General features: G+C 40.3%; 5 protein-coding genes and 3 long non-coding RNA genes across 12 annotated transcripts; 4 read left to right on the top strand and 4 right to left on the bottom strand.

Annotated features, from left to right (window-relative positions):
- Positions 1 to 78,395: 78,395 nt before the first annotated feature.
- LOC309688357 lies at positions 78,396 to 78,836 on the bottom strand. The gene is made up of 2 exons (XR_014271058.1): positions 78,644 to 78,836; positions 78,396 to 78,566 (listed from the first exon to the last, which is right to left on the bottom strand). It is a non-coding gene; the product is annotated as an uncharacterized lncRNA (long non-coding RNA).
- Positions 78,837 to 83,287: 4,451 nt separating this feature from the next.
- Positions 83,288 to 83,812, bottom strand: LOC309688358. The gene is made up of 2 exons (XR_014271059.1): positions 83,536 to 83,812; positions 83,288 to 83,458 (listed from the first exon to the last, which is right to left on the bottom strand). It is a non-coding gene; the product is annotated as an uncharacterized lncRNA (long non-coding RNA).
- A 3,409-nt stretch (positions 83,813 to 87,221) lies between these two features.
- LOC309688044 lies at positions 87,222 to 109,528 on the top strand. 4 transcript variants are annotated; one of them, XR_014270940.1, is made up of 4 exons: positions 87,222 to 87,351; positions 98,626 to 98,710; positions 99,078 to 99,181; positions 100,098 to 100,420. It is a non-coding gene; the product is annotated as an uncharacterized lncRNA (long non-coding RNA). The 4 variants fall into 4 exon arrangements; XR_014270941.1 differs by having other exon boundaries at positions 98,626 to 98,727; XR_014270938.1 differs by lacking the exons at positions 98,626 to 98,710; positions 99,078 to 99,181; positions 100,098 to 100,420 and adding exons at positions 107,757 to 107,799; positions 109,477 to 109,528.
- Positions 109,529 to 116,344: 6,816 nt separating this feature from the next.
- Positions 116,345 to 146,271, top strand: vps53 (VPS53 subunit of GARP complex). Its single transcript, XM_082503456.1, has 22 exons — positions 116,345 to 116,521; positions 116,919 to 116,999; positions 118,747 to 118,796; positions 118,893 to 118,959; positions 124,185 to 124,271; positions 124,743 to 124,858; positions 125,234 to 125,353; positions 127,449 to 127,527; positions 127,631 to 127,774; positions 127,887 to 128,029; positions 128,553 to 128,694; positions 129,505 to 129,603; positions 129,740 to 129,834; positions 130,839 to 131,081; positions 135,583 to 135,730; positions 137,492 to 137,574; positions 137,677 to 137,755; positions 139,193 to 139,341; positions 139,437 to 139,506; positions 140,591 to 140,728; positions 145,428 to 145,532; positions 145,705 to 146,271. The coding sequence occupies exons 1-22, from the start codon at positions 116,435 to 116,437 to the stop codon at positions 145,873 to 145,875; spliced, it is 2,496 nt and encodes an 831-aa protein (XP_082359582.1). The 5' UTR covers positions 116,345 to 116,434; the 3' UTR covers positions 145,876 to 146,271.
- A 1,025-nt stretch (positions 146,272 to 147,296) lies between these two features.
- Positions 147,297 to 150,018, top strand: rflnb (refilin B). The gene is made up of 3 exons (XM_082503466.1): positions 147,297 to 148,034; positions 148,353 to 148,447; positions 148,572 to 150,018. The coding sequence occupies exons 1-3, from the start codon at positions 147,837 to 147,839 to the stop codon at positions 148,888 to 148,890; spliced, it is 612 nt and encodes a 203-aa protein (XP_082359592.1). The 5' UTR covers positions 147,297 to 147,836; the 3' UTR covers positions 148,891 to 150,018.
- Positions 150,019 to 153,188: 3,170 nt separating this feature from the next.
- Positions 153,189 to 160,917, top strand: dus4l (dihydrouridine synthase 4-like). The gene is made up of 13 exons (XM_082502727.1): positions 153,189 to 153,693; positions 153,812 to 153,933; positions 154,117 to 154,234; positions 154,446 to 154,568; positions 155,479 to 155,705; positions 155,803 to 156,067; positions 157,251 to 157,388; positions 158,101 to 158,201; positions 158,284 to 158,431; positions 158,504 to 158,639; positions 159,046 to 159,148; positions 159,287 to 159,387; positions 159,753 to 160,917. The coding sequence occupies exons 1-13, from the start codon at positions 153,602 to 153,604 to the stop codon at positions 159,786 to 159,788; spliced, it is 1,710 nt and encodes a 569-aa protein (XP_082358853.1). The 5' UTR covers positions 153,189 to 153,601; the 3' UTR covers positions 159,789 to 160,917.
- A 160-nt stretch (positions 160,918 to 161,077) lies between these two features.
- LOC309687464 (solute carrier organic anion transporter family member 1C1-like) lies at positions 161,078 to 201,954 on the bottom strand. Its single transcript, XM_082502457.1, has 15 exons — positions 201,236 to 201,954; positions 197,323 to 197,491; positions 187,696 to 187,837; positions 184,986 to 185,118; positions 181,603 to 181,724; positions 181,375 to 181,521; positions 180,040 to 180,138; positions 177,673 to 177,921; positions 175,459 to 175,623; positions 174,415 to 174,610; positions 173,126 to 173,291; positions 170,597 to 170,769; positions 166,299 to 166,363; positions 165,985 to 166,102; positions 161,078 to 165,552 (listed from the first exon to the last, which is right to left on the bottom strand). Exons 2-15 carry the CDS (start codon positions 197,416 to 197,418, stop codon positions 165,315 to 165,317), a joined length of 2,109 nt encoding a protein of 702 aa, XP_082358583.1. The 5' UTR covers positions 197,419 to 197,491; positions 201,236 to 201,954; the 3' UTR covers positions 161,078 to 165,314.
- Positions 201,955 to 207,630: 5,676 nt separating this feature from the next.
- On the bottom strand, positions 207,631 to 277,529 carry LOC309688033 (cGMP-inhibited 3',5'-cyclic phosphodiesterase 3A-like). 2 transcript variants are annotated; one of them, XM_082503453.1, is made up of 16 exons: positions 275,763 to 277,529; positions 231,960 to 232,205; positions 226,873 to 227,018; positions 226,684 to 226,799; positions 226,323 to 226,566; positions 226,006 to 226,082; positions 225,123 to 225,319; positions 224,785 to 224,856; positions 222,890 to 223,027; positions 222,530 to 222,641; positions 221,544 to 221,651; positions 220,733 to 220,932; positions 219,562 to 219,765; positions 218,703 to 218,864; positions 214,923 to 215,172; positions 207,631 to 214,194 (listed from the first exon to the last, which is right to left on the bottom strand). In XM_082503453.1, exons 1-16 carry the CDS (start codon positions 276,666 to 276,668, stop codon positions 213,881 to 213,883), a joined length of 3,492 nt encoding a protein of 1,163 aa, XP_082359579.1. In that variant the 5' UTR covers positions 276,669 to 277,529; the 3' UTR covers positions 207,631 to 213,880. The 2 variants fall into 2 exon arrangements, with proteins under 2 accessions (XP_082359579.1, XP_082359580.1); XM_082503454.1 differs by lacking the exon at positions 224,785 to 224,856 and having other exon boundaries at positions 275,763 to 277,528.
- Between the last annotated feature and the right edge of the window lie 10,829 nt (positions 277,530 to 288,358).

Genomic DNA, 288,358 nt, shown 5'->3' with positions numbered 1-288,358 from the left:
ACTGTGATAAACATCCTAATCCCTTATAATTACATCGGATCACACACTCATACACACACTTGCACTTCACGTCTCTCAGGTGGGATCCTTATACATTTCCTGGTAATTACCTCGTCTATCAGACAAACGAGCTTGAAAAGAAGGAACAAGGCAAAGATGGGGGAGAAAGAAAGAAGAGAGGACTTGGAGAGAGGGACACCATGGAAGAGTCCAGGGAGGCTGAAGAAGGGGGAGTTGGTACATTTAAAGGCAGAGTAGGAGGACAGGAGATGGAGACGGCAGGTGCACACCATAAGTTCTTTTTTGCACCAAGCTGGCTTGAAATTCTACTTCATGTCTTACTCTACTTCCAGTGCTGTCTTAGACTCCTCCATACAGCTGTCACTGCTCCTTTGGCATGCTTTACACCCGCAGTTGTCAAACATAATTCTACACCTTGCCTCTACCTCAGCAGCATAATCTGTATAATCGAATAGCTGTCATTACAAGCAACTCCCCGATTGTCCAACTTACTCTCCCTTGTATTTGATGTTTCCCAAAAATATAAAATAAAACCCTCTCCCTGCCCCACCCACTATCAGTTTCCTTGCTACCTTATTATAACAGTGTATCTTACCTCCCTGTCCTCTGTTTCTTTTGAACAATCGCCTCCATAGTTTGCACTACTGTACCTAAGGAATAAATATTGGTGTAGGTGATGTAAAAGATGATTTACATGCTATCTTTTTATTTGCTAAAGCCTAGTTATTGGATTTCCAAAGTCGGTCACTGTAAAGGATATTGGTGTATAGAATCTGTAAATTCACACCTTTAGTATATTTAATATTTTTCTTTAATAAATCAACAGTAGGATTTAACTGATTCAGTTTCAGAATTTTGTGGATATTTTGCCTTTATTTTATTTTTCCTTTGTGAAATTAAACAAACTTAGTGAGAATTCCCAGAATATGGTTAAACTTTTGTCAGTGTCATCTGTGTTATTTTTAACGCCTGCATTTATTTATCTGTCTATTTATGTATTTATTTATTCATTCATTTATTTATTTATTATGCATTGACTGACTTTTTGCCATTTGGGAGCAGAGTAAGTACACAAGCTGTCCTACCTGACAGAATATAGCCAAGGGTTAAAGTGGGATTTGGCAGGCAGGGAATCAGGCAGTGCAGCATGGAAAAAAAGAATTACTTAGAAATAAGCCACATATTAATTTATTTTATGAGCTCCACTGGATTTTTCTCCGTGTGCAGACTGTGATGAGCTGACCTGTGCTGCATTTCCAGTATTTACTGGTATTTGTGGATTTAGCCAACTGAATTCAACAAGCATATTAGCCAAGCTATACGACTGTGAGTGAGTGAATCTAATCAGCATCATCGCTTCAAATATAAATTGATGTCTGATGTCCTTGATGTAACCTAGAAACTGTGCTCTAGATTTAATCAGTCCAACATAGTGCATCACTGAATTTATCACATTACTAACCGATTGAGCTTCACTAAACTGCTTAGTATTTTCATGCAACCTTTGAATAGAACGAAAGTAGTGCACTTCATGTTGTTTTGCAAGACATTTCATAAAAACATAAATCACCAAAACATTTGATTTTATCTAAAGTATGAAATAAATTAGGAAATGAAATGAAAGATTTCAATTTTCAGTTCATAAAATTTCATTCGCTCAAAATTATTTCTCATCCTCCTCTCCCTTCGTCTCTTCCTTACATCTTTCTGCATCTATCAGTGCGGCATATAAATGATCTCCCTGGGAAATACAGCAACTGTACATTCAGCTCTCAGACACATGTTGTGACAAACTGCACAAAAATAGTTTATGTATCTACGAGTGTTTCTGGAGTTGTTTGAAACTTAAGAAACATTACTCCATTTAAGCTCCTTCTTTCATCTGTAGATGCTAAAGTATTGCGTCCACAGTTTTGGGTTTGCAACATAAATGCATCACAGGCATGGGAATTAAAAAGGATGTGGTATAAGGTGTAAGTGGGTTGTGGGATGTAATTATCGTCATATTACTAAGCAAGTATCTTCATGCTGTCACTGCAAGCAATGCCAGGACACAGCACATGAAAAATTGACTAATTCAGTAGCAACATGCATTAACCAGCTTATCAGATTTAATCATGCGTTCACTGAAGTTTCCAGAACACTGTGCTGGATCGTTCCAGCCCACTTTAACCCTGCATATAAGCACTATAATGGGTAAAAGAACTGAATGTATTGAGTGCTTTTATCCAAAGTGCTTTACAGTTTACTCCACCACACTTATACACACTTATACACTGTGTGAGCTTCCATTCAAAGCACTAACTCACTGTCTTGCTCAAAAAAAGAAGATGTGGATGAAACTAGTGCTGTGTGATACTGGAATTTTTGGCATGGATTCGATACCAAGTAAATACAGGGGCAGTATTGCCGATACCAATGCCAATACTTTTATCGTATAAAGGTAGCTTATGTAGGCATGTCACATGTCATAACCTATGATATTAATCTTCATCAATTTGCCAGTTCTTAACTCGTTTAAATGACCAATCACTGTAATTTTTATACTCAGCAGTAATGGGTCTTCATTAATACAGAGCTGGAGATCTATTTCTGAAAACCTGACAATTTTTCTGTACTTGGAGTTCTTGCCTTGTAGTTTTCCTCCCTGAGTGCCCATGCTGTTGGCCTGCCTTTTAAGAAATGTGCATTAAAACAAACAAGCAACCAAAAAAGCTCAAAGAAAAGGCTATAATTATTCAGCAGCATGGCATGGTCTGTGTTATGTGTACATGGTCACTCTGAGCAGTCCCTTGAACTGATGACATAATCAGTTCAGTGGTAGGAGTTGTCCCAGTCAGGGCCACCTCCACAACACCGTGCCACAAACTTATTTTCAAGTTACAAAGACGAAAATAAGTATATGTTCAATCATGTGTCAGTGTGACTAACAGTTAAATTATTTGTTTGAAGAGGGCTCACATCATGTTAGAAACAAGGAAAAAGAACAGGCATCTTTTAAAGTTACAAGATTAAAAGTACAAGAGGTAAACCCAAGTGCAACCTGTCAACCTGTGACAAATTACAGAAAATGGGACAAATTCAGTTCATTTATGTCAAAGGGCTCTATTGTCTTGAGAGTGTATACAAAGTGTGCCTCGATGCAGTAAGATAATATCACCACTGCGAGGAGAGGATAATATTTTTACTGATTCCCAGAACTTTAATGATGGTGTGAAGCCATAATCAGCCTGTGCAAAATGTCTAACAATCACACAGTCCATGTACTGAGTACTGCAATGTTAAATCCACATATGCAAGCTCTTTTTGTTTGTCCATCATAAACCAGACCACAGAGACATTTCAGCATAAACAACATGTGTGCTGTTGCAGTTAATGAAGAACTTAATGGGCTATTTCTTGCCAGTAGTTGGTGTCTGATGAGTTAGAACATTGTGCACAGTAACCACAGCAGAAAATAAAAGAAACTGCTGGTTGGTGAGGCAGCCAGCCAGACAACACACCACTGCTTCTAGAGATGGCTATGGCAAAGGTGGCAGAGTGGGTCATCTACCAATTGAAAGGTCAGGGGATCAATCGCTGACTCGCCCAGCCGTATGCTGAAGCTTCCTTGCCTGGGCAAGATACTGAACCCTGGCTTCCTCCTGACGCATCCATCCAGTGTATGTGCGCAACTGTTAGAAAGCATTCTGGCACAGATAAAAGTGATGTGTGAATGAGACTTGCAGTATAAAACAATTTATATATACTGCAAGTCTTATTTAACATTCCCTTGAGTGCGGGACAGTCATAAGCATCTGGCTAGCTGGCTGGAGGGGGCTGGAGTAAGGGGTGTGAGGTGTCAGAGATGCAAGGAGACAGATGATGAAAGGCTTTGTAGACAAACAGGAGGATCTTGGAATGAAAATATTCTAGCATCACAAACATAAAGCTTTCGCTTGCTCCCTCATTCCCCACAGAAGACTGATCTGCATATTTGGTTTCTCATGGATTCTTAGACCAGATGTGTAGATTAGTAGATGACCCACTCTACCTCCGGAGCTACAGCTGAATCCCAAACTGAATCCTTCAAACAAGCACAACTGGCAAGAACCTGCAACACAAGCAGTACGTGTTTCAAATAACTAGAAAGGTTGTCTGCCTAAGTAAAATATCAGTGAGGCTTTTAGCTGTAGCTTACTCCAAAAGTTCAAGCCATTTATTGTTATACTACCACTCTGCTACTTTAAATACAATGAAAAAAAGTCTGCTGGTTTCTATTTATTATACCAATAAATGCTCAATAAATCTAAACTTACATCAGTGACACTTAATGGTTTTTCTCTGATATTGCATTTGAATCCTACCAGCAGAAACATGATTGCTTGAAACCGTGTGAGTTAGGCTAGCAATAACCCGTTTTTAAACTCCATCAAAGTATACGAAGAAGCACATAACAACTGATAAAATGCTTCTTCATCATCTCCAGCTACAAATAAGCCATTTTGCAGTATTATTTATATATATATATATATATATATATATATATATATATATATATATATATATATATATATATATATATACATATATAGGTTGATACTTTACAAAAAACTTGAAGGATGGCTATTGCTTTGTTGTTCGAGGCACATTGAGTGTGAATTTGAGTGATGGACAGTCCCTGCTTGTTGTCTCTGTAGTACTCCGCATGTGCGAGACTGTGCTTATCTCACTTAGTGCTTCGGAAGCGAGGCGGTTATGTTAATTTGAATCTGGAATATTTTGTAACCTCAACATCTCATACTATTACTTGAATACTAAGAAACCTGCTTATTTTCAGTGTAAAAAACTAATTAGTTTTTGTAATGTCACCTTTAAAAATATATACAATGCAAACATCAGTATTTCATTTCTTAGGCTGCTTCAAACCAAAGCTTTTATACGGTTCACCACACAAGAGTATTCCATTGAGGCAGGGCCTGAGAAATCACCACAGATTCCATCATCTCAGTGCAACAGGAAGATAAAGTGTCTCATGTATCTTATGCGAATCGCTGCAACTGAAACATTTGGCTCTACCTGATCAGTCAAGTGTTGTCATGCCATGTTGTCAGCAGGGAATTACTTAAAATTAACTTTTAAAGTTAAACCATACTGACAATTTAAAGATGTCTCACTATAATAATTCTGAATTCAAGAGAGGTTGAATAAAAGAAGTAAACGAGTTTCTGCTTTTTGAGTACCCTCTTTGTGCTTTTTTATGACTCAGCCAAAGGATATAAATCTACTATCAATCACTGTGGCACATATTAGTAGTCTTGCAGTGCCTGTCTAATTTGTTTGTCTTTGGCAAGACATTTATTGCCAAAGACTTCCTTCTTCAAGCTATCTTTCTTTCTTGAAAGAATATCACTATGAACAAGCTGATAGTCTGGTAACTTCTAGCCTCCAGACGCATTTTTAATAACATTTTCACAAATTAATCTCATCACGAACAGTTTTTCCTACTATTATGGGCAGTATTATTGCACCACATTATGCTGGTCTGGTTATGAGTCTTGTCAAAGAGAATTTAATTTATGGCCGTTTTTGTCCAGTCTTGCCGAAAAAAGGTAATAATAATAAAATAAGGCCATCTGGAGAGGCAGCAGTAGTCTTAAAAATGACCCATCACTCATTAACATCAGCTCTGTGTCTCCCCTAACTAAATCCAAAATTTTCCTGTTGTTTCCACTGTGCACAGCGCTCGAACTTAGACATCAACCTTTGTGCTAGCAAGAAATAACAAATTTTACTGCACTGAAACAGCACACTTGTTGCGTTTATATTGCACTTTTCCTGCCTCGTTTGTGCCAGACAATTAAAAAGACATACAAGCCTTAACTTCAGATTGCAACATGTACTTAAGTGTGGATTATGATATTCTCCACAGGCTATTTATGGCTCCAGAGCTTGGTTAAAGTTATGTTGAATTTGAAAAAAAAAACAGCCTGTCTTAGAGGTGGTGACATAAATAACATTGCTCTACAGAGGGGCATATTGGATTTACACTCTGAACACAGAGAAGCCCTCTGGCATAAACTGAATAACAGATCTTTATTTTATTTTATTTTTTTCTTGTGATTTGTCACACTTGACAGATGCTTATACTTGATATTACTTTGTCGTACTTTTGTCATTATTTTAAAAAAGGTCAGCATTCTTTTATCCTCTTTCTGACACGATGTACTGTATAATGGAGTGTGGTCTACAAATGCTTGCCTAATGTTTTTCTCTGCTTTTTAATGAAGAAACAGTAGTATCCATACACTTTTTTGCACAATTTAGTGACTGCATAAATCAATGTGCTTCACTCCCTTTAGTCCTCTGAAAATTTTGTGTTGTTTTTCTGTCTTTCTTTCTTTCTTTCTTTCTTTCTTTCTTTTTTTAAATCTGTAGCTCATTATAGTTTAAAACTATGCCAGGTATCAGAAACAGAGAACAGAGAAATTTCTCTTACATGATTCAATACCTGTTCATAAAAGGAAAGGGCCGAAAGATACCAGATGCCACTCCTCTTAAATGAGTCCAGTGTCTGAGGTCCAATTCAAGTGGCAGCAAGTACTAGATATACAGTACACAATGTATTAGCACGTGAACAAAATGCTTCATACAAACATGGGTCAGATTTGTACATGAAATGTGTATAAAAACACAATTTGCTTTTCACAGGGAAACTGCTGTTTGTTTAAGAACATCAACAATTAATTTTAAATTCTTAAAAGCATCGTGCTGTGAAATTGGTGACCATATGTTATTTTTTGCTAAAGTTCCAAATAGGAACATGTTAGAGATGCTGGCTGCTGACAACATGTGGATGGTCTCTCCACTATCAATCTGTTGAACAGTGAAACAATTCTGCTGAACTTTGACAGGAGTGAGTTGACCTCTCTTTATGAACCTGAACACCAAAAAAACAAAAAAAAATGATTCATGCAAATATTTGTTTGCTATGGAAACAAGAAAAGCCAGAGCTGCTACAGCCATTGACTGTTTTGGAGTGTCCTCCATAGGCACCTGTGAGGGAACTTAGACTAAAAGCTCCAAACTGGGATCTCAATCCCAAACTCTACTGAAGAGACAATGAAGTAGGAATATGAATATGTGACTGTTGCATTTGTACTCTCATATGATAATAGCTGGGGAGAGGAAACAAAAGGCACCCACTAGCTGGACAAAGCCTATATGAAGTAGACTTGATGCCTGTTTATTGTGAAGGCACAGACACATGTTGTTATGTGTGTTATATGTTTCTAAATTGAAAATAGGACAATAGCTAAATTAAAATAGTTTCCTGTCAGGGGCCATCTTGAATAGCTAAGAAAATCATGAAAAGAACAGAAAACACCAGTGGAAGTCATTAATGCTCCTTGAAAAAATAAATAAAATAAAAGGATAGCTGGTCCTTTTGCTATTATCCATGCTTAAAATGAATTGGTTAATGGAGCTTGAAATTTAGGTCTAAGCCAATGTTATCTTATTCGTTTTCATTAGGGTGGAAAAGTCCCAGCTACAAGACGGGAGTAAAGGAGTGAGGGGTTTCTCCAACCTCTGTTTCAAAGAGTTTAAGCATACAAAAACCTTTGACATTCTATTTTTTGCAGTATATTTTCTCCATGTAGGGGAGACCGGGGATAGTTGTAACGTGGGTCAGTTGTAACACTTCCAATTTCTCCAATCAGGGCTAAGTTTCAAATGATGTGACTCATCCTGTGCATGCCCAATTCAGTTCTGCTATCACATGTGAAAAATCAGCACATTTTGTCAAACACAGACAATTTAACACGAAAAAAAGTAATTTGTATGACAAAAAGTAAGTTTTTCTACTTTATTTCAATTTCTAATAGCATTATCTGCTTTGCAGTTAAACTCATCAAACTTAAATTATGTTATTTGTATGTCTATGGGGATATATTCTGTGTAGGTCTTTAGTGCTAATGTTTTAGCCGTTGGCTGTAATATTAGCTAGTTCATGGCTATAGGAGTCTGGGTCAGTTGTAACAGCAACAGTCTGGGTTAGTTGTAACAATAATGCAGATGTTACAACTTACCACACTATTACTTTAACTTATATTAAACAAGTTTGTGAACGACATCAGCAGAGAGAGGTTCACTGGTCGCTTATGTATATGCGGTTAATTCCTCCACTGTTTGTGTTCCCACACATACATTATGCAGACCACTGTGTCAGAGATGGACCAGTAGGAAGTACTGGTAGTGGAAATAAATCAGGATGGATGCAAGAAACAGATTTCCTCATCTTTCTGAAGCACTTTGCAAACCACACCAAGGTAAGCCATGATAAAAAGTAATGGAATTGCGATGCTGGTGAACAACTACATTTTTTCAGCTTCATTGTTATGTTCAAAATTGGTGCAAGAGTTGTAGGTTATAATGCCCACTGAGCCAATGAGGCCAAACTCAAGGAAGACCAGCCAAAATTAATGAAATATTCAGTTGCAGAAAATTCCATAATTTGTCTTTTTTGGGGGGTTGGAATATGTTCAAAAGCTAGATTTCTGCATTCTGTCACACACACACATAACTACATAAATGGCTCTAAGTGCATTCATGTGTTGAATAAACAAAGATTACATGTTAATGTTTTGTTAGTACCCTTATTTCATTGTGTTACATTTCACCCCAGGATATGTTACAACTAACCCAGACTATGGGGTTAATTGTAACATTTCACTCTTTGTGTTTGAGACCATACCATGCAATGGGTAATTGTGCTGCAGAGAAAATAGCTGCACTATTTAATAGCAGAGACATGTAAATACTTTGCATTACATTTTGAATCCACTACCTTAAAAGAGCTCCAATTTACAGACAGAAATGTGAAAAATGTTACAACTATCCCCGGTCTCCCCTAATTGTTAAGGAAAAAAGGAAAAACAGAGTAAGCCTAAACAGCCATACCCATATCAAGAGCTGCACCCACACTATAAACCCCAGTTCACATATAATGTATATTTTATGTTCACACTTTAAAGAGAATGGAGACTCAGGCCTTTTGCTTTTGATTCCTACATGTTAGTGAGATACCATAGCTGGCTTTTCTGATTTTATCTGTTTTTAAATAAATGAACAAAACCTGAATAGGTTGCTCGTCTCTTTGGCCTCATCTTTCAGTAAGTTTAGACTAAAACCATGACAATACAAAGAGGAAGAACAAAGATCAACAAAAGGAAAATAAAGATAAATTCATACATAAGTTTTAGTAAATTAGTATAAATGTATTACTTCACTCATAAAGCATATTTATGAGCTTCTCTTTTTCAGAATAACTACAGATACAGACAGCTGGTCTTTAAATAATTTGCTTCGGGGCTCCGCTGACTGGCAGATATTACATTTTAAACACAAAAAAATGACAGGAAGTAGTACTTGCAATGACTTTAGTGTATTGTGTGTGATATGAGGAAAAGTGATATAAAGTAGAGTAGGAACATTTGGTCTACTCAGTCTGGATATGAAAATTGTCTCCTCGGGCACTGAATATGCGAGAAAAGGGAGCTGCATGCTTGCAGGCTTTAAGTGTTTTGAAGCTTTCCAGTGGCTTCTGTGTATCCCCCCCTCTACTTACATTTTTTTCGCAGTTCTCTGCCAGTTTTGCTTCTCTGTCGTAATCTTACTCTGAAATTTCTCTCAGAAACCTTCTCTTTTTCTTCATTCTACCTTGCTTTACAAGCAAAGCAAAGATCAAGAGTGCCCTCATCTATGTTGATGTTGATAAATGAGCATGAATAAGGACAAAAAATAATGCATGGTATCCCAGCAAGCTTTGCAACACATGCAGCATTGGCAAATCAAGTACATAAACATAAAATGGTAGCCACCCATCATCAACTCTCAGTTCAAACAAGATATATAAAATAAACTCAACTCAAAAAATAAGCTCAACAGGAAGCAGGGATCAATGACTCTAACCCAAACGCCCACACGGACACTGTAATGAACCCACCATAAAGCACAAGCAGCTGCCACATATCAATTTCCACAGAGCCATACACAGTAAAGGATGATAGCATTTTGTTAACTCCTGCTCTGAGCGGACCTGGCCACCTAGTGTTCGACAGGGTGTCTGCCAACATATGATTGACACAGACACAACAACATTTAGTGTTTCTATTGTGTCTTTGTTGACAGGACGATGGTTTGTGTTACAGAATATCTTGTTGGGAAAAACACATTGTCTGGTATTTACATGGCATTTCTTATGATTCAGCCCTCAAAATGCTTTTTACCTAAAACCTCATTCATCCAACCACAAACACCTTTATATAGCCCTCATATTCTATACCCAAGCTCTGTGTCTAACATTCATGCACACACTCACTCCCGTGAATCTAACAGGGGCAACTCAGGGTTCAGTATCTTGCCTCCTTTTATCTCCCGTTGTTCTGAATGTGGTGTATTTCTCTTTTATTTTGTCAACAGTAGTTTTCACTCTGGAAAAGCTGTTTTTAGTGGCTTAATGAAAAGTTGGAGGGAACAGATTGGATTATATCCCCTATATAGAGTCATCTCTATATTGCCACAGGATCACGAGTAATGAAAATGAATTTCAGTCTCAGTACAAGAGCAGGCCCTAAGCATCAGATCTGTAAAGACAGAAGTCTACCGCAGCTGACAGCCACCTATGAAAAGTGAATACTTGGACTGTGATGCCTTGTGTGTTGGTTTGTCAGAACAAGCAGACAGTTTAGATCCCAACCACATACAGTGGGGCAAAAAAGTATTTAGTCAGCCACCGATTGTGCAAGTTCCCCCACTTAAAATGATGACAGAGGTCAGTAATTTGCACCAGAGGTACACTTCAACTGTGAGAGACAGAATGTGAAAAAAAATCCATGAATTCACATGGTAGGATTTGTAAAGAATTTATTCGTAAATTAGGGTGGAAAATAAGTATTTGGTCACCTCAAACAAGGAAAATCTCTGGCTCTCACAGACCTGTAACGCCTTCTGTAAGAAGCTTTTCTGTCCCCCACTCGTTACCTGTATGAATGGCACCTGTTTGAACTCATCATCTGTATAAAAGACACCTGTCCACAGCCTCAAACAGTCAGACTCCAAACTCCGCCATGGCCAAGACCAAAGAGCTTTCGAAGGACACCAGGAAAAGTATTGTAGACCTGCACCAGACTGGGAAGAGTGAATCTACAATAGGCAAGCAGCTTGGTGTGAAAAAATCAACTGTGGGAGCAATCATCAGAAAATGGAAGACATACAAGACCACTGATAATCTCCCTCGATCTGGGGCTCCACGCAAGATCTCATCCCGTGGGGTCAAAATGATCATGAGAACGGTGAGCAAAGATCCCAGAACCACACGGGGGGACCTGGTGAATGACCTGCAGAGAGCTGGGACCAAAGTAACAAAGGTCACCATCAGTAACACACTACAACGGCAGGGAATCAAATCCCGCAGTGCCAGACGTGTTCCGCTGCTGAAGCCAGTGCATGTCCAGGCCCGTCTGAAGTTTGCCAGAGAGCACATGGATGATACAGCAGAGGATTGGGAGAATGCCATGTGGTCAGATGAAACCAAAGTAGAACTTTTTGGTATAAACTCAACTCGTCGTGTTTGGAGGAAGAAGAATACTGAGTTGCATCCCAAGAACACCATACCTACTGTGAAGCATGGGGGTGGAAACATCATGCTATGGGGCTGTTTTTCTGCCAAGGGGACAGGGTGACTGATCCGTGTTAAGGACAGAATGAATGGGGCCATGTATCGTGAGATTTTGAGCCAAAACCTCCTTCCATCAGTGAGAACTTTGAAGATGAAACGAGGCTGGGTCTTCCAACATGACAATGATCCAAAACACACCGCCTGGGCAACAAAGGAGTGGCTCCGTAAGAAGCATTTGAAAGTCCTGGAGTGGCCTAGCCAGTCTCCAGACCTCAACCCCATAGAAAATCTGTGGCGGGAGTTGAAAGTCCGTGTTGCTCGGCGACAGCCCCAAAACATCACTGCTCTCGAGAAGATCTGCATGGAGGAATGGGCCAAAATACCAGCTACTGTGTGTGCAAACCTGGTAAAGACCTATAGTAAACGTTTGACCTCTGTTATTGCCAACAAAGGTTATGTTACAAAGTATTGAGTTGTATTTTTGTTATTGACCAAATACTTATTTTCCACCCTGATTTACGAATAAATTCTTTACAAATCCTACCATGTGGATTCATGGATTTTTTTTTCACATTCTGTCTCTCACAGTTGAAGTGTACCTCTGGTGCAAATTACTGACCTCTGTCATCATTTTAGGTGGGGGAACTTGCACAATCGGTGGCTGACTAAATACTTTTTTGCCCCACTGTATGCTATATCTTCCAAAGAAAGAAACACTGTGTACGTCACTTCACTTAAGCCATCAGAAGTCAGGGTTTTGCCAGGCCTGCACACTTTTTCGGTTCAGTCACACATGGCACCGATTTATATGGTTATTAATCTTGTTATTCTTAATCATATCTTATCTTCCTATATACACATATATAAAAACGTTGTGTATTACACAAACCTTTTCTTTGATGTTGGTATACCTGCTAGTAATCACCAAAAATTATGCATTTAACCTTTAATTTTAAAAGAGGGATTTAAGGGATATATTATACATATTGGTTTCTTTGATCAATAATTTAAGATTTGCATTGCATCCTACTACTAAGCCTACAGTTTCAGGTTAATGTTATGTGTAGAGAACTGCTGGTCCACATAAATGAAAAACAGGGTGTATGGTAGGGTTTTTACATGTGTGTGTGTGCAATGATGAACTATACCCATAAATATTTTTCTTATTCATATTTCATCTCATATTTCATAAAGATAGCATTCCTTCTTAACCATAATGAAATTTGAACATATATATGAATACTATTGAAAGACTCTTAAATGTAGTGTTGTTTTGTTTTATTTTTGGGCAAGGATATTTTGAAGTAGATCAGCCTTATTGGTAGCCTAGCAAACAATGAGCTGCTAGTAATAGTACTAATTAATAAACTAAGGCTCAGAATTTTGGGGCTGAACAGGCTTGAAATTCAGGGATGTTTTACCAGTAGAGGGTAACACACCAGTCACGCAGTCCCTCAAACTTTTTCTCATCACAGAGTTATTTTCTGTCTGAATATCCCCTAACACTCTAGCTACTGGCAGATCCTTCACAATGATACAGACAGAAATGCACACAAGTGCGTATTAAAAACTGGAAAATTCATACTGATGTATCCACACACCAACTCACAGACGCAGCTGTTTTCATAAAAAGTTGTTGGTTATGACCTCTTATAGCAGAATGTTTCAAGCTGATTGCTCCTGTCTGCAGCACTGCAGGCTAACAGCACAAACACACCAGACACACTCATCTCTTTCTCCCTTGCTCTGGCTTTCACAGCTAGACAGACTTTCACACACAAAGGAAAGTTTCCCTGTAGCCTTTCTTCTTCTGTCCAAGTTTGAGACTTACACTAATTAAAAAAATATTTTAGTCATTTATTCTGATGGCACATTTTGTTTCAGAGGAGAATATGATTTGCTGGCAAAGAAAGAGTGGGAGGCTTCCATCACTGCAATGATAACAGCAAGTTGTTTTGACATGTAGAGGGGCTGTCCAGGTTCTGTTACTATCCTTGGTGTGCTTCTATGAAAATAAGGAAATGTATGATACACTTTTTCATGAATGAAGTTCTGTATGTCTAAAACAGGTAAGGACTCAATTTGATAAAACATCAAAGTTACTATATTGTGCTTAGATTAGTGATAAATGTACAACAATAAAATCCACACCATCAAATTATTCATTTCTCAAAGGTTTCCAGGTAGATATTAAAATATTAAAACCTCAGTCGCTTTTTTTTTTTATAGCAACGAATGCTTAGGTCTGCATGTGCCCATCACTATTCTATGAAAAGGTTATTGCTAAGTATTTAAAATGTCACCTTTATGTTAATGTTTTCTTATAGTGAAAGTACTGTTCTCTGATACAATGATCTGCACATGGCAGGTGGAGACTTCAAGCTTGATCTGAAAATGTTAAAAGGAACATATTTTGGGCGATTGTGGCTCAAGAGTTGGGAGTTCGCCTTGTAGTTGGAAGATTGCCAGTTCGAGCCCCGGCTTGGACAGTCTCGGTCGTTGTGTCCTTGGGCAAGACACTTCACCCGTTGCCTACTGGTGGTGGTCAGAGGGCCCGGTGGCGCCAGTGTCCAGCAGCCTCGCCTCTGTCAGGGTGGCTGTGGCTTGTGGGGATGAACAGAAAAGTATTTGACCAGCATAATATAATCTGCAGTATGATCATTGCTTTAACAATGTAACAGATAGCTTTAAGATGGCCTTAAGATGTTTATGATGATGTTAATTTTGTATTCCAGGTGCAGTTATAACTATTTTATACATATTGCATATCTGTGCTTATTTGAGTTGATGTTCAGGTTCTTTAAAGGTCTTAAGCTTCACTGACGTGACTGTTCAGGTGATACATGTTGAGGGAAAACTAGAACATAGAAGGAATTGCAATACATGCTTACAAAACACTTATATCAGGTCATTTTATATTAAGGTTTTAGTAGAGGTTCTTGGTTAAAACATTTATTTAGTAGAAGACATACACATAGTCTCAGTGAGCGTCTGGTCTAGTGAAAGGTCAGAAGGGCAACAGGTGAATTGAGAAAGAGCATTTGAGGACGAGACACAGACAGTAGGAGGTGAAGAGGTGACACAAAGAGCATGTGAGGTCAACACATACACACATATTAGTTAGACTTATTTAGAGGAGAGATTAGTTATGTCTCGACAAGAAAGAGGAACAATTCACTTTGAGACAAAGAACGGAAAGTACCAGCCATGAAAATAGAAGATGATTTTCTGGGTGAAAAGTCATGGTGATGTTGATCTGATCTATGTATAAAATGTACCGGTGACGCATGAAGGGGCGTCAGTAAACAAACCCTGATGTTATAAAATAATTGTTTGTGCTTTAGTAAGTCGAAGATCAATTGCTGTTTCCAGTGATCTTCCCACGTGTGAATTAAAATCTTCGTTTGACTTCACCCGGCCGGACCAGTGTGGTTATTTTTCGATCACCTCTTGTGCCCTTTCTCAATTTTTGAATCTTAACAGGCTACAATGTAGCTTGCTATCACCAATGTGTGAATGGGTGGGCCAACTGGATGTGTAAAGGGACTAGTAAAGCGCTATACAAATACAGGCCATTTACCATATTCATGTTCAACTTTCTGCTGATGAGGTGATATTTGTAAATTCCTAAGCCCTACTCTCAAAGACCTAGAGGCGGGGTTAACAACCCAATGACAGCCAGGGGTAATTAGGGAAAAATGTGTATTCCCCAACCAGTTGGCAAGTGGTTGCTGAAGGTTTCTAGCATTTACAAGATTAATTAGTTTGCAAACAAGTGTATAGTGCTGCACTAAAAACCTCCTTGTGATTGCTTTGCTTGCCAGCACATTGCCAGAGTTGCTACAGAGTTTGTATATCCAAAGCAATCACTGCTATCGACAAAGCTATCACAAGGATTTCTTTGGCAGCCAAAAGATTTCACATAGTCACTGCCAGCAACATCCAAGAAACTACTCGCCAAGCGCCCAAGGTATGCTTATTTTTCCATGGCAACCTAAGACTTCCAGATAGTCACTGATTGGCCTCTAGGTTTGTGTGACAGGGCCTAAGAAAGAGATAAGATTCCCCTCTTGTTAAAACACTACTTCTCTCCCTCCCAAATGTATCATTGGCACTTTAACAGCACTCAGCACAACTGCTTTTTACCCTATTTGTTCCCACCTGGCGAGACCAGTGAGGCATGAACACAGGAAGGTGAAATATCACTCAACCTTCTTTCCGCTGTCTAAATATTTATTAAAAGGTATGTAGACTAATATTTATGTTGCATGCAATAATTTACATACAACAAATGTTCCTCAGCAGGAACAAGCTCTAACCTCTCAACGAACCACCTCGAACAAGCTGTTGAGAAAATAGATGAATTGATGGTTATGGCTTAGTATTTTTTCACAGTTTATGCAGGGCTGATTATGAAGACATTTCACACCAGGGAATCACTGGACACAGTCAGTGGATACATGAAAACTACTGAGGCAATAAAATGTTCTCTCTCTTCTCTACATTGTTAAGTGTCCTCAGGACTGCCAAATCTTACAAATCCTCTCCGTGTCCTAGCACATCTGAAAGCATCGAGTTAACGGACTGGAACAGCTGCAAGCATTATCTCCTTTCTAACAGGTCTGGAAAGTACTTCTAAAAAAAAGTCAGCCTGGACTCCATTACCAACATCAAACTGTCAGTATTTGGTGCTTTTTTTTTTCTTTTTTTTTTAAGGAAGAAAGGAGTACATGTGATTGCCAGGTACTGGTTCCAGCCATACGGACAATACAACCAATACAACACATGCTCTGTTTCAGCTTTGGCGGGTACACAAACTTTTGAAAATGCTGCAGGTAGCACCAGAAAAACAAAAACATTGCAATTATGCAAGACAAAAAAATACTAAGGTGAAATTTAATAATGGATTGGATTTATATAGCGCTTTTCAAGGCACCCAAAGCGCTTTACAATGCCACTATTCATTCACTCTCACATTCACACACTGGTGGAGGCAAGCTACAGTTGCAGCCACAGCTGCCCTGGGGCAGACTGACAGAAGCGAGGCTGCCATAACGCGCCATCGGCCCCTCTGGCCAACACCAGTAGGGTAAAGTGTCTTGCCCAGGGACACAACGACCAGGACAGAGAGCCCGGGGATCGAACCAGCAATCCCCGGGACCTTCCAGTTACAGATACGCTTCCCAACCCCCTGAGCCACGGTCGCCACATGGAATGGAAACAAAACCATATGCCATAAAAATCAAAGAAGTAGCAGTGACAAACATCACTGCATGGTGACACAGCAGCATTTCAGTCAATCAGTCAGCTGCAGGTGTTGAACTCATAGGTGGCAGACGGTCATTTTGATCCCTTATAGAAAGAATGTGTGACAAAAAGTTTGTAGTTGACGTTAATTTGCATAATTACTGTTGCATCCCAGCCTCACAATGCCCTGTCTGCTTAACCCATGTCACCGTTCTGTTACTACGTTTTCCTGTGCTGCACCTCGTCTTACTGGCCCTGTGACTCTCCTGCCTTTCTTTCTTGACAGAAGGTGTGCCCCCGTTCAATCCTCCAGTCATCAGGTGCTACAGTGACACACACAACATTAGCATTGATGTCATTTGTGCAGAGCTATCATTTAAAGCCAGCAGTCCATTACTGTGCCTGTGTTTTTTTCTTTCAGAAATGTTTGCTGGTTTTCCCTGCGGATTAGCAGAACAAGCACATAACGCAACACATATCAAATCAGTTTGAATTTAGCTGTGAAGTTGATTTCAAGGTTGAATAAATTATAAGCAGAGTCTGTCTTTCTGAATCTGCGATTCCTCTATGAGACTCTACACAGGACTCTGCTGTTATTTTGAATATACAGTTATGTGAAAAGGTGTTTTTTCCCTTTTTGATTTCATACTTTTTTGTACATTTGTCACTCTTAAATGTCTCAGATCATCAAGCAAAATATAAATATTAGACAAAGATAACACAAGTAAACAACATGCAGTTTCTAATGGGGAAAAAATCCAAACTAACATGGCTCTGTGTGGAAAAGTGATTGCCACCCCTACACAGCCTCATTATAACATGTGGTGTATCACATCTTTGGAAAGCTGAGGTCAATTTCTCTAGCCACACCCTGGACTGATTACTGCCACATCGGTTCTCAATTAAGAAATTACTTAAATAGGACCTGCCTGACGAAGTGGAGTAGTCCAAAAGATCTTCAAAAGCCAGACATCATCCTGCTATCCAAGGACAATTAGGAACAAATGAGAAACAAAGTAATTGACATCTCTCAGTCTGGAAAAGGTTATAAAGCCATTTCTAAAGCTGTGGAAACTGTATCTACAAATGGCGAAAACATGGAACAGTGGTTAACCTCCCCAGGAGTGGGCATGGAAATCACTACTGAGCAAAAGGAAGATAAGGACTTGTCTCAGTTTTGCCAGAAAACATCTTATTGAATACTCTGTGGACTGATGTCCATTCAATTCAATTCAATTTTACTTATATAGCGCCAAATCACAACAAAAGTCGCCTCAAGGCGCTTCATAGATGCAGAGAAAAACCCAACAATCATATGACCCCTTATGACCAAGCACTTTGGCGACAGTGGGAAGGAAAAACTCCCTTTTAACAGGAAGAAACCTCCAGCAGAACCAGGCTCAGGGAGGGGCGGCCATCTGCTGCTGCTTAGGGTGAGAGAAGGAAGACAGGATAAAAGACATGCTGTGGAAGAGAGACAGAGGTTAATAACAGATATGATTCATAGCAAAGAGGTCTATCAACACATAGTGAGTGAGAAAGGTGATTGGAAAGGAAAAACTCAATGCATCATGGGAATCCCCGGCAGCCTACGTGTAATGTTAGCATAACTAAGGGAGGATTCAGGATCACCTGGTCCAGCCCTAACTATATGCTTTAGCAAAAAGGAAAGTTTTAAGCCTAATCTTAAAAGTAGAGATAGTGTCTGTCTCCCGAATCCAAACTGGAAGCTGGTTCCACAGAAGAGGGGCCTGAAAACTGAAGGCTCTCCCTCCCATTCTGCTTTTAAATACTCTAGGAACAACAAGTAGGCCTGCAGAGCGAGAGCGAAGTGCTCTAATAGGGTGATATGGTACTACAAGGTCATTAAGATAAGATGGGGCTGGATTATTTAAGACCTTGTATGTGAGGAGCAGGATTTTGAATTCAATTCTGGATTTAACAGGAAGCCAAAACAGGAGAAATTTGCTCTCTCTTTCTAGTCCCTGTCAGGATTATTGCTGCAGCATTTTGGATTAACTGAAGGCTTTTCAGTGAGTTTTTTGGACATCCTGATAATAATGAATTACAGTAGTCCAGCCTGGAAGTAATAAATGCATGAACTAGTTTTTCAGCGTCACTCTGAGACAGGATATTTCTAACTTTAGAGATGTTGCGCAAATGGAAGAAAGCAGTCTTACATATTTGTTTAATATGTGCGTTGAAGGACATGTCCTGGTCAAAAATGACTCCAAGGTTCCTCACAGCGTTACTGGAGGCCAAGGTAATGCCATCCAGAGTAAGAATCTGGTTAGATACAATATTTCTAAGCTTTTCAGGGCCGAGTACAATAACCTCAGTTTTATCTGAATTAAAAAGCAGAAAGTTAGCGGCCATCCAGGTCTTTATGTCTTTAAGACATTCCTGCAGTTTAACTAATTAGTGTGTGTTATCTGGCTTCATAGATAGATAGAGCTGGGTGTCATCTGCTTAGCAGTGAAAATTTATGCTGTCTTCTAATGATGCTGCCTAAGGGAAGCATGTATAATGTAAACAGATTTGGTCCTAGCACTGAACCCTGTGGAACTCCATAATTAACCTCAGTGTGTGAAGAGGACTCTCCATTTACATGTACAAATTGGAGTCTATTAGATAGATATGATACAAACCACTGCAGCACTGTACCTGTAATACCTACAGCATGCTCTAATCGCTCTAATAGGATATTATGGTCGACAGTATCGAACGCAGCACTAAGGTCAAGCAGGACAAGCACAGAGATGAGTCCACTGTCAGAGGCCATAAGAAGATCATTTGTAACCCGGAACCTGACTGAAACTCTTCAAATAAGCCATTCCTCTGCAGATGATCAGTTAGCTGATGAACTGTTTGGAGTGTGTGTTTCCCATTACTTCTGGTTTAAAAGTAACACAGCATTTCAGAAAAGAAACATCATACTAACAGTAAAATATGGTGGTGGTAGTGTGACGGTCTGGGACTGATTTTAGAAAAGGAACAGCATATCAACAGTGTTAAGTCTAATTGTTGAATGTTGTCATTATGTTCTTAAATTTGTACAGTCTTGGTTCAAGTAGTAGGATCAAGACATTCCTTTGATCCTGAGCACCTCTCCAGCCACTCTGTGCTGTGATGTGTATTGTGTGAACTGTAACAGTTTGTCAATAAATAGCTGCGAGGGAAGCTGTTCTTTGAAAGATTTTGGGCTGGAGACAGGTTAGGAGCGTGAGCTCCAAGAGCTGGTTCTTGACCAAAAGCTTCCCTCGCTAGCAGGTTGAAGATGTTCTGTTATGTCTTGTTTTCTTCATGATGAATAAGTCTCTATACTAGCGGGGCTTGTGGAAACACAGACCCAACAAACAGTAAACAGGATAACATCTTTATATGATAGGTAAGTTTCCTTTCTTTTTCTAAGTTTCTCCTTTAACAGGCAAATGTCTGGCCAAGTGTTCGTGACCTCAAGCTGAAGTTCACTTGAGTTTTGCAGCAGGTCAAAAATCCAAAACATACCAACACTATGAAAGACTTGAAAAAAATGGAAACTTTGGAGTGGCATAGTCAAAGTCCTGAACTTAGTCCGATTGAAATGCTGTGGCATGACTTTAAAAGGGTGGTTAATGCTCAAAAACCCTCCAATGTGGCTGAATTAGAACAATTCTGCAAAGATGAGTGGGTCAAAATTCCTCCACAATGCTGTAAAAGACTCATTGCCAGTTACTGTAAATACTTGATTGCAGTTGTTGCTACTAAGGGTGGCACAACCAGTTATGTTTAGGTGGCAATCCTTTTTTCACACAGGGCCATGAATTTTTTCCCAATTAATAATAAACACCTTCATTTAGAAACTGTATTTTGTGTTATCTTTTTCTAATAATTACAGTTGTTTGATGATCTGAAACATTTAAGTATGACAAGCTCCAGCAAAATAGGAAATCAGGAAAGGGACAAACATTTTCACACAGCTGCGAACAGCCTGTAAACAATGAAACCAGATGGTACTGTAAATACTCCTCATTCCTAAAGGTCTTACTACTATGTCAGCTTCCACAGCTCAAAGTCTTCAGACAGAATTTAATCCTCACCAGTCGAACTTTTGCGAGTAAATTACACCATATATCTGTAATATAAAAAAAAAAAAAAAAAAAAAAAGGAAAAAGGGGGAGCGTGAGCATTAGATTAGAGGATGTGGATGAACATCTCTCTCTCTCTCTCTCTCTCTCTCTCTCTCTCTCTCTCTAAATGAAAACTAGACAGCTCTAGAATACAGCGGGACAGCTGTGGCTGTGGAGACAATAAGGCAATCAGTACAGCACAACAGACTGTGTGTTGACTCACCCCACCACTAATGTAGCTGAAAAATAAAGTCATATCTACTAACAACAACACTGTAGTTAAAAGAAATCATCCTGTGTATTGAATCTGATCAATCTTTTGTTTTTTGCCTCTGATGTGCTGTCAGAATTTGTAGATGTATCATTGTCAAAGTGTACAATGCAGAGCTATATACACATAAATATGGGGAGTTTGCAACAAGGTTACACCCACTGTTTGAAACATGAAGACCAGATTAGACTCTCATTTCAAGAGTCCACACAAGTGACAACAAGATGAACTTGTACCAGAAAGATGGGAGGAGAAAAAAGGAACAGCTCACGGTGCGAAGCATACCATATCATCTTTGGTCTAGGTAATGTTATTGATGATGTGACAGCTAACAGAAGTAGCAGGATGAATTCTGAAGTTTATAAGGGCTTTACTCTGCTCAGTCAGCCAGTTGCCTCAAAACTGATTGTACAGCACTTCACAGTGAAAATGGATAAAGACCCAAAGCACACTTCAAAAGCAGCCCATGAGTTTCCCAAGGCAAAATGGGATATTGTTTGATACCTGAGTCTGTCACCTGATCTCAACACAATATAGCAATGAAGAGAGACGCACAGACAAGCAGCAACTGAAGGTGGCTGCTATAAAGACCTGGCAGAGCATCTCAAGGGAACAATCACAGGATTTGGTGATGTCTATGGGGTTTTTTTTTTTAGTTTGAGCCTTTGAAAATGGAGGACGTATGAAAATGTTTCCAATTTCTAAACAGTTAATTTGATATTTTTATTAAATTAAAGCTGAATGTCTGCACTTCAATCCCATTTTAAATGAATATCATGGTGTACAGAGGCCAAATGAGAAAAAGAAAATCGTCACTGTCCGAATGCTTATGGATTTACACTGAAAATCAATGTTGAAGTCGAAATAAGAAAAGACAGTATATCCTTTACATTAAAGATTTAAACACAAAATCATGTCAAATTATACCGAGCTTAAAGAAAAACTATTTCTCACATTATTTCAAGGTGTAAACACCAACACACATGTAAGCACACAGTATACGCTACATTGCACTTTGCAAGCTTTGGCCCTCAGCTTTCAGTATACTGTTCAAGGTCTGAACCCATTTACACTGAATAACTCTAATTAGATACAAAAGGGAAAAAAGCATATTTGATGGAAGTGTGGGTGCATAAGCAAAGTGAGAAATGAGGGATAAAGAGATAAACTAGACCTTGACAAGGATAATTCTGCTTAAAGCTGTGAAACTATGTATTCTAAAAGTAATGTCAGATATTCAGGCATAAAAGCCCTGATACAACCTTGTGCACGCATGAAAAAAAAACATGGTAAATAGCGCCTGCACTCTGCATCCTCCTGTAATTATTATCTATTATGAAAACCAGATGTTAATGATAGACACAAAACATTCATTCAGGAAGCACAGTTGTTATTCAGATTTCATCCTCTCAGCCTTTGGCACTCATGGATTAGTCAACTCAAATTATAGGGTCATCTTTTGACTAAATGGCAGATTTTGCCTGCTAGCTAATAGTGCTATTGTATATTTTAGCAGTCTGTCATTGTTTTAGTCCCATGTTCTGGGCCCAGTTGTTTGGTATCATATTAGTTTAAATGCTCGTACTTTTTGATTATTATTAGTTTGTCATTTTGCTTTTATTACCTCTAATATATTAAATCTTTAGTTCTTTTTGCATTTAGTTTGTAGTTACTGTTTGGCAGTTATGGAGTTTGTTATTTGTGTTTAGTTCCCTCATTGTTTCTCCCTTCCTCTTTCTGTCTTCACCTTACTCCAGGTCAAATGAACAGTTTTAGTTCTTGTTATTTCGTTGTGCTTTGGTTTCTATCTTGAGTTTATTATTTCAACCTCCTGTGTATTAGGGTGAGTCTTTGGTAGTTATCTTTTGGGTTATTTCCTGTTTTGCTTTGATAACTGTCTCCTGTGACTTGCTTTGAGTTTTACTTCCCTCCTGTGATTGTCTGCACCTGTATCTCGCTTTCTCCAGCTGTCTCTACTCCCCTAATCACCCTCTGTGTATAAATAGACCTGTTCTCCTTGTAGCCTTTGTCAGATTGTCTGTTGCTGTTCCTCCTGTGCTCCCTGAGTAAATTTGTTGCCTTTGTTTATTTGTTGCCCCTTGGACTTGCTTTTAGTTTTATGTCATGTTTTTGCTTGTAAACTGGAATGTTTTGTATGTAAAATATTGATAAGTATGAGTTTATGTATTTTTTTATCAACTACTGTTATGGAAGTATACCAAAGTTCATATGTAACAATGTTACATAACTAATTCTGAGCCATTTTTACTATAGCTTTGCAGGAGTATCAATCTGATCACCTATTTAAGACAACGTAATTGGGTGTGGGGATTCTAAAATTGGTGTATTGAATAATACATTTTGGAGCTTTCTGGAGGATCAGATCCAGATGAGTAACAATGTGCCACTGCAATTCTGAAAACTGAATGAACTGAAATGGGTACTAAAGTCTCTTTTAATTTTATAAAACCTGAAGCCTTTATTTGAATCCCTCTATATTACCTCTAGGTATATAAACTTGTTTATACCCACTGCACTATTTTTATAATATTTTCTGCCACTATTCTGTTTTGAGCTGTCCTAGGTCATGGTGATATAATATTGCTTCAGTCTGATGAGGAAGAGTGTTTCTATGCAATTGTTGAGTTTAATATAATAAGTACATGGTGACTAGGGCTAATACAATAATGAATGCATATAGGACTTTGTAAAGAAAGCAACTTAAAGAAGTCCAATTGATCTATTTTCAAGCTCCCTAGACTGGTAGCTCATTGACTGGTCTGTAATTAAAAAACACAATTTAAAAAAAATAAATAAATATATATATATATATATATATATATATATATATATATATATATATATATATATATATATATATATATATATATATGTATATGTATATATGTATATATATATATGTATATATATATGTATATATATGTGTATATATATGTATATGTATATGTATATATATGTATATGTATGTATATATATATATATGTATATATATATATATGTATGTATATATATATATATATATATATATGTATATGTGTGTGTGTATATGTATATGTATATATGTATATATATATATGTGTGTGTGTATATGTATATGTATATATATGTATGTGTGTGTATGTATATGTATATATATATATATATATATGAGAGAGAGAGATATAATTACCTCACAGAAAATGCCCAGTTTTATTTCATTTTCTGTGGACCCATTAAAAAAAAATTGTAGACAATGAAAAAAGTTAATTGTTTATCTATTGTTTCAGTGTAGTATGAGTGGCCTTTATTGTTGGGTAATGCCATAAAATTTATGAAAGTAAAAGTTAAAAATACACAATTTATGCCCTTCTTCACATTTACCAAAGCGCTCCAGTGGGCCGGATTGGAGTCTTTACCTGCCCGGTCCATCATAAAGGATGTGAACCTATTTATTTGCAGTATAAATCCTTCAGAATGCATGAAATAATGCATAGTGAGAGCAATAGCCAGGCTGCTGAAGCAATACTGCAGACACAAACACACACAGATGCACAAGTACATAGTGGTCATTCATCTAAAGTTTCTAAATTTTCTGCCCATATGCTGGAATCCGGTTTGTATTGAAATAAACAGTCACTGGTAATGTTGCCATCTGGTGGAGTGCAAACTCTGGTCCAACACTTTTCCCTGGTGCACAGCAAATAAAACTCCCCATCAAAACGATGGCCACTGAAAATATTTAGGTATAGATTTGGACAGAAGTCGGAGCATGAAATATTGACCACCAACACATACTGAGACTAGGAAATGTCTTAGAGTTTTAGATTGTGAAAAATGTGAATGTTTTGATGTATTGATAAATAAATATGGGTGGCACGGATGCCCCTCCAGTGGTCCTCCTTGGGCTCTCGCACTCTGAGGCCTCTGGATGTCTGGGGCCTGGATCTCCTCCATGCCTGCTTCATGCCCTGGGGGACGGGGCTATGGCTCGCTACATCCTCTTGCAGACCATTACATGTGGAAACCATTTGAATACAAGCGCGCTGATCCACACAGGTGTGCACATGGGTGTTCACTGTTCGTAGACTTAAATCACACCTTTCCTGGCTGCTACTTCAAAGCACATTGTGCGCTGTTTGTCCTGCGTGCTGCACAACAACATTGAATATTTAGTATTTACTGCTGTTTACACTTAGCTAGATTAATGCGATGGTGTTGTGTTTAGTATGTTGCTTTGGTTTTTTTTTTTTTTTTTGCTTGTTTTCTATTCTTCTTCTCTCAACAGGTGACCCAGGAGATTTTTTTTCTCCCCCCCCTTTCTCACTGTCCCTCTCCCCTTCTGTTTTTCTTTTCCTTCCTCTTTCTTTCTCCCTTTCCTATCCCTCACTCATGTCTGTCCCGTCTGTAACATCTGAAAATAAAATATAATAAATAATAAAAACAAAGGTCGATCAAATGGACCAATACGGCAATGCCACGATGATCCATTTGGCAAAGTAAGTCCATTCGGTATCCTTGTTGGTCTTCAGACAACAATTCTGATGGCTAAAGAACCAAATGTAAATCCCCTGATGAGTCACAGCTGTCAGTCACAAAAAATTTTAGTAAGGTATGTGTAAATTTTGTAAAGACAGACATAATATAACATTACATTTTAACACAAACAAGTTAAACCAGTTTATTACAAGAACATTTCAAACTAGCTTTTATTTATTTATTTTTTCTCTCCCTTGACTTATTTTAAATTACTTGGCTTATCCTATCCCCCCTCCCCTTTTTTTTCATCTCTATTGTCACAACAGCTCATATCTCAGTGATAAAAAAAGGACAACACATTGTTTTTAGCTGCCAAAATATTTTCATGAACTGAAGTTACTGATATTAAATATATATAACAAAATTACATAAGAAGTTATTCCTGCAGATCAGTAGGATCTCTAGCTGTGCATGATTGTGTGTGAGCGTGGTAAGGTGCACGACAACAAAACAAACAAAAGAAAACTGAAGAGAAATTAAGATGACATAACCACAGGACTCCCTGCCAAGCCAGAGAAGAAGGGTGCCAGCAACATCCTAAGGCTTGTAGACTGAGAACACCGGGCCCAGGTGCCTCCAGTTAGCACCGACAATCCCTTCACCACCCACCAGGTATCTGAAACACATGAAGATAAAGAAACAATTGACACGAATGGGCAGAGATCGTCAGAGTGCAGTCAGCTTAAAAGATTTTTACTATAGCAAGTTAGCTTATTTGTGTGATTCAATTATTTTTTTACTCCCTTCATACGGTTTATTTTCTATCTGGAAAGCTCCATAAAACAACATCTGATCAATAACAGCCTGAAAGCACTGCTGGATCCTCCTCTCTTTCCCTCTGGAAGCTGGAATTCATTCCTGACCCACAGCCAAAGCCACCGCAATAACCCCCCCACACACACACACACACTAGCCCTCTCATACACACATCACAATGCAATCTCTTTCTGCCTTGCATATGTATAAATACACACACAAACACAAAAAACACGCAAGCCAGCTCCTGTTGACATAGAGTGATGATACGCCAATTGGCTGGTTATCGCCAGGCCTCTCTGTGCAAATATTTACCAGATCCCTGAATGACTGACAAATAAAACATAAGCAGGGAATACATTATAAACAGGGCAAACACTCATCCGAACCTGAAAATGAAAAAGTGAAATCTATCTACCAGTAATAAATATCTGATTAGAGGAGGGAGTAGTAGAGAAGAATTGGAGTGCAAAGAGAGGAGATGGGGTAACAAGCGATTAGAAGGGGAGGAAAGAGAAGGAGATGAGGACACAGGGGAACAAAACTAGCTAAAAGGACAAGGGAACAGACCCAGATATGAGGGAAGGGAAGGAATGAAGATGATAAGCTCAGACAAAATCCCCTCTTAATTGGCTAAGCTTGAAAACACCAGTTGCATTTGGGAAAGAGACCAAAAACATCTTTCAGTTTCCCATATTTTAGGCCAACTTAACTTCCTTTTCCAGCCCAGTTTTTAAACTAACCAGAGGAAAACATCCTTGAATGCTGAGTAGATTCATTACATACTTGAGGAAATGTATCAGGAACCAGAGTAAATGACAACTGCCATGAGGGGCACAAAGTGAAGGGGCACAGAGTGGGACCTGACACTATGAAGCTGGAGCAGAAAGGCAGACACGGTGAGACAGGCTGACATTTAAACACGAGACATGACATAAAGGTGGTTTACCTAGAATGATTGTATCGAGAATTCCCACACCAAGTCAGATAAAGCTTATTGTCAAAGAAAGTCTATAATAGTGAAACAAAAACTGTTTGTTACTGCATGCAATGTGTGTATAGATCAAAACATGCCCCACTAAAATGAAGGCTGATAGAACATCAAACCTATGACTAGGGGTAGAGAGCCATTGGACTATCAAGAACAGATTTATCCAAATTCCTCTCCTGCTGCATCCAACAAAAGCAGCAGATGAACTCTGTAAGGAACAGATAGGAAAAGATGAGAAAGGGTGCTTTGAAAATCTGCATAGCCCAAGCAAGAAACAACAGACTATAGATTTTCTTTCTTTCTTTTTTTTTTTTTTTTTTTGTCTTGGTCAAGGTCATAACTTGCTAGTTAGCCTAAGATCCTAAATGGATTTCCTACAATTAAAAGCCATAATCTTTTCATAATCTGCTCATCTCAATAAGTTGCAGTTCACTTAATTATATCTACATCATTCACTTAGATTAAAAAAATATGAATGCCAACACTGTCACTAAACAGCAAAAGTTCTGGGTTCAGCTCTGTGCTTTCTTTGTGGACTTTGTCATGTTCTCTCTGTGCCTGTGTTCACTCCAGATGTTATGGCTTTAGGACATTTTAGGTTAATTGGTGGTTCCAAAGTCGCAGTAGGAGTGAGTATGAAAGCGAATGGTTGTCTGTCTCTGTGTTGTCTCTGTGATGGATGGCAAATGGCAGCCCATTTGCGCTCTGAAGAACATGAATGATGATATCGAGCTTAAAAGAACGAATAAAACTTAACTTCTTGGAATGCAAGTTCTCTTGAAGCCCTGGTCCTTGGGAACAGGGCAATACCTTTTTCTCTGGTTTCCAGCTAAGCTGGGACACGATATTAAATGTCATTGTCCTTACCGTTCTGAAATAGACCCATACTAAATTTTGGCATGTTCAAAGTGCTAAGATTTTGATAAGTCAACAGAAAAGAGGAGCACAACTGGCAATCCACAAGTACAATGCTATTTTCATGTGGCAATTGTCCACGTTTTTTTTTAACCACCTTTTTCCTGTTAATCTGCTCAAACAACATAGTTTGCACTTTATAAGTACCTTAAAGGGGCTTTTTTTGCACTTGTCATTTTCTGTCAAGCATGTAAAACTAAACTCCAAAAGTATGACCTCTTCTCACAGTTTGTACATTCAGTAGCTATTTGTGACAGTGAGCTTTTTACCCCACTTATAAAGTGGAACCGTTAATAAAAACTAAATTAAATTAAATTTCCTCATCCAGACAATTACGTGTCAGATAAGATGAGAGGTTGTGTGGTAGATTGTAATCCAATGCAAAGACTTGAGATTAATACTAACTGTGAAACAAGAGGATATATGCAAGCCTCTATCCAAACGTCTTTATACCTTCCACTTAGTTGGGTGCGTGTGTGTCACGCTAGTATACTATTGCAAGTGTAGCAGTACTAAAGACCAAAATGGGCTCATTATTTGTGGGAGGGCCCTATTTCATCTTTTAAAATAATACAATCAGCTATGCAAAAAAAAAAAAAAAAATCTGTTGAGGAAACCTCCCTGATGATATTGCTGTAGACACCAATCTAAGGTACCATTATGGAATCCAAACTAGAAATCTGTGTATTAAAAATAGTAACATACCTGTGCTGGCTAATAATATTCTACATTTACAGGAAAGTATAATCCTGGACCCTCAATATAGTCATCATATCATTTGTCATAAAAACTGGTATTTAAAGCCTCTTCCCTTGAGAGGTACAAACTTATTTTTGTAATTTTGCATCTTTAGCTTTATTACACACTGTATAAAAAAGTATCTCCATCTCAGCGTCTTTTCTGCCACTTGTTCAGGGCCTGGTCACTGTGGCAGCGGGCCAACCGAGGTAATGGCACAAATTCATTTCATCTTTTCCTGTCAGATCCAAAGCATTCCTAAGTCAGATCAGATATGTAACCTTTCCAGTGTATTTGGGCTCCAGCACTAGGTTTGCCACTCTGACTCTGATGCAGCTTCATCTTCAATCCCTCACAGGAAAGGTTTTGGTTTTGTGTCGGTTTTTCAGCAGACACATTTCTCACATAATTCAGAATTGGTCTGTCAGTACTTAGTGTTTAACACCATTTTTGTCCTTCTGTATCTCTTATCACTCATGTTAAATGTATACTGCCAATCTCACAACAGCAGCTGTCATTAAACCACATTATTGTGCATTTTGTGAGGCGTTCTAGTGGTGCTAAAACAATGATTTATATGGAGCAAACCACTTTAGTAATGCCTGCCAGTTAAAGTAGTAGCTTATTTATGAACCATCAACTGTTTTCTGGCAGGTAATCATCACATCCAGCACAGAGATGCTAAACTGTCATTCCAGGTCAATTTATAGTTGGATACAGAACACTGCAGTGCCTGTTGAAAGTTGCCGTCTGATTAAGCGAGGAGAAGCACTTCAACTACAAAAAGCACGAAAGTAATTCTGCTTTCCCTTCAAATTCATGAAAATCATAGAAAGTTTAGGACAGCTCTGGAGGAGCCCACAGGCCACTGTTTAAGTTGCTTGACCTCTAGAGTACTTGTTATACTACTGACAAAGCTAGCATATCTGGTGTACTTTACGTGTAGTGCAGTCATGGTCACTGCAAATGGCAGGACTACTATTATATGTAGTAGTCCTGAAAACTACTAGTATTAAAATAAATTTAGTTGTTGAATGTGGCATTAGGCATGTGATACTAATGAAATGTGTCAGCCAAGAGAGCACAACAATGTCCAAAGCCTTGAGCATCCCAGGGAGGAGTGTCCTGAGTCCCCCGAGTCTGCCCCCTCCGTAAAAGACACGTTGGCCTTGTTCAGGTGTGCCTCCAAGTGCTCTTTTCAGAGCTCAACTGTATCATCATTCAAGTATTCCCCTGCTTGAGCAAAGCCATTATCTGACAGCTTGGCAGAATTTCCCTAAGTCCAACCTAAAGTGCATCTTCATGCATTGCTTATGCAGCCCTGATGGACGTCAGGGGCATGGGGCGTGAGTGGGTTATGGCTCAAGAAGTCATTATCGATTGTTGTGGCGGCCAAGTCTGTATATTTGAAGCAGCAGGCAGACGCTGGAGGGCAGATGGACTGTGTGATGCCAGGCAGCAAAATCCCAGATGTGACAGCTCAGGGAGGAGATGGAGAAAATTATTGTAATATTTAATTCTGGTTTTGATAACAATGCCAAAAAATGCATGTATGCCTAATTAATTACATTTAACCCTTGAACACATAAGTATCATACAGGCCACCTGGACTGTTTTCGTAATTTTGAATAATTCTCATCTTTTAGAAACCATTCAAATTTTCTCTTGAGCCCAAAATGACTGAGGAGGACACATGGTAAACTCTAGGCGCAGCTGATTTTTCCATGTGTTCAGAAAGTGGGGCCTTGTGAATGCTTTGTGCTACCATGATACAATAAATATCCCTGTAAAGCTTGTCGTTAGAATTTTGTCTATAGCACAAATGGTAGCAAAGTTACAGTCATTTAAAGAGCGCTTGTAAAATGGACCCGCTGCCAGATTGGTAAATAAAAGGGTTAATAATAATGATTATGCTGTGCATTTGATCTAGTAAGTTTTATGTAATATATAAAAACTGATTACTTAAATTTCAGTAGTGGTGCTTTTCTGATAAACTCCACTTTTTTTTTTAATTGTTTCACAGTCAGTATTCATTCCAAGTCTTTGCATTGGATTACAATATGCTGCACAGACTCTCATCATAAGTATGAGTGAGTTCAGGGACAACATCTTTATTTTAAACAATCTTTTGTAGTGTAGATTAAGCCTGCTAAGCACTTCTTTTCTTCTAGCTCAAGGAAAGGTGTCAACAATGTAGAGACAACAGGAAATTGAAAGACTATCTTTCTTGTTTTGACCTGAAGTCAGGCCATACATCACTGGTACAAACCCTCAGGAGTCCAGAAGCAGGCTGTGCTCAGCTTTTAGATCAATTTATGGAGAAACAAAAAACATAAAGACAACACAAAGTAAGAATAAAATAGTTGATCTGGTGTCTGATTTTATATATTTGGTAAGTGAACAAAAATGGATGATGATTATGAAATGTAGTGTATTTGTGTATTGATTTAGTTAACCCTAAGGCATTTTTGTCTAGCACCACAATCATGACAACTTTTGCATTTCTAATTTACATTATCCCTTGAATTCTTGCACAATGAGTGGTGTGCTTCCAGTAGACATAAATGTATTGAGCAAATACTGCATTGAGTATCAGGGACCCTAAGGGCTTTTCCTCTAGCATTCATATCTATCCTACCTTGCTAATACTGTATATAACTTAAGCTCAGCTAAGTGTAACTAGAGCAGTTAGATAATTGCTTCAAGGGGATCAGATAACAGGCAAATAATCATATTTGTACTGCCATTCATGAAGCTTCTACATTGTATGTGCAAGGCACAATATAGGTGTAGTAGACTACAGTCAAAATTGCAAAAGAAATTAATAGAAAAGGTTCAATGCAGATTTCTGTTTTTGTCAACAAAAACTAGCACAAACCCTTACACATTCACAATAATGGGTTGCTGTATGTTGCACACCACCACTATACCCTTTCTGACTTACAGACTTCTACAGTTATGGATCTGTGCTACTGCCAATTCATATTTGGTCAGCACGGAAGAATGAGAAAGCAGAGAGAGCTGTAATGCCAAGGACTGTGTATGGTGCACAAGAGACAAGTACCCTGATCCCCAGTGTCCACAAAGCATTAGATTGCTTTCACATAGATAAGCTGGCGAAGCCCCTGGGCTCTTATTTAATGCCCTCAGCAGCTATGCTGTTGTCTGCGTGGCTTTACATTTACAAGGTTGTTTATAATGATAATCACTGCCTGACCCAGAACAGGATTGAATCATTCAGTTGCTGGCATTTCTTTGCTCACACTGCTGAATCATAAACTGTTGAACCTAGTGGAGTGAAGACGTTTACAGCGAAATATAGTTTGCTAAAAAATGTAAGCAAACATTTATCCTCCGAAATACTCAGATCGCCCATAAGTTCAGAGGAACGCTACAAGGCTGTCTGATTTATTTATCAGCTGTCTATAAATAAATTGAGGGCATCATATTGAATTTGTTTACAAAATCAGAGCAGCATTTTATGATCATTGTTTGATTCACAGACATTCATACAAATCTGATATACACCTATTTTCTCTCCTTTAACCATTGTAGAGCTGATTGTGGGCTTACGTCTCCTGCCTCACATATTATGAGATAAGTCCTACTTTAAACGGCCTCAGTCCTTTCATGTTTTAAGATGGATTGGCTTACCGTGAATTTGCATGCAGCTGAGAGAATATGAAGACAATCACTCGGCAAAATCACAAATTAATTTGATTAGTCACTACTAATGGTTTTACCTGAAACCATTTCAAGCCCCATAACATTAATAATGCAGAGCACTGTGCAGCAATATAGATATTAATAATGCAGCACTGGTCAACAACAGGACACATATCACACATGCTGCAGGCAGAGGTTAATCATTATAGGTTTTATTAGCTGTTTTTATTCATGTTTTATTAAATCAGGTAGTTTCTTGTGGATCAAACACAATATATTTCAAACATTCCCAATGCACTTGACTTTCAGAGTTACCATAAATGGTTTAATGCTCTGTGATGAATTAATGTGCTGTAAATTCAAGTTTAGCATCAAGTAAAGCCTAATAAACTAAAGTGCTTATTTTCCAAAGTTTCAGTATTATGAAAAATTATCTAATTTAATCAATTAAAAGTTTTAGTTTAGGTAAAATAATTTACTCAACACATTTTCATGTGTTCAAATTCATTTTGTGTTTCTATTACAAGATCAGTCACAATGCTAAAGTTCCAACACGATTAAGACCCCAGCAGTGGAAGAACTGGACAAGAAGGTTGTAAAGTGATCAATAAATGTGATCAGCAGAGTGAGTACCTGGTTGAGTGGTCCATTTCAAGCTCTATTAACTTCAATGATGGTGTGTCAGAAGCAAAGATGAGGTTTGTCAATGCACAAATGTTTTTCACACAGTTTACCTGATTTTCCATCTAACCAGACTCATTTTTTTTCTTACACACAATGTTCCTCCATGATAAACCTGTAATAATCAATATGTGATAAGGAAGTAAGACATAGAGAAAATATGAGAGCTTGTGTCACTTTTAAAAGTAGATATTTTTTTTCTTTTTTTTTTCCTTTTTCAGTTTATTTATATTTATTTTCACTTTTAATCATTTTACATTTTTCAGTGTTGTCAGCATTCTCACCACTGGTCAATCACCTCGATACTATGGAGCATTTCGGTCTGTTGCCTTTTGCCTCACATTTCCTTTTCAATATCATACATTTATGAAAGACAATAAACAAGCCCATTTGGGAAATTCCAGATAACTGATGCATTTCTACAGTCCCTGTGATCTGAGTTCCAATTCCACCTTTTGAACAAATTTGGTCGATGTGTTTCGTTCCATAAAGAAGCTAATCCTGTAAATTACTGCTGTCTTCTGTCTTGAAGCATGTTCAGCTACCAGTTGTTGAATCTGGATTCTTGTTTTTGTGGGAATGTCCATGCCCCACTGAGAAATCCTGAAGGTTGGCACACTGACTCCTCCAAGTCAGGTGTCTGGTCTCTGAGAAATCACAGTGTCAAATCACAATGGTTAATCTGATTCTCTATGTTTTAGTTTCTCAACAGATACGTTGCTAATCACCTTGAGTTAGAGGGAAGAGTGAAGCAGCTTTTAATAACTCAATGAAAACTTCACACAAAACAAGAGAGCCTTCACAGAGAAGATTCGGATAATGGAAAGGGAAAAGTCCGCTTCCTTCAGACTGGGTTTGTTGTTCCTATGACTTTGTTGCGTGAGTTGGATTACTGTTTTGATGTCATCATCATTCTAGTAATGTTCCATTCTAGTGCCTATATCTTTATTTATATTTACAGGGTTTACTGCTCTAGTCTTTAAGTTCTTACTTCTTGCCTTTCTGGTTCAGTCAGCGTTTCCGTGTCCGACTTATTGATCAGTTAGTGTCTGTTACCCTGTTTCTGCTATCATGTTTACTCTTCTTGTCATGGTTCCTCATTCTTGAACTCAGAGATTTTGCTTTGAATGTGTTTATTGTTCTAATGTGGCTCTAGTTTATTCTTTATACCTATTGCACTTTAGTATCTTGAGCCTTAGTTCTTGGTTGCAGTTATTTTTTGCAGTTAGTATCCCCCATAGAGTGTATTCTGTTAGTCTCCTGTTATTTTCTGAATTTTCCCCCGGTGTATCGTTGTTTCTGGTTTGTACTGTATGTTAAGTTTGTCTCTGCATAAGTTGCTCCTTTGTTGGTTAGTTCCTATTTTATTTTGGAAGTCTCTGTTGTCTTGTGTACCTTGTATTGACTTCCCTTGTCTCATTATCTCTGACTTATTCCTTATTCCCCTTTTGGACTTCATATTTTTCCAGTCAGCAATAAAAACTTGTTTTATGTTTCACTCCTTATTTTTGATCCCCATGGTCCCCACACGTATCCATACATATCCATAATTCTGTGTTCCACAATTATCTCTCCATTCTTCTAAATGTTTTGCCTTTGACGCTCCATGTACTTCACTTTTCCATGTAGTGTTTCCTCAGATGTTTTTGAACCTTTCTTTTAGTTCTAACCCTGCTTCCTGGATTTCAGTCCTCTGAACACTTTGACAGGGTTTGGTACTAGTGATGGGATTTCCGTCTCTTTTTAGAGAGCCGAGCCGAAAGAGCCGGTTCTCTAAAAAGAGCCGGCTTTTTCGGCTCCAAACCGGCTCTTCAGGTTGTTTTGTTGCTTTAATTAATTTATTATTAACAATAATAAAAATTATGCACAAAAGGAATTACTAATGTAAAAAAAGTGGTTTTATTTGTATATGTTTATATATATAAATATATGCGGTGGCCCTTAGAGACACAACACGTACAAACTAGAGATGGACCGATCCGATATTACGTATCGGTATCGGTCCGATACTGACCTAAATTACTGGATCGGATATTGGAGAAAAATAAAAAATGTAATCCGATCCATTAAATATCACGAAAGCACCTCACAAAACTTGCAACACGCCGTAACTCGCCTCAGAACGTTAGCACGTCGGAGCAGTATGCATCACGTGATAGAGCGGCTGTGGCATGCGGGACCTGTCGGTGGTCTGGATAGCATGTGGAGCTTCGCTAGCAACCCGGCATTTCATCTCCAACAAAGTTATCCCCGAGAGAAGTAAAAAAAGTGTGTAAGTCCATCTCTGAATGTTTGTAAAGCATTCCTGCGTTAAGCTTAACAAACGATATATGGAGCGACTGCCTCTTCTTGCTGCTACTTCAATCATGAAACTGCTTAACGATCAGCTGATCGGCTTTTCTGTCTCGAGTCCGTGTCTCTTGTTTGCTTTTGGCCCACTTTGCACCAGAAAGAGGAAACCAGCGGATAAACAACAGCAGCACGTTTAAGCTTGATCAGCTGTTGTTAGAATTTATTTATTATTACTTTCTACTCCAGGATCTTTTTCTACGTAGCTGACGCTGGTAACTGTGCAGGGGCGGATCTAGCAAAGTTTAGCCAGGGGGGCCGATAGGGCATCAACAGAGAAAAGGGGGCACAAAGACATACTTTTCTTTCTTATTCTCATTTAAAATGTCTAGCTTTTAATAAATAATTATCTGACACCCAAAGTTTTAATTTGATGTAAAATGAATAGAAGTCAATTACTGTATATAGTGACTATTAAGTCTAATATATATACCCTAGTAAGCTATAGTACTTTTTCCTTTGGGAAGGTACCATCTGTGCAGTGTGCAATTTTGTTGAAGAAAGATGTTGAATCTATTTAATATTTTAATATATTGAAAAATAATTGATTTCTGTGCTTTTTTTTTTCACACTGCATCAAATTAAGGTTGATTACGTCGATTAAGCATCATGAGGTGGAGCGTGAGGGGTGGTTCCCTATTTTTTATTTATTTATTTTTGTTGTTGCTAGGAGTTGGAACCCTATTAGTTAGGTTGCTTAATATTTATGCTAAGTACTCTTTAAAAAACCAGAATAGGGAGGATGGTGTAGGTTTAAGTTTATTAGATTGATCAGTATTGCTGAACTATGAAATTTTTTTTTTGCATACAGGTATAACAGAATAGCTTTAGTGTAGTTGTTGTTTTAAACTTGAGTATGAACTTATACAAAATGCAGCAAGATATTTAAAAAAACCAGTTTTGTTGATTAAAACACTATATCGGATTCATATTGGTATCGGCAGATATTCAAATTTATGATATCGTATCGGACATAAAAAAGTGGTATCGTGCCATCTCTAGTACAAACTCCACAAAGCACGTACAAACTCCAAAACACATTTCTAGCATGAACTGAACTTCCAAAACAGAACTACCTAGATCACTTAAATTACACAATTGAAAGCATATGTGTATTGTTTGTGTATTTATACACAAACAATACACATATGCTTTCAATGTGTATTTATACACAAACAATACACATATGCTTTCAATGTGTATTTATACACAAACAATACACATATGCTTTCAATGTGTATTTATACACAAACAATACACATATGCTTTCAATGTGTATTTATACACAAACAATACACATATGCTTTCAATGTGTATTTATACACAAACAATACACATATACTTTCAATTGTGTAATTTAAGTGATCTAGGTAGTTCTGTTTTGGAAGTTCAGTTCATGCTAGAAATGTGTTTTGGAGTTTGTACGTGCTTCAGGGTTCGTACGTGATTTGAAGTTTGTATGTGCTTTGTCTGTAGGGGCCACCGTAAATATACTTTTATTTATTCACTCCACATAAAATGTAATAAATCATATAATACAAAAATCAACTATTCACATTTCAACTTTTAACTATTTAACTTTCCAGCTTTTTCCTTTTACAAATTTAAAGTGAAACAACACAAAACACTGCAAACCACAACACAATTAAATATAAATTATAATATGAAAACGAAGATGCATATTCTCTGTCATATGGACCTGCATGAATAAACTTTCTGAATCCTTTATCATCTGCAACTGAAAATAGTTGTGGATGATTACTATACCTTTCTAATGTGACGTTGTTGTCCCTGGCTCTCTTTCTCTGTCTCTCCCTCTGGCTCTGTTCCTGTGCTACTGCCAGTGTAACTACCACCCGTTCCCCCTCTTCGCAGCGCAAAGCACAAGGCTCGCATGCAGAGTGAAGTGAAAAAAGGGTGAGAGAGAGGGTGAGAGAAAAAAAAAAACACCCACGGCTCGCGATAAGGAGCCAGCTCACGTCGTTCACGTCAAAGATCCGGCTCTGAGAGCCATTTCGTTCGCGACCAACACATCACTATTTGGTACAACTTGGACATATGGAACATATATTCACCAGACATTTTCGAAGATCTCAGCTGTGCCGAGTCAAGTCTTTCAATTCTGTTCAAAATTATAGTTTTCATTTATAAAGCTCATTATACTTGTACGCCTGTCCAACTTTATAAAAAGCTGAATTTTTTTATATGTAGTCCTCATAGAACAACCAACCTATACACACATGATGATTCTATACAATCATAATGGAGTTTTACGTATTAGACTACCCAACAGAATCTAGTTTTTCACATTAATTCAGGAATAATGTTCATATGAATTCATAAAGTTCCATGAGACAGTGGTGAGATGTGTGGTAAGAGTGACAGGTTGGTAGTTAAATGTGCAGCACCCCAGTATGGGAGTGGGATTACATGAGGGATTGGCACCAAGGCCCTTCATCTTCACAGTAGTGATGGGCAGGCTGATGGATGAGGTCAGAGAGGCGTTTCTGTGTTGTTCTCAGAGGAACAGAGGATCTATTGTGGAGGAGAAAGCAGGTGGAAGAGGTGGAAGTATGCCCTGGAAAAGTCAGTAGAGGTGAGACAGAATACATGTGTGTGGATGAGAAGGAGACAGGTTTAGCAGTGAAGCTGCCAGGACTGGAGGTAGTGAAGGGATGTGGATGAGATACCTGGGGTCATTCCTATGTGCACAAGAGAGAAAGGAGAGAGTTCAGGAAGGGTGAAGTTGGTGCAGACAAGTGAAAGAGTGAAAAGGAAGGTTTACAAGATGGTAGAGAGATCTGATATGATGTATGGTTTAGAAATAGTGGCACTGACAAAAAGACACGAGGTGGAGCTGGAGGTGGCCGAGTTGAAGATTTTAAGGTTTTTACTGGGAATGAATAGAATATACAGGATTAGACATTAGTATATACAGCTGAGGATGAGCAGTTTGCAGACAAAGTTAAAGGAGCAAAGCTGAGATGGTATGTACATGTCCAGAGGAGGGATAGTGGCAGGACGAAAACAAGACAAGAACAGAGAAGATTAATGGATGTAGTGAAGTAGAACATGCAGAGGGTTGGTGTAACAGAGGATGGTAGAGATAGGGTTAGATAGAGGTAGATGATCCACTGTGCTGACCTATGAAGAGAGCTGCCAAAAGACAGGAGATGATTGATCAATAAGGTGGACAGAGGGGCTGAAAAAATGTTTTAAGAATAAAAAAATTAAATTGGCTTATTGTCAGGGGAAAGAAATGAACATTATAACCCTCCATATAGGTCATGTGTCTTTGTTCTTATTATTCCAACACTTGTTAGATTTATATTACACAGTCAACACTAGTTTATTTATCGGCTAGTTTTGAATTAGCCCAGAATTCCTGAATATATTACAAAAATATTTGCATATTCACAAATATATGAACTTTGAATTATTACAGTAAACCTTCATTGTACTGCTATAGTAGATTGTGAGAAATACAACACAAGAGGAAAAAAGTTTACCTGTTTACAGCATGTGTCAGACAAACCCACCTCAAAAACTCCCATATAATTGTGTTCACTGATTGTACTTGTTCTTTCTGTCACTTAAATGAAAAATTATCTGCTGACAAAAGTGCCCCAAAAATTATTATTTTTTGTTTAGTAGACACATTTTGTATTATAAGTGCCAGCTGTAATAACAGACAAGTTATATAACATACAAAAACACAGGTTTTCATAACAAAACCCATATTTTCAGTATTGAAGCTGGGCATTAATGCAGCTCGGGCACATAGCAAAGAGAGTGTAAAGTAAACAAGAAGGTTGTTCAATATGATAACAGAAAAGAAATGTGCTGAATGCATTCTACTTTGTTTTCTTGTCCGCCTATAATGCTCAGAGCAGGTAGGCAATTACAGTGCAGTACAATTATATACTATATATACTATATCACAAAAACAACCCTAGCATATAACAAAAAGGTAATATAAAGACAGGCAACTGGTAAATGTAAATTGCTAAATTATGAATACATTGGCAACCAATTAGATGACTATTTTAGAAAGAAAGCGTACTTTATTGATCCCCGTGGGGAAATTCCTCTCTGCATTTAACCCATTCATTCAGTGAAGCAGTGGGCAGCCATTGGGCGCCCAGGGAGCAGGGACAGTACCTTGCTCAGGGGTACCTCAGGGTAACTGTTCAGGGGAATCGAACCCCCGACTTTCCGATCATGGGGCCACCACTCTACCTACTGAGCCATCCCTGCCCTTTTATAAAATGATAATAATAATAATAATGGATTGCATTTATATAGTGCTTTTCGGGGCCCTCAAAGCGCTTTACAATTCCAGTATTCATTCGCTCTCACATTCACACACTGGTGGAGGCAGCTACAGTTGTAGCCACAGCTGCCCTGGGGCAGACTGACAGAAGCGAGGCTGCCATATCGCACCATCGGCCCCTCTGGCCAGCCAAAATGTGCTTGGATGCTTGTAGGATGCATGTTTGAAGTATATGTCTGTGTTATTTTTTTATACACTCCATGGTGTTAAACATTTATTTACTGTGAATATTTCAATTCAAAGCTAGTTGGTGTTTTTTGTCTATTTTATTTGGTCAACATGCCACAAATGGAGTCTGCAGAAATCCACTCACACTGAGTTATTGGTGAAGTACAGTAATTCTTCATTGTCAAGTACCATTATTTTGATGGTCTATTGTCAGTTGAATTGTTCAGCACAGCTAATAGGTCCATTGACCCTGAAGTGCACTACAGAGCAATCATTATTGATGCAGCAACTAGCTGCTAGGCAATCTAGGGTTAAGGGTTAAGAACCTTAGATTACATCTGAAAACCAGTGTGTGGAGAAAAGAGTGAGCATGAGTGTTAATGAGTGGAGAGGCCAAAAGAATGAAATCGTTAAAATAAATAAATAAATAAAAAGCAACGGGAAAAATATATTTAACAGTGATGCGGCAGTACAGCAAAAGGAAAAGCAAAGAAAACTCAGTGATCCCAGTGAGACAGTACAAGTGCTCTAGTAAAGAAGAAAGGAAAATGACAAAGCACAGAAATGCAAGGAGTTTACCTTTTGCTTCTGCACCAGTTGTGCCTTCAGGCCCTGATTCTTCTGATGACCAGTATGGTATATGTTGACGGCTTGGATCTTATTCCTACCATTCAGCTGGCTTACCTTCTGGAGGTATTTGGCAGTGGCTGACCTTCATGGATTATTATTATGGTTTAGCCTTTGGGATACCCAGATTGTAGCTGTCCTGTATACTGTATCTGCCATTCTACATTCTGGTAACTCCAATCCAAAGAGTATAAAGGGTCTGCTCTTAAAAGATCCATTAAGGATGTACTGTCAGCTACAAAGGCAAATGGCATAAAGGCAGACAAACCCAGAGCTGAAATGGAACAAAACTAGAACATCTGGGAGAAAGAGGTGTTACACAACAGCAATGCCAAGCAGCTAGTGGACCAAAGAGTAGATCACAGCATCCTCCCAGAGAAAGAGCCGGTCAACATCACAAAGCCATCCAACAATGAGTGTCCTGTACAAAAACAGCACCAGGACTTGACTTAACCAGACTAATACAGGGCAGAACAATCCAGATCATGTAATTATATATAGCCATCCAACAATGAGTGTGTATACACGTGTGTGTGCCTCTGACTTTATGCTATTATGCTAATGTAGCTATGTACCTCCTTATGTCTCGTAATGCCCCCTTCCCGACCTATATCTATAATCCATAGCTGTCCATTCCTCTCTCACAGTCTCTCGTTTCCTCATCTGTAGGCAGGTGCTTGTCTGCTGGTACTGACAAGGTAATGGAAAGTTGGGATGTGCACAGACTACTAAACAACTGGTTACACCAGCAACTGAAAACAGGACAGGAGAAAAAGAAGAAAGTAAATTAAAATATGGGGAAAGAAACATGATGGAAAACCAAGTAAAAAAGATGGGAGGGGAGTGTGTAAGACGTGAAGACAATTTCGGAAAAGGGGGCAGAAACTCAGGCTCAGGGGGAACAGTGGAGATACTCTGGGGATGACAGACAGGGAACACCACCAAGGACAATTTCATCATCAATTCTACGAATCCCTTTGAGAAAACAGAGTAGTTAAAAGATTGAGGTAGTTGATGCTGCTAATTGCTTATTTTCAGGCTTACTGCTTATGCATTTCCATTTCCATACAAAGTGACTGACAAGATCCAAACAGCAAGAAGAAAACAGGGAGTGATTTTTTTTTTTCCTGAGGGCATTCTGCTGCTGGAGGACTCCATGATCAAGTTGAAACTATGAATAATTTACAAGATTTGATGGATGCTTCTGTCGAATGTGTCATTCGGGGTGGTCCTAAACCTTAACCTGCGGGCTTTCTTCCAGCCAGCAGGTGTTTAACATGGCAATGATCCAAAGAAAGAAAGATTTGCTTTAAACTCAACAAATACTGTTCCTGTTCCTGCAAATGTAGCATACAGTAGTTTCAGTGGCAATCAAAATGACTATATTTCACTTTACTAGTTGAAGGTAGGTTTCCTCCTAGTGTTATACAATGGATGTGCTTCTGGTCCCCTTTAAAATATTTATCAAATTCTGTGGAATTGTCCTGAAGTGCTGCTGCTCGGGAATTTAGACCACAACCACAGTTTTCCTCTGCACACTTTCTGTGTAACCAAGTGCAACCTACAATGTTTACAGGCATTATGTTAAACCTGACTATTTAATTTATCTATTGTATCAAATAGAATGATAGATCATAGAATAATAGATAAATGCTTTTAATTTTCCTAGATCATTCTCTTTTTTTTTTGTAAAAACCTAAAAACTTCAAAACTTAAAACCAGATTTACTATGTCAGTGCAAAACCCTCTTTTGGTAATAAAAAGGAAAATATTTGTGATGGAAAAATGTAGGCAAAGCTGTTTATGCAGCTGGTGTTTGAGTTTTCAGAGTGCGGCAATTTGAAATCTTTATAAATTTAAATAGCAGTAGGCAATTTTGTTGCAAACTGCGCTAAATTTAACTGGGGAAAAACAAAGCTTGTTTTATTTTTGCGCCACTTGTAGCTGTGACAGTTGCTGCTAGGTGCTGATTTATTTGAAATGGCGGGGGTAGATGTTGTCAGAACAAGCGTGCAGCCTAATTTGAGCTGATGGATGGCTCGAAGCTGTAAGCACAGTGCCAAACCTTTGGCCATGGATATTTTTGGCTCTAAGTAATACTGATTTTGATGAAACAAAACAGAACTTAACTGACTGAACCTAATGTGGAGCAACAGAGAAAGGAGAGCATCCCAGCCAAGTTAATTATTACAGAGTGGCAATGGTTTTGCTGTATTTCAGGTTTTGCGCTACATTTCTGCATGGAAAACATAAAGAAACTACTGAGAAGTCTATCGCTCTCCCTCTCACTGTCACACACAATAACTTAGTTTTTTACATTTTTTGTGACTTTCTCCAGTCCAATCTGTTACATAAGATATAAAAGTACAGTATCATGACATTTTGAAATGTACCACACTGTATATCCATGAATTTACTCCTTCTTTCATTCATTGCAAAGCTAATCCAAATAACTTTCTACAGCATGAATTATGTGTCTTATGAGTTACAACATAAGGCCTTTAAACACCAGACATATTGTATAAAATCCATGTGAATATTTAGCGTGTTAAAAATATTTTCCAGACTCACCAACTAATTTTAATTTTGCCAGACAAATTTCAATAGTTTTTTTTTTTCAAACCAAATTCAATTTTTCGCATAGAAATAAATGGATCTGACCAAACAAACCACTGCATTTGGCAACAAGCATGCTTATAACTCTACATGCGGACTAGTTCTGGCTATATAATGATATGGAAAGGAAAAAAAAAAGTTTTACTTCAGACACACAGCTAGACACTGCTCGGGGTCAATCGGCTCTCTGAAATTGTTTCTCTGCCTCCTCAGAAATGGTTCCAACTCTGGCAAAAAGAGCTCAAACTACCCCACTGACATCCTGAAATATGTACGAAAGCAGTCATCATACATCTTCAACTCTTGGCTTAAGCTATGAAATTCTCCCTGCTTCTGCCTTCTTGCAATAACTGAACGAACCCAGAATCTCCATTTCTTCCTTTTCTTGTTTAAAAACATCAGGACCAGCTCACCATCGCTTAATGCTGACATCATTCATTTTTGAGGATGGATGATTCGTACACGTTCACAGCATGTTCAGATCAGAAAAAATTGGAATTTTCACAACAAACTATCTATGTAGAAAGATCAAGGAAACTTACCTCTCACACAGATGTACTGTCAATACTAAAAAACAAACATTTTAACCCACTATATATTCATGGTAGAGCTGAAAAGGTCTGAGTTAATGTGCGCTACAACCTATTGTGGGTACAAAATGTGCCGTAACATAACGTATTTTTCAGTAATAGTTATATTTCATATATACAACATGTCACTAAATTCAGTACTCAAAATGTAGTTACAATTATGTTGTTTCTTGTGTTACAAATGTTTTTCAGCTGTCAGCATAATAGATAATGACAGGTAGATTACTATAACCAGCTAAAATTAGGTTGCAGGCAGGAAGGAGGAAAATCGTGGAGGGATCTTCAATCCATCTACTAAATTATGGAAAAATGGACATTATTTTTATTTGTATTGCATAAAAAGACAAGAGCATGATGGTTAAGTGCAAACTGCACTCAGGACAGAAACAATTTTATTATACCGCTAACGCAACATCAGTTCTTTGCAAGCATCTGCACAGACAGCAAATCTAGCAAAGAACCCAGTATGATGTTAAAGGTGAGTGTATGCTCACCCTAACCCAGCAGCTGGAGCCTGATCTTAAACAGATAACAAAAGCAGTGATGATCAGTCATGCTTGCAGCATTGAAGCATTTACATTAGACATGTAGTGTTGATCACTATGAAATCTCTTTCATAGGTTTACAAGGTCTTTTTTGCATCGTCTACTTTATTTTCAAACTTAAACACTAAATCAAAAATCTTATGGCTCATTAGATTTTCTGAGTAACAACCCCAACACTGGCAACAAATCATTATTAACAGGTTCACTAAAACCTGGGATTAAACAAGGTGGTTGTTAAATATAGACTTCAATATCATCACATCTTTACAGCCACTCTTATGAAATAACGTTTACAGCATCATGTTGTATGTTTGGCACCCCTGCATTATGACATGATTTTGTTTTCAAATTACCTTTTTATTTATTTTACTCAGCTCATCTTCACGCTCTAAAGATTTGCGCTCCTCTTCAGTGTAGAAGCTTTTGTCATGCAAGCTGTTTCACCAGTATACATCACCTCAACCTTTCAGCAGACACACGATCAATCTATCAAATATGGAGTACTGCCATAGGTTCAGGAATAGAGCTAGCATCATATCATTTAATTGTTCCCTCGAAGAGCCTATCCGGCCATGAAATACCTTCTACTTTTTTTTTACATATCTGATTAAGGCTCAGATTATTTTTTCCACCTTTCCAACAACCACTTTCTCTCACTTCTAATCGTCCCAGCTACCAGAGCTCTACACTATGCACTGACAGGGGCAGATGTCATGGTTCAATAACTGGGATGTGCCAAGCAAGAAAGCAAGTCTCAAAAAAGCAAAGCTATTATGGAGTGGCTGCTTTGGTGCATGTCAGAGGGCACCAGTGTATTTTGGGTGAATACTGGTGGTTTTTAAATTTTATACATTTTGTGTGTTTTAGTTTTTTATTTAATCTTATACATGCATAGTTAACTAAACTCATAAATGTAGATAACATAACAGAAAAATGACAACAACATGCTTCCCTCCACCTTCTATTGAATCCTAAGCCTTATTATAGAGCTGCTCTTCAGTCCTGTTGGGCAGCATCCATTTTCTCTTGTGTTCCAGGTGTAACTAATTTCCTTACTTGATTATTTGACTGAAAAAAAGTGCTAAGTCTCCTTCAGAACCAGAGTTCAGAACCCCTGAAAGAGACCTTCACAGAGTATGCTACAAACTCACCAGAGGCACACAGCAGCCCTCTTAGCTGTGATATGGTGTCTTAAAATTGGTTTATTGCCTTGTGACAAAATGCTGAAAATACTCGATTTTTATAGGACCTACTCCTGAGACCTTTCCAAGAATAACACAACTAGTTGTTTGTTTGAACTGCAGGCTGGATATCTGATTTTTCTTGCAAAAATAAAAGAAATGCAGAGAAAGGCTGCAGGTCTATAATGCCTGGTCCTTCGCTTTCAAGCTTTTAGTGACCTGGACCCTACCAGTAGATGCTACAGTCTAGGGCAGTGTAATTTTTTTTCAATCTCCTCTTAAGATAGAGTTTGACATTAATACTGTTAGCTTTTTATTTAAAGTTAACTGAAATATGAGATAAAGGCAAAATAAATATGTAGTTTTTCCACCTTTTTCAGTTGCACTATTACCATGCACCCAGTAATATATAGTAGATTTTACTGAAACACTACAGAAGAGGACAGTAACAACTAGGCTAAGGTTAGCATGCTGACATTTAATAATGATCAGTTAATCAACTGATTTGATTAGCAGCACCTGGATGCTACTGGATCCAGGTCCTTAATTCCTATGGAAGCAATTATGGTGTACTTAGTTTTTCACGAGGCTATGAAAGCTTCTGTTTTCATAATTGTAAGCCTTGTGGACATTGCTGGATTTGTCAGCAACACAAAATGTTAAAGTTCTCAATATGAGCATTACCACAGCACAAACACAATATATTCATCCCAAACTGTACATTGAGAAACAAGGATAAGTAAGAACAAAGCCCAACACTTAAAATCCAGGAGTGCAGAGAGTTTTAAACCTCCCACTGGTAATATCCAGCTTCACAGTGTTTTGCCCTTTCCAGGATTAGGCTTTTTTGCTGGAGGTTCTTTGTTGAACATACTGTCCATACACTTGTTAATATTCTCTGCACCATAGAGATTAAATGACCCTTCACTAATGGTTGCCTATTTCATATTTAACACGTCCTCTTTCTCCTCTCTATGCTCCTGGTAATGTGATATGTAAATATAGCATGGATACTGCAATTTGAAAGGCTTTGGGGTCTTTTTCACATGCTTCATCTACTTGTAAATGCAAGACTGTAGTAATGGAAAGTTGCATGCACTCTGACTCAGAAAGGTGGATTTTTGATTTTCTTAGCAACTATTCAAATGACAGGGAAGTCCTAGCATCATTAATGTCATACCTGATGGAACAAACTGTTGTAAATATTGTTTTTTGTTTTATTATTATTATTATTATTATTATTATTATTGGTAGTATTGTCTGTGAAAGATTAATCACTGTAGCTGTTTCTTAGCTTAGCACAGATAAGGTATAAAGCATTGGCTACACTGAACTTATTTTGCACTCATCATTTCTAGCTTTGATACCTGCCCCCACCAGTAGAAGCAGTTTAACATTTGAGCCAATTAAATTACATTAGTTATCTCACACCTGTCTTTATCTTACATGATTTGGAGGGACAAGTCAAGACCTTGTGAGAAACCGGTCCATCGTTGTGTTTTAATGTTGTCTTATGAGAACATTTTGCCAAATTCAACACATCCACTTTAAATTTATACCAAGGAAAAAAAGCGCTTCCCTCCAAGGCAATGCTCTCCTATTGACATTAAAGAGAGCTATTAGTAGGGATTTGGTTGAGGGGATCATTTTAGCACAGTAACCTGGGTATGTGCAGATAAACGGTTTAGCAGTGACTGTCATTAATGAAGACAAGCTCATTTCATCTCCAATTATCAACGCTTCTCAAACCATGAAAGCGGCGTTCTTTCTGTGTGTTTGAGTGTTCTAATGCCATATGTTCCTAACAAGGATGGATTGAAGAGGAAATTCCTCAAATGTCAGGAAATGTTGGTATTAAGTATGTTTAGCAAGGGTTAAGGCATACATTGAGAGATCAGAGGTATGCGTTTCAAAGCAAGAGTTGTCAAGGGTAACTTCAGGGGTAACGCTGAGTTTGTAGTATTACAAAGGTGATTCACTCCATTGCTATGGCAGGTCTACTGTAACCTGCTCTAGAGCAGTTTCTGTTTTGATAAGTAATCAGCACGTACAAAACTACCATCTACTGACCAATCAGTTCTCTGGAAATAGTGTTATATTTCCTGGAAGAACCCTTGGATATATAGGCAAAAATAGTTCAAGAGCATGAAGGTTTAACTTTTTTTTTTCACACATAATCATCAGTAAAGGTTTAGAGATTTTTATCTGCAACTTTAATCCTTGACTCTTTTCCTGCTGACTGCAAACCATTTTAAAGCAATTGTATTGTTCTATAAGAATTCATACATTTTTCTGTAGCAGGGAAACAGTGCTGTGAAAACTTTTTTTTCTTGCATATTTGTCGCACTTAAATGTTTCACATAATCAGACAGATTTTAATAACAGACAAAGAGAAATTGAGTAAATACAAATTGTAGTTTTTAAATGATGATTTTATTCATTATGGAAGGGGAAAGGGCCAAACAAACCTACCTGGCCTTATGTGAAAGAGTAATAAGAAACCAGAACTGGCCAAATACCTTCTTACACCAATGAACATTTACTTACTTTAAGTATATCAGATTTGCAAAAAAGACAGCATGTTTGAATTGTGTTTTTATATTTATTTAATAATTTTTTTCTTTTATATTTTCTTTTTTCTGACCAGTTAAAACCACTGAGACTGCAGCTGTAGGAATAAAAACTGATACTGGTTCACATCTATCTAAATATGAATTAAACTAACAGTTTAGAATAACAGTTGTAATCTGTCAGATCCTCCTGACTTGTAATGATAGTATTGTGATACCAACACATACACAGTGCTTGAAGTCCAAAAACATTACTGCACCCCTTTTTTTCTCACACACCTTCACAGTCTGATGCTTTGTCTGCAGTAGCTGTATTTCTTTTAGTCTCTATTGTGTTTCCTTCTCCATATCTTTCTATTAATACATCTTTACATTTCTTTTAAAATCAGTCTTTCTGCTGCCAGTAGACCTGTCCATTTTTCTGATTGGTCATATATCGCCAGTCCAACCCCATTAAAGCAAAACTGCTAACAGTTCGGTTAGGAAACCATAGGTTGTCAAGTTGATGACCACCCTTGTGTGGCACCTTAGCTTGACTGGAGGAATGATTATTCTCAAACACTATTTTGTGTTTGAGAAATCCCTACACCATAGGGATTTATTTGACCATATATAAAGACTAGCAGTTTAATACATATAGAATCTATATAATAAAAATAGTGTTAATTTAAGGGGAAAAAGAGCTGTTTACATTATAACAAACTAATTACTTTACAGCCTTTAATTGTGAAAACAAACCTTTAATTTAACACGATTTATAATTTGGGCCTCTGGTGACTGATAGGTCTCAGTCTTCCATCAGCCGGATAAGAAGGATCAGAAAAATAAAAGTTTCTTCTTTGAAAATTGCAATCAGGGCTCCACAATGTGACCGTTTTTACATCACTGTCCTAAACAAAAGTCCCCCAGTACTCTCTGACTTTTAGGGATTTATCTAAACTTTCACCAGGGCTGCAGTCGTTTTGCTTTGTAAGGGTTCTTGCTGTACATCCATCATATTCACTACTCAATTCTGATGCATGATAGGCACTTCCTTGAGGTTGGCAGCATAAGTAATTCACAATGCATTTAAATGGACTCTCCTGCAGGCACAAATCCGTGAAAAAGTATGAATATAAAATCAAACCTGAAGGAAGCTGCTGACAATTGCTGAACAGAAGACAATAAATATATTGATTTCGATCTGTAATTTGCTTGGGTTTAGACGGCCAAAGTCGTACAGTACAGCACACTGTGCAGGTTCGGTAAATCCAGCTTCGTCTGCTACAGCACCTGACGAGGGTCACATAACTGTATGAAGATTGTTGGTGTATTCACACTCCACAGAGTGAATAGGGTTTTTTAATTTAACTCTATTTTATTGTACACTGAAATGCACTATATATATATATATATATATATAAAAACACCCAGCACGCCCCTGCGGGCGGTTTATCCTTCAAGCTCGGGTCCTCTACCAGAGGCCTGGGAGCTTGAGGGTCCTGCGCAGTATCTTAGCTGTTCCCAGGACTGCGCTCTTCTGGACAGAGATCTCCGATGTTGTTCCCGGGATCTGCTGGAGCCACTCATCTAACTTGGGAGTCACCGCACCTAGTGCTCCGATTACCACGGGGACCCCCGTTACCTTCACCCTCCACATCCTCTCGAGCTCTTCTCTGAGCCCTTGGTATTTCTCCAGCTTCTCGTGTTCCTTCTTCCTGATATTGCTGTCATTCGGAACCGCTACATCGATCACTACGGCCGTCTTCTTCTGTTTGTCTACCAACATATAGACAATATATAGACAAACATATATATATATATATATATATATAGTGAGATTATAATATTATTTTATGCCATCTTATACCCCTAATTAAAGATTGTGAATTATTATGTAGTTTTAGTTTGCATTATTCTCCTGAATTAGAAGAAGGTGATATCTATTGCATTTGTTAAACTGATTTGCATTACATTAGACTGCTGATTTATTGTGAATGAATGATATTGTTTTATGATGCATTATACTGCTGAGTTATAAGAAATACTGTTCGCAGAAAGTCATCGCCTTAATTGTCTGATTAAAAGAGAACAGAATATACTGGAGTTTTCTGCCCCATCTCAGCAGGAGCAGATAAACAGGGAGCCAAGGTCATAGCTTAGGCGCTGGGTGAGAGAAAGCATGTGAATGTTTAGGCTTTTATGATTAGAGGCTATAAGAGTTTGATCAATGCTCCACCATTTTGAGAGCTGATGCTGTCTGCGTACGGTGTCCATCTCCCATGCGTGTGATCATTAAAATCATCGTTTGACTCAACCCGGCCAGACCAGTGTTGCTATTGTGGTTTTTCCTCTTGTATCCATCCCCAATATTTGAATCCGTAACAATATATATATATATATATATATATATATATATATATATATATATATATATATATATATATATATCTCTTTACTTAAACTTCATATGCACTTCATACTCCAGACTGGGATTTAACCTCAACCCATAGTTCTAAATAGGTAATGTTGCCACTACACTATCCACCTGCTATAGGAACAGTAGGGGGAGCTATCATGGAAGACAAAGCCCCTCCAATGGAATGATTCATCAACAGACACAGGAAGAGTCTGAAAAGAAATGCCAAAAGTGGCTACAACAAGACAGTTTAAAGAACAGCACAGAGACTGTGATTATGGCAGCACAAGGACCAGCTCTAAGCACGAGATTCATAGTGCATGAATCTACCACAGTTGAGAGCACACTAAGGCTACGTTCACACTGCAGGCAAAAGCGCATCAAATCCAACTTTTTTAACCCTGTGCGACCCATATCCGATCATGGTATGACAGTGTGAACAGCACAAATCCGATATTTTCAAATCCGATCTGGGTCACTTTCGTATGTGGTGCTGAATCCGATACATATCTGATGTTTTAGAAAGTGTCCCGATTTGTGATTGAGGTGTGAGACAAACGACTACTGGTCCAAGTGCGTCAAAACAATGATTTTATTAAACACGTGTGTGGAAAGATACAGCTCTATATTGTCAATACCAATCTCCCGTCAAAACATACTTTTAGCATGGTTTTATTATGTCAGGATTAATGCCCCTTCTCGCGTCAGACAAAACATCACATGCATAGGTTATAATTAATGACAGTTCAACAAGTTTCTGTGTTCAACAGCATTTTTCCCTATACGGTTGTCTGGCCCCTCCAGATGTTTCCTGTAGACCCCGGATCACTAGTTGCCAAGCAGAGATAAAGCAAGATGTCTTTCACCTTTACCCTAGAAATTATACTTCATGTCTATGTATATGTAAGCATGTTAGGCATTCATTCACAGCATACAAGTCATTTCATCAATATATCAGTTCAGACATAACGCTGAAAAATGCTTTTAACCTTCATTAGACTGTATGCGACTGCTGTTTGGATGTACACGTCGCATTAAATCCGTCTTCTACATCACTGACACAAGACAGACGCCAATTATCAGCACTGGAGAAGTGCCCAAGAAGACATCGTGAACGCTTCCTGGCTGTCCAGTGTAGATATTAGTGAAACTGTTGGGAAGACAACGTTGGAGAAACGTTATGTTTGTACTGTATAATCTGCAGATTCTGACATAAATCTGCAACGATCCTTTGAAGCACCGCTCAACTCTAAAACAGCAATAAGGATAATTATTAGGCCATATGTAAATAACAAAATAACTTTATAACTTATAGCAAAATTGGGAAACGTCCGAAACAAGTCTTTATATTAAGGGCCATCAGTCAAACAATACTGTTTGGTCTGGGTCTAAGCAGAGTGCGTTCTGTGTGATGTCTTCTTTTGTGCATGCGGGCCACTTTGAAGGTTCACACTAGAGCTCGTTTGCCGTCACATTTTATCTGTAGTGTGAACAAGTAGACAAAAAAATTGGATTTGATCAAAAAATCAGAATTGAGCATTAAGACCTGCAGTGTGAACGTAGCCATAGTTGCAGACTATGTGAAGGTGCCCCAAAGACTATCCAGCATATACCAGCAAGACATACATAAGAAAAGCTGCCAACTTGAACAGTGTACACTGAGGGGCAAAACCGAGTCACTGGGATAGTATACTGGAACATCTGTGCTGCATATGGATTAGAAGCCCCCAAGTCCCAATGGGAGACACCACCAAAGGTTGTTGAGAATGACAGGGCTAAGGTCCTGTGGGACTGAGTTCCAGACAGACAAGCAGCTGCTGGCCAACCAATCAGACATAGTGGTGGTTGACAAGAAACAGAAGGCCGCAGTTGTGGTAGATGTGCCCATCCCAGCGGACAGCGGCATCAGAAAGAAGGAACACAAGAAAATAGAAAAGTACCAGGGTCTGAGGGAACAAATGGTGCATGTGTGGAAGGTAAAGTCCAAAGTGGCCCCAGTGGTAATAGGAACATTAAGAACTATAACCCCAAAACTAGAATAGTGGGTCCAGAAGGTGCCAGGCAACATCAGAGGTCTCCATCCAGAAGAGTGCAGGCCTAAGATACAAAACTCTCAAACCGCAAGTCACCCCCCGGGGGGTGTGGAGGGTTGTTCCTGTGCATAAATTTTATTCTGTACACTGATGTTTTTAGACAGAAATCAGTGAAAGGATACAGTAACGTTCAACCACTAAAACAATTTTTTTTCTTTTTAGCAATTCAAGTAAATAATCACTAATTGTCATTGATTTAGAGAGAGAGAGATGGGGGCACAAAACAAGTCTAAGCATATTCCAACAACCTGGTGTATAGTAGACTATTAAACATGCCATTACTGTGTGCTTAAAGCTTTGACAAGCCTAAAGCAGTTAACTGGCTGTCCAAGCACATTTTTAAGATAAGAAAAAGCATATTGAGGGTTCTTTCAGATGATTTTCAACCTAATTTTTTGGCTAATTTAAGTCAAATTCATTGCAGCTAAATAAGGTCAAATCTTTTCATATGCTTCTAATACCGAAGGGAACTTGGAAGAGCTGGAATGGTAGCAACAGGAATCTTAAACTGTAATGTATTTCTGTGTCTGTCTTTTCAGCAGCAAGGCTTCCTGAAATATTGAAACATACAGCTGTATCAGTATAATAATTTAGAAACACATCTGTGGCACAGTCCTTATGCATCATTCAAGAAAAAAAAGTACTTTTCTGAGGAGGAATGGCTGACAGTGGCTAAATATTTCCTTGGGATTATATGGAAATGCCGGTGCATTATGGATGTGCCACACAGTAGGTTTTCCCTATGGGAATGAATGCTGTTTGCATGCACATCTATTTCAAGCTTACATCGGGGGGGCTCATCTATTTTGGCCCTTTTGTCACTGCTAAGGCCTGATGCTATGGGAGTGGGTCTTTTTGGCAATTCTTCTACTGTACTGTGCACATCACAAGACTACTGGCAGATTTAAAACCTGGAAGTAACAAGGACATCTAATCTCTTAATCTGTCTACCAACTGCTTGGCTCCAGTGGATAACAACAGGCTATCCAAGCAGCTGTCTGCAAAAACTCCCCTCAACGACAACTTAAAAGTCAAATCATGCTTCCTGGTCCACGATGTGATGCTGAAGGGCACTGATAGCAAACCAAGGGCTGCAATTTGTGGCAACGGGTAGCATTTGCTGATGCTGGCTGCTGATTTTCAACTTGGGTTGAAATCCATACGTTTTATGGATGTAATGAAGCAGGATGTGCAGGGGGTTGATGTGACAGAAGATGAAGCAGCTGAAAGGAGAAGAAGTTGCTAGTTGGACTGGTCACTGCAATGGCATGCTGATGTAAATCAAACCTGGGCACCAATTGTATCTGTGAACATTATTTGATAATGATGATGGAAAACTGTAACCTGTACATCCCAAAAAGTTGATTCTGTTCATCTGGATGTGGCGTCACTCATCCAAGTGTCTTCTTCAGTCTCAGCTCATCAGTGGTCATTGATCAGTGGTTGATCAGTGGTCATGACAATTTGCATATAATGAACAAGAAACTGACCTCACAGCCCATTGTTCATCGGTAGTGCTAATTACAGTCTTTGTGCTAATGTGCTGTTAATAAGCTTGGGCAAACCTGCAGTCAGCTGAGAGTGAAGAAGTCACTTGGGTGAGTAACGAAATGTTTCTCCCACTGAAAACGCTACATCCACATGAACAGAATCAACTTTTGGGGATTTCCTTACTTGGATAACTGAACATGCATCAACACATTATAACCTGCACAAAACAAATTAGAAAAAGTTTCTCTCCTGTATTTTCTTCTGCTTCTTCTGCAATCTACTGTGCCCAACTCTGATGCTCAACCTTCACATTTACAGTATGCTTAAACAGATTCACCAGCACAGAAATGATTGCTTTCTCTGCTGTGTAAGATTTAAATTTCATGGCTGTTTTCTCATGAGTATGTTATTGGCAGTGCAAGGCTACAGGTATGTACATCTAGATAATAGCCTCTGAATTTAATTAAAACAGGCAGGACAACTATTACTGTCTTCTGCATTGTGTAACACAGTTAGACATTATTGCAACATAAACCATACATTTCGTGGAGCAGCATTGTTTATTAAAATGCCAGAAAAGTCAGCAGAGAGCAAGGAATTTACATTTACCCTACCATCAGCCTGAAGGCTTTTTATGAGTGCAGGTATAGGCAGCTGTGGGTGTCTTCTCTCAGTGTATCCATGTATTAGTACAAGCACAATATTGCAGAAGGGAAGAGTGCTAAAATGTTGAATAACAGCTCCTAAGTTCCCTCTCTTCATTGATCTGGGAAACCTGACTAAATAGTTAAAGAGTTGAGAGACTGTGTTGGTGGAGCAGAGTGCACTGCCTGGAGACATGTTAAAATGAGGAGATAACACAGATATAAATGAAACACATTATTAAGACAATTACAGGGAAATAAAGCGGAAAGGAGAGAAGATAAAAACATGCAAGAAGAGTGCCTTGGTTTTCCTCGGTGGGCTGCTGCCGATAGGCTCCTTTTTAAAAAGCGAATAATTTCAAATGTGCTGGGCTTGGGAGCTGAATCTGTGGCTCTGGATGACTACGCGGAGAGTGCTATCAGTATCTCTGCCAGAGAAATAAGTCTTTTGAGGAGAATTGATCATCCGGACCACTGCTTCGTTAACCAGCATTTATTAACAGCTGCTTTGTACCATATGGTAACACTGTCACCTTCCTAATTGAGAAATATCATAATAGAGGTTTAATAACAAGGTGCTTTTTTTTTCTTTATTTCTTCATTTATTTTTTAATGCTGAATCAGAATGGGACTGGAACTTGAGTGATTTGAGATTTGCCATATCACACTGACCATATTGCCATATTAGCTTATCATATATACATAATGTGCACACACACTTCATTAGGCACACCTGTGCATCTCCTTCTTAATCCAAATATCTAATAAGCCAGTGGCAGTTCTGTCAGAGGTCAGAGGGGAATGGCTAGACTTCTTTGAAAGCAATAGTTATTCAAAGAATAACTTGTTACAGCAAAGGTATGTGGGGTCAGCGTCTGGTGCAGGATAGTGTCCATATGACTGACAAACATGTAAAAATGATAAAGGCTATAAGATCAAGATTTGAATAATGGAAGAGCAGAACAACTTGACATTTGTCACTGCTTTATGTTCTGAATGCAATTTCAAGGAAGGCTGTGGTAGGATCAGAGGGTACCAGTGATCTGATTGAAAATATGATGCCTCCGTGTCTGATGACACCCACCTGTTGTGACAAGGGGATATTGCTGAATAATGCTCAGTGCCTGCGCTGATCCTAGGATGTCAAATGATGAAGGAGAAAAACCAAGAAAGGTACCATTGGGGACGCACAATATGCAAAATATTGATTTGTACAAGTTCACCTGGTACAAATCAAAGAATATTTCAAGGAACTGACTCAAAAGTCACTCTCACAGGCATAGTGCTACAATGGTAACCTTTATGAGATTCTCTTTTTTTTTCTTGTTTTTTTCTTGTTTTTAGTGTTGTCACTGACGAGAATATATATATATATATATATATATATATATATATATATATATATATATATATATATATATATAAACACAACACCCAGCACGCCCCTGCGGGCGGTTTATCCTTCAAGCTCGGGTCCTCTACCAGAGGCCTGGGAGCTTGAGGGTCCTGCGCAGTATCTTAGCTGTTCCCAGGACTGCGCTCTTCTGGACAGAGATCTCCGATGTTGTTCCCGGGATCTGCTGGAGCCACTCACCTAACTTGGGAGTCACCGCACCTAGTGCTCCGATTACCACGGGGACCACTGTTACCTTCATCCTCCACATCCTCTCGAGCTCTTCTCTGAGCCCTTGGTATTTCTCCAGCTTCTCGTGTTCCTTCTTCCTGATATTGCTGTCATTTGGAACCGCTACATCGATCACTACGGCCGTCTTCTTCTGTTTGTCTACCACCAGTATGTCCGGTTGGTTAGCCACCACCATTTTGTCCGTCTGTATCTGGAAGTCCCACAGGATCTTAGCTCGGTCATTCTCCACCACCCTTGGGGGCATCTCCCATTTTGACCTCGGGACTTCCAGGTTATACTCGGCACAGATGTTCCTGTACACTATGCCGGCCACTTGGTTATGGTGTTCCATGTATGCCTTGCCTGCTAGCATCTTGCACCCTGCTGTTACGTGCTGGATTGTCTCTGGGGCATCTTTACACAGCCTGCACCTGGGGTCTTGCCTGGTGTGATAGACCCCAGCCTCTATGGATCTTGTGCTCAGAGCTTGTTCTTGTGCTGCCATGATTAGTGCCTCTGTGCTGTCTTTCAGTCCAGCTTTGTCCAGCCACTGGTAGGATTTCTGGATATCAGCCACCTCCTCTATCTGCCGGTGGTACATACCGTGCAGGGGCCTGTCCTTCCATGATGGTTCCTCGTCTCCCTCCTCTTTCTTGGGTTTCTGCTGCCTGAGGTATTCACTGAGCACTTGGTCAGTTGATGCCATCGTATCAATGTATTCTTGGATGTTCGTTGTCTCATCCTGGACTGTGATGCAGACACTCACCAGTCCCCGGCCCCCTTCCTTCCGCTTAGCGTACAGCCTCAGGGTGCTGGACTTGGGGTGAAACCCTCCATGCATGGTAGGGAGCTTTCTTGTCTTTATGTCAGTGGCTTCTATCTCCTCCTTTGGCCAGCCTATTACCCCAGCAGGGTACCTGATCACGGGCAGGGCGTAGGTGTTGATGGCCCGGATCTTGTTCTTACCGTTCAGCTGACTCCTCAGGACTTGCCTGACCCTCTGCAGGTACTTGGTGGTTGCAGCCTTTCTAGCGGCCTCTTCATGGTTCCCATTCACCTGCGGGATCCCCAAGTACTTGTAACTGTCCTCTGTGTCTGCAATGTTGCCTTCTGGTAGTTCAATCCCCTCAGTTCTGACTACCTTCCCTCTCTTTGTTACCATTCGACTACACTTCTCCAGTCCGAACAACATTCCAATGTCATTGCTGTATAGCCTGGTGGTGTGGATCAGTGAATCGATGTCTCGTTCACTCTTGGCATACAGCTTGATGTCATCCATGTACAGGAGGTGGCTGACAACTGCTCCGTTCCGTAGTCGGTATCCGTAGCCAGTCTTGTTAATGATCTCACTGAGGGGGTTCAGGCCTATGCAGAACAGCAGTGGGGACAGAGCATCTCCTTGGTAGATCCCGCACTTGATGGTGACTTGTGCTATGGGCTTGGAGTTGGCCTCTAGTGTTGTACGCCACATCCCCATTGACAGGAGCTTCCATGTAGTACTGAGGCAGGTTATTGGTCGGTAGTTGGATGGGACCGGTCCCTTCTTGGGGTCCTTGGGGATCAGGACCGTTCGACCTTCGGTTAGCCATTCCGGGTGTCTCTCGTTAACTAGCAGCTGGTTCATTTTATATATATATATATATATATATATATATGATAGATAATATACAAGATGCTGTCAGTCATAAAATCTAAACTGTCGTGATGACAAAAGTGTTCAAACAGGCGACTGTTGTTGTGATTTGGCGCTATATAAATAAAAATTAATTTAATTTAATTTACAGTATGTTGAGCCATTCATCCCATTTCTTAACAGCTGATGCAATTCAGGGTTGCAGCTGCCATTAGACAGTGTGTCGCACGGCAAATACAGTCAGACAAACAATCATTCACACTTATGGTTAATTTAGAATCACCAATTAACTAAACGTGCACATGTCTTGGGACTGTGGGAGGATGTACCTGAATACCTGAGTATAAACATGCTAACTCAGTGTAAAAGTGGCTCAAGCCAACTCAAGAAACCTCCTTGTAAACCACTGAACCACCGTCTCAGAAAGTTCTGTTGAGTTTGCCTGTGATAAAATCATGAAATAGTGTAACTGTTTCCATGCAGGCGGTTAGATTTTAAAGAATAGATTTATTTTTTAGTTGCTGTTTTTTTGTTTGTTTTTTGCCTTAACCACTGATTAACTGTTGATTTGACTGTCCATGCTTTCAGCTACTTCCTCTGTTGAGAACCATCTGAGGTTTGCAAAGCTGATTGTCACCTTGAGAAGTAGAAAAGCACTAAAAAGGCACATCCTCCATAAGGGCAGTGCTTTGAAATCTGGAACGTGTCTTGTAGTTAGTAATAAATTAGACACTTTTAGTGCTTGGGTTCCACCTTACAGACATAATTTGTTCCTCACTGGTTGCTCTCACAGGGTTCCACATGTGCAGAACATATGCAAAGCTAAGTAGCACTGCTAAATTTGTTATCATCTGTTCATGTTCAAATGACTCTGCTCTCTATTATGAAACACTTAAAATGCCTCTCCAAACGTGATTCCTGCAGGATTTGTCCTTGAAAACAAAAGAAATTCGCAACCATGCATGAGAGTTGGGATTAACTATCTGAGTCACAATGTTCGGGTTACTTCTCATCACAAAACACTTACTTTTATTTCTATTTTGTTTGACATTACTTCAGGGCACGCCCTCATCCGCATTAAATCAAGACTGCCTCCAAGAAGATGATGTCTAGTTGCCATAGAAAAAAAGACTTTCTGTCACAAACAGAAAATATGTTATATGTCACTGGCAACCAGCTAACTTGATGTTTAGCTATGGTGATATGGTGCTACTTTGTTTGCCTCAGAATTATTTAAACACCCAAATCTTTTTTAATCTTTTTCAAAGGTCAGTATATTGTTGTTTGCTTTTTCATTTTTATATCATTTTCAATGCCTGCTCTGGGATTAGAAAGGGGATATTCACATTAAAAGCTATTAAATACTGAGCCAGTCAACATGAGAAAAAGAAATAAGACATCTATGTGTCAGACACAGTAGAAGGCATCCTCAAATCAGAAAAAGAAACATTAAAAAAACCTGGATTATGCTGTTAAAAGTCTTCAAGCCAAAAGATTTCCTCTTGTGCTCTTGCCAAATTATCCCACTCACTACCAAATCACACACAATCTATATCAATTTGTGTGTTGTATGCAATGAACACTTTTACCCTGCAGCTACAGAATCAGTGAAGGCTGTAATATTTCATGCAAAAGTCAATGATTGCTGCAGTTAGTCCAAGAAATAAAAACAGCATTGTCCTTGGATTGTTATGCAAGGCATTGAGTTCAGGTTATGTATCAAATATAATTCTCCCACAAAACACTACGTCCAGATGAACAGAATCAACTTTTGGAGATATCAAGTATAATAAATTAAATGGTAAATGGCCTGTATTTATATAGCACTTTACTAGTCCCTAAGGACCCCAAAGCGCTTTACATATCAGTCATCCACCCATTCACACACTGGTGATGGCAAGCTACATTGTAGCCACAGCCACCCTGGGGCACACTGACAGAGGCGAGGCTGCCGGACACTGGCGCCACCGGGCCCTCTGACCACCACCAGTAGGCAACGGGTGAAGTGTCTTGCCCAAGGACACAACGACCAAGACTGTCCAAGCCGGGGCTCGAACCGGCAACCTTCCGATTACAAGGCGAACTCCCAACTCTTGAGCCACGATCGCCACGAAATTAAGATTAGACTGGGGTTTTTTTTATCTTAAGATAACCTTGTTAAGTTGTGAAACATACAAAATGGGTCAAGCAAAAGGTCATTGGGATCATTTATGCTTAATTTTCAAAATCATGTTTAAATTATATATCCTAAATTAATTGCAAGAGCAAAGACTTTAAAAACACACAACATTAGTTGTGTTTCACTTAGGCTTAGTAAGTTTATGCCATAATTCTGTCCTCTCCTCTGATTTAAAGACCTTTAATAGATGGGTCTGAACAGCAACATGGGAGAAAAGCTTGAAGTTTACTACACAACATAAACATTCAGTTGATTTAATTGAATGTGAATACATCTTTTGCTGCAGTGTTGAAATATTACTCACTGTGAGTACTGTGGACCTGTACTGTATACAATAGTAGTAGTTCTCATAGTAGGCTCTGTACCTTCCAATATAAATCAGCTTAGGGCAACTGTAGTTGTGATTTGCTATATATAAACTGAACTGAATTAAAAAGTTGTAGCAAAAACTGCAGTCTGTGCAACAGCTTTTATCACATAAAATACAACCAGCCATCTATCTATTTATCCATTTTCTCAACTCCTTATGGATTTCAGGGTCATGGGCAGTTGGAGTTTTCTGACACGTCAAGTTTTGTGCTTGACATCTGTAAACACTGTTGGGTTTATGGTGTCAGTCTCTTATTGTTGATGCTGAATAAGAAATTAAATTTTAGCCATAACATTGTATAAAAGTTTTTAGAAAATATAAAATTTGATCAAATTAGTGTATTGTCTGCTGTATAAAACTGCATGCTCAGTGGCTAATGAGTTATCAGACACAAGTCATTTGCTAATGAGCATGTGCTTTTATCACTTCCTTGTCACATACAGTTTTGCGGAAGCAAGATGGCAACAGTGCTACAAAGCCACCAAACAAACAAAATATCATGTAAGAGCCCACTGATGCTAGTGATGCAGCATGCATAGTTTGCGTAACATCACAATGCCTCGTGATGAATTTTAACTATGATTTCTTGTCTAGTTGGCTTCTGAAGATGCGTTTGCAAGACAGCATGCCAAATTGTCAGCTTTAGAGAAATGTGTTAAATAATATTGCTCGGACAGTGAAAGAAGCCTTTTGTATATGCCACAGTGGACTATGGGAGTCCAGTCTTTAGCGATGACTAGTAGAAGGTATTTAAAGATACACACATGCATCCAAGGTACCAAACTGTGCACAAAGTTTCTTTAAATCAAATTAATAATGAAATTCAAACACATTCTCATTTAAAGGATCCAAGTGAATGCAGGACTTCATGGGAATGGATTTGATGATAGACCACAGAGACTGATGGTAGGTTCAGGTCTCCTGGTAGGGCTGTCTGACAGCTAACTTAAGCTTGCTGTCAGCTTTATGATAAGTAATAGTCCTTTTTTAGCTTCCTTCTGTGTCTCTTTTTCTCTTCCCGCTTCTATGCCAGACACAATTTTCCCTCAACAGCTTTGATGTTTCTCTCTTCCACCCTTCCCTTCTGTCCTTTATTCTAATCCATTTAGTCTCCCCTTTCTGTGTCTCCCTTTTCTCCCTGGCCACCATGTCTCTCTCCAATCCTTTCCTGCCTGTAAAAATTCAGGTGAAACTTCCCAAGTTAAGAAGCCGCTCATCTCTGCTCCTGTCTCCCTATCATCCTTCCCTCCCATTCTTGCTGATTAGCAGCTGCTCCTCTCCACCTTTGTCCCTCCCTACACCCCCACCCTCTTGCTGCAATCCTGTGAAAACTATCCTGACTGAGAAGGAAGCATAATATTTAAAAACAAAAAAAACAAAAGAAAAAAAAACAGTTGAGCTGAAAGAATAAGTGGGAAAGACAGAGGAAAGATTGGAGGCAAGAGTGCAGAGGAAGAAGAAGAAACTTACTGATGTATGAAGAAAATGAAAACAGTAGAGGAGACAGAAAAATCAAACTGTCAAGACAATGAGACTGAGAAAATAACCAGAATTAGCTAGGTTAATTGCAGACAAACAGGCAGATTGACAGAAAGATGGAGAGGAAGACAGCTACAGGCAGCTATAAGAACACAATAGAAATGGACAAAAAGTGAAAGGGCACAGAAACATGGACGTGGCAAAGATTCTTTTTTTTTTTTTTACTTCATAAATCTGCATTTTAGACATAGCTGAGAGATACAAAATGACTGCACAATACTTTTTTCAGAGTCAAAGACAGCAGGAGAGCATGCAAATAGACAGAGAGATGAAAAGGTCAAAGAAAAGTAGGCAAACAGACAAGCAAGGTACCATACTGTATACAAATAAGCAGATTTTCAAGACAGGATATTGTGCAATGTGTGAGAAGAGAGACAAGAATGCAGAAAGGGCTTAGAAAGGTTTGGCAGACGAATATGCAGACTTCTGGGCGGGCAAACACGCAAGCAAACAGGCAAGCAAGCTTTAAAAGGAAAAGCCACGGCATGCAGACAAGACACATTTAGGTAGGAAGAGGAATGTAGACTGGGGGAAACAATCACTCAGCATCTCATGCTCTACTTTATGTTTCTTACTGTCATCAGACATAGTGTTATGCACACACTTGTGCTTACAGACACAGACATGCAGCCAAGCAATCCAGTGATTACCCAGGCATGCTACGTTGAGTGCCATCAGAAGCCTGGGAGAAGTATCATGTAGCTTTTGAGTGCTTACACTCACACACACACAGAAAAAGAATAAGTGAGTGAGAGCCTTCACATCTGTTACTGGCTCTACTTCAGGGAAATCCACTTGTGCTACAACAGAGTTCACATATGTTATTCCTATGTCAAATTGTTCTTTGCTATTTCTTAACAACAGCAAATACTTAAGACTTGAATAAAAAGCAATGTGAATATAATCATAGCAATTTGCTATTTTAAAAATTTGAACATGTTTGTTACTTGCTGGTCTCTGGCTATGCAAAGCAACAGAGAGTGGTCAAGTTAGGCGAGTGAGAGAGTGCAGGCAGGGTGGAGCCGAGTGTCGGGGTGATTTGTGAGAGAAGGATAAAAGCGAGAGCGAAAGGGAAGGTTTACAAGATGGTAATGAGACCTGCTGTGATGTATGATTTGGAAATGATGGCATGGAGGGGGAGCTGGAGGTTGCAGAATTGAAGATGCTAAGATTTTTATTGGCAGTGCCCAGGATGTCAAGATTAGAAGTGCATATATCAGAGGAACAGCTCAGGTTGGGCAGTTTGGAGACAAAGTTAGAGAGGCAAGGCTAAGATGGTTTGGATATGTGCAGAGGAGGGATGGTGCCTATATTGGACAAATGATGCTGAAGATTGAGCTGCCAAGAGGAGGAAAAGAGGAAGATCACAGAGGAGTTTCAGAAAGGAGAACATGCCAGAAGGTTGGTATACCAGGATACTAGGGTTAGGGTGCGATGGAGGCATATGATCCACTCTGGTGATAAAGGGAGAGACTGAAAGAAGAAGAAGAGGCTCTTTGGTCTTCGTACCTTGAAGAATGCACAAAATTCTGTGTAATAATACCTGCTGGCTGTCCATGTGTGAGGGCACATATTTACAACCCTTAGAAAACGGTCACGGGGTTGTTTACAGCCTGAAGCAGCCAAGAGGGAGTGACGTAGCGTGAAGAAGACGGACATGCGCAGTGGGAGAGGAGACGAGCGGAGGAAAAAAAACACACGTGTCCGGATGAGAAGAGACGCTAGGAAAGGGCCGCGGTCAGGAAGAGACCCGAACAAAGTATAAACGGGAGGTTAGCGAGACAGTATACGGTACCGCAGCGAGTCTAGGCTGGGTTTCCGTCCGTGTATGCACTCTGACCCCGGCTACAGCGGCCTTACGGGTGTAACGTCGGGGCGAAGTGTCGGCGGAGATAGCGCTAGCAGAGGGGCTAATCGAGAGCTAAGGCTAGCGGCCGCTCCCCTCCAATCGGCCTCAGTTTCCCGGCGTTGCCAGTAGAGTTTGGCGACAAGAACGTTTAGAAAGCGAGACAGCGCGGCTGGCTGTCTGGCGAAGGATCAGCGAGTTTCCGGGAGAGGAATTGGGCGGCCTCACTTCGCACGGCCTGGGGACTGCCGTAGCTCCGTTAGCCCGCGGGACCGCCATCTTGGGCCCCGATGTCGGCGGTGTTTGGAGTACCCTGCCACCCAGACGACGCTCCGGTTGTTCACCCTGCTTCAGCTGGCTGTGTGTAAAAGTTTCACCTACCCGTGGGTTCATTACGCTCCATTTCAGGAGGGGCAAAGGTACAGTTTCTGTGTTTTATTTCCTTGCTTTGATGTGGACCAGAGAATGAACATTCTATTCCGGCTGTGGAAGTTCTGGACAGCCTAACAGACTGCAACTCCGGTTAATGACACATACCCCTAGAACTATCTGTCCGTCCCACCCCAGAGACAATTTACTGGATGAACTGTAAAGACTGAAAATGTTCCTTTGGTGTGTCGGACATTGTAAATGATGTGATGAGACTGTGTCAACCATTTTAGACAGAATATTTGCTGTGTTAACTTTTACTGTTCTGCTGTGTTGTGAGTGTTTTTCCTGTGACTAGGGTGGGTTGTGTGGAGTCGAGGACTCCCAACTCTGGGTCTCACCAGTCTGTTTTGATTTATTTTACCTCATTTTATTTCTTTCATTTCTTTGGTCCTGGGGAGGCTCCTTGCTGTTTTCCCTTTGCTCTCCAGGGCCCTGTGGACATTGTTAACCAAGTTTGGTTTTTTTGAGGGCTCTCCAGTTAAATAAAAAGAGCCACGTGGTTTAAAAAGTCGTTGTTGAATGCTTTTGTCCGACCCAGGTTGCCTTGGAGTAGGGGCACCCGAGTTATTTGGTTAGGCACAGGACGACGGAGTTAAGTGGGACCGTGCTAGTATTCCGTGTGCAGGCGCTGCTATCATTGCAGGTCCGGGCCTGGAGTCCTCCTTTTGTGCCTACTGTTGCCAGGTAACTAACCCCATTCTTACTGAAGTAAGTGTCCGGGTCAATCGCGCTAGAGGGGGGGTACGGACTTAGATCCCACCACCCGCTAGTCGTTCAAGGCAGCCAGTGCGCCCTTCTACCCCTACATAGCAGGGCTAGTAGCCCCTCACAATTGGCGTCACGAACAGGATTCACCCATTGGCTCGGGGTCGTTATAGAGGAGGAATAGAGTTAAGGCAAACATGTCTGAACTAGAAGATTTGAAAAGGAGCTTTGATGAACTACAAGGGAGGCTTGCGGAGCAGGCGGGTGCCTTACAGCAGGCACGAGAAGAACAGAGAGAAGCTCTTTCTCTCGCAAGGGCAGTGATTGATCAACAGGCCCAAGCTTTAAAAGCCCCGGCGGCAATCTATGTCCACCGAGACCGCAAACTGGCAGATTTTAGTGGTTGCCCTGGAAAGAGTGGAGATGATTGTGTGGAAGAGTGGATCGCGGCGATGCGGTCTGCGTTCCAAGTCATGAAGGTGCCAGAGGCGGACCGTGTAGAGCTGGTCAAGCAACACATAAAAGATGAAGCCAGGGCAACTGTTAAGTTCATGTTGGATGGGGCAGTAGAGTCTGTCGAGGGCATATTTGAGGTTCTCCTTCAAACCTATGGAGACAAGGTCCCCATAGGTACTAGGTTGAAGGAGTTCTATGAGAGAAGGCAGATGTCCAGCGAGACGGTCAGAACTTATGCCTATGACCTACAGGGGAAGCTGGCTTTGATTAAGAGGCGAGAACCCAACCGCGTTCCCGACTCAGAGACGGTGTTGAAAGAACAGCTAGTGCTGGGTTTGCGAGATGACCTTTTGAGGCGAGAGATGAAAAGGAGGGTCAAAGAGGAGAAAGGCCTAACCTTCATCGGGCTGCTGCAAGCCGCAGTTGACTGGTCCGAGGAAGAAGAAGCCCAGTCCTCTCTCGCCTCCCAAAGTAGGCTCAGAACTAGAGGTGCGGTTAACGCTGCAGTACCGGCCGAAGATAAACCATCCCCCCTCACCCTGGAGATGCTCCACGAGGAGGTTAGGAAACTAGCTGCTCGTCAAGAAGAGCTGTACTTAGCACTACAGAGCAGGGAAAGAGGGAGCAGCCAGCAGAGTGCACAGCGCAGGCGAACACCCCTGAGGGACAGCGAAGGGCGATATATTTGCTACAGCTGTGGAGAGCCTGGCCACACTAGCCGGCATTGTACCAAAAAGCTAGACGCAGGGGCCCCTATCCCCATAGACCTGGCGCAGGTGGCATTTTCTGGCAATCCAAACGCCAAGGGTGGGGCCAAGAAACACCCCACCACACCGGCCATAGGCCGCCAAGCAGCCGAGTGTCTTCTGACAGAGGTGGAGGAGAGCCTCCAAAGGAGTGCTCTTGGGAGGTGTCGCACCGTCCACCTTAAGATAGGGGGGGTAGACACCACCTGCCTCTGGGACACGGGGTCAAATGTGACAGCTATTACGGAGTCCCATTTCCGTAGGTGTTTTGGGCCACAGGAGTTGAAGTCAGCAGACTGGATTGAGCTCACAGCCGCAAACGGGCTCGATATTCCTGTCTTGGGCTGCTTGGAGGCCGAGGTTGAATGCGCCGGGAGAGTGGTTGGTAAGAAGTGCATTTTTGTACTCACCGATACTCACCCCCAGGTAGACAAAGCTAATGGGCTCCCAGGGATTGTGGGGATGAATGTTATAGAAGACCTCGAAGCGCTCTTTATCGCAGATGGGGGTCGCGTCCACATGGACCCCCACGCTCCAGACGAGACAGAGGCCACCATCCGTCGGTTGATAGCCCGAGCGAGGAAGGAGTTCCCGCGCACGGGTCCGGGTGGCAAAATCGGGTTCGTCAAGGTGGCTGGCAGGGAACCCGTCATCATCCCCCCGAGGAGCGAGAAAGTGGTGGAGGGTCGTTGCGGGGTCTCACCTAGGGTTGAGTGCCAAGTGCTGGCAGAGGCGGCAAAAGAGATAGAGCTGCCGCGGGGACTGTTAGTTGCCAACACTATTGCGACAACCAGTGGTGGAAGAATCCCTCTCAGAGTGATGAACACAAGCGAGAGGGCTGTCAAGCTGATGCCAAGAGCCAGGCTTGCCGTTGTAAGCAAACCACGAGCTGTGCTCCCCAAAGAGGTTGTATGGGTAGAGGAGAGAGAGGGGGCACTCGTGGTTAAGCCGCTGGGTCAGGGTGAGAGTATAGCGACAGGGGGCGAGGTTGGGCAGTTGCCGGTCCCTGTACAGGCTAACACCCGGGACCTCACTGAGCTACAGCGTCAAAAGCTTTGTCGGCTGTTAGCCCAACACCAAGACGTATTCTCGGCAAGCGAAGTTGATTACGGCTACACCACCACGGTGACACACAGTATCCCCACCGAGGCACCCCCAATCAAACAGAGGCACCGAAGGGTCCCACCCCATGTCTTTCAAGAGTTTAAGAGGCACGTTCAGGAGCTCGTTAGCCAGGGGATCCTTAAAGAGAGCTCCAGTCCTTGGGCCTCACCTGCGGTGGTGGTTATTAAGAAAGATGGAAGTGTTCGATTCTGCTGCGATTACAGGCGGCTGAACGAAGTGACGTGCAAAGATGCCTACCCACTTCCCCGCATCGAAGAGTCGTTGGATGCGCTCGGCAATGCGCTGTTATTCTCGACCCTGGACCTGACCGCAGGCTACTTCCAAGTGGCCATGAGCGAAACGGACAGGGGAAAAACGGCGGTTACAACGCCATTTGGCCTGTTTGAATGGACTCGGATGCCATTCGGCTTGTGCAACGCCCCAGCCACTTTTCAGCGGCTGATGGGTATGGTACTGGGGGACCTCAGTTTTGATATACTCCTTGTCTACCTGGATGACATTATAGTCTTCTCCCGGGACTTTGATAGTCACTGCGAGAGGCTTGAGACGGTGTTCGAACGTTTGAAGCAGCACGGGTTGAAGTTGAAGCCGACCAAATGCTTCCTTCTGCGGCCGGAGGTTAAATTCCTTGGCCACGTGATTTCTGCTAAAGGCGTCCAGGTAGATCTAGAAAAGGTCAAGGCCCTGGAGGCATGGCCGGCTCCAAGGAGCGTGCGAGAGGTGAGGCAGGTGCTTGGATTCATGAGCTACTACAGGCGGTTTGTGCCAAGGTTTGCACAGTTGGCCAAGCCTCTGCATGCCCTGGTTGGGAAAGGGTTGAAAAACACGTCGAGGGGCACCCAGGCGTTTGTTTGGACCGGCGAGTGCCAGGAGGCCCTGGACGAGCTGAAACGATGCCTGGTGTCCCCTCCAATCCTGGCATATCCCAACTTTGGCCTACCCTTTATATTGACCACAGATGGGAGTCTGCACGGACTCGGGGCTGTGCTCAGTCAAAAACAGGAGGGCGTAGAGCGTGTGGTAGCCTACGCGAGTCGGGGGCTGAGAGGCTCCGAGAAGAATGACAAGAATTACAGCGCATTTAAACTGGAACTTCTGGCGCTTAAATGGGCTGTCACAGAGAAATTCAGGGACTACCTGATGTACGCCAGATTCACAGTAGTCACGGACCATAACCCGCTGCGCTACCTGGCAACGGCTAACCTGGGGGCTGTCGAACAGCGGTGGGTAGCACAACTCGCTGAGTATGACTTTGAGGTGTGTTACAAGCCTGGGCGACAAAACACGAATGCAGACGTCCTCTCCAGAATCCCCGACCAAGAGGAACCCGAGCAGGAGGACACAGGCAAGGACTTTATCAAAGTGGGCCCGGAAGAAGTGCGTGCGTGTCTGTGGCCCGCTAGGTTGGAGAAGGATGGTAGGGCTGATCTGAAAGCCAGAGTACAAGCGACTGCTGGGAAAGCTCTCGGTGGGCACAGCTGGGAGGAGGTCGAAGGGGCTCAGAAAAGCGACCCGGTTGTCGGGCCCGTGTATCGGGTGGTTGAGAGGGGCACGGAGATGAGCCATGCCGAGCTCCACGCGTTAACACCGGACGCGAGGCGGCTTCACCAACAGCTCGACCGCCTTAGGCTTTATAAGGGTGTGCTGTATAGGCATGTCAGTGACCCTCGTGATGGGGAGGAGATCAGGCAGCTCATTGTCCCAGAGACCTTACAACGTAAGGTATACGAGAACCAGCATGAGCATGGGGGGCATTTCAGTGCAAAGAGCACCCTCGCGGTGATGAGAAGGAGCTATTACTGGCCTACCATGAGTAGAGATGTTCAAGATTGGGTTCAGCAATGCAGGAGGTGCGCATTGGCAAAGGATGTCTTCCCCAACCACAGGGCCCCCATGACCTGCAGCAATGTCACCGCACCCCTGGAGGTCCTCGCTATGGACTATACGGTGCTGGAAAAGTCTTGTGGGGGTTACGAAAATGTCCTTGTCCTTACAGACATGTTCACCAGGTTCACCGTTGCCGTCCCCACCAGAAACCAAACTGCTGAGACGACAGCAAATGCTTTGCTGAAACATTGGTTTACCTATTACGGGTGCCCGGCCCGGTTGCACTCCGATCAGGGGAGGAGCTTCGAGGCTAGTGTGATAAAAGAGCTGTGCAGGGCCTACGGGATTGCCAAGAGTCGCACCAGCCCTTACCATCCGCAGGGGAACGCGCAGTGTGAGAGGTTTAATAGGACCATGCACGACATGCTCAGGACACTGCCACCAGAGAAGAAACGGGATTGGAAAACATACTTGCCAGAGTTGGTTATGGCTTATAACTCTCGTGAGCACTCCTCCACGGGTTATGCGCCCTTCTACCTCCTGTTCGGGAGGGATGCCAGAATGCCCTTGGACCTCCTGGGAGGGAAAGACATGAGGGAACCAGAGGCGGACAATCTGGACGACTGGGTCCGGGACCACCATGAGAGGCTTAGGACCGCGGTGGAGGTAGCAAGCTCGGCTACTCAGGAGGCCTCTAGGAGGAGGAAGAGGATCTACGACCGGAAGTCCCGCGGCGCCCTGCTTCAGTCTGGTGATCGGGTGCTGTTGCGCAACCACAAGCCCAGAGGCAGGAATAAGATCCAGGACAAGTGGGAACCCAACCCTTATTTGGTGGTGAAACAAAACCACCCCGACATTCCTGTGTTCACGGTCAAGCCAGAGAAGGGTGGCTCGACGAGGGTCGTGCATAGGGATCAGCTCAAATTGTGCACCTTTCAAGCGCCGACATGGCAGCCGAAGCAGGCCAATAGGCTGCCAGCCGAAGTGGAGTCCGATGCCGACTTCATGGAGGGGGTTTGTGTTCTACCACTCCCATGTGAGTCGGACCCGAGCGCTCTCGTTGCCCCAGGGGCGGACGAGATCGGCGACTATGTCGCCCAGGGGTTAAAGCCGGATTTAGCGGGGGAGGTACAACCAGTTATGGCCCTAAGTGAGCCAGAGGACAGCGATGGGGCCTCAGAGGCGAGTGATGAGGTGCACGAGGAGCGAGGGGAGGTTTTGCAGTCTGAACGCCCTTTGAGGCGAACCCGAGGGGTACCGCCTGCGAGGTATAGAGATTATGTTACGAAATGAAGCCATGGATTACTGTTATGCTCATTTGCAATGTAATGCGAGTCATATGTGAATGGTATAGAGTGTTACTGAACATGTGAGTTAATATGTGTTATTCTGTGTTTGTTACAGGGATGAACTGCTTGAGTCGTCGCTGGTGTGGCAGGGTTTAGCTGGGGGGAAATGTGAGGGCACATATTTACAACCCTTAGAAAACGGTCACGGGGTTGTTTACAGCCTGAAGCAGCCAAGAGGGAGTGACGTAGCGTGAAGAAGACGGACATGCGCAGTGGGAGAGGAGACGAGCGGAGGAAAAAAAACACACGTGTCCGGATGAGAAGAGACGCTAGGAAAGGGCCGCGGTCAGGAAGAGACCCGAACAAAGTATAAACGGGAGGTTAGCGAGACAGTATACGGTACCGCAGCGAGTCTAGGCTGGGTTTCCGTCCGTGTATGCACTCTGACCCCGGCTACAGCGGCCTTACGGGTGTAACGTCGGGGCGAAGTGTCGGCGGAGATAGCGCTAGCAGAGGGGCTAATCGAGAGCTAAGGCTAGCGGCCGCTCCCCTCCAATCGGCCTCAGTTTCCCGGCGTTGCCAGTAGAGTTTGGCGACAAGAACGTTTAGAAAGCGAGACAGCGCGGCTGGCTGTCTGGCGAAGGATCAGCGAGTTTCCGGGAGAGGAATTGGGCGGCCTCACTTCGCACGGCCTGGGGACTGCCGTAGCTCCGTTAGCCCGCGGGACCGCCATCTTGGGCCCCGATGTCGGCGGTGTTTGGAGTACCCTGCCACCCAGACGACGCTCCGGTTGTTCACCCTGCTTCAGCTGGCTGTGTGTAAAAGTTTCACCTACCCGTGGGTTCATTACGCTCCATTTCAGGAGGGGCAAAGGTACAGTTTCTGTGTTTTATTTCCTTGCTTTGATGTGGACCAGAGAATGAACATTCTATTCCGGCTGTGGAAGTTCTGGACAGCCTAACAGACTGCAACTCCGGTTAATGACACATACCCCTAGAACTATCTGTCCGTCCCACCCCAGAGACAATTTACTGGATGAACTGTAAAGACTGAAAATGTTCCTTTGGTGTGTCGGACATTGTAAATGATGTGATGAGACTGTGTCAACCATTTTAGACAGAATATTTGCTGTGTTAACTTTTACTGTTCTGCTGTGTTGTGAGTGTTTTTCCTGTGACTAGGGTGGGTTGTGTGGAGTCGAGGACTCCCAACTCTGGGTCTCACCAGTCTGTTTTGATTTATTTTACCTCATTTTATTTCTTTCATTTCTTTGGTCCTGGGGAGGCTCCTTGCTGTTTTCCCTTTGCTCTCCAGGGCCCTGTGGACATTGTTAACCAAGTTTGGTTTTTTTGAGGGCTCTCCAGTTAAATAAAAAGAGCCACGTGGTTTAAAAAGTCGTTGTTGAATGCTTTTGTCCGACCCAGGTTGCCTTGGAGTAGGGGCACCCGAGTTATTTGGTTAGGCACAGGACGACGGAGTTAAGTGGGACCGTGCTAGTATTCCGTGTGCAGGCGCTGCTATCATTGCAGGTCCGGGCCTGGAGTCCTCCTTTTGTGCCTACTGTTGCCAGGTAACTAACCCCATTCTTACTGAAGTAAGTGTCCGGGTCAATCGCGCTAGAGGGGGGGTACGGACTTAGATCCCACCACCCGCTAGTCGTTCAAGGCAGCCAGTGCGCCCTTCTACCCCTACATAGCAGGGCTAGTAGCCCCTCACACATGTCAGTATGCCAATAGCACATAAATCTTGACCCAAACAGTCAAGATTGCAGAAGATAGAAATTCTGTCACAAGATAGATCAAAATGGGTTGACCGTTGCTGCTGGATCAGGCGGCACATTTAAACTTTGGACCTCTAAAGGCCTTCAGAGCTAAAATAATGTGCAGCCTGGTAATCAGTAAATTCAGGATTAATGCACAGATAAGCTGTCGTTTGACTATTAATAAATATAATTAAACACTGAACTGTCTCTTTGACTGATGATCTTAATGTATTAGAGCATAAATTAATCTAAAGAGAGGACATGAATTTCTCCTCTCTTTTTCTCATGAAAGATTTCTTATTGCATCCAGCCCTGCATTTATTTTGAGCTTTATCCTCAACATGATCCAAGTAGATGTTGTATTTCTAGTACTTCCACAGAAAGTGGTGTGTATGCTATTTTTCTGCTGCTGCAATGACCCAATTTCAATACACAGATCATTAAAGTTTCATCTTAGAATGTCGAGTTAAATTTAGGGATACTGAAATACTTTAAAAATCAGAAAGAAAGAAAAAACACCTGCTTAAGCTGCAGTTGTCAGTGTGCTCCTTATGCATATTTTTTATATTATAAAAGTTGTCAAACTTACTTACTAATTTCCTGGACTATGTATTTATGTGCTTAAACCACCATTCTACTTTGCAGTGTTTTTCAGGTTCGGCTCCAGCATTGTCTGAGAAGAGATAAGGGAGGACTGCAAGATTTCCGACTTGAGTCATGCCTTCTTCTCTAATATTGCTCACTTACAGAATAAAATCTCTCCCTCTCTGGTTTCTCCTCTCCTCCTTCCCCTGTAATTTAGGTGTGAACTCCTACATTTAAAGCTGCTATGTTCTGCCTCGCCTTTTTCCTTTATGCCCGTCTCCTTCTTCTTCCTCTCCTCCTTCTTCCCCTCTGGCAGAAAAAATGATCCAACTTAAAATGAAAGTGTGACATTTAAATAAGCACAAGCAAGAGCAAACAGAAGAAGCAGGAGAGGGAGAGGGTGACGGGGGCAGGAAAAAATGGGAAAGTGACTGATTAGAGAGGGAAAGAATGTGAAGAAAGTGAAGAAAGACTAAGTGAATACTTTCATAATATGGGTTAAAAATAGGCACATAAGAAGGGGGAATATGTAAATTGCACACTTTTAGGGCAAAAAAATCCTGAACCTCTATGTGCAAGAGGTAAATTAAAGGTTACATAAAGAGGAAGTGAAGAAAAAGCATATTCTCTCTGTAGGTATGATTAACCTTCACAAAGAAATAAAAGACTCCACATTTAGATAAACTGAAAAATAGATATTTAAATCATTCTTTATGGGGCGAAACTGCTTTGGTAAGTAAATGAATGCAAAACTACACTCATCAGCCAGGCAGGTAAGTGTACATTATTACCTGTTCAACTGCTCATTAAAACAAATATCTAATCAGCCAATCACATGGCGGCAAGTTAATGCATTAATAGATCATGAAGATGGCCTGGTATCAGAATGGGAAAGAAAGGTTAAGTGACTTCGAACTTTGAGTATATTAAAAATCACTGATAAGCTGGGGCTTTCCACAGAACGATGTCAATGATTTTAAAAAATGGTCTGAAAAACAGAAAATATCCAATGAGCGATGGTTTTCTGGTTAAACATGCTTTGTTGATGCCAGAGGTCAGAAGGGAATTGCCAGACTGCTTTAAGCTGATAGGAAGGCAACAGTAAGTTAATGAACCACTGAATTAACTGGTTAATTGATTAAGAAACATGTAGTTATTTTTAATAAACAGTTTTAAGCCAAACATGTGCAAATGATCTAATGCAATGCAGATCTAATGCAGAGTTTTGTGCTCTGCAGAGCGTCTGTGAGCGACAGCATTTGAACATTTGGTTACCCTCATACAACGTCTTCTCTGCCTGTATAATGTATATTGGACCCAGTCACACAGGCATAGTGACCAGATGGTGAGTGCCTAGTAACCACTGGACGTCAAGGAAAAATATGTATTCCCCAAATAGATGCTGGAGATCACTAGGTGAAAAGTGATTGCAGAGATAAATATGGTGCTGCACCAAAAACCTCCTTGCGATTGCTTTGGTTGCTAATACACTGCCGTGGTTGCCTATAGTTTGTGAGACTTGTCTGCAAATGCTTATGACCTTCTCTCCGTGGGAGTAAAACTGTGAACCATGCAATGCAAAGTACAAATGGAGACTATTCGCCTTCCAAGTAAAAACGGAGCATTTTTAAATTTTAAATATGCTGGTTTCAAGGAGATGGATGGATGGATGGATGGATGGATGGATGGATATTCATTCTCATAAGTCCAAATGCAGGATTTTGTCAAGTCTGTAAAGACACAAAATAAAGACAAACTGCATTTTATTTAATCTACTTGAAGCACTTCTTCCAGACCAGTCCATTAAATGTCATTACAATAGAGAAGGTTATATTCACATCGGTACCAGAAGCCGCAGTTTGCAGAAACCTTAATTTTGTTATTTTTGTCTACTGTGATAGAAAAAAAGATTCTAAGCAAAAAAAAAAAAGCCTTTGTGGTCTCTGGTCTCTGTTAAGCAAAGAGATATTGTGCGCATATTTCAGATTCAGGTTCACTGGTGTTGCACTGTTAAAATAAATGCCGTCAAACTTCAGTTTTAATCTTTTTTCACTTTCATATAAATGCTCAATTTCTCTGTATTTCATGTAGATTACCTACAGCTATGTATTCTTTAAAAAGCAACACATGCTGCTGCATAAATGCATCTCAATTTACTTATTATGAAATGAAGGATTTTTTTCTAATTCTATTGGCATATGTATTCTTTAAACCATTTTTCAGTGGCTACTATCCATTTTTGAGCTACTCAAAAACAGGAGCTTCGAAAAATTGTGTGCTTACCTAAGGCACTAAATACCACTGAATGCATTGGCTTGTTTTTTAAACAACCACACAAACACAAAAAGTATGGATCTGTGTATCCTTCTTACCTTTTTTTTTATCCAGTTTTCAGGATTTAATAATAAATAAATGGATAATAAATAAATCATGGCTCTTTAGACATTCAACCTCAAAACAGGGACTGCATGACGCCTTTGATGGTTGATGTTTACTTCGAGCCCCACAGGGAATGTATCTTAGTCATTCAAGCTCTGTATGGAGAGATGTTTATAGACTTCTAAATATACAAGTGGAGCTCAGAGTGAAACTGAGAAATATAAAGCTGTCATCTAAAACCTTCTGTGAAGGGATACTTCTTGAAAGAACATGAGTCGTATTCAATTCATATGTATTCATATGGGTATGAGCTGAATAGAAACTGGCTCAGCAGAGAATTTAATAGCTGCGATCAGAATCTTCACCGACGACAAAACAAACTAAAATGTTTCATTTTCAACACAAATGCAAATAGTGGCATGTTGAGCACCCAGTTGTGTTACACAGTGACATGTCCACAATGCTCTTTTGGCATTGCTGTTGATTGGGATTACTGTTGACTGGGTGTCACCTATAGCACACCGACCAAATGAGAGAGTGATTTGGGAAAAAACATAATGTTTAGCACCATAACTGTGTCACAACGATGGATGGAAAGCAGGATTTGATGGTCCCAAGTGGAAGGAGAATGAATCAAGACCAAATTAATCACTGGATTTAGGGAAGACAGAAAACCAAAACTGTGGCACATAATCCTCCTTTAGCTTCTTTCTTGCCCTGCTACATGACCTTGGGCAGTCTTCCAAATCAATCCTGAATAGAAGTTATATAGGGACTGTGGGTGGCCTGCCAATGTAAGCCTGGAGAATAGCCAGTGGCTTCATTAGCTGTGCAATTATGGTCACCAATGGCCTTAAATGGGCGGGGTGAATTTTCAAATGTCACTTGTGATCATACATATTCCTATTACTAACAGAGCAAGTCCATTAAACCTTGTCACATTAAGAATGATACGAGTGATTGCGATTAACAGATATTGGGGTGACTGGAAATTTTTAAATTCTTACCACAGGTGCCTTTCAGCTAACCCTCTGTTCATTGCTTTTGTGACTAAATGGTTTATGTGGGGTTTTTTTCTTTAATTCTGGGCCAAAAGCAATAGTGCCTAATCAACTTTAATAGCCTTTCTGTGCTCAAGTGACCCATTTCTTTCATGTATCTCATTTAGAATGAGAGAGCAGTACATTTCTGTATGCACAGGCTGTCATTTTGTTTGCTTCCTCCTGTGCACGTCTCATCTGTGCTAATCACGCTGTACTACCCCACTGTCCTAACCGCATTCTCAAACGTGCAACTCCTATCTTTTGCTACATGTGCAGCAAGTCTTTAAAGCAGGTTTTTTATACTGTTGTGCTCCCTGCATCACATGTTTGGAAGATGGTTGAACTGTGGTGAGAAGATGTTCTATGTGTTCCTGAGGAGTCATTTTTCCTATCAGATGGCCTGTTGCGCTGGCAGGTAACTCTATGTACATTTTCCTCAAACAGTCATCAACTAAGTGGCAGTGAAACTGTGAGTGCAACCCAAAGTAGAAATGGGTAATGTTTGCCTTCAAAGTAAAAGTTGTGCCTTTGTAAATATGTTGGTATCAATGAAATGATAGTGAGCAGTCCATTAAATGTCATCACGTTAGAACAGGTAATATTCAGTGAGTATTGTGTTGTACTAAATTACCAGACAACTGTGCCAACAGTCATGAAAGATCAAGAACACACTCAGAATCAAAATTTGCAACAAAGAAGAGGACATATCCATCCATATGCTCAATGGTTTCAGGTGTAAGGCACAACTTTCTCTCAGAAGGTGAACGTTCTTTTTTTTTTTTTTTAATTCAAGTTTCACTATTGTTTGGCATGTAGTTAGAGAGTGTTTGCAGGTAAGTGGGTGTTTTCCATTCTGCTAGCAACCACAAGGAGGTTGTTATTGCAGCACCCGCTCTGCAACTGATTGAACCCGGTGACTACCAGTGACCACTGAGGCTTTAGTTGACTTTGTATCATTATCTTTTGTTTTCTGTCTGTGTTTGGATTTCTTGAGACTCTGGTTATGATCATAATATAGCTGGATCAGGGTGGGTGTTACTAACCATTCAGAACATGATTCTGAATTTAGAAGAAATGTATTGCTACCTTATTCTTTCATTGGTCTTCCACAGATTATCAGAAAAGGACAGAAGCATTCTGGTTTGAGTTAAAGAAATGACTTTATTGCTCTGCATCTAGTAAAAGCATTAGATTTCTCAATGTACATTTACTACAAGTCTACAAAGCCAAGACAGATTTAATTTAATACCAACGTTTTCAACTGTGCTCTCAGTGGTTATATCTTCGGTACAGTGGCTCAGCATCTGAATTATTATGGCTGTGAAGACTAAAAGAAAAGAGAGTAGTCAGCTTTCACTACTTACATTCTCTCACCCAAATCATTGACGCAGATGAAGCGAAAGTCAAGATGTTAAAGTTGCCGTAACCCTACTGTGGACTGCTCTGTGTTTTTTATTCACTCTCTATCCCCTAATTTAGTTACTACTATTCTTCTTATATAATAAAGTCAGTGAGTTCCACACAGCAGTCTCCAGTCAGCAATTAGCAATAGGAGTAAATAAGCTGAGCAAAAGGGGATGACCAGGGCCCTATTTCAGAAAGCCGGTTTAGTTCAAACTCTGAGTAAGTATTGTCACGGAAAAGAGGGACCCAGGCGCGGTTCTTGCTCACAGAAACACAGTGCGTTTATTTACAGTGAAACAGACAAGTCCAACAATCCATTCAAAAGTGCAATTTTCCAATCGTGCTCGTCCCTTGCTCCCAGTGCGTTCCGTGTAGTAACTCCCTTAGTGTGTGTGTGCTCCCCAACTCGCTTCTCCGCTCGCCCCTCCTGGAGGAAGAAGGAAAATCCAGCGTTAGCCACACGCTAGCCGAATAACACACTCACACTGCTCGCACAGACTATACCAGTTCGGAGTAATAATCCCACGTCGACTGTCGCCGTGAGTCCAGGTTAAATACCCCTTTCTAGCCTGGAGGAATGATTACCAACCACTGGTCAGGTAATCAGCTGCAGGTGGGCCGGCAACAGCGAAGAGGGACTCCCAATGACGACAGTCGCCAGGACACGCCTCTCCCACGGCGCGCACTTCCGTAAACAACCCCGAGGGCCAGGAAGGGAGAAGCAAACACATATACAGAAAACATAAACACAAGCAGGGTCGTCCGGAAAGGGCCGTCCGACCGTGACAGTACCCCCCCTCTAATGGGAGCCTCCGGGCGACCTGGCAAACTTGTCCGGATGCCGGCGGCGGAATTCTCTCACCATGCGATGATCGAGAATGGCAGACCGCGGCACCCAAGAACGTTCTTCCGGACCGTACCCCTCCCAATCCACCAAAAACTGAAAGCCCCTACCGCGGCGCCGGGCATCCATTATGCGAGTAATGGAATACGCCGGGGCGCCGTCGATAATCCGGGCGGGTGGCGGGGGCCCAGGGGGCGGGCACAAAGGGCTGGTCCGGACGGGCCTAACCTGAGAAACATGGAAGACGTTATGTACCTTCATAGCAGGCGGAAGGGCCAGCCGGACCGTCACCGGGTTCAGGACCTCCTGGATGGCAAAGGGGCCAAGAGACCGAGGGGCCAGTTTCTTGGACTCAGTCCGAAGAGGGATGTGCTTGCTGGAGAGCCACACCCGCTGGCTGACCTGATAATCCGGAGCAGGAGTGCGACGGCGATCCGCCCATGCCTTGTTCCGCTCGGCCGTTCTCAGGAGTGCTGCGCGCGTGGCCCGCCAGACCCGACGACAGCGCCTAAGGTGGTGCTGGACCGAGGGAACCGCCAGCTCTCCCTCAGAGATGGAGAGGAGAGGGGGTTGATACCCCAGCGACGCCTCGAAGGGCGAGAGTCCAGTCGCTGATGACGTGCTGGCGTTGTGGGCATACTCCACCCAGGCCAAATGCTCGCTCCAGGTCGCTTGGTTTGATGATGCGACGCAACGCAACATGGCCTCCAGCTCCTGATTGGCCCTTTCGGTCTGACCATTAGTTTGGGGGTGGAACCCGGAGGACAAACTGACCTGAGCTCCCAATTCTGCACAGAACTCCTTCCAAACCCGCGAGGTGAACTGAGGGCCACGGTCGGAAACGATGTCCTGGGGTATGCCGTGGAGCCGAAACACATGCTGCGTCAGTAACCGGGCCGTCTCCAAGGCAGAAGGGAGCTTGGGCAGAGCAATGAAGTGGGCAGCCTTGGAAAAACGGTCAATAATGGTTAGAATGGAGGTGTTACCTGCAGAGGGAGGCAAGCCGGTGACGAAGTCCAGGGCGATGTGCGACCATGGGCGTTTTGGAGTGGGTAACGGTCGCAGGAGGCCAGAAGCAGGCGAGTTGGTGGTTTTGTTCCGTGCGCACACCGGGCATGCCGCAACATAGTTCTGGACATCGAGAACAAGAGAGGGCCACCAAAACAAACGTCGTAGAAAGGAGACAGTGCGATTTTTACCTGGGTGGCACGAAAACTTGGCAGTATGTGCCCAGTGAATGACCTGACTACGCGCTGTGGCCGGAACATATAGTCTCCCTTTCGGGCCCGTGCCAGGGTCGGGCTCCTGTCGCTGGGCGTCCCTGACCACCTTTTCAATCTCCCATGTTAGTGCACCCACAATGCAGGTGGGGGGCAGGATGGGTTTTTCCTTCTCGTCCTCATCTGTCACGGGTGCGAACTGGCGCGACAACGCGTCTGGCTTAGTGTTCCTAGAACCGGGCCTGTAAGTAATGGAGAAGTGAAAACGAGTAAAAAATAAGGCCCACCTGGCTTGTCGGGCGTTGAGGCGCTTGGCTGCCTGGAGATACGCCAGATTTTTGTGGTCCGTCCACACCACGAAAGGCTGCTCAGTGCCCTCCAGCCAACGTCGCCATTCCTCAAGGGCCCACTTGATGGCGAGCAACTCCCGGTCGCCCACGTCGTAATTTCTCTCGGCCTGAGACAACCTGCGGGACAAGAACGCACAGGGATGCAACTTGCCGTCGATCCGTTGGGAGAGAACCGCCCCCACGCCCGAATCGGACGCGTCCACCTCGACGACGAAAGGCCGGCCGAGGTCCGCCTGGACGAGGACCGGGGCCGAGGAAAACAGGTGCTTGAGCCGATCAAACGCTTGCTGGGCTGCGGAGGCCCACTGGAAAGACAACTTAGGAGAAGTTAGGTTGGTTAGAGGAAGGGCTACCTTGCTGAAATCCCTGATAAAGCGGCGGTAGAAATTGGCGAAGCCCAGGAACCTCTGCACCTCCTTGCGGGTCTTGGGAATAGGCCATTCCACTACGGCTTTGACTTTGGCCGGGTCAGCTCGCAAACGCCCCTGTTCCACAATGAAACCCAGAAAAGAAACAGTTTCCACATGGAACTCACATTTCTCCGCTTTCACAAAAAGGCGGTTCTCCAATAGGCGCCGTAGAACCAGACGTACATGGTTGACGTGCTCAGTCTGCGACCTGGAAAAAATCAGAATGTCATCCAGATACACGAAGACAAAATGGTTAATAAAGTCCCTGAGCACATCATTAATCAGGGCCTGGAAGACCGCGGGGGCGTTAGTGAGACCGAAGGGCATCACTAAGTATTCGAAGTGCCCCAGGTGGGTGTTGAAAGCCGTCTTCCACTCGTCACCCTTGCGGATGCGAACCAGATGATAGGCACTCCGAAGATCCAGTTTGGTGAACAGGACTGCCCCCTGTAATAGTTCGAATGCCGAGGCCAGCAGGGGGAGTGGATATTTATTCCTAACAGTGATCTTGTTCAGCCCTCGAAAGTCAATGCAGGGACGCAGGCTCTTATCTTTCTTCTTTACAAAGAAGAATCCTGCTGCTAAAGGCGAAGTAGATGGGCGAATAATACCTGCGACCAGAGACTCCGTTATGTAGCATTCCATGGCCTCGCGTTCCGGTTTAGACAGACTGTAGAGCCGACTTGCTGGCAGGGGAGCGCCTGGGAGTAGGTCGATTCCACAGTCGTAAGGCCGATGTGGAGGCAAAGACAACGCCTTACTTTTGCTGAATACCTGGCCGAGGTCGTGGTAGTCGGCGGGCACCAAGGAAAGGTCGGGGGGTGAGGAGCTTTTCGCAGAGGCGGTCCCAGGATTGTCCGGGACAGCGGCAAGTAAACATTGTTCATGACACCGCGTGCTCCAGCCAGTTACACACCCTTTGGCCCAGTCGATTTGGGGGTTGTGATGTTGCAGCCAAGGAAATCCCAGTACCAGTGGGGTGTGGGGGGCTTTGAATACCAACAAACTGATTTTCTCAGAGTGATTTCCCGAAATAATGAGTGTAACCTCCTGAGTGCGATGTGTGACGGAGGCTAGATGGCCGCCATTTAAGGCTGAGACCTTCAGGACCTCTGGAAGGGGAAGTAGGGGCAGGCCTAAGATGTTGGCTAACTCCTCGTCTAGGAAATTTTGTTCAGAACCAGAGTCAATGAGTGCGCAGCAGGAGTGAGTGAGGGAGTGAGACATTAATTTAGCAGGGCAGCTGAGGTGAGGGAACACTTTTGTTGTGGCGCCCGCCAGTATCCCCACAATTACTGACGGGCCGACTCTTTTACTCGGTCTGGGCAGGAGTCAACAAAATGTCCTCTTTTTCCACAAAGAAAGCACTCACCAGTCCGTTGTTTGCGCCCCAGTCTAGAGGAGGAAAACTTGGCTCCGCCGAGCTGCAATGGTTGCTCTTCATCCCCGTGTTGCTCCTCCTCCTCACTTCTCCACATCAGAGTAGGAAGGTCCCTAGATGTACCCGTGCCCCCAGCAGGCCGCCGACCATCCCCGGCTCTTCTGCCGAACTCCCGCATGTGGTCGTCTAAGTTAATACACATATTGATTAGAGCAGACAAAGCTTTAGGCAGTTCCTTGGTTGCTAACTCACGCTTAATATTCTCATTAAGGCTGTTGAGGAAGGCTCCACGCAGTGCTTTCTCCTCCCAGCCCGACTCCTCCGCCAGGATCCAGAACTCCACGGAAAAGTCAGCAACACTCCTCCTACCTTGCTTCAGAGAAAACATGCGATGACCTGCAGCATCCGAGCTAGCGCCTTTATCAAACACACAGCGAAACTTGCTGAGAAAGACGTCATATGACACAGAGGGCTGGGTATTTAAAACTGCCTGAGCCCATTGAAGCGCCCGCCCAGTCATAAGTTGCACCAAATAAGCGATTTTAGTAGAATCAGAGGCAAAGGCACAAGGTTGCTGTCTAAACACAAGAGAGCATTGCGTCAAAAAACCCCGGCTCCTCCCCAACTCGCCATCAAATTTTTCGGGTGCGGGGAGTGAGTACTCCCGCTGCCGCGGTGGAGGTGAAGGAGGAAGCGGACAGGCTGCCGCGGCTTCCAGCGAAGGGGCGGGCTGCGTTGGAGCCGTATTAGGTGAGGAAATCAACATACCTTTAAGCTCTGTCATGGCTTGCAGAAGCGCGGTTTGTTCCTTTGAAACGTGCTTCAGCATTTCCTCGTGTCGCTCCAAAACCTCTGCTTGGATAGACAGCTGGCGTGAAGCAGAATCCGCTGGGTCCATGGTGGTGGGATTATTCTGTCACGGAAAAGAGGGACCCAGGCGCGGTTCTTGCTCACAGAAACACAGTGCGTTTATTTACAGTGAAACAGACAAGTCCAACAATCCATTCAAAAGTGCAATTTTCCAATCGTGCTCGTCCCTTGCTCCCAGTGCGTTCCGTGTAGTAACTCCCTTAGTGTGTGTGTGCTCCCCAACTCGCTTCTCCGCTCGCCCCTCCTGGAGGAAGAAGGAAAATCCAGCGTTAGCCACACGCTAGCCGAATAACACACTCACACTGCTCGCACAGACTATACCAGTTCGGAGTAATAATCCCACGTCGACTGTCGCCGTGAGTCCAGGTTAAATACCCCTTTCTAGCCTGGAGGAATGATTACCAACCACTGGTCAGGTAATCAGCTGCAGGTGGGCCGGCAACAGCGAAGAGGGACTCCCAATGACGACAGTCGCCAGGACACGCCTCTCCCACGGCGCGCACTTCCGTAAACAACCCCGAGGGCCAGGGAGGGAGAAGCAAACACATATACAGAAAACATAAACACAAGCAGGGTCGTCCGGAAAGGGCCGTCCGACCGTGACAAGTATACGCTGAGTTAACGAAAACTCTGGGTTTTCGGTTTCACAAAGCGAGTTTAGATTAATTCTGAGTGAGTTACTATGACGACACACTCCGTGAAGCTAACCTGCCCCCTAGCAGGTTTACTTCAACTAACCCTGACATTCTCCGCCTCTTTGTCGGAAACCTGACTGTAGGAAGTGTCAGACATGGCGTGCCCCTTCCTTGAAGAGCCAGTAGATGTTGAAGCCCAAATTCTCCGCAGAGCTCTTCGCCGGGAGAGAGTGATTAGAGCGCGTTTGGACATTTTATCATTTCCTGATGGTTTTCTGTGTGAACGTTACCGTTTTTCAGCACAATCTATAATTTATTTGAATAACATCCTCAGGCCTAATATTGCTCATGTGACACATCGTGGACATCCTCTCAGTTCTGTACATATTATTTGTATCGCACTTCGGTTTTTTGCAAACGGGAGCTTTCTGTATAATATTGGTGACGCTGAGCACGTTTCCAAGGCTACCGTCTGTCGGGCAGTCAGGAATGTTACAGTTGCACTGAAACGTCTCCTGTACTCGTTTGTGGTGTTCCCCGGTCATAGACCCACAAGATTTATCAAAGAGGGATGCCACAAAATTGCAGGTATCAGGATGAACGAAACTTAATTCATGATGTGGTGATACTTGAACTACTACTTAAATTTTACATTTATTCTCACGGTTCCCAGGCGTGATTGGCTGTATAGATGGCACTCACATTCCAATCATTGCTCCTTCAGTAAATGAAGGAGACTATGTGAACAGGAAGTCTTTCCACAGCATTAATGTACAGGTACATAGTTCCCTGTAGCATTTCAAACTAACAAATTATTTCATTATAGTAATGGATGCTAATTTGTGTTCTCTGCACTGTGAAGATCATATGTGATGCTGCCAACATTATCACAAATGTGGAAGCCAACTGCTCAGCCTCTGTGAGTGGTGGTGGTGGAGGACCTCCACCTGTTTTTCGGGCCTCCCCTTTTTTTCTGTTGGCTATAACGGGTCACATTTGAGCATACAGAGTAAGCAAATATGTACTTGTAATGTGCTCAGATAATTTCAATAAGTGCTTACAGAGGGGAAATTAATGTAGCCTCTAACTGCAATTGATTTACATCGGACAAACAGACCAAGCACTATGGCTCATAATACAATTACACCTTACCTGTTTGGACTATATTTTTATATTTCATTTTTACTTGCTGCCAGGAACGTTTGGGGCCTGTTGGGTTGCACCTGCGCTCACATCACATCACAAAATAAAATGTATAAAATAAAAAATAAAATAAAATATAATAAAATAACGTGTTAAATGGGTGGAAATCCCTAGATCAATGTTTAAATGAACACTCACGCATTGACTCTGTCGGCTATGTTTTGCCATGCATGCTCCCTTTGTTTTGCAGCTGAGGCTGTGTTACTTTTTTTCTGCAAAATTTGCACGTTATCGGCATATGCTGCCATCGGAATTTCGGCCTCAAGCGCTGTAAAATACATTGACCGCGCCTTCTTTCCCTCCGTCTCCATGGTGACTCGCTTAATCTGTGGTCCACTAATCAGGGCTTTATGTATCCTCGTGCTCGCGCTTAACTTGGGGTTAAAGCAACTCCGCGTTGATTGAACTAATTGTTATCAGCCTTTCTGAAACCGAATATTCCGAGTTGGACAGTTCGGGGTTACTCAACCCTAAGTATCGTTTTTCACTCTGAGTTTTCTAAACCGGCTTCCTGAAATAGGGCCCAGGTCCAAAGAGATTTTGCTGTAGCACTGTTTGAGCTTTGTGCTTCTGGTTTTCTGGGTGGTTTTGATTGTTTTGCTAGCTTATACCCTCTCCTTTATCAGCTTATACGTTTTTCTGTAGTTTTGTTTTATTTTATTTTATGGTTAGGACATCTTTTAACAAAGAAAAACAATGAATAATAAGTATATAAGTAAAGAAATTGAGATTGACCAAAGACCAAAAATGTTCTTAATAAATGAATTCTAAAAAGATTTAAAATGCTTGTACATTCACGACTGCAGTTTCACATTACATTTTCATGTACAGTTGCACAGTGATGTGTGCCAACATCATCTATACCTCTGGCTGATTCCATCACAGCACTGCAACAGTTCTAATTCATCTTATGTTTACAGTAAGCCATAATGAGCAGATGTGATCACCAAAAAAAAACAGCTGAAACTGTTGCGAACCTCAAAGCTGCAAGTGTGGCCAGCAGCTGCCATGTCTGGAGTTCCAGACTTCTCTAGCAGATTTTTCTTTTTTGCATGTTTTTCCCTATAATGTCTCTGATAACCCACATCAAAGTCATCTCCACTATTACTTAACGGTTTCCACAGAAACACTAAAAAACAGTCTTATTCAAAGCAGTGATCTCCTGTTGATTATTGACAAAAGGGAAAAATAAAGTTGCTTCAATATTCTAAGTTCAGACCACTGTTGATCTAAATATCAAAAGATAAATTTACACATTTTTTGTTAGATTGTATTTACTTTCATTGTAATCTCTATGGTAATATATACAGATATTTCCATATACTTGTCATGGGCAGGAACATCATGGTAATTTTGGGCTTTTAATTACTTTTTGAACTATTCAAGGATGGAATGATTGTACTGCATACATTTTTTTCTTTAATCGACACAGAGTCAAACAAATACAAATACATATTGTGACAAAATGGATGAGCAGTTGTAACACTGTCCATTTGTCCCAGATGTGTTGACCTTTTTTTTTGCACATTATTCCGTCTCTGTATTTATTTGCTGTGATTTGCTATTTGACAAAGTAACATTGCTGCACTAACTATCCCGGGTTTGTTTGTGTAAGCATTCTGTTGCCGGCAAATCAAACATTCTGCAAATTAAGGCAAATTCTCAGTTACATGTTACTTTATATTTTATTATGTTACAGATTAAGTCATTTGTTCATACTTACTTTGTTCTTTCATTCAGTCTTCATGTAGTTCAGGCCCACCTATCATTTCCTCATTTTAAAGTGCTGATGATGTCACACATGACATCGGCAGGCTGAACCACGAGAAGGGGTTTCTTTTACCATAGAAATGCTTCCTTTTGTTTGTTTCCAGGTCAGAAGGGATTTGTTGAATCTTTTTTTTTTGTTAATACAGCCATTTAGTTGTGTAAATGTGCTAATCAGAAGTGTATGGAGGTTTTTGTCATTTTTAGTCAACTATGTAGAGTTTTAGATCACTACTGGCTGGACTAATTGAAGGGAGATTGAAGGGAGATTGACCTATATATGGTCAGTCTCTGCCAGACTCAGATGAAAGGGAACCTGTTTGGAAGGATTTGAGGAATTTTTATTTATTTATTTATTTATTTATTCATTCATTCATTCATTCATTCATTTATTTATTGTTTTTGTTTTTAGCGTTGTTCCAGACCATACTCCCTACCAGTTGGTGGCGGTAATGCACCTTTCAGTTGTTTGCCAACTGCCAATACAAATGTAAGAAAGAAGAAAGAAGAAGACTCAGATGAGAGAGGAGAGGTGAGCTGTGTTACCAAATCCATGTACTTTGGAGTTTTGTTAATTAAGTCAGCAGTCCCCAACCTTTTTTGCGCCACGGACCGGTTTATGCCCGACAATATTTTCACGGACCGGCCTTTAAGGTGTCGCGGATAAATACAACAAAATAAAACTAGTACCGGTACCGAAAAAAAATAAGATTTATTCATAACACACGTGAAAAGACCCAGGAAAACCGAGTTAACGATAAAAACGATAACAAAATAACACTGAAAACCAATAAAAACCCTGAAAACTATACATTTCACACCTGAGCCTCAACTCTCGCGGCCCGGTACCAAACGACTCACGGACCGGTACCGGTCCGAGGCCCGGGGGTTGGGGACCGCTGAATTAAGTTACTTTGGGGGGAAGTTTTATTAAGTTTCACTGTAACTTCTCTGGAAACCGGAATGTCTAATGAGTCTGCTTCCCTACTAGGGCTGCACGATATTAGGAAAACCTGCGATGTGCGATAACTGTGATCAATACTGCGATAACGATATGACTTGCGATAAAATAAATAGCAAAAAAAAAAAAACGAATATATAATTTCCGTTTTACTGCAACTGTTTTATTTATTGAAAGCTGCTATATTAGCAGTGCAACAACAAAGTGCACTTTAACATTGAAACATTACCCCCATAAAAAAATTTCTGAGGCTTGAATCCTGAAAGACATCCTTCCCGGTCTCTAGAATTAGTTTTAAATAAACATAACTTAAATTATACTGCAAATTATCTCAATGCAGTTGTTCATCGTTTTACCACTTACCAAGTAGTTATGATGTAAGTCAAAACTGTTGAGGAAACTTTACTGTAGTGCTTGCGTAGTTTTCAGCTTAGCTCAGTTCAAACATGACGGTCTTGCAGCATGTTTTGAACATTTGTGGAATGGCGACATGGGAAATGTAGTTTCGTGAGGGGATGCGGTATCTCCGGTCCACTTTATGTATCAGACTGGTGAAGCCCTCTCTGCTAAGTGTATTTATAGGCATCATGTCTTTGTCAAAAATGTGTAATGGCCTCTGTTATTTCTTTATACTGACGTTTTCTCATAAGGAGTTCCACTTGAAAACTCTGATACAGAGATGGCTGTTGGACTGCTGTGCTCTTTGTCTTAACATTAGCAACCTTTGTTTGTCTAGCCCTGTCATTCTGGAACTCTTCAAACAGTTCTCTGTGGTTGTATTGAAGATGTGTGTGTGTGAATGGGTGGATGATTGGATATGTAAAGCGCTTTGGGGTCCTTAGGGACTAGTAAAGCTCTATATAAATACAGGCCTTTTACCATGATGGTGGAGATTAGTCGAGTTTCCTCTGGTGATTGCCACACGTGTTTGGCAAGTTTTGCAGAGTACCTGTGTTTGGAGAATGTCGTCTTTATCAAATCCAAAATACCTCCAAATAAGCGAGGTACTATTTTTTTTTTTTAGCCACGAGTTCATAGTCAGTAGCATTCTCGCCATGCGTCTCCCTCTCAGCCTTTACAACTCTGACTCGTTGCTGCAGCGTTGTTCGCTCCCCACCTGCGTAGGAGGCGGGCCTCTAATCCATTTGATTGGTTAATGCCGTGAAGGGCTCTATTCGACTGGTCAAATGTGTAAAGGGGTTTCTTTGATTGGTAAATTCTTTAAAGCACGTGTGTAAACATTTTAAGGTACCCAATTATCGCAGTTTATGTCGTCTTTTGCGATGGGCTCATCGCGCAGGATGACATTGACAATAAATTTTCGATTTATTGTGCAGGCCTATTCCCTACCACCTTCCTTGACATTCGAGTCTGACTACTTCACACATATATACAAATATATACATATATACACATAGACATAAATATATGCATACACCTCCAATAATATTTGGTTAAATGTCCCTCGGCAACATGCACACACAAACACACGCACACAAAATCAATCTAGTTCAACTCGAAGGGCGCAAAAATTGCATCAGTTTAATGCTGTGTTTAAATTTGTATGACCTCGTTTTCAACACCCACTTCAAAACTATATCTGCTTTATTAATGGACTGATTCCAATTAACAAATAAGTGTAAACACTTATTCATATGAGGAAACTGGCACGGAGACTGACAAAAACTGCAAGAAATCGTCCTAACCAGAAACTGGAAACTAGGATGGAGGGAAGAAAAAGATGGAGGGGAAGGGCAACCGGTGGGGGCGATAAAGGAGAGCAGTTCAGATAATCATGTGTTTGACATTTCAGTTTCTGGTGAATGAGAGAATATGGGAGAAAAGAAGATGAATTGACAGGGGATTAGGAGTCTGAAAAGGAAGATGGCTTCTCTTAAGATGCTTTCTTTCTTAAATACAAGTGGGAGGAAATGAGAGGAGGGCCTGTGGTCAGAAAAAAGACAGAGGAAGTAAGAAAGAAAATTATGTGTGAGGGGAGAAGAAAGTAAAAGCAAGATAACCCTCCTACACCCTAACACTATTTCCTCCAGGCTCTCAGTATTGAGTGACGCATGACTGGCTACCCAGGATTTACTTGCTGTCTCACACACATGGAAACACACACAAACAAGTTTTGTCGTCCCAGAAAACTGACTCTAGATTCAGAATTAAATACGAGATTTTAATGTTTCGTGTTCTGTTGCTTTAAATTATCATATCTGAATTTCATTACAAAATAGGATGTTTCTGTTCCTGTTTCCCAAAACAACACAGAACAGGAAATAAGCATGACATATCCACTTATCAGATCTGTGAGAAATGTTGTTTAATCTTTTCCATAATCTGGTTGTTGGGACGTGGCCATGAAGGGTTGTGTGAAAGCCAAGATATGGCACAATGAGACTGAATGAAAAGACAGGAGAATCCAGATCGTCGTGTTCCCAGAAACGGTGGCCTCCTTTGCATTCAGTGAACTAGATTTAGAATTATAAAGTGAGTGATTTTTTCTTTCCCTTAACAAGATTATCTTTCAGACATGACAAGTAAAGTAAAGTTCAAAGAGTTTTTTGTTTCCTCAAAGGGAACTTAGAACAAGCCAAACCCATATCTAAGTAAATAAGCAGAGCACATAGAGTTGTGTCTATTGCTGGAGGCTGAAAAATATTTATTATTACAATACAGTGTTTCATAATTACTATAATTACCCTTTTTAAGGGTGAGAAGCCAGTATGGGCTTCTGTTTGTATCACTGCTTTTTTTTATGTGGCTTCCTAAGAAGGGCAGTGAGATCTAGGCCACTGTATTAAATTCACATGTATTACACCCTATAAAAAGGGCAGCTCATGACTCTAATTTTCACTGATGTCAGCTTGCCATGTCCCCTTGCTTCCATGCTGAGAGCTATTTCAGTTCTCTGAAATGGGCCTGTCATGGATGGAGTAAGCTCATGGAATAAGTGAACGGTGACGTACAGTCAAGAGACATCACATCCAGTATACTGTATGCTGCTATCATTTACTCTGGACTATTCATCAGAGGGGCTCAAGTAATATATTGCGTAAGCAGGGGATATTTTTCTAATTAGCATCATGACAATATTGGATATTCTCCATGCAGTCATACTCACGCAAACAGTACCGTTTTCAGTGAAGTAGTATCACTTTTGAAACAAGTCAAGAAGTAGAATTGCGTTACATCTGTAGAAGTACATCTTTGCTTCTTTTTCGTGTCCTTGAAGTGTAACCTCAGTACCCACGTGTGGAGTGAATGTTTGTTAAAACAACCCCCTCCTGAACATTCTGACATGAGCGATGTTTCTTTCTAGCTCGGCCAACAATCTGTCAATTACAAGTGTGAATACCAATGAGAAAAAGTTCAGCTGAACCAGACGTTTCGCACTCTAAATCCAGACAGCCACTTTCTGTTAGGTCCCTCACTGCGTTTCTGCTCTACAGAATTCACAAACTTACTGCTGTCAGCTTGACAGTTTTAGGCAGGTGCAAGGAATATATCTCAAAGACCCGACACATTTTCTCTGTGCGAACGGACAACATCTACAGGATTGCACAGGTCAAAGTCAGCTGCTTGATGTGAAGTACATCCTCAGATTTGGTACAGTTTACCAAAAGTTAATGGAAAAAAATCTTACTTTTTGTCACAGTCCCTAATCAATGGAGATGCTGAATCTTAAACATGCAAAAAGGCAGATTTCGTTTTTTTACTTTTTTTAATGTTTCCTAAGAGTTGAAAAATTCTACATTAACGTGCAGAATCTCTACCTATTTTCCATGAACTTGTAGCTTAAAGATGTGAAAATGTTCCTTGAATTACTGTGGTTTAGTAACAACACAAACAGATAAATGCTCACTACACATTTGTAAGTGATTAACCTTCTTCTAAAAAGTCCACCAGGTTCACAAGAAACTGTCAGTAGATCACAATCCTCTCAACGTTATCGCCAAAGGCTAAAGAAGGAAAAGTCACCAGCATCTCCCTGGGGACAAATTTCACTGGCTGACTGGCGAGGTTGCACCTCTTAGCATGTGTGGCAATGTCCTCGTAGCTGAAAAAATACTGCACTGTTTATTTGCAGTTTAAGCATCAAAATTGTTCAATAAACTTCACTATAGACAACATAGTTTTGAGAGATATTTGCCAACAGTGAAGATAAGATAACAAACATTGGAAATATTGGAAAGTCTGCTTGTTCTCAGTCTGCATCTTTTGCTTTTCCCGTGCTACGTCATAAATAGTATCTTTATTTCTAGCACCTCTGCACCAGTGGATGTAAGCGTCAGCAACAATTGAGGCTATTTTATTTTATACATTTTTTTAGAGAGGAACTGTAACTGATATAATGTTTATGGGACTTCTAGCTACAGCTAGAATTTGTAAACCTTTTTCCCAGTTGCTAAAGTAAGATTTATAAAGCGGCAGGGAGAGGAAATCAGAGGAGGAGCAATCATGTCACTACAGTAGCTGTAATAAGTCTGCAGAGTCTGCAAGTGTGTGCTGTATCTGTGTATGTGCTGTGTGGGTACGCTTTCTACAGTAATAAGCTTGTTGGTGTCTCCAGTTCATTTATCTGGTTCTATTCACAGTGACCTTCAGCTGCACAGCTTGCACTCACATATTTTCCGCAGGGCACACACAGTTTCTATTTCACACGCACACAACCAACCTGGACACACACAGAGACAAGAACTCACAATCCTTAAACTGTCAGGTGTTAATCATGCCTGCCACAATTAGGGTGTCTAACAACATTTTATTTTGTTAATATTTAATCAGCACTGTCTGCTGGAAAATACAGATGATGGATGATTATTTGTCATCCTGCTTCCTTTCTTGCCTTTTCTTTCTCTTTCCTTTGCTCTTTGTAATCATGGTAATAATACATGTTATGTAAGTCTTGCAGCTTTTCCACTGATAAATGGCCTGTTTTCGTGGTGCACAAGATTAGATTTATGAGACCTGATTTATGAGCTTTGCTTGAGTTAGCAAGCAGGCTGTTCAGCAAATTTACATCATGATGTACAAGGTTTGAGCACAGATGATTGACACTAATAGTCCGAATATTAGCCAACAAAAGCCTGCAAAACCTTATGATCCAATTTATGTTGAAAAATTAGTGTCTGGTGGTTAAAAACACAAAATAAAAGCACTGCATTCCTGCTCTGTCAGCACCAAAATAGTGTTAACAGATGACTCTAGTTCACTTCTGCTATTCCCCTAAAATGTATTTCCTCTATTGCTGAAGTTTTGGACTTATGGGAAAAACACTGCAGATATAAAGTTGGAAACCACACATTAACCAAATAAGAATTCAAGTTAGTTGTTTAACTTCGGTGGACAAGAAATGTGCAAACAAGGGTATAATATAGCTGATGGATAATATGTGCGCCTGGTGAGGCTTACTGACGAGAGCTGTGTTGCAATAAAAGTACAAGGAACCTACCTGAAATATTCAACACATACTCATGCTAAACAGTTACAGTGACAATTACAACAATTCCAAAGTTCTGCAACTCCATTCATAAAAAACAAATCCCTTGTCCATAATTCCATCTATTTTCACGCGTGTGTACCACTTCCACTGCTGCTGTCACTTTCAGATCGCTCCCTAGAAGGCTCACTGTGACCCACAGCATGTGCGCATCAACAATTTCACTGTGAAACAAAATATCAGCTCCCACGTCAAACTGACCAAAACCTTCCAGCTCTCTAGGCTGATGTGACAAGTCTCTGCCTACAAGTCGCAGACCACTCAGTGGTGTTCATTAGAAGGACTGCTGCTGAGTCATTGGTGTGCATCCTCAAACACACATACCCACATCAGCTTCCTGAAAATGTTTTTTTCATTTACTTAATTTACAGAAGAAAAATGTAGACAAACTTGTTAGTTACTGCAATGTCAATAGTGATCATGTCTACGGATTTATTTGAGTCTTTTAAGTATTTTTCTTCTTCTTCTTGCTAACTTTGGATGAAATCTACTGAAAGACATAAAGTGTACGGCAAATGTCTCGGAGTAAAAGCTTTTGCAAAAACGAAATAAATAAAAATTGAACTGAAACTAAACTGACAGCAGAAATTTGCCAACCGTTGGAAGTTCTAACTACAGCTTTAACTTCAAAATCACACAAAATAATTCATCATTACAATGAAACATCTCAGCTGAACTACTGAGCTACAGCATAAAATTACTACATTATATATTTCTCTGTATTCAATATATGTAGGATCATTTCAAACAGTTTGGAAAGGAACAGCTGTCACATATTTATGAAAACTGACTTCTGACTCCTGAAACATTAGTCACACTTTCTGCTGGGTTTATGTAAATTTACATATTGATGGGGGAAAACAAGTCTTTTTGACTGTGAACTATTTTGCCTTCTATTTCTAGTTTGGAATAAATATTTGATCTTTGTACCCTCCAAATGACTGAAAAGAACAAATAGGTTTGATATGATCACAGCAGATCAGATCATTTGACTTTGACAGCCTATAACACAAATGTGAGTGTCAGAGTTTCAACAATGTGTGTAAAATAATCAATTTTCTAAACCGATTTAAACTCATCTTTATATTATTGTTTCCTCTTTCCTTATTTTTCTACCTCATTCACCTCTGTATCTCATTTTTCCTCCACCCTCTGAGTCTTTCCCCTCACTTACCCCTCTTTTTGTCAGCATATGCTGATCTTTATTTATCCCTTTCTTTCTTTTTCATTCCCAAGAGAAACCCTGTGTTGATCTCCAGGCCTGATTTTATGACATTATTGTTTTATTGTCTGTTGTCTTGAATTGTCTCTATATAAATCAACTGTGCCTCAAGGGAAATGACATGACTGACAGCCAGGGAGGTAGACAGCAGGAGGTGAAGGAGACAGCTGACAGCAGAAGAGGATAGAGAAATCCACATTAACTGCAAGGAAGACGTGGGGAAAGCAGGGGCAAGGAAAAGGAAGAACAATGAAAAATGGCAGAAGATAGGGATGGAGACGAGGAGGAGACAGTGCGGTTTCTGCAACTCAAATTTGTTTTTATATTTATTCAAAATGCAGTTTTAACACATACAATCAACCATAACAGATATTCACATATTCGTTTTATTTTTTTAAGTATGTTTGTAAAGTCTGAATAATGCATGTTAATAACTGATTAATCTGAATGTCACCTCTACCCTCATGTAATCACTTTTCCCAGTAGGAAACTGTCATTGTAAACCTGGTCATGCTGATCAGGGAGCTGAAAATACCCAAAAGATTTTTTTTTTCTTGTAATAACAACACCCCATCAAAGCCATTTACAAAAACATTTTTTTAAAAATGGACAAACGGTCAAATGTAATACTGATTATGTTTTTTAAACACTTTTTTTTTCTGTTTTTCAAACTCCATTCATCCAGTTCATGAAGCAGACTTTCTGAAAAATTTGATCTGGTTTTAAGCCCATTCTGAGATGGTGTCATATTAAAAAATGAAATCAGAAAGATGGCTTTTATATGGCTACATATAATATGACTATTATTATACAGTACAGTGGAAAAGTATTTGCACCATTCTCCATTACTTATTTTCTTGCACAAGTGTTTGAGATCATCGAATTTTAATATTGGACAAAAATAACCTGAGTAAACACAAAATGCAATGATTTCATTTATCGAGGTAAAAAAGCTACCCAAATCTACCTGGCCCTAATAACCCCCCCCCCCCCCAAACCTAATAACTGGTTGTTCTACCCTTGGTGGCAAGAACTGCAGTCATGTGATAACTTTCAATGAGTGTTTCACATCACTGTGGAGGAATTTCTTCCCACTTTTCCTTGCAGAATTTTGATTCAGCTACACTGAAGGGGTTTTGAGCATGGATTGCCTGTTTAAGGTCTGGCCAAAGCATCTCAGTTGGATTAAATCCAGACTGACTAGGTGTCATACTTTCAATGTACCTTTGGGCTTCATTTTTTCTCACTTTGAACTAAGAAATTTAAAAAGTAGAAATTTTTCCAACAATTTCCATCAATCCAGCCATCTATTTTCTTCTGCTTGTCCAACTAAGTTCAACAAACAAGGCATTAAAGTAAACACATCGTCATGCAGTAGTTACCAGTTAACAATATAAACCTGAGGCTAAAGTCCCACACACCAACACAAATCCATATCCTAATCAGGACACACATGCAGTATGATGTTTCTCTAGTATTTATGTATGAACACAAAGCTGACAACACAAAGACAAAAACTAGACCAGAGACTTCAAAGTGATCGTCACAGTGATTCTACGCTACAAACATTAAGAGGTAGAAATGGAGGCTACAAGCCTGACTGCTCATCGCTGCTTTTGTTACCTGCAGAAGTGAAGTGTGGAAGAAGTGAAGTGCAGAAGAATGAGTCTTTGACCGCTGAGTTTGCATCTGCATGCACTCAGCTTTAATATCACTCTGGGTTCTTGACTAGCTTAGCATTAGCATGCTGTCTGTGCACATGCTTGCAAAGAAACAAAGAGCTGTTAGCATTTCTGTCCTGGACGCAGCTTCCAATTAAGCTTTGTGCTCTTGTCCTCATCTTCAATCCTCAGTAGCTGTATTGCTGTCCACCATTTCACTCCTCACACACATGAACTAAAATTAGCTGATTGTAACGCAAATATGCAGGAAGACAACCGAAGAACCTTTGCAGTAACAACATAAGTGTAACTGTAATGTAACTACTAAATTTAGTACAGTAATATGTTGCTGACAAATGTCATGTGATCACAGTAACGCGTTACTATAAAATGTCATACCCAACAATATTATATGTTATATAATATTATGTTTTTAACTGGTTGGGTGTGCTTGGGGAAAGAAAGACTTAATCCTGATATAACAGGGGGTTAAATGACAAATTGCATGAAATAGTGATTGACACATCTTGTAGACATATGCTCTGCCACTTTTTCCGTACATCTGACACGACAAGGAAAACACAGAGGGGACAGTAGCCAGCACACTACTGGGGTACTTGACACAAACACCATCCTCACCAGCCTTCATTCATAAAGTGCTCTACAAACCCAAGCATCATGCCCAACGGGTGGATTCACCTGCTTCAGTGGACTAAGAGACAAAGAGTGAAAGTGGACAGTCTTTTCATAAGTCTTTTTCATTTTAATTTCCTTGTTTTCAATATTATTTAGTTATTGGTTCTATCAGTAGTTAGCTAACATTGAATGTAGCACTACCGAACTAGTGACTTCATGTTCTTCACTTGGACAAGATGCCATTAAACATGCTCTAAAAACTGTAACTTAAAACGCTTATATTTTAAATCGAGTTCCACAGACAGTGTTAAATTTACAGTAAAGCGCCATGGTGTAAATTAGTTTTAATATATGTAGCGTTTCATTTCCACTGTAACATACTGTTTAAAATGGAATTATTGTCAGTTTTATAGATCTTTATGAATCACGTAATCACACTGCAGTTCAAAGTAGAACTCTGCTGCCTGTAAGAACACTGCATTAATCCTGCACTGAGATCTTCTTAGGCCTCATTTGTGCAGTACCTTGATATTACCGAATTGCTTTGCAGAATCTTTAAACACAGGTTCACATTCACATTTAACAATAACAGTAGGTGGTAACTGCAGAGCTCCAATAGCCAACCTGGCAAAAAAGGGAGACAAGCTTGTGATTATTGTTGGAACTGGTCAATGATGAAATTTCAAGCATTTCTTAGAGAATGTAAATTAAGATAATCGTGCATTTAAAAAAACACGTATTTTAATAAAGAGAGGTCAACCGTAAGTCTAACAATGTTTACTGTGGACTCATAATTATGATTAAACTTGTTTAAAATCTATGCCCTTAAAATCTGGAGTTGAATGGACTGTGCAACCTTTGATGGAAACATACCTTCTTTTGTGACTCTCCCGTGGGATAATACAGAGACCTTATCATGGTGGTGATCAGTGATGAGGTAGGTTATGTAGCACTCAACCTGAAAGACAGAATGACAGATTCAGCAATGGCATTTAAAGTTCAGTATTCACTAGTCGATCCATCAGTTTTATTTATTTATTTTAAGTTGATTCGCTAGATATGGGCATCTGGAAGTGGTGTGTATGGGACTTTGTACTTACAATAGGTGGGCATAGCAAGGCAGGAATTCAAGTAACACTATATTAAATCTATGACAAAAAAATCTAGAATTTATATAGTCCTCATTTGATGAAATGTGTTAATTTGTGTCCATATCCTTTTGATTGATCTTTACTTTATCATAGAAACATGTAAAAAAAAAAAGAGAGAAAAAAAATCAGCAAGTTTAAGAAACACAATCATTTTTGCCACTTACGTCTCATTGTCAAAACTTTTTGACCATAAATTCACACAGAAAGAAACATTTTAATAAGGTAGTTTCTGAGAGGTCAGTCCAAAGTGACTAATGAAGGACCTCTAAAACCTAACTTCACCTGACTTCATCATCATCTACAGTCAGTTCCTGCTGGGCTATTATTTCTGATAACTACACCTGTACCACTTTTTTCGTCTAAAGCTGAGGAGACTTAAACATTCTATTTCTTTTCAACATCCGCAAGAAGCAAATGCCTTTGCACTCTGTAAAAAAAAAAATGTAAAGCATACTTACCTAGTTTAAAATGGTATAGCAATAAGTACAAAATATGTAGATAGTTTTCCAGTGGCTGCGCTGCACTGAGCTGAATGTTTCAAGGAAAGGTAAACCCTTTCACACTGACTGTAGGCACCACACTGGGTGGCAAATATGGATGAACAGCTGAGGGTGAATAAAAGAATGATCAAATCATATCTCTATAACATTCTATCCTTTTTCCTTTCAGCTGTCTTGAAGATGACTGAATCCAGGTTGAGTCATTCTTCTTTTGGTGCTTTCTGTAGCTGTTTCTGCAGAATGGCAATTCAAAGGTCAACTTCTTTCAACTGTGGGTTGTTATTAGTGATAAATTGAGTATATGTTATATTTCATAGGCCAAAAAATGTTGTTTTCCAAGAAATCTGAAAAGAATTTGATCTGTAATACATTAGTAATGTGATTGTTATTTAACCTTCTTTTCTTCTTTTCTTTTAAAACTGCTTTTTAAAAAATTGGAAAATGGTTTAGTTTTATGTACAGCATTGCACTAAAGTCTTGAAGGACATTTACAAAGCTCCTTTCTAGATTTTCGGTTCTGTATGCTGTCAACATCATCACACACTGCTTCAATAATGTTGAGGTCTGGCCTTTGAGGAGACCAATCCATAACTTATAGAGCTCTTTTGTGTTTTTATCCAGGTATGCTTTACTGAATTGGCAGTGTATTTGGACTTGTCATGCTGAAAAGTGACGCTCTTACCAATCAGACACTTTCCAGATGGTATTGCATGGTGGATCAAATGGTACTTTTCTGTATTCAAAATTACATCTTTTTTGACAAGTTCTAAGCAATGACAGAGCCTCCATCTGTTTTATAGATGACTGTAGACACACACTTTTCTACCACTTACCGGAACTCCTCCTTACAAATTGATGACAAATTGAACCTAAACTTTCCCATTACACCTGTTGACACAGGCACGCACACACTTTTTCCCTTTCTTTCTTGACAGACGCACTTCCACTTAGACCACTTCTACTGTTCTCCATTTATCCAGTTTGCTCTGAACTTTTAAGGACACTCCGTGCACCATGCCTGCATATGCCAGGTTTTCAGCTAACAGCCTTTTGAGAATCACCTTGTTGGTGCAAAAATGTTATTTTTTTCCCTGTCAAACTGTGTTATTTTTGCCATTTTTGTAGATTCAAGGCAGGAAATGGGAGCAAATTATGTGTTTTTGCAAGTAACAAAATTACTAGATACAATTTAAAACTTCTTCTTCAGTTCTTAGCTAAGTTGTCTGTTACATGTACGGACAACATCCCTTGAGTTAGGTACTTGAATGCTTGAATGATTCATAGGTCAGTGTTAAGTGGCTTAACAGTGGCTTAGAATTTAGCAGAGAACGGTCAGTCTGCCTGTGCTCGTTCTATAGATAGATTTCATCAGCTGTGTAAGATACAGCTGCAGAACTTTACATGGATGTCGAGATCAAATTAGAGATTGAGTCAGAAGATGGGTGTTGTGTTAGTAAAAGGGCCAAAGTGTCTGTGTCCCGTCGCTCAGTCTTTTATTTATTATTTTTAATTAAAAAATGCTTAGTAATAATTGAAATTCTCTGTCTTTAATTGCATATTCCTGAACATATTAATGTTTTAAAGTTATGAAAACTTTCATCTAATTGTTTCTCCATAACAACTACATCTCTTGTTCTGCAGTCTTTCAGTGGATGGTGTGGGCTTCCTTTGTGCTGGAGATCCTCTGAAAGCTGGGCAGCAGCTGTGAGACTGCTATTCTTAGCTCATTCTTCAATGCTGAGCTTTGACCACCATTTTGTCTTGATTGAGGCAACAAAAAAAATCTATTTCACACAGTTAGGATGTGGCAAGACGTTGACATTGCAGTGGGTACACCTTTTCAATGTTTCAATCAAAAATGCAGCCAAGGTCTTTGACTAAAACTGCAGCCTCATCGACAAATCAGATGCCGGATCAATAAACACTTCCTGTAGTGATGAAGTCAGCAGTTGGTGTTACACCAAAGCAGTCTTGGATTTAGCCACATTTTGCAGTATACTGTACTGCAGGGCAGAAACATGAGCTTTTATGCACTGACTGTGCTCTACAGTTTGCTGATCTAAATGAATGATTTGAGGCTCTCAAATAAGTCTGTATTGCCTTCTTTCACTCACAGGTTGCTCATCTCTAGGTTAGAGTGGTGTGATTTTATCTACAAACTTTTAAAGTGTGTGTATGCAGGTGTGTGTCAATGAGACATGGAAGTTTTATGAGAAAAATGATAAACAAAAAAGTTCATTACCTTTTATCTCCAACAAGATTCTAATCTCAAAAGTGAGGTAGAGAAGTTCCAATTATACCATATAGTTGGGCCCTAGTGATAATGCTAATGTGATATTGATAGAAACAATTATTATCAGGTTAGGTTAGAGTTGCCAGGAGGGGAGTTTCCCTAATAAGTGGAATATTTTGTGATTAACATAGACATCCTGTTTTTGTGCAATTTCACCAAGACAGTCCCATTTAAGCTTTTCAAACGCATCAATTCAAAGGTGACAATATAATGAATTGTATAATGAATTGTAACGCTGAGACTTTCTGGGGGAAAAGCACTTGTGATTAATATGGGGAGCAGCGAGAAAACCTCTGTGGTGTAGACTGTGTGATCAGCCACATAATTTACTCTGTGGAGATTTAATGTAATTAAGTAAATGGACTGCAAATCCTTCCTACCTATAAACCGTCCAGGTTCTCACCTGTGAGCTTAAAAGCATGTGTTTATCAAAAGCACCTGTCTGTATTTGTTTTAGTTAAATAAGGTGAAAGAGTCAAATTAATTCCAGAAGGACAAAGGTCCCTTTCAGCCACTTTTGGTTGTCAGTTATTAAATCAATAAATCTCTGCATGCTAGACCAGTGAGACACTCGGCAGTTCAGTTAAGTAAGCTGCTTCTACATTGTTACCTCACATGTGTAAAAGACAAGTGACAATTACTCCATGCAGACACATCTTGTTGGCAAATTAAAACACAAACATTTAGCTTATAAGCTGAATGATTTCTGCTTACAATGGTGGAGCAAAGATTCTCCCAGCAAGGTGTAAGCACCTCAGATTAGCCTCCATGTCTGAAGCTTGATGGGTGGCGGTGTAACGCTGGAGCTACAGTATGCATATCTAGACCATTAACTCCTTGTCCCCCACCAACTAAGAATGGGTTCCCCTGAACCCAATTTGTATGCAGCGTAATGATTAGGTGTTACAGGAAAAAATATACCGCGTGATTGTGTTTTTCCATGCACTCTCATAATAGAAGAATAGCAGCTATCAAAGTTGGTTTGCTGCCATTTCTCCCCATGGGCGGAGCCTGTGTGTTTCTCATTCATTAGCTGGCACACCTGTTCTCCATCAGTCATTTATTTGCAGTATATACGGACCAGCTTGCATTTCCATTCCATGCCAGATTGCCCTTGCTTGTGTGCTGCAATCAGGCTGTCTCTAGTTTTGGTGCTCCTGTGTAACAGGTGTTACTGACTTTTGTTTTCTCTCTGCCTTCTAGTGCAACCACTCATTGGCTCAAATATCCCACGCAAGATGAAATGTGCTTGTTATCCTAACTAACGATAACTTTCCCAACACTTCAGAGCTGGACAAACCTGCAAAAAGGATTTAACGGATTTTCCGCTTACCTGCACTTACCTGTCTGCCCACTCTCCGCTGCTTTGCTTACTGGAAATGTCTGTGTTGCTCACCCCTTTTGCCACCTGCCAATCACAGACAAGCTCATAAACCTCCTATGAGGGTGTCAGTTTAGCTCACAAGTTGAGCAGGTGCTCATGTGCATGCGGCTGAAATGCAGCTGCCTGGGTTTGAGTCTGAACTCTAGCCCTTTGCTGCATGCCCTCCCCTGCTCTCTCTCCCTGTATGCTCTACACTGCACAATTATCAAAAAAGGCAAAAAAACCCCAAAAATAAATAGTAAACGCCTTCCATTAAATTCAACCTCAAATTCTATGTCCTTTCACTAGCTAAACACAAGCCTGCTTTCTCCTCTGGCAGAAGTCCTGTCCTGCTACTGAAAAAAAGCTACTCACCTGCTATCACTTACTCGCTTCAAGCTTGTATTTTTTACATATGTACTGTAAATCGTGTTATTTGAACAGTACAGCAGGACACACCGTTGCAGTGGCTGCTGTGTGAGCTGGGATAGTTCAAGCCTAGTTAGAATTCTGCTACCCTGCAGACAGAAGCAACAACAAAACACTATAGGGATTATACACCCCTCTAAAACTCTTCCTCTCTGCGTCTTTGTGCATCTCTCAGACTTATTTTCTGTCTTTTTTTAGTGTTTTTTTTCCTGCCTTGATATCTTTTTTCCCCCCTTTTGCACAGTCTTTCTTCCTCTGTTGCTATTTCTCCCTGTCTTTCTCCGATTAATAAAAGTGGCAGAATAAAGGATTTATACTCAAAAGGGATTCATTCAGGGTGCCAGGAAACTAGAAATGGCCTGTGTTAATCACTGCATGCACATTTGCAACCACACACACGCATGCGCAGTTTCCAAAGCACCCACACAGAGATGCATACTCCATATATCATTATCACAGGGTTCCAGCCTGCAGATAATCCAGTAACAGTTGACATTTAGCAGCCTGTTGTTCGCACAAACACATTCAGTGGAAGCTCTGATTAACACTGGCATTAACATGTTTTATGAAGGCAAGATTAACACCAACTAACAGGAAATACATGCCCTCAAATGCTGCAACAAGAGATCACGACAGAACAAAACAATTTCTTTCTTTCTTTGCTTTTACGTAATGTTGAAGGATTTCTGGCTCTGTGCAACTGAGATAGAGAGCTGTTAGGGTGGAAGATGTGGTCAGAAAGAGGAAAAGGCTAATAAAGTGGTGATGACTCACAAATCGATGGTTGCACTCAAAGAGATGAAGTCAGTACTCGCAAGTAAGCATGATGAGTGCATGTTTGGGCTTGCAAATGGGTCAAGAGAAATTTTAATTCACGTGATCAAGACACATCACTGACGGGGCTTTGTTCATGAAGGTCAGGCTATAAAATTTTTTAAAAAGAAAGTGCTGAGGATTTAAATGGCACACCACAAAATATCAATTGATATACAGGATAACAGAGAATAAACGGAGCATCAAATGAAAAGCAGTTCTTCTGGTTATAAAAGACTCAGTATGTATTATTAATGCTATCAAGAATGCTTTTACGGAGCAGCCTGGTGACCGTTACATGTACTTTCATTTCAAAAAAATTTTGTTACTTATCAACTGTTGCTATGAAGGTTTGTCTCTTGTATCGTCTGGTAACAAAACCAACACGCAAAACAGCTTCAAACGATATCCTGGCTGTCTATACATGTGATCAGTAGGGATGGGTATCGTTTAGGTTTTATCCGATACCAGTACCAAACCGGTACTTTTTGAAACGGTGCCGGTGCTTAAAGAATGAAGAACACAAACTTTGTACAAAAACCTCTCATGTTTAGCTGTTTTTTTGTAAAAAGATAACAATGTTGCCATTGCCATCATCATCCGTCATCATTTCTGCTACACTGGCAGGGCTAGGGGCCAGGACTCTACTCTTCGGGTTTTTGGGGGATGTTGCAAACTCCGGGTCTGATAACAGGCAACCCACCCGCAGTAGATGTGCTCGGTGTGAGGTCTCGCAGCAAACTATCAAATACGGTGCATTTCTCGGCTTTTAAAAAAACGCTATGCGTCACCAGGTGTTTCATCAGATTCACGGTGTTACCTCCTTTGCACAGTATCAGCTTAAAGCACTTGTTGCAGGCTGCTGAGTTTGCATCTTTTGCTGTGAAGTACAGCCAGACTTTTGACCACTTCGCCTTGGGCATTTTTAATCTGTAGCCCTGCTCTAAAAGAACGTACGTACCTGGGCTTTCCAAGCCTACTACGCTTGGAAAGGTAAAATGATTGACTGGAATCCAAAGTGTATGACATCTCAGGAAAAAAAAAAAGCATCGAAATAAAGCACCAAAATGTGCGTTGCTTTTCGGTCTGGTCACTACCGTTTATGTCAGAACCGGTGCTATCATGGCACCGAATACCGGTACCCATCCCTAGTGATCAGTGTAAGAGTTATTATTATAATTCATCTATAGATGGAGTACAACTCTTCACCTAATGCAAAAAAGAAAAAAAAATGATAATGAGCAGACAATCACCACATGTGTGAAAGTGCTGGGCCACCTACACACTCTGCCTGTAGAAGCTGCAGCCGTGTAAACCAATACCATGAAGCTCCCAGCGCACAGATTTTGTGCTGATGTTCATACCAGAGGAGATCTGGAAATGACTGAATCAGCAAAGTGTTGATGGCTTTTACAAACTATGATCATTAGCACTCTGCAACCCTGTAACTCTCTAACTTTACGCTCTCTGACACTTCGAGGGAAAAAATTTACCAGACTGACTTATTGCAATGATGATATCCTATTACAGCACACTGCATAGATAGGTGTTTGATGTTATACAACTCTGTTAATGAGACTAAAAGACCTGAATTCAGTGTTTAAAATGTAAGTATAAGCTTGTAAAGATTGTATTTTAACCTGAACAATAAACTTTTTATTTGTCCTAACCAGGTCAGTTTCATGTCCAATGAACGGCAACTGAAAGTGAAACTAAAAATCAAATGATGCAAGATTTAAACCCAGTGAAGTCTCATGTGATCACAGCAGATGTTTTCTTAATTTCTTTAGTCATTGCATGTAGTCATTTTATGATTTTGTGGCTCTGCTGAATAAAACATGTTGAAGTTATGTAACTAATTATTGATAACTAACATATAAAGAATGTCAGGTGCTGACAGAATAAAATGCTTTAGTTAAGCAGATGCTTCTTTAATGTAGATGACATATGAAAAACAGTAAACTCTCAGGTATTAATTATTATTTTTATCATTTTCATTTGAAAATCAAGTAATAGCAGAAGTAGCCAAGGATCGAAATTGAACAGTTCCTTAACATTTCAAACTCACTACTTTATCTCATTTGGCATTAATTTCAGTAATTTTTTATTTTTTATTTATTTTTTGCTTCCAAGATCCCAGAAATCCTGCCCAGTTGGGTGTGTTTTTCCTGCATTTCCATATGCTGGTGTTCCAGTGCAACAGCTTGAGGGCAGATTTATCTGGCAACGAAAATAGATGAGTTCAGTGAACTAATTACACAGCTGTAATGTACTCATCAATATTTAGGGGCAATCATAGTCTAAACAGGTAGTGATTATACCAGCGAAGAGAAGGGAACAGAAGAGAAAGCTCCAATATTTCAAACAAACCTTTGTAGATACTCAAAGAGGAATTATTATACATTGTAAAGTATCACAATGCCCCTGGAGGGAGCACATTGAGTGGGATGTTAAAGTGATCCCTGAGGACTCTTAAAATAAGAAGTAATTGTTTATGAAGCGTAACCAAAGTTTAAATTATGTTTGAATAGTAAAAATGCCTCTCGATGCAAGTAATCCGGGCACTAACTGAAGAATCCATCTCATGATTTCATTGTGAATGGTTTGATTTTTGAAAAGACTGTAGATATACTCAAGCACGATGTACAAATTACATCAAAAAAGGAAAATGAGCGTATTTTATTTCTCTGTTTTGTCTTAATCTCCTTCCTTGATTACTTTTTTAGTTTCCTTTGTTTATTGCCTCACATATGGTGTATTGTCTCAGAATGTCTTCCATATCATCTCCTTATTTTTTACATTATCCGCCTTGACGCCATGAAAAGAACACTGGCACAAAGCCTCACTTTTTACTCAAAAATATCCCCGGAGAGCAAAGCAGGGGAAAGCAGGAATATTTTAGAAAAAGTTGAAAGAAAACCAGAAAGACAGCATGAAAGAGGGCAACATAATCATGCATGTAATTACCCTGTTGATTTCTCTGACAGACATTGAAATCAAGATTTAAAGAGGAAGAAAGAGAGAGATGGAGATAGAAAAAGACATTACTGTACCGTCCTGTGTTCTGCTACTATTATTGCCAGTACAGGATCCTCCATGCTCTGATTAGTCCTACACATCCTGGCACAAAAAGGTGCACAGACACACACACATGCACATGCTCCTGGGAACACACAACCCATATTCAATCATACACGTACCCCTTCAGGGTCATTTTCACCCACACCTGAATGGATGCACCCAAACCCTCCCACACACTCTAATTCTCTGGTTTGTCATAGCACTTTTGAGCTCAATAATATATAGCAGAGAAAAGGCAATTAGGGTGGAGGACAGTCAAAATGAGGGGAAATTAAACACAAAAGAGAGAAATGCAAATTTGCTATCAAAAACAGACGGCTGGAGAGAGATTGGAGAGAAACAAAATCCTAAAAGGATTTATTTTAATCAAATAGAAATTGTTTTTTCTCATGTACAGAAGGAGCATTCGCTATCCTGAATGTGATATAGCCTACATTTCCTTCTTAATTCTGGTGCTCTGTCTCATTTTGCACCATGCGTTATTAAAGGAAATGGATTTCAGTCCTGCTTAACTGCTTCACCAGACTGTGGAAGGACCATCTCTCACAATTTAAACAGCATATTCTGAGTGGCATGTCTTCCCCAGTGATTTAGATCACTGTGCAATCTGTTTCCTGACTTGTCCCTCATGTAAATTTTAATGCAACATTATTAAATTCACACTTTTGTTTTGTTTTGTTTAGGCTGTTTCCCAGTTTAATGAAATTCTGAATAGTTGCTGGTTGTTTTTGCATTGTTTGAAAAGTTTTACAGCTTTTCCTGTTGATTGATTTTCATTCATACTGCTTCAAAGTAATTAAATAACATAACATTACAGAACATTGTAGCAATGGACCTTTTTCTATATTTTTACCAGTTTATCATGCTGTTTTACTGGTTCGGCACACTTCAAATTAAACTGGGCTACATATGTCCCAGCTATACATCCTTGGTCAAAAGTATCTTGTTTTTTTTTATAAGATCATTTTTCTAAATGTATAAAAGGAGATATTATGGTGGACCACCAGGTGGCTCCACTCACACCCAGTGTGAGGTAAAGCGAGAGGGTTAGGTTTTTGGCGCCTTGAGTTGGGTGTGCAGCCAAGATTAAAGTTGGAGTAAAATATTGGGATTTCTCGTGTAATCCTTACAATACTTCCACAATATAATGTTAACTGGGTAAACTGCAAAGCTGGATTTTTACTATACTGACCATGTCAGTTTCACTCTTTATCAGTAAAGGCAATGAGTGAAATTCACACAAAAAAAATGTAGTAGAATGTAGTAGAAAGGTAGTTGTTTTGTTTTTTTTAATGCTTTTTAATGTTTGTCATTGTTTCAGGAACATTTTGATGAAATCTCATAACAGGGACACATGAGCTGCCGTGAGTCTGAATGCTATTTTAAGATGTTTCTTCTTTTTGTGTTCTCTTTTGCAAAAGTATCCAAGAGGGTGTCTGCTTGAAAGCCCTTTGAGAAAAGAGAAGTGGCATAGAACTTTGATTGTTAATGTTGCACAAACACACACAATACACAGTCCCAGTTGTAACAGGTCATAATAAACAAGGTCACTCCCCACATCTTGGGCATGCCAACCCCGAAGGCGACCATCGTAGCAAGTTTATTAAATGGACCATTAAATGGACCATCTGTCACAGATACGCACACACGCGCAGGTAAAAGATAGGCCTAATATGCATAATAATGCTTAGCCATCAGCTTGCACGCAGAATTAAACTTTACATCCAAAAAACTATTTATGCACAACATATTTTTCATGCAGTTGCATGCAGGAGAAATGCAGTTTAGTAATGTAGCAATATAGCAAATCAATGGTACTTTGTTGCAAAGCAATATCAGGTGTTTCAATTTAAAAAGGAAATGAGTGCTGGACTTGAGCACTATAGCACAAATTCAATTTCTGTGTTCACCCATCTTACGGTATAGCATTCAAAATTAGCATGCTAACCTCTTCCCAAGCCCTTCTAGGCACGGTGCTAACTGGATTCAAAATCTCAAGACGATATCATTTGCTTAGAAAGCATTGCATTTTGAACAACCTAATTTAACTCTGTCAGCAAAAAGTTCATCAATAAAACATGCAGTTTAGTTTATGAGTAATTAAATCATTTGTATCATAGAAACTAAATCCCCTGCACCCCATAGTCATAGTACAAGTAAATGAATGCAATCATTTTGAATTTACCTTCCACTGCGACAATTACAAACACTAAATAAATCCGCGTGGCTAAATTCATTACATTATATTCATTATATTTCATCAGATTCAAGCCAAGTGAACTTCTACATCTGTCATCAAAGTTAAAATAAGGGAAGAAAACACAATTATTGCAGTGCTTGCTACATCTTCATATCAAATTTAACCTTGACATTTACATCTGAATGTTATTTTTAAACTGCTAGAGGGGAGGCTGGAACCACATGCTTCTATTATGCTTAGTGTCACACAGAGCAGGCGAGTACCGTGCAATGAGATTTGAAGATGTCATTTAAAGACAGAGTTATTTTCACCTATGGGAGACAATGAAGTAATTTTAACCTTAGCCTTGAGCAAGATACATGTAATTGCTGTTATCAAATAGAATTTTTATTACCTCCTTTATCATTTGTCAAATTTTATTTCACGTTAGCGGGGACACACCACCTCGGACATACCGTGGTTTGATACTATTTGCTTTAAAATTATACTCAGATAAGTGGTAGAGACCAAGAGGGAAAGAAAAGTGCTCATATGGCAAGATCTGCATGTTCAGTTGATCAGTTTTCAAGCTTGATCAGAAAGCTGTCTGGCTGCAGCTTGAAGACTGACTGGATTGCCAAGTATGTAGCGCTGCCAGCCTTGGATGTCTGCCTTTTGAGTTTTTCCTCCTCTGCAGCAGCTCTTCGTCTACAACAGTACTGGGTGTGGATTGTTTGGTGTTTGATGTTTTTTGTTTTTTTCTTGTCTCTCATCTGTTATTATTTATGCATGATGACGATCTTGGCCAGACAAACTGTTTAGATACTAATATGTGGAAATTTTCTTGTTTGACTGTCATCAGCAGGTCTATGAATACAATTGCAGAGTGTCCACTGTGCATGACTCTTTATCAGGTTTGTGCAAATGGCATGCTGCTGATACCTCATGAGGTTTTTCATAAAAGCAAGTGATTATACAGGCCAAGAATTTTTTTGTTTTGTTGCTCTTTTTTTTTTTTTTAGAAACTAAAGGAACTCTGACGCATAGTGTTTGACGTCTTGAAGAAGAAGCATAGTGAGAGTCATGCCAGAGTTAAACCACGTGTTTCATAGTTCAATACAACTTTTATTGTAGTGTCAAGTTTGACCTGGTGGCAACGAAGCACAGAAAGCTTGAGTGGTTTGACCAATTCAAAAACCAAATGCAGCCTCAGGTTCATAACTTTCCATCTACTGTTATTGCTGTTTTAGACTTACTGTTTCTTCTGTTGTCCTCTGTTTGTTCAATTTCTTTAAGATTTTTTAAGGACACACTGCACACTGCCAGTATTAGCCATTTCTATCGGTATCATAATTTAAAACAAGAAATGAATGAAAAGTTCAAATGTATAGGAGAGACCTGGACATTTTCAGTGCTGATGTTGCATAGTTTGTGTACCAGAGGGCAGTCTGCAACTTTCCTGTTGACAACACACATTTGGAACACCACAAACACAACAACTAGCAGAGTCATGTAGAGTGTATACAAATAAATAAATAACTACACATAAACATGTGACGGAAATCTGTTTATCTTTTGTGAGGCGAAAAGAAATAAGCATTGACCAACATAACGAAACGTTCGATTTTTAAATTAGCAACTGTCTGTATGATTATCAGTCTTTAAAAAATCTTACATTGGTCAGCTCTAGTTTTGCCCTTTGAAAATAAAAACAAAAATACATTAAAAACTACTGCATTTTAGAAATTTCTTCAATTTTTTGTGAGGCCAGAAATTATACAGATTTTAGTGGCAAAATGTCAAATGTTAGGGGCACACTGACCACACATACTGCATTTAGAAAAATGTGTATGTACCTCAGGCACACTAGGGTGAAATTAGATTTTATCAGGCACAAATGCTGATTTGATCTCAAGGATGAACTGATTATAAGGTGGTTGTCAAAGGTCATAGGATAAAATGATTTGGGACTAGCCGTTTCCTCTTGCAAATCCCAAAGACTTGCCCGCTGTCAAATAGTCAGATACTGGTGTTATCTATAATTAGACAGGCTGCTGGGTTTATAATTCAGATTTTTATCTTAATTATACAATGCTTTAATATATCAATAATGTTGATTCAGTGCAGAATTCAATGTAGAACCAGCAGTGCAAAATGTCTTGTATTGAACTTGGAAGTAACTTTAGCTCTGCTAGAATCACTGACAGTTCTTTCCTTTTCTTCCAAGAGTTAAATCCCTGGACCACACTCCAATCCCTGCCTGTTGTATCCACTTTGTAAGGCTTTAGTCCAGTTCCAGAAGCAAATTATGGCTGAAGTAGCTTGTTTTGGAAGAAAGAAGCACACCACAGCTTACTTAGGACTGACACATCAGAAACAGCTTCATTGACCAGAATTGAACTTTGTACATGTTTACATAACAGAATAAATAACAGACAATAGTACCATGACAAAGACAATAACAGCACATGATGATGTGATGGTGCAGAGATGTTGGAATAAATAAGAAATTGATGCTAGTTACCTCTGTTCTCACTGCCCCTGTCTCAAGTCACCAAAAATTCACAAGCTTTGCAGATTTTGTTGAATACAACTGGAACTACAACGAAAAAGGTTTTGCATTTTTTGCTTCCTAGTTTCTCACAGTGCACCAACATGGTGTGAAGTGACACAATATATGTGTTATAAATGGATAAAAATTTACGTTGTCAGATATGGTTCAAAACAGGTGTGCCAATCATCCAAACTAAAACTCAAAACCTAATACCAGACAGAAGAGCAGTTGAAATAAGAGTGAACTTAAAGAGAATATGGAAGTATACAAAGGCATGAGAACATGAAAATAAACGTAAGCTTCGTTTCATCCTTATTCTATAACAAGAGAGAAAATATACTATATTCGGACCACATTAATAAAGCAACATGAACAATGTATTGTGTTTTTTATTTTTAAGTTAGGTATGAACATTTCAGACTACCTCTCAGCTTTTTTGATGTTTGCTTCTTTGTCCCATACAAATTTATTGGTTTCTGGGCACACATGCTTGCCCCTTGTTTATATTCCGCACCTTCTGTTAATGCTGTGATTAAAGATTCAAGCAGGATTTAAAGAAAGCTCTGTCAAGAGAAAGTCTTCATCATAACCAACTGCATGATTTCCCTTCTTCTTATATGGACTTTTGTTGCTCTTTACGCTACTTTATTATTACGAACCTGTCTGATCTCGTCTTAAAAACAGACCTGCGATTGGCTGTAACCATGCACCTTGGATCAGCTCTTACCCTTCTGATCCCCTGAACCATAATATGATGAAAAGTTCGAATGGGTTTTGTTTTTCTAGCGATGCCAAAAACATGTTCCCTACCCTGTCTTTAACTTGTTTATTTTTAACAAGTTTGAATCGACGATTTTCATAAACGCTATAAACCTTGACCTCTGCATGAACCTGAAAGACGTCATGTCCGTCTCCACAAATAAGTCCAAGACCTTGTGATGACTTTATCCTGACATGAACTAATCTCATCTGCCTCCTCTGCCTCTCCAGAGACTCGGGAATGCGTTGACTTGCTAGACCACTTGTTTTTGCTTGACCTGAATCCCTATTCACTCGAATGCTTCCCAGCTAAGGCCTGGCAGGGGAAAAAATAGCTGTTAGTGACAAGAGTCCAGCATATTCAGCCCAGGCATTAGGAGTTTATGGTTCTCCACTGGCTATCAAAAACCGTCTAGCTAATTAAGTGCCATCATGATTGTGGTTATCTATTCACTCTGTCTACCCAGCTTTTTCCAATCTCACACTGAATGTGTTTAAAGTGGTGACAGAAAGTAACTAAGGACGTTTACTCAACCACTCAGACTGACGTGGTTTCATTTTCTTCTGCTTTATATTTTTTTACTCTGATAATCTTGTTGGCCTGTGGCCCCGAATAAAAAAGCACAGGCTGCCTTATTAAATGCTTCAGTTCTCAGCATTTCCACCAAAGACATTTGTCATCTAAATTCGTCAAATGGTTTCAGTTCATTTCATTTAAGAAGCAAAGATGAGGAAAATACATTGAGGTCCATACATTTTACACTTTTTTTCAGTTTTATCTTTGTAAGAAACTGACTGCATTAACTGTTTATTACAGCCATTTTTATGCCCATTTCCCTCATTTTCAGAGGCTCAAAAGTAATTGCACTATTAACTGACAAACATTTTCACAGCCAGATGAGGCTTGATATATTAAAAATTAAGGAGACACAAGATGTGAATTGATTCCAAGTGTTGAGCAGGTTGCACTCAAAGAACAAGAAGGCCAGATCAGACATCTCAAAGAGCCTGTGCAGTTTTGAGAAAAAAAATTATTTAGACAGATGTCAAGATGAACTTGTACCAGAATAATGGGAAGAGAAAATATGGAGAAGGAGAGAAACAGCTCATGATCTGAAGCATGTCACATTATCTGTCAGATGTGGTGGAGGCAAAACATCACATGGACAGGTATGGCCTCCGGCAGAACAGGGGTCACAAGTGTTTACTGATGATGTGCATGCTGGTAGAAGGAGCAGGGTGGATTGTGAAGCGTAGGGCGATACTCTCTGCTCAGATTCAGCCAAATGCTGCAGATCTGATAGGACAGTGCTTCACAGCTCTGCTTAGGCCAGCAGCCTAAGCAGAGAAGCCCAGATCTCCCTTTTCCCAGCCAAGGCGTTCCCCCGGCAGGCCAGCCGAGAGATATAATCTCTCCAGCGTGTCCTGGGTCTGCCCCGGGGCCTCCTCCCGGTGGAACACCTCACCCAGAAGGCGCCCAGGAGGCATCCTTGTCAGATGCCCGAACCACCTCAGCTGGCTCCTTTCGATGTGGAGGAGCAGCGGCTCTACTCTGAGCCCCTCCCGGTTGGAAGAACTTCTCACCCTGTCTCTAAGGGAGAGGCCACCCTTCGGAGGAAGCTCATTTCTGCCGCTTGGACGTAGATAGACCGGTAAATTGAGAGCTTCGCTTTTACACTCAGTTCTCTCTTCATCACGACGGACTGGTGCAGTGTCCGGATCACTGCGGCCGCAGCACCAACCCGTCTGTCAATCTCCAGCTCCCTTCTCACATCACTCGCAAACAAGACCCCGAGATACTTGAACTCCTCCACTTGGGGCAGGAAATCATCCCTGACCCGGAGTGGGCACTCCACCCTTCAGTCCACTCACATCTTGATTGTTTCATTTTAAATCCTGTGTGATTGAAGCAAAACTACAAAAAAAAGAATATTATGGACCAAACTGTATATGAATATTTTATTTTTTAAAAAGTGTCACATAAAAAAAATTACAAATGATCAAATAACTTGTGACCAAACTTTACTTTCAGATGTTTCGACCATAAAAATCATCCTGAAACTGCCTCAGTCCATTTATAGGAAACCCAGTCTCGACACTGGGGAGAACTGATTTCAAAAACCGAACAGGATAAAAATTTACAATTCTGTTTCCAAGAAATTTGGGATGCTGTGTGCAAAGTTAATAAACAGAATGAAATAGCATTAGCATTTGATGTGCTATCTTTGTACTGTCCTTTGAAAAATATATGCTCATTTTGAATTTAATTCCCTCCCACCGTCCAAAGACATGCAGCTTGAGGGGATAGGTTAATTGGAAAATCCAAATTGCCATTGTGTGAATGTGCGAGTGAATGTGAGTGCGAATGGTTGTCTGTCCCTGTGTGTTGGCCCTGCGACAGACTGGCGACCTGTCCAGGGTGTACCCCGCCTCTCGCCCTATGACAGCTGGGATAGGCTCCAGCACCCCCCGCGACCCTGAAAAGGATAAGCGGAAGCGAATGGATGGATGGATGGATGGATGGATGGATGGAATTTAATTCCAACAGTCTGAACATGGACATGTTTACCACTGTCTTGCATCATCTGTTCTGCAAACAACACTCCGTGAGTGTTTGTGAACTGAGGAAACAAAGTGTTGTAGTCCTGGAAGCACAATGCAGCTCCAAGATTTCCCCCCCAAAAGCAGCATTTTGCTTCCAGACCTACAGCACTTTGTCTCAGGTATAATTTTCCTATTCTGGTCCGTTGTTCTTGAACGAACTCATAGTCCAAGAACACGGCAACATTTCTGGATTTTATGTTGCTTCCTTTTTCATTTGCATGTTAGGGTTTTAACTGTGGCATTCATAACAGTTGCTACGAAATGCAGATACATACTCAGAAACTGGAGCACATGAGGCATGTCTACATGTGCACGTGTGTTTGTGTATTGCTTCTCATGACAGCAGGAGGCACTGCTGCTCCTTAAATGACAAGGTGTGTTATAAATATGTTAGTCTAGTGGAGTGGGTCAGTTTTTATATATATATATATATATATATATATATATATATATATATATATATATATATAGCAGGTAATTTTGGTAAGCTTATAAAACTGTGCTTACAATAAGGAGCAGGCACCTTGTCCAGGGAATCATTTACAGGTCGGAGCAGATGGTGATATATTAAAATTAGAGCAGAGCTATGAGGAGATTTAAAGACTTGTTGAAGGCAGACACTCGGTGTGGGAAGAGCTCGTAAGGCTGTGTAAAATTTAATTAGAATAGTCTGGGAAGGGATTTTCATCACATCATCTCACACAAGGCTTTAAGGAGTGGGAGTAAATAGAAAGTGCATATTTTCCAAGCACACTGTATTTAATTGATTATTATATTTACATTTAATAGTTTTGAAACTACACATGACCTCTCATGCAGTCAGGAGAAAAGATGGGACCTTATGATGCTTCTCATGAGTTCCTGTTGTTGTGCACAAAATCTAGGATATTCTTGTAATCTGCCAAATAACAATGTTCCGAATATCTACAATGATTTCTTGATTAATTTAATTCACCAGCATCGTGTTTCATATCAAGGTATTGCAACACTCATGTAACTTGAGATATGAGATTATATAACCTACCAGTAATTGTATTGTTTTGGCAGTTCATCGTGGACTTTCATTATTCCTCATTTTAAGTTATTTGTGGGCCACTACAATTTTGTCCTACCCACAAGTTCGAAAATAATCCATGCAGAAAAACACTAAAACACTTGTTGTGTTAATTACACCTGTCTCCTATAATTGTTAGATGATATTTTTTTTTAACATCAATAGATTTTTAAAAATAGTAATTATATACTGCAAGTTGTCCCACAGCACATATGCAACATTGTAACCAAAACCTACTTAGCTTGCAAAAGGAAGAGATAAAACAATAAGTGGCATAACAAAGGTGCACAGTCAAGCCCTGTGCTAACACCACAGAACAAAGGTCAATCCTCTTTGACATATTTTCTATCCTTTAACTTTTTTCAAACTAGATTGAATAGATTGAACACTGTCATCTGTATTATCAAAAGAAGACAAATTAAGTTTCCTACCTTACTTTATAGTCTTTATTATACTTGACTTTTTTCTAAGAAAACACTAATACTGATTTGCAGCCCTGTTTCCATACATAAAACAACATGACCAAACATAAAACATGCACAACATTATTAAATAACATTTCTGTGGTCCTGAGTATTTACTTTTACTTTACATTTATATCATAATCTAAAAATAATTCAATTTAGTTTTTCTTTATGTACTGCCAAATCACGATTTGCTAAACAGTCACCCCAAGACACTTTATAGTGTAAGGTAGAGACCCTACAATAATACCCCCACCCTCCCAAAATTTGTAAATTCCGACAGTCATGGAATGCAGCATTTCCTCTTCCGTCACCGGTATCCCAGAAGCCTCCTGTCCAGGAAGTGTTATGCCGAAGAGATCTTTGCTTTGTATTTGTTTTGACAATGATGGAGGAAGAAGAATTTGAATTTGCTGAAGATCTAGAGGCTATTTTGCATCTAACCCCAGAGGTGCAGCTAGCCATTGAACAGGTAACCGCTTCACCTCGGTACTGAAGGATTTCTTTGTAACCTGTTGTTGTTGGTCTTTGCTAATGTGCTGACAGCTTTCAGCAGGTAGGCTAACCATCTTGCGGGCTTACTGTAGGGTAAAAAGCTGGACTAAGAATACTAGCTATTAAACACCAAGCTGACCGTAATATTAACAGTGTTGGGCTTGCAATAGGCATGTCAAGTAATTAAAATATGATCGCTTTAACGTTACGACGTTAGCCTTAGCTTTTATCTCTTGTTGTTGTTAAATTTAGTATATCATATAATGAATAATTAGCATCACATCACAACTCATTTAACAACATGTTTATACAAAGTATCTGTCGGTCAGCACGTGAGTTTCCGACCAAACGTTGTTTGTTTTTTTGTGTGCAAGGTATTCCCCAGCCAAGACCCGCTGGATAGAGCCGACTTCAATGCGGTGGAATACATCAACACACTTTTCCCCACCGAGCAGGTACACTGAAGTGCTACACAACTGATTGCAGCCAGGTTTTCACTTACACATATATACAGATGTGGTGTGGTCCAGACACAGACTGACACAATTGATAATCAAGTGATAATCTTTAAGTTAGAAGTCATGTTCTCATTTGCCACAGTGGGAAACGTCCCGGTGTTACTTATAATGTAGTATTAACAATGAATGATCCCATTCTACTCTGGAGCTTTAAACTAGCAGGCAGAGTAACAGGACCCATTTGGAAGTAGGTTCCTGCATTTAGGCTTTACATATTCAGGCCAATCAGACAGCCAGGAATGTTTGTCGTAGTATTGTGAATATAGTCATCTGGAACCTATCCCAGCTACCATAGGGGCAGGACATGTGACACCCGACGCAGGGCTAACACAGAGAGACAGGAAACCATTCACACTCACATTCACACCTATGGGCAAATTAGATTCAACAATTTTCTATGCAATTTGAAGTCTATCATTCTACAAAATAAATAAAAAATTAATACATTCAAGACAGCTGCCAGGCTTCCCAGAACTGGATGTTTGAGCAAATTCACCCCTGAGGTCGAACCGTGCAATGTTTACAAAAAAAGAAAGTCCAGACATCAACTTGACTGAATTCTGGGGCAAACTTTACTAGAGCTGAGCATAAACAAATGCTTGAAAACATCGATGAACCGAAAGAAGGTTGTAAAGAAGAGTGGCCTCAAAGTCTTCCACCAAAATGTGAGAGACCAAGAAAACACTTGGTTTCACAAGCTACTGAATAGGGTGTACTGAAAATGTGACACTGTCCTTCTGCGTTTTTTTTTTTTTTTTTTTAACTAAACAGTGAACACAATGACATGGTGTAAAAAGCCATGTTTTTGTTGTCCATCTCAGGTTGTATTTAGACCTGGTGAGGACTCAATCATTTTTTTTTTTTATCATGTCCAATATGATGTCCTGCTGATGGTTTGGTCTGTACTAAGGGTCCCAAAGTGACGACCTAATGCAACTGAAGTGTGTCAGTGTCCTGCTGAAATTGCTAAATATGATTAAATGTAAGAAGAAGGTCATGAGAGAAGAACTGTACAGTTATGGCTTGTTTGTGAAGGGAATGGAACAATTGTTGACTACCTCTGCTTCAGTGAGGGCCTGGATTGTGAGTAATGCCACTTGGCTCCATATGATTGCTTCAAACCTGACTGTGAGACATAGAGGGAATACAAAAAAGAAAAGATTGAAATTTATTGTTGCTTTTCTTGCAGCTTTGGTTGATAGATTAGGCAAAGTATCCTTTTTCATATTAATTTGTTTTATTCCTCTTGCAACAGTTAAATCTAAACCATCTATATCATAACATGTGTATACTCTAGTTCCATAAGGGGTCACTGTAACCCTATAGTTTGTGTTTAGACTGCAGAGGTGAGCACAGTTGTGGAGGCATTTTCGTCCTATTGTGTTATATGCATAATAGTTAGGTTAGGAGTTACACTAGCCCTGTGTAGATCTACTGAACTGACTGTATCATCTGAGACAAAGCTATCTGCTTGTTGAAGCACAAATCTGTGAAAAGCAGCTGCATATGGGTTTATGCTCAGTGTTGTTTTGTGTTAAATGTAACACATGAAATGATACATAGTTAGGAAAATGGAAGAACTTAAAAAACAGTAGTCAACTTGCATTAAAACGCAGATTTTTAAAATGTGTTGGGAAAATTCACTGTATACTTCCCTGATTTCCTGTCTTTGTATTTCCATCAGTCCTTGGCTAATATCGACGATGTGGTAAACAAAATTCGATTGAAGATACGGTGAGTTAGATTTCAGTCAATTTGTTTTTTGTCAATTTTTCTCCTTGTTTGTATCTTACCCTCAGTGTGAATAAATTGCTCTTTCACATTTGGCAGGCGTCTGGATGACAACATCAGGACAGTTGTGAGGGGCCAAACCAATGTAGGCCAAGATGGCAGACAGGTAAGCTGTCCTTGAAATATACTTTGTTTTGGAAATATTGATATAATTGTCCCCCGAGGCATGTATAGCAGGTGTGTTTTATTATGCACCGCTGTTTCTCACAAATCGATGCTAAAACACACACTGAAGACCTTGTAATCCCCAGTGGGGGAGACGAAGGAAAGTAATTATGCCCATACATAACATGTCTGTTCATTAGTTGTGGTGTTCAGGCTTACATCCTTCTCCTGAAGTTAAAAGGGTGCCAGTGGCTGTAACAAACTCAGAAGACGCTGCCCCTCCCCCTCTCCTTCTCTTTCGTCTCTCCATATTGCTTCCATGGAAAAGGACAATATGACTCAGATCCATTCCCGCAGCTCACACTGCCCCTTCTTTACGGAAAACACGTCTGTGAAATAGATTCCCGTATGTAAATACTTAGATTTCTTTACAACCCAGGGTTTGGAATCTTTGCCTTTTCTTTAGAGATCATGGCTGGGAAAAAAACAAACAATAAAATCAAAACAAAACGAAAAAACGGCGCCTCCTGATTTAATCCAGGTCCTTGCAAAGTCAGAGTTGTTAAAGTGAATGTGACACCTGGTGGGTGAGCCCTGCGTGTTCTGACCAGTTCATGCGATTAGGTGTGCATTGTCGTCAGGTAGTCTGGCCCGGTGGCCGCGTCTTTCCCAGTTAGCTACTGTTTGGTAGCGGAAACACTTTAAATCCCCTCCAGACCAATAACATTAAACAGTCTCACACAATAATTTTACTTTGTTTTTCCAACCCCACAGAGCCATTCCAACTTTTCCAGGGGGAAAATCCTTTCTGCAGATGGAAAGATGGAGGAGTGTGCATTTCAAGAGGGCAACTGAAACATGCAGACAGCTATAGAGTAAAAACAACAAGATCAGCAATTTTCTTATTTCTGCTATTGACCGAACTTGTTCACTGAGCTCGGCGCATTCCTCCAGTTGAAACCCAAGATAGTTATATTTACAATGAAGGATGGGGTGAGCACATTAGGAAGAGAGAGAAAGTTGAGGCAGTCTGGGTATGACTTCAACTGAGGTTTTTTTGAGTTTCTATAGAGTTAGACTGTCACATGTGCTGACTGAATATGGATATGTGACTGCCTTAGTGGTCAGAGTCCGGTGAAATACAGATGGGTGAATAAATTGGGTGATAATTGAAGATTGTGTTTTTAGGACTTTAAAAGCTTTTGGGGGCAAATTCACAGTGCACAACCCTGTAGATGTTCTCACCCTCATCACACTAACTTTAGGCTTAACCTTTAAACTGAAAATGTTGGTTTAGTGTCTGGATTGTAACCAAAGACTGTGCTCTCATAAGCAGCGACGATTGTTGACGAAGTATTCGGTTCATTTGAAACACAACTTAATGTTCTCTCTCTGCACATGTTTGAGGACCAGGGTGAAATTACAGAGAGCACTGTGCGAGTGGATGTAGCATGAATGTCCAGGAGAGATCTGTTATCTCTCCTCTCTCTTTTCTTTTTAATGAGTGGGTTTATTATTATTATTTTTAATAATCACAAAGCGTTTAGCTTTTTTAACAAAATATCTGCAGGTGCTCAAAGACCCATTTTCTGCAACCACCAGCATCATCTGTGCTCCAACGGCTGTTTGCTACGTGAAAAGACTAACTGATCACTAGAAAACTCTTTCTCTAATTAGTTCCAAATGCCCAGAAAAAGGGCTAATCTGAAACTTGTCAGGGTTTGCTCAGTGTAAAAAAAATGAAATTTATTCCTTGCAGGACACTGCAAAAAGTGAACCTTTCATACATGTGCACCACTCCTTCCAAAACAGTGCAAACTGGCTCTAACAGGAATAGAGAGAGAGTGAGTAAGAGGACAAGAGCATCAGAGTTTCTGGTTTGACACCTCGCAGATCCTCAGCTGGCAACCTTGTGAAATTGCACCTATAAGATTAAGAATCTGCATCTTTGTGAAGAAAATGAAACGCTTGTTTTAATTTACTTGCCTTTATGTTTTTTAAACAATAACACTGGATCTTGCACAAGACACTCAATCAGCCAAATGCTTTTCTCTTTTTTATCAGCACGAACTTGGTTTATAATAGGATGGTTGCTCCCATTAGCTAAAGAAATGGCAGCAGTGCTCATATGTAGTTTACATGCATGACTTAGTATTACAGATGCTATTATTTAACATGCTAATGATAAAGTTTAATTTTGATGTTTTTGCTAATCTGGCTATATTTTAAATTTACCAGCTTTTGTTTACCAGCCTGCAAGTTTCCCACCACATACAGCTTGGTCTTTGCATCCTCTCGCCTGCTCGTTGTCATGGCAACGAGGGGTTTTGTTTTTTTTGGGGCGCACACCTGCTCCACAGTCATCTGATTATAACGCCATAGCACTAATGAAGAGGTTATTTTGTGTTTTTCTATAATGAAAATTAAGGACGTTAAATAATTTTGTTTTGAATGGGTTCGAACTGCAGATCAAATATTTGGTATCATTTTCTGCCTACCATTCACAATCCTGTTAACTGGTTGCTGTTTAGGTTTATGGCAGATTGGCACCAGCCACCATCCAAATAATGGTTAAATGACAAAGAAAAAAGTGGCTGGAAGAGGTAAAGAACCAAATAATGATTTGCTGTTGAGTGGCTGGTGCACTGAAACAATAATCTGTTGGTGGCGGCTGTCGTTGTTGAGTCTTTGGATGTTGTGCGTGCTTAAATGATGATTGTATAAACCCCATAAAGGGTGGAGGAAGGCTTTCCTTGGGTTGCTTAGACCACGTCATGCTTTCCTGGCAGCAGTTATGCACAATAACTGCAAATTTCAACTTGTTTATATTAGTAATCAAAGGAAAACTCTTGTTTTTAGAAATTCTGGTGTCTTTTGATTTGGATCACCGTAATAAGTCTCCCTGCACGGTGTTAGGCGCATATTATATCTATGTTACTTTTGGGTTATCTTCCTATTGAGTTGCCTTAGATTGTTAGTTAATGTTCATTTTAAATTGGCTGTTGGGCTTTTATTGTAGTTTCCATGCTTTCATCTTTAGTCTTCTGCAGTCCTGAAGCTATCTCACCATGTGTGTTTTACAGTTTTGTGCAGATGAAGTTCTGAAGAAAAACAGTAGAAGCAGCATAGTAGCTGGCCACTCTTAAATACACAAGAGTGCGTTTGAAAAATGCTGCCTTTGATATTATTTTCTGTTACATTTGGCTATAGCAACCCTTTTTTAACATGAGTGGCGATTTCCTGAGCTTTTCTCCTTTGTCTAAATTGTCTCAGTGAAATGTACACGAAAGCTGCTCAGGCAGCGTTTCAGCTGTTGATCAGATTTATTGTGTTTGGCGCAGAACTCAAAAGTAACATTAAATATGCCCTTTACTTTTAAACGCTGAGAGTCTGCCAGAGGGAGAGGTAAAATGCATCCCAACTGCGTTCAAACAATGAATCGAAGCTCTCCGCTTCTTGTCTGCTCTCCATAATACAGTCTGTGTGCGCCATGGAACATGTGCAGCTTATTGCATGTTAGGGACACACTGGTTTGGATGTGCGTGTTTTTGTGAGTGCAGATAACATCTCTGGCATAGAGGCGCCTGCTGGGCAGTGGTCTCTCTCAGCTTTCCTCAAGGCTAAATACAGGAAATGAGCGCTAGGAAGCGAGCCAGATTGACTCAGCTGAGTCTGCATGAGCGACAAATTTCAGCTTGGGAAGTTTAAGCCTCTTGTGCGCGCACTTTGTTTGTTTAAGATGTGCTCCAGGGATCCTCTTTAAAGATTCAGTGGCACTTCTTTCTCCCAAACATCAGATCAAAGAGGGATCACTAATTTTTTCCAATTAATTACTCAGCTTGCATAAAAAGCGAAGAAAAGGATACACGAGAGGCTGGATAGATAGCTAGATGCCGTTTTAATAGAAGAACTTTCATGTTAAAACACCCTCTGCAGGATTAAAGGCCAAATCAGTGTTTCGTGACTACTTGAACTGGTCATAGTGTGTCATCTTTACTTTGCTGAATGCCTCCCTAGGAGGCTGTCAGTAATCACAGCTCTTTGACACCAAACAGGAAGGAAAATTAATCCCCTGCTGTCAGTGCAAGCTGTATTTATATGTCTGTGCGGTGGTTGTTGGTGGTACAGCCACAGTTTTGTGTGCATTTGTTAACTCGATGTCCACTTGTTTCTCAGAGGTGCTTTTAAAAGTGGTAAATTCCTTGCACAGCTGGTGCCGGCTGTTAGCATTCCTTCTGTGCAAAAGAGTCCGAGGCCAGTCGAAGCTGCGTCTGCAGAGCTGCCACAGCATCGGGCCAAATGAAGCCCGTTACCTTGGCATCAGATGTCAGAGCAAAATGGACCATCAAAGAACAGCTGCCATGTCAGATGATGGGGAAATATTAGAATGGCACCTCAGCTATCTGACAATTTCCACCGTATAATGTTATCTAATCTGCCCTGGCTTAATAGGCTGTTAAAGCTGCTAATGATGTCTTTAGCCTTTATAGTGACAGCATTTATGCAGTGCTTAGCCTTATGGCATATGTGTCAACTTAGGATCTATCAGTGTCAGATATTGAGTTAGCGTGTCAGTTAAACACACAATTAGTATGTTTGACATTGCTTCATTCCAGAGCTGGGAATAGGCATTAGCGTGATCGTTTGTCACCTGGGCCAAAGCCAGTGTTGTGACCAGATTAATTAATTTAAAAACAAATTCCATGAAAGTTTGACCCACAACTGCAAATGACAGACAAATATTGCAGCCAACACCTGCTTCTCACAACAAAACATCATTAGAAGTGAATCTCACTTTTGGATTTTGGATTTTTTTTATAGAAAGTTGATGTTTTTATTTGAAGTGACATATTTTAATTAAAAGTTTGCTAAAAGAATAAATCAAATTTGACCATCTGCTCCTAACAGACTTTCCGTCTTCTCTGCTAATGAATTTGAGTTGTTTGTATGTTGTTGTTTTTTTGTGGGGGGGCGTCTGTGTGTTGTTCACACATAGCATGATGGTGGAGACAACATTGTACTTCATGAAGAAGCACATAAACATTTGTTGGCCTTTTCCCCCTCTTGTTATGTATTCTGCTCTAATGGTTGACCAGGAAGCAAGCAGAAAACTCTCTGTCCACTTGGTCAAACCTTGGCATGCAAATACTGTGTGAGATTAATTGTTTTAGTGGTTCTTGCGCAGTAGAAGTCTTCTTATCATGTTGCTCTCTTTATTTTGTGCAGGCTTTGGAGGAGGCCCAGATAGCTATCCAGCAGCTCTTTGGAAAAATCAAAGACATCAAGGACAAAGCTGAGAAGTCTGAACAAATGGTACACACAACAACACACACGTATACAAACACACAAAGGTTTCTGAAGCTCACTGGGGATTTGACCCTAGCAGATGGGAGCTACCATTTGTGTCCTCCTTGTTACAAGAGAGACAGTGCGGCAAGTTATTTAAAGTCCAGGTAATGTGCCGTCCGTGTGTCTTTGTGTTACAAGAGTCCAGGGAAGGCCAGTAGAATGAGTGTTTACAAAGAAGATGGGATGGGATTGTGAGGGGGAGGAGTGGCAGGCTGACTCTCCCTTAGGAGGCAAAAATAGTTTCTCAAAGCAGTGGGTGTGCCGTTAATCCTGCTCTGTCTTTTTGGCATATTGCATCACAAGGCGCACTCACCTTTTTGTGCTTCTTCCTTTCCCTTTTGTGTGCTTTGACCTCCTCCTTCATTCCATGTTGTTTTCCCCACCCTTTCTCCTTGTGGGTTATTTGCCTTTCCTGTCTGACTTGTTCCCGCACAGGTCAAGGAGATAACGAGGGACATAAAGCAGTTGGACCATGCCAAGCGCCACCTCACTACTTCCATCACCACCCTGAACCACCTGCACATGCTGGTGGGGGGTGTCGACTCTTTAGAGTGGGTATACTTAAATCTAGGAACAGAAATACTCAGAAAGTTCCCCATCGTGATAACGAGTGATTTAGTGTATGATCTGCACCGATGCGATGGTACAGTTGGGTTTACTACAGTGTTATAAGTGGTGCAGAAAAATTTTTTTTAACCTTCTACTGCATACTGCAGCACGTGAAACTGAAACAAGAACATTTCATATAGACAGAAGCAATAACTGCATGATATACAGTGAGTAGCATGCTGCTAGAATTCTGCTGGACTGATTTGGATGCACATTATATAGAGAAATTTGGCCCAACTACTTTACACCTGCAGTTACAGAGTACAGGTTTTGATAGTTTTTAAAAATGTTATACTTGCACACATTTTATGTTCCAGAGCCATGACCAGGAAGAGGCAGTATGGGGAGGTGGCCAACTTGCTGCAGGGAGTGGTCAACGTGCTCGAACATTTCCACAAGTATATGGGCATACCCCAGATCAGACAGCTTTCAGAGAGGTAACTTATACGAATGAACACACGCACACCAGCCACTTTATAAGGTATATGTGTTCGAGTTTGAGTTCAAGCTCACATGGGCAATCTCTGGTGAGAATCTCATTTTTAGTAGCCACAGGGTGATTTCTTCTTACAGCTGAAAAACGGTTGAAAACTGGTTACACTAGTAGATGAAGTATGTTGCTTATTGCATCCTGTTTATGCAGATATTGCACACATACAGGGAAACACGGGAAGGAAACTCACTGAATAGGGTTGCATTATGCCAGAATTTCTTCCATTGTGAGAGAGAAGGGACACACTATTTCTGAGGCTGTTTTTATCTCCATGTACTCCTTTTGCATATGTGTGTGGAAAAAGCATTTTTTCACACCATGTTCTTGAGATTAATTGTTCTTGCGGTGTCTCTCATCAGTCTCGTACCTCTAACGCAATTCTTCATTTGAGGATGTTTGTTCAGTCTTGAGTCAGTCATGCCAATATCTGAAGGTTGCCTCACACAGAGATTTACTTACACACACACACACACACACACACACACACACACACAAAGACGTGCAGGCACAGTTCTTAGCTGTGCTGTTGTTGTTTCTTAAAGCTCTTCCCAAATTTCCATTTTTACTAATATTTTCCAAGAACACCAGAATCAGTATGGGACATATTAAGCTGGTTAATATTCAGGTTCAAAGCAAAAGCTGATCCCTAAAAACAAAAAAACATAATAAGATGACCTTCTGTTCTGTTATGATTGAGGTGTGGTAGACAGTGTTCATACCAAATAACAGCTGCATGGAAGAAGTGACTCTGCTGGAGAGAAGGATGAGAGGAAAGACATGGGGAAGATATGAAGGCAGGGCTGACAGCTGGATGCTGGACAGTCAATAGAAAGTATCAAGACCTCTCCTAGAGAAACACGGCCTACACAGACTGTAGCCTCTGGGGAATACACATTTGCAACCGCACAGCCACAGATGGCAGACGCAGACAAGAGAATGCTGCACAGATAAAACATGAACAAGAATGGGTATATGAGAAGGGATTAGGGATCCCATGCGAAGTACAAAGGTGGCATGAGTGACAAAAAACACTGGAATTTCAATGTGGTGATAATTTCAGATGTCAAGGTTTCTTCAGGCAGTGCGGTTTAACGAAGTTAAATGAAAAAACATGTACACTGCTTCAAATCTAAAAAAAAAAAAAACCCAGATATTTCGGTTCAATTTTTTTTTTTTCATTAAGTCATGTTCTAAAAATGTCAACTTAACTGGCTAATATGCACGTTATAGCTATGTGACAGGCTCTCTTTGACATTCCTCTATTTAATTCACTGAGAAATTAACCTTTTTTGTTCAGACAGTACTTTGAACCATGACTAAATGGAGCCAGTGTAGCTGTCACCTTTGAGCAAGTTTAACTTTGATTATTTTTTAATAAGCCTTTCTCACTTTATCGCTTAATGCTTTTTTTTTTCTTCTTCTTTTTCTTTTTTTTCTTCCCCCATCTGAGTCATACTGCTCAACCGTGGTAAGATAGATGCCACAGAAATCACTGTGAGCTGTGGAGTCCCCGTATAATTAGAGTCTTATGTTCTGCAGCCAATCAGGACAGCCGTAGATGTTCAGACAACAACATCCAAATGCGATGTTGCATCTCCACCCTCTCCTGTTTATTTGAAATGACCGTCGTGCCATTGGATGCTGTGGATGTCTGCAGGCGGATACAAACATCTTCAAGGAACAGCCAAACTGGCCTTTTTATTTATTTATTTAATATTTTTTGAAAGTATTTTACCCTGTTGAGTCTTTATGTTTTTTGTAGCAGTTCAAAAACACAGTTGGTCATTATGTGTAAGTGAAAGGCTGACGGCTGTAAAAAGTTTTCCCGTTTGACTTTTTGACAAGAACTTAAATAAGGGATCTGCTAACTGGCTGTTAGTCATGAAAGGTCTCAGTCACAGTAGCTAGTGAACCGAAATATGTCTGCCTCTGTTCTCTGTTGTTCAGTATTTTTGGAGGCTAACATTAAAATGCTGTAATTTCAGCAAAATGGACTGAGATAACAGTTAATTGCTCAATGACCATTTTGACCTGTCTAGAGTAAAGGCGGCACAGAGTGAGCTGGGGACTCAGATCTTGGCAGATTTTGAAGAAGCCTTCCCCTCACAGGGCTCGAAGGTAAATATCTCCACCCAAACTCTCCATTTTCATGTGCCTACTTTCCTTATCTACCTCTATTTTAGAACAAACACATCTTTCATGTCCCGAACTATTCTTATAGAGACCAGGTGGGCCCAGTAACGTGCTGAGGGATGCCTGTCTGGTGGCAAATGTACTCGACCCACGCATCAAGCAAGAGATCATCAAGAAGTTTATTAGGCAGCACCTCTCAGAGTATCTGGTCCTCTTCCAGGAAAATCAAGACGTAAGAACTGGGGAGGAAAAAATGGGTTTTTATTTACTGTATGGTTCCATAATAGAGAGGGGGAACCAGGTCAAATCTCATTCTAAAAGAAATGGCTGTCCCTGTTTATCAGGTTGCTTGGCTCGACAAGATCGATCGCCGCTATGCCTGGATCAAGCGCCAGCTGCTGGACTATGAAGAAAAATATGGACGCATGTTTCCTGAAGAGTGGTGCATGACGGAGCGTATCGCCGTGGAGTTCTGCCACATCACCAGGTATAGACGTACAGTAAAACCTGGGATTTAAAACCCATCTGGGGGCATGTGTTGACACAAAAATTAGGTTATGAGTTACACTGTGCATAACTGGTCTAATTTATGCCGATTAGCAAACACTGTGTGTCTGTCCAGCCGAGAAGAATTTGAATGAAATTATCCAGGCAAAAATCGAGAAATTGCTTGTTAGGACTTTTTGGCTTTATGAAAAGAACCCCGCTGTTATGGTGTGCCAGGCCTGACTCCGGGATCCGGTACAACTTTCTGCGCAGTTGACGTAGGTGGCCTACATGAGCAGTGACCTAGTGGGAAACACTTCTCGGTCTCTTTTTTTTCCCCCCTCAACTACATGAGAAGACGTCGAAGTAAGCGGGCACCATGTGTTGCTACTGGGAATGAAAAACATCTGGCCAAAATTGCAGCTGTGTCAAACATTTTGGGATGTCAAATTATAGAAATTAGAGGTAACGCGCTCAAATTGACACTATGTCCGTGTTTTGTGTGTGTTTTCGGTTTCTCCCAGGGCTGAGCTAGCCAAAGTGATGCGAACACGGGCTAAGGAGATTGAGGTGAAACTGCTTCTGTTTGCCATTCAGAGGACCACAAACTTTGAGGGCTTGCTGGCCAAACGCTTCACGGGATGCACTTTGACGGACGTACCTGGAGTAAGAAAAACACACAGAGACGAACAATACCCACCTAACAATACACGTTTTAAGGCTAAAAATATCCACATGCAAATACAGTTTAGATGTAGCAAATTTGATCATAATTGCAACATTAAAAGCACTCTTCAGTCACACCTTCCTTGTTATATAAAAAGCCGTCTAAATACTCTGACAGGGGAAACTGATGCAAAACATGTGCTCTCCAGTTGGGAACTTAACACTCACTGAAATACTTCCAGTTGGCTTTGTTGTAGTTTAAGCCAACTGGAAGGCTACAGATTAATCCCAGTCAGTCAAAACATATCTTCATTTTTTTTTCTATTTCTTGTTTATATACATAAAACTGTTGATTTGTAGCTAATTTTGCTCACACGCACACTGAGTGCTTTTTGGTGTGTCACAGCCTAAAGAAACCTTTTAATCCAGGTCATTCTGCCATGTGGAGGTGGAAGTGATACACACAGAAATGGATGGATTATGAGGGGTGTGATTAGTTTTGCCATGGCCAAGTAGGCCAGGCTTGTTCAGGACTGATAATGTTTAGGCTAGACAGAGTCCCTCTTGTCTTCAGTTCAATTAACACCCTTGCTGGTTTGGTTATTCAATCGGGGATTTGGTTGAGTGGAATTTAATTATTGGAGGTGCAGATTTATGAAAGCATGGTCTGTGCTGACAAAAAGGTGATAAATCCTGAATTTAATATTAAACAGCTTTTGTTATATTTAATATAATAATATGTAATAGATATGCCACAAATTCTTTAGTGAGAATCAAGCTATTACATGCTCTATTATTCTATTTTTACAGCAGAAGAGGCCAGACAGCCCACTAGACCCAACTAACCCCTTTCTGGAGGATGAGCCAGGAGAGGAGGCCGGCACAGAAAAGGATGAAGATCTGACTAAGGTAAGTTAACCTGGATTGACCTTATTGACATTCTTCGCAAAGTAATTGCGCTCTCAGATATTTCCTCCTTTTGATGAATAACTTTCTTGGGGCTAAATAAAAATGTCCTGTCACCTTTATTCTCTGATTCTTTTAGCCAAAGAAGCCCAAAGCTCCAGACAACCCTTTCCATGGCATTGTCTCCAAATGCTTTGAACCTCATCTATACGTCTACATAGAGTCCCAAGACAAGTGAGCAACACACACTCATAGAAGCAGGAAAGATCTAATTGGATCAGGGTACACAAACCCAGAATTGGGAGCAGGTTGTGTGTAAAGCTGGCACATGCATACTTTTTCCATTGCCCACTCATCAATCAGACCCCCCTTCCCCTCCTTCCTATTCTACTTCACTCCCTTTTTTTCTGTCTTTCCATCCGTTGTTCCTCTATCCACTGTGGCATAAATGTTTCCCATTAGCTCCACAACCACAGACAGTGAGCGAAAGAGAGAGGGAGGTTGAGTAAGTGCTGCCGCAGCAGATCTGCCTATTTTCTTTCCCACCTCTTTATGTTTTTTTTCTTTTTTGGTAGCCTTTCTTCAGGCCCCCTTTATGTAATACATGTTTCAGTTTTGTTTCTCTTGATCCATATTATATTTTTTTATAACCCTCTTTCTCCAAGTCTGATTTTCCTTCTCTTTATTCCTCCTGCCTGTTTTCTTTTCTTTTCACCTCCCCTTTCACTTTTTTACCACCACCCTTACGTCCTCAGTCAGTCACTCCCCTCCCCCAGTGTTGGTGATGGCTCCTGTAACAGTTCTGGAACTGTGGTGCTTGCATGCAGCCCCTGGTTCTTGGCTCTTTGGAGCGTTAAATAGTGTTTGTCTGTCCAAGGGGATGGGATTGACCTATTCTGCAGCTACAGCCTTACAGGCAACGGCCAGATCAGCTTGTCCCCAGTGGGACATAGCAGAAGAGAACAGTGGCCTGCTTGTTTTGTCCTTGGCTTTAGTTCCTTGATTCAGCAGGAGTGGGCCACACCAACTGGCTGTGGACCTGTTGACTGCAGCGCTGATTATTTTGATGCTTAAACTAGTTTCTCCTATTTATCCGTCTCACTCGGTCTGCTTGATAGTTCGTCCATGAATCGATATATGGGGAAAAAACACAATCCTGTTTTAATTAAATAGATTTAATTAATTTCACAAGACCCTACTTCATGCATGGGTGCTTGCTTTCTTTTCTGTTTCTGCAGGAATCTGGGTGAGCTGATTGACCGGTTTGTGGCTGATTTCCGGGCACAAGGCCCTCCCAAGGCTGGCACGGAGGAGGGTGGAGCAGTACTGCCCAGCTGTGCTGACCTGTTTGTCTATTACAAAAAGTGTATGGTGCAGTGCTCCCAACTAAGCACTGGAGAACCGATGATAGCCCTCACAACCATCTTCCAGAAATTCCTCAGAGAGTATGCCTGGAAGATCCTCTCTGGCAACCTGCCTAAGTAAGACCGTTTCAGGTTTTCAGTCTAAATTAAAAACGATATGTCTAAAATGTAATTGGTAAAAGTTATATTATCAACATGACCGTTTCAGTGGTTCTCTGCAACACTTTACACGTAAGTAAAAAAAGAACTAGCATGACATTGTTGAAGATGCTGAATCCACACAAAAACAAAAATCAGACTTTGAAATATATGAGTAATTTTCAACAATTTCCATCAATGACACATATTTATTTGGGATTACCATTTCCTAAACAAGTGTGTCACACCCATAAACTGTTGCTGGGACCGTTTAGCAGTTCAGTCTGAAACTAACATCCTCAGTCCTCGCTCTGTTTGATGAATGAGAATAGCGTGTTGTAAGCAATCTGGAGTTGGTTAAGCTGTGGCAAAACCCAAAATGCTACCAGCAAAAACATCTCTGCTTCACTGGCCACTTAAGAACTCATCACTAGCTTTGGTGTGTACACACACACACACACAAGCGTATGCTTTGCACTGTAATTACACACTTGAGCATGGCGACTAATGCATACCATGTTCTGACTTGTATACATACACTGTCATAGATGCACTCAGACTCTTTGCAAGTGTGTTTACTTAAAGACACCCGTCCAGTGTGGTGTGCTGTGAATTGGTTTTGGAAGAGCCCCTAGAATGGAGGTTGAGCTGTGTTGTGGTTTTAAACACATATTTTGTTTTGACATTTATTAATGACTGGGTCGTCTGTGAAGTCTCACTGGCCCAGTGGCCCACATTTGTGTCTCAGTTACAAATAATAATGGATTCTTTACCAGTGTTTTATTTTATTCTTTAAAGGAGTTCTCTTTAAAGCTCAGTAGAAAAGAGGACCCACATCAGCTAGATTCATGAAGAAGAATAAAAAAACATCCCGAGGTCAATATTGCATAACTTAATGGCATAGAGTAATTCTTTGTCTCAAATTGTAAACAATGTGAAGTCCCACCACAAACATTTCAATTACAATACAATGCAAGCACAAACAATATACCACAGTCTTCGTTTTTTATTTACCGTTTGTTTTTTTTGTTTTTGTTTTTTGTATATTCATAGTTTTTGTCAAATGGAGTGTTTGTGTGTGCTTTAATAAAGTACATTTTAATCCATGACCAGGACTTATTACAAAACTGCAAGGCAGAACGTACCTGCTCGGTGCCCTCTTATAAGTATAATAAATCAGCTCTTGCCTTGGAAGATATCCAACCACAGCACTTCAGCATTCTTATTCCTTTTTTCTCACACCGTCCTTCTCTCACGCATATTTGAGTTTCTTGGCCTAACTGGTACAGCACTCTCAGGGCTGTATAAGTACCTTCTTAAATGAACACATTTTGTCATCACGGGAGGCTCCTGGTCTATCTCTTCCCCAGTTAACCACGGTGTGCCTCAAGGCAGAGCTAATGGTTATCGCCCTCAAGGCCCTACTCCGGAAGATAGGAGTTGTACCCATTGTTATTGACAGTTGCACCATCTAACAGTTCCCTGAAGTTTGCAACCTGGGTATCATTCTAGACTCCACAGTTTCATTCCATGCTCATATCAAATCTGTCACCAGATTATTTTTTTTCCACCTAATGAACATCTCTTGACTTTGGTCATCAAATCAAATCAAATCAAATCAAATCACTTTTATTGTCACATCACATGTGCAGGCACACTGGCACAGCACATGCGAGTGAAATTCTTGTGTGCGAGCCCCACAAGCAACAGAGATGTGCAAACACAACAACACAAACGAGCAAAATACAAGAATGGCCAACCTGAAACTAATAAATATATGTACAATATATAATAGTGTATGCATTTCTGGATGTGTATATTAAATATTTTCCTACGTGTGTGTGTGTGTGTGTGGTGTGTGTGTGTGTATGCACATTTTTACAAATTAAATAGTTAAAAAAAAAATTAAAAAAATAAATAAATAATAATAATAATAATAATAATAATAATAATAAAATATATAAAATATACAGAGTTGAATATGTGCAAAACAAGTGGCATTTATATACAGTGTGGAGTGCATAATGTTAAAGTTCCAGTAGTGAAGCTGAGGTGTCTATGACGTATTCAGCAGTCTGATGGCCTGATGGAAAAAGCTGTCTCTCAGTCTGCTGGTACGGGACCGGATGCTGCAGAACCTCCTTCCTGATGGAAGCAGTCTGAACAGTTTATGGCTGGGGTGACTGGAGTCCTTGATGATCCTCCCCGCTTTCCTCAGGCACCGCTTCCTGTAGATGTCTTGGAGGGAGGGAAGCTCACCTCCAATTATCCGTTCAGAGCACCGCACTACTCGCTGGAGAGCTTTGCGGTTGTAGGCGGTGCTGTTGCCATACCAGGTGGTGATGCATCCAGTGAGGATGCTCTCAATGGCACAGTGATAGAAGGTCCTGAGGATGCGGGGGCTCATGCCGAATCTTTTCAGTCTCCTGAGAAAGAAGAGGCGCTGCTGCGCCTTCTTCACTGTTTTGTTTGTGTGTACTGACCACGTAAGATCCTCAGCCAGATGTACTCCAAGGAACCGGAAGCTGCTCACTCTCTCCACAGCAGCGCCGTTGATGGTGATGGGGGTGTGTACTTCTCTGCACCTCCGGAAGTCCACTATCAACTCCTTTGTCTTTGCGACGTTGAGGGTGAGATGGTTGTCTTGACACCAGTGGGTCAGGGCGCTGACCTCCTCCCTGTAAGCTGTCTCATCACTGTTGGTGATAAGACCCACCACTGTAGTGTCGTCCGCAAACTTCACAATGATGTTGGAGCTGTTAGTAGCTGTGCAGTCGTAGGTGTAGAGTGAGTACAGGAGAGGGCTCAGTACACACCCCTGTGGAGCACCAGTGTTCAGTGTGATGGGGGATGAGGTGATGCTGCCCAGTCTGACCACCTGGCGTCTGTCAGACAGGAAGCTAAGGATCCAGCTGCAGAGGGAGCTGCTCAGTCCTAGATCCTGCAGTTTCCTGTCCAGCTTCGAGGGAACGATGGTATTGAATGCTGAGCTGTAATCTACAAACAGCATCCTCACATACGTGTCTCTCTTCTCCAGGTGTGACAGGGCAGTGTGTAGTGTCAGGGCTATGGCATCATCAGTGGACCTGTTGTGGCGGTATGCAAACTGTAGAGGGTCCAGTGAGTCGGGTAGTGCAGAGCAGATGAAGTCCCTGACCAGCTTCTCGAAGCATTTGCTTACGATGGGGGTCAGGGCTACAGGTCGCCAGTCGTTCAATGAGGAGATGGTGGAGGATTTGGGTACAGGGACGATGGTGGCCATTTTGAAGCAGGCTGGGACTACAGACAGAGAGAGGGAAAGGTTGAAGATGTGCGTGAACACTCCAGCCAGCTGAGCCGCGCATGACCTGAGGACGCGGCCGGGAATCCCGTCCGGACCAGTAGCTTTATCACTCAATGACTATGTAGTAGAAACCCTCATCCATGCCTTTGGATATCTGACAAAGCCCTGGACAGACTCCAGTATGTCCAGAATACAACTGCCAGGCTTCTAACATGCACCAAGCTCTGACAACAAATCGCCCCCACCCCCATAAATCTCCTCTGGCTCGCGGTTAAGTCACGCATCATTTACAAGATCCTTCTTCTCACTTATAAATCCCTTAATGTCCTGCCCCCTCAGTACCTGTTCGATCTCCTTCACCCACACACATAGTCTCAAATCCTGCGATACTCAGCCATGGATCTGATTTCTGTTCCTTGCACAAACCTCCATATTTATGGGGATACAGTCTTCACCCACCCAGTGTTTCTTCCATCTGAGCTCTGCAGTGTCCTGTTAGTAGACTATTATTATCATTATTATTATTATTTTAGCCAGTCAAAGAAAAAAATATAAATTAACAGAAATATCCACTGCAGTAATGTGGAAAACTGTTTTGTTGTCTGACAAATCAAAATGTAAAAAAAATCTTTCTTCTTGTCACAAACCAACATCCATTATAGTGTTCAATGCTTTAGTGTATGTAACATGACAGCACATTAATCCTGACCAAGCTATTTAGCCGTTTTGTAGCAACATACTCGCTGATTTCAGGGAGATGATGCCTCACTATGTTCTGCATTTATTTCAACAGAGACCAGGTGCTAAATTGACCTGCCTGCAGGCCTGACCTTTCACCCACTGAAAACCTTTGATAAATTACACACATGAAAAAATAAAAATACCACAACACTGAAATTCTGTACCAAGGAAGAATGGGAAAATGTTATTTGTCTCCTCAGTTCCCAAGTGCTGACAGTGTTGTTAAAAGAAGAGGTGACGTGATATCATCATAAATATAATATAATGTTAATTGATCTACATTTTACAGAGCACTTTTTTTTCTTAATAGGGTTGTAAAGTATGTTATAAAGCCTTAAAGCTTGTTTTTTCTCCTCTTGTATTTTGCTCGGACCAGCCATGACCCCTCTGTCTCTTTCTGTTTTATCTCTTTCCACTGCTGATTTTCTCCCTCTCATTTTGTCAATCTCTGTCCAGATCCAGCACTAACAGCGGGGGTCTTACCATCAGCAGCCTGTTAAAAGAAAAAGAAGTCTCTGAAGCAGCAAAGTTCACTGTAGACGAGCTCTGCCTGATCTGTAGCATTCTGAGCACTGCGGAGTACTGTCTGGCTACAACACAGCAGGCATGTACACATATGGTGCATCATGTAACTAGGGCTGAACGATTATGGAAAATAATCTAATTGCAATTTTTTGCCCCAATATTGCGATTGCGATGCGATATGCGATTATTTTTTTAAGGTCTTTGTCTTCTGTATTATTAAACAAAGACAAGCAATACATCATATAGTATGGCCAATACTATATTACATTAATTTTAAACTGTTCTTTCCTGGAAGACAGACCTCTGTTATGATGACATGAGGTGATGCATGAATTGATGACTGACATTTTTATTTAACTTCTTCAATCACAACAGTATATTTGAACATACACAATAGTTTATTTTTAGCTTACAAACATCTGAGCATAAAGTGCTGACAAGGAACCCTGGTGTAAACATTAAAATGAAAGTCAGTACAATGTGCAGATTGCAGAAATATACATAAACAAAATCAGTGGCTTTACCACACTCAGTTTTTCGACATCTGTGAACTACTAGACAGTCATTCAATTAAAAAATAATATTAAATAAATAAAACTAATAAATAAAAAATACACACAGCTTACTGATCTCTGCAGTCAGTAACATTACACATAAAGTGCAAACATAATAGCAATTGTATAAACACACACACAAACACGCCTTTAAAATTTAAAGGCGTGAAATTGGACGGTCTAGCCTTCTGAATCAGAAGGCTAGTTCTGATTAGCGTCACCGCTGTCTCGGTGGAGTTTAATAAACTCGGCCGTCTGCTTCTTGCTATCTAAAATATAACCAGACACTGGCGTAAATTCTCGACTGTCTCATACTTCTGTTTAATAAGTTTTCTGTTTGACGTTTAGTCAGCTGTGTGAAAACCAAGGAGGAACCCACCCGGGGGATTAATAAAGTTTTATTTTATCTAATCTAATAACTTTAATCTCAGCCAAACCGATTTACTCACGAACAAACAAAACACTGAAAAAAGCCCAACAATAACATTTTTAGGTTGTCTAAGTGACTTATATATTACGTTTAACCCGAGCAGCGAAACTCCGCGGTGATCTGAAAATGATGTGCCGGGAGTTGTGCCGTTCTCGGCCGCATCAGTAACCCTCGAGCTCCCGGCTAGCTGTCGAGCTGGTGGGTAGCAGACGCCTCTGAAAACGTCGAAGCACTTTTGCAAATATGGGATATCTTGATAAACCGAGCAGATATTTGATGTTTACACAACTACTTTCTTGCCTGAAAATATGTTAAAAGTTTATTTTGTGACCCAGAAAGATTAGTATGAGTAATTTTAAAACTTAGTAGCGGCCGCCATTGTTGGAAACTGGAGTTTGGCTGGGCCGCGCTATGAGTTCTGGGATATGGTAGTAATTTGGACAGCCTTCGGCGCGTCGCTGTGACGTAATCGGTCTACAAATGCGGCCTCAGGAGGATGCAGCCCATGAATTTGGACATGTCCAGAGTATAATCGCAGCCTTTGCGGTTAGAAAATTGCACTTGATCATGTCGCGATATTATCGCAAATGCGATATATCGTTCAGCCCTACATGTAACTTAGATCTTCATCAGCAAAAGAAATACCTTTGGGAGCGTGCAACGTGTCCATCATGTTAACAGTTAACAGAATGACACGTTTGATCAGGAAAACATTCATGATTAAAGCCTTAAAGGTTTCATCCATTCTGTCCTTTCACACAGACAATTTAAAAAAGACATTTGATGTTTTCTTAGTAAAGACCATTTATTTGTCTGTTTATGTGCACATTCATGTTTTTGTCTGTTTGTGTTCCAGTTGGAAGAGAAGCTGAAGGAGAAGGTAGATAAAGTCTTGGTAGAGAGAATCAATTTGACGGGGGAGATGGACACATTCAGCACGTACGTGACAACTGCAAACCGGCTTTTATTTCTTCTAAAAAAAAAAAGCCTAGCTGCTATTATGTGAAGAGTGTGACGATTTCCCTTTTCATGTGTTCACAGTGTGATCTCAAATAGTATCCAGCTGCTTGTTCAGGATCTTGATGCTGCTTGTGATCCTGCACTAACTGCTATGAGCAAGGTTGAGCACAATCATGCACTCACACATTCAGCTCGTATTGTAAATACGCTACGTTGCCAAAAGTATTCACTCACCCACTCAGATCTTTGAATTCAGTCGTTCCAATCAGTTTCATGGCCACAGCTTATAAAATCAAGTACCTAGGCATGCAGACAGCTTCTACAAGTACAGTGGAACCCCGGCTTACGAAGACCCCGTTTAACGAAAAATTCAAGTTACGAAGGCACTTAACGGCAATATTTTTGCCCGTGGTACGACAAAATGCCCGTGTAACGAAATCCGTTTGCGAAATGCGTTTCACTGTTCCACGTGAAAGATGTATTGTTGTTGCAGTGCGCTATTTTGTGTGCTTTTCGTTTGCAATCAGCCTATTTTTCATTCATAATGGGGCCGGCATAAAGCATAAATATGAGCGAGTTTAAAAAAAATGTTTAAAAAATATCATTGCACAGTTTACGTACGTAAATTAATTAACGTAAATGTAAGTTTTCGTTTTAAAGTTTAGAATTAAATTCCATAATGTAATGTACATGTACACGTACGTATGTATGCATGCATACGTATGCTGTCTTCAGCCAGCATCGCCTCACTTAAAAGGCAATGGAAAAAGGAGCTTCGACTTACGATAATTTTGACTTATGAAAGACCCTCTGGAACAAATTAATTTCATAAGTCGGGGTTCCACTGTATTTGTGAAAGAATGGGTCGCTCTCAGGAGCTCAGTGAGTTCCAGCAGGCGATCGTGATAAGATGTCACCTGTGCAAGAAGTCCAGTTGTGAATTTTCCTCGCTACTAAATATTTCAGAGTCAATTGTTAGTGGTGTTATAACAAATGGAAGTGACTGGGAAAGTGGTGGGCCACATAAAATCACAGAGCAGGGTCACATAGGCACATAGTGCACAGAGGTTACCGACTTTCTGCAGGGTGTTTGGGGATGGCCCCTTCTTCTTCCAACATTACTACACACCAGTTTAAAAAGCAAGGTTCATAATGGCATGGATTAGTGAGTTTGGTGGGGAACAACTTGACTGGCCTGCACAGAGTCCTGACCTCAAACTGATAGAACCCTTTTGGCATGAATTAAAACAGAGCCAGGCCTTTTGGTCCAACATCAGTGTGTGGCTCAAAAATTCCCACAAACGCACTCCTAAACCTTGTGGAATAGCTTCCCTGAAGAGCTGACGTCATATTAAACCCTATGGATTAAGAATGGGACGTCACTGAAGATCATATGTGTGAAGACAGACAAGCGAGTACTTTTGGTATTATAGTGTATTTTTAGAAATCCCCAAAAGATCGTTGTTTTGGGAATGTCTGTTTGTCAAAAATCTTCATTAAGAAAAACAGTAGAGTTCTCTTTATTTCAGTGCATTTAAAGGATTTATTGTATTAACCAGATGGTAAATATGCTAAACTTCTAATTCTCCGCCTCTAGATGCCGTGGCAGAGTGTGGAGCATGTTGGTGACCAGAGTCCTTATGTGACATCCATTATAATGCACATTAAACAAAATGTGCCAATCATCAGAGACAATCTCGCCTCCACACGCAAATATTTCACGCAATTCTGCATCAAGTTCACAAAGTATAGTGCATAAGCACACATTTACACTTCTTTATTTAAGCCCTGTGTGAAAGCTCCTGTTTGTTGATATATTTGTCATTTCTTTCTATCCTTAGTTCTTTCATTCCCAAATTCATCAACCACTTGTTTAGATGTAAGCCTATCAGCATGGTGGGAGCTGAACAAGTAAGTTTCATTTATTGCAATCTGTATTAAGATGCATTACTGTTGTGATGCATATACAATGAGGGCCTTACAGTGTTTTTATAGCTTTGCCTCTTTACACCACCACAAGGGATTTAAAACCAAACAATTAAAATGTGACTTTCCTTTTTACTTTAAAGGGTTTAACAAAAGTATTACATTACGGTAACTATGTAGGACTTAGAGTCATTTTTATGTGTCATCCTCCCCAGTCAGAGGGCCTGTTCCTTTGTTATTTCATTACAAAGCATATACAAGATCTGGAGTTAAGTGGGGTGTTTTCTTTTCTGAAACTCAATGTGAGGTCCAAAAAGTTGATGATGCAGGTGAAGGCGGTCACCATTAGGCTGGAAAAACAAAATCGACCTATTAGAAACTTAAGAGTGGCCAAATCAGCAGTCTGGTACATTCATTCAAGTATTGTATAAATGCACTGGCCAGGACAATGACTGTCAACGGCCTGGAAGGCCGCTGAAGACAACTAAAATGGCTTATCGCAACATTTTTCCTTGTTTAATAAAACCCTCTTGACAACATCCTCATTTTCTTGACTTGGAAAACTTGAGAAAATGATACACCTACCTTCTCAAGACAACTGTCAAAGAGGTAGACATATCATTAACAAAGACTACAATCAAGAGACTCCTGTATGAACATAAATACAAAGTGTTGCAAATGAATGGTTATACTCAGGATTAGAGTTTGCCAGAAAACATCTATTGAATGACCTGATATCAGACTGATAGGAAAATAAAGTGATGGAGAAGGAGAAAAATAGCTTTGATCTAAGTCAAATCACATCATCTATCAAACATGGTGGAGGCATCGTTATGAGCGGGGCATGTTGGATTTCTAAAACAGTTAATGCAATACCATTTAAAGCCCTTAAATTAAAGCTGAAAGTCTGCACTTTAGTCACATCACGATAGGTTGATTTAAAATCCACTGTTGTGGTGAACAGAAAACCCCTACTGTAATTGTCTGAAAAGTTATGGCTCTTGGATACATTTACTTGCGATTGATTGTATAAGGCTGAGTTTAAGTCTTGTGCAAACTATCCCACCAGCTTCTCCTCGACACTCACTCCTTGAAGACGGTCCTGTTGGATCTGCCCTCCATAGGCTCCCAGGTGCTCCGCAAGGCACCTGCCAGCTACACCAAGATAGTGGTTAAAGGCATGACTCGTGCAGAGATGATACTTAAGGTAAGGAGTGGGAGGGGTGGCATTAATGTGAGCTTGACTTCGGTGCAGCTGTTTGATTCAGGCACGTATTTCCTGGCAGCTTTCAAGTGAATGTTTGTGCAAGTATGAAAACAATCCCAGTTAACCGTCCTTAAATGTATGCTGGAAAACCACTTAACCTTGCTTCTTAGGCCGCTGGTTTACACTTCTTGCATAAACCAAGAATCTTAAACCGATGGATTTAAATGAGAGCTTTAAATACCATATAGTTAAACTTAAACACAGTATCAATGATAGTCATTTTTTATGGGTCACTTAAGATTTTATTATATCTAACTTAGGTGGCTAAATTCCTGCTGGCCTTTTTTTTTTTTTAACAACTGAAGCTCCTTTTTCTGACCTTTAAAGGCTTCGCCTGTAAGATAGAGCCTTTTACGTAGGTGCAGTGTAAAGGGTTTTTGGGGTTTTCCTTTATCCTTTATTTGCCGTTTTACAGATTTGATGTCGAAACTTGACAGATCCAGTTAAACACGAGCTTTTGTGCTGACACTAACATTTAACCAAGAACAATCTGGCACGACCTACAGCTAACTGCTTTTCCACCGATCTCAACAATAGACTGAACAAACATTTCTCCTGCGAGTGTTTGTGGTTGGACGGGCGAGCCAACTTTTAAATGTTTGTCTTGAGTCACTTGAGCAGATTATCTACTTGGAGTTTATTTTGGGCAGAACAGTCCTTTAATTGTGTCCTTAACCCCACTTACACTAACACTTTATAAGCATGTTTCCACAAAATAAAGCGTCTCACAGGAGGTAATGAAAGAATAGGAACAAATCTAATGCACTGCTGTTTTAATGAATGCTAAACAGGCCAACGTAATACTCACGCTCATACTCTTAACTCAGTATGTGGTTGACTTTGAGCCAGTGGAAAGGTATGAGTGAGTAAATAAATAAATGCTTATAACCTTGTGTCTACTCGCGGAAAAATACACAGCCACACGTGCAGAATGGCATGCTGTATGCAGGACGTTGTTTTCAGCTGTGGAGTGCAGTCACTGGGATCAGCCCTTATGAGGCTCCTGAGGACACTGGTATGCGGATGCCATAGATTAATCTCGCCCTAATTAACTGTCCCACGAGGGTAGAAAACACCCGCCTGTCCCTGATTTTCCTCTTGGGCTCCCAGGAGGCCGTGTTTCCTCTAAAAGATGGACAGTCTTGATGTGTGATTAAGTGTGACCTGCTCTGATCATGCTATGTTGGCCAAGCTTTCCCAGTAAGGGAGTGGATTTCTGTGAGACTGTATAAGAAATAGTTTAGATTGATGGCGCTTTTACACCCTAGCTTAGATTCTGGCCCTCGGGCGCACTAACATTGTTTTGTCTTAGACATTTGCTGTCTTTGCAAACCCTCCTAACCATTTCATATTCGATCGTCTGTTCAGCCCATTGTCTGCAGGGATACGCTCTGTTCCACGGGGCCTCTGTAGAACCTGTCTTTGTCTGCCTGATAAATGCCCTGAATGTGCGTACGTACATTTCCACTCATCTGCCACACATTAAGAAGGCTTTCACATTATAGAATTATGTTAATTCATTCACATCAACCCACAACTGTCTGCTTCTTTTTATTCTTTTTTTTCCTGAATTCGACTGCCAGTGGGCCCCTTTAGCTGGAATGTGATCTGCATGGCTTGTGGAAAGCTCTCACAGACATAGCTGCTAACTTTGATTGATTTATATGCATTACTGTGACAACTGGAGACAGAATCATCATTCCGAAGGCTAGAAATCTGATACAGCAGACATGTCAAAAAACCAAAAACTTGATACCAAACAAACTGCTGAGGAAAATTCACTGTAAATTGTAAATACATTAACAGGGAGTATTTCTAATGATATGATAGACTGAATGATAATATAGACTATATGTAAAGAAGATATATTACTGTAACTATTTGTAGACGGTAAAGAGAAGCTTTTTGTACTATCCAACATTTTACGCATTGACTTTGTGTAACATCAAGGTTCCTTGTAGGTAATTGCTTCCACCTTGAGCTTAGAGTGAAGCCTCTGAAAGACAATCCCAATGAAAGGAGGTCAATACGAGAATTCCTCTGCCTAACCTCAACGATAGTTTTAAATTACACTCTGTGATGCTGTGGCTTGAAATTAAAATCCGTCTTCCTGAGAAACTGCAATTCAGTGGGAGCGTTAAAGGAGCAATTTTAAGTATTTAAAGCTCTGAGATTAAAGCAGATTCCTTGTACGTGTCAATTAATTAAGTGCAGTCTAAGTTCTTTGAACGGAAACAGCTTTGTTTTGCAAGTTTTCATTTATACCCTGGAGAACTTGAAGTCCATGGGGGTAAATTAGAGTTTAAAATAGTTAGTATTTAAATCAGCTGATCTTAGAATTATAAGAATAACAGCATTTGTGAACCAAATGAAGATCAAAACCATGGTGTTTTGTTGCAAGTAGATGTTACTGTGACTTAAAGCAGCAGACGTTGATTATGCTTGCTTCCTGAGTAGCATAACAAGCTGCGTGTGTGAGGTAGAGTTATGGTTAATAGATTATCAAACACTTCACTGACAGCACAAGTGGAACAACATAATGATTTATTGGAGTTGTTTTTCTGACACGGTGATGTGATTCATACACATCCAGCACTCGCTCTGCTTTTTTGCTCAGTTTTATCTCAGACTCTGCCTCTTTAGCCTATAAAGGTAGGTAGTCCACATTGAGTATGCCACCACCAAAATATTAAGTTTTGTGTCATGAAGCAAAACAATCACCTGAAAACTGCTAGAATGCTCCATAAAACAGAGGATAAATGCAGTCTTTCATGTTTTTGTGTTTAACCTTTTAAAATTACCAAAATTTCAGTTGGAACTCTAATCGAATTTTAGATAAAACTGATAACACACAGGCATGTTTTTTTTAGTTTACCTCTTTATTGTCACTGCACACTCATAATTTGTACAATAGTACAACAAACTTGCGGTACTGTTGCACATTGGCGCTAAAAGAAGGCCAAGAAGTAATCACAATAAATAAATAACATCTATACAAAATAAAATATATACATAATGTGCCAAAAATAAATGAAACCTACTGAGAAATCACTCCATCTGCTCCCTGGTATACTTGAATTTGGTAACCTAGGGAACCTCAGTTATCAAGTGCAACCTCCATGAGATGTTTATTGTAGCAGCTTTTTAGGTCACCAGCCTGCCTAGCTCAGAATATTAATTTGTTTTTAACAGTTCCAAAACACAAAACAGTTCTAAACAACATCCCTCCACCATGCTTTATAGATAGGACAATTTTCTGTGTGTGTTATTATTTAGTGCCTTTTCTGATCACATTTGCGACCTGTTGACGACAAAGTCATAGCATGTGTTATTTTCTTACTCGTCAACCCATTTTGTGATTCCCTGTGTGTGGATGGGAGTATTGTCATCCTGGAAAAGATGAAATGGGTGTGTTTCGTTTTTCCTTATGGTTTTTTCCTTTAATTTGTCACCTGTCTTTATTTGGGCTGTCTGTTTTGCGAGCCAGTACTTAGTTATGTTCAAAGTGCATAGGAATTTTTTGGTCCGTCTGAGACGGCCTCTCCTGGCCGGTACAAAGCCTCTGAGACGTGGCTGTTTTCCACACCCAGCCCAGCCTGCCATGGCTCCGGCTCTCTTTCCCACTTTTGAAGTTCTCTTCTCTTTTAGAGAGTATTTTAAAGGTAGCTCTCATCCCTACCCTTCTCACTGTGCTAAATCTCCCCACCCCACTTACTCGGTTTCTCTCTCCCTTTTAATGCCCATTTTACTTCTAAACTGCATCTCCATCTTTCTTTGTTTCTTTTTTTTTTCTTTTTTTTTTTACAAGGGTCCCTACAGGCCTTGCTCTTGGCCTGGCTCCAGGACAGTTGCTTAGTAAATCACTCAGTCAGCAGAGCTTGTAAGAAAGCAGAGAATTCCACACGATCCTGAGCCTTTGATGCTTGCTCTTCACTCGCTCCGTCTTTTGCTTCTGATTCCTCCATTCGCTCACTCCCTCCGCAGCTCGTCTTCTCATTTATTTTACCTCGAGTGAAGATGGAACCAAAGCTTGAAAGACTTTAGACTCTGTTAAGTGACAGATAGGAGAAACATTTTGTGAGCTGGTCCCTTCTGTGGACGCGTATGCATGAGATGGGAATAGGGGTGGTCTGTCAGCCATGTGTTGGTCTTCCTTCTTTGTAGCGGCTTCAAGAAATGCTAACTGATCTGCGTTTTCCACCCAGTCTCTGTTGTAGGGAAAAAACAAAAAACAACAACAAAAAAAACAACCAAGAGGATTAAATCCAGAAAAGTTGCGCCCCATTAAACTTTTTTTTTTTTTTGCCTGCTCTTCCGTAAAGCTGATTTTCACCCAGACTCATTATACCTCCAAAATAATTATGGGTGATCCACTGGTGCTTGAGGTAATTGGTGTGTAAAAGGAGAAGTGCCTAAATATAGAAGTATAATCTAAACTTTGTTTGCAGCTAGAACTGCATGGCTCCATCAGCTGGAGCCCCTCCTTTTCCTCCCATTTGGCCCATAGCTGCCCCCATATGGGATCACTTAAAGATCTCTCGGGTCATCGTGTGATGGCTCACAGGAAGGTGGTTGGTGCTGGTGGTTGTGGTGGGAGGGTAAGGCGACATCAACAATCCTAAACTCTACTTTTCTGCAGGTGGTGATGGCCCCACATGAACCTCCGGTGGTGTTTGTTGATAACTACATCAAGCTCCTGGCTGATGGCAATCCCGAGACCTTCCAGAAGATTCTGGATATGAAGGTCAGTTAGCTTGTCTCTGCCAGTGTGGATTTTCTCATCTAGCTTTCAACGATATCTCCCATAAGGCTGTGCTGCATAGGTTCATTTACCTGTCGTTGTTATCCTGCGTCCTTTATTATTATTTTTTTAAATATATATTTGTGTGTGCTTTATTTTTATTTTGTGTGCGTAGGGCCTGAAGCGCAGCGAGCAGAGCAGCATGCTGGAGCTCTTCAGGCAAAGGCTACCCACTCCGCCCTCGGGGGCAGACGGTGGGCCCTCTCTGTCCTTCAGTACCCCCACCCCTGAGCAGGAATCCTCACGTATCCGCAAACTAGAGAAGCTCATTAAGAAGAGGCTGTGAAATCGCATCTTGAAAAGCGTAGGCTGGCATGGCCTTCAACTTTGTTGCGGTTATTCATCGCAAAGACTCCATCATTGTGCTGCGTTCTGTATTCGTGGAGAAGGAGGAAGAAGTTGACTGAGTTTTCTGACTGATGCCTACCCAAGCTGAGAGTGGATTATGAGGAAACTTCCTTAACTGTTTGATGTTGTTACACATGTCATGTACCTCTGTGGTTTTATTACACTAAAGCCCGAGTTTTGTAACATTACTTAATTGTTGCACAGTTTTTTGTTGTTTTGCAGAATGTGGAGTTGTTGACTAAACTCTAATCAGAGAGCTTCTGGCTGCTTCTCTCTCGACATATCTATTCCAGGAGGCCTGATCTTAATTAAAGCTGAAAATACTATACTTCAAGGATAACCGTGGGTTTTCTTTTTTTGCTCATCTGTTTTAATTCAGTGTGGGGTTGAAATCTGTGTGCCATTCATTAAAAGGGGGCGTGATCATAGGTGTTCTGATTGTTTTTGCTGTGTTTGTCCCGTGACCCAAACTGAACTCGTAGCTTCTTTAAGCAAACGGGATCTTTGGATTCCCTTCGGTTTTTAACACTTAGGCTGTCTTTGACCTTAATCGCACAAGTGTGCAGTCATATTCTGTAAAGGTTACTCCTCTGTTAAAAATCATCTTTAGTGATAGAAGGTAAAGGTTTTCTTTTAGTGAATGTGTGTCCATAAAAGTGCACAAATAGGTTTGTTTTTTGATCTCAAGGTCAAATATATTCCAAATTTGGCTTGCAGACACCAAAACCTTATCCGATGCCTTTTCCCTGGCTGTGTTTATGCATTTTGACATCGGTGTCTCCCAACTCCATAAGTCCTCATTGGCAAACTAGATGGCTGCATTTAGTGTGCACATTATTTTACATCTTGGGCCACATGCAGCCCTCTGTTATGCTACATTGGCCAGAGCAGTAAAACAACATAAACGTGTAAAACTGGAGAAAAAGTTTTTTAAAAATGTGGACTTAATTTAAAAAAGAAAAAAAAAAACATTTTCTGTAAGTTAACTGATTTTATTTTATTTTTTTGTATCCATTACTTTTATTACTTTGGTGTAGTATGAATGCCAGTGGGGCGGTGGTCTTTATCAATAGGAAACGCTAGTCCTATGAAAATACAGTTTTAAAAAAATCAAAATCTATATGCACTCCTTCACATTTTGGAAAATTGTGTTAGGAAAAAGTCTTTGCCATTCCTGTGCCCAGGCCTTATGTTTGATACTCCTGCATTAGTTCCTTCAGGTGCAAAATGCCACTGCTTTGGCAACAGTGCAAAGCATAAAGTTTTTCCTTATGCTTCATAACATGGGCGTACACTACTTCTTTTCTCACTTGCGCGTTTCGAACAATACCAGGAAAACGCATCAACCTGATTTCGCCAGGTTGCAAGTGAATGAGGATCTGGAAAAGTTCCCATGCCTGGCCCGGTCTCTTGTTGCTAATTATCTTCTGACCAATCAGCAGCCACTCAAGTGATTCGAAAGGCGTTTCCTTTCCTGTGTTCGTGGATCTGAAAGCCCCCTTTGAAGGGGGAAGAAGTTTGAAGAGGACCCGCGGGCAGCAGGACAAGCTCAGTGTTTCTCAGAGACAAACCTGCTCAAGTCTCTCTGAATGTCTTCACCGTGGAGGTGGCACAAAGTGCTCGGCGTTTTTGAGATGTTAAGATAAAGAAGTTCGAAAGCTCGAGTTTCTGGCTTTGGCGTTGTGGAGGGAAGGAAACTGATTTACCGCCTGGTTGATGACTTTTCCAGCGTGCAGCCGTGAATGCTGTCCGGGAAGAGGTTAGCAGCTACACCGCGGGACTCTGTGACGGAATAATTAAGAAGAAGAAGAAGAAGAATACGGCGGACTGCACGCTGGAAGGAATCCTCTTTCGTAACCTGCCTCTTACTCGCTGGGATTTTGCAACTTTTACCTAGAAATGGTTGGCAGTTTGAACTTGCCAAATTTATGTGAAGGAGATCCTCTGGATATGAGTTGCAGGGCTGAGAGAGGACTTGATAGCCCGGACTCTGGCTTACCCCCTAGTCCGAGCCCCAGTGCCTGGCTGCTGCCTGTGTCCGCAGATAAAGCCGGTGGAGTGAGCTCTGTGTCCGAAGACGAAGGAAGGGGTTCCCTGGTACGTACCACCAGTGTGTCTCACTACATCCTGTGATCTAACCCATCAGTTTCCTGTCGGAGCAAAACAAATGGTCGTGAACTGCACCTGAAATCTGACTTCTTGCTCTTAAAAATGACTGTTTTACTTTTGAATGCATGTTGCTATTGATTTGAGACATAAAGTAGAGGTTATTGAAGTTACTAGGCAACAGCCTAGTTTTTTAAGTTATTTGTTTATATGCGTAAAAAACCAAAACGTCTTGTTTAAAGCGCCTGTGGCTCTGAACTGGGCCAAAGGTCCCATGTATCCACTGAGGGTCTGTTTCATGTTTTGCAGGTTCCAGCTTTACCTGCTGGATCTTTCCCACAGCTACACCCGCTGTCCTTCGGGGAAGGCATAGCACTTGATCCATTACCACCAAAGGAAATGAGGTGTGTTGTCTTTGATGTGACAGCCCAAAAAGCACGTACAAGAGAAAAGTGGCACTGTTGGCTCACGAGTTAGCTTTACTGTATTTTGTTTGACTAAAATCGCTGCATTCTCTCTTATCCATAGATACACCTCCTCAGTGCACTATGACTCAGACCGCCACTTCATCCAGAATGTCAGCCTGGAGCCGTGGGGCCAAAGCCTCGAACACTGCAGGCAGACCATTATGGCTGTGTCCAACAGCACCTGGCGCCACTACGTGACACAGCTAGAGTTCCAGCCTCGCCATCGTCCCAAGCAGTTCAAGAGCACCACCATCATCTACCCCAAGAAAGCCAGCACCATCTATACCACAGAGCTGAGCTACAACTGTCACCGGCTGTCCAGGCGTTTCCTCTCCAGCGTAGAGCTGGATGCTGTGGCCAACAGAAAGTTACCTCAGTGAGAGTGGACTCGCGGGGGGAGATGGCCGGGGACATGCTGTCATTCCCTCGGCCCCTAAATTGGTGCTCCCTTAAGGCTAGTTGCCACTGACCTGCTGTCTTGTCTTTTTTTGTTTTTTTTTTAACACTTGTGTAGCCTGCTATCATTTTATGAAGTGTGTTTATATAACATGTTACAGAGAACAAAGGAGGTAAGACATGGTTTGAGTAGATTAAATATTCAGACCATGTCAGGACATGTTTATATCCCTGCCAATGAATGAAGCTCTCCACTAGCATGGGTGTTACTTTTGAATGCTTCAGGTTGTAGTTGGTTGAAAGGTTTCCAGAGGTGTAATGATGTGTTGTTTTTATTAGCTGTAGAAACAATATGGACCAAAATTAGGACAATGCATATTTGCTCTCAGCGAATTGTGTTGCATTAAGCTGGTCAAGCGTGTGAGTGGCTTCTTTAAAATTATCTTTAAAGCGATGAGGCTGTAGCTAAAGAGAGGAGCACCTTTTAACACTGCTGAGGATGTTAAACGAGCAGAAGAGCAGTAAACACTCTTTTTTTTTTTTTTAAATATATATGCTAAAAAAATATATCACTAACTTATCCACACTGTACAAAACATCTGGTTTTGTTTTTTGTTTTTTTTGTGCACAGCCAACAACTTAAGCTCTTTGCAAGCCTTGCCTCTAGCTACTGTTAAAGGCCGCACTTAATATTGTATGATGTAAATATTGATGGATTAAGGAAACTTCTCTATTCATAATCGTGTGTAAGCTTAAACTGAACAAGCAGGTAGTTTAGATGAATCATGAGTGTGGAGTTTACTGAAGTGGATACTATGTTGGTATACTTTACTAGCTTACTAGTCAAAGTAACAAGCTGCATTCCCCTGCTACAACTTTCCCTGTGACCTGTTTGGAGTTAGTATTTATCTTGTTGATATTTTAGATCTGACTTTTTTTTTATTATCAGATGGTTAAATGAGTCTCTACACAAGTGTGGTGTGCTGAGGAGTATTTTTGTAACTTCTTTTTAAAATCTTAATTGGTGTATTGGTTGACTCTTCTTCTTTTCCCCCCACATCAGTCACATATTCAGTGCCAGTTTAAAATAAAGAGATTTGTTAAAAGAACAAGATGTATGTTTTATATGGAGTGAGAAAAAGGGAATGACTGACCTCTAATTTACATTTGTAAACTGTTTTGAACTATTTCATGGTTACAGATCAAATGCTAGTTAGTGTCTAACCTATTGTCCAGACAATGCCTTGTTAAATCTGAAGATCTAACTAAAGTCATCAGGATTTTTTGTTTTTGTTTTTTTTTAAGTCGGCAGCATTAAAATATATTTTTGATGTGGGGTGAATTGACCCTTTTAAGTCAGACTTTTTTCTGGTTTTGTTTTTTTGTAGAATTGTGTTACTTTAATGCCCTCTTGTGGCCACAGAGGCAAAGTGCAGTAATTTGGCTTTCATCAAAATTCTTCATGTTTAAAGTTTGTGCTCTGTTTATTAGCATTGTGAGCATTAGTTCAATATGTCTAAAGCATTGCTGCCCAAGGTGAGTTTCTTCAGAAAGTACTTTCACCTTTGGCAAGTCTTCCCTGATTAGAGGAGAGTATGAATGTTGCAGAAGCCTCCTGCACCATAATTGGACTTTTCATTATTCATAAACCATGTGACCCAGAGACAGACTGGCGACCAGTACAGGGTGTACCCGCCTCTCGCCCTTTGTTAGACGGGAGTTACGACCCTGATGAGGATAAATGGAAGAGAATGGATCTGACTTAATCAGAAAAGGAACCATGAACTCCTGCTTAGAACTTCTTCCATATATTTTGCATGTAAGGAACCAGACTGTTGTATTTTTTATTATTATTATTATTCTTGAGAATTAGTTCTTCGGGCAGTCCTAAAACACAAACAAACTAGCAGATGAAAATAATGTTCTTAGGAAAAAAAAAAATATATATATATATATATATATACACACACACACACACACAGTGGGGCAAAAAAGTATTTAGTCAGCCACCGATTGTGCAAGTTCCCCCACTTAAAATGATGACAGAGGTCAGTAATTTGCACCTGAGGTACACTTCAACTGTGAGAGACAGAATGTGGAAAAAAAAATCCATGAATTCACATGGTAGGATTTGTAAAGAATTTATTCGTAAAGTAGGGTGGAAAATAAGTATTTGGTCACCTCAAACAAGGAAAATCTCTGGCTCTCACAGACCTGTAACGTCTTCTGTAAGAAGCTTTTCTGTCCCCCACTCGTTACCTGTATGAATGGCACCTGTTTGAACTCATCATCTGTATAAAAGACACCTGTCCACAGCCTCAAACAGTCAGACTCCAAACTCCGCCATGGCCAAGACCAAAGAGCTTTCGAAGGACACCAGGAAAAGTATTGTAGACCTGCACCAGACTGGGAAGAGTGAATCTACAATAGGCAAGCAGCTTGGTGTGAAAAAATCAACTGTGGGAGCAATCATCAGAAAATGGAAGACATACAAGACCACTGATAATCTCCCTCGATCTGGGGCTCCACGCAAGATCTCATCCCGTGGGGTCAAAATGATCATGAGAACGGTGAGCAAAGATCCCAGAACCACACGGGGCGACCTGGTGAATGACCTGCAGAGAGCTGGGACCAAAGTAACAAAGGTCACCATCAGTAACACACTACAACGGCAGGGAATCAAATCCCGCAGTGCCAGACGTGTTCCGCTGCTGAAGCCAGTGCATGTCCAGGCCCGTCTGAAGTTTGCCAGAGAGCACATGGATGATACAGCAGAGGATTGGGAGAATGTCATGTGGTCAGATGAAACCAAAGTAGAACTTTTTGGTATAAACTCAACTCGTCGTGTTTGGAGGAAGAAGAATACTGAGTTGCATCCCAAGAACACCATACCTACTGTGAAGCATGGGGGTGGAAACATCATGCTATGGGGCTGTTTTTCTGCCAAGGGGACAGGACGACTGATCCGTGTTAAGGACAGAATGAATGGGGCCATGTATCGTGAGATTTTGAGCCAAAACCTCCTTCCATCAGTGAGAACTTTGAAGATGAAATGAGGCTGGGTCTTCCAACATGACAATGATCCAAAACACACCGCCCAGGCAACAAAGGAGTGGCTCCGTAAGAAGCATTTGAAAGTCCTGGAGTGGCCTAGCCAGTCTCCAGACCTCAACCCCATAGAAAATCTGTGGCGGGAGTTGAAAGTTCGTGTTGCTCGGCGACAGCCCCAAAACATCACTGCTCTCGAGAAGATCTGCATGGAGGAATGGGCCAAAATACCAGCTACTGTGTGTGCAAACCTGGTAAAGACCTATAGTAAACGTTTGACCTCTGTTATTGCCAACAAAGGTTACAAAGTATTGAGTTGTATTTTTGTTATTGACCAAATACTTATTTTCCACCCTGATTTACGAATAAATTCTTTACAAATCCTACCATGTGGATTCATGGATTTTTTTTTTTTTCACATTCTGTCTCTCACAGTTGAAGTGTACCTCTGGTGCAAATTACTGACCTCTGTCATCATTTTAAGTGGGGGAACTTGCACAATCGGTGGCTGACTAAATACTTTTTTGCCCCACTGTATATATACACACACACACACACAACAAAGACCTGAAACAGGACCTGAGAGTTGCATCTACCCATACAGTTTATCCATCTGCTGTTTGAGTCAATTGAGAGAGGACTGTCAAGAAGGAACTACATTTCCGTCACTTGTGTTTGGGATCTTGTCAGAACTGATGGAATTATGAACATGTAAAAATACCATAATATATTCATCCACTATGCAGTACCTTCTGGAAAGCATCTTAATGGCAACAGCTTTATTTTTCAGCATGTTAGTGATGCTAAACACTCTTCTGGTGCAATAAATGCATACCTACAAAAGAATTGACTTTCAAGCTCTTTAGTACAATACAAATTCTGCTTTTGCCTTATTATACTGTAATTCCACGCATGTACATTTTTCAATAAATCTATTTGCACTTATTTTCAATTTTCCTAACATAATGAAAAAGGTGTTTACTAAGCATTTGGGTGGAACTTTATTTTTAAAACATAAATCTTCACAGACTGTGTTTTTTGTTATTTCTTTAGCGTAAATATCTTCATCTTTTCAAATCTCACCTATCAATCAGCAAGCTTCTATTCCAGCATTGCTCTTCAGTCTCGCGCTTTAGTCTTTTGAAGGCTGAAAAGCTAACTTCCCCCGCAGAACCTGAAGGTCGCATTGCGTGACGTAAAGGTGTGGTCGGGGCGTCGAACAACATTTTCTTTATTTTTCATGATTATTTATTTGAAAAAATACACATTACACTCCGAAATAGCTATAGCGTATGTTTGGAGGTCATAATAAAAAAACAAATAAATTAAAAAAGATTAAGTACATAAACATACATCTTGTTGCATGACGTAACAGTTCATAAGTCCCAAACACACGCCCGTATTTTTTCCTCCCCTGTACCACTGAGTGGGCACATTTCCGTGAGTGTCGTCTTGAGGTCCATGTAGTCATACCTGCGTATCTCTGTTTAGCAGAATGGCGTTTTACACTGTGGGGTGGGGTCTTCTTTTAGCCTTGAAGTAATACGTCGGACAATAGTACATTTAAACCGCGAAAGGCTTCACGTGCATATTGAGATAGTTAGCTTGTTACGCTACGTGGCTAACGTTTGGCCGCTTATGTGAAGAATGAAGACCGCTAACGGCAACACGAGTGTCATGGACATGTTTGAAAAGGGACAAGTACTGAAAATTTGTGCCCCAATGGTTCGATACTCAAAGTAAGTGAAAGCTGTCATTTCTTTAACTAATTTACAAATTTCTTTGCTTATGGATGAATTTTGGTGAAACACGTGTACAGTTAATGATGCTCACTGTGCTAATATTTATTTCCTTCAGGCTTGCTTTCAGGTCCTTGGTTAGGAAGTACAACTGCGATATCTGCTTCACTCCAATGATCGTTGCAGCCGACTTCTTGCGCTCAATCAAAGCCAGAGACAGTGAATTCACTACTAATGAACGTGAGTAACATTGTAATATGAGCTGGAATGAGCTACTAGGTTGATTTCTTGCACTTCATACCTAGTTTCTTCAAACAGAGAGATTTTCCCTGCGACATAATGTAAAATTTACTAATGCCAGTATTGTCTGTATTGCTATTGCTGATATGATGATAGTTTACAGCTCTTTGTTTATCTGCTCAGGTGACCGACCACTGATAGTGCAGTTTGCTGCCCATGATGCTCAGAGTCTGGCTGATGCAGCCTGTGCAGTGGCACCTTTCTCAGATGGAGTTGACCTCAACTGCGGCTGCCCCCAGAGGTGCAGCTACTGATAGTTTAAACTAATGCTGTCACTTTTCATTATTTAAACAATGTGATTGTACAGAGTAGCTTTTTCTTTGTTGATTCTTAATATTTACATTTTATTCCAGAAAGTAACTAAGAGTTACTGGGACCAGTAGTTAGGTACAAATCTAGTAAACTCAGTGTACTCAGAACGCTTCAGTATCTTTTTTGTGTGTTGTTTTCAGGTGGGCTATGTCAGCTGGGTATGGTGCATGCCTCATTAACAAGCCAGAACTTGTTAAAGACATGGTGAGACACGTCAGAAATCAAGTGGACAATCCAAACTACACAGCATCAATTAAAATAAGGTAAAAAAAAAAAAAAGCCACACATACTAAACTTTGTTTCTTTTTGAAGAATTATGACCCCTTTATAATATATAACTTTATAACTGTACCTGTCAGTGATGTTTGTGAACGACACTGTTTAGGTACAGTATGGAGTAAATGGAAGAGCGGCTGGAGAGGTGGAGGTATGCACTGGACAGAAGAGGAATTAAAGTGAATAAAAGTGAGGCAGAATAGATGTTTGTGAATGAGAAGGAGACAGGTGGAATGGTGAACATTCAAGATGTAGAGGGTGTGAAGGTAGATGAATTTAAATACCTGGGGTCAATCATCTAGAGCAATGGACAGTGCATAAGAGAGGTGAAGAAAAGAGTGCAGGCAGGGTGGAGACGAGTGTCAGGGGGTGATTTGTGGAAGGATAGCAGCAAGAGGGAAAGGGAAGATTTGCAAGATGGTAGTGAGACCTGCTATGGTTTGGAGAGTGTGGCACTAACAAAAAGGCAGTAACCGGAGCTGAAGTTGGTTGAGCTAAAGATGTTCAGATTTTCATTGGGAGTGACCAGGGTGGACAGGAATAAAAACAAGTACCTCAGAGGGCCAGCTCTGATTGAGCAGTTTGGAGGAAAAGTTAGAGGGGCAAAGTTGAGATGGTTTGGACATGAGCAGAGAAGGGCTGGTGGAAGGATGTTGAATATGAAGCTGCCAGTTAGGGGGAAAAGAGGAAGAGCACCATGAATGTGGTGAAGGAGGATATGCAGAGGGTTGGTGTGACAGAAGCGGATGCTAGAAACTGAGTGAGATGCAGAAAGATGGTCTGCCCTGGTAACCCTAAAGGGAGCAACCGAAGGAAGATTATTTAAAACAATACTAGTTATGATTATGATCCTACTTATTATTGGTATATTAATACCGTTACTGTTATCTTTCACAGAATTCACAAGGACCTAAGGCAGACAGTGGATCTATGTCAAAAGGCTGAATCAGCCGGTGTGTCATGGATAACAGTCCATGGTCGTACAACAGAAGAACGCCACCAACCAGTCCATTACGATGCTATAAAGACAATTAAAGACAGTGTTTCTGTCCCTGTCATTGCCAACGGCGATATAAAGTATCTCCGGGATGTGGAGTCAATCCACGAGCTCACAGGTGTTGATGGTATGTTCGTTTTCAGCAACATTGTAACAAATATACTTCTAACTCTGGCAGTTTTCTTTCTATTTGGCTCATGGTTTTTTCTTATCTTTTTTATTAGGTGTCATGGCTGCGCGTGGGTTACTTGCTAACCCTGCTATGTTTGCTGGCTATGAGGACACTCCTTTGCAGTGTATATGGGACTGGGTGGACATATCTGTTGAACAGGGCACTCCATTCACATGCTTCCACCATCATCTTATCTACATGCTGGAGAGGGTTAGCTCGCAGCCGGAGAGAAAAGTGTTCAATTCTCTGTCCAGTACTTCAGCTGTAATAGATTACCTCCAGAATACATATGGATCAGTACATGATCTCAAGACATGACCACATTGAAAATTAACGGCGTGACTTTAGTTTTTATTGTTACTGTTTTTATGCTCAATAAATTTTTTTAATCTATAGCTGTGCAATTTCTGTCTCTATTGCTTTCCTTTTTCCGCAAGTGTGCGATAGTAGGTTATTAAACAGAATATAGAATAATCGTGGGAAGAGTGCATCTCTGTACATGCGTAGTTTGTTTTTGTTTGTCATGTTTATGTAAAGCATTACTGAGATGCAATATTTCTATTGGCTTCAGGGGTTTAAAAGAAAAAGATATTTCAGTGTTCTGAGAGTGGATAATCAATATGAAGTGTAAGAAATTTATTTCGTTATTTCCTTGTCATGAAGGAAAAAACGGCTTCAAGTAATTAATTATTTGTCTTCAACGTAAATGTCACAATCTTCCCTATAACGAAAATCTTCAATATCATGAAATGAAAGGGGTGTTCAAACAGCACTACAGTTTAAAAATGAATAGCAATAACTGTGGAAAATAATTGTACATAGGACGGACCGCATTTATATTGTTAGATTAAAAATTGTAATAGCGCCGCGGCTTTTATTTTGAAAAACTGCAACGGAAGCTATTCTTTCGGAAGAGGCGGTAGGAGGACTCGCTGGTGCAGGAAGACAAACTTACTTTGCCCTGTTTGATTTCAGAAGCTAACTAGTAAGTATCTCAGTTGCTGCTTTTACGGTATTTTGGAAGTTTCATATATGTCTACTTGGAATCTAGCATAACGTGTTATAGCAGGCCTTATAATAGTCTTAAATAGTTAAAAAAAAATGTATGTTTCTATATCACCTGCGTTAGTTGCATGTTAGCGTTAGCTCATGTGTTAATGCAAGCTTGATACTGAACGCTGGCTAAAGATGGAAGAGTGAAATCGTTGAAAGTAGCTAGCCGTTAAACATATAAACGAGCACTCTATTTGCACGTATTTGTTGCGGTGATGCTGTGAAACCAGGTTATAGTAACAGCGGTTTGACAGTTCACTCCAAGCCTCTGCGAGCTTCCGTTAAGGTAAATAGACTGGGTTCGAGATTATTTCAGTCTTTTTCAACGGTAGTGTTATTACTGAGAAATGGCCACGTACGATAGGTAGCTTACCTTCTCTGTACCTGATAGTTTGTTGAGGGAGGCTGGTGAGACCAATTCCTTTCCCTTTTCTTGTTTTCTGTTAGGTTTCCGGTCTTTTGGTTGGTTTATCTTCAGAAGCCATCAGCAAAGATGACGTTGCAGTGGACAGCTGTCGCTCTCTTTCTCTATGTGGAAATTGGCGTCATTGTCATCCTCTGTTTACCCTTTATCTCTGCCAGGAGGTAAGTATAACTGTCACTCTGTTCTCAAGTTGAATATGGTTTTGCACTCAGGTCTCTGTTGACAAAGGAGATCCTTTCTTCTTCTTTTGGTAGCTCAGTTTCGGGGTACCCACAGTGGATCCATATCATTCTATCTCTTCTGTCAAACCAACCCTCTGCATGTCCTCCTTCACTACATTCACGGATCTCTTCTGTGGTCTTCCTCTTTTCCTTCTCCTGTTGAGTAGCTCAACATCTTTTGTCCAGTATATCCACTATCCCTGTGCACATGCCCAAACCATCTCAACCTAAGATGTCCCCCTGATCTATGCATTTCTAAGCTTGTCTGTTCTGATAACTCTCAAATTAAAATCTGCCAGCATCTTGAACTCACACATCATAGCAGGTCTCTCTGAACATTTCCTTACACTTTTGCTGCCATCCTTCTGTTACAAATTACCCCAGAAACTCATTTACACCCACTCCACCCTGCCTGAACTCATTTCTTCATCTGTATTGTGCACTTTGTGGTACTTTGGATTGCTGAAAAAGGTACTAACTAAACACTAAAGAATGAATAATGACGACATTGTGCATATGTGTCAGGTTTGTCTCACCACTGGCAGCAAAGTGTGGTGTTTGATTCTGCGTCAAATATACTGTCAGCTGTAGTAATCCTGTAAGAAATGTTATGTTGTGCACCATAGTGATGTGACTTCAAATGTTTGTGCAGATGGCAGAGCATTTTCCATCTGAGGATCTGGAGTTGGATGTCAAGATTCTGGAATAAAGTGTTTCTCACCATGATCATAATACTCATTGTTCTCTTCCTCGGTAAGCAAACAATCATCCCTGTCTGTATTTTTAAGGCTACTTTTGGACTTATGGGGGATTTCTTTTTCTTTGGTTTCTAAAGATGCTGTCCGTGAAGTGAGAAAGTATTCATCTAAAGAGCACGGCGCCGATGCCAAGCTGCAACCAAATATGTTCGACCACTTGCACATGAAGCTTTTTAGAGCCCAGAGGAATCTGTACATCTCTGGTTTTGCCGTCTTCCTGTGGCTGTGAGTCTGTGCTCTAATACAACACCTGGACTTTGAACCTGGCTTTCCTCTAACCTTTGTGTGTTTTTGCAGCGTTATGAAGCGGCTGATCACTCTGATTAATCAGCTGGCGTCAGCGTCTGGGACTACGGCTGCTCTTCAAGCACAGGCTGAAAATGCTAACCAGACTGCTGAGAAATACATGAAGGACAATGAACTGTTGAAACAGGTAATTGCACAAAGATCTGTTATTTGTAATCAATAACCCACTTTGAACTGCATGTGGGGAAACTCATATAGGTCAGGGAATAAGTTACACAGTTATTGAATGATAAAACAGAATTTCAAAGTCCAGATTTTAATAGCACATATTAGCTTGTTGCTTACATAATCTAAAGCTATATTAACAGAGTACCCAGTTGATTGTAATCATATAAAGATGAATTGAAATGGAAGCTACCCAACTCAGCTTTAACCTTTAATCCACATCCAGAGCATATTTAATGTTTATAGGCTGCTCAATGGTTTGACTGTTCAGTTTGTATGCCTGGAATATGCTTTGTGTTTTCCACTGGAGGTACTGGGATAACTATATTTGACTGAAGATTTGAATATATGTATTTTTATGTTATCAGACTCTGATGGAAGGGCGGGGTGATAGGGCTACTGCTGAGGGCATGGACCTGCTAAGGAAGGAAGTGGAGAAACTGAAAGAAGAACTGAAGACTTCTGGAGATGGTTAATATCTGTGTATATTTCAGTCCTCTACACCTTCCCTGGAAACAAATGTAGCTTTTATAACTTGTCAGTTTCTGTAAACAAAGACATGGGGGGTGGGGATTCCTTGTTCTCATGTGTCATTGTTTTCCTCTCCAGGTCTGAAGAAGTCCCAGTCAGAGGCAGATGTAATGAAGAAACAGATGGAGGGCCTCGCCAGGGAGTATGACAGGCTGTTGAAAGAACACCAGGAGCTCCAGGTAATGCTGAGCTCTGAACACAGCAGGGTGATGATTTGCTGGGTCGTTCACTAGCTAGATGTAACAATTCAAAGTGACATTCAAGACAATTAACATCAGGCAGGCAGCCTCAGATCAGCAGTGTGGTTCCTCCATATTTCGTGATCAAAGAAGCCATCAATTTATCGTTTAAGCTTAGGCCTCGAGTATGTTTTGTGGAAACATTTAAAGCACAAATCACTAGTGAAAGACTGCAAATTCTGTTCACTTTCAGGTTTTCATCCATTTCTTTAACAACTAACAGACACTTTGAACCTTTATGGAGTGTGGAATTGTATAATACAGTATAATATTTTAACTGATATTTTCATTTTCTCTCCTTTCAGAATCTGCGAGACAGTGGAAATAAAAAGGAAGATTAGATGAAAAGTTAAAGGTTAAAGTGTTTACTTAGCTCAGTCACAGACAATTGCACCACATGCTTGACCATCTGTAACACCGTGTGTCATACTATTTAATTACAAATTAAAGACTGGCTCATCTGAGGAACATGCTTTCGGCTGGTAGCAGCAATGGTTTCAAAAGTCTTAAACCTTTATTAGAGCACGAGACTGGCTTAAATGGAATGAGTAATATCTGTTTCTGCCTGGTGCAGCCTGACTAAGAGGATTTTCTTTTTCAAGGGTGCGCTATCGGGCAGATTAATTGTGCAAAGCAATTGGAGTTCAGTTAGTAAGTGACTCAGGACTGATCACAGAGCACCTAATATATCAAATATCAAACAAAATGAGTGTTTTCTGTCTCATTTGTTTTTGCCACTTTGCACAAGATATGGGGAAAGTTGAGTCGATCTATAAATGTGGTAAATGGTTACAAAAGTATTTTTATGCTAAAGGTTTTCTCTTGTTTTTGTGCAGCCACTTGCAGCTTAACTTTAGTATGCAAATACAGACTGCATGTACAGTTGCACTGAGATAAATGAGCTTCACTTTTGTTTTGCGGTGTTTCAGCCGATGTGCCAGATGTTTTTACCTGTACAGCTGTAATGGATAACAGTAGGTAGAGGTTTTAGCCAGTATCTGTTTGTTTTTTGTTTTTGTGTCTGTGTTTAGTTTTTTATTTCCTTTTATTTGAAGTTGTAAAAAGATCTGGCACATAAAGTAAAACTTTTTTTTTTAAGTCCTAGTTAGGTTTTTGCCTGGATGTTCTTCACATGCTCAGTTTTGTGTTAAGGTGCACAGTTTGCTGGGATTCATATTTTATGTCACAAAAAAAGATTGTCTTTGTTTTGTTATATATATTTTTTTGTGTATCTTTTAATTATCCAAACAAAACAAATCCATGTCACTGTGAAACAGGACCTGCGATTGTCATCACCACATATTTAAATGTTTGCTTTTTATTAGTGATTTACCATTGTTCATTTTCCCGGTAATATAAATACATGTTCATGTTGCGCTCTGCTGTTTGGACGTAAAAATCAGATTTAAGTGCCTTTCCAGTGGATGTAGAAAGCAGAATTTTCTTTAATAAAGGTTATTTTTTCCTGCGCTTTGTTTTGACTTCTTAACACAAACTCTGTTAATCATTTATCTGAATTTCAGGAGCAGGACCACACTTCCCTTCTGGTCCGTGTGCCTCCTGCACTACAACCATTTTTTTTTTTTTCATTTTCCCAGCTAATGAAACAAATCACAAAAAACCCATAATGTGATTGGGTATTAAAATTCTTTATTTTAATATTTCATTTAAGATATTCCTTGAAATTTTACAAAAATAATCCAAGAAAATTATTTACATTCTGATTTCTTTAATGCAAGCAAAGACCTTACATTATTGAGATAATGACTTTCTTTCTCTACACCGTTCTGAGTTTGTCAGCCTGAAACTGAACCTGAAGATGACACAGTCACCTCATGCTGCAACTTACCCAAATAGTACGTGTGTTGTGGGTCCACGGCTCCTTTGAAAAACGTGAATTCATGACCTTGAAATAAAACTGGTGACTGCAAAATTATATTGAATGCCTTTTTTGAGTCACACTGAACATTCTGTTACTGGAACAATATCACTTCACCCTGATATCTAAAAATAAAAAAATGGGACTGACTAAATCTGATTTGGCACTTGAGTGGAAAGTTGCAGGAAACTTCAGAATATTCCTAACAGCAGTGCAATGCAAGAAATCCTCCTTCAATCCACACGCTGTTTTTAAAGGACGCAGTTTAACATGTTTTTAAAACCCAATTTTGCCTAATTTCATCCATCCACAAATCAAGCAAATACTTTCAGTTAAGGTCCCCTAAGCTACCAAACCAGAAGCCATATTTAGATTACAGGTTCTCATCAGCGATGAGATGCTGATAGCCCACAGCAGAACAGCAATACAAAAGCTACATGGTAAATAGTGTTCATTTTCAATAGAGTTTATGCTACTATAAATATTATCTATAAATATTATAAACTATGAAACCAGCATATTACTTAAAACACACAGCTCCCGTTGAAAGTGACAAATACCACAACATGTGATGTTGAGGCAAGTTTTTGTCACTTGTAATAACAGGTCAGATGATGCTTTTTGTCATGAAAATATACAATCATGTAGGGACATATGTGTATAAATATATATTTGTATTTATGTATTTTATTTGTGTGTGTGTGTGTTGGGGGGCAGGGGGAGGGGTTTGCATTATCAATACTTCTGAATACACTTTAGTGTCAGTGGTAGGATGCACCCTAAGCTTTATCATTTGCTGAAAGTAGAGAACTACAGACTCGAAAATAATCTCACATCAAACAGTCTCTATGGGCTTGAACTGAAACTGTCTGATCCACTTACTGCTGTTGCAACTGTCCGAAGAAAATAACACTCCGGGAAAGTGTGTCTGTATTAAAAAGTCTGTCAAATCCTTTACCACGTTTTGAATTTTAAACTGGGCTAATTTAGTCTTTCTGCTGATGTACATATTAAGGGCGTCTGGTATTACACAAATGGGTGGTCGAAGGAAACTGTTTTCTGAATCATAGAGATTGGCAGCAGTGTACACTCGTACACTGCTGCACTAAAGAAAAGTGTTGCGATGAGTCTCAATAATCGGTACTCGACTTTCAACCATATCAATACTTTGGGCATGAATTTGAATGCATTCCAGAGATCACGACTTCATCAGTCATTGCAAAACATCACATCAGAGCAGCTAGTGTACCCTCAGATAATTTCATCAGATCCCTGAACAGAGCTCTAGTTTAAGCAGTCAGATATCTGATCATTTGCTCTCAATGAAAGAAAATGCTAAAAAAAAAAAAAAATGTCCAGGATTTCAGTGACAGACTGGGATAAAAAGAGTTCTTTAAAAAAAAAGTTGTATAAAATTTAAAAAATGCTACATACTCGATTCATACAACTGAGAAATCACTGTCAGATTTTACAAAAATGGGGTTAATGTTTAAGAGAAGAAAGGGGAGATAAAATTGTGACATTGGCATAAAGACACACATAAAGAATACAAAGGTAGAAACACCAACCAGTGAAACGCATGACGATGGAAACAGAACTTTTACATATCAGCAACAACAATCACACACAGTGTTTTCTTCTTCTTCTCCTTTTTTTTTTTTACAGTAAGTACTTTATCAGTGTTGCAACAATACAATCTCTGCCTTATCCAAGGCACGACAACGGTTATTTACAGTTTTTTCTGAATGCTTAAACCCTAACTGTGATTCCTGTAGCACAATCTCTAAAACTATTCAGACTTATAGCAAAACCACTCACTGAGTTTGCAAAACTAAAAGCACAAAAACTGCTTTGCACTCAGTTTGCAATTTTGTAACACACACTTTGCAAAACTGTAGGCACAATTCACTGCACAACACTCAATTACCAAATTTCCAACACACTCCTAGCAAAAGTATACACATGTATGGCTATCATTAACACTAATTTGCCAACTGTCTGGCACACTTTCACATATGAAAACTTCTTTAGATAATTAGTTCACTTTGCAATCAGCCTAAGCACTATAATACAGGTAAGCTGTGTGTGCGGAGTACAATGGAGGGAGCAGGAAGAGTGAGAAGTAGAGGAGGCCGAGGAAGAGGACGTGGAGGTGAAGAAGTAGGATGAAGAGGACGACAAGGACAAGGAGGAGCAAGAGGAAGACGAGGAGGGGGGAGAGGAAGACGAGGAGGGGGGAGAGGAAGGGTAGGAAGAGTAAGAAATAGAATTGCTGATGACATCAGAGCTACAATAGTGGACCATGTCATCAACCGTGGAATGACCCTGAGGGTAGCTGGCCAACAGGTCCAGCCTAACTCGAGCCGCTACACTGGAGCAAGTACCATAAGGACATCTTGAAATGAGAATCGGTTAGCACAGTCACTTCGCACAAAGATTTGTAGCACTGCCATATGCCAATGAGAAACACACCAATACCATTGATGTAAAAATACTGAAATTGTTACTTTACAGAATTGCTAGATGACCAGATGCTGGGGGCAGAGGAAGCATGTTCACTGCAGACCAAGTAACCCATATAGTCATTATGGCGATTGCAAATAATACTTGGAAATAAACACTTGTGTTTGTTTTGATGTGTTTGAATAAACACCAGTACTTGAAGTTTGGATCCCTCTATGCTTATGGATCTATGACAGAAGTATGAGCTCAAACTGACATAGCCTACCTTGTGCACAGAGAAAGCAAAAGCCAGATGTGTTTTGTATTCATACCATCAGTGTGCAGTTGGCGCATTGTGTGCTTAGTAGATGATGGCTTGTGTGTACTGTTTGATACGGAAACACCATTTTTATGAAGGTGTGAAGAGTTAATCTAGCTGTGTTTGCTTTTGCAAGAGAACTACAATGTTTTGATTATTGGGTGACAGGTTTTCTTATTTGTGTGTAGAGTTTTGCAAAATTAGCCAATAGTTACAAAAAATGTGCTTAAGCAATCAGAAAAAACTGTAATACCAGAGCCTGGGGAGCCCAACTGAGAAGTGTAAGATGCAAATTTGATCTGATACCAGCTATTAACAGCTTTAGTCAGTTGTGTGTGTGAAACTAAAACATTTGCACCACTCAGAGGTAAGTGTCATGGCTCTAGAATTTGACAAAAGCAGAGCTGTTTGCTGAAGCAGATTTCACTAAAATACAATTCCCATTTCTAGTGATTATGAATATCAACGGACCCAAAGTTCATATCCAGAAAGCACAAAAACAACAAACTGCTATACACTCACAACTTTGGGCTTTTAAGTAAAAAGCAAAAATCAATTGTTTTTTCCTAAACGAGTAAAGAGCCGATAATCTGAAATTTAAAAGTAAAATGAAATTGTTTTTTAAAGATCTCTGAAACACACATTAAAAGGTAACAGTTGAGTGAATGAGGCACATACCGAAACATCATATCAATATCCTCCAAGTGTTACTGAAACGAGCAATTCTACAACTCACTTAAAGGAGAAAAAAATATCTCAGGTCTCTAAAGGCCAGATTTTTCTTTTTAGGACATATCAGTTTGCTGTTGTGCCTCTGGTTTATAAGGCCACTTTACCTCTTCAGTTCTGTAACACTACTGTCAGCTGGAATAACTTTGAAAGAAAGATCTTAAAGAGGCAGCTTTTGAAATGCTGGTGTTTAAAATAGTACTGTTTTGCAGTAGTCTGTACAAGTCACATTTCCTAACTGATATTTTCTTCAACTCAAAAATATCGTGTTTGTATTTTTTTTTTCTTAAAAGGAAAAACAGCATGTACATTCAAGAAATATTTCAGTCATATCAAATTTCTGTCAGATTTACAAAGCCTTTACACATCCAGCAGTACAAATATAGAATTTCTGTTTTACATGAGATGACTGGACAACAAGTGATTCCCTGCAAATCTTGTTTTCATGTGAGAGACATACTGTGGGTATATATGCGGCCGTCAGCTCTGCTGGCTCTGTCAAAGTCGTGTCTGCCTATCTGTGCTGTTCTCTGATGGGTGGTGTGGCTGGTCAGAATTAGAAATAACCAACTCTTCCTTCCTGAGCACCTCCAGTTCGGTTCCACCGTTCCTCAGAGCTCCGTGGATGGCGCTTCGTTCCTCCTCCTTCAGCTGTCGACTGAGCAGGATGAAGCCCGGGATGCAAATAATAAAGGAGATAGTCCGTAGGCTCAGAGTCAGGCCCAGGTATGCTATTCTGAGAGGCACGAAAAAGATTGATTTGATGAAAATTAGCAAAATTTGGCAAGACATCAGACAAGAGTTGGTTATTAATGCTGCAATAGATTCCCTATGTTGAGTTGTACCAGAAAATTGAGCTAGGGTAATGGGATAATATTTATTAATGTTTAATAATCATAATTTGGAAGCTATAAACAGGAATTATAATGTCTCACGTAGCGCTTCCAGGGGTTACAGAAAAACTAGAAAAAAAGAAGTAGGGTAGGCAAGAGGTTACTGCTAATTCAGTTCAAACTCAATGAAAGTATTTCCAGTAAAGCATCAGCAAATAAATGAGATTAAGTCTGGTCTACAGAAGGTCACACTTAAGGCTGCATTATGTTGAATGTTTGGACTAATTAAAAAAAGGGATTCACAAACGACTGAATAGTACATGTGTAAGTACAACCTGTAGGCGGTGGTGTTGTAGATTCGACAGGCTCCTATGCCCCCACACCTTTTCTGACCCCATTTTAGACATGTGGTGTCAATGATGGCTCCAAAGTAAATGGGTGCTGGGATCCCTGCTGTAAGACAAAGGAAACAAAGTCTTTTCACAGTCACGTCTCCTAAAAATGAAACAACAGGTAACAGCGAACACTATTTTGAAAAATCTGAACAAACATTTTATGACTAAACTTGGACAAACAAAGCAAAGGTTTTCAGGAAGAGTTAAACCAAGATCAAATCCCAGAACATTCCCGACTACCGAACAGGTCTTACCAAGGGTCCGTGTTGCCAGTGCGTGGAAACCCAGGGCCAAAGATTTCAGCTGTGGCTTGATGCACCTGCATAAATAAAATAAAATAAATAAATAGAACATGGTTACTATCATTTAAATCAGTTTCTATTGTTACTGGACAAAAAAAAAAAAAAGCCTATTAGGTAACACCAGAAGTAATGCCACTGTTACTCAAGCGAGTGTAAATGTAAATACAAAATGTAAACCATAGCTGTTCCACTTAAACAACAAAATATATGACATTTGATAAACCTGTTAAGAAGAACTTTTACCATTCCTATGGAAACTAAACCGTCTTTCTGATCTCTGAAAATGAACAGAGGAATAATAAGATGACTATTCACGCACAGCGCAAAGTCACTACATTCCTGCCAGGCCACTGGAATCCAACAGGATCAGCTGACATGGCTTTAAGAGGTCCTACGTTTGTGTGTTAAGTGTGTGCTTATGTGCTCGCATATAGGAGGGTGTAATTCCCTTAGCATAAATCTCTTTACTTGAAAAACACACCCGAGTTGGATTTATAGGGAGAACAAAGCAGAAAATAAATGATTAGCACATGCATGTGTCACAGCATGTCACTGTAAAGTCCACAGTTAACCACCAGAGGCCGCTGTGTGGCAGAAAATTTGAAGCCTGGTTGATGACACATGATTTTGGGTTTGTATACCACCTTTACCTCTGGTAAAATCCTGAAGATGTGCGAGATGTTTCTGTACAACATTGATGCTGTTTTTGTGTACACAAATAAGACTGGTTGTGTGTCAGTGTATTGGATCCAGGAGTGGAAATGCTTCTATGATAAGACTTAGAAGATTACTTGTATCATCAAGCGGGCTCTCCGAGTGAACGGCCCTACAGCTATCCCACAGGCATGTGAACAACTTTCAGGAAAGACTGAACACAGAACAGCCTAAAATGCATTTTTGGCTTCAGATGGCAGGATTAACTATATAACAGGTACAAGGGAGCTGCTATAAAGCGTAGTCTTGGATTATTACATTTATTTTACTGTTACATGTCTACTTGACACTCAAGAGTTATTGTCATAAATCAAATAAATCAGTTTATTATCAGCAGGTCAAAATGTTCACCTGTCACTTTCTAAGTAATGTGATTGTGGAAACTGATGTCTACTGACACTGGTAATTACCAGTGTGCTAAGGAGCATATCATAGTTTTCAATGATACGTGTGCTTCCACACATTGAGATCAGACATGTCAACAAGGTAACAGTATCTGTTTTAGACTTTCCAGTGTCACTGAAATCATTTGTGACTAGCAGAGCAAAGATTTGCCCTCACCGTCATTCTCAACTAACCACTAGAACAAATGTTGGGTTTTTTTAAAATATTAATTTGACAAAGTCCCTTTTTTATAAGTTTGGCAGACAAACAAATCCACAAACAAGTATGCAGCCACTGCTAATAACAGGAAGTTTATACAAGGCTTTATGAAAACAAGCTCCAAAGTTTGCAGTAGTGAAACAAGCAGGTATAAAATTGTGTAAGAGTCAATGGTAACTACAACAAATGACATTAAGCATTTAGGACTGACTCAACTACTACAGGAGTAGTAGTACAGTACAGGGCTTGTTCTAAAGAGTCCAAATTATATGATATGCCCTTCATATGCAAAACATGCACATGCAACAGGTACAGCATTAGGTCTTTTCAGATGGACTGTGTGGGCATCTCCGTGTAGCTTATTGTATCAAGCCTCATCTATAGTCTAACTCAGGGATGTCAAACATAAGGCGGCCTGGCAAAGACTCGAATCCAGTCCATCGGATAGATTTGGAAAATGTGCATGATGACATAGATTTTGGACTTTTTCTATCAGTCCAAACACTCCCACATGGATGTTCACAATATAAAGTAATTCAATACTAGCTTTCTGTAATTTAGGCTTTGTTTTTGCAGAAGCGTGTCATTGTCACTATGTGATTTGCTCACGAATGTGCTTTGTCAACATATTCTTTTTATTATCTCATATCTCATATGAGAAAACAAAAACTGTAATAATGACCTATATTAATTATTAGAGATCACCAAAATCTACAGATTTTTCTTTATCAATTAGAAAACAGATTTTTTAAATATTGATTTATATATTTATTAGGGGTGCAACGATACACAAAATTCACGGTTCGGTTCGGTTCGATACTTTGGTGTCACGGTTCGATATTTTTTCGATACAAAAAATGTTCATGCATTTTTAATTTGTCATTTATTAAAATTATAAATATATATTTTAACTCAAAAGTACAGTTTTTGAATTTAACCCTAACCCTTGTGCGTGTTTTTTATTTTGACAGCGAATGCGCACCTGCGGACCACTTATGTGCAGCCCTGGTTATTTAGCTCATCATATTGCAGCCACAGAAATTCTTTTGTCCATGAAACCATAAAGCTGCACTTTCTTTTTGCCTTATAGTCTCATTTGTCATAACTTCTCCGTTTTGTGGTAAGCTTTTCTTTGGCTGTCACTTCTTCACCCTGACCTGTCTTATTTGGCTCAGCAGAACTGAAATGCTTTTACACACTCACTCACATAAGCTCAGCGATTCTCTGCGCGATCAACCTCTCACATGTTTAAGCTTGCTGCGGGAGATTTCACTTGTCATGTTTGCATAGTAAGCTAACGATTAATAAGACGATGTCAGAGGAATTGGTGCACAAATTATCATCACTCACAGATCAGTGCTGTCGCTCTCTATACACAGTTTGCACGATTGCAAAGTGAAAGCAAAAAAACAAGCGCAAATTCAAACGCGATTTCAATATGTCACATATTGACAGTGGCTCACCGATGCCAATGACATAATTACCCAGCTACATTTCCGAAAGAATGCAGAAGCATTGACATATATTTTTCCTGGTAGCCAGACTGAAAAAATCGCTAGCTCCGGGACGTCGGGCTAGCGATATTGCGAGCCCTGTATCTGATTGAGGAATCACTCATCTTTGGAAAAGAGAGTTTATTACAGAGAAATGGCTCTTTCCAAAATAAAAGCGATACTATCCGCTTCTTCTGGGCTATATTCTCAGCAGCATAAGGAGAATCATGTGCTAACAGCTGTCTAAATGACTCGGCTAAAGTTAGTAGCATGCTTGTTGTTTTTGTCTTTGCACTAGGATGATGTCGGCATAAATGTGCAGTCATATTCGTTGTGTTCCCACTAGTGCTTTCAGGTTAATCTCGTTGAAATGACCTTAACGCCACAACATGGCAAATCTCCGTTAACGAGCTACCGCCGATCACTCCGTGCATGGGGCTAGACGGCCAACACGTTAACGAGCTAACTGCGCTAACACACTAGTTCACACCAATGTAATTGAGCATTGCATGGCACATTCAACATACTGTTTTACTTTAGTCCATGACTCGCTTACCTTCAGGGTCATACGTCACATGAAAACCAAAATAATTCCAAATGCCAGATCTGAATGACGTTCAATTTGCCTGTTGCAAGGAGAGCTTAACTTCTGTCTCGCTAGCTTGCCCTGCGCTCTTCCTTCTGACTATGCTGTCTGTGTTGAGCTCTCAGTGGATCTGCGCTCGACAGTGCAGCCTAGGCGGAGTAGTCGAACACAGATTCACTGAGCGCTCAACACAGACAGCATGTCAGAAGGAAAATTGATAAAATAAATTACAAATGTTGTATTGTTCGATACATATGCGTACCGAACCGAAAGCACTGTATCGAACGGTTCAATATCGATACGAATATCGTTGCACCCCTAATATTTATTTATATTGGCTACAGACTCATGCTGCAGAGATGGCTGCAGGAAGTCTGTGCTCAAAGTCACAAGGCACAACTCTGTGTACATGCTGATTAATTAGTATAACAACATTTTATTAAATCTGAATTGGTTCAAGATGTTAGTATTTCCGTGTTTCTGTGTGCGGCAATGGAAAAATGTTCATCATGACCAAAGTTTTTTTGTCTTTGCTGTTTCGACCGCTGTTTGTCTGCATGCCAGGCGGGGCACAGCCTCAACAAGCCACACTTTCGAGCAAAATACTGGCAAGGAAATGTTGGCTGTCCTTTGAGTGAACCTCCCAATTGTCCACTGTTATCCCAAACCCAGGTGTGTGGGGATTTCAAGGTAAGGAAAATACTAAACAGTACAAGAAATGCTTCTTGTACCACCTTAAATAGACAGTTCTAAAAGTTTGAAATTGAGGCTTGATATAAATGCTAATACGAATACAGGGATAATGTAGTTATTTCAAGATCCTTTCTCATTATATGCCTTAAATTTAATCTGACCTGATAAGAAGCATGTATCCTGGTGTCCCCCCAAGAGAGATGATAAAGGAAGTGATGACAGAGAGAGCCAGGAAGTACGGGAACATCCTGTCACAGTCGTCCTTTTGAGGGCAGTGACCTGTACTGGCCGTATAGTTACCAGCCACACCGACACAGGAACAGTTAGAGAAGACCTGGAGAGACACGCATATTCCACACATATGACCATATAGCTAGACACAGACAACTACAGACAAATTAATGGAAAAACCGTGTGTGTGTCAAAGCATTGTTGCCCAACACCTTACTGAGATAGAGGGAGTTCAGAGAGGGTTTTCCTTTATTTTGTCACTAGCCTGTATGCATAGAATTGCAAACTACATTTATATACAAATCAAAAGATGATAGTAGTCTTTCATGTCTTTTTTATAGGAAAAGTGCAGAAAGATTTTGCAAAACACGAGGTGCAAAAACAATGTCGCTGTATAAAAATACAATAAATAGTGAGAATTACCATTCAGACATACTGGCACAGGTCATGTTTAATGGAAAAAGTGATACACGGCATGTTATTTCTCAAATACAACCCCTGGGACAATAACAGTGCTATGTGCATAAAAGTGGACACTGTTCAAGTCAATATTCAGTTATTGATTTGGGATGCTGCACAACTCTGTCCATGTTTTTTAGATGCTGACTTTTGGCTTCCTTATGCTGACTTCCAGTAGAACAGATTTTAACATTTTATTACTTGTTTTTAAGTCACTAAATGGACTTTAGCATCCTCTTACCTTTCTGGACTTTGAACTATTCCTATTTTAACTATTCTTAATAGATCTTTAAACACAGAGCAGGCCAGGCCTTTGCTGTAGTCAAACCTAAACTTTGCAACAGTTAGCCTCTTCAAATTAGCACCTCTGCAACCCTTGAGATGTTTAAAACTCACTTAAAGACACGCCTTTACTCACTAGTGTTTAATTTTGACTGAGTTTTGACACGTTTCTTTTCTTTTTGGTTCTTGCTTTTCTTGTTATTTCTCTATTTCCCTGCTGTTTTATTCTATTTAGCTGTAAAGCACTTTGGCCAACCTGTGTTGTTTTAAAATGTGCTAATAAATAAATTAACTTGACTTAACTAACTTGTCGCAACATTTTTACACCATAAGACAGTTTTAAGCAGTTTAGTAAATCTAGCATTAAACTCCCTCATTTTGAATTTAGCTGGTTTAAATAAAACTCCCTTACTGATTAACAGAAAACTTCAAACCAGTACAAAAAAGCACAAGCCTTTAGTCAATCAAACTTTCTTTAAATAAAGACAATCATATACAGGCAAATAATACCCAGGAAGTAAGCAACCAAATTAATGTAAAAGATTGTGTACAGCGATTTAGAGAGGCTGCCTCCACTGTGTAAGGAACTCTCTGGCCTAAACTAAGTGGACTATTTCCTGCTGTGTGCTACATGTTAGAAAAAGGAACAGTGGAAAATATCCAAATCTAATTCTCATGAAACTCTCCAAGGTTCACATGAACCTTGGAGAGCCCACACAGCCAGTGCTTGAAAGCACTGGCTGTGTGGGCTTCCCTTAAAGGCCCTCAGTCACATGCTTGCTCCCTAAAACAGCACTTAGTCATCAAAACTGTGAATACCCTTTCTTGATATCTGCACTAATCAATAAATAACAATTAAAGTAGACTTATCATAATTAATATAGTTTCACAAGGGCGGAGGATCATTTAAACACTGCCAAAGGTCTGCGCATGTGCAAGTCATCACCAAAAGCCGAAAGCATGACGTCAAAGAGAGGGGATTTCCTTAATATGGTCAGAGTGGCCTTAAGGGGAGAGGAGCTAAAATTGCCTATTTCAGACAGAAACATCCATGAATGTGAATCATGTAAAGTTAATTTAATAAAGTGCAAGAATTAGCATAAAAAGTCCCCTTTTAAAAACCTGCCATGAGCCGTAAAGACCGACATAGCCTGGTTCCAGATCACTGATCTGCTGCCCACGTTTGAGATTTTACCAGCAATTCAATTTGATGCAATGAAATTAGTGTCTTATTCTTATTTTTTATCTTATATTGGTTAAGTATACAGGAATAGAAGATTGTACAACTCATTTTGTTATTTTCTCATATTAAAGCATGTATCTTTCTCTTTAAACCAGCTGTGGGCAAGTTTTACGATGTTTTCTCATGAAAACTGTATTCATTCTCACAATGGAGAATAAATGAATGCACAGTCATGAATGAGTGACAGAAGATCTCTTCTCAGTAACATTTAGTTTAAAAAAAAGAGAGAGAATTATGCCTTGAAGTTCACGCCAAATGACTTTTATGGCAAAACAGTGTGTAATCCAAATGAAACGTAGAAACCCACTTCCGAGAAAAATGCATGTTTTTCTGAGCCAGCCAAGGTTACGCAGTTGGGATATAAGACTACTCCAAGTTTTAAAACAGACGAGACACTAACAAAGTTTTTTGCCTCATAATTTCCAACCGATTCTGGTTGTACAGTATTTACTTTCTGAGCCGCTTGTAAACTTACTGTGTTTTTTCCTGAGCCAGCAGAGGTGGTGCAGCCAGCCAGACACGGAGAAACATATGTGATGCCGTTCTCACCGCAGACTGGGTCCCAGTCGCTCGATGAACAAACGCACTTTGAGTTGCAGTCTGTGAAGAGCGGGTGCTTATCATACGATATCTTTTCGATGCTGGAAGATAGATGATAAGAAAGAAGTACAACTCAGAAACAAATACACTTATTTACAATTTTGTATATATTTGATATGGATTTTGAGTTTCTAGGGATACATTAGACATACGTTATCAAGGTGATATGGCAAATTTGTTAGCAAAGTGCAGCATATTCAGTCACTCTTCCTGGCCTACAGACAAATGTAGGTCAGTTTTTTTGGTGGATTTTTTGGTCCATCATCTCCTGAGAGGAATATCCTGCTGTTTATTTCCTAAATCGTCACCACCTAGTTTACACAGTAAGATTCAGACTATATCTTGAGCTCAGACTGTTAAGTAAGCTGCAGATTTAATTCCCACAGTTCTCTCTAGATTCATCACTACAAGCAACCCCCTTTTTATACGGTGACAATGTAATCTGTAATAAGATGAAATATTACTGCTTCAAATAAACACAGTCAAACGTGCATATTTCCAATCATCAGTGTCTTCAAAAATGACTGGCGCCAGAGCAATCCTCATTCATTTATGAAACTAAATAAGCAAGTTGCTGAGCATTAGGAAATTCCATATTTTATTTACCGCATGCAGTGTTTGGTTTTTAAATTGGTTTTCGAGCTTCGGCACATTCGCTGCATGGACTAATTAGCACGCTGCACCCCTCTGGCTACTTTTAACTTTTCATCTCAGCAGTGTCACTTCAGCTGTGTCTGAATACTGACATGCATTATTAGGCAAACCCAGAGGATGATTTTGTGTTGGTTTCAGCTTGTAATCACCTACTGGTTCCCAAATATGCTTAACAAAAGGGTACCTCGTGCTCCTTTATATGCAGCTCCATGGAAATGTTGCCAGTTCTGCTTAAATATGAGTCGACATCCTCATGATTAAATGGACTTTTATCATACATTTTCTTTTTTGAGAAATCCTCTTTTTTGAGAAATGCCAAAAAACATAGCAATCAACTCTGATGCATGATATGAAACATTTAAATAATGTGTTGCTTTCAGCCACCATAGTGAGGAATCATTCAAATATTAGATGGCTAACTCTGCTGCGTTTAATAGTTTGGAGGAAAAATAAATTTTCCAAACAAGTAGCCATTAACCTCGACACATCATATAATCGCCTCTGACTCACTTGTCATATGAAAGTGTCACCCCGGCCACCTTGGCATTCTCACAACTCATTGCGAAGAAGAACAGTGACAGGATGTAACCTATAAGGGATGTGCCAAAGGCGAACTTGGCTGCTCCCATGATGTTCAGCTTCAGCCTCTTCATCAGCAGACCTCCAGAAAACATCCCCAGTGCCACAGCTGGGATATTTATCACACCTGAGATTAAAGGAAACAGCAAAGCACATGATTAATTAGATGCTGTTTAAAAGGCTAGATGAGGATTCGAACAATGAATGACGGTAACATTTTAAATTTTTCATCAAAGCTTCACTATTGTTTTTCAGACACCTGCTTATCCTACCTTGCAAGTGAGGCAGCTCCGGAGGTAAAATAACCCTACACTAGTTCCAAGTTACCATGATCAAAAAAGAACCCTGCTTTTTATCTTTTTATAGCTTTATTTAACATCAATGTGGAGACATGGTCTTTTATCTATATCCATGTCATTAGCTCTGGTCACTAATATTACATTCTCTTTCATATGCAGCCAGTCTGGTCAGCACAGGCATCTCCCTTGATGAGACCACATGAACCTAGATATTTTCATTTTACGCTATGAACTTCATTAGATATTTTATTTCATGTGCAAAGTAGTTCTCATATTCACAAAGCTCCAGTCTCTGCAGCTGTGGCTGTTAGTGGATTGAATTAGAATATAGCTAACCCAGCTCTCCTTTCTCTAACAAGATCCACTCCCTGAAGTTCTATTTCTGCTTCATCCAACAAATGTAAAAGCGAAGAAGGAGGAGGGTAACGCTGAATGGACAGAAAGCCCATAAATCTGTAATAATTACCATGTTAAACACATGATTCCTGCATTATAACGCCGTTTCCATACTTGACGCCAGAATTCATTTGATCAAACAAGGGACGTCCGAGTCCTTTTTCTCCCATACAATATGAAACAAGCTGGAAAGCTTTCCCTAGTCGTCTGTGATCATTTTCAAGTGTAACACACTAATAATTTATATAACGGCACAATGTTCATGAAACATGTACCATACCCATCAGAAAGTTGGCCTTTGAAGCTGATTGTCTGAAGTGCTGCTCAATGTACTTGGGCTTGTAAGTGACCATGCCGATGAGAGAGTTCAGCTGAATGATTGTCACGCACAGGTAGGCCAGATAGACTGGGTGTGCCAGCAGCGTTCGCAGGGTTGGAATGAAGTCTGTGGAGTCAAAAATACAGATGAGTTAAAATTCATTTTAATTCAATTTTATTTATATAACACCAAATCACAACAATAGCCACCTCAAGGTGCTTTATTGTAAGGCAGGCACCCTTCAATAATACAGAGAAACCCTCAGCAATCACATGACCCCCTATGAGCAAGCAGTTGGTGACAGCAGGAAGGAAAAACTCCCTTTAAGCAGGAAGAAAGATCCTGCAGAACCAGGTTTAGGGAGGGGGACAGTCATCTGCTGCGACTGTTTGGAGGTGAAGGTAGGAAGACAAAAATATGCAATACATACAGTATATGGCTAAAAGTATTTGGGTCGCACCTCTTTGAATTCAGGTGTTTTCTGTCCCATTACCACAGGTGTTTAAAATCAAATTCCTAGCTGCGCAGGATGCATTTAGAGCCTTTTTTGAAAGAACCAGTCTTTTTAAAGAGCTCGCTGGATTCAAACGTGGTACTGTTAACATCTCCAAACCTTCTCTGCCATTAACATCAGCACAAAATAAGCAATAACTCTCTAAGTCGTGACATAAAGCTGATTCAGTGTCTTGATGATGTAGTGGTGAGCTGCACTGTATAAATTCATTTAGTTTTCAAAGGGATAATAAAGCTGTGCAAGTGAAGTTTTGATAAGAGCCTCCACTTTTTTTATATTGTACAGAGTGTACATTGTCGGCATATTGATGTAATATGCCAAAAAACATAGCAATATGCAAAGGCAGTGATGCATCAGGTACACTATATCGCCTCAACTATTTTCTCATCTACCTTCATACACATATGAACTTAAGTGATTATTGTGTTTTGTGTGTGTGTGTGTGTGTGTGTGTGTGTGTGTGTGTGTGTGTGTGTGTGTGTGTGTGTGTGTGTGTGTGTGTGTGTGTGTGTGTGTGTTATGCTATGTGGTTATTATGATACTGGCCCACCCTTTGCAGTTATAACAGCTTCAACTCTTCTGGGAAGGCTGTCCACAAGGTAAGGTAGTGTTTATGGGAACTTTTGACCAATTTTCGCTGATATTGGACGAGAAGGCTTGGCTCGCAGTCTCCGCTCTAATTCATCCCAATGGCGTTCTGTCAAGTTGAGGTCAGGACTCTGTGCAGGCATATCTTTATGCACATGTGGAAGGGGCGATCCCCATACTGTGTCCACAAAGTTGGGAGCATGAAACTGTCCAAAATGGCTTGGTATTCTGAAGCATTAAGAGCTCCTTTCACTGGAACTAAAGGGGTAAGCCAAACTCCTGAAAAACACCATAATCCTCCTCCAACAAACTTTACACTTGCCACAATGCAGCCGGACAAATACTGTTCTCCTGGCAACCACCAAACCCAGACTTGTCCATTGTAAGGTGGAGAAGCATGATTTGTGCTTCCAGAGAACGTGTCTCCACTGCTCTACAGTCCAGTGGCAGCAAGCTCTAGACCACTGAATCCAACAACTTGCATTGCGCTTAGTTATGTAACCATGGCCATGCAAACCGATTACATGAAGCTCTCTATGCACTGTTCTTGATCTAAGCTGAAGGCCACATGAAGTTTGGAGGTCTGTAAAGATTCACTCTGACCTGAAATTCGGTGACCTCTGCGCAGTACATGCATCAGCATCCACTGACCCTATTCTGTGATTTTATATGGCGTGCCACTAAGTGGCTGAGTTGCTGTCATTCCCTGGTGGCATCTTATCACGGCAGCACACTGGAATTCACTGAGCTCCTGAGAGCGACCCATGCTTTCACAAATACTTGTAGAAGCAGTTTGCATGTCAAGGTTGGTTTTATACACTTGTGGCCATGGAAATAACTGGAACACCTGAATTCAGTGATTTGGACAGGTGAGTGAATACTTTTGGCAATATGATGTATAAGCAATTCTTCATCTAAAATGCGGCTTGTACTCACTTTAACACAAAGAAAATGTGTTATTACTGCAAGTTTGTGAAGTGTTAATCCCAAATACAATGTGCTCTGAGAAACATTGTTTTCCACATATGACATATATAAAAACATCACACCCAATAACCTATAGACTTCCTTACCTTTGGCCATCTCTATAAAGCTAGTGTGTTCATCTGCTGAGTACTTGTGCTTCAGAAGGGGAGAGCCTTTGATGAAATTCGTCTGCTCTGGTGTGCACTTCTCTGGGACCTCTGGCCTGGACACGGGTAGTGAGCGGGGCAGAAACCAGAATGGGATAGCAGAAAGAAGGGTGATAACCCCAGCTATGAGGTAACCCAGCCACCAGGCCCCCACCCAGCGGGAATCTGATGGCGTAATGGTGATGGTCTCTATGTTTTGGAAGAAGATGAAAGTTAAGTAATGCTTTCTGAAAACAAGGTACATGTATTATTCATTCTACTAGTTTTCTGATTTTCATCTATTCTAAGCACTCAGATTGTGTGTCCAGTCTGAAAATGACGTACTTTATGGTACTGATTGATATTTTTACTCAAGCTATTTTTTGTTGGGGTTTTTTTTTGTTACTTTGTTATGAACATGTATTATGCAGCATAGGAAAACTATAGAAACTAATGTTATTTTTTTAGATTAAGAATAATAATAACAAAATCCAGTGCCGACGAACACGTGTTTACTCCTTTGTGTGTTTTTAATTGATCTGAAACTCTATATTTTTCTTCTCCTTTTTTTGTTAAAGGCTACTTTCCTTTTAGCTTTTTCCTGCTGTCCCCTTTTCTTTGTTCTGTTCTGTTCTGTCTCTTTCTCTCAGTCTTTCTCGCCGACCAGAGGGCTTTGTCCCTCTTCTTCCTCAGCTGGCCTCATTACCTAAGTGATGCTAATCCTGTACACCTGCTCTGTTTAGAATTGTGCACGCAACGAATGTGAGCCATTTTTTCCCGATAACATCAGGCCTCAGTTTTATGAATGAAAAACTCTTTTTCACAGCAGATATTTGAGCTCCAAAGGAAGTCAGGCAACAGGTGTTACAAATAACATTAACAATGGCCCTGTTGTATTTAAGTCTCAGTCTCTGTGCACAGTATCAGAGTTTAAGCGTATAAACAATGCATGTGCACAAAAAAGTGGTAATGCAATTTTAGACACTGCTGCTTTAGACATTGCTGCTTTTTCGAAAAATGGTACAGTAACAATGTGGATACTTTAGATCAGGTAAAAATAGAGTTTTATAGAGTGAGCTGCATGCAGGTGAAATGTAAAAAAAAGATTCAGTATAAACCAAGAAATGTAATCCCATGGCTTTTTTAAATTGGCAACTTTTCAGCAATCAGACTTCATTTATAATGCTAATGAGTAATGAGCTTTATAATTATTTAAATTAAGATTTCAGCACAAAATTCAAATTTAACCTTAGCTTTTTTTCCCCCACAGTCCTAAAATTAGCCTAATGTTTCTTTCAGTCTTGCAATTTGAGACCGATTATCTTTTTGACATTTAAAATCGAGCAATAATGCTGATTAGCCATCAGTCTCACAATGTAAGAAACCAACCAAGAGTCTGCTGACTCAGCCTCTGGGGGTGACTGGCAATATTTCTAGGGCCAGAAACTATCAAAAGATTTGCTGACATTTGCTGCTCGTTGTTTACAAACCCTTTTTTATCACTTGTTTGTTTTGAGGTATTAACATGTTAAATTACCTATTTTACACAGTGGGCTTTTTATTTGCATTGTTTGCCTGGATACAACCAAAGCAGCCAAAGTTTGCTCAAACATGTATTGGTCCATAGAACTGAAAGCTTCCAGTGCAGGAAATGTCATCCCTCTGCTACAGATTCTGCTCACTCATATGTAGATATATGTGTAGAAATATTATCACGTTCATCATTTAAAAATAAACATTATAAATCAGTAAAATAAATAGCCACAACCCCAATTGTCTGCAAAGCCAACTGTTCTGCAGTTGCACAAGTCAGTTTCAGTTGCAGATGTTTATCTGGGGGCATTTGTATATTCATTTAACTGTGGAAAAGCATATCAGGCTATGTATGATTACAATTTATTAAAACAGAAAACATTCTGTCTTTTTGTGTACACACAACCATGTCAGCATAGTTTTGTGGATCTGGCCTTAGGACCCTAAACCACAGTCAAATATGATTTATTTTAATGGGTACAAAACATTTTATCCACCTCTAGCTTTTTCCTAACGGTGATGGTGCTTATTATTATGATTTTATTTTAACATCTGACTGTTAGCTGGGGCTCACCCTTTAATGTTTATCAACTCTTATCAGCTATGCTATTGTGGCACCGTTGTTTTTTTTATGATATCAGCAACAATAATTAAACCAAAAGATGAATCGAGGGACTTTTAATATTCCACAGTCACTCAGATAATAATCAGAGTCATGGTGTTAATGGCAGCGATTTGTGTAGACAGTCTAGCCTCATAATAACAATTTAAAAAATGTGTTAGTATGAAACTCACCCATTTTTACAAATCCAATGTCCACATAGATTTTGGCACAAAGGGAGCCCAATAGATAACCAAACACAGGGCCAACCACTGAAATGGTCTGCACACAACCTAGGATGTGACAGTCATGCCAAAAGAGACACATGACATATAAAACAGTCAGATATCAGTAGATGAGTACATTGTGGTCATAAAAGGATAGACATAGTGTGCCAAGAAAATATCCCCCTCATCATTACACCACCACCCTGCTTTCATGTTGTTTACACCACATTCTGACTCTAACCTCTGCATGTTGCACTGGAAATCGAGACTCATTAGACCAGGCAGCTTTTTTCCAATCTTTTGTTGTCCAATTTTGGTAAGCCTGGGCAAACTGTAGCCTCAGTTTCCTGTTCTCAGCAAACAGAAGTGATAACCAGTGTGGTCCATCTCATTCAAGGTTTGACGCACTGTGCATTCAGAGGTGCTCATATGCAAAATTGCCCAGTGACATTGCATACCTTGACTGTAATGGGTGGTTATCAGAGTTACTGTTCCTTTCCTGAAAACAGTTTGGTCATTCTCTTCTGAACTCTTCTGCACATGGTTGTGCAGGAAAATCTCAGCAGACCAGCAGTTCAAAGTCACTTAAATCACCTTTTTTCTCCTTTAGAGAAAATCAGAACTTTCTGCTACCCTCACATTGTTCTGAGCTAATAATGTGTTCAAACAAAGGCTGTGTTAACTATTACATCTGAACTGTAGCTGAGCATTTATTGGCTAAATGATAGGAGCTGCCTCGTTTGTGTGTCTGTCTCTCTGTCCTCGAGCAAGTTTATGCAAAAACTACCAAGTTGAAACTTGTGGAAAGGTGAAGCACGGGCAAAAGAAGATCCTACCTAATTTCGGTGCAGAGGAGTATCATTTTCTGTAAATGTAGAAATAGAACACTGGCTTTGGCATTAGCCCTGGTAGCACATCCAATGCACATAACTTACCTTTGATGCAGTGCAGGTTTACAGTCTAGAACAAGTTTCATGTTCTCTACCTGCACAGACTGTTGCCCATGCCAAAAAGTTGGCACCAGAATTGAACCACAACATGTCTGAGCACATAGTTGCTACCTCTGACTTAGGAACTATGATAAAATGCTGCAGGAAAGTCATCAGTGATTTGCAGATAAAGCCCATAGATTATCTCCCCCATGACTTTCTTCCCACAGAAATAACCAAAACATCTGCTACATATCGTTCAGTTTTCAAATCTATCGCAATGTGGGATTCTCTCTGGTTGTGCATCTGCAGTATGTCAGTCAAAATAGGTAAGAGCAAATGTATCTCTACCACTAGGTGATGTTTTTCTTACCAACATAAAGTGCAGCATTCTCCTCAGTGGCAAAATCATCTATATACGAGATTCCCAGAGGCTGAACAGGTGTCTCTCCAATCCCGCGCAAAACATTTCCAAGGAGCACATAGATCCACATGGACAGGTTGGACTCGCCTTCACAACCTTGAGCAAAAGACAAGTACAATTAGACATATTTCTTATTTACACAAGTGTGTGTTTGTGTGTGTGTGTGTCAGCACAAACCCGAGGCTGGCACTTGAGGTAGTGTACCGTCTTCTGTCAGGTTTGCTAGTGAGTCTGGCCGACACGGAGAGGGGTTAAGAGTTGAGTTCACTACCCACCGCACTGATGTCTCAAACTCATAGCTGTTCACAAAATTCAAACAGTTCAGATCAGCGACAGAGACAAAAATACTCATTCAAACTAGTTATAGCTTCAACTTGTGCTGGGAGGGACGTTTGTACAGTTACATGTGACTATGTGCATTTGTGAAAGAAGAAAGGAAAGTGCTTAATGAAAAGGCAACATGCTGGTATAGGCTGACCCATGATGCTCTAAATAACAGATTAAGTACTAGTAATACAGGGAGTGCAGAATTATTAGGCAAATGAGTATTTTGTCCACATCATCCTCTTCATGCATGTTGTCTTACTCCAAGCTGTATAGGCTCGAAAGCCTACTACCAATTAAGCATATTAGGTGATGTGCATCTCTGTAATGAGAAGGGGTGTGGTCTAATGACATCAACACCCTATATCAGGTGTGCATAATTATTAGGCAACGTCCTTTCCTTTGGCAAAATGGGTCAAAAGAAGGACTTGACAGGCTCAGAAAAGTCAAAAATAGTGAGATATCTTGCAGAGGGATGCAGCAGTCTGAAAATTGCAAAGCTTCTGAAGCGTGATCATCGAACAATCAAGCGTTTCATTCAAAATAGTCAACAGGGTCGCAAGAAGCGTGTGGAAAAACCAAGGCACAAAATAACTGCCCATGAACTGAGAAAAGTCAAGCGTGCAGCTGCCAAGATGCCACTTGCCACCAGTTTGGCCATATTTCAGAGCTGCAACATCACTGGAGTGCCCAAAAGCACAAGGTGTGCAATACTCAGAGACATGGCCAAGGTAAGAAAGGCTGAAAGACGACCACCACTGAACAAGACACACAAGCTGAAACGTCAAGACTGGGCCAAGAAATATCTCAAGACTGGTTTTTCTAAGGTTTTATGGACTGATGAAATGAGAGTGAGTCTCGATGGGCCAGATGGATGGGCCTGTGGCTGGATTGGTAAAAGGCAGAAAGCTCCAGTCCGACTCAGACGCCAGCAAGGTGGAGGTGGAGTACTGGTTTGGGCTGGTATCATCAAAGATGAGCTTGTGGGGCCTTTTCGGGTTGAGGTCAAGCTGAACTCCCAGTCCTACTGCCAGTTCTGGAAGACACCTTCTTCAAGCAGTGGTACAGGAAGAAGTCTGCATCCTTCAAGAAAAACATGATTTTCATGCAGGACAATGCTCCATCACACGCGTCCAAGTACTCCACAGCGTGGCTGGCAAGAAAGGGGATAAAAGAAGAAAAACTAATGACATGGCCACCTTGTTCACCTGATCTGAACCCCATTGAGAACCTGTGGTCCATCATCAAATGTGAGATTTACAAGGAGGGAAAACAGTACACCTCTCTGAACAGTGTCTGGGAGGCTGTGGTTGCTGCTGCACGCAATGTTGATGGTGAACAGATCAAAACACTGACAGAATCCATGGATGGCAGGCTTTTGAGTGTCCTTGCAAAGAAAGGTGGCTATATTGGTCGCTGATTTGTTTTTGTTTTGTTTTTGAATGTCAGAAATGTATATTTGTGAACGTGGAGATGTTATATTGGTTTCACTGGTAAAAATAAATAATTGAAATGGGTATATATTTGTTTTTTGTTAAGTTGCCTAATAATTATGCACAGTAATAGTCACCTGCACACACAGATATCCCCCTAAAATAGCTAAAACTAAAAACAAACTAAAAACTACTTCCAAAAACATTCAGCTTTGATATTAATGAGTTTTTTGGGTTCATTGAGAACATGGTTGTTGTTCAATAATAAAATTATTCCTCAAAAATACAACTTGCCTAATAATTCTGCACTCCCTATATAGCAAGCGCATACGCAGCTGTCCTCCGGATTTTCCACACACTCATCATGGGCATGGATGTGATGGGGTCTTTAATTATTTTTGAACTGTTCTTTTTCCACGGTGGAAATATTTGCAGCATATTTAATGATTTTAAAAAACAAGAACTTTATTTTGGATTTTCTCTAATCCACACAGAGTAAAAGTATACATATATGCTCAAATATATTCATACACTCCAATAATATTTGGTTAAATATCATTTGCACCTCATCCAGATATTTGTGGCAGCCGTCAACAAGCTCCTGGGATAATTCTAGCTGGATATTTGAGCACTCTTCTTGACTAGCAAGTTTATACTTGCTGGTTTTCTGGCATTTACCTGGTTTTTAAGCACAGTCCACACATTTTTAATAGGGTTGTGGTTTGTATCAACACCACTAGCAGCAAAACAGTCCCAGAGAATGATGTGACCACCACCATGCGTGAGAGCCAGTACAGTGTTCTTAGGTTTGAAAGCCTCATGTTTACTCTTCCAAGCATGCCTTGTGTCATAGTGGTCAAAAAGCTCAATCTTTGTCTCTTCAGCTCGTAACATTTTTCTCCAGAAGTCATTTGGCTTGTACATGTGAGCAGCTACAAATTCCAGTCAAACTTGGAGGTGTCAATTTTGAAGCGAGGCTTCTTCGTGGTCAGCACTCTCTCAGTCCACAGAGACGTAAAAAGCTTTTTCGCTGTGCACAGTGATGGTGTTCCATCAGTTTCCAGTTCATGGAAGGTTTGAGTCTTGGTGGTCACTGGGTTGTTCCTAAACATCATAAGCAATTTCCTCTTATTTAAGGGTGACAGTTTGGGTCTTCTTGTAGGCCTTGGTAAAGTGGTAACACACTGAATTACTTGTACTTGCATACAATTGTTTGACCTGATGATCTGGAATATGCAATTATTTTAGAAATGTCTCAAAGAGACCTTCCCAACTTGTATAAATCGAAAGTTCTCCCTCTTGGATCTTCACTGAGTTCCTTTGACATTCCCATTGTTTTGAGTTTTAGTCAGTCCAATGACTGTTGTCATGAAAATCCTTTTTCTATGCTGGGAAAAAACAAACTGCCAGTCACAGTACACCATCATCACTAACGAGAAGTCAACAGGTATTGCCCTCATCAAGTTAAAAAACACTGCAGAACCTTCAGTATCCCTTATTAAAATATTTAAATTACCGTATTTATAATTTTGAGCCTGTGTGGATTAGACAAACTGCAAAATAAATTCAAACATGTACACTCATTTCTTATTAGAAATAAAAAACAGTTACAAAAATCATTAAAATTCCAAAATAACCATGACATTTATTTCCACAGTTACTAAAACTATCCCAAGTCATCACCTGACAAAAATGAATAACATTAATTGATTATTTGAGTCTTTCATACAATAATTAATATCTGCTATTAGGGTTATGGTTAAAGTCAAAGAGCAAACAGACCTGTTAGTTGGGATTACTCACCGACCAATGATGAAATGAGGCAGAGCTATGATGAAGGTGCCGATGGACATCAATACACAGCCCACTGCAATGATCTTTGGCCTGTGGAGTTTGGCTCCAAAGTAACTGACAAAAGCTATCACCAGTAAGTTGCCTGGAAAGTTTGAGCAAGAAATATCATTGATTTAGAGCAGAAAGCACAGACATGGGGGAAAAACCACATCATTGCCTCCATGCACTAGCTTGGGATTGTTTTTTTATGGGGTTTTTGATAGTGTTTGGTTCATATGTGGCTCTGCGTGCTGAGAATAAAATTAGCAAGGTCTTTTTTTTAACTTGCTTTCTGTACCTGTACAGATACAAATCATAAAGGAAAAGGCCGAGGCGATTATTTTCCATGCAGTAAAAGTAAAATATTTATCCTATACTATAGAGTCAGTAGATGTTATAATAGCATGCGTGACATTTAAATGAGTCAGAGTAAGGTGATGCATTAATTTTTCATGCGGAAATCCTAGTTGCTCAAGTGGCGTGAGATCTTACTTTGAGAGAAGAATTTACAGCACGCAGTAGCAAACATGACAGAAAAATTAAACAAGGCTCCCTGCTGCCACCTTTTTTAGCGCATTCTGCCCACGATCAGTGACATGGAAACTCCATTTTAAATGGGGTGGTGTAGTGGTGAAGAAATCTCATCTTACATAGTATCCTACAATACTTATCACTTTTTGCAGTAGTGCCTTGTAAAGAAAATAACCACATGCCTCTCATAGCGCAGTCCTTATTATACTCGTAGATTCATCAATGGATTATGGGTATCTAAGTTTTATCTAGTAACAGATTTGTTTTCCCAAAACCTGTTAAAAGTGAGAGACAGAGGGATACAGAGGTGAGCTTGAAGCTAAACAAGTTTATAGAGGAATATATCAGCGCTGCCGGCTGCTCAACGCATGAAGATGACAAACTAAGAATGGTTCATGTAGCGTAGTATGTGTATGTACGTATAGTCAGTCACCTGAGCTCATCTTGCAGGCATGATCTCTCTGAAGATCAGCATCTATTACTATCACTCTCTGCTTCCCTTTTTTATTATTCTTTATTTCCTCCCCGACCCCCTCACACACCCCCTCTGTTGTCCTCTCTTGTTCCTTGCACTGTCCTTTTTCCCTTTTCTTTCCTCTTCACAGTGCCCTGCTCTGCCTCTATGTTACCCTGGCAACAGTCCTATAGAAAAAGCCTGTTGCCTAGGCCACATGAGACCAGCAGCTTTCACAGGAGATGGAGAGAATCAGGATACTCCGTATCGACTCCACCCAAGGTGCCATCACCATCTTCTCCTCCGGCAGACTACCAGGGTTCACACACATGTGCGACCCGCAATGCTGCAGATCATAGATGCTAATTATTCTTCATTACTATTGTCTCCCACTGTAACACAATGACTTTTATCTTCTGTAGCCTGTTTCTATAGCATGTTTCTTTGGGACTGAGTCTGCACTGCAAGCCATGTATAATTTATAACCTACAAGAGGCTTCAGATGAATGGATTAGACTTACGTATATAACTGCCCCAGAAATTGGTAAGTGGACCATTGGAGAACAACCTGATAACAGTATATACAGTGGTCATTGTATGCATGCTGTAACACTACTCGGACTGAATTTTGACTGAAAAATTTATTACAGATGATCCTATTATTACCATATGATTAAAATACAAAGAACTCATTTTTTTCTAACATCATATTTTCACATCCACACATTTCTTGCTCTTGAGGCTTGAAAGGGTGTTTACAACTTCTCAATAAATGTATTATGACCTCTTCAGCACACATTCTGATTTGTAAAATTCATTGAGTTTCTCTTTAAAAAGAGCGCCGTAAATGATCACTTCTGTTTTGGGAGTTCCTAAATGATGAGCCTGTGTGCTGATATACTGTTTCAAAGTACATCTGTGACTTTTCCTAGTAGTAACTCTGAGCTTGTAAAACAAGTCAAGCTGAAATTCAAATGGAAGAAATGTGATTTAAGTGACTGAACTTTGTCTTCCTCTCACCCCTGACTAGTCATGTTAGAGAGCTACCCCTCCCTGAGCCTTCCAGAAGTTTCTTCCAGTAAAAAGGGAGGGAGCCCCCAGCAGCATAAGCCTATTACAGTGTAACTAAGGAAAGATTCAGGGTCCAGCCCTATCTATATCCTTTAACAAAAAGGAAAGTTTTGATCCTACTCTGGGAGAAATATGAGCTATCTTTCTAGTCCCTGCCAGTACTCTGATGTGACCTGACTCTCATGTCTTGTTAAATAGCATTTAGGAAATCAATTGAATGCATATGATTTATGTTGGAGTTCCATCCCAGCTGATTTTATATTGTGTGAAGGGTCAGTGTTTTTGTAGCCCATTAACAAGTGCACTAAACAAATATTGCATAACAACATCTTTCAAATTTTAGAATGTGGCTTTCCATAGCTTAAAAACAGCTAGGACCTCAGCTTATGTCCTTGCTCAACATTATGACTCATCATCTACGCACACAGACACACAAACACGCAAACACACCCCTCTGTCCTCTTCTGGGAACTCTGATGAATCTTTTATCTGAAGCTTGAATATCTTGATGACCCATTCATATTTTCGCCCCAAAGACAGAACGGGAGAAGCGAGGGGAGCCCATGACACAGAGGCTACAAATAGAACAACAAAATAACAGCAGTCACAGGCAGGCCTACTCACCTATCTCGAAGCTCCCGTCAATGACACCTATTAGGTAACTAGGGATGTCAAAGCGCCTCTCGAGCTGGGTTATTGTGCTCTTCATGTAGCTCCCCGACAGAGCCTTTGCGAAGTAGGCAAAGGACAATGCCACCAGAAACATCTAAAAAACAGAAACACACACACAAACGCATTGATATGCATGAAACTCCAACAGGAGAAAACACACTGTTTTAACATAATCATCCTCCATAATATACTTGATTATGTAATGCTTCTGTTTGTGTCTACCCACAAAAGACGGAAATGAAATGCTTATGTCACCACTGTGGCTTCTACAATGCACGGACGCGCCACATTCAACTTCGTCAACTCATCCAAAAATCACTAATAATTAACATTTGCCAGCGTCACAAGAATAACAAGGATTTTGATGAGGGAAGGGGATAGAGCGCGAAGCAATGAAGTGCAAATAAGATTCTATGAACTGTGAACAACAGCGAGATGAAACAAACCTTTGAGTGTTGACAGATGAATGGACAACTTTGTTATACAGTACGTGACATGTTTCACTTGCTGTTATAAAAATACTAAATTCAATTAAATTCAACATATTTTTTAATTCAGTTTGTATAGTAGCAGTTTACAAGGTAAAGACTGTGCAACACTAAAGGGAGAACATGACCTGTAACTTACTGTAAATCCCTTATAAGAAAGCCCTGTGCAATCGTGGGGAGAAAAAACTCCCTTTTAACAGGAAGAACCAGGCGCAGGGAGTCACCACTGAGGTCAGCACTTGTTATAGACTTATCTCTAGTGCTGCAGCAAGCACTTCCAAAAACAAGTCCAGAGTAGTTATGTGCTAAGTAGAGCCAGCTCCAATCTCCAAGAAAAAAAAAAGGGGGGGGGGGGGCCATGACGTCTATGAAAAAATTTAATCATTTAGGCATCATTGAATTAAGTCGAAACCAACACTTTAACAGGCTGCTCTGTAGCATTCTGGAGTGGTAGATTGCACTCAGACAAAGAGACACAGTCAGTAAAGTTTGTAAAAACATCCCTGTGTCATGGCCCTAGGGTTTTGTGTTGTTTTGGAGTGCCTGATTCCTAGTTAAACTGTTTGTAGCTCCGTTTCTCTTTTATTGTTCTTCTAGTGTTTGGAGTTTTGATTTTCTGCCTGTTGATGTTTTTTTTTATTTCTGTTTTAGTTTCTTTATTATTCTACTATTGAGCTTTGTTTCTTGTGATGTTATTGAGTCTGATTCTCTACTTTATTGTTATCTGACCAGTTAACCTTTGTGGTTTTATGTTTGGATTGCTGTTAAATTTTATTGTTGTTCAATGTTACTTTAGGGGTTTGCATTTGTGTCTGTGTGTGAGTGAGTGTTTTTTTTGGTCTTTATTAATAGACTCCTCTGTTTCCTTGTTTTCCTTTCCCTCCATTATGTCAGTGCCTGTCTTTTCTCCCCCCTGAATTAGTTAATTCACGTTTACCACTTGATTTCTCATTTTTTCAGCATCTCCATGTCGCTTATTTTACATTTTCTGTTTTTTTGATAGTCACTTTTCTCTCTTGCTTTAGTTTTTGGTTCGGTTTGCACCTTTAGCTCCTTCGCTAACCTGTCTCTAATCTCTAGTCAGCCCTCTGCCTGTCTATCCCATACTTGTCCCAATTCAGGGGATGCATCCTTCGATAACTGTGAAGGCTGGAAGTCACATTGTGAAATTAGCTGGTCTAGCCTATAGGACACACTCCTTGGTGTAATTAGGCACTATAAAAATAATTTAATTAATATATCAATCAATCAATAAATTAATTAATTTGGTGCTATATAAATAAAACTATATAACTAAAAATGAATTGGCTTGTGCAGTTTGTTGAGTTACACCGTAGTCACACCATCAAATGAATCCCAGCTGTAACGTTATAACAGTGCCTCACTATCACTGAAATTTGCATGCATTCACACAAACACCTTATGAGAACCCATCGATTTGTTAGAAGATGTAATTACAGTAATCGGTGTACATTTATAACAATACCCTTAGAACCTTAAAGCTCAAAAAACGACTGACTATACCTTTAAAGTGTTAAAGAAATAAGAGAAGAGAAAATCACCACATCAACCCCACATCAATTTCACTTAAAGACCAAATCTTAAATTCTGCAGTACTAAAACTGTTGCACTGTGGCTGCAGGTGTAATGAAGGAAATCAGAATCTCAAACTTATTTCTTTCATCCTAAAATGTGATTTGAATTGATTCTTTCACCATGACGTCAACAAATACAAAATGACCCTTAAAAGAAAGATTGAGGAAATCGAAGGAGTGTTGTGTTTGAGCAGCAGGGAAATCCCCTCTTCAATACCTGGCCAAAATTCTACAACAAAAGCCAGGAGGGGAGCATCTGCAACATACAGCTTTAGATTGGTGACAATTCATGAAGGATGGGAAACTATAAGTTCAATACAATATCTGCTCAATATTAATGGTAATAATGTTCATACAAAGGAGGAACACTGTGGTAATGTGTGAGCCGGTAAACCACAGCGCAGGAAAATGTTAATACATTTTGGCTTTCTATAAGTGGAGGTAAATAATTCATTAAACAGATGAACAAATCAGAGATTCTGAATATATTAACTGATAAGTGGTGCTGGTAGAGCTGCTATATGAAGAACCTTCAACCTGAGATTGTACTGTTTCTGAATATCAGCAAGGTGTCAGTTGCTGTGTCGCTTCCTGAAGATCATCATAACTGCCCGTGTATTATACTGCTCACACTTGACACATGATATTTTCTTGTGATCCTCTAAAGACCTCAAACGATTTCAATTAAAAAAGAAAAACATTCAAAATCAAACTGCACGTCCTCTGCCTTATGCATTATAATAGCTGGATGTTTCAGGATATATAGTGGAATATTTGAACTCTGGGATTTAGTGTTTTATAGGCTGATTACATAATTAACCATCATTATAAAAAAAAACATTTGTTAAGAGAACACAAAATAAACTTCATACTTGAAATGTCTTTTACTCTTTTTCTAGTGACTTTGTGATGTAGTCTCCTGTACATTTAATGAAGGAATGGATAACGTAGAGCTGTTCCAGTCACTAGATGTGTTTTAAAAGATTCACATGAAATGGATGATGGAGTTTAATCTATAGGTAAATGTTTCTCCCTGCACATCCATGGGAGCAAATCCCCCTATGGTATTTATTCTCTGTCTCCTGTAATCTCATTTCTAATTAAGCGCAAAGAGATGTAATGTGCACTGTGCACACGACTTATTTCCCTCCTCTCTACAGTGTTTGCACTCGATGTACTGTAAACAAAGCTACTAATTATCCTGCCTGTGAGGTTCCCGATTTTAATGATTTATTATTGTCTTTTGAGGCAGTAGGTATAATATTGTGTCTAAAAGAAACATAATTATCTGTCATAAAACAATGGCAAAAAGAGCTCAAATCATTTTTGCTTTAATTCTCCTTGATCGTTTCTTTCACAGAAACCGGCACACAAACCTTGTGTTTACAACCTTCATTTTGTGCTTTATGAGCCATTTCACTAGCTGGGCCCACGTCCTCATTTTAGGTTTGACAGCGTTTTAGTAAGTAAAGGTGAATGCTTGGACATGAATTGAGCTGCGGTTTGAGGAAGGCCTCAGAGGGGACTGGTGACGGCTCCCGGGCCGGGCAGATCCCCATGTACTAAATAGAAATAAAGAAGTTAAAGAATTGAGAATAAGGTGGGAGGGAGGGTGGGGCACGTAAACTAGAATGATCAGCTTGCAGTACTGTGGGAACCTGACAACCGGAAGGAGCGTGTGGTCCCGCTCCTGAAATTCCAATACATAATCTCCAATTAAGGTGGACCTGCTGTCCTGTTCCATAACCCAAGTGTGCCTGAGCATCAGGGCCCAAACTCCAGGAATTACAGGTCCTGACACAGCAAAGCAGCCCCAGACCATCACAGAACCACAATGTTTGACTTTTGGTATGATGTTCTTTTTTGGAATGTTGTGTAAGTTTTATGCCAGATGTTAAGGGATGTAACACTCCCAAATAATTCTCATGTCAGTGCACGTTATATTTTTCCAAAAGTCCTGGGTATCATCAAGATGTTTGTTTTTTTTTGGCGAATGTGATACGAGCCTTTGTGTTCCTTTTAGTCAGCAGGGGTTTTCTCCTTGAACTCTCCCATAGATGCCATTTTTGCCCAGTCTCTTTCTTATTGTTGGATCGGGAACTTTAACCGAGGTAAGTGTGGCCTGTAGGTTTTTTTTTAGGTTGGGGTCTTTTGTGATCTCCTGTATGAATTGTCATTTTACTCTTGGAGTAATTTTAGTAGGCTCGCTACTCCTGAGAAGTTTTCTCCATTTGTGGATAATGGCTGTCACTGTGCTTCACTTGAGTCCCAAAACAGTTCTCTGGGCAAACTTGTCTTGTTAATGCCAGAGGTCAGGAGAGAATGACCGGACTCCTTTGAGCAGAAATAGAGGCAACGCTAATTCAAATAACCATTTCTTACAACCAAGTTATACATAAGAGCATCTCTGACCACACAGCAGCAGAAGATAACACCAGTTGCCACTCCTATTCAATAAGAGCAGAAAACTAAGCCTACAATTCACACAGAGTCACTAAAACTGAACGGCAAGAGATTGGAAAATCTTTGCTTGAGTCTGATGAGTCTCCATTTCTACTGTGACATTCAATTGATAGGGTCATAATTTGGTGCAAACAACAAGAAAGAATGGATCCATTCTGCCTCGTATCAATAGCTGACACTGTAGTGATGGATTAATGGGGTTGGGGACATTTTCTTGACACACTTCTGGCCTGGTAGTGTCAACTAAGCATTGTTTAAATGCCACAGCCTACCTGACTATTGCTCCTGACCATTTCCATCCCTTCATGGCTCCAGTGTATCACAGTGCAGGATAGCGCACCCAGTCACAAGCTCAAATCATCTGGTTTCTTAAATGTGACAATGAGTGCTCTGTGCTCAAATGGCCTCCACAGTCACCAGATCACAGAGCACCTTTGGCATGTGGCAGAATCTGCATCATGGATGTGCAGCTGACAAACCAACTGTGTGATGTTATTATGTTAAAGTGGGCTAAAATCTCAGAGGAGAATCAAGGTTTTTAGTTTCTTGGTGAATCTATGCCACAAAGAATTAAAGCTGTTCTGAAGGCAAAAGCGGGTCCAATCAAGTACTAGCAATTTACACAATCAAGTGGCCAGTGAGTATAAATATGTAAATCTAAAATTACATCTGAAGAAATGTTTGTTGATATGTTTATTTATGCACCACAGTACTCTGACGACTCACGGAGACACACAGGGGACGCCTTAACAATCCTGGCATAACATCATAAGGTTAAGGGCTAATCCTAGTTATTTAATTGTGTTAATCAGTGCCGGTTTCTAATGCCCTTAATAAGCTAGCAGAGTTAAGAAACTGCAGCTAGACGTCAGTAATGCTAATAGAGAACAATTATGCTATGATGCCTTAATGTTTTTAAGTTAATATTGTATAATCAACTTTGTCATGATTTAATGAGGACTAGAAGAAGCCTTTGCATGCCACAGATGCCGCAGAGAATTGAAACGGGACAAACAAAATGCAAATATCTGTCACAAGAGTACTACCTAAAGTTGCTTGTGCACATAAAGAAAGTACGTTCTTGAAGTTGTTTAGCAGAAAGTCCCACTTTACCAAATGAAAGTTTGGAACTTGCTGCCACATCTTAGTTCCTGTATGGACTTTTTGTCTGTTTAGAGGCCTAACTCAATCATGTGTGAAAAGACTTGTAATTGACTTTGTGATTGCTAGATGATTTAAATCCTGCAAACAGAGCTCGCAGACTCACTCTGAAAGCACCTAAATTATAATTTGATGAAGGGCTATTATGGATTTATTGCTTAGAGACAACACATTCATTTAATATCCTATATGTCCTTTTCTTGTGTACTTTGCTATTACTTGATGTTTTATAACAAATCTGATTTGAGGTCACAGATTGGCCTTTTTGACCATTTAGTAGTCGCTTTATTGGAAACAGTTGTTGTAAAACTACATCAACAAATTAGACAGATGGAAGTAACTCTGAGTATATTTAACATGATATGTTAAGATAATAATGAGTTTAAGACTGTGACTAATAATATGTCTTATGTCAGCACCTATCCTTAGAAGCAGGATAGACTGAGGGACCCCATCAATGTGAGGTGAGATCATGCCGGCCAGTGCTAGCTGTAGAGCATTAACACCAGTAGGTCATGACATGACATTTAATGGTGGGGATGAAGCAAGCATGCATACACATTTTTTTCCCACCAAGTGAAGGCTCCTTGCCACCAATCAGCAGTGACACTTAGAGGGAATTAAGCCTCTGTGTCACACATGACTGTTTCTCATCTAAGTCGCATTTAAATCAGTTGGAGTCAGTCAGCTCACACCAAATATCACTTTTATTGAGACACAAGTTGACTTTACTGCAGTCATAAAGTTCTTCATTTATGTTCAGTAACAGCAAAAATCAAAGTGTTTGTATTTTGGTGAGTGGCAAAATCTCCTGGAGATGTATTTATAAAAAGTAGTCTCTATGCACCTCTGCATTTTTCCAGGTAACTCATGGGTTTACCCATTCTCTTTAATGTGGTACCAGCGTAGAGCTCATTGAAGTTGAGCCAGATGTCTGATGCATGTCAACTCTTAGCATAATTCATATTTTTTTGAATTATTTGGTACAGTTATTCAGCATGCTTTTCAGAATTAAAGTAGGATTGTAAAAGAAATGTTCTTAAATGAAATTGATCAGCAAGTTAAACTGCATTGTTACACAACCAGTAAATTATGTAATGTGTGAAAACACCCAATGACACAACATCTCTCTAAAAGAAGTAGCCAAAGAACCGTAATACACCTCATTCTGTTACAGATAATACTGACAATGAAGGTAATTGCTTGTATAATAAAAAGTACAATAGGCACTCAAAAGACCTAGTCATCAGGAACTGATTATTCCTTCGTGAGTAAGACATCCTAACAATTTAACAAAAGTATAAACGTGGTAACGGACTACTTTTCTTTCTGAATAACATCCTGCTTGCTTTGGGATTTTTCAACAATGGCAAGCATTGTGACCTCCAAACCAGTGTTCCACCAAGTGGCAAATAAGCAGTGGCCTCGACATGATTAGAAATCACTAAAAAGACATTCACATTAAGTCTGTGTGAAAGTTGAAGCAAAAGCTTCCTCGTGACCTGTGACCTGCTTTTGTTCTTGGCTCATTTGATATCATCCACCTAATAAAGAATAAAATAATTAACTATACACGATTAGAAAGTAAGAATGATTTAGAAGTAACAAAAAACTGAGGCGTTATGACACCAAAGTTTGAGACTCCGGTGGATTTAACAAAAAGCAGAGAATAACACTGAGCACCTGATCGGAGTTGAAACGGGCTGTGCCATGTCCCACCCTGCCGGTCAGGGAACCAAACAATTCTGAGAAGAAGTAAGTCTGTCCTGCCACTGCAGTCTGTATTATGATAAGCTGCTTGAACACCATTGTCTCACATCACTTTCAAGTGGGGAAAAAGAAACAACGCTGTCTGATCTAATTTAAGGTTTTATAACTTTCATGTTGTTGGCAGAGACATGCTTTGAGCAAATTGGAAGTTTTTCTTATGTTATATAAACGCTTAAGTCAGGAGAAGGGAAAGACTGAGATGGAAAGCCTGAGGTGGTCATTATGCGACAATATGAGATTTGCATCTTGCTCTGTGCTATTTTTGTTAATTTCACCTCAACAAAATTTGAATAACCATTATTACATTTTTACTGTAGCAACAACAAGACACGGGAGGGAGATTACTGTAAAAAAAAAAATCATTTAAAAAATCACTACCCTGAGAATGCTTGATTTGAGCGTCTTTATCCTTGGATGACTTTTACTGCTCAACAACAACAAAAAATCAGGAGTGTTTAGTGTTTGTAGACAATATTGTTAAGATGAATAATTGCTATTAGGTGGCTGATTTTACATGTTTTGTGAGGAAAAGAAAGAAGAAAGCACTGCAAAGATTGGAAAATTGTTTTGTGGTTACAAGGTGTTGTTCTGTGCTTTGAGATGATGAAACTCCTCAACAAGTGAAATCCAAGAGACGAAAAGTTTCAAACTAATACAGACAGAGATTATGGCCATGAACAGATCAACGGTGAAACTGCAGGGACAGCATATTCAGTAGAAGACAGAGATGATTCATTCATTCCCTCTGACAATTGGTTGTGCTCTTTTATTAAGAAAGAAAGGTCAAAATTTATTAAATACAGTATTCGTCATGCACACATGGAGTACGGTGTATAATTTTGCTTCCAAGGACCCAGAGTTTTAGTATTCTTAAAGCTCTTGAGCATTAATCCTCCAGGCTTCCTGAAGGTCTTTCAAAGTTTTTCTTTGGAAATTGTTGCTTTGTTTTACTCATTTTCAGTCCAGTCCTTGTACCTGACCATTTTCAGAGGAATGTTTTTTCTCTTTTGTTCATTAAGCCACTTAACACTGACCCGTGAATCATTCAAGTATAAAAAAGGAACCTAATGCAAAACATGAACCCGTGTTGTGTTTCTATTACATAGCTTAGCAAAGAGCTAATTTTGAATCTAGTAGAAGGCAATGGCAAAAACACATAATTTGTTCTTCTTTCGTTAGCTGAAGGTATACAAAGCTAAGTTTTGCTTTTTTTTTTTTTGCATTAACAAGGTGATTCCCAAAGGGCAGTTAGCTGAAAATGTATTCATGTGTCTGCCTGGTGCGCAGTGTGTCATTAAGAAAACTGGACAAGTGGCAGGCCTAAAACTCAAAGACTTGACACAGAACCTGAAAAGTTTCATTGAAGTTTCATCAGAAATGCTGAGATGAGGTTACACAAGAACAGGAACCAGGTTTTCTGGAGTAATAAATCCAAATTTGAAACTTTTGGTTCAAATTATTGTCAGAATACGCAGATGAGATCAGGGGAGAGAAAGGCTAGCTATAAAACACGGTGGAAGCTCTGTCATGGTTGCAACTGCATTTCAGTCAGTAGTGCTGGGGATCTTGTCAAAATTATGAACGCATAAAAGTACCATCAGATTTGGATCCACCATAAAATAACATCTGGAAAGTGTCTGATTTACCAAGGCTTTGTTTTTAAGCATGCCAAGGACCCCAAACACACTGCCAGTGCAATAAAAGCACACCTGGAGAGAAAAGCACTCAGTGGAACACTATCAGTCATGGATTGGTCTCCCAAGAACCCAGACCTTAATATTATTGAATCAGTGTGTGATCATCTCGACAGAGAATGGAATAAAAGGCAGGCAACATCCAAAGAAGAGCTTTGAATGGCCTTTTGTCTCATATACTCTGTTTCCATATTTAAAAAATGAAAGGGTACGTGCTGTAATGCACATCATTCTTGCAGGAAGAGGCTTGCTGGATTATTGGACTGCTCTAATTTAGTTATTTAGTTATTTCTGGTCTCCACACACAGACATGTCTGAAAGCGTACACAGAGAGAGCATGTGACTCCACAGCAGACACACTTACACACTCACTACATCTACAAAGAGGACATGGCAGTTTGTGTGTACCCTCAGACTGGTGCAGGGAGAGGTGCGAGGCTGTCTGGCTGCACAATCACTGCCTCCGTTCTCCTGTGTGTGTCCTTCCTCAGTTCTCTCCTCCATCCTCCACAAATGTATTTCTTCTTAGCAGAGGTCTCCCACGTATTGCAATTTCTTGGCACTGAGGCATGCAACCCTGCAAATGGATAATTCAAGCATGTGACCCACTTCTTATCCTCAGCACACAAAAAAACAGAAACATGTCTTTGGCGGCTGGCAGAGAGGAAACTAACTCATAATCCTAGAAACATAACAAAACATTAAAGACAAACAGGTTTCTGAATTTTGTTTTAGTAAGCTTAAAACTGAAATACCAAATAAAAGGTGATGACTTCTGGATTCTCAGAAGAAAAAAATACAGTTAGCTATATTAAACCACAATATGTTTTTATCTTTAAACGAAACATTCAAACATATCAAACTACACACCCTGCTGTATTATATGGGTAGTAACAGACCACAAGACAGAATACAATGAAGCATAAACTCAGCTATGAGGCATGTTAAGACTGTAATCTTATGTCTAAGAACTTCAGTGCACTGAAATGATATCATATCAGAGGTAATTTGATTTCCTAGAAGATAAACAGTTGCTTCTGGGGGCCAAAAATGCATTCTGTCGGTGTGGGAAGGTTTTCTATAAACTTGGAGAAAATGCGTCTGAAATAAGCTGAAAGAACAATGATGACTAATGATAGATGATGATAACCGCCACGTGCCCGCCACTAAACTGCTGATCCAGGTTTACTCCGGCTTGCCTCTACTGTCAGTAACCTGCCCATCAAGTGGCCACACTGTGGCCTGAGGAAAGTAAGTATTTGCCTTAATTTATCCACTGAGACTTTAAAGTACTTATACTAGATGATAGATGATATTAGAGCTTGACCAATGTTGGATTTATAAAACTGATGCTGATATTTGGTTTAAAAAATCCAATATTCTCTGTATTTACTCACGTGTTGCCTAACTGCATTCACATCTGCTGAAGGTATGTATTTAAACAGGGAAATTGCAGAGTTCTGTAGAGGACACACTATGCTGTGTCAACACAAGTAACACGGTTGAAGGGCGTTTGCCTCGTCCATTCTTCACTTTAAAAATTTCATTTCTAAACACCAATACAAATAGCCAATACTGGTGAATAAAGTGGTCAGGCTCTAACTGTTATTTATTAAAGTAGTTAGTTGTTATTTTGTATTTAATGCCACATAATCCAAAAGTTCAGAACTTAAAAGAAAAAAATAAAACGTCCCTGAGATCTCCTTTTAGATACATCAGAGCAGAGTCAACATGCTGCTGTTGAATACTTCACAGTACAATCCACACACTTAACCTCATCATTTTTAGCAAGCATAGTAAAATACACACAGTACATGTACCGTTATCGCCAGTCTTGTTAGGGATTTTCCATAACAAACCTATCCAGGCACTGCTGGAGCGCCAGGTCATTGCGTGTAGTGTCGCGCAGAATAGAACTACACTGATATGAGCATCATCTGTGTGAGTAAAACCAAAAAACAGAATCGGTTTCCCATAATATACTCATGCTTGTGCTAACCATTCGGGTGTTTTATAGCTCTATGCAAAGATTTTTATGTCCCAGTTTTTACAATAAATCTAAAGACAGAGCCCTCTTTGTCTAAATCTGTTTTTTTCTTTTTATTTGTCTCATTTGTCTCACTGACGACAAATCAACACTTTGTGAAAACAGCTGATTCACTGTAAAAGCCCCACAGTGGTGGTGTTTTTTTCTTAATAAGTCTATAACTTTTGACAGCAGCATTTTATAATGTTGTTCATTCTTGTACATTTTTATATGAAGCTGTGAGTGTAAATCAGGAATGAAAGGTGTTTTTAGATTCTGGTGAATCAAAAAAGAGTTTTTTAAAAAGCTGTCGTCTGCAGGCAATGCCTTGCATGGCAAACTAGAATACTGTGGTTGTTCTTCGTGAGTATACTGAAAACAAAAAGGCAATTCTAAAGGTGGAGAAATAAAATAACGGATGCTGTGTTTATCCTTTCCTTTTAAATCTCTTTCACTGGTCCCTCTCTGACCCTTTTCTCTGCCCGTGTATGAATTCTTTATCTCTAGCTCCTCGCATTTGTCTTGCTTATTTCACGTTTTGCCTTCTCCTCCCTCCTCAGTCCATTTCAGCAGTCATGTGAAACAGTGAATGTAATTGCTCCAGGGAAGCGAGCTGACGATCGCTTTGCAGAAAATAACACAAACTCATTGCTCTTAGCATTTATGTCAGTGACACTGCTGTTATTACTATTACATGTAACACATTTACATTTCTCTCTGATTGGCTCTTTTATTTAGAACAGACTAAAATGAGCTGGCTTATTGCAACAGGTCTGACCTACTTTCAAGGAATTTGACCAACAGTAGATGACTGAGTTCATAAAACAGCGTCCCAAAAAAGATATACGTTAGTCAGCTGTAAGTACTCAGCTAAATAGCATTTAATCTGGCTTTATTGTGCCATATTTCATTAAATTACCTAAACAGAATCACTGCTGAAGGAGGATGACTTCAGCTTCTGAATCTCTGGGTTAATAGGCTGGCTTGTAAGTCAGCATTGAAAGAAATGTTCAAATCACATACAAATATAATTCTGATACAAACAAACTGAGCTTCTAGTGAGCTTCCACTATCCACTAGACCACTGAGAGGACTTTTGCACTTCGCATACCTGTATCATTCCCGAATATACACCTGTCTACACAAACGTTTCTTTCTTTTTAAATAAAACAATATACCATGTACCATATACACCCGACACAAGCTGTGACTGACTGAATGTGCTGCCCTCTCGCTCATCAAGCCTCATTCTTTATCTGTTCCTTATTAGCATGATAGACATATGTGTCCTCATCTTGTATTCTGCATGCAAAATCTCAGCGCAGAGCAGAAATCTAAACAGAAACGAACGACTCCTTCCAGTAATCAAAGGTGCAGCTTGAAGGCAGGCAACATCCTGGGAAATTAACAATAACAAATCTGATCATGCCTTTATGATGTCCATGTCACCAGCTGGATGAGAATTGCAGTAAAGTGCATAGATGAATCACCACACTTACGGCATTTTGCTGCCTATGTAAAAATAACACTTTGTACAGGTTAAACCGTGTACAGCTTAAGATTTCAGGTAATGAAAATATTAAATGTCTGGATTATTTGGATTTAGATGTTGTGTTGGTGTTAGGAAAAGTTTGGAAATGATGGTTAAATTTGGATTATATCTCCATCATATTTGCTATAGTTTGAACACAAATTAAAGCACCCACCAGTTACCCTGCACATCTGTTTCAACAATATCCTTATAACTGCTTAGGCAGTAAATCAGGAGGATCTACTCAAATTGAAAGCTTCTAGTACCTACAGGAGGGCTTAATGTCCCCAAGCGCTATTCCTGCAATTTACGAACGTCCTTTTTGAGACATTAGTTAAGGTGGCATTTTAAAGCATTTCATAACGCAAGCAGGTCAAACTTCATCAAAGGAACATCTTTTAGTGCATGAAAAACCTCTGGCAAGTTAAAACTCAGGATCCTGCTGTAAGGCTCCTTTGTCAGGATGCCATGCAGGTACTGCAGGTGCTTTGTGAGACACACACACACACACACACACACACACACACACACACATACACAATTCCCTGCACGTCTTATAGGTCACTACTGTTAACTAGTCCCGATCACTACAGGTTACATAAACTTCAATTTCTTTGATGAAACTCTAGGTTGATGTGTTTTAAAATGAATTGCTGGCATTTAGCGTGAGAATTTAATCGAATGCAGACATGTTAAAAGTCTGACTTGACTTAGCCCACAACAGCCTACAAAACAACAGCAACTGTTAAAAAACCCCAACTCACCTCAGTGTCCTGTGGAGCAGTGGTCGAGTTCCGACCGCGAGCTGCAGCCTACAAAGTGAACAGCCTATCGGAAGCACTGGTAGACTCCCTTCAACCTGCTCCTGTCAAACTTCTCATGTGGACTGGTGATGAGCAGAAGCGCCGATTCTTACGGTGAATGCGCCGACACGAAGCCCACCTTCAGAGTTCATTTCCACCCACGGCAACTCTCGGGCACAGTGTTCCAAGTTACACAGGCGTTTTAGTCCCGTGACACAAGTCTTCACTGCGTGATGTGGGCTGTGTGTTAGTGAGATGCAGGGCGTAAGATGCGCTCAGAGAGGTCGCCCTACAACGGGTTTCCCCCCTTCCTCTTTTTCTTCGTCTTCGACTGACTGCAGACAGAGAGGCGTTGGTACGATGAGTCTACTCGGTGTCTTTCATAATATACTGCTCTCTCTCCTTCGCTTTCTCCTTTCTTTCATTCTGTCTCCTTTCCCCCTCTCTCCTCAGACAGTCTGTCCCCTCCTCCCTAATTTCTGCACAGTTCGGCGGAGCTTTATTGGAATCATGTAACCTACAGTGTCGTGCGTTTGTCAACAAGCTGTGAGCTGGTCATTCACCGGGTTCGTGTGAGAACATCACGCTTCTTCAATTTAAATATATGTTTTTCAAAGAATATTTGTCCTGAGCTTTGATTTGGTTTACAAAATTTGATAGTTGAGCCTCCGCTGTGTACATCCCCGCTCTTGGTCTCTGTGTAAGCCTTTTATAATGAACTGTATGTTTGTGTGCGCTCCTTTCATTAAAGTGACAGTATGTTTTTGCCGATTTGATCCTGTTACTCTGCAGCTGTGCACAAAGAACAAATGTACCCATTGTCACGCCAGTGCAGATTCATAAAAGTCCCGTTTGGTTCTTCTCAACTGCTGAAATCTCGACTCTGTTCAAATTTAGAACAGGCTAGTGAAAGGAGATATATATATATATATATATATATATATATATATATATATATATATATATATATATATATATATATATATATATATATATATATATGAAGAAGCTACTGTTAAGCAAATTCTAATCAACCCAATACATCCACCTAGACACAAATATGAAATGCTGTCATCAAACTTTACTTTTTTCTTCTATTAGCAGAATAGTGTCCACATCATGTTGAGCCCAACAACGTGCCACTGCTGTCCCTGTGTGAAGTGTTTAGATCTTTATGCATGACAGCAGCATACACCTTAACCCCCTCGTCCTGGAGGACAGCTCAGTTTTACGTGGGTAAGTAGGAACAGGAGGTGACGGGTAGCAGATTTCCGTAGTGTTCGTGTAGCACCTGTCCTGCCAAGTTGTATCTGATTGCACTGGCGGTCACAACTGTCAGATGGTGCACATTACAAAAAGCATACAGACACGGTGGAGTGTCCTTGAATTTTCTCATTCAGTGTCTCATTCAATCTCTGTCTTCAGAACCTGCAGCTGTCTCATTAAAGTAGGTTAATGTACTGCAGACGAGGGCTCAACCTGTTGCATTAATACAATTGACTTGCAGGGTTTTGTGTGGCATCCTCATTCTCATTTAATCACTGATGCATAAAAATGAAGCCCTCACAGGTTAAAGAGTCACACTTGTATATTTTGATTGTTTAACACGACTTCTAAAAATGTTGGGATGCTGTGTAAAATGTAAATAACAACAGAATACAGAGATTTGCAGATTTCATAAACTCAACATATTATTTGTTTAAAGTGAGAAATGTTATGATTTTAACAAAAATACTTTGAATTTGATGACAGTAGCACATCCCATAAAAGCTGGGACAGGGTTACTGAGTACTAACAACGGTCCGTAAACGTTTGGGAACTGAGGAGACCAGTTGGTTGAATTTTTGTGAGAGGATTGTTGTCCCAGTCTTCTCTACTTAATATTCCCGGATCTACTTTTTGGTCTTTTTCATTTCATGATGCAGGAAATGTTTTCAGTTGGGGAAAGGTCTCGACTGCAGGCAGATCAGCTCACATTCTTGATATAAGAGCAGTATCAACTTATGAAGTTTAAACATTTGCATTAAAATTAACTGATTAAAAAAGTTGCTGTTATCTAATGTACAGTAAGTAATCTATGGGCTTTACATATGCAGACACATGTTGCTAAGTTAGCTACGTAGAGCCTAAGAAATGTGTAATCAGCAGGTAACAAAAGTGTAGGAGTGTAAGTGTGTGCATGAGAGATGGAAATGGCTGTGACTGAAGTTAATTGCTTCAATTTCTGAGCAACACAGAAAAAAAGCATCCCTAAGCATGACTCAGAAACCACTGCAGTTTTGCTGCAGATTGTTATGAAGCATAATAAGAAATATCTGTAATCACTGAACTGCTTTCCTTCCTGGGTGTTAGGCTGCTTTTCTGTGCTGTTCCCTCTAGATACGGGGGCGGGTCCTGTCCTAAATCTACATGAGTTTGCAATTTTAGCTGATCAGCTGATCAGGAATTTTATTCTAAAATGATACTGCTTCATTTTTTTGAGAAAACAGCCCCCAGTTGGCCTAAAGGGGTCTAAAGTACTTTGTGAAATAGTCAGAGATTTTCTTTTACACATCAGGTCATACACCCAAAACATGCTTAAATATCAGCAATCCCATTTTAACCACATAAAAATTGGGCTAATAGTGCAGAGATTTTAAAATCAAAAAATATATATACGTACCCATTATGTGGAATGAAACTTTTCAGAATCATAACAATTATATTTTTGGATCACATTTTTTAAGTTTGATTTTTTTGATGCAATTTATTGTATATATATTTTTGTATGTATATATTTGTATATATTTAATGCTTTTTTATTTATTCCTATCTTGATCTATGACAATGCAATTTATCCTTCACAATCCAACTTTCAAATGAATGTTAATGTAGAATGTACAATAAAAATCATTCCTTCTGGTTCTGTCCATGCTCTCATTTAATGGTGCTGTGATTGTAAGATAATACTCTAGTCCAGTGAGCACTGGCGCTACCTCATGCCCTCCTTCTGAAGATGCTATTCATAACCTGATTATTTCTGGTAATATTATGCCTCTCTTTCCTTTCAGGCCGTTTCTGATTACTTTCAAATGGAAGTTGTCCTTAGAAGGGTGCTCAATCCTTAATAATTCTGGCCAGTCTTAAAATTGTTCTTTCCAAGGTCCTAGACAAGCTATAGCAGAACAGTTGAAATAAAAGGTAAAAGAGAAATTTCAGTTGGGTATAAGGTTTGGGTCGGTTAATCGTTGGGCTTGCAAAGCATCTTGTTGGGAGATTTTTTATTCCTGTTTGCTTGTCGGCAGCCTTTGACATCACTGATCACAGTGACTAAAGTCAAAATCTTAAACTGTGGGCATTTACGATTTGTTTTAGTTTTTCTATCTTCAATGCTTCAATCAATCTGTTTGGACATTTTGAGTTATAAATCAACACAAACACATCTACAAAATGGATCTGGAGTTGCATTCTTAGGCATTTTCTTTTTATCCAGTGCTTAACAGATGTCTAAAATTAAGAGTGTTGGAAATGATCAAAATCATGTTTTATGTGTCTGTAATAATCCACCAATATGCACAAGCCTCTTAATCAAATTAATATTTTTACTGTTGAAACATAATACTTTTTGTTATAACAGATAAGGCAAAACTTAAGCTCTTTATTTAAAGAACTTTATGTTTTGATATTTTGTCTAAAGGACTTTTAAGAACTTAAGGGCTCATTTAAAAAAATAAAAAAATGGCATCACTAGTAAGATTAAGGCCAGTTTCACGTGTTGTGTCCAGTAGGGTCCCCACGTTACTTAATTGTGCAAAGAAGAAAATATAATAACAGGTGTGCTAAACATTTTGCACACCTGTTAAGCTCAAAATTCAAGCTTTGTCCAAAATTTTCTTTTATGTTACATTTTCAACACTGACATTTAAAGGAAAGCACCTACAGCAATCCAGTTTTCTTTTTTTACTATCTAACGTTGTAATTTTACACAGTCCCCACAGTAACTGGAGTGAGGTTCCTTTATCGTCTCTGTGTCTTTACGAGAGCTTTATAATTACTTTGGAGGCTCTGTAAACTAAGGTGTTTTTGCATTTATCAGCTTGTGGTAAACACCCACTTATAATGAGAACCGAAAGGTCAAAATGCAGCAAAAGATTTCAGATTTAGTCCGTGTAGAAGTGATCATAGTGAGATAAATTAAAGATGACATAGGGAATTCGAACGGTCTGAACTGGCTTACTATGAACTAATGGTGGCGTGTGAGTGATGGTCCCTCCTTCTGATTCACTACACTTGATTCCTGGGCATAGTCATTATCCACAGGAGTCACAAAGTCGGATTTAAGAAGGTCAGGGATTATGGGAAGAAGGAACAAATGAAAGGGAATAAGTAGGGAAGAAGAGATTATGAGAGAGGACAGAATGACCAGAACTGACTGAGAGTGAAAAGGGGGGGGGGGGGAGGAAGTGATGGGGAAAAGAGCAAGCGTCTCCCTGGAGAGTGTACATGTATTCCTTGCAGAATACAGAATGAAAACTGAGAGAAAAATGTAGGGCACTGGCTTGTGCATAAACCATCTGACTGAAACGTAGCACATCATAAAGATCAAGGGCAAAACTTGTCCTATATTTTCAGTTCACAGAGCAAATGGTAGAAAAGATGTGCCATGATATTTAATACACTCACCAGTAAATTCCAAAGGCTGACATAAAATCAATCTGACAAAGACCACCTCAAGAGAAAGGCAGCTTTAGTGAAAACAAGATTAATAAACACATTTCAATCTGTACTAGAGAGGAGATGCAGCTGATTTATTTGACTGTCTACATCAGAATTAGTAAATACTAATAACTTTTAAAAAATTCCATTAATTTGACAAAAAGGTTTAGAATTATAGAATTATTCAGAGAGCTATATGTCTAAAGGACTTTTAAGAACGTAAGGACTGAGTTGGTACTCATTTAAAACAACAAAAACATGACATCACTAGTAAGATTAAACCCAGTTTCATGTGTTGTGAGCATCCAAGGTGTGTGCATCCAGTAGGGGGGCCCAGACTAGCCCCCATGCTACCCAAGCCTACCTCGAATATGAGCGAGAGTCATACAGTATAACTGAAGCCATACTGGCTCAGACGTTGACCACAGGGTAGTGAACAGGGTGAGTGACTCAGGATGGATCCTGGACTGACGTGTGCGATCTCTGTCCAGAACAGTGCAGAAGACATTTTGTTCCATATTGGCATGATGAAATCACACAGTTGGTGCAAACTTGCTGGCTGCACATCCACGATGTGAATCCTTTGTTCCACCATATCCCACAGTTGCTCTATTGGATTGAAATCTGGTGACCGTGGAGGACATTTCAATACAATGAACTGGTTGTCATGTTCAAGAGACCAGTTTGAAATGATTTGAGCTTTATGACATGATATCTTATACTGCTGGAAGCATCCATCCGAAGAGTAGTAGTAGTGGGTAGTCATAAAGGGATGGACATGGTCAGCAGCAATACACAGGTAGACTCTGGCACTAACGATGCTCAGTTGGTACTAAGGAGCCCAAAGCGTGCCAAGAAAACATTCTCTACACTACTGCACCAACACTAGCTTGAACCATCGATACAAGGCAGCTGTTCATGTAGTTTATGCAAATTCTGACTCTGTCATTCAAATATTTCAGCAGAAAGTGAGACTCAGGCACCATTTTCCCACTCATCTGTTGTCCAATTTCTTCATAGGTCTGTACAAATTGTAGCCTCAGTTTCCTGTTCTTAGCTGACAGGAATGGCATTCGGTGTGGTCTTCTGCTGCTGTAGCCTATCTGCCTCAAGGTTCAGTGTGCTGTGCATTCACAGATGCTCTTCTGCACACCTTGGTTGAAGCAAGTGGTTATCGGAATTATTGTTGCCTTCCTGTCAGCTCCAACTTTTCTGGCTATTTTCGTCTGACCTCTGACTTCAGCAAGACATTTTGACCCAGAGGACTGCCGCTCACTGGATAAATCCCAGCAGATCAGCAGTTTCTGAAACAATCAGAAGAGCCTGTCTGGCACCAATAACCATGTCGCATTCAAATTCAGATAAATAACATTTCTTCCCCATTTTGATGCTCGATTTGAACATCAGGAAGTTTTCTTGACAATGTCTGCATGCCTTAATGCACTGAGTTTCTGTCATATAATCGATCTTTGCGCTCACAAGCAGTCGAACATGTATTCTTAATAAAGTGGCCGGTGACTGTACATTCTAAAGTGTAATTATAAATTCAAATTTCTGTCATGCAGAAAACACATTACCATAATAAAACATATCTGTGTATTTCTTTAAAGAGCGAGTCCTGTGAGTTTTTGGAGAAATGACCAAAGAAAGACACACACGTGAAGCATTTATAAATGTTATTATTCAACAATATTCACATTACAACAACAACACTGCTCTGCTAGTGACAGGTTTTAATAATCCCAATATATTGTATAGTTATTTTGTAATACATTATCAAGAGGCACTTCCAGTAAGTCTGGCAATAGAGGAGCTACAGTATTGTGTCTAAATTCCAAAACAGTAAAAATAAATATTTTTCTAAAAGTTTTTTTTTGTCATAATATACTTTTGAATCTGTACAGTATATATTTTTTATACAAAGTCAAACAATATCTTGAAATAAAATGTCAAATTTCACTTAAATATTGGTGAATCACACATTTTCTTCATCCTGTTGGTATTGCTACATGTGTTTAAGTGCAAGATACTAAAGAGAAGGAAAGAATTGAATCTGTGAAGTGCCTGCTATAGTAGATAAAAACATACCAGTCTCCTTTATCGTGCTTAAAGTTGTGAAAAAAAGACTTTTGGTTTCCTTTCTGACGAAAGAGGAAAACTAACGAATATAGCATTCAAACAATGTCTACATACATATATGTGAAAATGGCACAGGAGCATGTTCCCCTTTGAAATTGGCCAAAACAACAAACAATACAAAAAGAAAAGTTTTTTTTTTTGGTTCAAATAAGAAAAGAAAAAAACAAGTACAAGAGCTTCAGTCTACGAACAGAACAGTAGGCCGGTTACATTGCTACTGGTGCCTGTTGACATGGCAGTGAAAGAATAACAGGCAGTTAACGTGCACGTCACCGTGAGCGGTGGTGATGCCAGATGGATACCAATAATTCTTGAATTCATTTTTATCTTCACAGAACAAAATATATATGCATATTCAGATACCCTCACCAGTATTGGAATAACACTGACCAAAAACATGCTCCTTTTAGGGCTTGTTTCTGTGCAAATCACAAAAAAACGCATCGTTCAAAAAGTTTCTTTGGTTTGCACAAGCTCATCCAGTGTTTGGCAATCTCCCCCTCAACATTTAAAGGAAACTGGCTCATGCTGGCTCTTATAAAGTGAAATAACTGGGTAGTTTATGACCCTGCAGTTTTCTTGTTTGTTTCTCTCTTTTTTTATAACTAATATTTCTAATATTGTTTTTTTTTTCAATTAAGAGAAAATAAGAGTTATGACTGCCATGTGATTGCCTGGTACAAATCACTGACCAGTGCTGCTGTGATGACAAAGAACAAAAAGCTGACAGATGTGACATTTTTTGTGTTAGTAAAGAATTTTTTACTCAGATTCTTCAGCTAACCATGTCGCTAGCTTTCCATGTATCGGCCTATTTACTCCAAATCAGCTATAGTGTATACTTTAAATTACACAATGCAGCCGTGTTTCACAAAACAGGCTTTCTTTGGTTTCCTGTTAGTTATGCAAAACGTTTTAAAAGTTATCTATTACGTCTCAGTTAACATTAGGTCTTCATGAAGTTTTCTTGACATAATGCAAAGCTCGATTTAAATTACATGATGGATTCAACAATATTAAAACATTAGCAAAAATAACTGTTTTTCTCACTTGAATGCGTTGTCAACCTCGAGTAAATTTCTAGCATGTGCTAACAGATTTTTCTTCTTTAATTATTGTGCATATATGAAACAAAACCAACGGCTGCCTTGAAATGCAGGAAAGACTCAAATCTAAAACTGTAAAGCGTACATTTAAATGAAGCTTAAGTTAGTTCAATAAGGAAGATCTGTATTCACCCATCTGCCTGCTTTTCCTGGGTGTTCGGCTGCTTTTCTCTTCACACGTCTACCCCTTTCGCACGCTGTCATTCTCAATCCTGACATCATTACAATAGTCCAATCATCTTCTCGCCTGCCTTCTTTGAGCCAATCAGCCTGCACTTAGAATGGTTTAAATCTGTGCTCTCCGTCATTCTACCTTTCAGACTGTCTGTCCTGCGTACCACCACCTTTCCATCTCCACCTCAGCCACTTCAGTCAGAGCTCTATTCAAGCCTCAGTCTTCACTGCCACCACCAGCATCTAGACGCCGGTGGGTCCTGTCCTAAATCCTTGCACTGCTAGGATTCCATTCTGCCATGATGGCTCATCGGAGTCAAACACATTAACTCCTCTTTCTCAATAAATTATGTTCAGTTCTTCCGAGTGATCTGTCCTTATTGAAATATGGTTAGCAACGATTAAAGAATATGATTTGTAGTGAGAAGCTAAAACACGTGACCCTTGAAACCTTGACCGGTTCATCATTCATCTCTAGTTAAAACCCTAAAATGTTACACAGCAACACGCTGCAGCGTTCTTGGATTATTGAAATGAATATGATAATAAACTAAATAACAACTTGAAACGATATCACAGCTTTGACTTAAGTCTCTTTGAAGTGTCCAAAGGGTAAATTTCTCTTTTGACTGATCTGTTAAGTTTCAAATTTCTGATAAATGAAAACAAAGTAAAGAGATCTGAAACAGTCTACAAAACCCCCAAACACAGGTGGAGAATGGGACCATACAGGTGTGAAACATGAAATATCCAATGTAGTAGAGTTCACATTAGATTATACGTGAGGTACTGATATACTCTATAGTGCATCAGGTATTTACAGCGCATGGCGCTCATGCTCATTCACGTGTACGACAGGAGGCTTGCAGCTTCTTGCAGTGAGGTGGGTCGATGTTTTTTTAAAACTCAAGTTTAAAAGCTTGCAAACCTAAATAATGTCTTGATCTACAGTTGTGTTGCTCTGTTGTGTATCAGCTGGTGTGTACAGGTCATTTTTACCTGCTATAAGCGAACCTATCAGAACAAGCCAATGCAAAGAAAGGCTAGTGGAAGACGACTGGTCCAGGAAGTGACACGTAAAGCCAAGAGCGGATTGCCGCACATGCTACAAATATGCAAATATGACTAGTGCTGCAGTTTTTGCTACCAAACAAATCACATATCGATTTGCTTTTACTTTTTCTTCCTTTTTCTTTTAATTGTCAAATTTAAAAAAAAAAAGAATTTTAGTCAGGGACTTTTGTGTGATTGACATCAATGCTGAAGGTAATTCTGCTTTGATTTGTGTTTTTGCTAAATATAATTTATTAATGAAAACCTAATTAAGTTTTTCCCTCTTTGAGTTTGAGTGATAGCAACTGTAAATAAAAAAGACTTCAAACACCAAGGGGCTTTCAACTTGAACTGAAACATGAACAAAAAGCCCAGGATTTAGTTAGTGCAGGCCTTTTTTTTCATAGTATTAAAAAAGAAGCTGTGGTACTGCACTCCTTTGTAAGTACAGGGTATAAGCAGTAAAGGGAATTATGCTGCACTGTTTAGCCCTCCTTTGCACAATGGACATTTTGATAACAGTGCAATGGATACAGCTGCAGATTTACACAGTATTACCAGAGTATTAGCAAAACTCTAATTGAGTTAAGAAATTGGGTTACAATAGAACAAGTAAAGGTAGCCAGTAAAAATAAGCAAACAAGCCTGTTTGATGTATTTCTTAGTGACTGAGATCCAGTGTTTAACATCTAACTGCATAAAGTGTACACTTACTGAAAAGTGTAATGCTGCTTTTTATATTTCTGTCACAGTTTTCTTTTTAGGTTTAATTTCAGCGCTGCTGTTTTCATTGTAAATGTTTCCGCCCTGTTAATGCTCTCCTCTAATCCCTGTCTAATCACTTCAGGTACAAGTAGAATTGCCAAGCCAAAGCTAGCCTGTCACGCGTGACGTCTGTGGCTTCAAATTGTTTACACTCTTTGAGGGATTTGAAATTGTTGCGTTATGAAATAATAAAATCTGTCAAACTGCTACAGAGATTTACCACAGAAGCAGAAAATCCATTGCTACAGGTCAACAATGCTGTACTGCCTCTTCGATATCTCTACCTTGATCCTACCTCAAGTGTCAGGCAGGTTCCCAAAAAAAGTCTTGTCAAAATGAATGCATCCATTTTTTATTTTGCAAATATGATAAAAGAAAAACAACTGTCCATTACAACTCACTGCATGAAGAAACTAAGTAACCTAAATTCTTGAGATCTGAATCCACAAAGAGCCCCTGTTGCTTTTCTGACGTCAGATCAAATACACTACACTGCATATCCCTGTAATACGGTTTGGAGAATTGGAGAAGTGGATCATCACATGATTTTGAATCCAACTGAACTGGCTCATCTTCAAAGACTTACACCAGAAAGAATCAGCTGAACTGTGACAAAGATCTGAGACCCCTCTGACCTCTCATGAGCAGCTCCAAGTCCAGCTGAAAGGATTCTTCCATTAATAAGCCTCATTACCGAGGCTGTTCTTTTTTTTCACACATTTTCTTCCATTACAGCAAATATGAATGTCCAAGGACATCAAAGACGAGCGCAAACAGTGACATTAATAAAAGAGTGAAGAGAAATAGTCTCTCAAAAAATAGTAGGTAAACTACATCATTCAATAAATAGATAGTAAATATCATATATTTGTGTACATGTGGTTAATTATTAAGCTGGATTCAGAAATGTAAGGGGCTTACTGTTTCCACTATAACTTTCTTTGGCTTTTTATGGAAGTGAAACAACTAGTTCTTTAAAGTTATTTTAACAGCTTTTTCTATGTATCATTAAAAGTCACTCCAAAACACAGATAGGCTTCATGGTGCTGATATTTCTAAACTCTTTCCAAAGGTTTTTTGGCTCGAGAGGTCAAAGTTCACGCTATCATATCTTTTGTTTACATGAGGCAATTTTAAGCAACTGTAGATGTACATCACTGACTCTTGGCTCGTTAACTGCTTTTGCATTCATGTGGACAGAAACATTTTAAGGGTGTTTTATCAGATTTATTTACTTAGAACAACAAAAGAAAACCCCTGTTTGAAAGAATACCCCTATGCGTGTGGACCCGGTCATACGCTTCCATGTATAGTTTTTTTGTGGGCGCACAGCACCTCCTGCATGGCAATAAGCCTCACAGTGTTGAAATGTCTTATTAACGTAAATCTTCTTGGGTAATTTGGAGCTGTGACTCAGCTCTGGCCTAGTCCACTATGGCGGATTACTGCACTTTCTGAAACATTTGGCCTACATACCAGCCTAGAAGTTACACTGGAGAGAAACAGAATCTCTTCTCTTTAACAAATCCCTTAAAGATTGATCCAAGTTGAGAGGTCCCATAAATGTGGGCACAGATTATATGTGCTTGCAATATGAAAACACCTTATATTACCGACTGGTTTCTTTCTTGAGAGTTAGCTGTAGTGTGATTAATATTAATGTGCATTAGGTGTTGCACAAAGAGAACCACACTCTGCTGGGGACGCACTGAAGTGACAAAAAAGGCAGAAGCAGTGACAATTAAAAGGACAAGAACACTAGAGGTCCTTTTTTTGTTTCTCGATCTCTAAGGGTTTCTGCCTTCCTGAGTTATGCAGACTGGAAACGTGTAGGTGCGCTGAACCAATTATAACAAAAGAAAGGGAGAAATGATTGCTGACTAACATTGTTTGACAAGAACAAAACATTGCTTTGTATGTTTTTCCTTGAATGAGAATAAAGCTTTTGGTGCAACAGAGTTCTTTGTTAAACTTCCTATCTGTTCTGAGCATGGAGTGTGTTTCTGCTATAGCACTGTGTGTGTCTGTGTGAAGTGTGTGTACACAATGCATGACCACTGGCTCTTTTTTTCAATCTCCTCCTGAAATTCACGTGGCAGAGGCTCAGTGGACACGGCTTTTCCGCTGGCTTTCATCCCATTGTGTTCACGGAGAAGGGGCCTGGTGCACATCCTCGAGCAGCTGCGTGGCTCCAAAGTGTGCTGATAGCATGGGAACTAAAGACAGGAGTGTGTGTGTGGGAGGGGGGGAGCGGGGTGACAGTGTATTACTCACTGGTGGAGTGAAGATGTGAATCAGCGTGGTTGGCCCATAGTGCAAGATGAGCAGTCTGGGTGCCAAATCCAAACTAAAACAAACAGCAAAACAAACAAATGCACTCCATCTTGATTACTCAGTCTGAGTTTTTCTCTATTTTCCCTCATTTGTCGCTTCATCTTCTTGCTCATCTCACATCTCTCTCCTCGTCAGATGCACTGGGTACGAGTTTATCCCTGTCCTCAACCCTGTTTTTGTTAGGCACATTTTACCCAAAACATCCTCTACAGTGTTGTGTCAAAGTGATGTGCTGGCTACCATATAAAGAGTTTAGTTAGGAAAGAAAAACAAAAAAACCCAAAAACGTTTTGGACAACGTTCAGATTCCTGGTTTAAGAGGAGGTCAGAGTTCATCATTTCACTCAGGTTCTTCCTCTTTTTCTCCTGAAGTGTCCAATTGTGGAAAGATCTCCTCTTCCTCTATAGCTGGCACCTCTTCCCTTTCATTAAGGCCATCAGTCAACTCCTCTTTGCTTGCCTGCTCCTCCTCTTCCTCGTGAATGGCTGTTATTGGATCGGTGGGCTTGCCAATGCAGTTTGGATTCTCTTCCTGAGCCTCCTCCTGGGCTTCTGCAACAAGCACTCTTTTCCACATTTCATGGTTTTCCAAAAGATGCTGTGTGATCTGGCAAAACACTTTCCTCCTGCTCACCTTTTTGGCTTCTTGCCGCTCTGTCAGACAGAAAACCAACAGTTAGAGAAGATTCTGGGATTGAAAAAGAGTAGAAATAGAAGATTTTCGGGAAACATGCTCATTTGCTCTCTTGCAGAGAGCTACAAGATAGGAATCATATTCATTTTACACATGCGTTACGAGAAAGGCATGAAACAGGAAAACAGTGAGTCTGCACCTTTACAGTGAGATAATTAACATATATATATATATATATACACACATATATTATTTTTGTGCTAAAAGCAAAATTTAAGAGTACTGTGGTTTCCTTGTTTGTTTTTTTTATTTTTACTTACAGGAATAAAGGGAGCGTGACGCACGTAACTACTGTAAAAAGAGAAACTAACATTGCACTTGCAGGGGGATGATGAAATGAGCATCATATATATGAAAATCAAAAGAACTGGAATTTCAAATAATAAATTATAGATGCTGATGATAACTGTTGCACTTGTTGTTGCAAGAAAGCAAATGATAACTATTTATCCCATTAGGAATATGTGTAGTAATTAATAGTGTTCTCAACTATTAATACTGTGTGTCTTTTTTGCATCTATCACAGCAGCAGAAACTAGCTGCATTAAATGTCGATAAATGAGTCAAAAATAATGACAGAAAGTCTATCCTGGAACATGTCCTCCCATGCAGTGAATACTCACAGGAACGATTCAGCGACATACGTTAGGTATTCCCTACAACATGAATAATCAAGAGACTGACATACGCGAGGTGTCAGAACTTGTTGACGCATCCTCATCTGCCATATCCTCATCCTCCTCTTCTGTATCTTGTCCTTCCTGGTCTCCCTCAGATTCATCAACCCAGTGTCCCGGCATAAGAGCAGCTGAGTCGTAGGAGGAGCACAGTGGTCCCACGATGTGAGTAATGAATGATTCCTGCAGTTTAGCTAACTGTGGAGCAGACCTGTCCATGAACGGGCTGATGGGAAGGCCCAGGGATGATTCTTCATCGCCCTGGCAGAGTACAAATATGAAAACGTAAGAATAACAGGAATTATTAAATATAAATGATGTGTCTTGCACTCTCTCCTTCAAGAGCTGTACATTTTTAAAGATGGCAGAGAATAAGGGCTTTTACACAGCATAAACTAATTTCTGTATTAAAATAAATCAATATATGAATTAAACACGATATCACTCAAAGGTAAACACAGCTATGCATCTAGTCTTCTGTATAACTCAAGTGGCAAGCACAGAAACTTCCAGATATGCTGCCTCTGGGCACAGTCTCTTGAAAGTAGGTCAAGAAGACTACAAATAGAAAAACATCAGTTCAAACTATGGCCGATCTGTATGTATCAGTCATCCAAATGAGGCTGCCTGCAGAAATTTTCCAGAGTAATGGTGACTGTGATCTTTATATTTGTAACCACATGGTCACCACCAGTAAATGCAGACACAAATCTAATTATCTTTGCTGTGTATGTATAGATTGGGTGCACGACTCCGCATCAGATAAACTGTAATTATGATTTGTTTAAGTATTTATCTATGTAACAGTCGTATACTGTAAATGGAGGCCACATAAAGAAAACCAAAGCGGAGTCATATCTGCCCCAAATCGTGTGGTTTGTGTTGGATTACCCACGACCACACAGCTTGTATTGTATTTTAATACATTGTGACAGTCCTGTACTGTGCTTTTATGTTTGTTATATGATGTTAGAGCTTTCAAAGCTATTCACCGGGAGGACAGAGGGCCAAGAGCTCCAATTGCTATGGAAACCAGAAACCTGGATGGCGTCAGTGCACTGCACTAGTGGTTGTGTGTGAAAAGTGTGTGTGTGTGTGTATTTATAGACACGGCACAATCAAACAGAGAAACTTTGTTTTAAGTGAGTATTTTTAAAGTGTAGAATATTAAATTGGTGCATTGCAGTGCATGATGAAAATTCACGCATGTTTGTGTGTGTGTGTGCGTTTATATCTGCGCTGACTCTGATGTCACAGAGAGCCTCGTTCCACTTGTGATCTTCCTCAGTGCGACTGTGAATGAGTGCTGTCAAAGGATGGCACATTTAGGTCATGCGCCTCTATGAAAGCAAAGCATGCGCATACGCTCTGTCCCTCGCCACCCTGTCTCTCACCCCCAACCCCCATCCCCCCGGGATGCTGTCACTCAAAGGACTTACATAATCCATAAAGTTTTTTAAGACAACTGAGCCAAAGCTTCCAGAGGAACACCAGAATGCTAAGCAGCAGACATGAGAGGCATGTCGCTTTCCTCGGGAATCAGCAATGTTCAGATTAGAGGTTTCTCGCTGCTGAACACTGGTTTGATATCCTTTCTCTGAGTTTTCCCTTCATTAAAAAGGATTAAATAGATAATACACATTCTGATGCTAAGTTTGGTGGCTGTCAAAGCAACCTTGTGATAACAAGCTTCTGTCCCAGCCTGTATGTCTAACATAAAGACCTGATTTGAGAGGAATTTATATTGTGGGTACCGCTGAGAAATAAATAAAGTTTTCAAATTAGTGCTATGCTGTCTACAAAATCCTTGCTTGTTATCTTTATGGTCTTGTGAGTTTATAGCAGGATTTGTTGCCAGGCATCCATCTACAGCGGCTGTAATAAATACATGAGCTAATAAGTAAATGTTTTCAATATTCAGTTATTGTCAGAGGGAACATGTGGCTACACATTTATACCTTAGAGAAATGTTCTAGGGGCAAGAAATGAAATGCCTTTCATGCATACTGGAAGTTTTTAAAGGTTTAGTTCATTGTGTCTGTTTCTTAGCTTTAATTTCCAATTTCCTGTCACCTCTGTAATGTCACTCTCCCAGTTTCCTTTATTCCCTGCCTCATTGTCTTGCTACTTTGTGTAGTCAAGAGACTTTTCCTCTTTTCTCGTCTTTTCCGTCCCCCTGCCTGTGACCTGGACAGCAATCTCATTACATGACTGTCTCAGTTCCTAAAATGAATTTGAAGGACAGAGGATTGAGGAGACAGAAAGCTTGCCAGAGCAGATGTAACGAAGGATCAACAGGTGTATCCTTTGTGTGGAAGTGTTGTTACCTCTGTGCTAAACTGCTGAAATACACAAACCACATTGGGAGGAGGGATCTACAAATAAGTTATTTTAGGAACTGTTCAGTTCACTACTTGTGTATTTGTTTGATAAAAGAAAAAGGTATGATATCTTGACACAATGTCAATTTATTTGAAAGATGGCCTCAATAATAAAGTTGTGAAGCACACTGTTATGCTTGAATGACATCTGAAATAATGAAACACAGCAGTAGTTGGTCTGCACCAAAACAATTTAGGATGCCGCCATGCCAAACATCATATTTACTTGACATTGTTTTAAAAATCCGACTCCAAAGCCAGGATGTCTCATTTAGTTAAATGCCTGTTTCCTTGACTGACTCCCCGTGTCTCTTACTCGCCTCCTCTACTCACATGTCTGGCAGAAGGGCTAAGACGTTAAGAGGATTCAAAGAAAGGCATGAAGAATGTACTTAGAAAGAAATTAGGAATCTGGAAGGTTTCCGGGAATTCTTAGTGTTTGTTGTGTTTTCTGTCTTGCCTTGTTTTCTTCTGTGTGAACTCTGACCTCTGTTTTTAGATTTTTTTTTTTTTTACTCTTTTTTGCCCACTGGATTTATTTGTCATGTTGACTGACTCCTGTGAATGTTCTGTGTTTGGATTTTCCTTCACTGAAAATCACATTGTGTTTATCACTGATAAGGCTGTAGATGAGAACATTTTTGGTTAACTCTCACAAGATATTGGTTGATATTGACAGGATTCGTTAGTAAAACAGTGACATCAAACACAATAAGTATTGTTTTTGTACAGAAAGTTAGCTTGAATTACAATTAATAACTCCTAATCCCTGAATGTAAAATAGTTTTAACTTGTCATAGCTTTATAATTTTTCATGTGACTGAAATATGGAAATAATACTGAGATATTTATCATACATAAACTATGTTAGTAATCTATTACAAAAAAATGACCTCATATCTCTCATTAATGATCTAATAAACGTTCTGCAACAGCCACTCCTAACAGGACTTTGGTTTATTTACAAATGATGACAGTGAAAACACTACTAGAGGCGCTCCTGTGCATCACAGCACTTCCTGTATTTCAAAGTTTTTTGTATAACTATTTGGTTTTTGGCATCTGGCAATTGCTTGTACTTTGGCACACAAGTTAGGCTTTAGCAAAATATCCAGTCTGATCACACTGGATTTTAGGTAGAGTTTTATTGTGTTAAACCATTACTGATATATAAGTAATAAATGGTTGATTTTATTAAGTTGTTTTTTTTTGTTTAAATTTAAAGATTTGGGCAAGTGTAGAGTTAAAGAAAGAATATTTTGGTATAATTCTTTTTGAAATAATTCTTGTGTTTTTTTGTGTTTTGTTAGTTTTATGTGAAATGCTGAACATTTAGAAAGCAGTTATTTTTAAGGGAACACTTAACAAAACTGCGCTCTGAATATATTGGAGACATTTTCATGAACATACCTGTTCATAGAACTCATTGACGATCCCCTCTGTCCATTGTAGGTGCAGCTCCTTACACTTCAGTGGCCCGTTGACATCAGCGAGCTTGATGCACATCTGGCACACTAGCAATCGATCATTCTCATTGGTCCAATCAATACAAGACACTCCTTCATCCCCTACCTAAGGAATTAGAAAGATGTTTTTGTCAAAAACAAAAACAGAGCTTATAGATTAGTTGTAGAAAGGTTTATAGACCTTGCATTTAAGACAATGTGAAAAAAAGACATTCTCTGTTACTTCAGAAAGAGACCTTTACAGAAAAAAAATGAAAAGAGCCTGCAGTAAATGTTTATTATCTCTTTCAAGGAGGTTATGATTTTGGTAGTGTTTGCATGTGTGTATCACTCTTTCTGTCCATATACATGATAGCTCAAAATTTTTGAATGATTTCTAATAAAACTTTGTAGGCGTGTAGATTATTGTGACGTTAACAATCCATTAGAATTTGGATTATAAAGGTCTTCAAGGTAAAATTTAATAAGTTGTTGGTGGAAAACGTGTATTGTCAATATATAGAAAGTACCATTTAAGGATTTACAATGTGTCACGTTTGACCTCTGAGCTCTTCTTCAAGGTCAGATAAGGTCAAAGTTTCATAAAAAGTCTCGTTAAAATGTTTATCGTTAAAACTGTGCTTTAAATTCTGCGTCTTGTTTGTATTGGCAACATTTAGAAATTTGAACTGTTAAATGGGGATTCTAAATATCACATCATAGTTTGCATTCAAATATCAAGTCGAGTCAGTAACAGCATTGTAATTACAGACGAATGATGGATGGTCATGTTTTATACTGTTTATGTAGCTTATTTGATTTACCTTGGCATTAAACTCTGCGAGGAAGTCAAAGTGCTTTTTGAGGTCAGTGGCCAGGATAGCTTCAATGACTAGGAAGCGGAAGCGCTTGAACTCGACGTGTTCAAGGTTAACCAGGAAGTTATACTCAGATCGAGACATAAAGAGGTTCCAAGCTGCAGCTGCGTGATGGTTTTCCAAGACTGACCTGTCGTTGTAAAGAAGAGCCTAAAATGGAGAAGGAGAAACTTAAATTAATATTTCATATCTGTCAATGAATGAATCTTCCCAGTTTAGTAATGAGTCGCTTACTAAACCATGTTTAATATTACATGTTAGGTTTTAAGGTAGGATTTGGTACACCAAAATCTAAAAATAAAAATAACTCATACATGAATCAAAACTTTGACAAGAATCCGTTTTTTTGTTGATGCTAATTCTGGCTTTCTTTTTTACCATAATGTTGCCTAAAACCTGCAGCATCTGCATTGCCTCAGTCTCAACTGTAAACTGCTTAGACTAACAACTTAATCTGCTTTTGGCTGTATGTTGATGTTTGTATTTGGTTCATTTAAAGCTCTTTAACAACAGTACTCATGTCTGAGCATTATGTACGTTTATATTCACACCATTTACGCTCTTGTAACAACATTTGATAACAGGATAAGCGGCTTCATTCATATTAATTATAAGCAAAACAAGCAGATTTTAGCTCAAAGCGCAGTTAATGTGACAGCTTACATTACTCCTTATCTCATCATAATTACATCTGAACCGTTATAAAGGTTTACACTGCTCATAATAAACAAATACTGGTAATATGCTGCCTATCATCTCTCTGGAGCATTTCATAAACATAAACTTAATGAAAAGACGTCTTACTGACATTCAGTTTTGTGAGCTTATCTACCTTAAAACATTAATTACTATCACATAACTAATAATTCAGTCAGTTAGTATTCTAAGATCAGTATAGTTGCTGAAGGGACTTGGTTAATGAATATCCACACAACAACTTGATGTGGACAACGCTCAGGGCGACCTTATTGATGACATTTCACTACTCCATTCCCAGTTTTAGCTTCCCAGTAAATGAACTTTCCCATCCGTCAGTCTTATTGATCACTATCCAGCCATCACTACGGCTCCTCCCTCAAGCCTTCCAGGTCACAAACATTTTCCTGTATTTATTTACCTGTGGTGCACTGGTAGCTACTAGAAAGGCATTGGTTCTTCCAGGGTGGTCATAGTCATGCATGGCAGCAGCTACATAAAGGGCCATGAGCTCCAGGGCAGGGATAAGACCAGCCAGGCAGCCATAGCCTTCCTGCAGCACAGGGTTCATTTTGGACACCAGGAATCCTGTGGCACCAGGTGTAATGCCGTTCTGTGAGTCTACATCCAAAGAGACAACACAGGCAAACTATCAGTGACTCTGACCTCTGATCGCTCCTCTCAAATGTTGCCTGCAAGTCTACTTCATTCTGCAGGACATGCCAGCATTATCACTAACTTTTAGTATCTTGCCATTGACCAAACAGGAGGAAAAAATAATTTTAAAAAATTACTTTCAATAAAAATAAATATGGGAATATCTGGGTAATTTTGCTATCACACTGCACTTGTGATGCCGTCCAAAACTTGTAAACAAGCATGAATAAAAATTGAGGACGACATCTAGTTAAGTTGGAGCATTAGCTCTGGTTCAGGACCCATGAGAACGACTAAATGTATGTCCTAATTATTCAGCTTGGTCCCTCGTGACAGAAGTTATTAATGCATAAATAACAAAATTGTCAGCTTAATTTTCAATCTATGCACTTTGATCCTCTGACTGAATATCTGTCCTGTACAGTCTAGGTACAGTTATGAGTGTCTTAAGCTTTAAGATTTACACCAACGTGGAAACAGGCTTGCTAGAGTCTGGCAGACGGGAATTAAAATTATGATTTTTTTTTTTGCATGAAATATCAGGAAGATTAATGTATGCGTAGGAGACAGCGCACCAGTGTGTACTCCGTTCTCAGTCAGCAGGGTGGGCAGTCCTGGCACAGGCTGAGTGGTGAGGTACCAGACAGCATGCAGCACGTCTGTAGCATGGATCCGGTTGTGATCTGAGGAGAGTAAAATGAAGTGCTGATTCACAACAGTGTGGGTGGTAAGAGCGTAGTGGAAAAGTCCCAGCTTGACTAGTTTTAAATACCCTCAATCACGGTAGTCACCTCATTGGGCCTCAATGCAAGCAGTGTCCTTTTAAAATATATTGGCGATATAATATGTAAAGTTGGTATACATATAAGTATACTGTATACTATGGATTACTACTGCATCAGTGCATGGCTGATGAAGCGACTTCTCTCGTTTTTACAGAAAAACAATGTTACAATCCATGGAAGACATGGAGATGTAACATAAAAATCCATATAAAATAAACACTTATTAATTGATTGATTTGATTAATTAAGTTTCACTGGAAGGTTTTTTAATAAGAACACAACTTGTAAACATGTTGGGTCACAGTCTTTCGCATAATGAATGAAGTGCTATGAGTAAATCTGCCAATTCAAACAATGGCTTAAAATCTGGGTCACAAATAGACAACAAGACTGATATAGTTTGATTAACGTCACATATGTATGAGATGGATATTGATGCCTCTAAGTAGGCTTTATCCATAGTATTCCCAAACATGTAAAAATATTCCCTCTTGATGTACCCTGTGGAGGCTTTGAGAGAAAGGCTAAAATCTATTTGTATTTGATTAGGAGCTATTTTACAATATATTCCTTCAAATAATCTAATCTGTCACACTATAAATTCAAGCTCGTGTCATCACATTTTCAGTATATATTTGCACAGTAAACAGCAGGCAGGAAAAATAGACACGCTATTAAAAGTTTATTTCATGAGCAACACATCCACCTTGTGGCAGCAAAAGGTAATGATGGATCATTTTTTGTTTTTTTCTTAAATATGTGATCCTTCTACTTACAAGGGATGTCCCTGTATCCATTTTCCAAAGAATGGAAGTAGTTCATGAACTCTCGCACAGGAATCCTGAAGGTCTCAAACAGACCTGTGTCCTCAAACAGCCTATAAGAAACCTGGGAGATGCCACCATGAGGAAAACACACACTACAGTGAATCACCTGGATATCAAATCATGCATATTAGAAATCAATTCATTTTTCCACCACCTGCATTAACAAGCTAACATCTTTATCCAGTTAAGCTGCTAATTACATAAGTCTACTGCAAATGTAATCTCAACAATATGAGTTCCTGTTTATTGAATTAATGACCATTTGTTTTCATTAAAGTTGCAACATTTCCTCACTAACAAAGTATTTACCTGGCTGAGGATGCAGCCCGTCTTGCCGTGAGTCTTCTCCACAAGACTAAAAATGGGAAAGTTCCAGTTGTTAAGCTGACTCATTAGAGGCTCCAGCCCTGGCATTAACAGAGTTTCTGGGGCCAAGTTTGGCTTGTCCTGTCAGGCAAAGGTAAGTGAACAAAGAGAAGTTCAGGGTGGTGAAAGAAATATTTGGACGTAAGGTAAAATAACCTTTAGGACTTAAAAATTTCAGTCATCACAGTGACACAACAGTAGGAATATTGGTTTACTTAATGCACTCTGTAGACATACAGTAATCGGGCATAACATTATGACCACTGACAGGTGAAGAGAATAACACTGATTATCTCTTCGTCGTGGCACCTCCTAGTGGGTGGGATATATTAGGGGCCATGTGAGCCTTTTACATAAGAAGCAGGAAAAATGGGAAAGCATAAGGATTAGTGCAAGTTGGACAAAGGCGAACTTGTGTTGGCTACAAGACCGGGTCAGGGCATCTCCAAAACTGCAGCTCTTGATGTCATGATCCTTGGTTCGTCGACCCACACTTTTGTCTTTTTTCTCATTGTTTTTCGTTATCTTTGTATTATAGTTCTCACTGTTCTATAGGGTTTTTGGTTCGTTCTGGTTAAGATGAGTTTTGGTTTGGAGCTTCATAGTCTTCTATTTATTCATTTTTTCCTAGTGCCTCTGAGTTTCATTATGTCTATTTGTGGTTCATAGTTTCTTGTTTGATTATGTTAGTTTCTCTTTGTTTCCAGTCTGTGTTCCTTATTGGGTAAGTCAGTGTTTAGTTATCATGTTTTTGTTCCCTTTCTTCATCCCCCCAGTCAGTCATGTCTCTGTGTGTTTATTCTCCAATCGCTGTGTCAAGTTCACATGTCTTAGTTGTGGTCTCAGTGTTTTTACTTCCTGTTTTATTTAGTTCTTTTCATTCTCGTGTGTATGATGTTCAGTTTTGCTTCCCCCATCACATCAGTCAGATAAGTGTGTTTCTTCCTGCTCATGTTTTTCCCAGTTTAGATGGTTTGTTCCTGCCTCATGTTTTGGTTAAGTTTTCAAAGCAATAAACCTGTTTTTGAGTTTTCACGTTGTGCTCCGTGAGGCCCACGTTTGGGTCCTACCTATGACACTTGTGGGGTGCTCCCAGTCTGCAGTGGTCAGTATCTATTAAAAGTGATACAAGGAAGCAACAGCTGTGAACAAGCCACAGGGTCATCGGCGGGCAATGTTCATTGATGCATGTGGGGAGTGAAAGCTGGCCAGTGTGGTCTGATCCAACAGATGAGCTGCTGTAACTCAAAATGCTGATGTTGGTTTCGAAATACACATCCATCCATCCATTCGCTTCCGCTTATCCTTTTCAGGGTCGCGGAGGGCGCTGGAGCCTATCCCAGCTGTCATAGGGCGAAAGGCGGGGTACACCCTGGACAGGTCGCCAGTCTGTCGCAGGGCTTCGAAATACACATTTCACTGCAATTTGTTGCGTATGGGCTGCATCGCTGTAGACCAGTCAGAGTGTCCACTGCTGAAAGTTCCAACAACATCAAAACTGGACCACAGAGCAATGGAAGAAGGTCTGATGAGTCATGTTTTCTTTGTAAATCAATGCCTGTTGCTTACTTTGGAACACCTGGCACCAGGATACTGAAATCCATGTTCCCTACTTAAGCACTGCTGCAGACCATGTACACCATTTCATGGAAACGGTATTCCCTGATGGCTCTGGCCTATTTCAGCAGGATAATGCATCATTCCACAAAACAAAAATGGTTCATTAATGGTTTGAGGAGCACAACAAGTTTGAAGTGTTGACTTGGCCTCCAAATTCCCCAGATCTCAATCCAGTCGAACATTTGTAGGATGTTGCGAGGCCCCACCTGGCAACTTACAGGACTTAAAGAATCTGCTGCTAACATCTTGTTGCCAGATACCACAGCACACCTTCGGTCAGGCCTGTTTTGCTAGCAAAAGGTGGAACAACACAATATTAGACAGGTGACCGTAATGTTATGCCTCATTGACTTATATTGTTAAAGCAAAACCAGCTTTTTTAAAGTAACTTTCAAAGATAGTTGCTGCTTAATAGAGGATAGCTAGCTCATGACATCATAAGATGGTTTCACATAATTCGCAAATGATGTAGTGCTGCTCTTATTGTCGATTCAATTATTCCTTCTTAATGAAATTATTTTGGGGGAAGGACATTAAGTGAGGTCTGATTGTCTACCTCTGAAGAGAGCAGGACAGGGTGAAGAACAATGCCGTCATTCGGATACTCCCTGCAACCTTCCCTTGCTTCAGGAGGCTTCTTGCCTCCCTCTGCTTCCTCTTCATTCTGTGCAAAGTCGCTGCTGTCACTGTGGTTGGTCTCATAGGTGCTGTCGTACGTGCTATCATAGTCTGATGACGCTACTGCGCGTTCATCTGGAAAAACATGACACGATTTAGAAAGGTAGCTTTAATAATCACACTAGTACTTATGGCCACATTGGATTTGACACATTAAAAAGGACTAAACACATTAGAAGTGAACACAGACGTGTTTCTTCTGTTGAGAATACATTATCACTAGAACACAAAGATGTTTCTGTTTAACTAAAAACTGGAGTTAATCCTATGTTAATGTTAACTATAAGACCTTTTTTTTATAATGACTCCATGAAAACATAATCAAAATCCAAATGTCCAAAACTTCAGCTGTCCTAGGTGAAGCGCCCTTGATTTAGATCCTGCCTTATATAAGATTATTTTAAGGTCGAGACCTTAAAAGACCTCGATATGTAAGCCGATATGTTTTTGTTTCAGACACATGAAACAAACAAATTTATGAATCCTTACTAAAATTTGTGTCAAAAACAAACTCTTTTATTGCCATAACGAGTGGTGGATTTCTTGTTTACATTCTGCTTGAATGTCGTAAACTATGCAACTGTATATAACTGAAGGGTGTTTCTGTTGTTTCTTCTTTACTTTTTCAATTTACATTTATTGGCTGCTGTAAATACCGACACCAGTAGATTGACAAACAACTGATATCTGCTGAAATATCAGTTGTGCTCTAATTTGTATCTGGAATAAACAGAAAAATATGTATTTTTTTACTTGATTACCTGGGTGGGGTATTCTGTCTCCTTTGTCTTCAGACTCTACCCCGTTGTTTAGTCGATTGTTGTACGGCCTGCCACAGCTAACGGAGAGCAGAGAGACACAAGCATTCAGAGTATACACACCGGTCCATCCTAATTGATCTCTCTCATCTGGTAATTTGGATGTTGCTTTATTCTCAGAGCAAACTAATGACGTGACTAATTTCCCCCACTCACACGCAGATGACACATAAATTGTACAATCAAATTTTCTGCGGTCAGAATCGCTCTATATATTGTAAGTAAATAACTGATTTAGTATGTGATAGCGTGTAAATTACCTGCCGCAGAGTGATGGAGGCCGCCAGTGAGTGGTGGTGGAGCTCGGAGCGCTCTGGCTGTGAGTTAAGGTTCTGTGGTGGCTTTTGGGGGCCACAGAGCCAGGTACTAGCTCTGTTAGTGGCCCAGCCGGCTCAGGAAGCTGCACTGAACATATTTTTATCGTAGGGCTGGAGGCAGGAGTGCCCTGGACAGGAGGAGATGAGCAAGGAGAGCCCAGAGGTGATATGTTGGAGGGAGGGAAACCTGAAAAAGATTGCATTGTAAATCAATACTCGCTTTTTTTGTTTGTTTGTTTTGTTTTTACCCAAAATAACTGAAATGTTCTACACTCTGCAGTAAAATAGATTCACAGACACACACCTGGTCTTCCCAGTGGTTTGCTGTACAGGTGGTTGGATGTGACAGAGGCAGCACAGGAGGCAGACATGGAGCGACTCTTTGAGATGGTCATCATCACTGAGTTGTTCCAAAAATCACTGGTTTATTGGAGGAGAAAAGTCAGATAAAGAAATGACAGTAATGTTAAACCTTCTGAGTAAGACGTGTTACCTTTCTGTAGTGTGTTTGTTGCTGGCTGAGCGGTCTCTGCGTACAGGGCCTGGCTCGATGGTAGGCAGCCCTGTAGCTGATGTGGTTGTGGTCCAAGTTGATGAAATTCTCCTAAGTAATCCTGGGGGAAGACTCCGCCTGAGACGCTGAAATACAGATGAACATGTAGATGTTACCTAATGGTAAGTAGCTAAGGCAACATTATGAAATTCTAAAAAGTAAAGGGATTTTTTAAATAAAACGCAGCTTAAAAATGATGAAGAGAATGCTTCTTCGTCACAGTGGTCAAAATCAGTCAAACTTCAGAGATATCACTGCGTTCAGTTAGGAAGCATAAACCACTGTGAATCAATTTCACCCACTTTGGTGCAAATGAAAGTGACAACGGTGCACCGGAGAGGCAACCCCAAAAAAGGGAACGGCTTTGTAGGTGGAGGCCACAGATACAGATGAAAGCAGGGTCACACTGAGCACACTTGACAGTTGTGAAAGAGAGTAGAAGGGAGACATGCACCACGTCCCCATGGTGTTAATCAACCCAGTGTTAGACATTTCTCTGTAAATCCATGAGCTGAACGCAGTTAATGAGCTCATATTTTTCTGAAGGGAGCACACAAACACATTTACAGCAGAATATAGAGGGCAGCAGAGGATCACATTTGATGTTCTTCTAAAATAAACTTGCATCCACTCAAGCAGATAACCTCACATACACACATGCTCACTCTGCTCTGTGGCACTTAATCTATTCAAAGATCTCAAGCAGAGTGTGAACGAATGACTGAGGAGGCGAGTAAAAGAGAAAAGGGTGGGCTGAGAGAGAATGGCTGTTGGCGCTTTTTCTATTGTAAATTTTATTATTACTATGGGGTATTCCACTTTAAAGGGCATATCTGAAACATCTTCATGCAACAATAATGTAGCTTGAAAAAGTGACAAAAAAACTTGAAAATTGGTTTCACTGCATAAAAAATAAGTTATGAGCCAATCTTATAAAATCGTATAGTAACTTTGTAAAAATTTAACCATTTTCAAAGTTTGCTAGGAGTAATATAAAGAGAAAATTTGTTTAACACAAGCTAGTTCAGAAGCTGGAAGTTGCTAAATATTAGAAAAATATCCTGAACAGTAGCAGCTTGATAACATAAACAGCCAAATGATACACTTTCAATAAGAACTACAAGCAAAACCTACAAATTGTACCCATACTTTTAAGAAAAAAAACAGGGTTTTGCTGTCTCGCTGTGCAAGGTCAAAGCTTAGTTGTAGCTCAGTCACCAATAGTCTGTCCTTAGTTCAGAGCCATACAACAGGCCAGTGCAAGTGAGTTGAATCACCTACATTACCCACTGCCACATGCAGTCTCACAAATCCCCAGTGAGCCAAAATGAGGCAGCATCTCATTGAGTTCCACTACATGGCTCAGGCATTTGAGTGCACTCAGGCATTGTTAAAGCTGCTAGTCACTTTCCTGGTAGGCCGTCCTGCATTGCATCACACACTTTATTTAGTTTCCTTGCTCACGTTAAGTGCCTTCATACATTTTGAAGCACTGGCCTTGTAAAACATTAAAAAGCCCCCTGGAAGAATTTGCGTCATTGTTAGTTATCTTAGAGGCCCCCACCAGGCTAGCAGTGAGGGAGGAAATGGAAAAGATCGCTGATATGTGCCAAAAGAGACATACCTGGTAAATACCTGTATGTGTGTGTGTGTGTGTGTGTGTGTGTGTGTGTGTGTACAACAATACAACTAAACAAACATAGCTTAAATATAATTAAATATTTTTGTGTTTTTATGAGCACATTATTAATACTTTTTACTTTACTCACTCAATATAATAGAGGGAAGTATAATAAGTCTGGCATAACTATAGTAATGCCAGTTTTCATTTTTTGTATGTCCCTCTATTCATTGGTTATTCATGGGCAACCATGAACCTTTGAGGTTAGGGTGATCTGCTGATCATCACTGCTTAGGTACAATCAATAGCATCACTAGTATATAGCAATGAAAACCTTTTACTTCTTCATCTTTCTGCATAAACTTTGAGTGGGGTTCTAAACCCTGAAATTAAAACAAACAAAGAATACATAAAGGATGAATCTGTCTACGAATCTGAACAGTAAAGCCAATGCAAAGTGCCTTGAACCTACATTATTTCTAACAGACAGCAGATGAGTCCTCTTGTAAAAAGATTTATATGAAAAAAATACTCTCTTTCTAACTTGAGCTATTCCTCATGCCCTTACTACTCATTTTCTGGATAGGTTTATGATATCAGTCACATGTTTCAGTGTTAGTTTTGTGAATATTCACAATATAGATAATAAAGACATTTTTTAGATAGGGGGAGGCTGTTTTGTGATTGATATAATGCTGGGCATGTATCTTTCCTTGTTAGATCGTCCTTTACTTGTTTAGTATGGCGTTATTTTTGTGCCACTATTCTGAGCACACGTAAAAAAAAATTGAGCGCACGTAAAAAAATTTGAGCGCACGTAAAAACATTTTGCAGGTGCATGTGTTGCATTTTGAGGAGAAATTTATTTTGAGCGAAGAAAAGATCAATTTGAGTGAACAAAGGTAATCGCTGTGTGCAAAAAATGTATTTCAGTGTTTGCTATTATCCATGCACACACACACACACACAAACAGCAGCCCCTCTCGCTCAGTTTTTGCATTTGCGCTTGCTCGCAATGTGTTGCTTGCGCTCTCAACATTTCTTCCCGTGTGCGTTCAGCTCTTTCTGTACACCGTTATAGTTGTACCACAAAACCAGCCAATCACAGACTTGGATGCAAAAAACCCTGATTGGCTGTTTTGGTCTCCAATCAGTTCAAAATGACGAAATGCAGTATCCCAGAATCCATTTCGTCCAAAACTCAAACGAGGCAGTGGCGGAGGAACACAGAGTGGCGGAGTTTGAAATATTACTCTTTCTGGGTCACAAATAAACTTTAAAGATATTTTCATGCAAGAATGGTGCTGTGTAAACTTCAAATATCTGCTCGAATTATCAAGACATCGCATATTTGCAAAAGTGCTCTAAACGTTTTCGGAGATGCCTGTTACCCACCAGCTGACCGCATAGCTGGACTGGCCATTGGGCATACATTTGGACCGATGGTGACTTTTCATTTTTATGTTTGCTTGTTTTTGTAACGGTATAAACAACGAAAGGTTGGATTAACCAATTCAGCTAGAATGAAAAAAAGACACAAAGCTGGAGTTATTCTGTGTTTTGCTGCACACCTGCCTGTTCTTCTCTCATCCTCTCCCCTCCCTCTCCTGTTGCTACTTCAATCATGAAACTGATCAATGATCAGCTGATCGGCTTTTCTGCCACAAGTCCTGTCTCTCTTGTTTGTTTATCGCCCACTTTGCGACAGAAAGAGGAAACCAGCGGATTTTGCGCTAAACAACATCAGCACGTTCAAGCTTGATCAGCTGTTGTTAGAATTTATTTAATTACTTTCTAGTATCAGCTGATGTTTGCTGGAGTCACAGCTGTAAAAGCTGCTGGTCATGATATTGGTTTGGATATGTGGTGAGAGGGAAACATGAAGGTGATACAAATCATACATATATATGTCTTGATGCATTCTTAATCATCCAGGAAAGTAAATCTCCAAAAGTTTATCCAAGTGACTTTTGTGACTGAAGTGACTTCTTCAATCTGAGACCAATCCGATTTTTTTTTTTGCATCCAAGTCTGTGACTGGCTGGTTGTGTGGCACAAATATAACTGTGTACAGAAACAGTTGAACGCGCACGGGAAGAAATGTTGAGAGCGCAAGCAACACATTGCGAGCGAGCGCAAATGCAAAAACTGAGCAAGAGGGGCTGCTATTGTGTGTGTGTATGGATAATAGCAAACACTAAAATACATTTTTTGCACGCAGCAATTAATTTTGTTCACTCAAATTTAGCTTTTCTTTGCTCAAAATAAATTTCTCCTCAAAATGCAACACATGCACCTGCAAAATGTTTTTACATGCGCTCCATTTTTTTTTTTTTTTACGTGCGCTCAGAATAGTGGCACAAAAATAACGCCATAGTTTAGCATTTGGTTGTACTAAAACACACACCCAAAGCTGGAGGCTGTTAATTTTTTCTGTCATTACTTTTGTTTTAGTCCCGTTCTACCCAAAACTACGATCACAACAAAGATAAAAAAGGAAAAAAAAGAAAGAAAACCCCACACTTTTATCTATGCATGCTACTTAGCTAGCATTAGCTAACTGAGGTTTCTCGTGTGAGATTATTCACACATTGAGCTGACTATTGGTTCAGCACTGGTTCCTATGGAAAAATGTGTTTCCCAAAGTTTTCTGGCTGTTGCTTGGTAAAACTAGTTGCAATAAGGTGCTGCACCACAAACTGCTCCCTGATTGGTTTTGTTGCTAGCAGGTTGCCATGGTTGCCTGTCATTATTCATGTTTGTCTACAAAAACCTGCAAATTACTAACCAAGTGGTATGCAAAACTTGAAAATATGTGACGCAAATTAGAAATGAACAAGCTTTGCCTTCAAAGTAAACAGTTATAGCTCAGCTCTGCAGCCTGTTTCAAAAACATGTCTCCATTTCTAGCTTGCACGTTTCACAGCTTGGAGAGCAGTGTTTGTAGACAAATCTGTAAAAAATATAAATATGCGACTAAAGTAAAAAAGGAAGTTTTTACCAACCTTTGGGGAATACATATTTTTATATTTTATCCAAGCATTGTCACAACCAGTTAAAATAAAAAGCAGAAAAACAAGACGGCAACAGGACAAACACAAGTGTTCAAAACAGTAACCTAAAAACTGTGTGAGCCACTGAGCCTACTTTTAACATTTATGGTTTAGAACTGTGTCTACAATTTGCACTGGCACTGACTTTTCTATTCACGTTTATCTGCTTTGCCTAGCACACTAAACAGTTAAACATATGTATCTACAATAACTGTAAATCTTACACTGAATAGTAGTGATTCTTCTTCTCCTTTTGGAAGACCAGACAAAACTTTGTTTTTAGCTGTAAGTAAAATTCCACAAAACAGCCAGAACTACACAAACTCAACTTTTCTAGAAAGACAAGCAATAACCTTTGGAATAGCGAGTCTCTCTGTTTTTTCTGGCCCATCTTCAGAGTCAGAGCAGGTGTGGGTGTCTGCAGGGGTGCGAGGTCGGTGGAGTGGCTGGAGGTTGATCTGGGTGCTGAGGAGATTGCTGACAGCCTTCAGAGAGCTGCAGGTGTTAGGGGGCAATGATGGGTCTGCCAGCAGGTCTGAGATCAAACCATGAGCCTCACCCATCACTGCGATGTCCACCACCACACTGGTGCCCGATGACTAGAAGACAAAATGAGAGAAAAGGTGAATAATTAATAATCCATTGTTCATTTTTTCTTGTGTAATACAGTCATGTTGTGGATTTAAAAAGTCTTTACACACTGATGCATACTAAAGTTTTTTTATCTAAAAGAGAATGGAAAAATGTTTGTCTGTATACTGTGGTTGCACAGCAGCGCAACCATTGTCTGTGTGTATATGTGTGTGTGTTTTGAGCATAAAGCATAAATAAAATAAAGCAAATAAATAAGATGAAACAATTGCCTTTAGCCTACGATTGTACTATATGGTTACAGCAGGTTAATAATAAGTAATGAGAGTGGTCAAAATCCTGAAAACTGACTAACAAGCCCCACTCCTCCTACCCCTCCACCTTTTGTTCTATATTTAGCTATTATTGATTCAACATACTGATTGATAAACCCCAAAGGCTCATCTGTGTCAAAGGTAGGCCACGTGTTGTTTCAGTCATGGATTCCACCATTAATGTCAACATCGGTTAATCAGCTTCTCTTTAGTTTATACCAGTTTCCATCACACAACCAAACATGTCACCCCACACACACACACACACACACACACACACACACACACACACACACACACACACACACACACACACACACACACACACACACACACAAGGCAGTTTCTACATGTACATATTCTCTGCATGCAAAATGCAGTGTCTGCAATAAAGTGAGCCTTGAGAAAGATAAAGAACTGACATTTGAGAGAATTCACCAATCTTGCTGTGCTTAATTAAGTGAAAAGTTAAAATAAATAGCTTTTTTGATTAATGCCATAATTAAACGATGCAAGGCAACAATTAAAGATCAAAAGATTAAGAAGACTAGTTCCTAAAGAAGATGCTTATTTTTTGTCAGTGAATGGCTTAAGGAAATAGACTGTATAGTGTAAAAGATTCAATTCAATTCAATTTTATTTATATAGCGCCAAATCACAACAAAAGTCGCCTCAAGGCGCTTCATAGATACAGAGAAAAACCCAACAATCATATGACCCCCTATGAGCAAGCACTTTGGCGACAGTGGGAAGGAAAAACTCCCTTTTAACAGGAAGAAACCTCCAGCAGAACCAGGCTCAGGGAGGGGCGGCCATCTGCTGCGACCGGTTGGGGTGAGAGAAGGAAGACAGGATAAAGACATGCTGTGGAAGAGAGACAGAGGTTAATAACAGATATGATTCAATGCAGAGAGGTCTATTAATACATAGTGAGTGAGAAAGGTGACTGGAAAGGAAAAACTCAATGCATCATGGGAATCCCCCGGCAGCCAACGTCTATTGCAGCATAACTAAGGGAGGATTCAGGGTCACCTGGTCCAGCCCTAACTATATGCTTTAGCAAAAAGGAAAGTTTTAAGCCTAATCTTAAAAGTAGAGATAGTGTCTGTCTCCCGAATCCAAACTGGAAGCTGGTTCCACAGAAGAGGGGCCTGAAAACTGAAGGCTCTCCCTCCCATTCTACTTTTAAATGATGTAGAAGTGATCGAGTATTGTGTCTCTTCACTGAAGCTTACATGATCTGTGCCATAAAATAATGCTTTTGAACCTGTGAAGGATCAGTACCTTTTCTGTTTAGCTACTGGTCTTTTTTTTTTTTTTTTTTTTGGACATGTCTCCTTTCGATAAAAAAGCAAAAGATAAAAATCTTAAAGATTTTTATAATTTAAAATCTTAAATAATTGGGCTGAAAAAGTTAAACTTTGATGCTTGCAGGGATCAGTTCCCCAAACTAAGATTTGATATTAAATATTATTATTTAATGTCTCTGTCTAAATAAAATGTTATTCTATTGTGATTTCAAAAAGATCACTTCAATTCAATTTTATTTATATAGTGCCAGAAATCAGATAGAAACTGATTTAGTGGATCAGTGGATGATAGTCCCTAGAGAGGTGGCGTCTGATACCTGACCTGACATATGGACACAGACAAACAGGCACACACAGATACGAACATCCATTCCCACCCTCATGCTCTCATATGCAAATACTCAGCACTCATCCAATGTGGAGACAGACATAAATAGACACTGTACACACAATCACACTCCCCAAGCGCACTCTATACCCCAGGTCTAGGTACTCTTGCCCCTAGAGGGGGAAACTGCACCCAGACCCAGGTAGTGTTACCCTCTTCCCTGGGGTGGAGAGAAGCAGACCGCCCGGACTCCGCAGCAGCAGGGAGGCCCCACATTCCAGACCCCAATCGGATGGCCAACTCCTCCTCCCAGCCCCCCGCCCCAACAGGCAACAGAGAATGGGGGTGTATGAAGACTCCAAACCTCCCTCCGCCCGCTCATATGTAGTGTTGATGCATGTGTGTTCTAAGGTGCATTTAATACCCAGGAGGGCATGGAGCTACCTGCCAGAGAGCAGCAGGTAAGCGCATAGCCCCTCCCGATAGCCCTCAATGTCTACGTGTATTTAAAATTGAGAGGTGGGCAACGGCGCCAGAGGTGAGGTCGTACACCCTGGCGGTCTTCTGGATGCCGTGTAGCGTGCCCACCCCCAAGGTCCTATATGTATGTGTAATGAGAGTGTGAGTAATGTGAATGTCTAAGTTGTGAGATAAAATTGTGGCACAGGCAGCCAGAAGGGGACAGAGGCCCCTCCCTGGGGGCTAGCTCCCCCGCTGACCCCAGTAGGCACCCCCACACTCTGGAACCTACCAGGGCAAGGGGGCCCAGGCCCATCCGGACTGGAGCCCAGGTCAGCAGGGGCAGCCCATCCAACCCCACCACAGAGAAAACTGCACCCACCCCATCATCCACTCATCTCCCAGACTACACAATGGTGTGTATGTGTAAGTTTGGTGATGGAGTTTTTATTATGAATGAATGATGAATTTTTTATGAATTATTATGTCTATTTTTATGCTTAAGGACAACAGATGGAAATTAGCCCTTGGCTATAATCTGGTATGTTTACATTCATGTAATTTTTATTTTTTTACATTTATGTTCATTAACATGCACTGTCCTAAATAAATAAATAAACAAGACAATAGACACCCAGGCTGAGTTCTTCCTCCACCTCTCTTATATCTCTCCCCCACCTGCAGAGTGAGTTCCTGGAGAGAGGAGACCTCCTGCAAAGATGTAACAGCCTCTCCCATCAGTTAAAGAGACCCTCAGGTGGCTTGATGCACCGGTGGCAACCCGCACCAGGGCTGAGCTCCAATATGCCCACCCGCCCACAACCCCGGTGACACACCAACCAGGACACAAGCTCCCAAGGCCCAGCCAGGGTCCCGGCCCGGAGACGGAGCACCCCCAGAACCCCATGCCCACCCCGGACCCACCTAGGGGCAGCCAGGCTACCAGGTCAGTAACCCATGTCCGTCAGCACAGACCCTCCCCTATCCCCGCTGCACGCAGCCACGAGGAAACCATCACCTAAGAGCCCTTAACAGGCCATGACCGCAACCCCGGATTGAGCCCTCCAAGGAAGACGCTCCTGGGGAATCCCCCGACGCCCCAAGCCTATCCCTACCCCCACACCAATCACAACAGCGAATGTGGGACCAAACTATTTTTTGCCATTTTCTAATTATGGTATATGGTGTACAAGGCCAAGTCTTTGGCTTTTAAATGAATATAAACTCTTTCTGTGTCTATGGTTGATTAATAAGCTGGAGTGGAAGATTGCTGCTGCTACTCCTCCTCCTCGGCCTGTACTTCGAGGATTCTGACATTGGTATAACTCAGGAGTGTTGATTCATTTAACTAACATAATCATCCTGTTGTAACCAGGCCTCTGTAAGGCAGAATGAATCAATATGTGGATCAATTATTAAATCATTTACTAAAAGGCAATTAGAACAGAGAGACATAGACCTAGTAGTGTTTCATAATTCACAAATAACTGTTTTATATTTTGGTCCGGTTGAGGATGTATATTACTCTTTTTTTTGTCATTTTTTAAATACTTAAGTTATTTTTGCAGATTTTTGGTTTGGGGTTTGGTGATATGGGAACAGAGGGTCTCTATATAGGATTTAAAACAGAAAAACTTTTCCAGCTTTTAATACTTGAAATTGTCAAATACTAATATGTAACAAAGTGTTGCATATTTTTTACTTTTGATTCAAACTCTCTCATATTTTGTCCCTAAACCACCAGCCTGTGTGTTGTAGTACTGAGTTTTGATATCCAGAGCACTTTTAGAAATTGATCTAAGACCTGAAAGTTCAGGTCAAGTGTGGAAGACTACCTTTTCTTTTATTTCTTACACTTATGCTATATTTTAATACCAAGGACCCAACTTTTGTTGTTGATTAAATTACATCAGTAGGATAATGTTAAAGTTATAGAACAAAATCTGTTGCTATTCATTTCAGTCCTGGTAGTTTTTGTATTATATATAAAACAAATAATAATGACCTACCATCATACTGTCATCTGTGGATGTCTGTAGATGTTAGCCAGTTAAACCTCTACAAGGTTTTGTCAGAATTCATTCCAAACTTTTTAAGCTATTGTGTTTGCCACACGTGTATAAACTAGAACCTGGTCATGCAGTCTGGGAATGGGCTATTTCAAAAAAACTCACTGATTTAACTGTGGTCCTTAATAGGATGCCAGAGCTGCAATTTGTTAAGTTTCATGCCTCCTAGCTATCAACTGTAAGTGGTGTTATTGCAAGGGTTTGGGAACCACAGCAATTTAAAAGTAGCAGACCACACAAAGTAACAGAGCAGGGTTAGCAAGTCCTGAGACTCAGAGAGAGTAAAAGTCACTAGTGCTTTGCTAAAGCAGTAATAGAGTAGCAGAGTAGTATTACAGTTTTTTCTGATTGCTTAAGCACATTTTTTGTAACCATTGGCTAATTTTGCAAAACTCTTCACACAAATAAGAAAACCTGTCACCCAATAATCAAAACATTGTAGTTCTCTTGCAAAAGCAAGATTAACTAAGCTAGATTAACTCTTCACACCTTCGTAAAAATGGTGTTTCCGTATCAAACAGCACACACAAGCCATCATCTACTAAGCACACAATGCGCCAACTGCACACTGATGGTATGAATACAAAACACATCTGGCTTTTGCTTTCTCTGTGCACAAGGTAGGCTATGTCAGTGTGAGCTCATACTTCTGTCATAGATCCATAAGCATAGAGGGATCCAAACTTCAAGTACTGGTGTACTTGAAACACATCAAAACAAACACAAGTGTTTATTTCCAAGTATAGGATTATTTGCAATCGCCATAATGACTATATGGGTTACTTGGTCTGCAGTGAACATGCTTCCTCTGCCCCAGCATCTGGTCATCTAGCAATTCTGTAAAGTAACAATTTCAGTATTTTTACATCAGTGGTATTGGTGTGTTTCTCATTGGCATATGGCAGTGCTACAAATCTTTGTGCGAAGTGACTGTACTAACCGATTCTCATTTCAAGATGTCCTTATGGTACTTGCTCCAGTGTAGCGGCTCGAGTTAGGCTGGACCCGTTGGCCAGCTACCCTCAGGGTCATTCCACGGTTGATGACATGGTCCACTATTGTAGCTCTGATGTCATCAGCAATTCTATTTCTTACTCTTCCTACCCTTCCTCTCCCCCCTCCTCATCTTCCTCTCCCCCCTCCTCGTCTTCCTCTTGCTCCTCCTTGTCCTTGTCGTCCTCTTCATCCTACTTCTTCACCTCCACGTCCTCTTCCTCGGCCTCCTCTACTTCTCACTCTTTCTGCTCCCTCCATTGTACTCCGCACACACAGCTTACCTGTATTATAGTGCTTAGGCTGATTGCAAAGTGAACTAATTATCTAAGAAAGTTTTCACATGTGAAAGTGTGCCAGACAGTTGGCAAATTAGTGTTAATGATAGCCATACATGTGTATACTTTTGCTAGGAGTGTGTTGGAAATTTGGTAATTGAGTGTTGTGCAGTGAATTGTGCCTACAGTTTTGCAAAGTGTGTGTTACAAAATTGCAAACTGAGTGCAAAGCAGTTTTTGTGCTTTTAGTTTTGCAAACTCAGTGAGTGGTTTTGCTATAAGTCTGAATAGTTTTAGAGATTGTGCTACAGGAATCACAGTTAGGGTTTAAGCATTCAGAAAAAACTGTAATAGAGTTCCAAACTTTATCTGACATTACAGTTTTTTCTGAATGCTTAAACCCTAACTGTGATTCCTGTAGCACAATCTCTAAAACTATTCAGACTTATAGCAAAACCACTCACTGAGTTTGCAAAACTGTAGGCACAATTCACTGCACAACACTCAATTACCAAATTTCCAACACACTCCTAGCAAAAGTATAGACCGTCCAATTTCACGCCTTTAAATTTTAAAGGTGTGTTTGTGTGTGTGTTTATACAATTGCTATTATGTTTGCACTTTATGTGTAATGTTACTGACTGCAGAGATCAGTAAGATGTGTGTATTTTTTATTTATTAGTTTTATTTATTTAATATTATTTTTTAATTGAATGACTGTCTAGTAGTTCACAGATGTCGAAAAACTGAGTGTGGTAAAGCCACTGATTTTGTTTCTGTATATTTCTGCAATCTGCACATTGTACTGACTTTCATTTTAATGTTTACACCAGGGTTCCTTGTCAGCACTTTATGCTCAGATGTTTGTAAGCTAAAAATAAACTATTGTGTATGTTCAAATATACTGTTGTGATTGAAGAAGTTAAATAAAAATGTCAGTCATCAATTCATGCATCACCTCATGTCATCATAACAGAGGTCTGTCTTCCAGGAAAGAACAGTTTAAAATTAATGTAATATAGTATTGGCCATACTATATGATGTATTGCTTGTCTTTGTTTAATAATACAGAAGACAAAGACCTTAAAAAATAATCGCATATCGCATCGCAATCGCAATATTGGGGCAAAAAATCGCAATTAGATTATTTTCCATAATCGTTCAGCCCTAATAATAATAATAATAATAAATTTACTAGAATTAGGAGAATACTGAAAATAAAACAGTGACTCATGGTTATTAAAAACTAGATCATTACTAATGTAGACAAATCAAAGAACAATATTTTCCACTATACCCCCACCCCCTCTCCTTCTGTATCTTTCTTTCCTCACTATGGCAGCACATGAAGCTAATTTAGCTCACATGATCACTCCATCCATAAGCCTTCCCATCTGCCTGCCCCCTGAGGCTGCGAGGCTTGACAACTGGCAGCAACCTCTGCTTTTGCCACTTTGCTTGTATCCCTGCCAAACTTTTTCACTTTGGTTGGACTTTAAAGTGTTATTTTTATATCTCGGGCTCGTGAGTGACCCGCTTGAGGATTTTTATTAATTCAATTATTTTTTGGTCCAGAGGAAAAAAAGATCAAGATGAGACAGCAACAGGAGAGGCACCCCTCCATATTCCAACTAAGTGACAGCTGATTCTCAAAATTTGCTTCTTTAAACAAAATCTATTAGCTCTTCAAACACATCAGGAGTTGTGATGAGTAAATGCAACAAGGACGTAGGTGATAGTTTACTGGAAGAGCATGTGTCTGTACATGCGTGTGCGCGGTAGTGTGCATGTGTTACCTCAACCTGAACAAAACCCATTAGACCACTCCAGAGCTTTATGACATCCTGCTATTGTGACATTCACCTCTTACCTGGCAGTAATAGAGTTGTTGAGCTAATGTCACAGAGGGAGTGACATAGTAGAACCAGCAATTTGTGTGCACCTGTAGATACCCACCCAGACACGGAGACATGATGTAGCTGTTTTATGGCAATGTTATTCTCTGATATTTAACTTCCTAGATTAATTTATTGTCTTGCAATGAATTTAGATTAGAAAATCAAATTTTATGTCTGTGCATTTGCTAGTACATTCAGTACATCATGCAAAAGAATTTGAGCTGATGGATGCTACAGAGATCTGTTTTGAAACATGTTGGTGTAAGGGTGAGGAAGGAGTTTATGGATTTCTCCCAGTATGAAGGGCCACAGGCTACAACTGGGGGAGCAATGGTCAATGAGTAAATCAACAGTGGACACATGAAGATGTGCATAAAGACACACACACAAACACAGAGGTATGCATGTACAAGAACCTGCCTTGGGATCAGACCGAGACAGCATGTAGTGCACATAGAAACATGGGTCATAAAACTTTCTCAAACTGAGTTCACTGTAACAGAATACAAATCGACTGGACTCTGGTGATGTACACAGAGAAATAAAAAGAGATCTGTGTATGCCAGGCTCCTATGAAACCACAGAGATCCTCATTTGGTTTACTTGTCAAACTGCATCATCAGTGTTTAAAGGTTAAACCACTCTCCATTGCATTTGAACTGACACACATAGAATGTGGTCAAAAAGGAAAAACACCACAGTGCTCAAAAAATTCCAAAGAAATTTTTTTTTACCTTTTATTTTTGGTGTGATTTTAAGTCCTGACCTCAAAGGGTTCATAGTTTATGTATATACTGTAAATATACACTCAGGGACCGCTTTATGACACTGTTCAACTGCTGGTTCATGCAAATATCTGAGCAGCCAATCACATGGCAGCAATTAAAACTAAAGACCAATTAAGTTCAAACCAAACATTAGAAAGGAAAAGAAAGGTGGTTTAAGTGACTTTGATGGTGGCGTGATTGTTGGTCTGGGTAGGCTGGTCTGAATCTTTCAGAAACTGTTGATCTGCTGGGATTTTTACCGCTCAGCGATCTTTAGTTTAGTTTAGAGTTTACAGAAAATGGCCAGAAAAAGAAATAATATCCAGTGAGAGGCATTTCTCTGGGTGAAAATGCCAAGAGGTCAGAGGAAAATGACTGATAGGAAGGCAACGGTAACTGAAACATCCGCTCACTACAACCAAGGTGTGCAGAAGAGCATACCCATAACCCTTACCTTGAAGCAGGGTGTGTGTGTGTGTGTGTGTGTGTGTGTGTGTGTGTGTGTGTGTGTCCAGATATAGAGCAAAATCTCTTTCCAGCACCTTGTTGAATCTGAGCCATAAAGAATTAGGTCAGTTCTCAATGCAAAATGAGTCCAAACTGGTACTACCAAAGTGTACCTAATAATATGTCAAGTGATTTTATAACCATGGGAATATACATTCAAGTCAAATACAAGTTTCAAACTCTTTCCACACAAATGAAGATGATACACAAAGGATTTTTCCTCAGGTTTCCCATATCCACCACTTCCCACTATAACAGTTTTCTCTCCTCTCTACCCCCATCCCCCAGCCCTCTCCTGAGAGACAGTTAGAAAATATGCAGGCAGATCAGGCATAAAGGCAGATGGTGAGAGCCGAGAGAGAGAGAGTTAAGCAAAAAAGAGGGATGGAAAGAGAGAACGGGAGAAAGAGAGTGATAGGCACATAGAAAGAGAGAAGCTATGGCCACAGGCAGGCCATGGCCAATCAAGTGAAAAAGAGAACAGCTCACCCTAGCAGACCAGCTGAGCTCCTCCACAGTCTCATCTACAACAACTGTAAATACAGCACTACAGTGGAGAGCTGACAAATGTTTTTTTTTTCCTGTATATGAAGTAAATAAAAGAATAAAATATGAAAAAAAAAAACTCATTCCTCTCAGATTTATGAACTAATTCAGGAGTAGTGATATTTAACACGGCTTGCCAGCGGCCAAGTTCATATTCTGAATTCTGTAATCGCCAAGAGGACTATTAAAGATTTACAAACAGTTACAGGATTTCATCGCTGGACCAACAGTTAATCCTTAAGTAAATCAATTGATTGTTTAATAATGGATGGTATATATTTTGGAAGGGGAGCAGTTGAAGATTGTTAATGCTCCAGAGGCTACATTTCTTTGCAAAATTGTATCTCTGCAATGAATGCTCCTTTAGCTCCTGCTCATACTCGGCAGAACTGAAATGCAAACACAGATCAGCAGATATTGATTAAAGAGTGTTTGGATTAAAGGTGGATAAACTACACAAACCATTGTGCTGGAGTCGGATAAAACTGCTTCTCCCCAGCACTACTTCACCTAAGAACAACAGTGACAGTGAATCTCTCAGTAGAGGCTTCACTCTCCTTCTTGTGAACGCCAGACTCTGTGACCTAAAAACTAGGCTCTATCAAGAAGCTTAATTTAGACATTGCTTCAAGTTGTCCTATTTAAACCATCTCATCATTACTGATAAAATGGCTTGCACACATGTGTATGCACGAGCGCTCACACACACACACACACACACACACACACACACACACACAAAGCATAGAGAACAAGCAGCCTATGCCAAGAGTGAATCAAACCAATACTGGACCTGTTTAAGAAGATTGTCCTGGTGGCGCCCCATGGTACTAGCTGAGTGCCTCCTCTGCATCATTAACGTTCAGCTCGAAGAGAGCCACTCACTCGTGATATTTGCAACAAGATTCCTGGAGAAGTCAACAGCTTTATGCTGTCCTCACTTCCTTAAACCTTAATTCAAATGTCACAGTAAGTGACACATAAGAGTCTCAATCCAAAGCAACTGACATTTCAACAATGTAGCCCACAAACACTTCCTCGCACTCTCTCGTCTCCTTTCCGCTGCTGCTGCTTCATAAGCCCCCCCGCCTCATCATCTCACCCGCCCCTGCTTCCACACATCTACCAATTGAAAACTGGTTCACTGGTGGTTCAGGGACGACAAAACCTGCAGCACATAGAAATCAGTTATATTGAAAATACTTGGTTGCTAGGACACATTGGGGCAAAGATCAAAGTGATTCATCTATGGACCATAAAATAGTTGTTTGGGGTTCAGTCGGCCACAGTTATACTACGCCTTCTACTTGTCAAGGGTTTCCTGTGATAGCAGATGATGCATGACAACCAAACAGTGGGTAACGTGTGTTATCAGAAAAGCACTCTCAGCATCAGGACACTGAGGTACATATTGATTCATTAAAAGTCTGTTAACATGGTTGGATGTTGGCTAAAACTGGAATTACATGTCAACTGTGGGAAAAAAACAGATGATTTAGCTACTATATAAAAAAATGTAAATAAATCACCACAGTATGGAGAGAGCCACACTTCCCGAAAAGACCATATTGACTTCAAAATATGGGAATCTTAAAAAGCCCTTTCCAAGGATGACGCTTCTTAGCATTCATCAGATTTTACTTTGTGGTTTTCTATGTATTATCGTAGGATCTTTACCTCACAATATAAAGCACCTTGAGGCAACTGTTATTGTGATTTAGTAGTATATAAATATGAAATTGCACATTGCTCTGTCAAAATTCTTCCTACGGGAATGTTTGAGAGCTAAGTTAATGTGATATAATACCACTATGTTACAGTGCTGTGCAAAAGTCTTGAGCCACCACTCTTTTCTTTTGCTAGGAAAATGGGAAATTGGTGCAATGATTTATTGAAACTTGTAAACATACTAGCATAAAAACTAGCTTTTATTTCATTAGTTTTGTTACCTGGCTGAGATCAATTCCCAATCAAAACCTGAAATATTAATTATTAAGACAATAATAACAACAATGCAAACGTGCCCCACTAACATATCGCTGGAGAGACAGAAGTGAGTCAAACATGAATAGGAATGTGCCGAAATGTCTTGAGTGTGTTAAAACAGATTATTTAAGACAGGACAACTTTCACAGTCAGCTGAGCAGGAACAAAAAGAGTTAAATGTTATGAAAATAAAGATCTGCTTTGAAGCTATTTTGATATTCAGCAAATCTTCAGATTAGAAGAGGAAATTTTGCCAAAGACACACATCCTTTTTTGCCCTTTCCCTCTGGGCTGCATTGACCCAGAATCCGTCCAGAGCTGTCTTGTGGTCCCAATCTGGATGGCACATAATCTGCAGATAAAAGCTAACGAACAGAAGCTGCTCTCAAAGATCATTCTACTTAAACTATAGAGTGCTATCTGGGCGCATAACATCATCTCTCTTGTTCTACGGTCCCTCCTTTGCTTACCACTCCTCTCTTCCTTTTTCCCATCTAAAAATAAACAAGAGCAGGCACAGCTGATAAACAAAAAGAAAAAGACACGTGCACCCTTAATGCTGGAGGGCTGATCTACATTTGCTTCTCTTCAGCTCTCTCCCACCACCATCCTGTATCTGTACCCTCTATGAAGTTATTTTTTAAGACTTCCTTCAATAAGGTAAAAAGAGTAATTCAGGTAAACACACTGATAACAATTTTTGAAAAGGTTAATGCTTAAAACGATGGCGTCTTTAACAGAGCACGGCTGCCTACTCATCATTCTAGACATGCTGATTCAAAAGATGACCAGTAGGGGGATTTCTCAAAATGTACAGGTAGTTTGAAATTACATTAGAGAACTAGTGGCCCCAGATGGAAGCAAGAGGTAACTGTTTGGCACTTTAACAAAGAACAGAAACTGTCCATTGTGAGTATTTTTAATTATACTTCTCTGACCTATATTCCACGATGCTGAAAGCTGGTGAACTGGTAAAGAAGTTTTTAACGTTTAGATTTAACATCAAGAATTAAGCACAAGAATTCTGTGTGATTCTCTAAATAGTTTAACTTAAAATTGCAACCACTGCAATTTTAACTTCATGTAATGGTAGAAAAATACATGCACATAGAAACCAGGACAAAACAAGCCAATGATAAATGTAAAAACAAGCAACGGCTTGCACACTTTGGGGCAAAGCTATTATCAGTTTTTGTTCATGAACAGCTGTTCAGGACAGTAGTAGTAGTATTAGTAGTACAGATGGATGCATGCGTTTGAAAAAGGACAATGTAGAATTGAAAATAATTTAAAATACATCTGAATAAAGTTCTTTAGATGTATGTAAAGGTTGTACCTTTGTGTTCTAGGTATGTCTTTATTTATAACAGTCAAATCATTCAAACTAGTGACACTGTGTATACCAGTGATACTCCCTCTAAAATTAAAGGTATTTTTTTAAAGTTTTTTTTTTAATAGGTAAAAAAGAATGCTGTACTTATAAACATATTTTGATTAGTGTGTAATTATGTCTTCCAACAAAATGTGATCTCATGAACTAATGAATTCATTAAAAATACATAAGAGTGAGTGCTGGTTTGTGGAATGTGCCATGTTGTATTTTACCTATGCGCCTAGAGACAAGGTGCATACACAGTACGCTTTATAAATTACTTTTCATTTAAAGATCACAAAGAATCCTTTCAAATTATATATGACCAGTTAACATTTATTAAATGTACATTTTCTACAATAAGATAGACAAAACAGAGAAAACCCAAACAAACATATGACTCCTTGTGAGCAAGTGCTTTGGTGACAGTGGGAAGGAAAAACTCCTTTTTAACAGAAAGAAACCTCTGGCAGAACAAGACTCGGGGAGGGGAGGCCACCTGCCTCAACATTGTGCCAACTAATGTTAGGCTCTCCTAAAAATCTCAGTTTCCCTCTGAAAACTGTAACAGTGGCAAAAACAGCAGCGCTTACCAGCAGAAACGTTCAAGATGAACATTAACAGTAAATGAGTAAATAAGAGCAAATCATTAACAAAGCTCATCAGTGTTACGGGAAGCCTGTGCTATATCATTCCATCAATGATAATAACAGTATAAATTTTCCATGACATATAAGCGCCATCAACAATATCAACCACTGTGTTTACATTCGCTAACGCACACGTCAACCATGCAAGCCCAGACATGTCTGAGAGCGAAAGTAACTCGTTGGCCTTCGATTCTCATTTAGTACCAAAAAAAGGGAACTACAAGAGTTCAGGCCTCCAACAAAGCACATTGCCTTACAAAATATACAAGAATACTGTTCCTGCTAAACCCATAACCACATTGTTTCAACACTTTAGGCAAAAATACACCATATTTAACTAGGCTATGAAGGAGGATATGCTAGTAGTGATTTGCAACCCATCACATGGCTGTAGCACTCACTACTGTTTTCCATATGAGGAGAAGAGCAAAGAGTGGATGGAACTCATTGATCTGGGTCAATGGTTGTAACCACTTAAGGAAATGGTTCAAAAGCTTGACCCAAGTTACAACACACCAGGTAAAAAATACATATTTTTCAATTAGATATTGATCTAAAGTTTTAAACAGTTATTCAGTCTGTTTACTTAATATTTCCATAAAAACTAATACCTAGGCTACTTCTGGACTTATTCTGTATTACTGTATATACTGTGTCCCTACTATTACACTATAAATCTGCTGCTGCTGCTGGTAACTCATGGCACTAGAGGTCCGCCATCAATAACATAGCTTACTGGAAAAGAAGTATGGAAAATGCCACTAATTTTGTGTGGACTAATGAATGCTGCTGCCTGAAAGCTGCATCCACTACTAAAATGTTCAATATTTTTTTGTCTGTCATCATATATATAGAGATAGACATAAACGTTATTAACCCCACACTGGGGAAAAGTCATAAGACAAATGTGAATTAGAGCTATAAGAAAAATAAATAGTAATTTACACTATTTACAATTTATGTTTTACAATGTGACATCATATCATTACATACTCAGGGCTATACCATACACCCCCAGGTTACACAACATTTTTAATATTTAAATGTTTGACTTGCCTGCATAAAGGCAATGTGCATCATGCTTCTTGTGCAACATTAGGTCCATTTAATTATTATTAACAATAACTGTTAACTGATAACTGGTCCCAGGCCTAGTATGCATGCTTGTGTGTCTGTGAGTGTACGTCTGTTTGTACGCTGATTTCATCAAATGTGATGTCCTGACAGTGCAACCGTCATCCACTGGAGATGACTTTGCATCTTGAATGGCAGATGAGATAATCTGCCTAATACAGTGGATTTGTTTAATGTGAGCCCCTGAGGATGGGAAGGCGGTTACGTCACAAAATGAAAAAGCAGGAAAGCTGAATTACATGTAACTCTTTATACATATATACACTGCATATATAGCTATTTAAATGCATTACATTCCTTTCTTTATTAGTGAAAATGTTTGTTTTAGAGATAAGGCATTAAAATAGAGCCGCATTATAGCAGAAATCCAAAGCATTTCAGCATCCATATTTACCACAGGCCATTAAACCTTCCTATGTGGTCGGCTGTCCCTTGTGCTGTCAAGTCTATAAGAGGCCAGGAAAATCACAGCGGTCTAATGTACTCCTGAGCCTCATAAACTCTGACAGCTCCATTATTTAGTCTTAATTAAACTTTTAGTTATTTCACTGACACAAACTGAAAAGTCAACATCATATGTACAAAGGGATGGTGCATCTACACACACACACACACACACACACACGCACACACACACACACACACACACACACACACCAGTCTAATTTTGCTGGGTCGCCTGGCACATGCATCATCATACTGTGGTCTGCAGGGGGAGCTCTTTTTTCTGACTTACTACTATCAGCATAATGTTTGCTTTGATGTCTAATGCAGTTTGCAGTTTGCTTCTCTTGAGCTGTATCAAAGATACATTTCTGTTGCTTTGTGACAGACAATAAAGGTGTTCTATTCTATTCTATTTCAGTCTATTTTAGGTTTTCTGATATACGCAGAACATAAAATTGATTCCATATTTTTTTAAGTCGGTGATTTTCAAAGAAGATGCAAAGAAGATATTTAAAAAGGATCTCTACAGTTTGGGCCATTTTCAACATTTTGATATTTAACAATAACATAGATATAATAACATAATAATTTTTGTGGTGTAACTTTAATGACTGTAAAAACAAACATTAATACACAGAGAAGGAAAGAAGCAGACCAGGTCCCATAGAGACAATAGGATCACAGACTTGTCTGCGGTTGACTTCAGGACCACAGATATCAAACCTCACTGCACCTAAAGCTGGGCCACATTTAAAAACTGTTAAACTTACAAAGGCAGCACTTCTATACAACACTAGTCTTTGACACCATCAGACTGATAAATACTCACCTACAGAACATAAATGTTCTATAACTGCATGAATCTCTGAAAACACAACAGATTTGGACGGCAGCTTCCACTGATAATTTGCTGTGAATTTTGTACTAAACAGGGTAGGAAAGAAATAAAAAAAACTGCAATGTTTGTTCAAGCCAAAAATAAATAAAAACTGGACTATAGACTATAATTGGAATCTTTATATGTTGCACACTATAGTATCTTATCTTTATCTACTGCCTGTCTATGGCAGGTAGCTCAGTCTTGGTCTCATCTGTCATCACAGCAAAGACACAGTCATAATCTGTTATTATCTGTTTGGTATAGTTTGGTACCTTTAGTCTCCCTTTGCTTGTATAGAATTTACTTTAAAAAATGTAAAAGTCTGCTGTGGAAAACCAGAAAAGAACAGCTGTTTTTCACACATTAAAACTTTGCCTAAAACTTAGATTAGACTAGATATTGTACTTTGATATTTATATTACAAATGGGTTTTGTTAATCTTAACCGCTCCTGAAGTTCTGTTCTGTGTTATCGATCCAATTATTATGACAAGAAAAACTATGTTCACATGATGACCTACTTCTTATTGAAAAAAATATCTGAAAGCTAAAAATAACAACAGCAGTCGCACAGGGTTGAAAAAACACTCTCTTGTTTTGCATAAAACACAGTTTAGTCAACCACAGGAAAAACATGGAAACGACATCTGTGTTTTTTCTGGTGCTCACGCTGGCAGTGTGAAACCAGTTAGGTTAGTCTACAAGAGTTAAAAAATCTTATTCTAAAACACTAAGCAGCAGTCTGTGTGAGCCTGTGCATGTTATGTCACATAATGACAAATGACAATTAAAGGCTAAAGGAGCATGGATTTCATCTTGACGGGTTAACGTGTGCACTGACAAACACATAAACACACATGCCCGGTGTCACGACTCAAACGCTCCACTCCTCAGCAACCCAGCAAGCTAGACCAAAACCCCTACTGACCAGCAACTGTTCTTACTAGAGCCCAGCTGAGACAGAAAAAGAGAGGAGGGAAATGCACTACACATAGCCAACATGAAGAGAGAGACAGAGAAAGTGGGAATTGAAGGACAGAAATAATTCCTATTTCATTTTATCTCAGTAAGCTTCTGAGATAACTGATGTAATATATATATATATATATATATATATATATATATATATATATATATATATATATATAGCTAGCTCAGTCGGGAGAGCATGAGACTCTTAATCTCAGAAGAGAAGAGCGCAGTCCTGGGAACAGCTAAGATACTGCGCAGGACCCTCAAGCTCCCAGGCCTCTGGTAGAGGACCCGAGCTTGAAGGATAAACCGCCCGCAGGGGCGTGCTGGGTGTTTATATATATATATATATACACACATGTATATATATATGATGTCTTCTCTTGTGCAGTTAATGAATGGTAAGATGAAAAAGTTCATATAGGCTTTTACAAGTAAACAAGTGCAAAAAAAAGAGGACTGTTGGTCACCCTAGGATATCTATCTATCTATCTATCTATCTGTATGTATGTATGTATAGAAAGAGAGATATGGAAATGAGTATACAAATTCACTAAAACAACTATTCTTAGAAATGTACATGTGGTCAACTCTGGTTTCGAAGTACTAGCAAGCAATCTTTTCAAGTTTTCAGTTGTAACATGGTGCACTGGTTACCAACTTTCTATTGTTGTGCTTATACACTCAACAAAAATATAAACGCAACACATTTGTTACTGTTCCCATTCCCCATGGGATGGACGTAGAGACCTAAAATTTATTCCAGATACAAAATATAACCATCCCTCCCAAACAGTGGTCACAAATCAGTCCAAATGTGTGGTAGTGGGCACATCTGCTATATTGAGATAATCCATCCCACCTCACAGGTGTGCCACATCAGGATGCTGATCTGACATCATGAGTAGTGCACAGGTGTACCTCAGACTGCCCACAACAAAAGGCCACCCTGGAATGTGCAGTTTTTTGCGCTATTGGGTGTCTTTGGACCCAGAACCGGTCAGTATCTGGTGTGACCACCATTTGCCTCATGCAGTGCAACACATCGTCGCATGGAGTCTATCAGATTGTCAATTGTGGCCTGTGGAATGTTGGTCCACTCCACTTCAATGGCTGTGCGAGGTTGTTGGATATTCGTGGGAACTGGTACACGCTGTCGTATACGCCGGTCAAGCACATCCCGAACATGCTCAATGGGTGACATGTCCGGTGAGTATGCTGGCCATGCAAGAACTGGGACATTCTCAGCTGCCATCTGCCCTGAACAATGTGAACCATGATTCATCCGTGAAGCGCACACCTCTCCAACGAGCCAGACGCCATCGAATGTGAGCATTTGCCCACACAAGTCTGTTACGGCGACGAGCTGGAGTCAGGTCAAGACCCCGATGAGGACGACGGGCATGCAGTTGAGCGTCCCTGAGACGGTTTCTGACAGTTTGTGCAGAAATTGTTTGGTTGTGCAAACCAATTGTTCCAGCAGCTGTCTGGGTGGCTGGTCTCAGACGATCTTGGAGGTGAACCTGCTGGATGTGGAGGTCCTGGGCTGGTGTGGTTACACGAGGTCTGCGGTTGTGAGGCCGGTTGGATGTGCTGCCATATTCTCAGAAACGCCTGTGGAGACGGCTTATGGTTGAGAAATGAACATTCAATGCACGGGCGACAGATCTGGTTGACATTCCTGCTGTCAGCATGCCAATTGCACGCTCCCTCATTGCTTGTGGCATCTGTGGCATTTTGCTGTGAGACAAAACTGCACATTCCAGGGTGGCCTTTTGTTGTGGGCAGTCTGAGGTACACCTGTGCACTACTCATGATGTCAGATCAGCATCCTGATGTGGCACACCTGTGAGGTGGGATAGATTATCTCAATATAGCAGATGTGCCCACTACCACACATTTGGACTGATTTGTGACCACTGTTTGGGAGGGATGGTTATATTGTGTATCTGGAATGAATTTTAGGTCTCTACGTCCATCCCATGGGGAATGGGAGCAGTAACAAAGGTGTTGCGTTTATATTTTTGTTGAGTGTATTAGGTCTCTGAACTCAACTCATGAGTAAGTTGAGTTCCAAAATGCTGCAGCAAGAGTCCTGACAGGGACTAGAAAGAGAGAGCATATGTCTCCTGTTTCATTGGCTTCCTGTTAAATCCAGAATTGAATTCAAAATCCTGCTCCTCACATACAAGGTCTTAAATAATCCAGCCCCATCTTATCTTAATGACCTTGTAGTACCATATCACCCTATTAGAGCACTTCGCTCTCGCACTGCAGGCCTACTTGTTGTTCCTAGAGTATTTAAAAGCAGAATGGGAGGGAGAGCCTTCAGTTTTCAGGCCCCTCTTCTGTGGAACCAGCTTCCAGTTTGGATTCGGGAGACAGACACTATCTCTACTTTTAAGATTAGGCTTAAAACTTTCCTTTTTGCTAAAGCATATAGTTAGGGCTGGACCAGGTCACCCTGAATCCTCCCTTAGTTATGCTGCAATAGACGTAGGCTGCCGGGGATTCCCATGATGCATTGAGTTTTTCCTTTCCAGTCACCTTTCTCACTCACTATGTATTAATAGACCTCTCTGCATTGAATCATATCTGTTATTAACCTCTGTCTCTCTTCCACAGCATGTCTTTATCCTGTCTTCCTTCTCTCACCCCAACCGGTCGCAGCAGATGGCCGCCCCTCCCTGAGCCTGGTTCTGCCGGAGGTTTCTTCCTGTTAAAAGGGAGTTTTTCCTTCCCACTGTCGCCAAAGTGCTTGCTCATAGGGGGTCATATGATTGTTGGGTTTTTCTCTGCATCTATGAAGCGCCTTGAGGCGACTTTTGTTGTGATTTGGCGCTATATAAATAAAACTGAATTCAATTCAATTGGTTACACAAGTATGCTTGTGTCTTGTGTCTATATATTATTGAAGACAAACTTTCAGTGTAATTGATGCCTTTCTTTCCGATAATAAATGAAATGGCACTATAGCAAAGTTTCTTAAGAATAGCTGCTGCAGTTTGAGCATATGCTGTAAAATATGACCATAATGCAGCAGAATGATTAGTTATGATATGCTTTTCCATTTTCAAAAAACAATAATTTCTTAACATGAGGTCTGATTTCTTTGTAAGTTTGGATTGTATCTATTAGATTGATACATTTAGTATATTATTTAGTATATTTATGGGACTGGGAATATTAATGGTGAAAGGTTTTGTACCTGTGAGCATTTCACAAGCACGTGACTCTGCACCTCGCCTTAGACTGGAAACATTTTTAAATTAAACAGGCAGGTGTGCAGGTGATCAAAAGCAAATCTGTGTAAAACATAAAACCTTGGTTTGTAAAAATGATACTGTCAGCCTAAATATGGACATAATAGAGCTGAGTTAGAAAATAAATATAACTTATGTAGAGACTGCATGGTAAGATTTATATTTATCCTTTGGGTTACCTAAAAAAAAAATCGTTGCAGAATACCCTTTTAAAAGTCACTAATTCCCTGTTGTAGCACTTGAGTTTGTTAGGCTTCTGATACTGGCCTCTCATTAAGGTAAGTTCTCTGTCATATTGTTGCTCAGTATCATAATTTTGTTATATTTCACAACATGCAGTGAAAGCAGTCTACATTATCTATAAAAACTGGTTCATTTTGACCCGGAGAATTCCATTTTACCCCCTGAACACAGCTAGCTTGCCAGATGGAACTGGCAAAGCTGCATGTGCATGCATGGTTTGCATGTGTGTGTTTATGACAGTGTGTGTGAGTGAGGGAGAGAGATGGGGCTCCTGGGCTGGATAACGATGACTCATCCATCCACCCACCCACCCACACCGCACACACACACACACACACACACACACACACACACACACGTGAATTCAGACATGCACTCTTTACCGTCATCACTCAAAACCCTGTTAGCGGCGCTCACTGATGCTAATTGTTCCCAATCAGCACATCAGGGGTCCTGTCAATGCACTGTGAAACCAGACCACGCCAATGATTGCTTATTGATTTTATTACAGGCTGACGTCATTCTGTCAAGCAAGAGTTTGTGTGTCAGCAAGCAGATGTTTGATGGACTTAATATGGAGCTCAACTCTGAAGGTGTTAAAAAAAAGATTAAAATGATTAAAAGGAATTTGTGAAAACGCTTTAATAAATTTGAAAAAGCAACACTAAGAGTGGAGACCAGCTTGGTATAGCTATACTTATTAACAGAAAATTATGATGCCGATCCGCCCAATGCATGTTGCAAAAAAGCTGCAAAAAAGGTAGTGGCATGGGGAAAATTGTCAGGCAGCTTCCCATAGTAATATTTAACACTTGTGTAACTTTAAATTTGAGTAGTGAGATTGCAGTGTTGAAGGTGGCAGGTGTTAACAAATAGAACTCACAGAAAACAAAAAACACTTGTTTACTTCTACTTTCCCTCACTGGTTAGTTGCTGGTTGGGTTTAAGTCCCACAATACACCCAAAACCCAGAAATGAGCTAAAATGCAACACTTTATGAATGAGTTCAGCCTAATTACTAACAGGGACGATTTCAAAAGACAACTTGTGGATATTGTTAAGATGATTTGTTTTTATGACGAACACTGGTTTTAGCCCTTTGATGTACTGGTAAGCAGTCCAGGGTATGCCTCCACTCTCTCCTAATTTGACCACTGAGATAGATTTTTCGTCCGTGTTGATAACATCCCACAGTTACTGCAGATTTTTCGGCTGCTCCATGTTTATTTTCCCTTATATCACATTTCAAAGGTGCTCTGTTGGATTGGGATCTGGTGACTGTGGAGGTCATTTGAATACAGTGACCTCATTGTCATGTTCAAGAAACTGAGATGATTTGAGATAGTGTGTTATCCTGCTAGAAACAGCCAACAGAAGATTAGTACACTGTGGTGGAATGGACACGGTCAACAACAATGCTCAGGCAGGCTGTGACATTTCAGCTCATTTGGTAATAAGGGGCCCAAAGTGTGCCAAAAATATCTCCCACACTCTTACACCCCAACAAACAACAAATTAAACCGCTGATCTAAGGCAAGATGGATCCATGTTTTGTTTTGGGTTTTTTTGCTGTTTATGCCAAATTCTGACCCATAATTTTCTGTGAACTATATCGCAGCCAAAAGTATTAGTTCTTATTATCAGTTCATTCTTGTCTATCCTGTTGTCCCCGTGCATGGATTGTGCTGATGACAGCCACTAATATAGCCGAATGGTAGTCTTTGAGTGCTTCTGTGTTTCACAGTGGAGTTGCATGACTAAGCCTTTGCATGTACTGTCAAGTAAATGCATGTATGCATCTGTCAACAAGTACAGATTTGTACTGCTTGTATTTCTAGTCACCTTTGCATCTTTGACACATGAACTTCTGTTGTGGTTTTGTAGTTTTACAGTTCAAAAAGGTTTTTTGCCTTTGCCTTCAGAAGGTCATGACAGTGTGACTACCTGACAGAAAATGAAAATGAATCCACATTTTTGCACAGATTTGGCCTTTAATCTAAACTTTTGATCAGCTGTAAAACAGCCTTGTGGTAAGGACCCGACGCACACACTGGATTTCATGCGCTATAGGTTAGTTTTTATTTTTGTTTAAGCAACTGTATTTTGATGTTCCGGCACCAGTCGCACAGGAACAGCTGCTTCCTCCTCCTCCTCTCAGTCCCCCCGTCACTATTTCAACATACAGAGAAGAAGAAGATGATCACCTCGAGCAGTCACACCTGCCCTCTCTGCCGCACCTGGGCATCGCCTTGAGCGCTCACTGTAGCGCCCCTCCGCTGCAGCAGGCCAGAGACCACACCCCTGCCACAAGCCTGTTTCAGTTTAAGTGTTGTTTTCAAGAAACTACATTAGAAACTCTATTTAATTTGTAAAATATGTATACACACACACACACACACACACACATACACACACGTAGATATAAATATTTAGTATACACATTCAGTAATATGCATACACTCTTATATTGTACATATATTTATTCATATAACTTTCAGATTTAGCAATTCCTATATTTTGCTTGTTCTTATGTTATTGTATTTTTGCACACCTCTGTTGCTTGTGAAGCTCGCACACAAGAATTTCACTCGCATGTACTGTACCAGTGTACCTCCACATGTGATGTGACAATAAAAGTGATTTGATTTGATTTGGTTTGATCCATGTGTCCTTAAGCTTGTATGTTGAAGTATCCTTAGGCAACTTAACTTAGGTTAAAAGTGCTCAGGTATAGAAAAACGTATGAATGTGTGAACGTGGGTTGTAGTACGAAAGCACTTTGAGTGCTCATACTGAGTAGAAAAGTCCTATATGCAAAAGTCAATTTAACTCCATTTTTTATTTTCTTCAGTTAAATGTTATATATATGTAGTGCCAAATCACAACAAAAGCTGCTTTATATTGTAAGGTAAAGCACTTGGCGATAGTGGGAAGAAAAATCTTTTTTTAACAGGAAGAACATTCAGACAGAGCGACGCTCAGGGTGGGGCAGCCATCTCCAACAGTTTTGAGATCCAGTAAACTAGTGAAAAACAAACATAAACAAGAATAAAGAGAAATAATATAAGATGGATGATAAATTAATGTATAAAGAAGTCAATAACAGTCGTCCTGTGCATTCATATAACTGCACAGTTTACTGTCATCTTTACTTCACTGAGAAAACTGCATCACGCACAAATAAGTCGCCATGCATGCATAAATACCATTTCATCCTAGTCTTCCTCCTCCTTCCCTACTTCCCTCCAAGGCTCCATGGCTAAGTGAAGTGCTTTTCCCCTGTGTTGTTGTACCCATGTTAGGCTACTGACGCCAGCTTGTCATTCTCTCCTCCTATTACTGTGAGAGGTGAGTGCGTCACGCTCGCGCAACCCACTTCTCTCTGTCAGCTTTCTGCTCTTGCTGATAGACACTGACATTGTCGGGCGTGAGCATTTCAGGCTGGGTCCCATGGGAATAGCATGAGCATTCAGACACTGGTCTTACATTTGACGCTGCATGCATAACGACTTTGGGAAGTTTTGTTCTTCAATGATACTTTTTAAAGACGATAACCAGAGCAAGTTCATACAATCAGGACTCAGTCACTGAATTGCTTCTTGAATGAGACTGGTGAGAAAGTAGTAGAGAAGGAAAAAAGTGGGTGGAGAATAAAGGGAGAGGAAGCAAGAGACATGTATTAAGGAAAAAAGAAAAAGAAGAAAAAATAAAATACATTAACATTAAAACGAGATTAATCTTACAGAAACCAAACAGGCCATAAATGTACTCCATGTATGTGTGTTTGTCTGACTGAGCAATCAAATCAGGGAGAAACAGCAAAGCAGACAGTGTGTGTCTGTATATGTAGTGTTGTTCTGTGAACACATCACTAGCCCGACCCATTCATCTGCTCTTCAATGAGAACCAAGGGCTCACTTTGTGATGGTTTACCACATCTCTCTGAAAAAAAAATGTCTATAAATAGTATCCAGGTATTTATGAATATTTAAACCTAACTGATGAAAGGAATGTACAATCTGGTCAATACAATCTGTGTTTGGTAGCATCCCAATCCACCATCTGCACAGCTCCACCCATAGATTAAATTGAATTCATGATGTGAAGCAATCCCATGATTAGCTGGGCATATAGTTATCTGGATAAAACACCTGTCACATCAGCTCAGGTCTAAAAACTGTCTTCACAAGTCTCGGTGCCCAGTTTTTGCTCTAATTTGAATCTGAAAGATATGATTGGAAGCAAAGATTTGTATCTCAGAAACTTCGTTAAGGATATCTTGTTTTTCCACTCACCACTATTCTTTTGTGTACACGTGTCAAAATCACTTTTTAATAGTTCAAGTGTAACTGAAATGCTTGGATAGTGCTTTTATCTGCAAGTATTTTATTTTTTATTTTATTGATTTTAGATTTCCCTTAGAGCAGAGCACTATTCAACAAAAGCTTGTGCAAGTTACAGGTTTACTCCAACCACAGCCGGTAGCAGAACGCTGGTTTAAGTTGACCATATCATATCAAATGTATTTGTTTAGCACATTTAAAGACCAAAGTACACCAAAGTGCTTTCCAGTAAAACCATGATACAGATAAAATCACAATATAAAATATAAACTACAGATATAAAATTGTTACATAATATAAATGCAGAGCCAGATGAAAATCCCACTAGTTAACCTCGAATGGGAGGTAATGGCAAGTACGTTTTTAGACATGATTTAAAAGATTGAATAGAATGTGATGCCCAAATGTCTAGAGGAAGATTATTCCATAATTTGGGTGTGGCAATGGCAAAGGCACAGTCTCCTCTGGTCTTCAGCTGAGACCTAGGTTGCACTAAGAGCAGTTGACCGGATGATCTTAGTGCTCTCTTAGGGCTATACAGACAGAGGAGATCAGCTAAGTAATCAGGTGCCATATTATTTAGGATTTTATAAGTAAACAATAAGATTTTAAAATGTTTGAGAGCAGAATCAGGACTTATCATATCATCAGCTCCTATTGGAAAGAAAGCCTCATTGGACAAGATACTGGCCATCACAAGAGCAAACTACACTTCATACAGCAGGTTTTAGATCTCACCCAGGGTCAACACACCTGAATCAAATGATTAGTTCATTAACAGGCTTCTGGAGAACTTCAAGACATGTTGAGGAGGTAATTTAGCCATTTAAATCAGCTGTCTTGGATCAAGGACACATCTAAAACCTGCAGGACACCGGCCCTCGTGTACTGGAGTTCGACACCTGTGTCATACAGGGTAGTGTGCATGCTGCAACTGAACTTTAAGAATAAAAAACAGAGAGTGCCTTTTTGATGACAAGTTCTTTACCGTTACTCTGAAGAGGGCAGCTTATGTCAGAGATAATAACATAAAACAGGGGTCGGCAACCTTTTTGATGATGAGTGCCGTCTAAAATTTCCTCAGAAGTCAATGTGCCATATGATTGCATTAGCAATAAATTTAATAACACTCTACATGAACAGTTACACACTATATAAAACAACTTTACAGAATTATATTTGTTCACAGATGTTGGCAGTTGTCAGCGAATAATTATCCGCTATCTTGAAACAAAAGAAAGACACTTTTTATCCATAAGAGCAAATGAACTGTACAACAGAAAATGCAAATGCTTTTTATGGTATCCTCACAACAATGAAAACAAACACTGTTGCGACAGTGATGTACAGTCTTGTTGGTATATGTATGATTTCTATACATTTTACATCAGATAAAAACTTTGGTTGTAAAATTCAGATAATTATTTATTAAAAGCGAGATATTTTAAATGAGAATAAGAAAGAAAGGTATTTCTTTGTGGCCCCCTTTCCCTGTTAATGCCCTACCTGGCCCCCCTGGCAAAACTTTCCTAGACCCGCACCTGCACAGTTACCAGCTGTCAGCTGCTTAGAAAAGGATCCTGGTGTTATTTGTCTCTCAGAAACAGTTGATAACTTCAACTCATTCATGTCACCTAAAAGGTAAACCTGTTTCTCCATCACCTGTTCAGCTCTGATGATTCAGTAAGGACATCTCCTGGTTTCATCTTCATGTTTCCCTCTCACCACATATCCAAACCGATATCATAACCAGCAGCTTTTACAGCTGTGGCTCCAGCAAACATCAGCTGATACTAGAAATCAATATTAAATAAATTCTAACAACAGCTGATCAAGCTTAAACGTGCTGCTGTTGTTTTTCTGCTGGTTTCCTCTTTCTGGCGCAAAGTGGAAGATAAACAAACAAGAGAGACGATCAGCTGATTATTGATCAGTTTCATGATTGAAGTAACAACAGGAGAGGCAGGGGGAGAGAATGAGAGAAGAAGAGGCAGCTGTGCAGCGTAAAGACGCAGAATAACTCCAGCTTTGTGTCTTTTTCATTGTAGCTGAAGTCCGAGACAAACTGTTCCTTTTCAGCTCAATACGGAACGCGTAATATTTTCTCTGAATACGAGATGATTCCGTTTTATACAGGACGGTTGGCAACTCTACTAAATAACCTTATGAATACAATAAAGTTCACTATCAGTAACATCATAGCATCCACCCAGCAGTATAGAAACTCCGTCATGCTAGCTCACGCAGTACGAGTTATTGTAACTGACTGTAAAAAATCAGCACAACAAAAAATAAACTGCACCTAAACTTGGTTTATATCTGACCCAGATAGACTGCAGGTCATAACTTCTTACCTGAAGTTCAGTTCACCTGACACTCGGACCGGCAGCCGCCTCGGGTCTCTCCTCCTCCTGCCTTCCCTCATCCACCTTCTGGCCTCTGTGGAAGCTCCGCCATAGCCACCACCAAACAACTGAGTTATTTTTACACATCGGCCAGCATCTGGCCAATCCACCACCTCTCATTGTTTATATCGTTACAAAAGACGAAACAACAAACAAACAAACAAACAAACAAAAATCATCGACCCATAAAAACAAAAAATCACATCGGTCCACCGGACAAATGCCGGGTATGCCCGATGGCCAGTCCAGCTATGGTCGTGCCATCAGTTAACCCTCTGCGTGCCAGCTGTGGCACGCGTGCCCAGGGTTGCCGACCCGTGACATAAAATATAAGATCATCAGATTGCCGACTGCCTGCATCTGAAGGCACACACAAAATTGTAGATATTGTATAAGATTGGCTGGCTCTGTTACGTTGCATGAAACTGCATTTCTAAACAGTGATTTTAGCATGTAGTTTGATGTATGACACATCAACATAGAGAGTGTGCTCTGGATTCAGTGTCACCACCTCCCCTTTAAAAATCGTGACTACTCCCTATACCCTATTCTGACAGTGTATAGTCACTGTTCCCAACCTCTTGTGATACTGAAGAGGCATGCTACTGAACAAGGGCCAAAAATAGCCAGAACCCTTTAGCATCTAAAGACACAGCTCATCCAAAACCTGTCACTTAACCACCGATGAGCTCCTAACTCCTCTGGTAGAAATATGTGTAAAGCTTTCCTTGAGAATTCAAACTTTAACTACTCCACAGAAGACATGGCAATGCTTGAATATCATGTTCATCGTGGCCAAAAACCGCCAAGTATGGAATTCCTCCTAATCACCTATCAATATATGTCTTCAACGTTGCCCACATGAGTGCTGAAGTACCCCAATGGTAAAATCTCTACTAGTCCTTAGACAATTTCCTTTCCAGGATCTGACCTAAATTCTCCAAGAACTCCAAATACACTTAACTGCTGTTCATAGGTACACCGATACTTAGAGCCTTCCTCTCATTTCCCCTTTATGTTCTCAGGGGAAAACGCCAACTCAGCAGAATTCAGTGAGGGATTTTTGAGAATTCCCAGAGTGGCCTATTGCTATAAGCAACTACTGTATGGAAAAGGATATTCCAAGGCATCTCTAAAATTTCGATTCCAGAACCAAGCATGTATGTGGAGGCAACCTCAATATATATTAATTTAACTTCAGTTTGTTTATATATATCCAGATTGGGTATATGGTTAACATACCATATACCAAATCTGTGACGCCCTGTGTTGGCAGATCATCTTCTGCTGCCAATTCTGTACAGATTTAAAACAGAAAACAACAACAAAGAGCAAGAGGTCAGAGTCGAACCAGACCACACAGCTCTAGATTTACAACGTGTCTGGCCTCTGTTTTGATACACGGGGATGATTGTGAACTGTCAGAAGGCCAGAATCTGAGGTAAGACACAAGCAAAACCTCACACGTGCGCTCACACATACACATACAGACACACATAAGCAATGTCTTACATAACACAGTGAGTGATGGCAGCTGAGGACACAATAATACTGCCTTTGGCATTTGTCCTGTGAAAGTTGGACACAGAGGAAATCGGGTGAGTGGGAGAGAAAACAGAGGGACAGATTTTTAAAAAAGCAATTGAAAGTGAAAGAAAGAGAGAAGATGGGGCAGAAAAGGGGTGAACAAAGACAAGATTTAAAAAAAAAAGAAAGAAACAAGAAAATATTTGTTTGTTTGTTTCGCTACTACTGCCCATGGCCAGAGGCACAATACCCCAAGGGAAAATGTGGCTTTATGTTAATATTGCAGCCCAGTCAAAGCCACCCTTATCACCACCGGCATCAACTTCCGGAAAGAAACTGTAATGGGGTGCAAGGGAAAGAAATAATAACAACAGGAGCAAAACAAGAGTAAACATGAGAGCAGCTTTCCAATGCTGGGAATAGCTTCTGGACATAAAATTAAATAAATGAATGATCATGCTGAGTATGCCTCTAAACTTGTATAGTAGGAGAGAGAGCTAATGACTGTCATGTAGCAATGAGATGTAAAGAAAGCTAATTGCAACTGCAGCATTGAAAGGTGGGAGAGTGTAACAATGCAATTGAATAATGTAGTGCTATCTACTCTCGCTGAAGTTAAATGTGTGACAGTAACAGAATTGGTGTATAGGTTTAAGCAGGGGTTAAACTGGGCTAGGAGTTATCTAATAGGCAGGTTAATACATTATACTGCGTGTCCCTGTGGTGCGTTCATGGCGCGCATGTCAAAACTGTGTTCTCGTTACTTTTGCATCAATCTAACACTACTGAGGAGGACTGAGCATAAATGGACTAATGTCTTCAGGTAAATTTCAAATGCAACTGTTCAAACAGCTCCACAAAAATCACCAGATACAAATGCTTTCTCTGCTACTTGGCATATTATTGTGTCTTTGCAGCTAAATATACAGTTCGTCTATTTCCCGGGGAGGGAAAGAGTTATGTTTGACACTGTGGTGAAGTTTACAGTAATGCACTATGCTTGACTGGTACAGAGCAGGCTGTGGTGTGAGGTTACATCAAGGGTAGCAGCCATCAATTTAAATTTAAGGTAAGTATGCTGATTAGATTCTCTCACCAATTTCGACCTTTCATAACAGCTGTATAGTGTCTAGAGGTTGAAAATCAGGTTAACATGAAATCTCATATCATGTTGAATTCAGTTTGCTAAATCCACAAAGAGCAGAGCATCTTAGAGCAGCAGCATCACGGGCCAGCTCATCACAACCTGTATAGAAATTAAACTCTAATGGAGCTTACAATGCACATTATTATGTGACTTATTTCTAAGTGATTCTTTTCCACATGTTGCAGCCCTACACCCAATTTTTAAGCTCCTCCACCTGCCAAATCCCACTTTAACCCCTGGGTTTAGGTGGGTCTTCTTGCCGCCTCTGTGGGAATAATAGGTGAGAGAGAAAGAATCTCAATTTCTTTTTCCAATTTTTTGGGTTTTTTAAAAAAAAAAAAACAACAACAACAGCTTTTTATTAGCCTTTTAAACTGTTTCATGTGTAACATAATTAGTGAGCCAATGACATGTGTTAGCTTAAGGGTGTAGCTGTTCTTTGTAAAATAAGATCAAAAAATAAATAAATACACTACTACTACTGTTGATAATAATATTAACACAGTCATTGAAAGAAACGTTGGTCTATAACACAGATGTAACCAGACTACCAGACTGTTAACTAGGGAATCATGGACCATCAATGCAACCGTTTCCTTAAATTCTCATCTAACTTAGGAGTTCGGGCTGAGTGCTGAGGATAACTAGTAAGATGATATGATTGTGATCGTGTGCTGATATCAGAGGCATGAGTGACGACAGCATGATATAGTAAAAAGAGAAAAAAAAATTCAGTCAAATCTGAGAAATGGAGTTGCAGAATCTTTTTTTTTTTTTGTTTCCCAACTTTCAGCATCGATATCGTGGCATTTATCCCAATTTCAATAGCAAAGGTACAATGAATGTATGACGCAGAGAAGCAGAAACAAACATTCCTGCCTTGGATATTTTATTTATTTATTTATAGTTTTGCTTTTTGTTTTTTAATGATCATGAATTGGGGAAATCATCAAAAAGTGTATTTTGGTTAAACATTAAGAGGCTTGTCATATATATTTGGTCAAAACAAGTCATAGCATAATTGGTTTAGCTTAAATTTCCATGTGCGTAAACTTTTTTTTAATCAAAATAGTCATTTCTACCTAACTATAAATGACTATTTTTCTCACAGAAATTACTAAAATGTAAGTAATGTGATGTAGTTCAGCTGTCTATTGTGTAGGACTGCAACGATTCATCGATGATGGCACAGTCTGGTTGCACACCACGAAGAAGCAAAGAGGCGGAGCCTCAGGTTGAGGGAAAGAAAACGTGTTTCTAACGTCCAAAACAGCAGCGATGTTCCTGTAATCACCATTAAAACCTTCACTGGTAGAAAGCGAGCGGGAATCCTTCACCAAAGCACCTAATCAACAAACTCCGACATGAAGAAAAGCGAACAATCCACCGCTGTTTGTTTTACACAGCGTAAAATCTGCAGTAAGTCTCCAGATGTATTAAAATAAGCAGATGATCTGATAACTTTGTTTGATACCAGACTAGTTAAATTATAGAGCTTGCTGAAGGTTGAAGGCAGCCGTCCTATTTTATATGGAAGTTTACCTGCAGCAAGCAGGGGTGAGTCTAAAGGGGGGCATGGGGTGTACTAGACCACATGTATTTCAAGGCTTTCATAGCATTTTTCCAGACTGAAACAATATAACATATAGTATTAATTAAATTGCATTTATATTTAAAAATATAAAAAGAAAAGATTTTTTTCATAATTGTTTCTAAAGTTTGGACACTGAATCATTGTTAATTAGTTAGTGTCTATATCATCATAATGTCTGTTTTCAGCAGCACAAAAACTTGCCTCCTAACGTCAGAAAGCCTTCCAAGAAAAGTAAAGTAAAGATATGCCTTAGTTTAGACTGCATATATATATATCTATATATATATAAATATATCTATATATACACACATATACACACACACACACACACACACACACACACACACACACACACACACACACATATATATATATATATATATATATATATATATATATATATATATATATATATATATATATAAATAAAACACCCAGCACGCCCCTGCGGGCGGTTTATCCTTCAAGCTCGGGTCCTCTACCAGAGGCCTGGGAGCTTGAGGGTCCTGCGCAGTATCTTAGCTGTTCCCAGGACTGCGCTCTTCTGGACAGAGATCTCCGATGTTGTTCCCGGGATCTGCTGGAGCCACTCGCCTAGCTTGGGAGTCACCGCACCTAGTGCTCCGATTACCACGGGGACCACCGTTACCTTCACCCTCCACATCCTCTCGAGCTCTTCTCTGAGCCCTTGGTATTTCTCCAGCTTCTCATGTTCCTTCTTCCTGATATTGCTGTCATTCGGAACCGCTACATCGATCACTATGGCCGTCTTCTTCTGTTTGTCTACCACCACTATGTCCGGTTGGTTAGCCACCACCATTTTGTCCGTCTGTATCTAGAAGTCCCACAGGATCTTAGCTCGGTCATTCTCCACCACCCTTGGGGGCATCTCCCATTTTGACCTCGGGACTTCCAGGTTATACTCGGCACAGATGTTCCTGTACACTATGCCGGCCACTTGGTTATGGCGTTCCATGTATGCCTTGCCTGCTAGCATCTTGCACCCTGCTGTTATGTGCTGGATTGTCTCTGGGGCATCTTTACACAGCCTGCACCTGGGGTCTTGCCTGGTGTGATAGACCCCAGCCTCTATGGATCTTGTACTAAGAGCTTGTTCTTGTGCTGCCATGATTAGTGCCTCTGTGCTGTCTTTCAGTCCAGCTTTGTCCAGCCACTGGTAGGATTTCTGGATATCAGCCACCTCCTCTATCTGCCGGTGGTACATACCGTGCAGGGGCCTGTCCTTCCATGATGGTTCCTCGTTTCCCTCCTCTTTCTTGGGTTTCTGCTGCCTGAGGTATTCACTGAGCACTCGGTCAGTTGGGGCCATCTTCCCAATGTATTCTTGGATGTTCCTTGTCTCATCCTGGACTGTGGTGCTGACACTCACCAGTCCCCGGCCCCCTTCCTTCCGCTTAGCGCACAGCCTCAGGGTGCTGGACTTGGGGTGAAACCCTCCATGCATGGTAAGGAGCTTTCTTGTCTTTATGTCAGTGGCTTCTATCTCCTCCTTTGGCCAGCCTATTACCCCAGCAGGGTACCTGATCACGGGCAGGGCGTACGTGTTGATGGCCCGGATCTTGTTCTTACCATTCAGCTGACTCCTCAGGACTTGCCTGACCCTCTGCAGGTACTTGGTGGTTGCAGCCTTTCTAGCGGCCTCTTCATGGTTCCCATTTGCCTGCGGGATCCCCAGGTACTTGTAACTGTCCTCTATGTCTGCAATGTTGCCTTCTGCAATGATGCATCACCACCTGGTATGGCAACAGCACCGACTACAACTGCAAAGCTCTCCAGCGAGTAGTGCGGTGCTCTGAACGGATAATTGGAGGTGAGCTTTCCTCCCTCCAAGACATCTACAGGAAGCGCTGCCTGAGGAAAGCGGGGAGGATCATCAAGGACTCCAGTCACCCCAGCCATAAACTGTTCAGACTGCTTCCATCAGGAAGGAGGTTCTGCAGCATCCGGTCCCGAACCAGCAGACTGAGAGACAGCTTTTTCCATCAGGCCATCAGACTGCTGAACACGTCATAGACACCTCAGCTTCACTACTGGAACTTCAACATTATGCACTCCACACTGTATATAAATGCCACTTGTTTTGCACATATTCTCTGTATATTTTATATATTTTATTATTATTTTATTATTATTATTATTATTATTATTATTATTTTATTTTTTTTATTATTTTATTTTTTTACTATTTAATTTGTAAAAATGTATACACACACACATACACACACACACACACACACGTAGGAAAATATTTAGTATACACATCCAGAAATGCATACACTATTATATATTGTACATATATTTATTAGTTTCAGGTTGGCCATTCTTGTATTTTGCTCGTTTGTGTTGTTGTGTTTGCACATCTCTGTTGCTTGTGGGGCTCGCACACAAGAATTTCACTCGCATGTGCTGTGCCAGTGTGCCTGCACATGTGATGTGACAATAAAAGTGATTTGATTTGATTTGATTTGATTCTGGTAGTTCAATCCCCTCAGTTCTGACTACCTTCCCTCTCTTTGATACCATCCGACTACACTTCTCCAGTCCGAACGACATTCCAATGTCATTGCTGTATAGCCTGGTAGTGTGGATCAGTGAATCGATGTCTCGTTCACTCTTGGCATACAGCTTGATGTCATCCATGTACAGGAGGTGGCTGACAACTGCTCCGTTCCGTAGTCGGTATCTGTAGCCAGTCTTGTTAATGATCTCACTGAGGGGGTTCAGGCCTATGCAGAACAGCAGTGGGGACAGAGCATCTCCTTGGTAGATCCCGCACTTGATGGTGACTTGTGCTATGGGCTTGGAGTTGGCCTCTAGTGTTGTACGCCACATCCCCATTGAGTTCCTGATGAAGGCTCTTAGGGTCCCATTGATCTTGTACAATTCTAGGCATTCCAGTATCCAGCTGTGGGGCATTGAGTCATAGGCCTTCTTGTAATCAATCCAGGCAGTGCACAGGTTGGTCAGTCTGGTCTTGCAGTCTCGGCTGATTGTTCTGTCTACCAGTAGCTGGTGTTTTGCGCCTCTGGTATTCTTGCCAATTCCTTTCTGTGTCCTGCTCATGTATTGACCCATGTGCCTGTTCATCTTAGCCGATATGATGCCTGACAGGAGCTTCCATGTAGTACTGAGGCAGGTTATTCGTCGGTAGTTGGAGGGGACCGGTCCCTTCTTGGGGTCCTTGGGGATCAGGACCGTCCGGCCTTCAGTTAGCCATTCCGGGTGTCTCTCGTTAACTAGCAGCTGGTTCATTTGTGCTGCCAGACGCTCGTGGAGTGCAGTCAGCTTCTTCAGCCAGTAGGCGTGAACCATGTCGGGCCCTGGTGCTGTCCAACTCTTCATACTGGAGACCCTTTCTTGGATATCTGCCACTGTGATGGTTACTGGACCCTGTTCAGGGAGGTCGCTGTGGTATGCCCTCAGATCCTCTAGCCACTGAGCATTGCCGTTATGGGTTGCATCCTTCTCCCATATGCTCTTCCAGTATTGCTCCGTCTCCAGCCTTGGTGGTGCTGTTCTCTTATTGTTCCCTTGCCACTGAGAGTACACCTTTGCTGGTTCTGTGGAGAACAGCTGGTTTATTCTCCTGCCTTCTATTTCTCTGGTGTACCTCCTCAAGCGGCTGGCCAAGGCTGTGAGTCTTTGCTTGGCAGTTTCCAAGGCCTCAGGTATGGACAGCTTGCTGTATTTCTTAGGCACCTTATTTGTCGCACCTTTCTGCAACTCCGTTAGTTGGCTAACCTTTGATCTTGCCCTCTAGCCTCCTTCTCCATGGAGGGTACTGCCCCTTGTCGCTGTTCAACTTGTAGCCAAGCTACTACTGCCGTATTGTAGATCAGCTTGTTAGTGTTGGTAATCGTGGTTGTAGGTATTGCCCGTAGTGCTGCATTAACATCATCTAGCAGACCTTCTGAGGGTACTTCACGTAATCTTAGTAACCGGCTATGGGGGATCCAGGTTTCAAGCTTGGCCATGATCCTATTTTTCAGGTCAGTTCCTCTCGCACTCAACGATCCTTCTCCTATCGCACTTGGGGCTATGTACCCAATCTCGGGTGGGGGTGATGATATCGCCCCCCTGACCTGGCGTCCTGACTCCTCCTTGCCGTAGCATTTGTGTTGTACCTCGTCAATCTCTAGCTGTGAGAGCAGTCCCTTCTTTCGAATGTTGGAACACCGTCTAGCCCCATGCACGGGGCGATCGGCGTAGCTCGTTAACGGAGATTTGCCGTGTTGTGGCGTTAAGGTCATTTCAACGAGATTAACCTGAAAGCACTAGTGGGAACACAACGAATATGACTGCACATTTACGCCGACATCATCCTAGTGCAAAGACAAAAACAACAAGCATGCTACTAACTTTAGCCGAGTCATTTAGACAGCTGTTAGCACATGATTCTCCTTATATGTTTAATATGCTGCTGAGAATATAGCCCAGAAGAAGCGGATAGTATAGCTTTTATTTTGGAAAGAGACATTTCTCTGTAATAAACTCTCTTTTCCAAAGATGAGTGATTCCTCGATCAGATAAAGGGCTCGCAATATCGCTAGCCCGACGTCCCGGGGCTAGCGATTTTTTTCAGTCGGGCTACCAAAATCTATCTCTGCCCTGCCCGTCGGGCTATCGTAGGACGGAAAAATATATGTCAATGCTTTTGCATTCTTTCAGAAATGTAGCTGGGTAATTATGTCATTGGCATCGGTGAGCCACTGTCAATATGTGACATATTGCAATCGCGTTTGAATTTGCGCTTGTTTTTTTGCTTTCACTTTGCAATCGCACGAACTGTGTATAGAGAGCGACAGCACTGATCTGTGAGTGATGATAATTTGTGGGGTTAGGGTTAGGGTTAAAAAAGAAGGGGGAAAAAGGACTCATTACAAACTAAAATAAACCCGTGAGTTATTTTAAACATCAGAAGCAAAATATCATGGTAGTCTCTCATGCATTGTTTCATGTCCACTTCCCCATCATTATAATAACTTCAGACCCATTTCTGAAAGAGCAGGTATGCCAGAGTATCTCTCTTCAAAGCACTTTAGCAGTCAGTGATGCTCTTCTGTCAAAACAGAATACAGCAGGTAAAGACAGCTTTGCATTCTTATGCCTAGATGAAACCTGCCGCGTGTGTCTGCAGCGTGTATGTGTGCGTGAGCGAGACGTGTATGTGTGCATTATGAGGGATAATGGAAGGGAAAAACACTCCCAGATGCATGTGATGCAATTATATCCTTGATTATCTGATTGGGTAATCCACAGACAGGCTGGAGGCGTCCAAGATAAACACAGTGTTGGCAGACTGTTGACCAAGCATAAACCACGACGAAGGACACGCATACAGTCTTACGCAGACACACACACCTGTATTTGAACATGCACTCAACAACATATAGATATTGTGAATACTATTTAAATAATAGTCTATTTAAACATTTAAATACTTTAAATGATGAAACATATTTTCCCATAATTTTTTTAGCTAAAATAAAAAAGCTAACAATTTAAATACATGCAACAATAATTAGACTGACTTTAGCCGTTAAGATGTTAATGGTCCAGTTTTAATATGTAAATGCATTTTTTTGCAGGAAATGTTGCCACTGAAAAATAGTTGTTGTTTTTTTTTCATCAAAACTTTAGAAATATTTTTTACATCACTTTGCAAGCTCAAGAATCACCCTGAACCCACAGTATATTTTTAACAGGTTTTGGAGATGCCAGGATGATCTGATGCCGGTTGTTGAAAAGGTAAATCCCTCGTATTTCCTGATAATTCTGAAAACATTAAGGAGAAGGGCATTCTTTAAGCTAGTTGGGTCACCAGTACTCCAACACTGCTTGTGCTGCTGTGTAGCTCCCAGGTACGTCAGTAGGTGTTAACTAAGTCTGTAAACCCAGGGCACAGCAATGAAAGAGATGCACACATGCCAGCAATTCCTGCATAAATACAGTTTTAAAAATGTACCTCTGCTTATGTCCTCGCTGATCCAAACTGCCCATGCTCTGCGTCCACAGAGTAAAGGGAAAGCTGAACAACAAAGAACACTTAAATGTGTGATGTGTGAGGTGGCGTGTTGGGTTTTTCGTGAAGGCTTAAACTGACAAATGTCATGAAAGTAAAGTGTGTAAGAGTGTTTACTGTAGGGGAAGAGAGAAGCAGACATACCTGCAGACAGATGTATGGACAGGTCTAGAGTCTGCTTGTCAATGTTGCCCCCTGCCCAGGCCAACCACCCTCCCCTCACCCCTCCTCACCTCTCACCAAACATATTTTGGAGCTAAAACACACCATTGAATCGAGTAACAAGGCAATCCTTGTCCAGCGCCACCAAACCTCATCTGGACAGCCAGCAGGGAACCCACTGTATGTGCGTGTGTGTGTAAGCGCGTGTACAGTATACAGAAATGACCAGAAAAGGTTAAAATTATTTGCTGTTGCTTTTAAAGAGCAAGCTGCGGAGGCCACTCTATTGCACACACTTTCTTTTGCTCTTGCTCTTTTCCCCCTGCCCTGTGTTCTCTCTCCCTCTCTCTGGAGGCATGTGGCACTGGGCCATCTTCACCTTACATATGCACAAACACATTAAAAACACATACGCAATAACTGCCAGGCAAACTATAAGCAGTCAGTACGAACTTGCCTCAGCTGTGTGTGAGTCCATGTGAGCGTTCAGAGCAAAGGTGTGTTTAGAACAGAAGCAAAGAGGTTGAACACGAGGATCAGATAGTTGTCCTTTTACAATCAACACTTAAGCGGAGCTTGGCAGAGAATCTCCTCTCACTCCCACGTTTTGCCTCGCTGTAAATTGCAAATCTTTCAACACTCCTCTTATACCCCACATTAACTCCAGCTACCCCCCACCCCCAGCTTTTTAAAGCTCTTTGTCACGCACACACACGCACGCACGCACGCACACATATTCACCCATGTCTCGGTGCTACCCATGGATAGATACACCCTGTCCTGATTCAACTCTTTCAATCACTTTTCTTCAGGAAGTCTGTTTTCACTGTTTTATCACTATGACTACCTTCCCTGTTTTTCAGTGTGTCTTTTTAATAGTAAAGGAGTATATATGTTTATAACTGAAATGTAGTGATATATAAACAGTAATATCTAATCAAGACTGTTAAGTTTCCTGCTCACACTTTTTCACTTTATGCACAAATATAACCTTTTGGGGTTTTTTTCTTTGAGGTACTTAAATTACTGCTGTTTAAATGTTACTATAATCTAGTAGAAAACACTGTAGAGCTGCTCAGGTATAGCAAAAATTTTTTTTTTTTTTTATGTATAGATATAGTAATGTGTGAAAGTCTTGAGCCAGCCCTCATTATTTTATAGTTTGCATGCACTGAGTCAGACATTTCTGTAAAATTTAAAGTGGTCTCGAGCAATAGTTCTCCAGGAGATTGACTTCCTTTTCACTCATTTTCAGTCCAACATGGTCAGTACCTGATTATGTTGAGAGGATTTCATGAAGCCACTTAACCTCAATTTCAATAAATTTGAAATTGGAACTGAGAATCCCTCCAAATTATGGAGATAGAAACATATGGTCAGATTTTCCAGTACCATCTGGGAAGTATTGGAATGGCAATAGCTTAATTTTTCAGCATGATAATAATTCCAAACATACTGTCAGTGCAGTAAAACCATACCTGGATAGAAAAGACACAGTGGAATATTATCAGTCCTGCACTGGCATCCCCAGAGACCTCAACATTACTGAAGCAGTGTAGGATGACTGACAGAAGACAGAACAAAAAGGCAGTCACCATCCAAAGAAGAGCTTTAAATGTCCTTCAAGACACCTGGAGAATTATTCCTGAAGATCACTTAAAGAAATTACAAGAAACCGTGCCTAAGAGATTTCAGGCTGTCCTGAAGAATAAAGGTGGTCATACCAAATTTTAGAATTTTAAACTCTTTTTACCTCATACACTGTATTTCCATGTATTTTTGCACAATGTTCAATAAACTGCCGCACCTTTTTCCCATTTTCCTAACAAAGAATAAAGAAATGGAGAGTGGCCCAAGACTTTTCCACAGTGCTATATGTTTTCATAATCTTTTCATCTACTATACACAGCACAGTAAGTCCAACATTTTTTCAGGTGTACTGTGAGATAAATCAATGACATACACAACCTTGCACAGCCTTATTATCTAATGGCCCAGGCTGATTGGAGAATTGCAACTCTCAGGTCATGCAGGCCTAAAGACCGATCAATGTTGCCCTGATAACTGCCAGTCCTTAGAGAAATACATGCATTCCCCGACGGCTTAGCTTGCTGGTCCCACAGAGGGCGCTGCATTAAAAACCTCCTTGTGATTTCTTTGGAGACCAGCAGATTAGCACGGCCACCTTCAGTTTTCATGGAAGACTCCAATTCGTCTGTAAACACTCACTAACTTATCATAGAGCACCAGTGAGATGCAACCCGGAAACAGCATCCGTTCCCCTTCAAAGTAAAAGTTGCAACTTTTGAAACATGTTGGTTTTGGTGGTAAGGCACAAATTCTACACTGAAGGTGAAGCTTCTCTGTTTCCAGTTTGCAGTAAATATACATATAGGAAAATGAACACACGTGAAAATGGCAGGGAAGCTCAGCTAACCATATTAAACAGCTACACTGACATCAGGGAATTGTCTAATTATTATGGAAGTGGCTATTTCTATAAATACAGTTGCTGTTTACAGGTGACATCTGCAACAACAATAAATAACAAAACATGAGGTATACTCAAACCAACAAGCCCACAACTCGTGTTTTTTATAGCGTCTCAGTTTGTATACGGTTTATTTGTCCTAATAACAAGGTTCACTGAACCATAATCCTATTATATTTGCACTGCAAAGCTTTAACACAGTTTCTGATATTGTACAGTCATCTGTGCTTTTACTGGCAATTATTGAGAAGATAAAAACTTGCTGTATTATCTATGCATTTTAAATGATTTTAAAAACTCTCCATCATTATCCTATAAAAGAAAAAATACTGTATGTTAAGACTGGATGCCATTCAGAGTAAGAGCGCTCTGGCGACTGGAGCTGGCTGTGTCTCCCTGGAAATGTATGTGCGTCAGTGAGAGAATGTGGGCCTTCCCTCAAATAGATTTCAGAGCACATGTTTCTGCTTTAGAATCTGTCTCTCTCCCGCCTTTCCCCTCCTGTTTGACACAGATACTTTATATGGTGAAGAGATTATGAAAATGATTTGAACAAGAGAGCAACCTTAATCGTGATATAAAGTAGTGAAATTAGCCTCGGGTGAAACAATGTGCAAATATTTCAGTAAACCCATATTGCTGCTATGCAACTGAAAAAGCAAACACCGCCATAAAAAAATAAATAAAATAAATGTAAATATTACGCTGCTTATCGACATACTTATGGTTGTTGTCATGTTGCACACAGCAAGTGTTTGTCAGCTGCATGCAACCCAACAAACAAAATACTATTCCCCAAAATCCCCCATCCCACTGAGACCCTGGCTAAAAGACAAACAACTCCTGTCAAAACACAAGGCCTCTGTGTGGAGCTGATCCAGAAGGATCATAATGGATGTTAAAATCATCAAATATTATAAACTCCTTTGTATGGACAGCAGAAACCAACAGGCTTTAACGTAGTGGTGCATCAGCAGGAGAATTAATCCCATTCACTTTAGAGAAAAAAAAAATACTGAAATAAAGCCATGGAGCTGAGCCAATGCTATTTCCCAGCTTCCTGTTCAGCAGAGTGCCTGTCTTGCCTCTGGCTTGGCAGGCTGCACCAGCCTGCTTCATAAATACTGCACAACCAACGCTTGATGAAAACGCCCGCTTCTCTCAGGTACAACTGCACTCTGGAGAGCTTCATTTTCTACAGTATGGATAAACTGTGAGCATCTGTGTCAAAGAGAGGCTCTGAGATAAAGGCCGCAACCTCAAAAATGTGCTTGATTTTTAATATAACCTCATTTTGCTTCTGGAAATTTACCTATGTAATGTGTCTGGCTAAAACAAAAACCAGTGCTAACCCCAGGTGGCCCTCCGGTGACCTGGTGGAAGTTTAAGAGGTTTAAGAGCAATCCAATTGCTTTGAATTTCTTTCTCTTTTTGTGGCGTACATCTGTGTCCGTGCGTCGGTCCTACAGATTACACCCAGTGGGAAAAGGTTAAAAGAGGACGCGCTGTCCTCAGCATCTGGTCAGTTAAAAAAATTTTCATTGTTTTTTTTTTTAACTCTCAGAATTCAATTTGTCACTATTCCTGTTCCAAACATGGTGACCAGAATGGGTAATGGAGCTCTTCTAATAGTACAGATAGTCCACTAACTCACTGTTCCCTAGATACCAATTAGCAGTGAACATCCCAGCATCACGAGTCAGACAGCTGATGTGGGAACAGCTTGACGTGAGAGAATGAAACTTGTGTGTTGGGACAATGTGGGTGAGTCCAGATTAGTAAACTGTGAAAGGTGTATTCCCTTTGCTATTTTGGGGCACTTGGTGGCTCACCATCACCCACACTGAGTTCATCTCAGGTAAACACAAATTTTAGGCTTCTGTGAGACAAAATGTATCTATGGCAATTCAGTCTAACATGGATATATAGCTAATTATAATAATGTTTTATAATGCAAAAGTCAGGAAGGAAACGTTCTTTTTAACAGGGCATTAATGAATGTTTTGATTCTCCTTAAAAACATCAAACAGTCTCAGTAAAATCACAGAAAACAGCACCTGTATATTTTTCTCCAGAAAGCAATATGAGGTACGCTCCCTCTTCCACAGGACAAATATAAATAATAGAAAGCTACAAAGTGTGTACAAAGTACCAACGTTTTTGTGTGGACGTACAGAAAGCACCATCATCCACTGTGATTACACCATAAACCAAGCCATTTAACTGCTACTGTTAAGCTTTTCTTTCTCTGCCATGTTTCCTTTCTCTCTCTATTCTCAAAATCTACAAATGAGATCAGGGTAAAGTTGAAGAAAAAGAGCAGCGTAATCAGGATTATGCTGCTTCTGTAGCTAAGCCATACACGGGTGACTGTGACACAAGCTCACCCACTCGGGATGATCACCGAATCCCCACTGTGAAAACACCAGCATGCCTCCCTATTACTATGCACCATGTGGTGACACTTTCAGTTGAAAATGAGTGGCTTCATATAACATTCATTTTATCTCAGCTTGCCGGTGTAGGACATAAGAACCAAAAAGAAGGAGGGGGGCAAAGACGGGCGAAGAACATTCAAACAAGGTAGCATCCATGAGTGTGAAGGGATGGATGTTTGGAGGTTGGAGCACTGTTCTAAGAAGAAGGCACCATCTGTGATATATTAAAAACTTAACATTACTTAACAAGTATTTTTTAAGTCACATTAAGTTTTAATCACATTAAGTCACATTATTTTGTATGTATGTTTTATTTAAATTTCCCGGTTTTAGTATATATATATATATATATATATATATATATATATATATATATATATATATATATATATATATAATCACAAGCTGTGAGCCATTATTCACAATCCCTTATGCTGCCATAAAGATAATATGTGTAAAAAGTCTGACACGGCACCACGGGCCTGCAAGCTGGAGAAGCAGAGGCTTGCAAAAATATTTACATGTGACTTCACACCTATGCACGCGAATACAGACACACACACACAGGCACGCGGTAACTTGGCGTGATAAATACACCATCCATTTCCTTATCAGCAGCCCCAAACAGAGCACAGCACAACTATGATGACCAAATGAACAACGTCAGAGTAGGCTCAAGGTAAACATCGGTGTTTAAAGGGATGTACAGGATCGTGAAATTCAAAAGACCAAAGCACCAAAATACTACATTAACAAGCATCTTGGGAAAACACAGATGTGGCCCTGCATGGAGCAAACAGGTCATCAAAACAAGTGTTATTATAGTGTCTTCGGCCTATTCCGTTTTGGCCCAATGTTTAAAAAAAATGCATGTAAAGCTCTCACACATGCCATCAGAGAAAGAGGGGGACTCGAAAGCATTACATGCCAGTGGTTGAAAGTTCCTAAGCAAATCAGTAACAAAACAGCCAGTAAGGTCCGGTCCAAAGTTACATCTTACCTGGTCCCGCGGAATGCAAGGCAGCGAAGTCCTGCGGTGGGACTTGCTGTTGCTCTGACTGTGAGCCATCATTTCCGAGGCCGCTATGGAGCTGGACCTCCGTCTCCTTTTGAAGACAGGGATGTCCTCCTCCTTCGCCCCGGTCACAGAGCCACAGCACCCCGTCCCGCTGGTCCCTGAGGCCGGCAAGAGCCGGTCAGCATACCTCGCAAGCAAAACCCCCAGCAGCCCCAGCAGGTAGGCCAGGTAGGGTCTCCAACTGGCCCGGACTCGACTCAGGGAGACAAGTGAGACGGTCCTGATGACGCTAATGAAGACGAGGATGGACACTCCCTGACCCAGCCGGACGACCAGCAGAGCCCCGCTGCCTAGGCAGCCGAGGACTACCAGGGTTGCGGAGAAGGACAGCAGCTGCTCCTCGGCGCCGCACAGGAGGGAATGCGCCGCGGCTTCGCCCAAGTGGCACACCGCTAACAGAAACAGCGCGGTGCGGATGAGTACTCCGCAGCGAATCAGATACAGCCCTACCCAGAAGAAGGCACATACGAGTGTAAAAGCGGGGGAGACGCAGTAACACACGCTCAAAAGCAGCTCGACAGCGCAGCCCGCCGCGAAATGAAGACGAGGGTCGGAGCCGCTGCTATTTCCGTTGGTCCTGCTGCCTGCATCCCAGTCGACCAATCTGAGCAGCAGAGCGAGAGTAACGGAGATGGAGGCAACGCAGACCGCAGACGACACTCCTCGGCAAGTCCATGTCACGGCGAGTCTGAGCCACGACGACTGGCACCCTGCGTCCTGGAACAGCGGGGTGACACATGTCTTCACGTAGCCGTTGCGCTCCAACGCCGCCCGGGGATATTTTTCAGGAGCGCTCCTTGATGAACCTCCGTCTGCCTCCAAGGCCATCGTTATCAGTCAAGCGGCATAAAAGAGATAGATTTAGTCCCTGTGTGGGTGTTTTAGTTTGCACATACCACCAAGAACTCTTTATTTTATTGTATTTCTGTGCACCAAAACTCAGGACCACCCCAACTCTAAAGTTTGCATATTATTTAAAAAGCGCAAAACTGAGAGGTCTACACAACTTTTCATTTAGTTTGGTGCTTCAGGACGTCCCTGTTATATTTGTTCCACTATTGGGTTGACTGTGTTAGTCAAGCAGTGAACCAAAAAAAGAAAGAAAAAAAGGCAACCCCTGGCGTTTCACACATCTAGGCCACTACCCCAACTCCTCTACATGTTTTTTCTCTCTCCTTTCCCTCAACCTCTCCTCGTCTCTCTCTCTCTCCCCTCCCACTAGAAATTATCCCCCCTTTTTCCTTTTTTTTTTTTTTGCCGCTCCGGTGATTCCTCCATCACGTTTTGGCTCTTCCCCTCCTCCGTGTGTTTCTGCTGTTCATTCTGCAGGCTGCGGTCTCGCCCTGGATGTGACTCAGTTCGCAGTGGATGGATGCCATGTTTATACGAAGATTTCCTGGCTTGTTCGGGAAGATGGAGCGGGTCATTACGAGAATTGACTATAACAATCCTGTTATACATTTTAGAAGTCCTGTGCACTGTAAATATGACAGAACACCAAAACGTGGATGTCGTGCTATGCACACTGGTACCATGCAGCTTTAAACAATATCATTCATCAAGCTTTCAATCTTTCATGACTTAATTATTTATTTACCTTCGCTTTCATTGCTGTGCGCACTGTGTACCTCTAAAAACACGCAGTGAAATGAAAAGCACAGTCCAAAAAAAGAGAAAATGCTTTCCTCTGTTAGTAATCTTGCGACCCATGTTTTTTTTTCTTTCTTTTTTTTCCGGATTAAAATCCTAAATCACATCATCCTGTGCCTCCTGTGTGGCAGACCGGGACAGGGCAAGTTAGCGGCCTTCACCTGTTTGGCCTACATTTTGTGAGAGGATTTAGAAGGAGACTGCATCTGCATAATGCTATTGTAATTCTCACATATCTTTCTGTAAAAATACTACAACAACAACACTGGCAAACTGGGGTTCTTTAAGATGTAAAGCAGTACAGATGTTACCGAAAGACAAAGAAGTCATAAGCAGACAATTAATAAACTGGGTGCAGTTTGTTTTGTGTGTAAATGCATCAGGAAAATATGAGGCCTATCCTTCCCCACATTGGTAGTTTGTGCTGTAACTTTGGTACGTTATTTCCACTGACACTGGTGTTACACAACATGGGTCGGTGCAATCAGTCAAGTGCAATCAGGGTATAAATCTTGGGTTTTAGTCATCCTATCGCAGTGTGCTGGGAAAATTTTGCCAGCACAAATTGTTCATCAGTATTTAAGCTGGTTAGTATGTCAGAACAAGAGATTAGATTGTTAAGTTTGACTCCGGCTGTTTATTCTGGTTGATTGTGTTCCACAGCGGCCGTCAGCATTACAGCTAAACTGAACTGGTCAAAGGAAATCACCACGTACACTCATTTTGTTTAACACGCACTAGTCTCCAACTCGCAACCATGTCAAAGAAAACGAATAAAAACTGAGATGTGTTCCTGTACAGGGTACAGTATGCTGGCCCCTGCAGGGGACACACAATAAATCACATTTGGCAAAGGTAGCCATGATAATAACATTCCTCGTCCTTTCCTCTTGGAAACATTGTCCAGACACCCTTCTCCAGCTATACTGAGGAAGTGTAGTAACGATGTCATCTATTACTGGTAAGTGTTGGAGGACAACTGGATGTGAGCATATGGTTTGGTTTTATTGAGTTATCTGTAGCATTAATCAAACTCATGCATCCTGATATATATTTATACTGTCATTCATGTAACCGAAATATTCCACCCAGCGGTCTGACCTGTTTGGGTGGAAACAAAATGCCAAGAGTCCAAGAGACTTGATTTTGGTAACACAACTCAACTAACATACAAAAAATAAATCCGCACACATTTACCAAGTACATCTTACACTAAAAATGCCTCAAAAAGTCATTTTGACACAATTTAAGTATCAAAACTGTTTTTTCACCCTGTTCACATGGAAATACAGGGAGTGCAGAATTATTAGGCAAGTTGTATTTTTGAGGAATAATTTTATTATTGAACAACAACCATGTTCTCAATGAACCCAAAAAACTCATTAATATCAAAGCTGAATGTTTTTGGAAGTAGTTTTTAGTTTATTTTTAGTTTTAGCTATTTTAGGGGGATATCTGTGTGTGCAGGTGACTATTACTGTGCATAATTATTAGGCAACTTAACAAAAAACAAATATATACCCATTTCAATTATTTATTTTTACCAGTGACACCAATATAACATCTCCACATTCACAAATATACATTTCTGACATTCAAAAACAAAACAAAAACAAATCAGCGACCAATATAGCCACCTTTCTTTGCAAGGACACTCAAAAGCCTGCCATCCATGGATTCTGTCAGTGTTTTGATCTGTTCACCATCAACATTGCGTGCAGCAGCAACCACAGCCTCCCAGACACTGTTCAGAGAAGTGTACTGTTTTCCCTCCTTGTAAATCTCACATTTGATGATGGACCACAGGTTCTCAATGGGGTTCAGATCAGGTGAACAAGGTGGCCATGTCATTAGTTTTTCTTCTTTTATACCCTTTCTTGCCAGCCACGCTGTGGAGTACTTGGACGCGTGTGATGGAGCATTGTCCTGCATGAAAATCATGTTTTTCGTGAAGGATGCAGACTTCTTCCTGTACCACTGCTTGAAGAAGGTGTCTTCCAGAAACTGGCAGTAGGACTGGGAGTTGAGCTTGACTCCATCCTCAACCCGAAAAGGCCCCACAAGCTCATCTTTGATGATACCAGCCCAAACCAGTACTCCACCTCCACCTTGCTGGCGTCTGAGTCGGACTGGAGCTCTCTGCCCTTTACCAATCCAGCCACGGGCCCATCCATCTGGCCCATCAAGACTCACTCTCATTTCATCAGTCCATAAACCTTAGAAAAATCAGTCTTGAGATATTTCTTGGCCCAGTCTTGACGTTTCAGCTTGTGTGTCTTGTTCAGTGATGGTCGTCTTTCAGCCTTTCTTACCTTGGCCATGTCTCTGAGTATTGCACACCTTGTGCTTTTGGGCACTCCAGTGATGTTGCAGCTCTGAAATATGGCCAAACTGGTGGCAAGTGGCATCTTGGCAGCTGCACGCTTGACTTTTCTCAGTTCATGGGCAGTTATTTTGTGCCTTGGTTTTTCCACACGCTTCTTGCGACCCTGTTGACTATTTTGAATGAAACGCTTGATTGTTCGATGATCAAATCACTTTTATTGTCACATCACATGTGCAGGTACATTGGTACAGCACATGCGAGTGAAATTCTTGTGTGCGAGCTTCACAAGCAACAGAGTTGTGCAAAATACAATAACATAAACAGGCAAAATATACGAATGGCTAAATCTGAAACTAATAAATATATGTACAATATATAATAGTATATGCAAAAAAAAAAATAAAAAATTTCTGGATGTGTATACTAAATGTTTTTCTACGTGTGTGTGTGTGTGTGTACACATATTTTACAAATTAAATAGAGTCAATAAATAAAATATATAAAAATATACAGAGTTGAGACATGTGCAAAACAGTGGCATTACTGTACAGTGTGTAGTGCATAATGTTGAAGTTCCAGTAGTGAAGCTGAGGTGTCTATGACGTGTTCAGCAGTCTGATGGCCTGATGGAAAAAGCTGTCTCTCAGTCTGCTGGTACGGGACCGGATGCTGCAGAACCTCCTTCCTGATGGAAGCAGTCTGAACAGTTTATGGCTGGGGTGACTGGAGTCCTTGATGATCCTCCCCGCTTTCCTCAGGCACCGCTTCCTATAGATGTCTTGGAGGGAGGGAAGCTCACCTCCAATTATCCGTTCAGAGCACCGCACTACTCGCTGGAGAGCTTTGCGGTTGTAGGCGGTGCTGTTGCCATACCAGGTGGTGATGCATCCAGTGAGGATGCTCTCAATGGCACAGTGATAGAAGGTCCTGAGGATGCGAGGGCTCATGCCGAATCTTTTCAGTCTCCTGAGAAAGAAGAGGCGCTGCTGCGCCTTCTTCACTGTTTTGTTTGTGTGTACTGACCACGTAAGATCCTCAGCCAGATGTACACCAAGGAACCGGAAGCTGCTCACTCTCTCCACAGCAGCGCCGTTGATGGTGATGGGGGTGTGTACTTCTCTGCACCTCCGGAAGTCCACTATCAACTCCTTTGTCTTTGCGACGTTGAGGGTGAGATGGTTGTCTTGACACCAGTGGGTCAGGGCGCTGACCTCCTCCCTGTAAGCCGTCTCATCACCGTTGGTGATAAGACACACCACTGTAGTGTCGTCCGCAAACTTCACAATGATGTTGGAGTTGTTAGTGGCTGTGCAGTCGTAGGTGTAGAGTGAGTACAGGAGAGGGCTCAGTACACACCCCTGTGGAGCACCAGTGTTCAGTGTGACGGGGGATGAGGTGATGCTGCCCAGTCTGACCACTTGGCGTCTGTCAGACAGGAAGCTAAGGATCCAGCTGCAGAGGGAGCTGCTCAGTCCTAGATCCTGCAGTTTCAGAAGCTTTGCAATTTTGAGACTGCTGCATCCCTCTGCAAGATATCTCACTATTTTTGACTTTTCTGAGCCTGTCAAGTCCTTCTTTTGACCCATTTGACCCAAGGAAAGGACGTTGCCTAATAATTATGCACACCTGATATAGGGTGTTGATGTCATTAGACCACACCCCTTCTCATTGCAGAGATGCACATCACCTAATATGCTTAATTGGTAGTAGGCTTTCGAGCCTATACAGCTTGGAGTAAGACAACATGCATGAAGAGGATGATGTGGACAAAATACTCATTTGCCTAATAATTCTGCACTCCCTGTATGTCAAATGACTCTTTGTGGATTATGGGGACCGTGAGTAGCTAGCCAGAGGAGAAACCCCATCACAACCAATGTATGTTTGGGTTTTTGCAAACATTTGCATTTATTAAGAGTGTGTCAGAGATATCATTCATTGATTCAGCTCCTATTCTTCTCCGTATCAAACAATGTGAATGAACAAAGTGTTTTCAAGTTACTGTTAAGTGTCATTGTTTGTGTTTTGAGCAGATTCTGAAAGGCATTGTGTTTTCTTCTGAAATTAAACTTGCATTAATTAGTTCAGCTATGATCCGAAAACTATTAATTAACATCTCATTTACATTTACATTACCACACTAATCTCTCATTATTTTTATATCTGTACCTTTGTCTGTCCTTAAGCTGTCTTTTGGTTGTTGTTGTTTTCATTATGTCTCCTTAGTGTTAAATTCCTTATTCTATTTGTCTACTATTGTACTTTTTATGTACCGGTAATTACATGAAAAAAGTACAATGTTGATATAAGTGTACTTTGTATGGCACTTTGTTCAGTTAAAGCTGTTTAAATGTGATTATAGATACATTTTACTTACTTACTTACTTTACTTACTTTATATCCTAAACATTAAATTCAGAAATATATACCAGTTCATTGCAATTTTCTGTGGCAGTGGTAAAAACTATATATCAGTAGGAATTGTGAGCACATATTGTACTGAAAAACAAAGGGAAATTTAAAGCCACTGCAAATGATATGATGAGTCACAATGACGCTAGCTGTTTAACTTGGTTATAGATTAACAAAGACCTTTAGGTGCTATTTTTTTTAGGGGATTTGAAACATAAACCAGAACTAAGAGTGTCACGACCTGTGGTTTGTACATAAACCTTGTCTTACTGTTTGTGTTCCTGTATAAACTTCTGCATTTTAGACATTATACAGTGCGTTCCTGCTGTCATAACCTCTTTGCATAACAAAACAAACCTGTTGAATATGTTCTGACACACCGGGCTAGAAAGACATCACGGGGTAGATGAAAACCAAATGCAGCTGCTTGTGGAGAACCTGTGTGTGTGTGTGTGTGTGTGTGTGTAGGTGTGTGTGTGTGTGTGTGTGTCAGTGACTCCATGCCTCTGGGGTTGTGTACATGTGCAAATGTGAGGAGAGAGGACAGACTATGTTTCTGGAGGCTGTAAAGCAGTGAGATGACTGCTCTCTCTCACGTCTTTCCTCTGCCTCTCCATGTTTTGCTACCCCTCAAAAAAATATTCTTTGATGGTGCTCTTTCGACACCGTAAAGCTTGGATGGGCAAACTGCACCGTTTCAATTACAGCACGCCTTCCAAAGACCCACGACTTACTCGCTCTAAACAAAGCCCACCAAATCAGCAGTGGCCCGAGGATGTCTTAGAAAAAGCTGGGTTGGATCGACAAAATGGTTCAGAAGCATGCAACTCTTATACAAGACCTTTATTACATTGGAAAAAAACACAGTGAGGTATAATGATTTTCTGTGTTTGTTTTTGCATCTGGAACAGAGGCATTAAAGCCGGGGATGTGCAGGAAGAATGCACATAGAGTTAACATCTACAGTATATTAAGCACTGCTCTGGGCAAAATTATTTTAATGCTCATTCTTCTTTTTTGAGAAATTAAGAGCTCATAAAAACCTGCATAAGCACACAGTTCAAATACAGACCTTTTTTTAATGGAATTTTTAAATGAAAAATGAAAAATCTAGTAGATATTTTTTTCAGCTGTTAGGTCACTGTATGGACTGTAAATGTAAATAAATTTAAAATAACAAAAGCTCCAAAAAATGCATCAAATGTTAACATTGACCTTTGTTTGTGTCGTTTTAGCATCTACCAAACATTTCACTTTCCACACTTGCGGTGTCTAAATTTAGCTGAGACATCTACAATTATGTGGTCGTATCCTAAATGGCAAATAGTGTCAAATTGCTTGGCGGGATCATCACTAGAAAACTATGAAATTTATTCTGTTTTTAACTACATTCAGTGGAACTTCTTGGAACTGCTTTTCAACATAGGAAAATATGAACTTCCTGCTATGCACACATGCAAAATCCAAGCTTGCGCCACGCATACACATGCTCCTTGTTCAGTCCACTCTGTTTACTGTTACCATATGATGGATTAAGATTTGTTTATGAGTTAGTGCAGCATAACATTTGCCATATCCTGTTTGCTTCTTGCAACAGTGGCCAGTTCTCACCACTAATGACCTGAAACATGCAGCTCAAATACCCGTGTCGTTATAAGTTTCTGTGTGTGTGGTAACAGAGAAGAGAAATTTATGAAATATGAGTTTAAATGTTTTTGTGCTTCACAAAGAGCAAAAAAAAAAGAAATTCGCTATAATTCTCTCACAATAGCAGAAGAGCCATAGTAAGGTTTGCTCAGTCTCATCTCTCCAAGTGCTCCCTGAGCTCATCTGGCGAGATCAGGAAACACAACCAAACCAGTCAGTCCCTGTTAGTCAAACTTGAAAGAATGTCTTTATTGGGCAGCGGGATGGCATTGCGTCAGCAGTGTGATAAGCTGTGCCTGCTAACCGTTCAGGAATCCATGGATAAAAAAAAAATGCTTATCAGGGCTGTAAGTCTGGGTGTGTGCATCTATGCATGTGTGTTACTTACAGGACAATTCTGGTTTATTTCAAAAAGTGGCTGTTGTGTACATAGCATTGTGTCCAGGATTTCTACCTGTATTCCACCACTGGTCTCAGTTTAATTTATTTGTGTACAGTTCCTCCATTGCTGTGTGTTTACCACTTCTGCCTGACCTTCTCCTGCTGTGTTTGTCCAGCTTTCTGCAAACCTTTGTGATCTGCTGGGATAACACACACACACACACACACACACACACACACACACACACAGAGAGAGAGAGAGAGAGACAAGATGTAGGGCTACTCATTCTGCTGCGCTTGAGAAATCCCACTTAAACTTAGTAAATAAATAAACCCTATATATAGAATAGTCTGTGACTGTATTACAGCTATGATGCCATATTTTTTCATGTAACAACATGACAAAGTTTTCCCAGCTTTTAACTGCAGAATTAAGTGCAAATGTATTGAGGGTCAGCCCTGCAGCTGGTTAGTGATTATTGCTGGTTATTGATTAGAATTGATTTTTTAAAAGCTGCAAATGCAAATGTTGGTCTTTGGAAACCTTTGATGCCCCCTCCAATAAATGTAATGAGCCTCTTTATCTTCCTTCATTGTTCTCACAATCACTTCTGCAGCCTTTTAGACAATGCCTCCTTATTGTAAAGCTCTTTTTTTTTGTCCGTACCTTTGTTCGAATGGCACACAGCTGCCTGAGAAACATGTAACATTATCCCATTACTTTTGAACGCTTACGGTTTGGGTTACAGTGTGTTATTTACCACACAACTCTTTGATTTTCTTTTTTCCAAACAAAGGTTAATCCAGTTTCGGGCACAAAGCTCATTATGCCACCAAGATGTCCATCAGCCATCCTAGAGCAATGAGCCAGCAACTGCATACCGTGGATGTTAGTGTTTAATTCATATATTCAGTAATTCAGTACAAAAATAATATGCTGCATCTACTCAATGATTAATATGCAAATGGGTATTTTGCATCTGTGGTGCAACAAAAAAAAAAACTGTCTGGTCAATTGGGCTCACAAGACATGAAAAAAGAGGCAGGTGTGTGGGTGTGTGCAGAGGTGTATCAAAAGGCTGTGCGTTTGTGTGTATTTATGCGGACAACTCCCGGGGCCTCTTGTTGTCCTCAGGGTTAAGTATCCCATCTAGTGAGAGTTGTTCTTTTGAACATTATGCTAATTGTCTATTTATACCTGTTTACTATTCAAAATAATGTTTTGTTTGTTGTTGTTTGCTCCGCTGCAGCATATGTCGCTCTGTGTGGGCAGCTGGAAGAATAATTATCAGGTTTTACTCGCTAATGATGTGGTTTTCAGTGCACTCAGAGCAGCACATAAACCGAAAGCTTATCTCTTTCCAAAAGTCTTATATTAGACAAAGCAAACACAAAATATAGGCCGGTGAGGAGAAAAATAGGAGAAGGGACGGCAATGTACTCTAATGGAATAAAAAAATGCTAAAGGGAGTACATGTGATGCATGCACATGTGAGTATATACATGTGATGACTTCTGGCATAGTAGTTTGGGAAACTGATATAAAGACTAAAGATAATGTGTCTGAAAACATTTAACTATCAATAGCTAGACAGACAGGCAGACAGCCCTTATTGTCTTCATAAAAGATTTAGTTAGGTGCAAATAACCCCCTTAAACCAAAATTCATGGCTTGCAGTTGCAGTTCTTAAACATTTCCCGGCAAAGACAAATGCTCAAATGAAGATGTATTCAGGCAGACAGGACAAGACACTTGTACAATTGCATGCATGGCTGCACATGCATGAACTGTAACACCAGCACAGAAAGAAAAAGAGGGAGAAAAAAAAACACGCACACGCGCGCACACACACAACACGCATACAACCAGAGACACACAGATGTGGACACAGAGGCAAATACACCCACCAGGAACAAAACGGGGATGCAGCATCCATACAAACGACTCTTAGTCAGTTGAGGAGCAGGAAACTGTCTGGATGCTAGTCATCTGTCTTTCCATAACAGCTACTCTTATAGAGAGGTGGTATGTTGCTTCCAGGGAGGATTTGTTTGTTTGTGCTTTTATGTGTGTGTTTTGGCAGTGGCCATTTTTCATGCAACATTCATATCCACCGAGAGGGCTCAGACCTCCGGTCCCTGCTGATTTTACTGCAAGTGACGGAACAAGTCAATTTAGCACAGTTCTTGTTTCATTTTAACATCATGACCTCCCTTTATTTTGTCCCGGTTTGCAGACTCTGCAATGCAGAATTTGTGAATGCTTGGACTATTTTTTTGTTCATTATAAGCTCTATCCCTACCACAGAAAGATACACATATTTACATTTATTTTTAATACAAAAACTGTGAGGGCAGATTCCCGAATTATTACTGCTGCAAGTTTTATTACAACTGCTCATGTGGTGAGAAAAGCCCAGAACTCATATTATGAATGAAGGCGGAACACAAAGACAAATACCTGTGCATCACCTTGTCTCAATCTCTCAGTAAATGTAAGCCTCAAAGAGAAATCTATTTCTCTTTACATCAAGCTGTTTGCTATGTATTGACTGGATTCAAGGGATCAGAATGCAAACTCCCTAGAGAATGGAGAGGGGTTAACAGTTTTACTATTGAAAATATGGTCACAGAAAATACCAATAAGGCAGAATTAGATAATCTTTAAAGTTGTCACTGTTGCTTTAAAACCGACTCCAGCTACAGTCACACAATATATCTGTGACTCTGTCTGTCTGTCTTCCACCATGGAGTTCCACCACCCTTAGGAGGTGCCCAGGAGACTTCCTAATCAGTTGTCCAAATCACCTCAGCTGGCTTCTCTCAATGTGAAGGAGTAGCAGATCTATTCTGACCCCCCACCCCCCTCCCAATTCAAAGGTGACCCAGACACACTTTGGAGGAAGCTCATTTCCACTGCTTGCATCAGCGATCTCATTCTTTTGGTTACTACCCAGAGCTAGCGAGACTAGGTGAGGGTAGGAGAGTAAATTGATGTCTTCATGTTCATACTCGCTTCTCTCACAACAGGACTAGTACACAGCATCCACATCACTACAGACACCCCACCAGTGCATCTGGCCTTCACCTACAGTCCACAAACAGATGTAGACTGTTTGGGCAAACTCAAGAGGATATCTGTGAAAGAATATAGAGCTGAGCATTTATAATGCAGGACTGTATTAGACAGATTTTTGCTTTGCATACAGTGAAACTGTTTGTAATTTTGTGAAATGCAAATACTTGCTAAATTCAAATTACACAGGGAGATGCAGAGATGCAAAGCAGCCGGTAACCTGGACAATGGCTGGTTTGAGGTGGGGCTGCTTGTATCAAACAGACATTAAAGTATAGATTTACTGTTTTTTCCCCCCCATTTATTTACTTTTTATCAACATAAACACTAATAATTCAGTGACACTTTTGCCGCTCATCTTATGAACTGATTTGAATCCTCAGGTAAGAACAGTTTTGAGTTTATCAGTCAGATATGATTTGGATCAGTCATGATAATCACATCAAAACACACAGGAAGCAGCTTATTTAATGCAATGACATGGATGTAGGTCAACATTTGTTAAAATTACAAGAATCCCCGTCTTTATGCAATGGATGCACCTGCACAGTATTCTGAAGAGTAAAACAGTTTTCTTTTTGGGATTTTGATTATTCCCTATTCGCCGTACGGCACCGTACCAGATAATGCAAACATATTATGTTTGGCTCAAAGGATTCCAATTAAGGATACACAACATGTTCAGAAGTTAAGAGCCAAACATCTTGCCAAACAAATTTGCTCTGGCATTAATATTTCTGTCGCTCTCCTCTTCAAACCATCTCAGATCACCTCATACATATCCATCGGCAGCCAGTGCACTTAGACTGAAATTCTTTGGCTCGGTGTAGTTAAAGCCCGGCAGTGCTTCCTATTTTTGTCTTACAGATGTTATGGGCAAGTTCCATTCCACCCAAAAGCCAAATGACAATTATTGCAACTTGCACAAACAGTAAAAGAGAAGGGGAATGTAAGCAATGAGAACAGCAGCTGTTTTTATTTACTTTTTCATGTTTCAGTGCTAATTTCTTAATTGTGAATTTTCCT

This window comes from Aulonocara stuartgranti (assembly GCF_965226115.1).
Source record: "Aulonocara stuartgranti genome assembly, chromosome: 14".
Classification (NCBI taxonomy): domain Eukaryota; kingdom Metazoa; phylum Chordata; class Actinopteri; order Cichliformes; family Cichlidae; genus Aulonocara; species Aulonocara stuartgranti.
Note: the sequence above shows the minus strand (reverse complement) of the source record. Positions and strands in the feature narration are given on the sequence as shown.

Excerpts from the sequence above, each read along its gene's own strand:
- vps53 (XM_082503456.1), top strand. The coding sequence starts at position 116,435 with ATGATGGAGGAAGAAGAATTTGAATTTGCTGAAGATCTAGAGGCTATT. Across the intron at positions 124,859-125,233 it reads GGGGGTGTCGACTCTTTAGA|AGCCATGACCAGGAAGAGGC; the intron begins GTGGGTATACTT and ends TTTATGTTCCAG. Across the intron at positions 145,533-145,704 it reads AGAAGATTCTGGATATGAAG|GGCCTGAAGCGCAGCGAGCA; the intron begins GTCAGTTAGCTT and ends TTGTGTGCGTAG.
- rflnb (XM_082503466.1), top strand. The coding sequence starts at position 147,837 with ATGGTTGGCAGTTTGAACTTGCCAAATTTATGTGAAGGAGATCCTCTG. Across the intron at positions 148,035-148,352 it reads ACGAAGGAAGGGGTTCCCTG|GTTCCAGCTTTACCTGCTGG; the intron begins GTACGTACCACC and ends CATGTTTTGCAG. Across the intron at positions 148,448-148,571 it reads TTACCACCAAAGGAAATGAG|ATACACCTCCTCAGTGCACT; the intron begins GTGTGTTGTCTT and ends TCTTATCCATAG.
- dus4l (XM_082502727.1), top strand. The coding sequence starts at position 153,602 with ATGAAGACCGCTAACGGCAACACGAGTGTCATGGACATGTTTGAAAAG. Across the intron at positions 153,934-154,116 it reads TGAATTCACTACTAATGAAC|GTGACCGACCACTGATAGTG; the intron begins GTGAGTAACATT and ends TTATCTGCTCAG. Across the intron at positions 159,149-159,286 it reads ACTGAAGACTTCTGGAGATG|GTCTGAAGAAGTCCCAGTCA; the intron begins GTTAATATCTGT and ends TTTCCTCTCCAG.
- LOC309687464 (XM_082502457.1), bottom strand. The coding sequence starts at position 197,418 with ATGGAGGAGAGAACTGAGGAAGGACACACACAGGAGAACGGAGGCAGT. Across the intron at positions 181,522-181,602 it reads ACCTCAAGTGCCAGCCTCGG|GTTGTGAAGGCGAGTCCAAC; the intron begins GTTTGTGCTGAC and ends CTTTTGCTCAAG. Across the intron at positions 175,624-177,672 it reads CTTTATAGAGATGGCCAAAG|ACTTCATTCCAACCCTGCGA; the intron begins GTAAGGAAGTCT and ends TTGACTCCACAG.
- LOC309688033 (XM_082503453.1), bottom strand. The coding sequence starts at position 276,668 with ATGGCCTTGGAGGCAGACGGAGGTTCATCAAGGAGCGCTCCTGAAAAA. Across the intron at positions 226,567-226,683 it reads CAAACCACTGGGAAGACCAG|GTTTCCCTCCCTCCAACATA; the intron begins GTGTGTGTCTGT and ends AATCTTTTTCAG. Across the intron at positions 218,865-219,561 it reads TCGCAGAGTTTAATGCCAAG|GTAGGGGATGAAGGAGTGTC; the intron begins GTAAATCAAATA and ends CTAATTCCTTAG.